Here is a 278,241-nt window from a genome sequence, read left to right as displayed (position 1 = left end):
CCCCTAGAACTATGGGTATTACACGTGTAATACCCATAGTTCTAGGGGTATAGTGCCACTTGGTGTTTAAGGCATAGACCTGCGAACGTGGCATGTAAATAACGCCACGTTCCGGTGTCACTTTGAACTAGTGAAATCGTCCCTCCATGACACAAACTATTCTACCATGTTTGTGATAGGCCTAAGTAACATGAAACAGCACTGAAATTGATTAAGGCAAGGAACTTGGTCACAGTATCCAAAAGTGTCGTTGTGATCAATTGACAATTGTGCAGTGATGCCTGACTGAAATTAATGAAACTCATCAGGGTTGAGGCCAAGGCTTAGGAGCATCTACACAACCAAAACAATTTCAAAATTGACCTCACTGTTTGTAAAAATTTAAAAACAGTCAGTCAGGCACATTTTTGGGACATACTGTAGAGCATTTTGAGATACGTGTTGTGTGGGGAGTATAAGTTAGCCAAATGGTGAGTAAAAACCCTCAGTACCGTAGTTAGTATGCAGTAACAGTCCCAGTTAGAACTTGACCCTGGGTTCGCCAATGTATGTTTTGACATCTGCAGGAATTCAGCGAAGAATTGGAGCGCCTTCGCCGTGAAGTCCGCATGTACCGCATGGAGCTCAGCAACCGGGAAGGCAACTTCAATCGCATGTTTACCGACAGCTCACCGGTACGCGTTGACCACCGGGCCGGGGGCCTGGCCGTAACGCGAACGACAGGCCGACCGCAGATGGTTAGTATATATATTCGGAAAGATTTCCATATAAGAAGTTCACTCAACACCCTGTGTACAAACCCTATAGATGAGAGTGGACTGAAAAATTCTAAGTGTTTTCTAAGAAAATGCTTGTATTTTCTCACTGCTCAAATTGACTTTGATGACATGAAATCGCTATCTGGGGGCTTGTTAGTCAATACAGAGGAAAATTAGCGAACTTGTTATATGTAATATTCAATTAACTCTGTTAACAAACACTAGAGGGCGCTTTTCTCACCATTTTTGTTGCCCACACGCAGTATCCCAGAGAAACAGGCAAACCAATCGGCAAACTTTGCTCACCTCTTTCGAAGAAAAAATTCACAAAAAGTGTCGAGGCAAAGACAGGGTCCTCAGTATTTCACGAGCCGAGTCTCAATTCAGTTTTAAAGGAGACTTTTGTTTTTCGATTTTTGTTTTCACCTGAGAGTGAAGCCAAGTGATTTCAATTAAAAGCTCGATATTTAGGAGGCAAAGCCACTGTGTATATCAAATACATGGAGAAAATCAATAATTGAATTGTATCGTTGAATGTATTTTTTGGGTGCCTATTATTTATTTTTGGATTGGTTTTCATTTTGTCTCCTTGAAATGCATGCATTCCTAAAGGATTCTGCCTTAACAGTAAGTTGATCTATAATTTCAATTAATTAACCCTAACTCCTAGGCCTTTTTGCTAGGATGTAGCCTCAATCCTGCAAACTCCTCCAATTGGCCTCATGGAAAAATAGCATGTAGCCTTAATCCTGCAAATTCCTCCGTTGTTCTTGAATATGGTCCATGGAGGGGTGACCACTGCCTGAATCCTGCAAAATCCTCCGGCTATGACTGTCCATAGGCAGAGGCAGAGGCAGTGACATCCTGGAGCAGTGCGGAGGTTGTCAAGTATAATCAAGGACTAAATTTATGCACGGCTGAGCATAAACAACACAAGGTCCGGCCCAAGACCTTGACACAGTGCGTACTCCGAAATCAGCAACGCACTTTGGCCATGTAACCTCAATCCTGCAAATTCCTCCAATTTGCAAAAAGGATTTTTGGAGGATTCAGGGCGGTTAGGGATTAAAGTCATTACTTTGAATTGAAAGCAAGCCCCCCCCCCCTTCTCCGGATGCGCCCCATTTGAAATCTTGAATTGCACACAAACAATGTTTATTTTACTGGATTCAGTGCCCCCCTTGAAAAATTGGTTCACCCCATGTGCCCTCTAGAAACTTGACCATTGTTACGCCGCTGCATTGAGCACACTAGATTAAGCTATGTCATTTAAATAATTGCATTACATTCATAAATACCTAAGACAGTTTACCCATTCCTATTGGTCGAGAGCTCACATGGCCGGTCTTAAACAGATGATAAAGACATGGCTGGCTGGTATTAAACATTTTTCAAGTGTCGCATGAAATGTGGACTCCTACGAAATCCATTATATAGCTAGAGGGGTGTTTCGAGAAACAGAAAGTGAAATCGTTGAACAAAGTCATTGGAAATTTTCATTTTTTCACTGGTTTTGACTTTTGGATATAAAAGTTTTGATTTTTTTTTTGACTGAAAAGGTATTTATGAATGGGAATAAATATGTGCTTGGTCGGTATTAAACACTGTGTTTAAGACTGGTTGGAGTCTGGAATGCTGATAATTACCCTCGGCTTCGCCTAGTTATCAGCATTCCAACTCCAACCAGTCTTAACCATAAGGTTCACTACCTTCCAAGCACATATTTATTCCCTTAATAATGTCACAGTCGTGTTTCTTCACTTGGTAGAGCACCGGAACGGATATCTGGAGGTCCCAGGTTCGAACCCTGCTTCTGTCAATCTCTTTGTTCAGCTTTCAAGAATTGTTGACATTTTTAAAAATTTTGTTCAAGGTGGGTAACCGCACTCCGCGGGACACAAACGACAACCTGCAGCCGCAGTACCGCCCGGGGTTGAACCGGCTCCCGACCCTGTCCATGGACAGCCGTCAGAGGGCGACAAACAGCCACAGCAGCGGGAGAACCCACCGACTGGTCGGAACGCCAAGAGAGCGGCAGACAGCTGGCTATCCAATGCCTGGATTTCACTGACGAGAATTTAGGAATTCGGACATCACTGGTCTCTTTGACGAACAAGACAAGACGCATACCTAATAATGACGAGAGCGGGGCAGTGCTATCATATAGGATTACCTGTGTAAAGCCAATGAATGGGTGAAACCCAGCCCCAGTGAATAGACATTCTGAATAAAAATTGGCGATTCCCAATACATGTACAGTCAGCCACCAGGGGTGCGTTCGAGCGTGCTACTCGTGTTAACGCGAGTATACTCCTGAGCGCCCGAACGGCAGGAGTATGACCCGCTGGTTAGCAAGATCTCCGTTATACCGGGAATATACTCCTGCACTGGAAGTAATGCGCACGCAACATTTTCCTGCACTCGGGAGTAGCAAGTAACACGCTCGAACGAACCCCTGAGGTCACTACGGAGAGTCAGTGTTTAGCAGTGCAGTGTGCAAGACGGTCAACAAATTTACCATGGCACGGTACACTTAAAATTGTTAGTTTGTCCGGTCAGTAGGTTCGTAAGCGTATAAATGAATAAAGTGAGTATCTTTTTACGTTTTATTTCCCACGGCGGTGTGAAACACGCCATGAGCTTGAGCTGCTTATGTTGGTTGGTTGATGAGTTGGCTGGTGGGTAATTGGTTGGTGGACACTTTACTCGGCCGTTATACTGTTTCCATGCATGCCACGCGTGTATCACAGCTTTGGCAGTGAGTTTCTGTGGAATACCTGCAGTTTTGTGACTCTGATATGCGTGCATGCGTCTAATTTGCATATTAGATCACGCCCCATTGCAAAGCCAAATTTGCGGTTTAAGGTTTGAGGAACCACCGTGGGTTGTACCACTTGGTACTTGTTTATCTAGATATGGTGTTTTGTGCTAGGCCAAAGAATGCTTTGCCTTGATCTATCAACAATTCCTGAGGTTGTCTGCTGACATTCGTTTATATTGCGGCATGTCAGCCATGCTTTTGTCGACCGAAAAATTAACTCTCTGTGGAACCTCTTGGTGGCTTACTGGATTGGGAATCACTGGTATTGATTCAGAAATGGCTATTCACTGGAAGTCTTATCATGCATCTGGTCTACACAGTGGGCCGGATTTCGCCCATTCGTTGGCGTATATGGTGTATCCTATATGATCAATCAAACAAGTCGAGGCCCTTTGGCAGCTCGAGCCCTTCCAATGATCTGGGTCCAGATGTTGGTCCAGCATGCAGGAGCGCATCTCCTCAGCGGTGGTCAAGCTGGGGTCCCGTTTCAGCATGTCCACAAAGGAGAGACTTCTCCCACGTGAGGCAGTGCCCTTGCGGGCTCCCAGAGAATGATCGGGCTAGAGGCCAGCTCCAGGTGACAGACGCAATGCCCTGCAAGCTTGAGACAACGTTCCCGGATCTTTTTCGTCACCTTCGGCATGCCAGCGTAGAGGCCTACATTCCTTATGTGATCCTGCCACTCTGTAATAGCACTGCCCCACTCTCTTCGTTAGTCAGCAACCAGGGCAAGAGTGACGGGGAGGGAGTCGGTCAGTCAGTCGGTCAGTCAGATAGGTACTTAGAGGACACTAGGTACTTTCTTCAAGCAAACTTGTATCCTCGATCCTGATTGGTGGATCCAGGGCAACAATGGTGATATGAGGCTGTATTGCACGGTCCACATCGCACCCTGCGTGTTGCGCTCTTCCAAGATGCGAACGACATTCCAGCTGCATGCGCTAAATCGCTAAAAGGTTCATGTAAATCATACTAGTTCCACCTTTACTGCGCGTCAAGATTGCTTGAAGATAAATTCGTTAAATTTCCCTAAACTTTATTTCACCAGCTTTTAGATTCCAAGCACAAGAAATTCCTAATTGGCGAACAAATCTAAATATTTCTCTTGATTTTAGAGTGCTAATTTACATAATGTCAGAGTATTGGAGTAAACAGATTCAGCTTTAGCACTTTTATTAGAAAGTATCCTGAATCCGCCAAAATCCACCAATTGTGTCACGCAAACCATGTTGGTGTCCTGAGTCCATCAGAACCCACCAGTGTAAATACTGAAGGCACCCTGAATCAGTCTAAGAAGAAATAAAATCCTGGGTAAATTTAGTGCTTCTGTTGCTCAATTCTGGTTTTTGAGTCGCTTAAAAGAAGGTTTTGGGAAACACTCACCGGTCCTAAATTCTGTATCACTTGCACTTCTACTAATGATTTGATGGATTTTGATGAAACTTTGATGCAGCGATGGGAAGACCCAATTCTTCATCGGATTACTGAGGTCAAAGGTCAGGCAGCGATCATTAGAGGTCACTCTTCAAATATGCTTCAAATGTTTATTTGTCTGCAGAATTGGATGGATTTTGATGTAACTTGGATGGAGTGATATAGGGTGGGGGTTCATTACAAGTCTTCCAAAATTGGAGGTCAAAGGTCATCTAGGGGTTATTTGACTTATTTAAAGAACACATACAATAGGGATCGGCTGCGCTGCAGGAAAAAGGCGTCGCATGCGGTCCGCAGACAACTTGTCTTTGATATTTGTTTGATGGCTGGGAACAATCCATTCAGTGACATTTTTGTTGTAAGAGTATCGGCTCCATGCCCCAACACAAGATGGCGCTCTTTACCACGTTTGAGGGCCCTGGGGGATGGGACGGGACACACCACATGCATGTTCTGGATCGCCTGCATTAATTTTTTTCTGCAGGTTTTTCTGTAAAATGTCGCAGTGAATAGTTGTAACTGCTTTAGGTGCAGTGTATATTTGTTAGAAACGTTTGCAGCGCTGTACAATGTCCAATGACTGTAGCAAACATTTCACAAAGTAATTACATTCCATTTTAAATTGATGTACATGCATTTTTCAAAGATAATGGATTTTAATATGATAATAACCTTAAAAAAGTATATATTTTTTGGTATGATGAATGTGAAATAAATTCCACGGGACGCACATTTACAAAAAGTTCTAATATGACTGTTTTGAAGTGTGTAATATTGGTGTCAAACCCCTCCCGTCCCCAAAAATAAATAAATAAAATATAACATAAATAAAATCGAAATCGTTGTACTAACTAATATTAATAACTTTAATAAGGCAATGTAATTTGTAGATTTAATTAAATCCCTAAAACATATCTGAGTCTTTTTGCATATTCGTTACCAGTCAGTTTATGCTCATTTTAATTTCCATATTCATGAGCAAAACTGACGTCACCAAGGCAGAAGCTCCAGTCATAACGTTTTGCCGCGCCCTTCAGGTACGTCACTGCCTGAGAACAACCAATCAGGACTGGCTGTGGAAGATAGAATGTACCAAGACTGAAGTGGGCGGAACAGGGGTGGATAAAAGAACTACCAAAAAAGACTTTATCGTAGACTAGCGGCCAGCTTCATCTCACAAACGAAGTTTACGCATTATTAAAGTTGGTATATGACGTGCTTTTTCAAAATATGGATTTTCTTTTCCGAACGAATCGAAATTGAAAGGGAAAAAATGTCTAGCAACAAAATACAGTTTCTTGTTTGTTTTTGCAGGTCTTTATACAGTTTTAACAAGTGGTTTGAAATGGCGCGCTCCAGTTCAGAAATTGCGCACACTATTCAGAACGAATTTGAAATAAGTTGAAATTAGTTAATCGATTACTTGTCCTCGGCCGATTTTTTTTTTCGTGCAATGTCTCATTGAAAAGCTCTTAGCTAAAGTAATGCTAGTAAATCATCCATTCAGTCAACTTGAAAATCTATTTTGCAAGGTGCGACCCCTAAAAACACGTATACACCAACTTTAATTTGCATTAATCAATAACCCATAATGTAACCTACCGAATAGTGTGCGCTTATACTTGGATTAAATATCGTACTGGTACTAAACACCACGTGAGATTAGAACTTAAGAAATGTTAAGGCCTAGGTGATTAATGTCCAATGATCAGTCAGCAATCGATTTTTGGAAATAAAGAATTATACATGAAGTCGAAATCGTTCGTAATAGAAAAAGGGTTTAATGGTTTTTCAATGTGTACTCAACAATTTTAATATCGACTCAGCCGACATTTCAACACGTCTGGTATTGATCACTCTTCGTTGGATTTTGAGTGGTGTTATAATCAGGAAAGGAATAAAATTGAAAGAAAAGCAAATGATCCTCTATAAAAAAAAAAAAAAAATCCAAAGTTGTGCCGAACGACCACAACGTCTTGATTGTTTGATTGTAGTCCCCGATCTCCTAGCTTTAAACGTCTAACTCAAGTTTCAGGGTTCATGAAATTTGTGCAACTTTCTGCTCCTCTTAATTAAAAACTATTTGATATCCCTTTTTGGGTTTATTTGTTGTTGAAAAGTGCACTTCTTCAATTAATCATTTTAACATTTGCCATGCTCTTCCGGACAACTGAGGGCGCTGTTGCTGTGATGTCATTTCAAGAAGACACTGTTTTCTCTTCAAATTGTGAACCCAAACATTTGCCCATTGAAAACAGCTGAGGAAAGTTTGCTTATTGGCTTACTGCCATATACTGACACAACAACGAATCACCAAAGAAAAGAAAGTTACGACAGCAAAATATCCAATTTTGGGCAATTTTGGTGCTGAATTAAATTGTAACATTCAAGGTTCGCATGCCTAAAATGACATCACAGATTTGCTTTTGAATATGGAAATTTAAATTAGCATAAACACCAAAACGGCACCAAAATACTCTTGAAACTGCGCAAACAAAATATTAAAAATAAGGTTAAATGGGACAGGAAGGTCATTTTCAAGGATTGCATTAAAACAATAATGCATGAGCTCATTAAGTTCGTGCAGTTGATTCAATCTTGAGAATAATTCGACTCTACACGACGCCCGTATTAGTTAACATAACCAATCATTGGTTAATGTAATCATTGGTTAATATTATGTGTCCAACCAATCGCTTGGTTATATTAGACACATATTAATCACTTATTGTTAGTTATTTCAACTAGAGATTGGTTATGTAAACCAATATTTAGAGTGTAAAAACGGAAGGAACAGTCTAGGCACTTATACCAGGAAAATGTTTTCCATTCAATTGATTCAGTATATCTATCAACCAATATTTAACGTAAATTTGTTGAAAAACAATTCGTTTAATTAAAGTTGGCATATTCGTGCTTTTTCAAAATTTCGATTTTCTTTTCCGAACAAAATTTAAAGGAATATAATGTCCTGTAATAAATAAATTTGCCTGTTTGTTTTTGCATGCGGGCCTTTATACAGTTTGAAAAAGCGGTTTTAAATGGCGCGCTCCAGTTCAGAAATTGCACACAATTCATTTGCACACACAACGAATTAGGAGCGTCCCTCTCTTTCGTGCGACGTCTTCGATGATCTGATACACCGTACCCTCTGGAGACGTGTGTTCAATAGGGAACAAAAGATTGTACACGTCTCCACAGAGCAATTTCTATAGATGAATACGTTTCCACAAGGTTTCCACGAAATAGATATATGGATTTTACTCAAAAACTAGGAATTTCCGAGCTATGTTGATTGATCGCAAATGAAAGAGTTTTAGAAAAGGGATATTAAGTCCAAATTTCAGCCAAGGAAATTAATTCTGGTTAAAATAAGAGTATTTTTAAACTACACTTTCAAACTCGAAAAGTTTAGTGGCGAGAACAAAGGAATGTCTCCACAAGGATTCAAATTCCAGTAAGTATGTATTGCTAGAAAAAATATCAATTCAATTTGAAAATCTATTTTTCAAGTTGCCCGGCACCCGAAAAGCACGTATACACCAACTATAATATCAAACTTTATTTTCTCTTCAGAGTTTATAAAAAATTCTTTTATTCAATGTCAAATTCAATAATTCCAAAGAACACAAATGCAATATCTCATGAGGAAACTAACTAATTCCACAAATTGACTTGCAAAAATACAAATTTGGCCTCATTTCAATTTTTTTTTTGCCACAACTAAATTAAAGAACCCACCCGTGAAATCACAAAGAACAACAGCGCGTTGAAATCGGGTGAGCAAGTTGTTTCAGAAAAGCAATGACAAGTAGAATTCTTTTATTTGACATAAATAAATCCTCACGTTATCACAAGAGATATATTTGTACTGAGATATATATTTTTTTACAAAAAAATGACCAATATTCTTTTGTCCGTTGTAGCCTAGCATGCGTGTTCTGTCCGCCGACTGCCAAAAACTGTATAAAAACGGATATGAACAAAGATTTGCACGTACACGGAAGCGCGGTTTTCTGTCAGTGACCGACAATAAAAGAAATTGTCAACAAGAAGAAAAAAGGAACTATTTTGACCTCAGAGGTCGCGCAGTGCAGCTGAGTCAGTGAAATGAACCCGCGAAGTTTTGTAGATCGAGCAACAAAAGTAAAACGCGGGCCTCATGCGTTGTGCATGTGTTGTTGTATGAAACTGCTTCGCGAAATCACGGCTTAGTCGCAGCATAAGGCTACGTTCATGTTACTTTTATGTTTAACCCTAACGAAAATACATCAATCGTTAGCCTTGAGTGGAATGTTTTGGCATCTCCTAATCAGAAAATGGACCAATATTGCACTGGAGTCTGGCAAGTAAAGTAATGACAATCATGAAGCTGGCATCTGATCCGGAACACAAACGAAGTCACAAATTTGTAAACCTGTCAGGTCAAAGGTTAGATTAGCATATTGATCAGCGGACCAATCAAAACCGCGCTGACGATGGTTATTTACAGCACCCCGCCCCCACCACACACACACACGAGGTTAGATACGTCACACGTATACGACGTACATGCAGAAGGGTCGTTTCTTTGTGCCTTCGTAACAATAGAAACCGCGGGAGAAAACACATAGCACACACCTCCCCCCATGCATCGTCAACATAACCATTCGAGGCAGCAAACCATGAGGAAAGTCCCCTCAAATGGTCCCAGCTTTGATCACAATTTCAACGGAGATTTCACCACCGATCGGAGATAAATCCTGCTTTTTTCCTTCACTCTGTGCTACTTCGTGAGTGTATTTACGTGTCCGCGGGTTTATTTCTAACTGCGCCACACCGCCTCTACGCATTATAATTTGACAGCTGGACGAGTTGAATTGTACATGCACTCGCAATGGATACTACGACCATCCTGCCGAACCAACAGACAAGTTTCGACTACGGACAGACAGACATGGACGTCACCTCAGCTGCTGAGTGTCTCCTGGCGATTGCTAAGTCCAGGCCCCCTTGGAAATCACCGGTGATCGCCCCAACACCCTTACCGGCGGAGCTGGGCTACACCACCCCACCGTACGACGATGGTATGACGCAGGACTCTGAACTGGCCGCGCTGCCTAATCCTTTGTTCATGGTGGCACGGATCCTGGCCGACTTGGAGACGTACAAGAACAGAGATCTTGCCCCCTCCCCCATCAGTGACTGCTCCAGTTCCCTGGAGCTCAGCCAGGACCCTTTTGCCAGTATTCCCCCTCCCGGAGTGAAATCGAAAGGGGGCAAGAAACGACGGGCCAGGAAGTCAAGCACGTGCGATGACACACTCGCAACGGGACAAAGAAGCAAACGCGGGGGTAGCAAGAGGTCTGATCGCGGGCCGGACGGCCAGCCAGTCAAAAAGCACAAGTGTCACTACATCGGCTGCGACAAAATGTACGGGAAATCATCACATCTGAAGGCCCATCTAAGAACACACACAGGTAAGACCACGTGCGGGGACATTTTCTTTGTTAGGAGTTTCACAGATACGTGGTTTATGCATACGTACATGTACATGTACATGTACATGTACATGCTCACTTCACAACAATGTACGTGTACATGTACACAAACACACCACGTGCACGCATAACACCTGTGTTCAAACTATTTCGCAATGCTTCGTATTAACAAAGACCACATGTCCATATGCGATCTCTTCACTACAGAGCATGTGTATTTTCGTGTGTATTTTTTTCCCTCAATGTAGGTGTATTAGTGTCGCAAATTTCCCTATAGACGGTTGTACTTGTTGCTTTTTTGAGGTGGGGGGTGGGGAGAGGGGGACAATTAAACCGTCTAACTCTCTCGAGTCTTTCAGAACTCTCTTAATACCTCGTGTCAAAGCAACAGCTGGTATGGCTGGCCGGTTGGGGTGCTTTTTATTCTATCGACCAAAACACTCCTGCTGATGAAAGATCTTTTGAAAGTTAACAGCAAACTTGATGCTGGAATTACTGTGACACTTGTTAATCCCTCACGGCTAATCTCTTAACACTAATCCGATTAAGTCTTCAATTTGTCGAAGTATAGCGTGTTGGCTGGGGGTGGCCTAACATTTAAGCCCCTTTTGTCAAGCTAATTAGAACACGAGCTTGGAGTGTATAGTAGTGATAGTACATGATCTACAGACAAAAGTTGTAGCATCTAAATGCATGTATACATGTACATGTACTTGAATGAATACAGCTGTAGTTTTCTCAATGATGAACGAACTACATGTAAAGTCATTCCATGTAAATCACTTGCTACTTCCAAACAAACCCAAGAAAGAACAACTTCTAAATTTCTTTGAATGTGTAGGCTAATTAATCACAGTGACGTTGTTAGTTTTGACAACAGTAAATTCAGTGTAAGGTTTAAACGAAAACGCACTTCCGAGAAGGGGGCGTTAACTTTTTTAGGGCAACAGAATTTTTTTTTTTTTACATTTATTTCCCCATTCTTTTAAAATGACCAGCTAATATCGTCACCGAATAATGATTCATCTTTGCTTAATTTTGAGTAATGTTGTTCTTACATACATCGAAAAATTACGGTCGTTCTCAATTTGGCCTGTTTTTCTTTTGTGCAATTTCCCAACACCGTATTGAGGTAATGGGCGGTGCACAATTGCGGGATTCCATTGTTATTGTCTGGTTGTAAACTTTAGTGAACTGCACAGTATTATGACAGATCATGTGTACAAAGTACATGTAAACACACCGCGTCATACATTATCAACTTCCAACCTTTCACACTCATTGATATTTATAGGTATCGAACGCTCCAGAAGTCTTGTGCAATATGTTGTTTTCTTTGTATAATAGACGTCATGTATATTTTTGTACTAATCAAATATTATTCAAATAGGCACGCGCAGATGTAATATCGTTCATTCGTTGGTAGAATGAATTGAATTCAAGAACACCTGCTTATTTCATGAACAACACTGGCATCACTGGCGTGTTTAAACAACTCTTCCACTTTTGTTCTCATGTTTTGCCTTTTTACTTTTGCTGTCAAATTACATGGAGAACAAAAATTACTTTGTCGCATTAATTAATATTGAAGTACAAGCCCTCTATAGCCAGAGATATTATGTTTTTAACATACTTTTGTTAATTTGGGAAGTTTAAGACGAGCAGTTTAGCCGTAAGATTGTAAAGGAATGTTCAAGACAATTTAAAGACCCTGCCTATTATCGACCCGCTCTTACGGCAATGCAAAACATGCCCAGATATTCTAAAGAAACATTCTTTTGTCCGCTTTTAACAATCCCAGTAATATAGATTTTCGCGAGGCGTAGCTTACTAGAATATTTATACCTATAGGCCTAATCGAAATAACACACGACCTATGAAGCAAATTCCCTTCCTTTGCAATGCCCCTTGTTTTAAAGATCGATACATTTACGTAATACCTCACAATGTACCGGGGTATATTTTTACTATACTCGACCCATTAACAAAGGACAAAATTGACCCACATGGTAAACAATGCTTTGTTTGCTTTCTTCATGTACATGTACACTATACACGGCATATATTATGTTGTATAGAGGTATTGTACCGCTCGCAAAGTGGGTGTGTGCTGTTTACCGGCGAACTGGCCCAATTTCCAGCTGATGTCGCCCCGCCCTCATTGTTGTGTTTATCACATCATGTCACGTACGTGTGTAGTTGACAAAAATTATTGTAGTCGTGTCTATATAGTTGAGTGACTACGCGGTCATTGAAATAGCTTTAAAGGAAATCTGTTTAGCAGTTGAACTGGAATGAAAGGGGTAGGTTTGATTGTTTATATGTTGATCGTTGGATATATTTTCAATAAAGGACATTCTCATAAACCCATCCGTGTGAGAGTTCGAGGGTGATTGAGGATTGTTATCGCAGAAAAGAAATGTCTCGCTTTTGAGGGGGGGCAGGGGTGGTAGACCACCATGCATTCAACCCCAACTTTTCATTCAGGCCTAAACGGGCCACGCTAAGCGCAAAGACAAATGAAAAGGTTTGTTTTGTTAAAAGGATGGCACCTTTTTTGTTGTGTTTGCCTGCTATTGCTAAACGTGTTTGATGAACCGTACTCTGCAAGGGCCCCCCACGAATGGGTCATGGCTAAACACAAACAACACGCAGTAAACAAACAAACAACTATAGAAACCATGTCTTTGTACTAACGAACATGTCCCAACACGTAAAACTTGAAGACGGGTCACCCAAAGTTTGGGCTTTGTTTTCGGAGCAAATTTTATTATTTATCGTGCACTCTAAAAACTGTGTGGAGCAAATTAAACACAATCTCGCCATCACTTTGTTAACATGTTGAGAAACTAAAATTACGTGTCCAATTCCCACACATTAATATTCAATTGCTAAATACTATCCATCCTTACTATAATTTATAAACATGTTAAGTATTTAAGCATGTTCACATATTGATAGCAAGAAAGTGAAGAGAAAAGTGATTAATTGCTAAACACATTTTTTTTTGCAGTGTAGCTGACTGGTCAATGTTTAATCATTTTTACCACAAGGGGGATTTTTCTCCTCAGGTAATCTGTCGCAACCATCTAACGATATTGCGCAACTCATGCCAAAAAAAATTAGTTAAACGTGGACGTAAACGCTACACCGGAATAATTTCAACTGGTTGTGAAATAACGCGTACATGTATATATGGTCCCGATAAAAGCATGGCGAAAATCCGTAGGCGGAACAGATGTATAAGATTTGTACCCATTAGTATTTTGTGTATATAGTGACTCTTCCATTCAATGTAATTCTTCGCAAATTTAACCACGCAATTATGAAAAAAAGATTTCAAGTTGAATCCAAATTGAGTTTTGTACCGATTTAGTTTTTCATGAGTCACTTTTGACGAATGTTTTTCTGAGCAAAAGTGACGTGCTAATGATTTATTTGTTCGTGTGACAACAATTCTGTTGTGTACCCAAACACAGACCAAAGGTCAATTCTGATAAATAAAACTCAACTACAAAGGCATATAACGATAGCTACAATAAATCGTAAAATAAGCGCTGCTGATATACTAGATGATATATTATGATAGTACTTGAATAATAATAGTGCTTTACTCAAGGTCACGGAGGATCAAGAGTAATTGTCGTGGACGTATTCAAATCTGACAAGTTTTCTTAAATTTAGTTCTCCAGTTTCTTTAGTTTCTTCCTTTTCTTTGTAGTTGCCTGGAACCCAGACCCGCTGAGCACAAAAATATGCTGTTAAAATTCAGTAAATGTTTGCTTAGCCAGAGCAGTTACCAGGCAAAAACCCAATGGGATATATGCCGGACTTCCGGTTGTAACTGGTTCTCGGCTTATGCGTGCTTAGCACGTACTAAGCGCTTTTTGCTTATACACTGCAATCTTGATAAGTCAAACCTCAAGGGAACAGGTTCAAAATTTGACTTAAGAAGAGTTTTGAGTGGAACAGGGTTGTATATCATTGTTTTACTACTGAAGGGAATGGATTCTTTATCAGAGTTTTGACTTATCGAGATTTGAAAAAGATATCAGTAAGCACATTTTACATCCTGAGCCAAATTCGGCAGATGTTGCCCTGTATACGGGAACAAAGAACTGCCGGCTAAGTCGTGCTCGCTACACACCTGCTGGCTTGACCGCGACTTGCCCCCGCGCATATCGGCAGACGTTTCGTGACCTGGTCTGTATTTTAACACGCCCACCCGCTTCCAAAAATAGTCACAAAGAACTTGCACAAAGGCCGGCTGCGTTGTGGGGCTCCACACGACCCTGCCGAACACGATTGTAGGATTGTACGTAAATGTATTCATTGTGCGAACTGACCTTCACTTCAAGTTCAGTGGCACGGGTGAAGTCGGCAAGCTTCGCCCCGCCCACTAGACTTTGCCTGTAGAGCGCCCTCACCGTTAAAACGTCTTTGTTTCACCGATACGCATGCGTAGACACGTTGTCATATAATCAGTCTTGGATAGAATGCAACACCTTCAAAGAAATGACGATGTTATCAGCATGTCTGCTGTCCTATGAAATTTGGACTTAATTTTCTTTTTACTATTTGGAATCTCGTATTCCCATGATCTCGCATTATCTTATTGTGACGTTTGCCAAGACATGCGTACTGCACTGGGAGGCTGTTTTTTTCAGGGAGTGCAATGTTCTTATCACACCTGACAAGGCTGACATAGTCAAATTGGAAATATGTAAGTGATGGCGGTGCGAAACAACCCCATTTATAGGTTATGGTACCCTCTTGAAACACGCCCCTTACTCTTCGCAACGATCACGGGTCACGTGTCAGTAGGTCACATCGCACGTGCCTCAATTTGCATACAAAGAAATATCAAATCTTGCCCCAAAAAAAAGTTCTCCAAAAAATCTCACACAGTACAGGTGAACAAAGAAAGTACGGATATGCCCCATGCCCTTGTCGTGTGCCAAAATCTTAGTTGCGAGCCGGTGACCTTTCTTTTATCTCGCGGTTGTGAAAACACGATCCGGTTGGAGGCCCTCCTGAACAAAGCCCCTTTGGGTCCTTTCGCATGACATACTGCGGTTTTTCGAAAGATCAACAGCAGTCGCGTGGCATGCACCTGTCGTTAGATGGGTGATATAACAAGCGACTGATAAAAAACATTTGTGGACTATTTGGAGAGTGATAAGTAAGATTTGGTCACAGAGTTGATGGTCTTTTGTGATTGGCGCACCTTCTTTATCGAAACTTTACTGGAAAATGTTGTAGTCATAACTCTCCAAACACTGTATTAAAACCCTATCCTTGGCTTGAATTTGAAAAGCGTAAATCGCAGTCCATGTATTAATTGCGGTACGAAATGTTTTTGGGAGGGGTAGTGTGTATTGCAGTTGCGAAATAAAACCGATCCTCGTCTAATTTGATGGCAGTGCACGTAAAAGAATGAGGCAATTCTGTCTGACGCTATACGTCTCTCGCAATAGCTCTGTCGGCTTGCGTCATGATTTTAAACATAATTTCATCGTCGACATGCTGGTAACTTTTGGCTTTGTTTGCATCATCACAAGCAGAATCAATGCACAATCCAGATGAAGTCGCAGAACTCTGTATACATGCCAATGCATTGTGAGTGAATGCAACATCTTTGCTCTGAACACCGTGCGTTTAGAATGGACCGATCCAGTAAGCACCGCCCCATGGTGTACTGACCAATCACAGCCGTGATTTGTGTCCGACGTGCGTGCACAGAAGTCCGACATGCGTGCACGCGCGTATGATGCGCGCGGCCGGAAATGGAGCGTGGCATTGGAGAGGAGCACGTGGTAATTTGCCCACGTGCGCAGTGGGCGGGGCTTATTAGATCGGTCCATTGAATCCAGCCGTGTGTGTCTTCTGTTTATTTTGTGCCCGCGAAAAACAAAACATCATTTGTCTTCTAAGACGACAGCTATGGACGAATTTCAGCTGATTGGAGTTGAAACTGAGGCTCTTAGTGCTAAGCCATTGCAGGGCATCGAAGACCTTTTCTTTTTATATCATCTCAAACAATAGCCAACGTTCATGCCCTCGTTATGCGTTTTAAGTTTTGCAAAATGGAGGGGTTTGCACGATTGAGGCTATATGGCAAAATAATGTGTCCGGGTCTTATAAGGCCGGACCTTGTGTCGTTTATGCTCAGCCGTGCATAATTGAGGCATAGACTTTACTTTAAACCCTCCGCACTGCTCTAGGATGTCACTGGCTCTGCCTCAACATATTGACAGTGATTGCCGGATGAGTTTGCAGGATTGAGGCTTTATGTCATTTTTAAATGGAGGCATTTGGAGGATTTTGTATATATAGGATTGAGGTTACATCCTAGCAAAAATGCCCAGGGTGTTACGGTTACTCTTTTTGAGATGCAGTTGACAAAGTGAGTTACCCCAGTTATTTTCAGGACCACACAAAATCACAGACGAAATTGTTCGTCTATGCTGCAGCATCAAATTACCTTTATAAATTCAGAAGTTTTAGATTTCATATCTCAAAAAGGCCAATGCATATTGGTCTTCACCTCATTGTTAGTCTGTGAAAGAACCACGTGTAAACTCAATTTCCACGGGTTATCCCATTTTGACCTTGGGGCAACCTTTCAAAATGGAGCATTCCAAATTCTTAATGGGCGCGAACAGGTGCTCTGGTCGCGTGTCATGGGGACCCTACAATTGGGCCACGTTCCGCTATAGAGTCCGTTCTTTGTTACCCACTTCAACTCGCACACCTGTCGCGCGAGGCGCCACGGGGCCATTTCCCCCCATATCTCAATACAATCTTTTATTACAACAATAATTACCTTCGGAAGGTCTGTCCAAAGTACCATTTTTATTCGACCTTCTAAAAAGCTTTCATGTACAACTTTTTGTGCGGGCTTGGTCATAATTGTCGATGGTTGAATGAAGCGTGCTGAGTCCTTTTTTGGCTGTATAAAGCGGTTCGCGTGCGAGTAGTTAAAACGTATTTTTATATGCACGGCATTGTTACAATGGCGGAAAACCCCATAGGGATTTCAAATTACTGGCAGAAGTAAGGTGAATTCTTTTTAAGAGATGGAGCACTTAAAGCGAGTGTGAGGCCTTGAAAGCTTAGCCTTCAGCCAAGCGAAGATATTCGATAAAAAAAAAACAAAGAAATTTGGTAAAATGCCCCTTTAAATTCAGGACATTGTGCATTGTTAACAAAACATTGTGCCACTACGCGGATGAAACATCCCCCAGAAATACAGTTCATTTATCTCCTATATAAGGAATTGGTGAAAAAAAATTGTAAAACAAACTACACTGCAAAAGCTGTAGTGTTAAGTTAACACCATTCGGTATAGGACAACACCAGTAAAATTTGACACCAGATGGTCCTATATAGATACCAATGGTGTAAATTGAACACTGCAGTTTTTGCAGTGTAAGAGAACAAATCATCTACTTTTACATTATTAAAAACAAAAATGCACCTTAAAGGGCCCATTTCATGGACTTTTTTTCTAAATGCAATCCTTGAAATGAGCCTGTGTAGGCCTATTCCATTCTACTTTGCCATTTTAAGGGTTTATTGTTCGTTTTTTATGCTAATGAAACATTCCATATTCATGAGCAAAATTGTGATGTCATTGAAAGCGGAAACGTCAGTTTCACATATTTTAAGGGTTTTGGAGGATTTGTTTTCTGCTTTCATTGGTTCATGTTCCAGTATATACAACAATATAATAAAACAATGTGAAAGCTTTATGCGTAGATATTTTCAATAAGCAGAATTTTGGGTTAACAAAAAAACAAAAACTTAAAGTTGGTGTAGGCCTATACGTGCTTTTGGGGTGTGGCACCTTACAAATTTTCCAATAGGTTTGAGTTGAACTGATAATTTTCTAGCATTATATTAGTAAAGTGCTTTCCAATGAGGCATCGCACGAAAAAAAAAATTGGCCCACGACAATTAAGTTCAACTTGTGAATTAAGAGTGGGACGCTTCGAATTCATTGAAAATAATAATTTAAAACCAATTTTTAAAACTGTCCTGCAAATACAAACAAGCCAATTTACTTTTACAGGACATTATATTCCTTTAAATTTCGTTCGGAAAAGAAAATCGAAATTAAAAAATAAAAACAGCCTATATACCAACTTTAATCTGAAGGGTGTGTTGCTTAAGTGACATCACAGCATCAGCGCCCTCACTTGTTATGAAAAGCGTGAAACATTTCAAATTAAAAAAAGGCACTTTGCAAAGAAATTACCAGAAAGAGATGTCTCATACTCACAGCTTTAATACAGAGGAATGGCTTCATATCTCAAAAAAATGCACTGTAAAATTCATTTCATGGAACCTTTAAAAGTCCGAAGAGCGTTCCATATTTGTATTCTTATGGTCAATTAAAAAGCCTTAAAATATTCAAAAAAATTAAAAGCTAAAAGTTTCTAAAAATTGTATAACTGTATATCATCGCAAAGTCGCAACTTGCAATCCTTCTCTGTGAATAGGGATATCCTAGTATGTCGTGTATAGACGCTATCAGTATCTCCGATCTAATTGGCTCTAATAATGACTTCCTCCCTGCGGTAAATGGGCCCCGCCTGTAAAAGGGTGTAGCGCCCTTCCTGAACTAGACTTGACCTCAAGTCGGTATTAGCTTGTTATTGGACACACGATAATCACCATTGTATATTGAAGCAGCACCGTTTGGCTGATCAGACTTGAAATCAAGCCTTTTCCTGGAATGAATGCGTAACAGGAATGGGCACAGCATAACCGCTAATTGTAGAACGTAATGTAGTGACTAGTGGTTCCTTTTGGGTTTGAAACATTGTTATTACTCAATTGTTGATTTCAAGTTGTGATAAAGAGGCGTTTACTCTACTCTTTCCTCTTTTTACGGCACCACACCTTTTCTCCAACAGATCTGAACTGATGTTTTCTCTGAATTTTGTTTTTAATTTTGGCGATATAATACGAACTTGGCCTGCTGGATTTTGAAAGTTTGAGAACAATTACACTTCATAAATTGTGTTTAACAATTAAACACTTTTCTAAACACTTTCTTGCTATCAGTTTGTAAACATGTTTTAATACTTAACATGTTTAGGGTAAGCATGGATAGTGTTTATTGAACATTGATGTTAAGGAATTGAAGTTAAACACATCGTGTTTTGCTTCTAAACATGTTTACAAAGTAATCGCAAGATTGTGTTTAATTGCCAAACACAGTTTTTAGAGTGTAGGGTTTGAATCTGGCTACATGGCACTGTTAGGAAAATACAGGACATGGCTTCAGGAAAAGAAAACTCTGGTTTCAGTCAAAGATGGCTTATTATTCAATGAAATTATTTTATGTCAATCTTTTAGTCTTCTCTTTGTCGCGGTCACGTTCAAAGGTCAAAGTCAGGGTCAAAGGTCACTGTCGGGGTAGTTAGCTTAGAAACATAATGAAGATTGAAAACTCTGTCTTACGGAAATCTTTTCTTTGTTTTTCTGTCTGTGTTTGTAGGTGAGCGACCGTTCCCCTGCACGTGGCCGGACTGCAACAAGCGGTTTGCGCGTTCCGACGAGCTGGCCCGTCACTACCGCACCCACACCGGGGAGAAGCGGTTCTGCTGCCCGCTGTGCGAGAAGCGCTTCATGCGCAGCGACCACCTGATGAAGCACGCCCGGCGGCACGCCAACTTCCACCCGAGCCTGCTGAAGCGGCCCCGCAGCCTGGCCGACTCCCTCAGCGACCGGTCGGCTAATTCTAGCCCCGTCAACTCCCCTTGAACGTGTTCTGTAACTCAACCTGGGCATAGAGATAATTCCATAGCGAACATGATCACTGAATACCTCATTTTCTGGAAGAAAACAAGACTTCCTTTTTTTATGTAAAATCGTTTTATGTGCTGCACTGAGATTTTTTTGTATTCTCCAAAACAAATTCAAGTTTGTATTCAGTATATTCCAGTTGTTTGAGAAAGTAAAAGACTACCAGGCAAAACACGTGCAGTAAAGGAATATATGTAGTGTGCAGGAACCAGCTAAGGCTATGAAATAAAAATAGTGACCAATTTGGTAAGTTTTGAAATCTAGAATTCATGTTTAAGTGTGTGTGGCGTGATTTTTCTAATGTCATTGTTAAAATTCGGCATAATGGAGTTTTGAAAGTATACAGTTTTGAAGTTGTGGAGTTGATTTTAGTATTATTACTATTATGATAATTGTGTTGTTTTCACAGTGTATTCTCCCTATTAATTTATAATGTGTGTTGTGTGTTTTGAAGAGTAAGGCTGAATAGCGAAAGTGTAATCAAAAATGGACCGATCCATTAGGACCCGCCCCCATGGTGTTTTGACCAATCACAGCCGTGATTCGTGTCCAACAAAGCGCAAGTGCGTATACGACGCGCGCGTTTTTAAACATGCAGTATTGCATTGGTCTGGTTCACGTGGTGTTGCCCACGTGTGTGGGCGGGGCTTACAGGACCGCTCCATTGATAAAAAAGTTGGGTTGTTTTTCGTATTTATGAATATTGACATTTTAACTCGTAAGTTTGCTCCAGTGATACATGCAGTAATCTTGATTCCAACGTGTATATATTTAAGTCAAGAAAATGGGTTTTTATCTTAACTGTACACAAAACAGAGGACAAAATACTTTATACACCAAACTCGTTTGTTGTAATTTCACCACCCGACCAAGAACAAGAAAACCACGGTGAAGCTATACATAATAAGTGCACTTTCTAGATTTGTAAATAATGTTGTAATATTTAAACCATATATAATCTATATTTTAGAGTGGGTTAAAGTAATGCTGGTGTAGGGGTTAGTGATTTTATTAAGTATTTTGAGTTTTGATGTCGACTTCCGACAAACGACAGGCTGGTTTTCTGTCTTGTAGGAAAGTTTTAATGGAATTTTGAAAACATCGTACGTAGGCGTTTTACGCACCCCACTGCTTTATCCAAGGGCATCGGTAATGGCAGAACACTTAATGCAAAATTGTGAATGAAACGCAAAGCATTGTGGGTAGCTAACCCTCATGCTTATTCATGACGGTTTGACCTAGGTCAAAATAGTCCAATGGGAGCTCACAAACAAATTAACTGTCGGCGCCTTTGAATAAGACGTTGAGTATACCAGAGAATACGTTGTTGAAAGTTTGCTTTGAACACTTGTGTATTTTGAACGGGGATAAAGGAACAAAAATGGTTTTGAATTATGCATAATCATTATGAAAAATGAATATATGCATGCAATTAACATAAATTGGGTTCGCATGTTTTCTCAAAAGAGGAAATTTGGATCATGCAGGCTTTGCATTTTGAATATTCCAATTGTTTTAAGAACTACTACAAAATTTATTCCTATGCACAACTTGTTTTTGAATCAATATGAATTTTTTGTCTGGCCGGGCAGTTCAGCATGCCACGGTCAGAATTTGAAACAAATCGGGTATACGTTTTGGACGTTTTTCAGGAACGAAACTGGGTGTTTCTCTCGTTCTGGAACAAAATGGAGAGTGTTAAAACGGATTGATTAAAAGATTTGTTTGACTAAAAACTCTTAACTTATTTATCTCTTCCTCAGTAGTTAAATTAAATATATATTTATTAAAAGAAACAATTGTAGATAAAAGGCATTCTGTAGATAAATATTAATCCTTGATATTTGTTTATAAACCTGTATTTTTAATTATATTTTGAAAAGAAATAAGGAACGGACTATTTTTGTGAAGGAATTTTTTATTCAGGTGGCGCACACTTGAAACGGTGCCAATACGAATGTGAGAATGGGGGACTTTTGAGACGGTGGTGGCAGCATTCATGCTCAATGTGACTCAACGCAAACAATGAAAAAGTACCGGTGCGTTTGCTGCCACCACCGTCTCAAAAGTCTCCCATTGCTGGAAAAGTTGGAGGAACAACGAATGAGTATGCAAACAAGAAAATAAAAGGATAATAAATATTTAAAAAATTCGAAACTGCCTGTGCTTGTTCAGTTGGAATTTGTTCCTATTTTTATGTGTGTTGACAGCCCCGCCCCCCCCCCCACAAAAAAAATAAATTTAAAAAACTTAAACAAAATAAATACAACATATATATTTTTTATCATTGGACGTAAAAAAAACCTTGTTATTCTGTTTCAAAATTAATTGCATTGCTCGTTTTGAAACAAATCATACCTTTGATCTTTCGAATATGACGAAAACAATGTTAACCCCTCCCCCCCCCCCCCCGGCAACAAAAAAAGGCGGTACGAACAGTCAAAAATAGTCATTTAGATTCCTCTTCCTTTTAATAACTCAAAAGACACTTCCTTGGCAAGCAGGACATTTCAGATTTTTTTTGTGGGCGGGGGGGGAGGGGGGCGCACCGGGGCACTGAAAAGTTTGGGGAGGGGCACGCCCCCCGGGGCCCCTTGGCTACGCAGGGGGTAAGAATTTTATGGTAAAGATTTTTTATGAAGTACAAAGATTTGTTCCAACTTAGTCATTCAACGTTTGAGCATCATTTTCAGCAGCACGATGCGAAAGGCTTAATCGCCCTCATTATTTTCTTGTTCCGCCCCCCCCCCCCATTTTCCCATTAAAAAGGTCTTGAAGTTTGATTTTAAAACTCATTATTTTGTGAATGCTCCCACCTCACTACACAGTGCAGTGGGCCAACATATGTATACTTTCTGCAAGTTGCTGGCCGCGCCACCAAAAGCGAGTTTACTCACGGTGAATTGAAATAGCGCCACCATTAGTCTGTCACTGTCGCCGCCATTTTTAGAAATGTACAAAGCACGGCAGCGGTTAGCCCGACTGCGTCTGGCCGTACAGTACTATCGCAAGCTCTGTAGTACGGCCAGACGCCCGATGCTTCCACAGAGACTGAATTTTGTTGGCCGCCGATGTAGCGATTTTGCTACATCTTTCGATCGCGATTATCTTTTCATCCAGGACACAAATTTCCAAAGTTAAGGTTCGTAGTCGTAGAGCAACTCATACCTTTTCGAAAAAACGTTGTTTGGTCTCAATATTTTCATCCATCTGGCCACAAGACGAATTTCAGTCATCAGATTCCACAAATATCGTCCCCCATGCGATCCCCCATGCGATTTCAAAATGGCGGCCGCAATGTAATGTATGCAATATGCAGGCGCGCCCGCACAAACTCATGAATATGCATAAACAGTCTGTGACGTATGACCTCGTGTTTTGGACGTACGGCCCCGCCGCACGCACGTCCAAAAACACGAGGTCTACGTCACAGACTGTTTATGCATATTCATGAGTTTGCGCGGGCGCGCCTGCATATTGCATACATTACAGCGCGGCCGCCATTTTGAAATCGCATGGGGGATCGCATGGGGGACGATATTTGTGGAATCTGATGACTGAACTTCGTCTTGTGGCCAGATGGATGAAAATATTGAGACCAAACAACGTTTTTTTCAAAAAGGTATGAGTTGCTCTACGACTACGAACCTTAACTTTGGAAATTTGTGTCCTGGATGAAAAGATAATCGCGATCGAAAGATGTAGCAAAATCGCTACATCGGCGGCCACAAAATTCAGTCTCTGTGGAAGCATCGGGCGTCTGGCCGTACTACAGAGCTTGCGATAGTACTGTACGGCCAGACGCAGTCGGGCTAGGCAGCGGTAGAACTTCGCAAGGGAGTTTTTGTTGAAGCTGGAATCCTTTTTTTAGAAGTAAATACTGTAAAAGGTAACAGCATGTTTGCAACATTAACACAGTATTTGTCCAGTGGATAGGAAGATAGGACTACTACTGTGTTTTTTTTAAACATGTCGAAAGAGCCGCACGAATCGTTGGGACAAGTTGGACATGTTGGAAACCATGGAAACATTGTCGAAGATGTGGAGAAGGCGGTTTGCGAGGCCGTTGCTAGCCAGCAGAGGGTGTTAAATTTGAGCCACAGGGGCATATCCATACTTCCAGCAAGTGCCCAGAGGTTGACCCATGTTCGGAGACTCTTGCTGAACAACAACAACCTCATCATGCCCCCGTCGGAGCTGGTGGCATTGGAAAACCTGGAAGAGTTAATTCTGGACGAGAACAAGTTGACGCTTTTGCCGTCCGGTTTCGGCCGTCTGACCAATTTAACATATCTTAGTCTTAGCCATAATCAGTTAGGTTGCCTGCCGGCAGAAATCGGCGACCTGCGGAACTTGCAACAGCTCTGGGTCGTGGGGACGCAGTTGGTATCCCTACCGACCTCGATTGGGTTGCTGGGCGCGTTGGAGAAACTCGGAGCTCGGGATAATGTTATAACGTCCCTGCCCAACGAGTTCTGCCAACTCCGGCGATTAAGATGGTTGAGCCTAGCGAAGAACAATCTCAGGGATCTTCCCGCCCACTTTGGCCGGCTCGCGGAGCTGGCGTTCTGCGACCTGAGCGAGAACAATTTCAGCGAGGTTTCGCAATCTATTACAGAACTGCCGAAACTCTCATCGTTGATTCTTCAAGGAAATCAGATCACCGAGCTCCCCGATGATCGCCTGCTAGGTTTGTCTCGGCTTACTAAACTGGACTTGAGGACAAATCCCTTGAAAAACAGACCCAACCACTGGAAGGTAAACTAATGTTTTGTTTCTTATTCCAAACATTTATTTTAAATTGGTTGTCAAATAATGGTTTTGTTTACACAGTCTGAATTTAGGACTTTTGGTACATTTACATGATGTATAGGCCCTATGTTAGGCCCCCAAAAATAGTTCTGCTTCCGGTTTCCCTACCTACCCTATTCTGACAGCCCCTACCCCTAATTTTTTTATGGGAAAAATGAGAAGAAAAAAGAAAAAAAACAACATCAATTTCTATGTTTTACCCTTGACTACACGCAGACACCTCCATATGATTGTTCACAAAAAATTGCCCCCCCCCCCAAAAAAAACATTCCCTATCTACCTACCTACCCTTCTTTTAAATGCCATGTACATGATCATGGTAATCAGAAGCAGAACTTTTTTTTTGTTTTTTTGCCTAACGTTTTTGTGACAACTCTGAATTTGGTAGATGTATTAGACTAGACCCGTAAACGTGGCTATAAATAATTACATAGCCAGGGATAACATTGTCTGGACTTTTGACGTGTTCAAAATCCCAGTTGGAACCCAGTCGCGAAATTTAACTGTATGTTCAGTACTTACAATAAGAGCTTATCCCAGAACTTAATAATAATAATAATAATAAAGAAATTTATAAAGTGCAGACAATCGCAGAAAAATCCACCTCAAGGCGCTTAAACAAAAAATAAACATACAAACTGTGATAACTTCCAGTGCCTGGCATAGGATCTGTCAAATGTTCCAAAGAAATTCGAGGCCAAAAATTGAGCCCAACATGAACGTGTACATATATGTGTAACATTTCGAAAGTCCAGAGATGAACGGAGCGTGGCTATGTAGCTACATGGTATGGAAATTACAGGTCTAGTATTAGACCTACCTGGTTTATTTTGTTCTGTGAACTGCTAATATTGTTTATCCTATCGTTTCGGTTTGCGTTAACACCATGTGGTAATAACTACAGCTTAGAAGATGATATTAGTTCTCAAAAGAACTTATCCTGCTTATTATCAACTCTGCTAAGTAGTTTTTTGTTCTGATAAGAACAGTCCTGCTGTAAGTTCTAAGCGAACTTGGCTTTGGAGACCAAAGACAAGTTAGTTTAGAACTTACAGCAGGACTGTTCTTATCAGAACAAAAACTACTTAGCAAAGTTGATAATAAGCATGATAAGCAGGACAAGTTCTTTTCAGAACTAATATCTTCTAAGCAGTAGTTATTACCACACGGTTTTACCGCAAACCGAAACGATACCGATACCCCACCATGCAAAGCCTCAAATCTTATATTGTTTATCCTGTTCCCTTTGCATAACATGACCCAAATTTTCTAATGCTGAGGGTTAAAATAAAAGAAAGAATGTAGTATCCAGACGCCACTTCCTTGGAGAGTCCAACAAAATTGGAAATGTTTCTCGGTCCTAGATGCACGTCTTTTCAACATTTTTGTAATGACTGACCTTCATTGAGATAAAATTTGATGAAAAGAGTATCGTCAGGATGCGACATTTTTTCCAAAATATAAACCGGCATACCCAGTAAACATGATAAAGCTATTATCTCAAGAGAGAAAGATGATCAGAGACTTGTTAAATTCCTTCAGGGTCTCGATTTTATCCTGCTCGGGTCTGTACCGACGAGTACAAGCATAAATGAGGGCGGAGCCGATGCCAGCAGTGAAGAGGAGGAAGAAGATGAAACAGACGGCGACGATGAGGAAGATTCTGAGGAACAGGAGGGTGGACTTGACAATGAGTCGAAGTCAGTGTGATGCACACAGCCATCGCTAGAGGATGGGTGAGGGGGTCAGACAAGTCGACCGTTGAGACAAATCGACTCGGGACAAGTCGACTGTTGAGACAACTCGACCGTTTAGACAACTCGACCGTATGTGCGATAAATGGAAGGACAAGGCGACCGTTGAGACAAGTCGCCTCGCATGATTTTGGGCCTAGTTTTGGGGATAGTACCGGGGATTTTGACGGCGGCTGATCGCCGTTTGGGAGTTATGACACATGACTTTGTTTTGTTGCATAGAGCAGAGCTGAGCCGATATAGCGCAGCGTGATTGTCCGTGCATGCACATTGTTCGTTTTTGCCGGGCCTGTGCGCGTGGCCGTACCGTGCACGTGCCGTGCACGTTAGCTGTCTCAACGGTCGAGTTGTCCCGAGTCGAGTTGTCTTAACGGTCGACTTGTCTCAACGGTCGAGTTGTCTCAATGGTCGACTTGTCCCAAGTCGAGTTGTCTCAACGGTCGACTTGTCTGACATTCATGGGTGAGACACCTCGCCCCCCCCCCCCCCAGATCGATGTTGTCGGCAAAATCGTGCATCTATCTGCAGATGTGCCTGGATGAAGAGCTGCACCCATTGTTTGATTGTCCTATTGCTCACGGTTGTCTGCTTTAAGCCTGGTTCATACTCGGCGTGAAAGCGAACGCGAATTTGTGACGTCGTGTCAAGTATTCGCGCTGCGAATTCGTAAAGTTGAGCACATTTCAACTCGGGCGAATTTTGCAGCGAACGTGCCGTGACGTCAAATTCGCTTCGCATTCGCATTCGCGTGGAGTATGAACCGGGCTTAAAACAGCGCATGGCGCATGCTATAGAAAGATGGAATGGTGTCAAGCCCCCTCCCCCTTCCCCTTTCAAGGCCACGTGACCGAGAAAATACTCCTGTCAAACTTTTAGCACGAATGGTCCGTTGGAAATCTGTTGTCTTTTTTAAATTGAATGTTATTGGCTAAATTTTGTGCCTTTTGTCAATATTTCTGTTCTTACTTGTAAATTTATGCATGATTTGTGTTCTTGACTGTGTGCAATTGCAATGATTTGATCTGTTGTATGAATGTTTGTTCAGGGCACCAAAATAAACATTTCAAAAAATGTAGGCCTACTGAAGTTTTCAAAGTATATGTCATATTTTTCCTTATTCTTGCTCTGTGCAGTTTTGTAAAAAAAAAACCCACAAATATTGGGCCAAATTAAAAAATAACAACGTTTCTCATCCGGGCTTTCAAAAGGGGGATTTTCCGAGATGGTGGTGGATTCTTGACAATTTTGCTGATGCAAAATTGTGTCCAATGAAGCCATAACCCTTTCTACATGGCTACAATTTTGTCATATTTGTTGGAAACAAGTTAAATGACTTGGCCTATATTTTGACAACATGTTTGCAGAATATACTGCAAATGTATGATTTAGAAAATAAAAAATAGAGATGGGAAGAAAAAAGGAAGCGGGCAGGCACAAGAAACTTGGTTATTTTTTTACTTGTCCAGATACAGTATATAGGCCTACAGGGTGAGTAAAAAAAAGGGAAACCGAAATGGTGCCACCATCTTTTCAGTTGAAAATGACCTCTTTTTGTTAGCTACGGTATCCTACTACATTAAAGTCAAAAGATTTATGTTAAAGGGAATATACATCATTTGCTTTTGCTGTAATTTTCAGAAATGGATGGAATTGGGGGGTTGCAAATATATATAGCAAATATAGTTACACTGACTTTTTTTAGGTTTTGGGTTCGAAAATGCTATAAAAACCAAGAAAAACAATCATTTTACTATAGTGTGGTTCCCTGACTCCATATAAGAAGAAAAAGAGCGGTTTACATACATTGGGGAATTGTAAGGTCAGGGAACCAGTCTAGCTGGCTTGTACCCGTTCATAGATGTGTGTAATCGATTGCAAACAAGTGCGATGGTCAATTGGGGCCAGTATTTGAAAAAAAGCCAGTTTTTTTCCAACGCTGGTCAGCCGACCAGCGTTGGAAATTGATACAAAAATAGCACTTTTCTTGAAAATGACAGTGTACCAGGTGCCATGATTTTACAGGATGCTTTACACTGTCATTCACTACAGTCCAGCAAGGTATTTCAAAATGATTTGTTAGTTTTATTTTTTGATGTTTGCAAATGTTGTATTTTCCCTTTAAACAATGTTCTATACACGTAGATGTAGGCCCTATTTCTCCCAATTTATGCATGTTTTTTATGCATAAAAAAGTAGCTTTTCGAGGCGAGAAAAACAATAAAAAATAAAAGAATGCAGCTTCAAAAAATGATGCAGGCGAGAATGATCAACTGGTATCTTTTTGTTTTTTTGGCCTTAGTTATATCTGTATCAGACGTTGGACAATGGCTCTGCACACGTGTATACATATTCAGGCTAGGATTTTCCAAGATGGCGGATGGGTTCTTCCATTTTCTCGAATCTTTTTCTGATACAAAATTGTATCCAAAGGAGCTGTAACCCTTTCTAAATAGCTGTACAACTTTGTTGGAAAAAAATTGCAAATGTATGAATTGAAAAAAAAAAGGCTGGTAGCCATTGTGCTAGGCCAGTGTGAGTGTTACACCCCAACTATCGCATCGGTCCCAACTATAGTTGGGACTGTCCCAACTATAGTGCGGCAGTTGGGTCGGCCCAATTATAGTTAGGACTGGAGTTGCGCCAGATGCTTCATGCTTGATAGATCTTGTTGGATTAAATGTTCCGCGGCGCTGGCACCGTGTATTCGTCGTGCATGCATGCCGCAAGGCTGGCCGGTCACGTGGTACTGCCTTGTTGGATGAGTTGCCCAGCTGCTGGGTTTTATTGTCCAGCAACATTTTGCGAAATTCAAAGATTGCCATGGCCGGCTAACTCTAGATGGGCCCCACCCATAGCTAATGTCAAAGGTCCCAAGTAAAGTCGGACATGTAACAGAGCTGTAGGGAATGTTTTATAGTCGTACATCAATGTAAACTATAGTTGGGACCGACAAATAAAAATATTGCGGTGGCCCAACTACAGATGGTCCCCACCCATAGATAATTTCATTGGTCCCTATAGTAAAGTCAGATGTGTATTAGAGTTGTAGGGAATGTTTTATAATCGTACAACAATGTACACTATAGTTGGGCCACCGCAAAATAAAAAGATTGGGGTGGCCCAACTATAGATTGGCCCCATCATGCCCATCAATAGCTAATTCAGTGGTCCCCAGTAAAGTCAGACGTGTATCAGAGCTGTAGGGAACGTTTTATAGTTGTACATACATGTATGTACATCAATGTAAACTATAGTTGGGACACTGCAAAAAAAAAGATCGGAGTGGCCCAACTATAGATGGGCCAGCCCAACAGTCAGACAGTGGAACTTACAGTTGGGACCGTCCCAACTATAGTTGGGACAGGCCCAACTATAGTTGGGCCAGCCCAACTGTGGAACTACAGTTGGGACAGGCCCAACTATAGTTGGGACAGGCCCAACTATAGTTGGGACCGATGCGATAGTTGGGGCGTAACATGAGTCTCTTAGCAGCTGTAGGAAAAGTTCCCATGGAATTTCTGGTGACATTTGTTTTACCTAACTTTTTTTTTAAAGTTTGCAATAAACATAGATTATATTCACCAATGCAGAAATCCTTGAGTTTTATGCCTAGTTATTTATCTGTGTGACATCATGTGTAACCTTTGGATGGAACCTTTGAAGCCTGCAGTCAACAAAGGAGGACCAGTATTTTGCAATAGCGCCCTCTTGTGGTGAGTTCCATCTTAAAATCATTCTTGTACTCTGCAGTTTGACTTGATAAATTGCCTTTGTATGTAACATTTCCTTATTTTCGAGACACATCAGTTTTCAATGAAATGAACAGGGGAAAGGTTACATTTTCTGTAAATAGTAAATAATAAAATAATAAGGGGAGGGGGAAAATTCGAAACCGTTTCCCATAGGACACCAACAGACTTCAATTATGTGGTGCTTTTCATGATAGAATTTGAGTAGATTAATTTGTATGTCACATGTTTGTCTCTGTTTACATGACCCGGGGGGGGGGGGGGGGTGTTCAATACATGTTTGAGATTTTGCAAACGTAGTGATTTGAATCCTAGTTCCCTTGATGTTGGGGGGGGGGATTCTTACATTATCTATTTTAAATGCCGCCTTGAGTTTAGATGTAAAATTGAACATTTGTGATGCGATCAAGCTAAATAAGTCGTTTGTCGGGAATTTTAATTTGGAGATACAGGCCAAACTAGGGCCACTTCATCGCATCACTTCATCACATCGCTTCGTGTTCCGACTTCCATAATTTTTGAACTAAAGATGGTATCAGCATGCGGTTTTCACAGCAGTAATGCCGAGGTTGTACTTTTTTCAAATCTGTAATAAAAAATGTTTTGACCAGGGTCGACAAACGACTCATGTAGCTTGATCGCATCACATTTGATCCTTCTTTGTGTGTGTTGTAGAGGACACTGTAGCAATGTTGATGATTGTACTGTGAGGAAAAGGCATTATGTTTATGGGTAAGTACAAAACGAATCGAAGCATTTAATTCTCTGAGTGTTCATAGAGTAGGTGTACAAAAAATGCACATAATAAACCCTGATTCATGTTGAAGAAGTTTTGCATTATTTGACACAGATACTTTTCCCATATGTTTCATAGATCGGGACGGAGTGACATCATCCGATGAAAACATCTATTCATTTTGCACACTAGTTTTCACCGGTTGCTATGTGATACCATTCAGCACTCCAGACTCAAGAACCATGGAGTTTCGAGAACATAGGTCTGGGAGCTAGATAAGCCAATGTAAAAAAAAATCCTGGATGTCCACGCCCACCGATTGTATGCCTAGGTGAGTTGCACCCGGAAGTCTCAGTGTAGTACATAACTTTGGTCAGTGTCTCAGTCAGTGGCTATAGTCAGTTAGTTGGGGGGGGGGGGGGTGTCAGTCGGGGAGTCAGTTAGTTGGGGGGGTTAGTCGGTCAGTCAGTTGGGGAGTCGGTTTGTAACTCAGTCAGTGTCTCAGTCAGTCAGGGGCTATGGGGAGTGGGGGGGGGGGGGGCAGTCGGGGAGTCAGTTGGTCAGTCGGTCAGTAACTCAGTCAGTCAGTGACTCAGTCAGTCAGTGTCTCAGTCAGTCAGTGGCAATGAACATTGTCTTTGGCAATGAACATCAGTGAAAATCATAGGCCTGTGGAAAAATGCACACCTTGATTTTTCTAGGCGTGTGATTTTTCTAGGCGTGTGATTTTTCTAGGCGTGTGATTTTTCTAGGCGTTTGATGCTGAGGTCCAAACTGGGACTGAACAATAGGTTAGTCGGTCAGTCAGTTGGGGAGTCGGTTTGTAACTCAGTCAGTGTCTCAGTCAGTCAGGGGCTATGGGGAGTGGGGGGGGGTAGTCGGGGAGTCAGTTGGTCAGTCGGTCAGTAACTCAGTCAGTCAGTGACTCAGTCAGTCAGTGTCTCAGTCAGTCAGTGGCAATGAACATTGTCTTTGGCAATGAACATCAGTGAAAATCATAGGCCTGTGGAAAAATGCACACCTTGATTTTTCTAGGCGTGTGATTTTTCTAGGCGTGTGATTTTTCTAGGCGTGTGATTTTTCTAGGCGTTTGATGCTGAGGTCCAAACTGGGACTGAACAATCTGTTATTTTTTTAATATTCATCTTGGTTTACAGTAAAGCCATTTCAAGAGCTCACAGAAGTATAATTATGCCATAAATGTATGCCGAGGTGTGTGGTACACAGGGATTCAGGCGTGTGAGTATTCGCACTTCTCGGGAAGCTTTTAGGCGTGCGATGGCATGGGGGTGCGATCGCACGCCTCAAATCAGAAGGACTGGAGCATCTCTTTGAACATTACATTTCATCCTCTCCAAACCCAGAAATAGCAATGCAACAAGCCTACCGCTGATTGCTTCCAACACAACATCTGTGCACAACATGGACTGACCACCTGGGTAAACAACATCGCCCTCTGTAGGTGAGTTCTGGCCAACCTTTCTTTTCAACCAGCCCTTAGGGCCAAAAGCTAATCAATTCTGTAATTGTTAGCATCGACCGACGGCTCAAGAGAAGGGCTGCATGTTTGGATTATTGATCCGCAAAGGACTGGGAAGAAAAGACGATATAGATTGACAGTGAATTATTTATAACGTGAGCAGCGTTATCGGAAAAATGTCGAAGGAGTGAAAAAAGAGGCTTCGCTACTCTTACGAAATGCTTCTGAGTCGGAAGTAAGTCTGCTTTACTTGTATTTTCAGGGGTTCTTCTCAGATAATGGGAGTACAGGGTTTGTCTTGTAAGCTCTATTTTGTACCAATGCGTCTCAAATGAGGGGTGGAGCAAAGATGATTTGGGGGGGGGGGGGGGTTCTTGTCCATTTCATACCGAACCAGAAAGTATTAAGAGCCATTCTAGGCACTGCAAGCAGATTTTGGTTTGGTATGGGCCAAAGTAATTTGTGAATTTTTTGGTCATCTAGACTTCAGAGTTGTTGTAGACATAAAGGAATTTGCTTTTTAATCATTTTGTTCCTTTCCAATAATAACACCCCTAAAAAAAATCCCAAGAAGAATGCTCCAAACCTAACCTGTTGAAGTTTCAGCTCAGTGGATATTACACTTTTGGCGAAAACGGTGAAAAATCATGCACAACCTTTTGATCACGAAACACATTTTCATTATTAGCACACTTTATTTCAAGAAATCAGTCAATTGACACTGTTGAAAGTCACTTACATTTATTGAAATCTTCTAAATGACAGCAAGTCAGACGGAATAATTTCACAGGGTGTTTAGCACCAGTATGATCTTTAATCCAAGTCAGCTTTTTGATAATAAGTTGGTAGGATACTTTTGGGATAAATGCAAAATGATCCTATGTGCCTTTAAGAACAACTGTAACTGTTCATCTTTGGACAGCTATTTTTTGTAAAGTCACTCCCAATGTTAAAGGGAATGTACATCATTGTCTTCTGCTGTAATTTTCAGAAATGAACTGTTTGAGGGGTTAGTATAATACATCAAATATTGTTTAACTGACATGTTTGAAGTTTTGTGTTCGAAAATGCTGGAAAAAAACAAGAAAAACAAAAATGTTTAGGTAGTCTGGTTCCCTGACTCCACTAAAGATAAACTGGATCAATTTCTAGATATCAGAAAATTGTAAGGTAAGGGAACTAGTCTAGCTGGCCTGCACCGGTTCATGAACATGTAACCAATAGCAAACAAAATTTGGACTGAAAAACGGGTAAATTTGGGGCAGAAGTTGAAAAATAGTTAGGTTTTTCCAATGGTGGTCGGCCGACCACTGTTGGAAATTATAAAATTATAAAAATACCATTTTCTTGAAAATGACTACACACCAGGTGCCATAATTTTATGGGATGCTTTAGACTGTCATTTACCAACATCCTAGTAAGGTATTTCGCAAAAACTTGGTAGTTTTATTTTTCGATGTTTGCAAATGTTGTATATTCCCTTTAAACTTTCTTCATAAATACCTGAGACAGTTTACCCATCGCTATTGGTCGAGAGCCCGTCACGTAGGTGGTTTTAAACTGCTGATAAAACACCAGCTGGTTTTAAACACAATTCCTTCATTCTGTGCCACATCACGCAGTACGCGCTGCACGCGGGCCAATTTCCATATAAGGAGATTTTTAGCTCTAAGCATATGTGAGGCACATATCATAGCATGGCCAGAGGGGTGTTTCACAAAACATGAAGTAAATGGTTGAACAAAATTGTTGGAAATTTGTGACTCTCTGACTTTTTTGACCGAAAGGTACCGGTATTTATGAATGGGAATAAATATGTGCTTGGCCGGTTTTAAACGTACTAGGGGCCTGGTCGCCGATAATGACGGAAGATGAGAGCCATTATCCGCGTCCACATATGTATTCTCTTATTGAAAAAGAAACATTTGGTTTTAACTTGACTCCGGAATGCCAATGCTAAACCAGTGCCAATGTCAGATCTCTCTTTGTATTGTGATTACATACTTTAAATATTTGAATTAACCCTTTAGTCACTGTATTCCCTAAACCGCCCTGCCTATAACTGTATCTTAGTAGCTTTACTGGACCTACTCTTGATTTCTAAGCAACCTCGTTCAAGTGAAAAATATTTTTTATAGAGTTTTGGAATATTTTCGGGGAAATATCGAGGGAAAACCCAGGAACTGTTGTTGTCATAACGTGCTGGGAACCCCACATAGTGGGGCAGATAGGAGGAAATATTAAGGGGGATTGTGCCTTTGATATACAAGCATTGCATTTGGCACACAGTCTGAGAATGTCTTAAGAAAGATATTTGGCTATAGGGACATCGCAGATTTGTCGTTTGAAAAAAAATATAGGTAGAATAACAAGCAATTTTCAAAATGGCCGCCATTGCTTTATATTCTACCTATATAAGGACAAATCTGCGATGGCCCTATAGCCAAATGTCTTTCTCATGACATACTCCGACTGTGTGGCAAATGCCATGCTTGTATCATCAAAGGCACAATCCCATCACCTATCTGTCGTCCTAGCGTCCGTGATCACAGCAACAAGCAAGTAACACCTCGCGTGCTTTACAGAAAATTACAAGTAAACACTTGACGATTTGTAAACGACAGTTGAAATCTTGGCCAGGTCTCTTTCAAGACCCGAGCCCTCTCCACGGGGTTGTTTATCACTGTCCTATACTCCTCATCAAAGTAAACAGTGGAAATCCCTCTTCAGCTGTCTGAAAGGCATCAGCTTACAACACTCTCATCCGAGCGGTCTTAAGACCTATCAAGATCTAGAGTGCCAGTGGTTTCCCCGCGGCGCTTTGGCTAGAACGCCGTCTCTTCTTGTTTGTAGGCAACGACCTGATGATCCGAAACATTGGATAGGCTTTCTCTGAACAGCTGAAACATCTCTCTTGACAACACTGCTCGAATCTCTGCTGCTTCGTAGAAATAGGCATCCAGTTATCAATTTCAGTTTCATGAACATTTATTTCCAATTCCTACAAACACTGAGACATATAAAGGAAAGATTCCCATATCTGGCCATCACTTGTCACCCTGTGCACAAACCCTACAGTATGAGACTGGTCTGCACATTTTTATGTGTTTTCTCAGTAAATACTTCAATATTTTCCCTGCTAAATTTAACTTTTTAGGACATATTTTCATTTTCTGATGGCTGATAGGTCACTGAAGGGAAAAATTAGCGATGGCCTTATATGGGAATCTTTCCAATACAGGGTGAGTAAATAAAAAACGAAACCCAAATGTCGGGACCATAGTTTTATTGAAGGTCTACATGTAGCACTTTTAAAATCTAAATAAGAAAGCCAAATTCATAAGCTTTCTTTTAGTACAACAATCATTCAAATCACTTAATGTACTTTTCAAGTTACGGAATTTTAGACACAACCACCGTTTTAAGGTTCTGTCCACAGATCACAAAAAAGTTCAGTGTTCTTTCAGCAAAACGAAAACAAATCACATAGGGATGTGTGTGAATTGTTTTCGTTTTGATGAAAGAACGCACGCCTTTTTTCGTGATCCGTGGACAGAACTTTAAAACGGTGGTTGTGTTTAAAACTCGGTAACTTGAAAAGTACATGAATGATTTGAATGATTCTTACACTAAAAGAAAGCTTATGAATTGGGCTTTTATAGCCTAGATTTTGAAAGTGCTACATGCAGAACTTCACTAAAACAATGGTCCCGACATTTGGGTTTCGGGGGTTTTTTTTATTCACCCTGTATATTAAATAAAAAAAGAATGGGATTTGGCACAGCCAACCCCCATCATGATTGAGGCTATTGATCTTATCGCTGTTGGTCAAGTTTTGAAGACATTTTCAATTTGCTTTTCTGCAGATGATGTTCTGATGTTTGTACTTGAAACCACCTAGACACGTCGCATTTTCTGTTGATACTTCCTACATCTTGTCTGCTCATTTTCCTGTCCTCTAAAATTGATGTGGATCTTTTCCTAGTTGTTTAAGGTCGTTGGTTGAATGAGTCACGTCAGTAGGCAGGGTGACTGTAAGGTCATGCCCAAATTCTGCTAAATGCGCTTCAAAAATCTGTCAGATTTATCAAAAATCTGCCAAATTTCCCAGAATCACTCGAAATACACTATAAACACTTAAAATCACATGCAGATGTTGTAGTTTTGTTTTAATTAAGGTTCAAATTACATTATAAACAATTTATAGTCAAATAAAGATGTCATGAAATTGCATAAAACGCGGTTAATTGTGTCGCGACGAATTAAGTCCCAGTTCTAAGAGCTAAGCACTATAGACCAGCCAACCTGTCCCATTATGCAAGTATTGATTGAAATTGAATTTTTTTACACAAATTTGCCATGTATTTGTGAAAATAACCATTTTTGAAGATTCTGTCAGAAATCTGCCCAAAAAAATCCATTCTGTCAATTTATTTTATGTCAAACTTGTTTTTTAAGAAAAGTTCTGCCAAATTTAGCCGAAATTCGGCTAAAACGGTCACCTTGTCAGTAGGACAGCTGACCCCCACAAGCTCGGTGGTCGAGTGGACGTCTGCACTAGTAAGCAGGAGGTTGTGGGTTCGAGTCCCGCCCGAGTAAACTTGTTAATTTTTCTTGCAAACCCTCAGACAACACCGAATATAGAATGCTTATGACATTTATACAATCATTGAACGACTGACACCAATATGGAATTCACATTGGCAATATTTTGACGGTTATTTAAACAGTCACAGACAGTCAACAATTCCACCACTTCCCCTGCCATGCATTTTACACAGGCTAGTCACCAACAGTCAGATCATATTTTTAGCAAGCACTCTGACTAGTCAATTCAGTCAGCAGACAAAAGCAGGAAACTGAGATAACAGCTAGTCTTATCAATCGCCTACAATCAAAGCATAGATGTATCAAGTTGCATAAACAGTCACAGCCAGTCAATCCTGCTTTAGGCTGGGAGCTCTTAACTGTTGAAAACTGTCACCTGATTGATTTTGACTGAAAGGACAACTTGGCACAGAATGTGTGTTTGCATAGGTTTAGACTGTTTTTCAGCTGGCTGATGATTGCATGATGATGAGACTTTGAAAAACGGGTTTGAAATGAATTTACTTCAAAACCAACCTGACGGATGTTGTTTGTTAGTTGGTTTTTGATTGGTTTGGACCAATCTGTCAGTTCGCCCGTACATCTATCAATCGTTGCCACTTCAAGTATTTATAAGTGAGAGATAAGTTACAATGTCCATCTTTCCTTCATTAACAACCACCCACCCTCCGGGTTTTTTCCCCCAACGCACTCTTCAGCCTAACAACCCTCTTGTCCAAACAAACAGCAAACCCTGCCTTCCCCTCCCCTCCTCACCCCAAATCGAGGACCCTTCCCAAACCCATCTAACAAAGAACGAAGGGTGTTGCTTTTGTAACAAGCTGGAAACATCCCATACACAATTTATTGCTCATAAATGGCAGGAGATCCTTCTTAAGCCTGTTGGATCCCAAGCCCTCTGGACCCCTTTCAGAGAGCTAATCCGGCCCTCAAGGTTCTTCTTGAAGGACTAGACGCCTTCCCATTTCAATTGACCCGAGAAGTTAATTGAAGGGGGGTAGTTATAAGCCGCACACTATTGTGTACATCTTTGCATAAGCACGGTGATTAAAGTAACGGTACTTGTGTTGTACATCGTTAACCATGCATCTGTACAGCACATGTACTTGCCGTTTATGTAATTTTAATGTAACGGCACCAACTTGCTGTTCTGGGATCAGATATTCACGTGCGCAGCCACACTATCGATACTAATTAACGTTTGATATATCCCAGCATGCACATTTTATACGACCCCGCGTGCCAGCCAATTGGAGCCGACTTTAGAAACTGTGACGTCATTGCTATCAGAAATGTGGACTTAGTTATGATTGGTCAATATGGCTGCCATGGGTTTTTGGTAAAACTGCAACGGGTTACGGAAGACCCGATAGAAGGCGCCCGCTGAATGGTCAGAATCTCGAGGTCAAGACGCAGTCTTGTTTTGCATAATTAATCGTCAAATCTGCTCGCAGATCATAGACCCTTGCTAGGGGATATTCCATTGACGACTGACTTGCATAACCCTGTTAATAATTCGTCAGGAAAGTTCCAGTCGCGAATAAGCTGATTTTTATTATATTAAACCTACAGAATTTGAATAATGTAGACCCACAAGATACATCTGCAATCAATTTTAAGCTAAAACTTATTTCGTACACAATATGGCGTTTACACAAACTAACAATAAGGTTGTTTATAAGAGGCCCATATTTTGTAAGGCCCAGTTAGTCTCCTTAAAAAAATGCACCGATATTAAGTTCGGATCTATAGTTGTATTGGCCACCCATCACGTGCAGCCTATAGCCAGCGCTGATACACACCAACTCTTTAAAAAAAAAATCAATAAAATTGACTCGGAGCATCTCCCGCCAAAAGCGTCGCCTAGCAACCATCGAACATAAGGAGCGCGGGCATTGATTGGTTGATACCTTTTCCCCCTCCGCCACAATGCATTGTTTGGTGTAAGAGTGCTCATAAAAGGAACGCTACATTTCTGCTTAGAGGATAGTGGTAACAAGAAATGGTGTTTTGCCGCCCGCGGCTCGTCGCGAAGAAAAGAAATCTTCTGGGAAGAACCGGGCAGACATGACACTTTGTAGCGAAGGGGCTTTTGTGTAACTTTTCAGGGGTACCAAGAGAGCGTGTATAGCAATTAGCGAGGAGTAACAAAACTGTTTTGCATTGTGCGGGTAGTGTCAACACCCATTGATCGAACTACAGTGGGGCGCTATTGAAACTAACCCATCTCTTGTGTTTGCTGTCGCAATCATGCGCGTCTTTTTACCCGACTGTACACAGACTGCCGGAATTCCTCGCGCGGTTTCGAGTTCGATATCGTAAAAACGGGAAAATTTGCTAGATGTTTCAAACACACAAAACCTGAAATTGTGAAAATTTACCTCCATTTGCGGCAGTGTACTCTGTCAACGTCAAATCCAAATCAGATTTAACAGTTTCTTGAGTATTATCAAGAAAAGGTCGATACGAAAGTTTTATCTAAAAAACAACAAAAAGAAACTCAAACGGGGGGTGGGGGGTGGTTGCCTCGCGTTCGAACTCGGTGAATTGCCTTGCACGCTTTTCTATTCCCTGGTACTTAACATGCCTGGTTACCAACAGCTCAGTTGCACAGCTGAGGCGGCGTCCAAAGTACCTGTCTATCACTCTACAAACTAAGTAAGATTTGAGGCTTTGCATGGTGGAGATACTAAATAATGAAAGGTTTGCGGAAACGCCATGTGCGAATAATTTCTCAACTAAGAGAATGGTTCTGAAAAGAACCAGAGGTATAAACTCGACGTTCCGGTCAGTATGCACTGACCGTCTTCAGGTATGCTCTGACCGTCTCTCTCCTGAAGACGGTCAAAGCATACTGACCGGAACGTCAAGTTTATACCTTTGGTTCTTTTCAGAACCCTTCTCTTAGTTGAGAAATTATTCGCACATGGTGTTTCCGCAAACCTTTCATTCCTCTACAAACTGAAATGTTGAATCCAACACTTGTTTCGGTCAGTGACTACTCTTTCAAAGTGTTCATTCCAGGTTTTCAAATGTTAAATCTAACTCTTACCTGTCTACTGTTAATTCAACAATTTTCAAATTTGACCGAACCTATACGTTAGTGTTGGTTTCAACACTTCAGTTTCATGGACTTAAGTTTTAGAGGGTGAATATCTATGGAGGGAAATTACCCATGTGTCATCGGTCAACACGCGAATTTGAAAAGGAAAGTAAAACCGGGTAAATCAAGCTATTTGATCTCTTGAATGTTTTGGATGCTTGATATTTCCCCATATTTTCTGAAGCGAAGAAATTTGATTCTTTTAACTCATTTGTTTGTTTGTTTTTGTCGATGGGACTTTACTGCTCTGTATCCTATAAATGCAAATGACGATAGCTCCATGAAACTGAAGTGTTGAAACCAACACTTACATAAGTTCGGTCAACTCTTTGAAAATGTTGAACCCAGCATTTTAAATGTTAAATCCAACACTTAAACTGTTAATTCAACGTTTTAAATGTTAATCATGTGGATTCAACACAATTCCAAAGTGTTTAAGGGTCGAGAGCCCGTCACATGGCTGGTCTTAAACGATTGAAATAACACCGGCTGGCTGGTCTTAAACACTTTTTCAGTGTCACATGAAATTCTGACTCCTATGAAATCCCTTCCCCTTTACAATTTATCGGTTTAACGTTCACAATCCTCGGTTAGGCATGCGCAGTACTACAGTTAGTCAATATTTCTTAGTCCTATTTTAACACAACATCGGCGCAGCTGCGTTCTGCGCCACATGGCGCAGTATACGCGCAACGCGAGCGCCAGTCTCCGTATAAGGAGTCGTTTATGACTCACTCGCGAGAGAAACATATACCACAACATGGCTAGAGGGGTGTTTAAAAAAAAACATGAAGTGAACTTGTTGAACAAAATCGTTGGAAATAAATTATTCAGTTTGACTTGTTTTGACTGTCCGACCGAAAAGGTATTTATTAAAAGGAATATATATGTGCTTGGCCGGTATTAAACACTATGTTTAAGACTGGTTTGAAGTCTGGACGCTGTTCGGCTCGTGTCATACTAAGCATTAATGATGTTATGCATTCTTATTTGCTGGCCTTCAGTCTGGCAAGCACGCCAAACCATGAACCCATTAAGTGCGGTCATGTGTCTCAATCTTCCAATTTATTTACCAATTTTCCCGTCAAAAGGGTAATTTTTCTCGAAGGCCGCGCTACCGTTCACACTGTATGCTTCAATAAGTGAATACCCATTATCCGGTGAATAGCCATCAAATGAAGAGCCGTTGTGTAAATTATGGAACTTCAAGCTCGATCGGCCAAACAATTGGCTATAAAAACAATTACCCGATTACAAAAAAAAATCATACGATGGCAGACAAGACAAAAAATATATAAGTATTTTCATGCAACGTATAATGTCTGCACAACTGATGCCATTGAACAGGTGGGGTTTTTTTTTTTTGGGGGGGGGGAGAGTGTTTTTACCTCCGCCAAGGGGTTATGTTTTCATCGGATTTGGTTGGTTACTTGGTTGGTTGGTTGGTTAGTCTGTTAACAAGATAACTCCAAAGTTATGGACGGATTTGCATGAAATTATTTTTAGGGGTGGTCCTTGGTACAAGTACAAATCGATTAGATTTTGGAAGTGATCCGGCTCTGGGTCTGAATCCAGGATTTGCTTTAAGGATTCTCCACCATTTATGCGAGTATTTGTTTTGGAGTACTGACAATATGGCGGAGAATTGTTCAGCCTTGGCGGGGGTTTGCGCTGTCTGAGTGCTGTCTGGTTAAAACTATATAACATTTTCAAAAATTATCATTGAGTTAATTTTCTTGCGTACTTCCAGTTATTTATAAACGTGCATGGTTTTACAATTGTGGGTCAAAGGTCACGCAACTCAACTCAATATTCATCGTTTTTTAGCCATTTCAGTCCATATCGCTGAGCACTTCCCCGCCCCATGTCAAAAAAAAGTAAAATACTAACAAAAAGACCTTAAAAGTTCGAGTTGTGTAGTCGTGAAAATGAAAGATGTCAGTTGTTTTTCCTGAAAAACACTTGATTTTACGATTTGTATATTACAGCCTGTCTAAAAAAAAATGGTACAATCAGAAAAAAAATTGTTAAATATGAAATTTCAAAATAAGTCATTCTTACTTGGCATAATATTAAAGAACAAAGACTGGGCTTTCCAATAGTGTTTGTTTGATCTTATTTGCTTTTGTCAATTCAGAGATAAAATTAATTTAGTGCGATACACCAAAATCGATTTTGTGCCTCTTTTAGGCATGGGCAGAGTTGTTTCGAGTACTGTGCATGCTGTCTTGAAGCTCACAAAAGATTGCAACTTGGCAAAAGAAACAAACTCGATTTTTGTGTTCCGCAGTAAACTGGAGTTATCTCTGGATTGACAAAAGGAAATGAGATGAAACAAAAAGTATTAGAAAGCCTGGTCTTTTTTCTTTAATGTGATGCTCAAAACGACTTACTTATGTTGAGATTTAATATTGAAAAAAAAAATCGTTTTCGATTGCACCATTTTTTTTAGACAGGCTGTATTTCATAAAACTGTGTGTAGGTGACATTTTAAAGATTACACAAACATCAAATCTGAAAAAAGTAAAAGAAAAAAACCCAAAACACCCCCATTGGTTTTTATTTTTTGCATTTTGCTTTACTTCTGCCCAGTTCCGTCTCATTTTGCCAGATCGTCTCACATATTTCCCTTGAATACATCAATTTTTGTAAAGAAATGGCGGAGCCCATCGTACACCCATTTTTCTTGTTTATTGACATTTTTTTTAACGCTTGAGTATCGATGAGGCGTATTTTAATGGACACCCTCTAATGCTCTTCGTACGTCCAACAACAAGCTAGAATCTTCTACAAAATCTTCCAGTTGTATCGTCGATAATGAGAAATGGCGATACACTTGTCACAATGTTATTTTCGTTCACCTTTTTTTGTTATCATAACAAACAGAACAACATGTTAATGCCTACCTCTTTGTTGCCATTGTTAGTTGCTAGGCAACCGCATTACCCACCGCGTTCCGAGCATTTCGTTCCAACCTATTAAACAGTGCTAGCGCCTCGTCGTTTTGTTCCCATTCTGGCCGCGCGTGGTTGCCTAGCAACGGTTGCCCGCGATCCAATTACCCATGTCTGATTGCGATTTCTCGCCAAATAACAGGAATGAACTTTGCAATTCGGTCTATCGGAAGAGTGGTCTACGAGACAGTCAAAGTGAAATAGTGCGATGATTATGATGAGAATAGTGTGATATCAATAACGTGCTAGGCTTCACCATTGTATTTTCCAATAGGATCAACGCAGCTATGACGGAAATTAGTTTAACGAAGGCTCTTTGAGGTTTGGCATTTAGGTTTCAGTGATGACATTATCTCAAATACATGTAAATTCAGTAAGATACGCCACGTATTATATTTATGCGACGCAGCTCGTAAGCGCACTCTTGATACTTTACATAATTGATTTTTTATGTAGTACTCCAAGTGCCCTGCCCGTTCCCATCCCTTTTCCTAAAATTCTCATTCACATTGCATTCTATTCCCATTCCATTTTCTTTCCTCCCCCCCCCATTCCAATTCCCATTCCCATTCCCTTCCTATTCATGATTCCCATCCCTATTCTTTGTTCCCATTATTCCATTTCCTATGCCCACTTCTGCGTCCGGCCCATTCCCATTCCCATCACTCCCACACCCATTCCCACACCCTTTCCCACACCCTTTCCCACGCCAATTCCCATACCCATTTCCTATACCCATATTCCCAGTCCCGTTCCCACTCTCCTTCCAATCTTCATGCATTCCATTCCCATTCCAATTCCTTCTCCCATTCCTGTACCCTCTTTCAATTTCATTCTCATTCCCACCCGCATTCCAATTGAAATTCCATTCCCGTTCCCAGTTCCCGTACCCTGACCCGTTCCTATTCCCGTTCCCGTTCTCATTCCCATTTACTTTCCCATTCCCATTTACTTTCCCATTCCCATTCCCTATTCCCGTTCCCATTTCTGTTCCCATTCCCGTTCCCATTCCCATTTACTTTCCCATTCCCATTCCCATTTCCGTTCTTTTCCCATCCTGTTCCTATTACCTATTCCCGTTCCCATTCCCATTCCAAAATATGTACACTCTAAAAACTGTGTTAAGCAATTAAACACAATCTTGCTATCACTTTGTAAACATGTTTAGAAGCTAAACATTATAAATGTGTCCAATTCCTAAACATCAATGTTCAATAGCTAAACACAATCCATCCTTACATGTTTACAAACTGATAGCAAGAAAGTGTTTAGAAAAGTGTTTAATTGCTAAACACAGTTTTTGCAGTGTAACCTTGATCCCTGATATACCCTCAGTTACCGCCGTTCAACGTTTGCAGTGTATAGGTGCCTCCTACTTCCCTCGATCTTGTGTCCCCTCCAGTGACACGTGATGCACGAAATCACCCTCCGCAGTTACCGTGGTAACTTGTAATCCACTCCACCGCCATTAGCGTTGACACACTCAAAATCACCTCAATAATGAACGATCTTGACAACTGCCTTGTTTTCGTTTCCCCATGCACAACTGAACAGAACGGGATTAGAATTAAAACTCAGCTCAACTGTTAACACATTTTTTAATGCCATTTCGGTCAGCGCATCTTGCTATGACTGTACTTCTCTGAACGTAATTGCAGTTTCTTCTTTATGTTGAATTCATCCGAAACTAATGCAGGTGCCTTCCCCCCTCTTCAAATGTGTTGAACAGTGGGAAATTTACCTTTCACGAGTGAAGAGCTAAAAAAGGTCGTCTGTAAAAAAACCCCAAAAAACAAAAACATGTTCATTATAATAAAAAATAATACCGTAGACTTATATAGCGCACGTATCTACCAACAATTAGGTACTGAAGGCGCTGGTAATATGTCTATTTTTTAAAACAGGTAAATGAAGTTTATGAGAAATATGAGACCCATTATGTAGCACCTTTATAAGGGTTTACAAGGTGCTGCGGCGCATATTGCAGCCACTGCAAGAAACACCGGGGCAACCCCTTCTCTTAGCGATATTGAGTTCTTTAACGTGCATTACATCACGGGACCTACGGCTTTACGTACCATCCGAAGAATAATGGTAAAGTGCCTTGCTCAAGAGCACAAGAACCATGTTAACACGGTCAGGATTTTGACCCCATGTACCACGGCACACGAGTCGAACACCGTAACCATTGGACCACAGCCCCCACATCACAAAATAAAAGTTCAACTTTAAATATTCATTGGTGTCTTTCTTAGTTTACAAATGTATGTTTAAATCGTAGATATCATGCTGTCTAACTCTTAAGCCCCTGTCACACTTGTCCGAATCTATAATTCCGTTCATAAACCGATCTGAAGTAATATTAATTCGGACACGTTCGGAGAGAAATGTCAAAAAACCAGCCAGAAATGAAAATACACCGATCATAATCCGGTCTTATTCCGGATCTAATAAGTTGCTATTCCGATTGCAATCCGTCTATATTCAGAACCTCTCCGATCATCACCGGACATGCCAAACTTTGAAAAAATCATTGATCTCAAGACCGACCGCTTTCCGAACGTTCCGTTTATTTTCCGTTCGTCTCCGTTATATATATGGTATTACATCGTGGTAATGCGGTATATCATCGGATAAAGTGACATCAAAGTCCGTTTTTTGATCGGCATTACAATGTGGGTTCGGAATGAACTCTGAATACATACGGAGGCCTGTTCCGTACTCTTCCGTACTTATTCCGCATTGCAACGAATGGCAACGAATGAGTACAGTGTGTATTCCGTGCATTCCGTGCATATTCCGTGTGTATACCGGATACCGTTCGTATTGAGGTTGTCGCGACAATTCGGAGAAATTATTAAACAGGTTCAATCATTTCTCCGAGTTCCTCAGTGCATCACCGAACGTACACGAGTATATAGCGTTGGAAAACCGAGGGAAATCCGTTTGAGTTCAGTTCAAACCGATTAAACACCGAATCCACAATGTTTTACTCGGAACATGAACGGAGTGACGATTCGGACAAGTGTGACAGGGGAGTTTGCGCAGTGTAAATAGCGCATGTTGATCCGGAAGCGCGCCACTAGGGGTGAACTTTCAGGGTCTATTGTGGAACGGTTATTCGATCTGTGGAGGAACGTTCATTAAACGATAACATCCTTTGCCGAAAATGCCGTGTGATTTTCACGTTGGCCTACCCTCGCTAATCTAGGCCCAATTTCACGGCGCTGCTTGACACCAGAAAAGTTGTGTTTAGCATAGCAGAAACATTTGCTAACCTTAAGCACTATTTCACGGCGTGGACGTGCTAACGGTCACGTGTGCATGGAGATTTCTATTGTTACGTCACTACGTTAAGCAAAATTTTCCCCCGAGGTAAGCGTGCCTTTTGTTGTGCTTATGCTTACGGTCTCCAAGAAATAGACGAAGGCTCTGTTAGCATACAATCGTGTGCTTAGCAGCGCCGTGAAATTGGGCCCAGTTACCGAGTAAGCCCCTAGATAATCTAGGCTCGAACCTAAACGAAATTTAACGCGCGCGCACGCTCACGCGCACACGTGTCGCCATGGAGATAACAGCAGTGTGTGTTCCAGCCACAATCCAAACAACTTCGAGCCCAAGCTGATTTCATCACCTCACGCAGTAACTATAAACAGATTGCATTATTCACTCCCGACTGTTCCCGAGGTTAAAAATAAAGTGAATCACGTTAGGCGTGGTAGAAAATGCTTCCCACTAAGTGCTTCGAACCCTTCTTGTCACCCACCCCCTTTTTAGTTGATGCACTCACACCACACGTCCATTTCCTTTTTTTTTCACACGTTCATTTTTCCTGGCAAAAGTGACCTCGTTTTCCGGGTCGTTTCGGGCGCCGCGTAGGTTCGTTGTCACCGATGCATTGTGATGCATCAATCTTCATTACATGTTGGAGCACTGCTCAGGTGAAATATCTAAGCAACGAAAGATCGGGCCATAAGAAACGCGGATTTGATAAGACTTACATTCATCAATGCTGCTTCAGTTCAGTTGACACATCTTGTTCAGGCTGTTTTATTTCGTCAAAGTGTCTTGAGCTTAGTTTTGAACCTCGACTTTTTTCAAAGCAAGTTTCTCTTTTTCATTATTACTATTTCAATCGAAAATTTTAAAGGATTTTATTTTTTTTGGTCGCCATAATTTTGAAATGCTCCCCTTTCTCTGACTGTCAAATCAACATGCTGTTCCAGCAGTCAAAATCAATCAAGTGACTGTTTTTAATAGTTAAGAGCTCCCAGCCTGCACAAAGCAGAATTGACTGGTTTTGACTGTTTAATTACTTGATACAGCTTTCCTTGACTGTAGGTGATTGATAAGCGAGCTTTGCCAACCAGTTACCTGCTGTCGTCCGTTGACTGAATTTGACTAGTCACAGTGCTTGCTTGAAATATGATATGACTGTCGGTGACTAGCCTGTGTAAAAGGCATGGCAGGGGAAGATATGTGTTGACTGTTTGTGACTGTTCAGACAGCAGGAGGGCTCATTATTTGTCGTTTGAAAGGAATCACTTTTGTTTCACCAAATTCGCAAAGTGTGAATGAACGCTGAGTAAATGGAAGCATTGTATTCGTGTGCCATTTTGGATGATGACGATGATTATATACGACATACAAATGTGCACAGGAATGCTCTTACAACCAACTTGTTCAAAAAAAAACACAACCCTATTTACCCTTTAAAAAAATGTCCACCAAATTGCAATTCTATCAAGGGAATTTCACTAATCCTCTGGAACTAAGCCCTATTTCAGTCCGGATTTCAATTCAGATCGAGGAAAGCTTCTTAATTCCATTCCAGAATTGTCCAGTGTTTTTTTTCATAGCAGTGTGTGCATTTTATCAAACTGAAACCCTGACATGTTAAAGCATTGCGTCAATTTCTTCCCATATGCTACCGCATTAATGTAATTTAAATGCTAATGTCGCCATGGCTATTATGGCTGCGAATGGATGAGTTCTTGTCGACAGTTGCGCTCAGTGTCTGTCACATTTTGTAGTGGGGCAGATAGCGAAGTGTTTTAGGGAATTGTGCCTTTGATGATACAAGCATGGCTTTTGGCACACAGTCAAAGTATGTCATGAAAAAGATATTTAGCTATAGAGCCCTCGCAGATTTGTCCTTTGAAAAAATATAGGTAGAATAACAAGCAATTTTCAAATTTGCTTGTAATCCTATTTATAGTTTTTTCAAAGTTCAAATATGCGACGGTCTTATGGCCATTTATCTTTCTCATGACACCATCTGACTGTGTGCCAAATTCCATACTTTTATCATCAAAGGCACAATCATGATCACCCATCTGGGGTGTTGTGGTCCAATGGTTACGGTGTTCGACTCGTGTGCCGTGGTACATGGGTTCAAATCCTGACCGTGGGAACATGGTGCTTGTGCTCTTGAGCAAGGCACTTTACCATTATTGCTTCATCTTTCGGATGGGACGTAAAGCCGTAGGTCCCGTGTGTTGTGTAATGCACGTTAAAGAAACCAGTAACACTTACCGCTAAGAGAAGGGGTTTGCCCCGGTGTTTCTGGCAGTGGCTGCAATATGCACCGCAGCACCTTGTAAACCATTAATAAGGTGCTACATAATGGGTCTCACATTTCTCATAGACTTCATTTACCTGTCTTGAATAATAGACATAATTTCCAGCGCCTTGAGTACCTAATTGTTGGTAGATACGGGCGCTATATAAGACTCCGATATTATTACTTTTATTGTCTGCCTTACTATATAAAAAGATACATCACTCTTTGGGCGCGCACTCACATTATGCAGGACCATCCCATCCATACATCTGTAGTAATGTATTCCAACAGTTAATATTCATTTATAATTAAAATAATTTTATTTAATCAAATTGTTTCCATCCATCATGTTATAGGCGTTTTCCTTTGTAGGATGTTGTAGGAATTAAAAACAATTAAATAAAATTGACTCAATCAATTAGAATAGACACAACACCTGTTAGTTTATCCCAACCATATATATAAAATATGACAATAATCCTGATTGTTATCCAACGATACTTTAATGAATGAATGAGTTTTAAAAAAGTTACAAAAGTACAAAAGATAAGGATGGATAAAAACACGAAACCTAATTCCTCACAAACTTTTGCCCACTGTCTTGGAATGCCGACTACATTCCATGGACCATGTGCACATTTTATTTTGTACCATAAAAGTTAAATGCAAATCCGTCAAGTGCGAGTGCAGTCTTGCATGAAATCGATCAATGATGATCCGATGGCATTTAGGGAAAACCGTATTTTTGGGCAATTTTCTTGGGACGGACAGAGAGAGAGAGACCATCCGACCGACCGACCACCAAGTGACAAGAAGAAGCTCCTGCCAAGCTTAAAAACTCAATAGCAAGCCCCTTATTTCCCTGTCAGTCTTATACAAAAACCGGTCCTTAGTCTCGACCAAAAAAGGCTGACCAACACTCAAATGAAAAAAATCCAGGCTGAATGTCCGATCGATATCGGAATATCGATCTGTTTGTTACTCCTTATCCCCTCCTTTGATACCCAAAACTTCCCCCCTCCGGACCCCATTCAGCCCTCCCAAACCCATCTCGAACTCTGATAAATAATTGCTAAAGAATATCGTCCCTTTAGAAGGTGTCTGAATGTTTTGCATAGAGAAACTGAGCGTAAAATTTACTGTGAGCTACCGAGCACAAGACATGGGCAAATTTCAATGGAGCTGTAAGCAGAGAAATTGGTTAAGTCCGAAAGCTAGTGCTCAACAAAACAGGTTACCAACGAAAATGTCATTATAGATTTATACAGCATGTGCCTGGCACCCAGCTGATTTCTGCTTAGTACTGGAAATTTCTTAGTACTATATATTTTGTTTGTTAAGCAGTGCCATAGTGAAATACGGCCCCAATGCTTGCCAGTAGTTGTTGAAATACATGTGCCCTAATCGGAATCGTGTTTGTGGGGAAGGTATAGGAATGTACAACATTTTGCTTTTGCCCATTTTGAGAAATAAATGGATTTGGAGTATTAGTATGCTATAGCAAATATTGTTAAACTGACTTTTTTCACGTTTTGGGTTCTGAGATGCCGGAAAACCAAGAAAACCAATCATGTTCTTGTAGTCTGCCTCCCTGACCCCTCTTAAGATGAAACGGAGCAATTTATAGACCTTGGGAATTTTTGTAAGGTCAGTAACAGTCTAGCAGGCTTGCACTCCTTCACAGGTGTGTAATCAATTGCAAAGAAAATGCAGAACAACTAAATATGAAAAAATAGGAGCAGTTTTTGAGAAAAAAAAGCCAGTTTTCTCCAACGCTGGACGGCTGACCAGCGTTGGAAAAATACTATTTTTCTTAGAAATTTCAGCACACCAGGAGCCACGATTTTACAGCATGCTTTAGACTGTCATTCCCTAACATTCCAGTGAGGTATTTCCTGAGAATTGGATCATTTCGTTTTTGTTATGTTTGCAAATGTTGTATCATTCCCCTTAAGGAGCATTTGGAGTCTAGTTCGTGGGAATTTCGACCGTCCCCAGCCCCACAAAGTTGATGGTAACTGCAAAACCAGGCATAAGAATGTGGTCTGCATCTGCAGAACAATTATAATTCTCGTTGGGGATTTTTGACGCCCCGTGACCTTCAACAAATGTTGTAGTTTTCCCAAAAGACATCGATATTCCTGGCTTGTTGCTCTGTTGATACCATGAAGAGGCACATTGAGATTCGGATCGATCCTGTTTTTGTCTGAAAGTAGGCGTTTCACAACGCGGTCCCAAAATATTCTCTGTAGAAAACGCGGACGCCCTACATCTGTTATATTGCTTTAAACTCAACCGCACCACTTATGCGTGTCTTCAGAAGTGACATTCTGTATCCTGTGTATTAGGTATAAAAATTGACGCAGGAGAATTGCCCACGTTCAAGGTGTTTTTTTTTACCTTGTTAAATCTCTGTCCCTACAAATTCAGTAGTACTATGCATTACATTTTCTGTGGCTGTCTGTATATGTGCGTCTTAAATTAGTACTCGTATTCTTTGGTTGTTTATTTATTAAGTCAAATTGAATATATAAAGTTTATTTATACAGTACTTAACCAATCACCTTGTTGGTTTTTTTTTCAGAAAGAAACTATTTTCACAGCTAAGCACCAGAACACATTATTGCATTTTGGAAAGAAAGCCTTTGACTTCAACACGCGCACAAACATCACAAGACAGGGCCCACAAAAGAGCACAAGCATGAAACATGCACACAAAAACACTAAAATTAAAACTTGAAAAAAGTAAGACTGCTGAAAACTATAAATTAATGTGGCCTGACGTTGCGAACTTAGCAAGTTCTTCCAACTTCTCTGTTGCAGTATCCCTTCGTGGTGATCCTCCTTGCTGACATGTAAGTTTCATTGTGTTTTGTTTTGTTCCTTCTTTTGCACCCCCATGTTAATGTATGTACCTCTGTCATTTCTGTTTTAGCCTCTGAAGAAGAACTTGCTAAGTTCGCAACGTCAGGCCACATTAATTTTTAGATTTAAAATTAAAACTATGCAAATTATCAAACTGGACCAGCCCCGTCTCATCCCGTCCCGGCAGTCGTCAGTTACCTGCAGTAGACATACGGACAACAGACAAAGAAAAAAAATACAAAAAAAAAAAGAGAGAGAATTGGATTAGTTGCACAGTCTAAACTTGATTTCAATATAGATTTTTGGACCAAAACGTCAGTGCGCCATTTCGTCACGGTTTTTTTTAAGAATTTGTTTTTTGAGAGCTAGCTTTTCTGCTGTGATTTACTCTCTGGAGTTTTAAAGGTCTTGACATTTTGGCACAAGTGTTCCAAAGGGATATATGCTTAGATCAGAACAAAATAACATTTTCAGATCTCGTGTGACGTTTCCTGTCGAAATTGGACAATGTTTTGCCACTAAAGCCTTAAATCTCGAAATCAATGAGATTAATCTCCGAATATAACGGTCTAGAAAAAGTCTTCAAGGGCGGATTCTTAATCCAGCCTGCTCGCAAGATGTACTGGCGCTTAGGACATTCAAATCCGCTTCTTATTATAAAAGCCGCGCCAGTCAAAAGCCGTCTTTAGAACCCATGTAAGCTTTTCTTCGCGAAAGCCGCTTTACGGATGTGTTAGGCTTCGGTCAAACCGCAAAAACTGCGCTCAAAAAGCAGCCTTGCAAGTTTTCGTGTAGTCGCCATTTTGTTCCGTTGTTGCATGGTACAAACAGAAAAGATTCTTTTGGCTTTGCAATATTAGCCTCTCTTTCGTTCGCAGGGAAAGAAGCTGATATTCTATCTGCATTTCAGCTTACGGTGGCCAGTTAGTGACACTCACCCACCCAATGTGTTTTTTATAAAACATAGATTGTTTTCACTGAAAACCATAAGTGCTGTTTTTCTGTGTAAATTAATTCTCATTTTATCATCTTTAGATCACTTTTGACAAGGCACAATGAGCTTTGTGTACATGGGGACCTTAATTACGCACCAACATATCAAATTTATAGAACTTCATTTTAAATTTAGACTTTATTTTAGTAAGGGCCAAAGTTGTCCATGGTTTGCAATTTATTTGAGCAGACTCGATTTTCAAGTCGTCATTTTCAATGGTCAAAATCTCACATTCCCATCCTACCCCCATTCACAGTTTCGTTCCCATTCCTATTCCTATTCCCATTCCCATTCCTCCCCCTTTCACAGTCTCAATCTAAGTTTCCCATTCCATTCCCATTCTTACTCACAATCTCATTCCTATTCCTATTCCCATTCACAGTCTCTTCCCATTCCCATTCCATTCATATCTCATTCCTATTCCTATTCCCATTCCTCTCCCTTTCACTGTCTCAATCTGTTTCCCATTCCATTCCCATTCTTACTTACAATGTCATTCCTATGCAGTATGCATATTCCCATTCACAGTCTCTTCCCACTCCGATTCCCATCCCTATACTCCCATTCATAATCTCATTGCCATTCCTTTTCCTATTCCGACGTATATCCCAATTCCTCCCCCATTAACAGTCTCATTCCCATTCATATTCCCATTACTATTCCCTCCCCTCCATTTCCATTCCCTTTCCCATTCCTATACCCGTTACCATTCCCAATCCCATTCCTATACCCGTTATTGCCATTCCCATTCCAAACATGTTAACTTCCTGGGTAAAACCTTAATATTTATGACGCTGATGGGGGAAAAAAGCAAATTATCTTTTTTTTTATACCGCCACTGGAACATAGAAATTTGCCAATTCACATTGTTTATAAACGTGTTTTCACAACAATTAACCCGACCCTTATAATCGGCCCCTTCCTTGTTGCGCCATCCCAGTAATAATCTGCTAACAATGACGTCAGCCTTAACGACGCTGACGGCGGGCGGTACATACATGTACACAACCTCCGATAGCACGCACGTTGATGAAGGCGGTATCAAACATAACGCACGGACAACGTGTGTGTATAACTGACTACCGATCAATTCTCCAATAAACTGTCTCTGTGTGTGCTGGGGGCTGCACTGGCGACCCAGGTTCTTCTATTGTCATCGAATTGTGAAGAGGTGGATTTTGTATTTTATGTGGTCGTCGATTATGCAAAACAAGTCTTTCACAGCATCAGTAGACTCTCTAAGATGCGAGCTGTGCAACTTAAAAAATTTGTGCTCTCCAACATGGAAACAATATTTTGCGATGAAATTAAAGGCTAAAATACATGAGGAAAATCTAAAAGGTTGACATATAGAGGAACCGTTTCTCTTGCACGACGTTGGATTGTTTTTTAACAGGGAAAATGGTGAAGACGTTTTTTGAACGGATGTATTGAGGATGGTGTCAAGGATTGTTCGGTTTGCGGATCAACGGAGTCTTCGTGTGCAGTTAGCGTGGCAGGAGCGGACAAGCGATGGGGTGTTCGGAGCCAGTTTCCCGCAGGTGACTCTGGCAACGCGCGCTGAGTGAGAGGATCGGATATTGGAGTTTAGTCGAGTGGCAAATATTTTTTGCCAGAATTCTGTGGGGGGGAAAAAGGAATTAATGATCTCGCTTTTCTGCAAGTGGCAAAAGGTAGGTCTGCTGTTTGGTTGCAGATGGACTTATCTTTGATTTGGAAACGGTATTCGAAACATGTTTCATAAATGCAAGGAAAATTGATGAGAGTTTTTGCTTTTTTTAAAGAAAAAGATGGCAAAAAGTCGATATATTTTGTAAAAAAAATTGTAATGTTAACGTGGCTTGATAATTCCACCGTTATTTGATACACTGAAAATGTGTGATTTCCACATTTAAATTACTTCAGAACGAAAGCCCAATTATGTTGCTGAACAAATGCACTTATCATTAGCGTTAATTAAAAATCAAATACGCAAATGCATTAGCTGTGGCAACGTTGCGTAACATCGCGATGGTCCGTGCAATCACCGAGAAAAAAGGTCTTCCGTTATGGGGGATTTCCTTCCGTTTCCCCGCGGCCGGATATGGCTGTGACTCGCTCCAAAATTTCACACCCCGAAGTTGCACCGTATCGTTTTTATATTTTTTTTTATTTCACAATTTCGGATGAAAGTCCCATATCGTATTGTTTTGTTCGTTTGATGTTTTGTCCGTTTACTTGTTGGTTTGTTGTTTATCTTTCAACAGCAAAACTATAAATAAAAGAAAATAATTGATGTTTACAAAAAATCGGAAATAGACAAAGATTACTTAATTTGTGTTTGCTTAACTTACAGCATTTCTTTTGGTTGAAATAAGCATAATGTTAAAAAAGTTATATTTTTATTATTATTATTATTGTTTTTTTTTTTTTTGGGGGGGAGGGGGTGGTTTGACTTTTGTTTTTCAATTTCCCTGTGTTTAAACTCAGAGAACTTGAGGTATACTTGCATTTATGTTTCTGTAAAGTCACAGAAAAAAAGTGAATTTTTTTTTCAGAAGTGAAATTTGGTATCACTAGGAAAATGACCAAACTAAAGATGTTATAAGCAAACAAAATCTTATTTTTATCACATGAGTAAGAAATTCATAGTGGACAATGATTTGCTATAATATTGTTAGACATTAGGCCACTTCCTTTTTTCCTGCCTGCCTTTTTTGAAATCATACATTTGCTATATTTGTAAATTGTTGTCAATTTATTGTCTTTTTGGTTTTTTTGCATGTAGAAAGGGTAATGGCTCCTTAGGACACAAATTTTGTATCAGCAAAAAAATTGAGAAAGTTGAAGAATCAATCCGCAATCTTTGAAAATCTGCCATCTTGGAGAGAAAAAAATGCACATTTTTCTCAAATAGCCCAGACAAGAAACTGTTCTATTTTTTTAATCGGCCTCATCAAAATAAAAATTAATGTGTGCATTGAATGAACCTATTGTGCAAAGATTACTAAATTGGTATTAAAAGAAGTTGTTCCTCAAGATTTTATCTAAAGAAGAATGTGCTTTTTTAATAACAAGAATTTTGAATTGCACATGAAAAGAAATGCAAAAAAATTGTTTAATTTTCTGCCAGTGCTGTATTATTTTGCAAAGTCTACGTTTTGAGGGAGATAAAACTCAAAAATTAAAAATTTCCAAAAATTTTGATCAACAATTTTACTTAATGTTTTTTTAAACATCCCTCGGGCTATGTTTATGGTATGCACCGCACATGAGTAGTACTAAAAATGTCCTTATATGGAGATATAATCTCCTTTTATGGAGATATTCTGCGATGTGCCGCAGAATGCAGCGGTACCTTAAAAAGTGTTCAAAACCAGTCGGTGTTTTATCAACCGTTTAATGAAACCAACCACGTGGCGGGCTTTCGACCAGTAGGAATAGGTAAAATGTCTTAGATATTTCTGAAGATGTTTCAAAACCTTTCTAGAATATTTTTTTTGGCGTGAACTAGATAACTTGTTGATCTTTATATGCTTTAAATCACATCTTATTTCTTTTTGTTTTCAAAGAAAAAGTGACAGAATTTTTTAAGTTCATCCACAAAAAAATACAAATTTGTTGTATATTTTTTTCTGAAGAGAGATCATCCAAAGCAAAACAATTTTTTTTAATTGATCAGTCTCAAATTTCCATACCTGGATAAACCATTTCCAACTTTCTGTAATCTGAAAATTGTCAAACTTCTAGAATGTATGCGGGCTTTAGGATTAACCCTTACAGAACTCAACCCATCAAACCCCAATGGCATGTTTTGTTGGAATCTGTCAGGATGGGTACAGTACTAACTATCAGTCTTTTACATTGGGTTGGCACACCTCCAGAAACATAGTCAGAAATATGTGCGTGCAGTTTCCCATATGGTGTTGGAACTTGCCAGGGTATGCATGGTTCCTAGTAAATCATGCTAGGAAGTTAGAGTTAATATGTGTACTAATTATTCAAAATAACAGTCCTTTTATCTGTCTTTGTGCTTTAGCTGATTCAAGATGGGCAACAATCAGTCGGAAACGCTCGTTAACCACTACACAAATTATAGCAATGGCCAGGTGGTGGAGTACGTACCTTCAAATCAAGAACCCTGCAAGAGTTGGTTGCTGCTGCCGGCCGAAAACCTCTGGTCAGTTCCTCTCCGCGGTATTCTCTACATCACTGCCATGCTGTATATTTTCGTCGGCATCGCCATCGTGAGCGACATCTTCATGTGCAGCATTGAAATGATCACGAGCAAGAAGCGGAAGATTCTCCGCTGGGACTCGGAGAGCAAAAAACACGTGGAGAAAGAGGTTCTCATCTGGAACGAGACCGTGGCCAACTTGACTCTCATGGCGTTAGGCAGCAGCGCCCCTGAAATCCTCCTGAACATCCTGGAGACGTGCCAGCACGTGCAAGACTACGACCCTAACAACCCCCAAGACAGTTTGGGAACGTTTACCATAATCGGCAGTGCCGCTTTCAATCTTCTTATCATCACCGCTATATGTATCTCCAGTGTGCCTTCGCCCGACGCCAAGAAAGTCAAGGAGTTTGGCGTGTTTATGGTGACTTCGGTCTGGTCCATCTTTGCCTATATTTGGATTCTGATCGTCGTGGTTTGGAACTCGCCGGGCGAGGTTGAAATTTGGGAGGCGTGGGTCACGCTGCTGTACTTTCCCCTTCTCGTTATGAACGCTTACTGCCAGGACAACGGATGGTGGATTAAGCGACCTAAGGTGGGCGGAACTGAACCCCAGTCAGGCAGCCAAATGGTGAGTAGAAGTTTGGTTCTAAGCAAAGTTCTTGGACTTGGCAAAGTTCTTCAAAGATGTACTTGGTTCTTCCTGTAATGTTTCGTTGTAACTTTTTGTAGTTTAACTTTTCTTTAAAAAGTTAAGCAACCCCAAGTGGGTGGAGTTGAACACCAGTTAGGCAGCCAGATGGGAAACCATGGTAGCAAAAAGTTCAATACAAAGTTCTTGGTTCTTGCAAAAGTTCTTCATAAAGGTCAAATCATGACAAAGTTCTTAGTTAGTGGTGTGCATTTACGGGTAGCGTGGGAACCAGGCACCCGATTGAAAAAAATTCACGGATACTATATAAAATTCAAATCTCAGAAGTTGCTGTTCAGATTGTTCATAAAGGTCCGCACGATAATACTACCACATCAGTGCATCAATACAGCAAGATACAAGTGTGTACAGTGAGCTTTATAGCTTCACGATGTAAACTGCAACTTCCGCAAGCGTCATAAACATGAAATATGTTTTGTTTTCCCGTATAGCCTGGTTTTCATTTGGAAAAGTCTCTACAAATGACATAAAAAACCTTTCTTTTTCATTGTCTGAGAAGTTACTAAGTACATTTTGTAAAATATAAAGTTGTTTAAGAGTTCTCGATTCCATAATCTGGAACTGGTTTCTGACATCAACGATCGGGTGCTCGGGAACCCGGTTTCGATGCACATCCCAATTCTTAGTTCCTTCAAAGTTCTCAAAAAAAAGGTTTTTCGGTTCTTACTAGAAATTGATTTTAAACATTCTTGGTTCATCCTTTGAGAAAGATCGGGCTGATAGCAAACATTCAGACCCTTCTGGCAAGTGCATTAGTAACAGCAAGCAATTATTAATAAGTTCTTGGTTTACCAAAAAGTTCTCCATAAATGTTCTTAGTTCTTACAAGAAATATCCTAAACTAGAATTGTGTACAATACATGTGGACAAACACAAGCTGTTTCGTCTGTTTGAAATAACCGCCGTCTGTTAGATTTTCATGTGTAACACATCCATGTATACAATGTAGACAAGTTTTTTGTTAAAGCTATAGTCCATCATTTGCAGCAATCTGAAAAGTAACTGGCGTAATTATTGTTGAAAATTGTCGTGACATCGCGTATACATGTAGCTGCAATCAGCTCAGTGAGAACGTGTCTCGGACACTGAATTCAGGCCCAATTCAAAACATGTTTCGGCAACTTTTGATTTGAAATGAGATCCCAGAATGCTGTTTTTCTCGGAATATACAGCTGAAGCTGAACTGAACCTTCATCAGGTTAGTTGTTCAGTATCCTTCATTAGATTTTGAACTCTTTTGTTGCTTCAAACGAACAAAATGCACACATTACAAATGATGGACTATATCTTTAATGGGTACAATAAACAGAACAAAGTACTACCTGTATAACTAAGAATTGAACTTGCTGAAAATAAGGAAATTGGATCAACAGTTTGATAAAACATATTGAATAAGGCCAAAGTCAAGAAAACAACACTGCAAGTACAAGTAATATGAAATCCGCCATATATGGGTCAAAGTACAGCAGTACGTTACCTCCCTCTTTTGGGAATTAACTTCAGGACGTCTCTGCCATGTCTGCAGTCCAGACCAAGAGGCCTCTGTGGACAGGTAGTGAGACCCTGTAACCTGAGTTTACCATGAACTCCGAATGTGTAGAAAGTCTATGGCCACAAAATGCATGTTTAATAACTTGACACCTGATGACGTCATTGTGACAAAATTCTTCTAGGACATCCGTGGGTGATGGTCTAAGTATGTGCCAAGTCTGAAGTCCATCGGATTTACGAAAGTGCCAAAGTGTATGGGCAGACGAAAACATGTGTACAAAACCTACATGTACAATGTATGGAGAGGAGACTAAAAAATGAGAACTAAAATTTATAAAAAAAAAAAAAAAAATTACGAAAACAAAAGCTGTTTCGGAGCATGTACTCCGAAACAGCTAAAAAGGTTCTTGGTCCATTGTACATGCACTTTTGTACTTAGGCCCTTTTAACTTTTAGAATTTAGCAAAAAAAAAGCCTATACAACGTTTGCCATTTGCATGACAAGCTTGTTACACCGTGTACATTGTATTGTCTTTGTATTGTACGTGCCGGATTTAGTCCATGGAAAAATGCTTTTACTCAGTGATACAATTTGAGTGTCCATTTATAAACGGCTGGCCGTGAAAAAGTGACATTGGCCATCAACCCATTTTCTTTTCACAAGCATCAAGCATTCTTAGCGTGAATTTAAAAAAATGCATTTACCGGTGACGACTTTTATAGGCCATTAGTATTAAAAGCACCAATACATGTACTGTGATTATCTCTGGAGGCCTGATTATCTCCGGAGGCGAGATTTACTAAATTACTGCGGCCAAATGTTGCCGTTTATTCTGCTTTTGTGACAGAAGTATATTAGTTTACATGTACCCCTCAAGCGACTTAAATCGACATGGTTTTTAATCAATCCAAAGGGGATATTAAATGTAACGTACTACTGCGGGAACTATTAACAGCACAAAAAAATTACCAGAAGGGAGCAATTATTCAAGCTACAATGATTATTACTAAAACCACCCAAAAAATGTCCCTAACTGTTTTTTACCAAGTATTGGACTATGCAAGTTCGCCGAAATCCATCAATCACTCTGCTTCCAATGCATGCTTTGCTTTAGGCCTCCATTCCATCATACTCCATCAATATTTAGTCACTGAACCAGGCCTGCAGGACCAAGTCCCCCCAAATGCACCAAAATGGGAAATTGTTTTTGATGGAGTTTGGAGGTTAGGGATAAAATCAATCTACTTCTTACATTGTCTTGTGACTTTTTATTAATTTTTCTTTTTTTATATAGCTGGATCCCTTGGCTCTTTGTAGGAATTGTAATTTCCTGTTTCTTTAATTACTAATAGTAATAATCATGCAAGCTGCTGGCAATATGTTGTGTCCAATACTTTCAGTTTTATTATTTTTATTATTATTTTTTCCCCCCTTTTTTTTTGAGGGGGGGGGGGGTCTTTATCTCATGTCTGTGCGTTTTTGTTTTGTTTTGTTAGGTTTTAAGCTATTTCTTGCAACCCAGCACATAGTTGGTATTGGTATTGATATTGTTTTATTTCTATACATCACAATAAATAATGTCATACAGTTATTTACAAATATGCACAGGGCCACGGTGATAAATGGCGGATACCAGGCAAAATGCAAATGCTTGAACGTGGCCTGGTTCCTTATTTAACACGTTAATAATTACATACATGTACAACTATAATTACAAGGTAGAAAAGAGAAAAAAAACAAAATGTAAATGACTGAAAGTACAGCTGAATTTCAGAATAAAACAAGGTGCTTTTTCAATGCAATATATACACAATTGAGAATAGGCCTATGCATGTTTATGACTGCATTATAATATCTACAATAATGATAGAATGTAACACATGTACTGAAGCTAAGCATTAATAAACTATTATGATATAAGAATATTTTTTAGGTACTTTTTAAAACCATGCATACTTCTAAAGTAAGGTACTGGAGTGATTTTATTCCAGAGCACTGGGCCTTGATGTCGAACTGTTCTATTAGTTGCCAAATGTACCGTACGCCATCGCGAGGCCAAACATCTAAAAAGAACATCAGGCGCAGAAGAAAAACATGACGCAGAAGAAGAAAAATGACATTGGCGCGACATCCACTCCACCACTTCGATCTGTGTTTCTCATGTATACCGCTCGTTTCCCTGAGCACAAGTCAATACAACTCTCTTAAGACGTGCTCTCTTGTCGCTGTCCGCCATTGTTCCCGGCTTAAAGGAAGACCAGTCTGCCAAACAGCTCTGGATCCATATTCAAATGGTGGACAAATAATGCGGCTTTCAAGTCCCTGAGTGCTTAGCCTTTGTGTGTGTAGAATAGATTGTGTGGATGGGTTTCTCTTGAAGGACTTAACTACAGGCACATTTTGAATATAACTGGTCTTCAGTGTGTGTGTACATAAGTGTACAAATGTGTAATGTTTAAGCCTACTTGATGGTTTTCCATCATGTGTCTTCTTTCTCATCAAGTTGTTTGTATCTTGGCAATTCCACGGTTAGTTTCGTTACATTTTAAGCAATGTAGCGCCACTCTTTGGCTCTTGTTTCAACCAGCACCCAATTTCACAAAGTGTTGCGATGCATCACAACGCGATGCATCACTACAACGTGTAACACGTCGCAACTCGCGACGTGTCGTATCATCCATTTCACGAAAGTTGCGATGTGTTGAACGCGTCGTAAGTTCCTTGACGACGGCTTAAAACACGTTGCAAGTTACGACGTGTCTAGTAGTAGTATAGTCATCGCAAATTAGAAGAGTCCCTTTCTTAGCCAGTTTAATGCCATAAACATTACATAAACGAGATTATAATACCGAGGCAATGTGTGTAAAGTTGTATGGAAAATTCGTTGAATAATTATGAATTAGACTGGAATATTGCAGTTGAAATTTCAAAGTAGCTATACAGTCCACTGAGAGCTTGTTTTCCTTCAAAATTGCATCGCACGACCGCCATTTTTACAAATTTCGAGCTGAGATCCGACGACTCTTTGTTGAATATCAGACGACTATTTACTGTACGCTGACTAAAGACATAAAACAGTCACCGAGTTGTGCTATAAATACACCTACGACGCGTCGCACTTACGACATGTTTTGTGAAATGGATCGCAGGACACATCGCAGCTGCGACGCATTGTAGCGATGCATCGTAAGTTCTCCATTCTCCATTTTTGCATCATTAATTCATCTGACCAGGTCCTATAACACAACCTTAGACAAAATAATTTCGAAATGTTTTGTGAGTTGTTGTGGAACATGCAATCTTGGTTAGTTACGTTACGAAAAACGGACAGGAATGTCTTTGCATAAAAAAGTGTCCTCAAATGAGATACAGCTGAAACAAATTATAGTATTTCTTTAATTGCTTGCTTTATACTGACAAATGTTTTGACATATAACATTTCTCAATTTCCCACATATCAGTTTAAAACATTGATCTAAAATGTTGGTTAGTTACGTTATGGTTAGGTTCTGGTACGCTACAGTTTGTCCGCCCATTTTTGGCACAAGTTATACCATAATAAGAAACTAATAAACGAAAAAGCTATTTTGGCACAGAATTTGAACCTTTTTCTATAACCTAATTGGAAAAAGTTACAATAACACTCAAGATTGACATATGTTAAAAACAAGGTCCATGATTTTAGCAAAAAAATTCATGTTTTTTTTACCAAAACACACTTTACTACATTCTCACTGTTACACCAATCAAACGGAAGATCTTGTTGTCCCCTTTAATTTGATAACACAAACTTGCTGCTTGTAGTTCTGAATATATAACAATTAAGGTTCCATTTTTTAACAAGGAATTTTGCGTGAATGTATGTTTACATAGGAGGTTCATAATGTTTGCCTGAAAATTGTCCTAAATGATATAGTTTCTGTTACATGTACGTTTTCTTCATTTAACATTCGTGCAAGGCAGTATGAATAAACTGAATTGTTTGACATCCCTTTTGAAAGCAGTTAAACCTTAAAATGGTGTGATCCAAAAATGTAGAGCTTGATATAGGCCTATGTTTTTGATAAATTAAATATTTACGAAAAACAATGTAGAGAACAACAATAGCTTCATAGTTGCGGTATTCAGTAATGCCCTCTTTTCTATGGGTGGTTTCAGAAAAACATAAATATCTCGGCTTAAAAAAAAATCTAATTACATTTTCTCTGAAAGATCCAATTTACCGGATGTGTTTGTAGGTCATGCGTCATATCAAACTTGTATACATGACGAGACTTAGGTTGTCGGAAAGCTATGTTAGAATTCTCTAGGGGGAGTTCGCGCTGCCCGCAGAATAGGATTTATGTCATGGGAACAGTGGAATGACGCTAATACCAATGAAATAATTGGATTGAGTGATTGTCATCGATCTGGCTTGCCAACATTTTATCTTTTTTTGTCGGACCCAGAGCTAGGGCCCAACCTAGTGTTCTCTTCACCAGGAGTGAGGTTTGTCATCATTTTTTTTCAGGGTCGGATCAAGGAATTTTGGCGGGGGGGTGGGGGATCATAAAAAAATTGTGGAATGTAGACAGCTTTTTTTGTCCGGACACTTGGCCTCCGAAAAGCAATGGGAGGGGGGCTGGTACCATACTTTCAATGGGGGCGATGTTTAAATCCGACGATTATTAACACTATATTACAGAATAGTGTACAAATACCCCCTTAACCAAGCTGGCACTGTCTGTATTTTGTGCACAGGCAAACATTATTACCAGTATTTTTTTTGGGTGTCAGCAGGGGGAGGGAGGGGGGGGGGGGTGGTTGCATTATTTTTATGAATTTCTATGGAAAAAACCTAATTTTTGACAGCTGTTTCCCCCCCCCCCCAATCTGAACCTGTTTTTGTAAGGATTTTTCAGGATTTTGAAAGAATCCCTTTTGAAATTTGAAATTCCTTCGGTGGGTTTTCCTCAGAATATTCTTTTGGGCTTTTCCTCCCACCTCTTAAACTGTAATTTCTTTTCATGCATTGTCTTCTTTCTACTGGTTTCTTCAGGCTTTTGAGCTACAGTGCCTGGGGCACTTTTGAGGAATCCTAAGTTTCATTACCAGAAAGAAATAAAATAAAATAAATATATATAAAATAGACTCTAATACACAGTATTGAGAGTCCCACATTGTCAGACTACCATAGACCCTCAATGCTGTGTGTGTGTGTGTGTGTGTGGGGGGGGGGGGGGGGGGGGGGGAGGGGTGCATACCTATGTTCCCCAATACCGATGTTCCCCAATACCGATGTTCCCCGAAATCCCTACCAATATAACCCTAACCCTAATCCTAAGGATTTCAGGGAACATCGATAGTGGGGAACATCGGTATTGGGGAACATTGGGTAGATCCCCTGTGGGGACTGTTGATTCTCGTGGATTTTTCCCCCATTTCCCTGCCGAATTAACTACAAGTTTTGCTGAGTTTTGACTATTTCATATTGGCAATAATTCCACCGTGTTGATTGTTGCTTGATTGCCCGAACCGTGTAAATTGATCTTTCACACAGGTCCTATTTGAACAATTCCCAATAGGCCTATAGAGAAAAAAAAAAAAAAGAAGTCAGTATTGTGTGTGCACAGCAAATATTCACACACAAAAGGACGAAGTCAGTGTAAGCTAGGACAAATAGACCGCTTTTTGACCGAAGAAGCTCTTGCATACAAATGAAAATTAAACAGCAAATATAAACTGTCTTAAAAGGAATATACAACAATTGCTTTTGCCGTAATTTTCAGAAATGGATGGATTTGGGGGGTTAGTATTGATAGCAAATGTTGTTACACTGAAAAGTTGTGGTAAGTTTTGTGTTCGTACAGGCTGGGAAAACCAAGAAAAAAATCATGTTCTTGTAGTTCCCTGACCCCAAATCCTAAAGCATCTTCATGGTATATGGTGAAAAACGGTGCTGAAAAAAAGGCTAAATTAAGAAATGGCGATGGTTTAAAGGAAGATGGTCAAAAACCAGTTTGTCCACACGTGATTCTATGAGATACCAGTGTGGTCCACACAGTAGCGCTGCACGCACAAAGAACTGCAATAATGGTATTTAGTCGTCTATACGACTGCCATAGAAGCGGACGAAGTAATTACTGACCATTTTTCTGTATTAAAATGGCAACTATTTCTTATTTTCAACACCGTCTTCACCATACGACCTAGATCGTGTAGTTCAGGAATATCTGAAATTAATTTCAACTTATCTCATCAAATTTGAGAAATCTGCCTATTAAACATTGGGCATATTTTTAAGACCACGTTGTACATGTATGTGAGCCCAAATTTCACAATTTTTTTTGTAAATCTTACCTTGAACAACCATGTTCATGATACTTAGTGTGCAAGAAGATCATGCATAATTAGTGTTATGCGACTTAACATTTCACGCTTGAGCAACCATTGCAAGGCGTTAGTAAAATTAGTGAAACTTTTACATCCGCGATGAATGGCATTTCCCATCAGCAGAAAGACAATAGGTATTTTCATGGAGCATTGTAAATAATGCATAAGAGCATTCTTGAAGATAACATCATTTACATAGTTGCTAATGGATGAGTAAGGGCCATGCATGAATTCATCCTTTTTGTGACAAATCTTTGCTTGATCAACGATTGCTTGGCGTCAGTAAAATGACATGTACAGAATATGGCGCTTTTACAATGTATGCATCCGTGGTGAATGACATTACATTAGCAAAAAGACAATATTTGCCGGGAATGTTTTAAATAATACGTGAAAAGCATTCTTAGATAGCGTCCTATACTTAGACTTAGCGGGATGTCTTTAAATAACGAGGTTGCAAAATACATATTGCACGAAATTGTCATCATAAAAGTTATATTTTGCGTGATAGCGATACGTTTTGGAGTGTTTTCGTAGAGATTATGTTGTAAGGCAAAAAAAAAAATTCAAAAAATTCTGCTTCCGATTACATGGCATTCTAAAATACGGTAGGTAGGTAGGGAATTACTTTTCTTGGCCAATTTTTTTGTGTACAATCGTATGGAGGCGTCTGCGTGTAGTCAAGGGTAAAAGGTAGAAATTGATGGTTTTGGGAGTTTTTCTCATTCCCCCCCCCCAAAAAAAATTAAGGTAGGGGCTGTCAGGATAGGGTAGGTAGGGAAACCAGAAGCAGAACTTTTTTTTTTTGGCCTCTAACATTTAATTGTTCAAATACTGAAAGAAAAAAAATTGCCAAAAAAACAAAAAGCAAAACAAAACAAAAATTAGAATTTTTTGTCATGCCAATTGTGACTTTAGAGGACAGTTAAATCAGGGTATATAGCTACCACTTATACAATATTCAACCAAGCTTCTCTATTAACCCTTGCGTTTTGTGTTTCCGCATGCTTCTTAGGCCTTTTTAACTAAAACTAGACACACAAACATCAGACAGACAGACAGACAGACAATGTAGGATCTTTTATGCTTGGATGAGTAAGAGTCATAATCCATGAACATCCTTTTTGTGACAATACTGCTTGCTCAACAATTAACCTATGACAATAGAATCACATCAACGCAGATTACATTGTCCAATTACATACAAATGGACGCGGAACGCGCAAAAACTCAGACAAACAAAACTTTAACGTGTGAAATTCCATAGGGCTAAATGGCAATAGGTCAGTTGCAATGCGTCATTTAAAATAAGTGCCATTTTTACATCCTTGCAGAATGAAATGTCCCATTAGCAGAATGACAATATTTGCATCTAGATATTGTTATTAATGCATTAAAAGCATTCTTAGATAATGCTGTTTACTTAGATGCTTGGATGAGCAAGGGTCATCCGTGAATATCTTTTTCGTCCGTAGGGTTTCAAGCCGCCTTCCGGCCAGACAGAATAAAAACAGCACTCACTTCCCAACCAGAAAACTAGAAACGTCATCGCTTGACAAATACAGATACACACCACGCACTTTAAAAAAAAAAAAAAAAAAACGAAATCCTTTTGTTTGATTTCAATAGCATGAGTCTGAAAATCCCTCTTCAAAGTCCATTTGGCTTATTTACATTAAGCATTAAGCCGAACATATATCTTCCATCGGGGAGAAAAATTGATGCGGCCCGATCAATAACCATGTTGCCGTCGCTGTGAATTTTGTCATGTCAAACCGTCGCTCAGCCGTGTGTTAATTAAAATGCATTATCCGCGGACACCGGCCTAGCTCTGATGTCATCAGTGAGTCCCAGCCAATTAGTTCAGAATAGAGGAAAGTGGTCGTGGAAGTCTTATGCATTTTTGGTTTTTGGTTAATGGGTTTAAAGTACTGCTTGTTAACAAAGGCTTTCGCCATTTTCTCTTTGAGTTCTATTGGGCTAAACCAATTTGTTTTAAACTTCGTAGCAACTTTTTTTAGCAAGTTGACAAGATCTTTCCATTGACAGCTATAAAAAGGTTCTCTCAGTAAAACATGCCTAACTTCTGCGAGCATGGAACAATTTTGTTAGTTCATTTTTTTAAGACATACTTCATTAGTGCACATAATTGCTTTTAAGAGAACAAGTGCGAGTGCGCAATAAGCTCTGGCCGTCTTGCGTGAAAGTCTTGCATGAAATCTATCAAAACGATCCCTGCCAGAGCTTAAAAATGTGACGCCCAAAAATATGATGCCAATGGCACATTTGGAACACCATACGCTATATTAGATTTACACCATAGATTTATAGCGATTTGTGATAAAAACCACGCGACTGTAAGTGTAACATTACTGCACATATTTTGCCTCCATTTACAAACTATTCATAAACATCTTTCCGCATTGTTACAAACAATTTTCGTCAAGTATTTAGTTAATTTTGTTTGCTTTTTTTTTAATTGAAATTTTTTAGTAATATTTTATGGCACACTTAGGGGGCATATTTAGTCAATTTTCCGGGGACCAACCGACTGACCACCAAGTGACATGTAGAAGTTCCTGCCAGAGCCTAAAAATCATGAATCCAGGGCCAAGTTCGCACATTAGGACTATAGTTGACCAATGGTTAACTAACGTTTGCCCGAACTCTGTCTAGTCGACGGTGATTGACTACGCTAGTCGACTATTTGGAACCAGCCTACTGGGGTCGGTTGCTTCGCTGGTAACCAATAGCCGCGCGCATTCATAACGCTAGCAGAGAGCCAGGATCCAGAAGTTTTGCGTTGACATTTTGCCCAACGTTTGACTAGAGACGTTCGCACGTTGCTATCAGTGCGCAGGCGTAAGGTACGTCACAAATCAACCATTAGTGGACTAATGGTCCTTGCCCGAACTTGGCCCAGGTCACTTTCTTGTTGACTCACAGGCTGTAAACATGTATTGACAAGAAAAATACTAACCCCCAAATCCATCCATTTCTGAAAACTTACAGCAAAAGCAATACATTAAAGGGGCACTGCGTCCTGAAATCCCCCAAAATTTAATGTTCTGGATTGTTTACTTATCCTAATTCAAACATCTGGTTGAAAGGAAACCATGATGTCTTACCATCCCGAGAAAAGACAAAAAAAAACCTGGTTGTTTACATCGGACACGATGGAGTATGATATGTGTCTATTGTCGGTTTTATATAATATACGATACGCGTTGTGTGTGTCCATAGTATCAGACAGGTACCTGAGCACCGTGATCACGAACAGCGGTAGCCAATCTCCAATGCACAAAATGTGATTTCTTTAAATACGTGTCCGCAAAAGGCAAACCCTTACGGCTGGAATCGCAACTAGGACGAACAGCCCAACTTTTTGGGGTCGTAAAAGTGGACCCCGAAAGTCGGCACGAATAACACAAGAATACTACAAAAGCGCCCAGTTTTTTAAAGGATATAGTTGTGTGGGTGTTTATATCCTACTTTTAAGTGTTCTTTCCGATTAACATCATTTCATTCAAAATGCCTTTTGTAGCCCAATTGGGCGTATTCTAGGACTCGGCTAGTGCCCCTTTAAGTAACACTGTTTGAAACATTAGGGGTTGCTCCGCGTGAAAGATTAAATGTTCCGTGAAAGATTAACTGTTCCGGTTGTTTGACAGGCTTCAGTTTCTCTGAAGAAACATGTTAGTTTGGCTGAACTTAAAATACTTGTCCGTTCTGGAGGTGAAGACTGTAGCCTCTCTTTGACAGGGATAAAAATAAGCCTCGGTGTTTAATACAGATTCCAATTTGGTTTTTATTTATGCTACCGTCTGTATTACTGCACTGTTCTCATCAAGCCATGCCAATAAACAAAATCCCATTTTTCTTCCTGGAGACAGCTCTTTCACCAAAGTCAAAAGCTTCCAGCCTCCATTTGGCCAGGAAAAATTAAATCTTGGTTTCTTGTCTATCAGCTTAAAAATTATTGCAACAAACCATTTTTTTTGATCCAGGGTTACAACGAATTCACATGTTTAAAAAAGGTAATACTTTTTCCACAGAAAGTGAAGTTTTGAGATTGATCAAAGAAGTTGACGGGAGCAAGATTATTGTCTTTTGATAAAAAGGAAAAAAATCACAATCAGCTTATTTATTAATCTAGCTAAGCTTACTTTTAGGAAGGAAAATTATGGTAATTAATTAAATTAAGTAAATGTGGGGTAGCCCCTTTTACAATTGTAAACTACTGAATACTTTGCATGGGCGACAGATCTTGTTATTTTTGCTATAAATGCTAACCCCCCAAATTCATCCATTTCTGAAAAATTACAACAAAAGCAAATGTTGTATACCTTTAAGGAAACATCTCAGTTCTTTTCAAGAACTGAGAATTTGCTCTGTGATATCGTGTTTTGCCATCTGGGAAATCGGGTTTTTAATCCTGAAAAGGTTCAGATTTTTGACCAACATAGGAGAGTGGAGTAAATGTCGTATGTACTTCGGGGATTAATTTGTTAATTTCTTGCTTTTTTTTTGGTCATTAGAACATCCGAGTGGTCAACGGCAACGTAAAGAAACATCACGTGTTCCACGGACCCTCCCCGCAACTTGCAGCCTTGGAAGCAGAAAGATCTCAAAGGTAACCATAGCAACGGCTCGCTGATCCATCAGGTTATAGGCTGGGAATTGTTCTCTAGGATATATCCATGCAATTAGAGGAGAGATTTATGAAAAAATAATAGCGTCCCTGAACAAGAGTCAAAGAGTCAAGGTGATCGAAAAACAACAACATTTCAGAGGTTGTTTGTCATTGCCTTGCCTATAATGGGAATACTGAAATAAAGATTGATGTTCTTTATGCTAATTGTTTGTAGTATTTGTACAAATAATTGTGCCGCCACCTATTGTTCGATAGTGGCCATCATTGTCTGGTTTGAACAGTGCTCTTGTAGGAAGATGGTCCCCACCCCCCCCCCCCCACCCTCCCACTTTTTTTAGCTGCGAGATAGCAGCTCAACAATCATGATGACTCTCTGTTCGACAAACGCTCAGGCGTGGTTCTACGGGGAGGGGGGGGGGGGGCTATGAAGGGGGCATTTCTACACTTTTACTTATTAGGTAATACAGTGTGCATGATTTTAGTATTTAATAGCCCCTCCCCCCCCCCCCCCCCTCCACCCCACCTTTTGATTTTCGGGGGCTAAGTGTCCAGAGAAAAGAAAACAGTCTACTTTTCAGCACGCCTCCCTGTAACAATTTCTGGATCCACCTGCTATCCCCAAAAATAAAGGCTCTAAAACTGCGCCTGCAAACGCTGACACTGTCTATTGCTCCTACATATTTTGACCGATTTCAAGCAAACTTTGCCAAAAGTATCAGTATAGCCCAGCCCCAACACGTCACGTGACCAAATGGGGTCAAAGATCATTATAGGGTCACTGTGATGTTTTTTTTTACCAGTCAGTGGCCATGTCACGCACACAGCCCTGTTTGACCTCAGTTTCTTGTCCCGAGGTCATGCACGCATGGCCCAAAAGCGTACGCAAGATTTTACGAGATTTATTTGAGACTACAGAAAAACACGAAAAGTGCCTGAATACATGCACTGTTTGGCCAAGATGGCTAAATAAGTGAAAAGTTGCAATCGTGTGCTTTATTTTGATACCAAAAATAACTGCTTTTGACAAATATAAAGTGTTGTTACGGCCTGTCAAACAAAATCATATTTTTTATCAACAAAAGCGAGGGCCGATAGTTTTTAGGTGTATACATTCGATTCTTAAAAAAGGCCCAAAGAAACGGCAAGGCTCAGTAGATAGAGGAAAGTATATGCTTCATTTTCATGTGAAACACGTGCAGGAGACTTCTAATGTTTGGTCCAAATCGCCGGTTGAAAAATGAAGACTTTTGCGAGATTTCATGATTTGCAATCACATGTACGAGTGTAAATGAACGTAAGTACGACGACGTACAAATGTACATGTACGTTGGCCTGAAAACATTGTGAATAGCACGTGCGAATGTGCAATGAATGACTTATGAATATTAAGCAGGCCATACTCGAGCTCGACCAATCAGTGGGCGTATGGGTCACAAGTCACACCTTGTTTGGGTTCATCCTACGCGCTCTATGCTTTACGATGGCGACGATCTATTCGCGTTGTGAAAAATGGAAGTTGTTGAAACATTAGGTGTACATCGAATTCTAAAATATTAACGACATCACGTTCACAAGATATTTTGTAGAAGAAGGTTCATTATTTCCTTTGATTACCTCAACATTTGGGAGACTTTCGTCGTTCTCGAAAAAAACCCGGAAATTTCATCACCTTATTTTTAGTCGATTTGTCCGTGAAATGATATCGTCAAAATGCATCAAAATCCTTTTTTTTTGCGAAAAAATACCTTGATGGATGTATGAAGTATGTATGGGTCTTTCCTAAAACAACTTTGTTTGGATCGGTTGTGGTTTGCCATGAAAATTGCGAATTTTCTGAAGCTCTTTTTACGGCCATTTACTGGACTCGCGTTGCTGTTACTGGACTCGCATTGCTGTTTAGTTTTGTGGACGAGAAAATAGAGCAGCTACGCGTGACACGGCAACTGACTGTTACTAGAAACACTACTCCTTCCAGGAATTACATGGCACAATCAAGTGACTCGTGCGTGAACACGAATTCGTTGGCCCGCAGCTTCCTTGATATTTCCAATCGAGCTCGTTATTTTATGGAGGCCATGTTGCAGTAAAACAACCCTGTCTACCTTTCAGCATGGATGAGACGAGTGCCTTTTTCACGTGTATCCCCCCCCCCCCCCCCACCCAATAAAAATAACCTTGCAACGCCAAAGACACACAGAGCATCGGGCACGGTAATTGTTCGACAGAAACTACAAAAATCAATCCTACCTAACAAATGCAAACCTTTTCGCAAATAACTCGCAAACCCATAATGACATTTTTAAGTTGAATACCTCATTCAGATGCTGTGATAAGTGGTATATTTGGGGAAACTGGAGAACGTTTCAAAAATCCCAACTTAAGTTGTCCCTTTTTACCCATGATGGTGTGAAAATGGAAAGCAGACGACGATCTAAAATGACATTTTCTTGAAAACGTTGATTTAAATCACACCAGAAAACGTAGAATAAAATAGCAATAACTGTATTGAATTTCATCCGTTGCCACGTATTTCACAGAATCTATCGAAAAATAAATGTTTTCAGATGAAAATTGGGCGAGTCTTTCCTCTGCGTGGCGCTGCCGTTTTGAAAAACCACTGGCATTAGCGAGATTGTCTCCCCCCCCCCCCCCCCCCCCCCCCCCCCCCCCCCCGTTTCGGTGCGCAACTATCCCGCTCTCTGTACCCCAAAGCTGTCTCTGACATCTACCCGGTACCAAAATTCTGCTCAAATGTCAAATGAATTTTAGGCCTTCCCTTTTGCCTCCTGTCACGCTGGCCTCGCGTTAATGACTGAACTCATATGTTTTTCTCAGAGGTCATTTGTGAAGAAGACATAAACTGATCATTAGCAGGACCAAAAATAGCACTTGTTAGCGTGCAAGGCCATACCTATCATTTGTCTGATGACATTTCTCAATTTCCAAAGTTTCTGTATTCATTCTGTGCCGCTTTTTCTCTGTGATTTTGAGTAGGGTCTGAAATGAATGTGTCAAGAAAAACAGTTTGGGCATTATAGTTTCAAATGTTTGGGAATAGCAAGCAAAATTTAGAGCAGACTTGAACAGGAGACGAGTGATTCAAACCTCTAAATGCCTTCCAAATTCCAAACCTACCCCCCCCCCCTTTCCACTCCTCCCCAATCTTCACATACTCACTATTCTACCTCATCCCACCCCACCTCTCCCTACCCCAACCCCTCCCCATCCAAACCCCTAAAACATCTTACCCTACCCTACCCTACCCACCCCAACCAACCCCACCCAACCTAAGCCCCCCCCCCATATGTATGGTACCTACCCCACCCCACCCCAACCCACCCTACCCGCTACTGTATGTACATACAGGGTAAGTGGGAAAAAACGAAACCCAAATGTCGGTACCATTTTTTCATTGAAGTTCTGCATGTACATGTAGCACATTCATAATCTAGGATATAAAAGCCCAATTCATACGCTTTGTTTTAGTACAAGAATCATTCAAATCACTCGTGTACTTTTCAAGTTACGGAATTTTAAACACAACCGCCGTTTTGAATTTCTGTCCATGGATCAGCAAAAAGGTGTGCGTTCTTTCAGCAAAAGGAAAACAGTTCACACACATCCCTATGTGATTTGTTAACACTGAATTTCTTTGTGATCCGTGGACAGAACCTCAAAATGGTGGTTGTGTGTAAAATTCCGTAACTTGAAAAGTACATAAGTGATTTGAATGATTCTTCAAAGCTTTTGAATATTAGGCTTTCATGTCCTAGATTTTGCAAGTGCTACATGCAGAACTTCAATAAAACAATGGTCCCAACATTTGAGGCATCTTGCGTTGGTGCAGAAAAACATACCACCATTATTTTTATACCGTTTTAAAAGCTTGGAATCTGAACTTTATCCCTTGCGAGTATTGGTTTGATATTTAAAAGAGTTTGAAAGTATTCGTGTTCAAATAACAGCACGTTGAAAACAAGCTGGACCGATTTCAAGGAAAATCGATGATGCGGTACATCAGATGCAAACTGGAGTCACACTTTGAGCACGCTATTTGAATAGGTACATACTTGCACGTGCATTTCAAAATTGAATTTGAAACGAAGAACAATATTGTGAATTCATTTAAGGTGAACAGTGTAGTCTACGAAAATCGAAAAGAATATAGGAAACACAGAAAGTAAAAGGCAACGAGATCGTCACATCATGAACATGATGAACCATTTCCACATGAGAAAAATGTGATGATTGATTTTCCTTGAAATCGGTTGAGTTTTTTTGGACATGCCTTTATTTGAGCACAAATCATTTCAAAACCCTTTTGAAAATCAAACCAATACTTACCAGGGATAAAGATTCCAAGCTTTAAAATGATATAAAAATAATGGCGGTACGTGTTTCCGCGGCGACACTAGAGCCTAGCAAAAAAATGCCGCAGATATTTTTGGACGTGCTGTACATGAACATACATGGACATGCCTTTCAAAAAAAAGCTGAAAATTTTAATATGTACAGGTACAAAGAGCAAACATTTCTTTTTTTTTATATTTTCATTCTCAACAATGACGTATATTCACTTCAAATTCTTTTTTTTTTAATTCCTCCCCATGAAGTCTGTCATAATCGTGCAACCTATGTGCAGCTAACCATGTTCACTAAAATAACAAATAAAATACCTGAGCATGACAAAAAAAAATACAACAAAGCTTTGTGCATGTTGGCATACCCGAGCAGTAATCCTCTGAAAATATTGTTATGACGACCGTATAGCCTTGGCATTTTGCAATTGAGCAATGCCTGTCCCTTACCATATCGCTAAACAAATTAAGAGGGGCCCTAGACTCCCCCAAAAAAAGACTCTACCTAACTCCATTAAATCCCTTCTGTCATCTCCTTTGTTGGCGGTATCGGTTGATATGTTTCGGCCGCTGGCATGATTTAATTTGTCGTCTCTGTGTTCCGTGCCGGAGGGCGAAGCGCGTTCATTTCCACGAAGGGAAAAGGGAATCGACTCGATCCGCCATTCATCATTTATAAATTGGAGTTTGGGTTTTTTAGGCTGCTTGTTTAGTGAACAGGGGGCGATATTTGTAGCTCCAAATGTTATTGTCATGCAAATTAATCGTGAAAGGTAATCCACTCAGAGAATTGTGACCTTTTTTATTTAAAAAAAAACCCCTCATGACCTTTAACCCTCCTGCTATTTAAACAGTCATAGACAGTCAAAATTCACTTTCACGTCCCCTGCTATGCTTTTAACACAGGCTAGTCATCAGCATTCAGATCATATGTCAAGCAAGCACTGTGACTAGTCAAACTCAGTCAACAGACCATGAACAGACAAAGCTGGCCACAGCTGGCTTAACAATCACCCGGAGTCAAAGCATAGATGTAGCAAGTTACATTTCACAGTGAGCCCGTCAACCCTGCTCTATGTAGGCCGGGAATTCTTAACTGTTGAAAACAAAGTTTATTTTGACTGAAAGGACTACTGGGCACAGAATGTATACAGAATGTATGTTTGCATAGGAGGGTTAATGCCGCAAGCAGAGCTAATTTTCAAGCTAGGGTGGCATGGGTGGCTTGTGCGTAAAGCGCTCGCCTCTCACCAAGGTGACCACGGCTCGAATCCTCGCCGCGGATCGCATGTGAGTAGAGTTGTGCGTTGGTGTTCTCCTGTGCCACGAGGGTTTTTCTCCGGGCCCTCCGGTTTTCCTCCCTCCGGAAAAATCAAACACTTTCGATCTCAGGCTGTGCTCCGTGGTCATATTATTATATTACGTGCCAGCGGCCCGACCATGTTGCAGCCGCGTCCTTTGCAATTCAGCACACCAGCTGCAAGTAAGGATGATAAGCCTCCCAAATTATTATTATTATTATCATCCTGCTACAGGGTGACCCCCCCAAAAAAAAAAATCCCTAAAATCGCCCTCTTTTTCTACAGGTTTAAAAAAAATACATTGCAAATATGGATACATATTGGAAGGTAGAGTTCATAAGCTTTTCAACACTGAAAAAAAAAGTGTTTCTTAATTAGCTGCAGCCCACGGTGTTCTCACTTTATATTAAGGCGTCTTTATTGAAGTCTCTGAATTAGGAAAAAATACTTGATAAGTTCTTACTTTTAGATATTTTCTAGTCACAGTTTTTTTCTTTCTGTGCAATTTGTGAATCTGCTGCATTTCTGAATTTTTTTAAAAACAGAAACAGAGTTATGATGTTGATTGTTGACGAAAGCAGATCTAGCCCGCCACCCCCTCCCCCCCCCCCCTCCCAGGCTTACTTTATTTCCAACCTCGTTTCCAATAGTAAGCCGTGGATAGGAAACTTTCTTCCTGTATTCTGATTTGATACCGCAATTACGTGTTTTAACGATCATGGTAATTTTTCCATTCACACCTTCATACAAATATTCTTTTCCTTCCCAATTTGCTCATATTAATATGAAAGGTGATACTGCATATTGGTGTGATAAGATTGTAACATTTAAACTTTGAAAAAAAAAGTGTGTTTTCATAACTCGCGGCGCGACAAATTGATTCTGTTGTTACCCCAGACACTGCTTATAAAAATAAACGCTAAGCACGGGCAGGCACCAGACTATTCCTAATTCAAAATTGTTGGATACGCAAATAATCCAATACCAGGGTGAGAAAGCAGGTACCGTAGTGGTGGGAGTGTACTTGACACCCTGGGTACAAGGTTGCCTTCCCCCCCCCCCCCCCCCCAATTTCTGGAGAGCTTAAATTTGTAGAATATTTCTTGAATCACTGCAATAAGTGTTTCACAAATATTTACATTGTTAACAATTTTTATAAATTCTTGATTTTTATTCCGCAGTCAAATGAACCTGAAGGCAACAACGGACGAAAGAACAAATGACATGCTGTAAGTTCCATTCCTTTTATTTCATATACAGTAAACTCCGGCGAAACCGACATCGTATAAACCATCATGTCGCTTAAATCGGCCGTCTGACAAAAGTCCCGATTGTTTCTAATGCATTTCCATTGACATTTTCATTTCTAAGACGGCCTTTGTAAGCCGCCATTTTATCGGCGTGTTACTTTCAGTCCCATTTCCTCAAAACCACACAAATTCCTCTGTATAAGTCGGCATCGTGCTCTGCGGTTTGCAAGAAGTGTCGAGTGAAAAGTCTCACACACTGCGAACTGACATCTGTTTATCAATGGCACTTGGTGCTCAGCCATCCGTGACGGTAAAATGGAGTTTGTGGTGTCAAGAAAAAGAAGACATGGTTATATGTAACAGACCTGGCTACCATTTTCCTAAATAATTAGTCATACCCGAGAAATCAACAAAATAAGCTCGGTTTCCTTTTTTTTGAAACACCCTGAATAATCAAAATGAAAAAGTCTACACTTTTGGACAGGAACTCGCAAGGGTGCCTGTTTGCTGAAGAAATCTGCAACGGTTCGCCGATTCCGAACACCGTGTTTAATTGCACCTCCGTGCCAAAATAAACGTAGCTTTGTGCATACGAGCGCCAATTGAGCGTGCTTGACTCACGGGCAGACTATGTGCCTCGAGCAAACGCCTGGAACGTGACTAGAATAAATTACAGCCGGAATTAAAAAAAACCAGCTTGGCGATATCGGGTGGGTTGATAAAAATACGTAGGTGGGGGATCGATATGTCTGGAGAGCGATTTATTGACGGGAGATTCCTTGCATGTTCATTTTATTACAGAGTTGCTATGTTGGCTAAATTACATTAATGGCAAAGCGTGGCGTCATGACGATAGAACGAGCGTCAGAAACACAAATGTTTCAGTGACTAAAACCTGGCGGGTTGAGCGCTCGGATGGCTATCTAGTGGGGTCAGACTGAGCAAAGCCTTAGGCCATTTTAAATCTTTTTTTCCCACGTGCTGCATCTCTTTGGAATTCCTTGCCTGGTGCTTTTCCCTCCAACCAATGATCTGTCCTGAAATTTCACTTCCTTCAGTTTTCCTGAGCGGCTACTCTTCTTTATGCTAGTGTCACACATTCCCTACTTACTGCTACGAATACCCTAGCCTTTAGTCAAGTCCCACGCGCTTACCTGGACACCCCACGTACCCCGGATGCTGACACTTAAAAAGACTAGCACGAGCGGCGAAGCCCTTTATCATCTCGTGGAGAACGCTTATGTTTTTTTTTACATTTGCCTACCGATTTGGTAGACATGCATAATGCATTACCCGTTGTGAATTGACCAATGAAAATGCAGAACTACTAATGTAAATCAGCCGTTGTCTGGCGCCAGACAGCACGCGCGCCATGGCGTGCGAGCTGTTGCTGGTAACTGCAAACCACCGTAAGATGATTGGTTTATATTGCTTGATTTATATTACGTGAATAAATGATTAAGTGATTAGTCCACGAGATAGTAAAGACTAGTTATTACGTTCCAGCATCCGAGGTGCGTTTACGGTCCGGATGGTCCGGGTATAGACGCTTGGGACTTGACTAAAGGCTACAAATACCCCGGTCTATCCTGAAACAAAATTCTTGATGGCAACGGGAGAAATTAGCCCCAATCCGCTGTTTGTAAGAATGACTTACAATAATGAAACAGAAATAAGAACTAGGTACAAATTGGAAGCCGATTCAGATCGAACCAAGCCGAATGATTGCGATTTGATTAGAACCCTCCCTTTGCTTAAGAGGTCACCAATGGTCAAAATGTTCTTCCTCACCTCCTGGCCTACTGTGTACAAACCAATGGGGGTCTTGACCAATATTGACCCAAGTAATAAGCAGGCTGACAATGCTTAATAAAACTGAATTGTAGCAATTTTGTCAAGAATAACTTACGATTAAGTCAAGTATCATGACCCAGAATTGTGCCGCTTTAGTGTATTTGTAAGTTATTCTTAACTAGTACATTTCTTGATACATTCGTAATGATTCGGCATGATTCTGGACTGTTCAACACCAAAAAAACTCTACGAATCTTGTGAGAAATGCTGTAAGACTAAGAGTTCCCAGAAGCCTGTAAAAATATCCAGAATTAGTTATGAATACAACAAGAATAAACCCAGAATTGAAATTGGTTCCCGAAATGATGTTGAACATGTCCAAAATTGACGGCGCTTCCCGATCTTTAACGATCTTCCACTGAACTTACAGAATCATCCCGAGGCAGCCAAGAACCGGTTTACTCAAGATTTGCTATTCACAGCGGTTCGGCTTAAAAATTGGGAATGTGTGAACCTACATGTAGCATTATATTTCTCTAGTAGCCCTGTATCCAGAGCCTTGTTCAGGGCAAATTATATGCATAAAAAAGATACAGTCCTCTTTAATAAAAAAAAATAATAACAATAAAAGCAAATTTTATTTTAACACACAGAAAGGGCCATAGCAAAATTTGGCATTGGAAATGGAGTAAAACTCTGACATTTCAACATTGAAGCACTAATGAAAGGAACCTCGAACTATAGTTTCCCCTTTGTAATCTATGATATTTTAGCAGATTCGGCAATTATTTATGCAAATCAAGACTGCGACTTGACCTCCAGATTCCGACCATTCAGTGGGTGCCTCCTATATCAGGTCTTCGGTGACCCGTTGTCGTAGACATATAATTAAACACAGACACGACAAGTATGCTTTTACGTTGTGAATTGTGTATGACTGCCTCACACGGCCTGTAACGACATGTTACGCGATGCGCAAACATCCTGTGGCTCCGAATGATCATCAAACAATAAATAACGCGCGTAATGCGAACGCCCTCTTGCGCGTTCATGTCACACACACAGTGAATGTTCGCGTATTCTATACGCGCAGCATTTTGCTAACAGTTGTGAGATCCAACATTGTGCCTGGGATGTATACATAGATCTCTAGCTTGATGCCCGGCGTTGGTGTTTGGCATTCAAATTGACCAATCATTAGCTTTGTCCAAATTTCTGATTGAAACGAAGTCACAATTTTGTAAAGTTGACGCCGATGGCTGGCGCACAAGAGCACATAAATTTGCTTGCTTAGATTTAATTATCAGACGTTGGACCGGACAGGCCCGTAGGAAGCTAAAATTCATTGGCCAGGCTCATCTCAGGGCAGGGAGCTCAGTTGATGCGAGCGCGTAGCGCGAAGCCCTAACGGCGTGGGGTTCGGGGCCCGCTTAAGGGCCCCGAATTTTTTTGGATTCCAGACGCTCTGTGGTGCGATCCGAGGCAATTTCTGACCACTTTAACCTTTTTTTGAGCTATCATCATTTAAACATCATTTTCAAGTTTGGAGTCAATTATCTTTTTATATATATATTTTTTTTTTGCGTGAGAAATCCCATGTCGGCGTTAAAAACCTGAAATGTGTGAGTCTTACGCTCAATGTATTAGAGTTGGCAGGCCTGCAGAGGCAGATCCAGGATTTGACCCAATCCCTCCCAAATGTAACCAAAAGCCACTCCCCCCCCCCCCCCCAACACTATGCATGTATACAGGGAATTTTATTCTTCGTAATTTGTACAAGAAACATTTTGGAGCACTGCACATCTGCAAGTTTAACCAGTATATGTCACTTGATGAACTTTACATAAAAGCTTGACTCTCTTTCTAGATTTGTGCTCTTTAGCTTGATCCATGATTGTGTTTACAGGGAAAGGGCGTAATCATACATGTCGCCATGCACTACACGTTAAGTTAAATGGAATTTAACCATGAATTTTAGTTTTCCTCAGACTTGTACTTGTGTTTTCTTAAAAAGAAGTGGTTTTCTAGCTGAGAAAATAGCAAGGAAGAACCGGTATTGTGCAAGCAAAATTCAGGGAATAATCCGTTGATACTAATATCTTGTTGGAAAGTTCCAAAATCATTTCAAGAAAGTTGCCGCCGTTAATCAGAGTTTATGAAGGGACGGAAAGTGGGATTTGCTATCAGCATCAACAGGGCCGTTCCCCATTATTTACCTTTTATGGGATGTGAATCAAATTGGAGGACGAGAGGCTCTGCGGGCTGATGTATTTTTTAGAAATTTAATTCACCGGTATGGATATACCAGTGTACGTACATGATTGAACTGCCGAGCGTATTTGTTAACTTTTTTTTCTAAAAAAAATACATCAGCTCGCAGAGTCTCTCATCCTCCAATTGATTCACATCCCATCAGGTAAAGAATGACGAACGGTCTTGTTGATAGCAAATCCCACTTTCCGTCCCTTCATAAACTCTGATTCACAGCGGTAATTACTTTCTTTGAATGATTTTGGAATTTTCCAACAAGATATTAACTTCAACGGATTATTCCCTGAATTTTGCTTGCACAAAACCGGGTCTAGCAAACCACTTCTTTTTAAGAAAACACAAGTACTAGTCTGAGGACAACTAAAATTCATGGTGGCGGCCAATCGCCATTACGTTTAACTTAACATGTAGGCCTAGTGGCGACATGTATGATTACGCCCTTTCCCTTTTAAACACAAACACAAAAACAAAACACAAAAACAACACAAGAAAAGTTTGGGGGAGGGCAACGGGGGCCATGCCCCCCCCCCCCCCAAAAAAATGGAACCCATTTTTTTTTTTTGCAGTGTCGTCGCAATAGAGGCAGGTACTGCATACACCACCATCTTTTCCTCTAAAAAAAATGGTTAAAGTGGTCAGAAATTGCCTCAGATCGCACCACAGAGCATCTAGAAACCAAAAAAAAAATCCACCCTTGGGGCCATGCAAGGCCTTGTATATACATTTTAAAAAAAGATATGCCTGTTATTATTGGTACGGCCATAGCCGTACCTGCCGTACCGCTTCCTACGGCCTTGGGACCGGAGACAATGGACAACGGCTTACAAAATTCAGTTGCAAAAGCACAAACACTAACAATGTTAAAACCATAGAGCTATATTAAATTACTAGAGCGCTAACTCCTCTTGCACGCGGTGACGCTTTGATGCCGTCATAGACGCAGACATTTCAAATTCATGTGCATGTTTGTAGAAAACAATGAAATTAGATGGATTGAAATTTGAAAGTGTACTCTAAATGCAATCTGCTAGTAGAACGTACGCAAACAACTTCAGCGCATCATTACGGTTTAAAAAAAGGTAATGATTAATTGCGCTGTTTGCGCACAGCAAAATGACACGCTCATTTGCTGATCTTGCATTTCGTTTTAGGGCGTATCGGCTTCGGTAACGCACCTGCATATAATACAAACACAAATATGCAAAGAGCCGTACAAAAGCCTTACACAAGCCTTTCAAAATTTTGAGTTTTCCATAGACTTGTGTACAAACATGGATGCGCCCAGCATATCACTTTGTACACAAGTCTAGCCCTCTAGTAATTTAATATAGCTCTATGGTTACAACGCAATATCGCTCATGAATATGCCAGGGTTTATTTTTAATTTAACCTCCTTTCTGGGTTGACTTTCCCCGATAAAATCTGGCATTGTCTTTTCACCGGCAGAGTCTTAAAAGATTTAGAGGCCGCACCGGAAGACGGAAGAGTCGAGAGATCCGATGAAGAAAAGAAGCAACTAGCAAGGGCAAGGTAAACCATTGCATTGACATAGAAAGACTCTATTAGGCTTGCTCCCAACCGCACGAGGGCGGTAGACATGGGGACATAACGTGCACAAATTTTGCCAATTCAAAAAAATACTACATTTTGCAATTTACTTTTTACAATTTCCTTTTGTGAACTATTTTTATTAGTTTAACATTTGCACCCAAAGCTGTATTCTTTATACACTGGAGTGAATAATTAATAACCAAACTAATATGTTAACATTTTGAACTAGTGCAGTGCCCGTTCAGAACATACCTTTAGGGACAGGCAAATTGCTTGGTCTCTGGTAGACCGCCAAACGTGGCGATATACGGTATAGAGTGCAGTGCCTGTATAACAGCGTGCCATATCTACACCTCACTGTTAATTGCGCGATCGTGTTCTTCACAAAATTGTCGAGGCCCTCCTCACTGTTGTGAGATCTTCCCCCTTCAAGAAATGGTTAAGCCCATACAGCCAACCACCATTTCTACGTGTGTTATAACCTATACCAGCCGATACAGGGGGGGGGGGGCAACAGGGGCCATGCCCCCCCCCCTCCAAAAAACGTCGCAATTAAGGTGGAAACTGCATACACCACCATCTTTTCCTAAATGTGGTCAGAAAATTGCCTCAGATCGCACCACATAGCAGCTAGAATTCAAAAATTGTCGCCAACGCTGTAATTTTTGGGACCCATGTTTTTGGGGGACCAAATTTGTTTTTGGCACCCCCCCCCCCCCCATTGTGTTCTGGATCCGCCCTTGCAACTGGCTCAATGAGAATCATGTCCCAAATGCTGATTACGGGAGTGCGTCGATCATCACAAAGGGGCGTAATTCAAAATCCGACTCGGCAACTTTGAAGTTGAATTTGAGACCCAGAATACCGTGTTTTATGTTTATTTTGTTTTCTCAAAATATACATGTACAGCATTCACTGAGCTCAAATTTCATCATGTTTATAATTAGAGGGAATGTACAACATTTGCTTTTGTTTCAATTTTCAGAAGTAAATGGATTTGGAGGATGAGTATGTTATAGCAAATATTGATAAACTGACTTGTTTCACGTTTTAGGTTCGGAGTAGCCTTTCACCAAGGCCATCGTGGCTTAACTTGCCCGCATTCAAAGCGGCGAAAACGTGAAGCGACTGGCGATGGAGACCACACACACGAGTGGCAAAGCCACGAGGGCCTTTTCTAACTTGTCGAAAAATTCTTATGTTTTTCTTTATAATCTCGATTTTTGCTACCCCAAAAGGGTAGCAAATTTCCAACCAATCATCAGCCTTTTAGTGCGTGTGTGGCTACTACCCGGACGCGTTGACGCGCCCGGATGCTTGCACAAAATTGAAAAATAAAAAATGCGAGTCTAGTTTTCCACGAGATCGTGACCGCGTAATTGTTCTTACATTATCTTATTTTAATTTTACTTATAAAAATATTTCAAGAAATTTGATTGTATGAACTTATTTTTCATCTGAGCTTACAGTTATTTGCTCTTACGTTTTTCTTACTCACCCTTCTTTTAAAAATGGAAGCGACTAGGCAAAATCCGCTTTGTGACTGGTTAACCTTCAGCACTCTTCTTATTTGCATAAAAACTATGAATAATTCAACAAAATCAAGTTGGGAAAGGCCTCATGGCCACTCATGCGTGCTGACTTAATCTTTGCTCCAGTCGCTTCGGTCTTTGCAACTCCGCCGCTCTAAGCCACGGTGGCCTGGGTGAAAGGCTAGGTTCGGCGATGCTGGAAAATTCAAGAAAACCAACCATGTTGTTGTAGTCTGGTTCCTTGACCCAACTTAAGATGAAACAGGGCAATTTATAGACTTTGGGGAATTGTAAGGTCAGAGAATCAGTCTAGCAGCTGCTTGTACCATTTCACAGGTGTGAAAACATGCAATTGCAAAGAAAATGCGGACTAACTAAATATGAAAAATTAAGAGCAGTTTTGAAAAAAGTCAGTTTTCTCCAATGCTGGTTGGCTGACCAGAGTTGGAAAAATACAAATTTTCTTGAAAATACCAGCACACCAGGAGCCACGATTTTACAGGATTCTTTGGACTGTCATTCCCTAACTATCCAGTAAGACATAATTTCCTGATAATTTGCTCATTTCATTTTTTGATGTTTGCAAATGTTGTATCTTCCCTTTAAGCATTGGTCTGTCGATTTTGAGTCTGTTGGTTCAAAAGAAAACAAATGCACAAATTACAAATGGTCAATACTCTACACTACCATCAATGCTAGATCTTTCAAAAATCCCCCGTTGCATTAAGAATTTTATCTAGCATTGCAAATTTGTCTTTTGAATATTTTGGCTTTTTTGGGGGGACGGGGGAGATTTTGGAATGCATTCTGTCGTCACTCTCGATTAAATATTGATCAATTGTAAACACACTCCCACACACAAGAGAATTAAATCTCATGCTCCACTCATAGTCACAACCGATCACAGCCTGTGATCAAAATTCACAAAAGACAAACACAAAACAAAAATAATTAATAAAAATTAAACAAACAAAAAATTGAAAGAACAAGAATTGAACATCCTTGACCGAAACTAATTTCATTGGTGGTCTCTGCAGGCTTGGCTCGATGTAAGTAGGGGAAAACGTAATTACGGCAATATTATTTGATTATTGTGGCCGTTGAATGGCTAAATAATGATCTCATGGCCGCTTGGATTGACTGCTAACCTTTAGCGCTGCAACCTCTAGGATAACGGAAATTTTTTTCAAATGATAAACCATTCTTATTTTGATAAAATGAATTGTATGATTATATGAGTAGTGGGCTCTCCTGCACAAATAACCCATCAACGTTGAAGGTTTATACAACATTTCCAAACACTTAAAAAAAAAAATACCCGAAATTATTATGAAATACCCGTACTTGACCGTATAAGGCCAAAAAAAAAAGTCTCCGGTTTCTGGTATGGAGCTTGCCCAAAAAGTGGTGCGGCGACGCGGCGTTTTTTTTTTTACCTGATTTTTTTGCTTCAAATGTCGGCTGATGACTGCAAATGGTGCCCGACTAAACTTAGTGCAAATATATGGGAGTCCAGAGAGGCCACATATAGAGCTTATTCTCGACCATAACCCAATCTAAAAACACGTTAAAATTTTGCAGCAGCAGGATTCCAGTCAAACCAGTGAGTTGGCGGTTTTGAGACATCATCTTTCATCGAAAAAAAAACTTTTTCATTTTGCCGACGCGCATGGCTACGGCGACGCGCACGCATACCAGAAACCGGAGACTTTTTTTTTTGGCCTAAGTGAATAATACTGTAAAGCATTCTGTTGAATCATGGCAGCTGATGTGTTATCATTTTCAAGAAAAATGGAATTTCCAGCGATGGAGGGCCGACCATCGTTGGAAAAAAAGCTGACTTTTTTTTTCAAATACTGCCCCCAATTTACCAAATTTAAGTAGCCCGTCCACATTGTTTTGGCAATCGGTTACACATTCGTGAATGGGTGCGAGCCAGCTAGTCTGGTTCCCTGACCTGACAATTCCCCAACTTCTATAAACTGCTCTGCAGTTCGTTTGAAGTATAGGTCAGGGAACCAGACTATCAGAACAGCATTTTTTTGTCTTGATTTTTCCAGCATCTATGAACACAAACATTAAAACAGGTCAGTGTTACAATATTTGCTATAAAATACTAACCCCCAAATCCGTCCAATTCTGAAAATTACAGCAAAAGCAAATGTTGTATGTGGGGGAGACCACTGGAAGAGACATTTGAACATAATTCCTGACGACGCCTGACACACACGTAAAGACGCTATGGCTTTGTTTGCTTCAGAATAAAATACGTTGTGCGTACTTCACAAAAGCGCCCTCTGTTGTTGGGGCATGGAGCCCATACTGTGAATTCTTTTAACCCTAACAAACCTGAATCCATCAAAATCCACACCCTGTTTTGGGGGATTTCGGCGCCGGGATTCAGGATACCTCCATATTGAAAAAGTTGGGGGATTTTGATGGATTCAGGACATGAAGCCTATCGGTACTGCAGGGTTTTGATGGATTCAGGATACCTCCATATTGAGCAGTTGGGGGACTTTGATGGATTCAGGATCTCAACAGATTTATACTCCCGGCTAACTGGTGGATTCTGATAGCCTCACTGGCCACCAAATTGTTTTTGCATGGCAAAATTGATGGATTTTGGCGAGTTCAGGATACTTTCTAGTAAATATATATATACAAGGGGTTAGGTTTAAAAAATAAAAGTTATGATTATACCTTCTTGTAAAAACATAAACTGTTAAAATATAACATATTAAAAAAACAGGTAATTTTGTTTGTACTCCTCTCATTATAAGACAGCCATCTTCGTAACAAAATTACAGCTACGTATTCAAAGTCATCAGGTGAATGTACACGCAGTGTGCAAAATGTTCTAAACATGCGTGCATGTTGCTCGAAATTTCTTCAAAATACAGCACAGCCAATAGGTGTCAAGAAATTTCTCACTCCCAAAATGCCGATGCACGTGGCAATTGGTAGGTAGTGACGTCATTTGAGAGATGTATCTATGGAAGGCGACAACAAATAAAAGCAGTTACATTTTCAACTAAAATGAATAATTTTCTGTAAGAAGAAAAATTGTCAATATTTTGCAAAATTTTAGAGTGAAAAGCAATAAATGCAAATCCATGCTTAAAAAATAATAACAAATTTATGCAATTATGCTAATTGTAAATTTGTAGCAGTTTTAAGGCACTTCGTCCCAAGCTGATGTTATGAATGTTATGTCACCTACAATATTAAGGGAATAAACGTGTGTTTTGGAGGTTTTAAACACTCTGTTTAAGACCGGTTGGAGTCTGGATGCTGATAATCAGAATCCAGACTCCAACCGGTCTTTAAACATGGTTTAATACCGACCAAGCACATATTTTTTCCCACTCATAAATACCTTTTCAGTCGAAAAATCAAATCTTTTCAGTTCAGAAGTCAAAACAAGTTAAAAATTATAAATTTTCAACTATTTCAATCAACAAAACACCCCTCTAGTTATACAATGGTAAGGTCCCCTGGTAAACAACTCCTTAAATGGAGATTGACGCGCGCGTCGCGCTTACTGCGTGATGTGGCACACCGCGCAGATGTACTGGTGTAGTGTGAATTTAGTACTATGAAATACTGACTCACTGGTAGTATTGCACATGCCTACGTGAGGATTGTGAACGTTCAACCAATAAAACGGTGCTGGCACCAGATTTCATAGGAGTCCAAATTTCATGTGACACTGCTGTATAAGACCAGCCAGCCATGTCTTTATCAACTGTTTAAAACCGGTCACGTGACGGGCTCTCGACCAATAGGAATGGGTATGTCTTAGGTGTTAATGAATGTGAGTTAACACTGTTCTACATGTACTTGTAACATGTTCAAATTAACGCCCTTTTCTTTGTTAAATATAATATGTTGTTGTGTCTTTGAATTAACACTAACTTCTTCTTTTGCCCTTTCTCTTTGTAACACTGATTCTCCTTGCACTTCTAATGTGTGACGCACCACCTCTCTACGTCCGATTAACAGCAGTAGCAGAAACCGGTAAAGTATCTTTCTTATTTCTTCCAAAAATATTTGATGGAAAATGTATAGATATCGATGCAGACGCCTGCATGCGTAAAAGGCCCTCATTGTTTAACCAGTTCGCGCCGGAGTTTAACCAGTTTGCGCCGGTTGTGTATACATGCAAAAGTTTTGCGGTATTCAGAACGGATGACAGATTAACATGCAGGGACTGGAGGCCGGATGGATAAATCTGTCAACGACCCGCTCGCAGCTAGTCTGAGTATCAAAAATGATCCACGGAGCCCAGCCTCCTGTCTAACGTCTGATATGTCATAGCATGCAGATTGATGGGATCACGAGCCTCAGCCAATCGGAGTTGACTTTACAAAATCGTGACGTCTTTTCATTCCCAAATCAGGACTAAATGTTTGATTGGTCAGTTCCATGCAGTGTTTTGTAATACAACAATGGCCAGGCAACTGTAAAACCTAGACGAGCTTGGCGTGCCCGTATCGCGTATTATAGTGCGTGCCCACAGCCTTTGTTTGCTGTGTCTAGGTTTTTTGTCCATGTCTATGACGTAATAACCGTTGAATGACCGGAGATCCGAAAGCGCCCACTGATTGGTCAAAATCTAGAGGTCAAGAGGCGGTTGTCTTGCATTAGTTAATCAGTGAATCTGCTCACATGGTCTAAAGACCACTTGAGCGAGGCCAGAAATATGAGTGTGCTGCCCGAGGGTGATGACTTCAACCCGCCTGGCTTGAGGTCGAGTGAAATTAAATCCCGCGCCTCGTTCCGTTCTTGTCAAAATAACCCCGGCGTGAACTGGTTAAACGGCAAAGGGTGCACATTTTGAAGGACGCTTTTCTTACTTTGTGTACACCAGAAAAGTGTCCTTCACAATGCGGTCACTGTTAAGATGAATTCCATTTAAGCTCTTGTGTCATTTGTTGAGGCAAGGAGTCCGTACCAAATCTGGCTCTGAAATTTTGTTGTTGTTCTTGTTTGTGTAGCAGTACCATTAGTTCGCTTATTTGCTTTGAATATGTAGGTAAATCGGTTGGTTTTTTTTAGACAGCAAGACCCCAAATCGTGCTGTCAATTAAAAAAAATTCTTATTTTCATACCGGTGTGACACTGAGGTTGTTTGCCAGAAGGTTTAATTTTTTGTAACAAAAGGAAAAAATAAATTATGTGAAAAGTATTAAGGATATACTGTTGCGTAGGGCTGTTCATTTTCGAATAATTAGTATTCGATTACTTGACACTATATTTGACTGAATATTCAAATATTCGAAATTACCAGCTGCCATTTTGTGCCACGCCGGTCAAAAATCGCTCGCAGAACGCACAAGTTGAAATGTGCATGTGGCAAAATGGGCTGCTGGACCTAAGGTTACGACCATTTTTATTGGTTTATTGTTATTTCTTCATTTTTACTCAATACTTTGCAAAATCCTTTCCATGTAGTGGGGCAGATAGGGAAGATATATTTTGGGGAATTAATCGTGCCTTTGATGATACAAGCATGGCATTTGGCACACATTCAGAGTACATGTATGTCGTGAGAAAGATATTTGGCTATTTGGCCATCGCAGATTTGTCCGTTGAAAAAATATTGTTGCTCAAAATGGCTGCCATTGCTGATTATTGTACCTATATTTTTTCAAAGGACAAATCTTCGATGGCCCTATAGCCAAATATCTTGCTCAAGACATGCTCTGTACGTGTGCCAAATTCCTTGATGTACCATCAAAGGTACAATCCCATCACCTATCTGCCGTACTAATGTTGCCGTGAGCAACTGACAATTTTTACGGCATTTCGCCCTCTTAAATTATGAGATCTGTCTGTAATTGACAGGACGGAAAAAATGCCATTCAATTCCCAGTGGGTGCCAAATTAATTTGATTGTTAGCGGATACAAGGAGAGGGGCAGTTGTTTCAATATGTTCATCGTTAGCGAGACATGGCATCGTTGTTTTGATAAGACAAGCAGAAAGATTGAAAAGGTCTTAAGATGCGAGAAACAAACACTCAAAATCTCTCATTTGCGAAATCTGTTGTCTGTCTGTCTAAGCTGTCAAAAAAACATCCATTACTTACTTTTTCTTCATCACGTTTTCCCGTTTGGGATATCCTTGTATGCGTCTGGGCTTTATTTATTTATTTCTTTTTGGCCTTCTACATGGGCGTCGCCAGGATTTTTTCTAGAGGGGGGCAAATTTTTTTTTTGTCAAAAAATGCTTGTATTTCTCAACACATTCTCGATTTATCAGTTTTAGAGGGGGGCAGGGACATTTTGCCCCCCCCCCCAACTCATAAAATTTACACCACTTTGTCTTCGCGCCTCTTTTTTTTTTTTTTTTTTTTTTTTTTTCTTCCTTTTTTTTTTTTTTTTTGGCTTTTCCAGGGGGGGGCAAGTGCCCCCCCTTGCCCCCCCCCTCGCGACGCCCATGGCCTTCTACTGTTGCAGAAAATGCTGGAAACTTTGCACTTTGATGTTGAAAGATATCATACGTCTGTGCGAATTTGACCTTAATTTATGCTGTAAAAACAGTACACATGGATTGAGTTATTGCAAAAATGTCATTCTGTGGCATTAAAAAAAAAACATTTGCTTTTTGTCAGCGCTGGAACGACAACAAGATAATGCTTAAAGACATAGTCCATCATTTGTAATTTGTGCATTTTGTTCGTTTGAAGCAACAAAAGTGTTCAAAATCTAATGAAGGATACTGAACAACTAACCTGATGAAGTTTCAGGTCAGCTTCAGCTGTATATTCCGAGAAAAACAGCATTCTAAGATCTCAATTTCAAATCAAAAGTTGCTAAATCATGTTTTGAATTGTTTTGAATTGCAGCTTTACGCGATGTCGCTCACTGATCCGACGAATTATAGGAACCGCGCACGCGTGTGCGTCGTGCCAATGCTTGCGCGTGCTGCGCCGAATAACAAAACGAACTACTAATTTAAATTTTCCTACGGTGCTTCTTAAGACGCACCGTTGGAAATGCCTTCTTTCGTTGATTTCTTCAAAATGAGAGCTTAATTGCCAAAAAGAATAATTTCACAGGGAGTTTAGTCCCCTTACTATCTTTCAACCAGTATGTTTTTCAACAATAATTATGCCAGTTACTTTTTTGGATAGCTGCAAATGATGGACTCTGGCTTTAATGACAAACCGACAAACCACCAAGTGACTTATGTAGAAACTTCTGCAGAGCTTAAAAAAGCTAAAAAAAGAAAGGATTATTGTATTTCTATCATTTGCAAGTACTTGTTTATAATAGAATTTGAAGAAAAAAAACATGATGCCTGAGCATGTAGGAACTCATAGGCTGACATGCATGCTGCATGTCATACTGTTGCGTCCCATATTTTTTTTTCAATCAAATATGCATAGATATCAACTGAAAAAGAGTCGTTTTTACCAAGAATAGAACTCTAATAACATTTTGCATGCACCAGTGGTTATGTCCTTTACAATGCCTCATTAACATCATGGGAAGTTCATTTATTCATTGCCTGGCATGGCATATTCATCTGTGTAGGGGATCCATTTTAAATTCATTATTCCAAAGTGCTATGATCCTTAAAGGGAATATACATCATTCGCTTTTGCTGTAATTTTCAGAAATGGATGGAATTGGGGGGTTGGAAATACATAGCAAATATAGTTACACTGACTGTTTTGAGGTTTTGGGTTCGAAAATGCTATAAAAACCAAGAAAAACTATCATTTTCCTGTAGTCTGGTTCCCTGACTCCATATAAGAAGAAACAGAGCAGTTTACATACATTGGGGAATTGTAAGGTCAGGGAACCAGTCTAGCTGGCTTGTACCCGTTCATAGGTGTGTATAATCGATTGCAAACAAGTGCGATGGTCAATTGGGGACAGTATTTGAAAAAAAGCCAGTTTTTTCCAACGCTGATTGGCCGACCAGCGTTGGAAATTGATACAAAAATACCACTTTTCTTGAAAATGACAGTATACCAGGTGCCATGATTTTACAGGATGCTTTACACTGTCATTCACTAAAAGTCCAGCAAGGTATTTCAAAATAATTTGGTAGTTTTATTTTGTGATGTTTGCAAATGTTGTATTTTCCCATTAAAGGTAATATACAACATTTGCAAGCATCAAAAAGCAAAACTGCCAAATTATTATGAAATACCTTACTTGACTGTAAGTGAATGATAGTCTCAAGCATCCTGTGAAACCATGGCAACAGATGTGCTGTCATATTCAAGAAAAAGTGTAATTTTTTTTTACCAATTTCCAACGATGGTCGGCCAATTATCATTTGGGAAAAAAATGACTTATTTTCTAATGAATGTACTGCCCCCAATCAACCCCAAATGTAGCGAGTCCACAATTGTTAGCGATCGGTTACACATCCCTGAACGGGCACAAGCCAGCTAGCCTGGTTCTCTGACCTGACAATTCCCAGACGTCTATAAATTGCTCTACTGCGTCTGAAGTAGGGTCAGGGAACCAGACTACAGTCGAGTCTCGTTAATACAAACTCGTTCGGACCTAGCCAAATTGTTTGTTATATCAGAATTTTGTATTAAGAGGAACATCAGTCCCATTATTGTGCACATAAATGCACAGTCGGGATTAAGGCTTTATGTTTGTTATAACCAGAATTTTGTATTAACAGAGTTTGTACTAACGAGATTCGACTGTATACAAGAATGACTTTTTTCCTTGGTTTTTCCAGCATCTATGAATACAAAGCTTTAAAAAGGTCAGTGTAACAAAATACTTAACCCAAATCCATCTATTGATGATAAACTACAGCAAAAGCGAATGTTGTATGTTATTACCTTAGATAAAAAAAGAAGAATATTTTGTGTGGAATTCAGCTTAACTTGCATGCTTAACTTCGTCTTCCATATTTTTACAGTTTTGCGTGCACATTTACTCCTAGTTTAGGAGGGTGAGTGCCTGCCTGAAAGTCAATCAGTAGACACGTAGAGGCAGCGTAGAAACACAAGTAGATTATCAGGCCAAAAAAAAAAAAAGTTCTGCTTCCAGTTTCCCTACCTACCCTATTCTGACAGCCCCTACCCCTAACTTTTTTAAGGGAAAAATGAGAGAAAAACACCCAAAACCATGAATTTCAGCCTTTTACCCTAGACTTCACGCAGACGCCTCCATATGATCGCACACATAAAAAAATCAGCAGAAAAAAAAATTCCCTACCTACACAAATGCACCTACCCTGTTTTCAAATCGGAAGCTGATTTTTTTTTTTTTTTTGGCCGTAGCAGATTTTTGTTCTCTGTTCACTGAGTTTTGTTCGTTTTATTTTGCTTTGACAAGCCTTTTTCGCATTGGTAGATTCTCTCCAGAAATTCTCTGGCATTTCTGCAGACAGGGCGAGTTGCTTTCTGAATCTTGAGACAGTTGCTTTGTAATTAAGCGTGGATCGCACAATGGTTTCTCCATTGGCGGGGGCCTCGCGCGTGTACAGTGATGATATGCCTGGAATCGTCTATAAGATGGTCCATCAGAAGGAATGTTATTGGAGAATGCGTCCCTTGTGGAAGGTATTACTTTCCATTTGCTTCGAGGGACGTAAAAAAAAAACTGCCGAGAACGTCACCATCAATGTTGCCTTTGTTATTTTACGAGCCATTAGGCGGTAATGAGCGTCTCCCCGAATCCATTAACTTAGCCTCCAGGGCTTAATTCCTCTTTGACAAGGTTGCCACGGTAACCGTGACAGGCTTTAACATGCATGGCTGCCTTCATGGGACGTACACACAATAAAAGCCAGTTCTATTGAGACTCAATTTTTATTTTTCTTAAAAAAAATGGGGGGGGGGGGTTTAATGAGAGAAAAAATTCTCTCCATTTTTTTGTGAAGATTCCTTACAAAACGTAGTCTATGGAATATCCCCTAAGTGTCTATGATACGGGAGCAGATTGGGCAGTTAATTATGCAAAACGAGACTGCGTCTTGACCTCGAGATTGGGACCATTCAGCGGGCGCCTTCTATCGGGTCTTCCGTAACCCATTGTTGTTTAACAAAATCGCGTCAGTTAAACTTGACCAATCAAAAGCTTAGTCCACATTTCTGATTGAAATGACATCACAATTTCTGAAGTCAACTCTGATTGGCTAGCGCAGGTCACATAATGCGCATTATTCAGATATGCGAACATGTACATCAGATGTTGGATATGGAGAACGCTCCGATGGACAATGGTTGATACTCAGACTATAAAGTGTGGCTTTGGTGAACATTTTTCTGAATTAAGAAAAAAAGAGAGTGTTCTACTTAGGGGCCGCTCCACATTACGGTACATCAACAATATTCATGACAGCAACTGTATGTATGCCTTGTCTGCAACTTGCTGCAGTATTTTTATCAGAGTGGTTTTGAGGGTGATGGGACTGCTTCACGGTCATTATTATTTCCGTTTCGGATGAAAGGGTCAAAATTTGTTGACCTTAATTTGAACCAATTCATCTTACCCCACCCCTTTACACCCTACATTTCTCCTCATGGACTAAACTTCTCTTCGCTGTGACTAACAACATAATAAATTAACCATTTTAGCTAGCAACCGTTTTCTTAAATCCTGCAAAATCCACTTTTGTCAGCAAGAAACCAACTGCACTTGTTTAGTGCACTGGTTGATTCAGGATTAGGTGCCTTTTTAAAGAAAAATAACCAAACCAGAAAAGTGAAGATGCCTGGTTTTTAAAATCATAAATGATGTTGCTGATCTTCTCGGCCCGTTTTCCTCCATGTTTTTGGTGACATATCAAAAATAAATTAAAAACAGCCCTAGAGTTTGGTCATCGGCCGTACCCCCTCCCCCTCCCCAATTTTTTTTGGTAATTTGCCTTGGCCAGCTAGGCAGGCCCTGGCCTGGTGGGGCCGTGCCCCCCTTGGCGAGCAATTGTCCCCCCCCCCCCCCCCCCCCGGCCCCAACGGCAAAAGCATGTGCATTTTTGTATTTTTATGGAAGTGGGCCCCCTAGTTAGTACTATCCCCCCCCCCCCCCCCGATGCTCAGGGCTAGCAGTCCGTCAGCCCTTCCGTTTCCCCCCCCCACCTTGAAAATAAAGATTTGTATCGGAATCCCCCAACGTTTCTCTTGCTTGCAAGGTAACTAGAATTTAGCCCAATGTTAAGTAGTATGACAGAACTCTACGATCCTCAATAATTCTTCCAAATCCTGCAAACTTCTTCATGGATTTTGCAGGACCACCACTGGCGTAACAAAGCGATCTGCTTCTAATCTCTAATTCATATTCAAAATTACTAATTACTAACCTTGTTTTATTTCCGCTCCAAATTCATACTGACCTCATTAATTCATTCTCTCATTACAGGTAGTAGCTGAAGCACTCAGTAACACTTTCATTAATCGATTACATTTAATCCATACAACTTACATTCACTAACTTACATGATTCAATATTTAGGTTTTGCCCTCCACCCACGTATAAACACTGTATACTCAGTGTGTTACCTCCCGAGAAAAAAATCACACTCGGGTGGGACTCGAACCCACGACCTCCTGCTTTCTAGTGCAGACATCTTACCACTTGACCAACGAGCTTGTGGGATCGGCTGGCTGGTTCGAATCTGATGTAGCAGCTGGTACACAGAGTTGTAATTAGTCACTGATTTTTGTGACTCGAGTCAAGTCGAGTCATTTTAAAGAAGTGACTCGAGTCCAGTCGAGTCATTAGGTCAAAAGGTCGAGTCGAGTCGAGTCAAATATTTAGCTTGAGTCAATTCGAGTCACAAATATTTGAACAGTATATACCAAAATTGATAAAAGGAGGTCATAAGTTTAGCCAGTGTTCGAATCCAAGCGCTTTATAAGAAATTGCCCAAAGCCAATGATGAAACAGTGAATTAGAAAATGTGTTTAACAATCTGGTTCCTGGATAGTATTTTGTGTGTTCTAGAACCATGAGGTGGGAGTCTGTGACACGTTGTATATTTATACATGACTGCTATTCGCAAAGCGAAATGAGCATAATTTTGCACCGTAAGTCATTGCAAATACTTTTCGCAAAGTTGGGACTCGAGTCTTATTAGCCTTTGCTTGAGTCGAGTCGAGTCTTCTGATGAGGGACTCGAGTCGAGTCGAGTCATTTGCTCACAATGACTCGAGTCGATTCATTTGCTCACAGTGACTCGAGTTAAGTCGAGTCATTTACCCTTAGGGACTCAAGTCGAGTCACCAAAAATTGTGACTCGAGTCAGACTCAGTCGAGTCATCGACTCGAGTCATTACAACTCTGCTGGTACAGCAATGACAGTATTCATACGATAGAATTTGCGTCCCCTCAGAGTGATTTTTTTTCTCACTTTCACCCGAGAGGTAACACACTTTACAGTGTTTATAGTGTACAAATGTATGTCTATGAAGGGCAAAACCTAATATTGAATTTACATCATCCCAACGCAGATTCCATCTTATGAATACACGTACGCCAAACGATGAAAAAAAAACAACGAAAAAAACAATTGTAACTTGTTTGCGAATCATGTGAACTGAGCTGCAACATTCAAGGTCTTGCCATGATTTTGTTTTGTTTTTTCACTTTTTCTTTCCATTTTTCACGGTTAGGTTTCGGCACGCTGCGGTCCGTTCCATCTTGGGGGGTAAGAAGCGCGTCAACGGGTACAAGCCTTCCTCTGCGAGCCACCCCCGCCTGATGGAGCTAGTGGATAAAGTCCGCACGATGCAAGATGGCAGCTCGGAGGTTCCCATAACAGGTCAGATATTTTCTCAGCCTTTGAACGAAATTGTTTTTGTATTGTGTGCCGATCATTGACCCATTTTGGGCCAGTATACAAGGTGACCCCCCAAAAAATGCAACCCTGAAACGTTTGCCTTTTTTTTTTAAACTGATTGGTGAATTTTTATGTTTTGGATATCAGATTGAAGCTGAGAGATTTTTCTTTCAAATACTGAAAAAAAATCATGGAAACAGCACGTTGAGTTGCTGAGAATATGCCAATTATGTAAAAGAAGTGATTTTTGTCTCACCTGGACAAAAATCTGGCCAATGAAATCATGTACTCCTTACACATGATTTTCAGATTTTTTGTGTGCAAATCTTATAAAGCCTGCTGGCGTTTGTCGCGACCGACAAACGAGAATAACGTGCTTTCATTGGCTGGTTAAGGCTGCTCAGGTTGACCGCACACGGTGAGTTTTTCGTCTCGCGATTTGAAAGAAATCAAACAGGATAGATTTGCCTCACGGCCTTGCAATGCAGAAAACTCAGCAAAAATTCACCGCACATGGAGATATTTTATGAGCTACGTGCTGAGCAAACAGCCTCGAATTTGACTTTTTTCACTGCACCTAGCTCTCGTGTGCGGTGGGGTTTACCCACTTCTGATCAGAAAAAAAAGGACACTTGTTAAATAAAGGGCACTCTTTACAAAATATTGGGGGGTAAATGCTGGTGAAAAAAAGGGCATTTGAATATAAAAGGGCAGTCTTTACAAAATATTGGGGGGGGGGGGTAAATAGCCCCCTTACCCCCCCCCCCCCCCCCCCCCCCCCCCGCTGGCTACGCCTATGTTAGGAACTTTGGCACTTGAACCTGAGATATTCCAAGCATACATGTACCTGTTATGCGTACTAAATTCTGTTTTAAAAGTATCTCAAAAAAAATTTCTGAAAATTTTGCTTTTTTTTTCTTCAGAGGATTTGAGAGGCAAGTTTACATTTGCTGCGTCCAGTTACTCTGTGTTGGAGAGTGCCGGGAAACTTGAAGTGGACGTGTTATTCCACAGAACCATTCCGTGAGTACACGTCAAATATTTATTGTTTTACAATTTAAAGGGCATATACAACATTTGCAAACATCAGAAAACAAAACTAACAAATTGTTATGAAATACCTTTTTACTGGACTGTTAGTGAATGACAGTCTAAAGCAACCTGTAAAATCATGGCACCTGGTGTGCTGACATTTTCAAGAAAAAGTGTTTTTTTTTATCGATTCCCAATGCTTGCCGACCAGGTTGGAAAAAACTGGGTTTTTTTCTTCAAATACTGCCCCCAATTTACCATATTTAGTTAGTCCGCATTTTGTTTGCAATCGATTAAACACCTATGAACGGGTACAAGCCAGCTGGTTCCCTGACCTTACAATCCCCCGACGTCTATAAATTGCTCAGTTTCATCTTAAGTGGGGTCAGGAACCAGACTGCAGGAACATGATTGTTTTTCTTGGTTTTCCAACATCTACGAACACAAACGTCAAACAAGTCAGTATAACAATATTTGCTATAAAATACTTAACCCCCCCCCCCAAAAAAGTTTTTCTCTTGCCCCCAGTTCCCCACCCCCAGTTTTCTCCCAACACTTTATCAACAAATACATGTAGATTGATTATGTTTCTTTTCTTCGTTGTTACTAGACTCATAAAATGTGGACACATTTTGGGCCAATGAAAGCATTACCAACATTGGTACATTGTACTACAGACAGAACACGCCACACATGCACACATACTGGAATTTGTATCATTGTGGAGTCATTTCTTGGTTCTCCTGTACTAACATTTTCGAGTTTGAAAGTGTACTTTCAAAATGCTCCTATTTTTCATAACCAGAATTAATTTCCTGGGCTGAAATTCAGACTTAATATCCCTTACATATTACATAAAATACTTCAATTTGCAACAGATCAACAACACACCTTGGAAGTTCCTAGTTTTCGAGTAAAAATCCATCTATCTGTTTCGTGATTACCTTGTGGATACGTATAATTCACCTACAGAAATTGCTCTGCGGTGATACAATATTTTGTTCCCTATTGTGCACATGTCTCCACAGGGTACCGTGTACCATACCATTTATACAGCCGTAGATAGTGTGCAGCCAATGTATAGTGTTGAAGGGAAAATATTTCCACTTCGCTTTTTTAACTTTGGGTAATGGGCAATTTTTTTTTAAATTGGCCATTGCGATCTCTTTAGCGCTACGGTATTTGTACACAGTCCAACTGTTGGCTTCTGTAGATTCAAGAGCTGATTTATCGTCTTGTCATCGACGCCCATTGTTTTATTGCCGCTTAATTAAAGCAATCAATTCTGATGTCAGTCAATTATGCACGCGAGAAACGTGAAGGGATACACGTCCACCACCGGAAACTCAAGGAAAGCTTGACGATTTTAACCAGTCACCTGCCACTGCGAATATACAGTGCCAGATCGTGTTGACATGGCCTTTCCGCGTTAACTGGTCAAATTCATAGATGGTTCAACCATGCATTCATGGTCATGATTGTTGACAAAACCATCAGTCTGTCGTCAAAAATTGCTGGCTTATTCGGCCCTGAAATGCTGTTTGAGAACATTAATCAAACCTTTCATTCAAAATACAAATATTTAAACCTTCCAAGTTTCCTGGAACATTAGTTTGTTTAGAGCGAAAAGAATATTCTCCACCGTAGCGGTTCATGTCCGATGTTGACGCATCAGCTTCTTTGTTTGATAATATGTCTCAGAGGTGCAGTTCCCGCGTCTGTCAAATTCAATTTTTCCTCCAGACATCGGGAGAAATTGTCAGTTCTTCCTGTCACACAATGGCATGTTTGTTCACAAACAATATTTATATAATTTCCAATTTATATGATCTTGCAGTGCGCAAGGGCTTTGTTTGCAGGAACAAAGACTTATGTACAAAAAAAGCAAAATAAAAAAATTAGAAAAAGATTCTACTGCAAGTGAAATGTCATTGTATGCTGATCATTGATGTTGATTTAACGCAGCAAATGTTGTCATCTGGTTACCAGGTGGGGTATTGTCATTCGCAGATGTCGTCAGGCAGACGCGATGTTCAAAAGTGTTGCACTTTGGTAAAGTCAGCCCCACTGCTAGCATCCATATTTTATTTTTTAATCAAATTTCGTCAGCGGGACTGACAAACCGATGGATGTATCCACCATTCGATTGAACAGCTGGCCAGCAATTACTCATGTTTTTTTTTGTTGACGCGACGCTCGGTAACGCGCAAAATATCGGCCACTTCACCTTTGCGCTTGCTTCTCCAAACGGTCGTCCTATACCTAAGCATGCACTTGATGACGCTTTTTAACCATCAGAACTCTGGCTGAGAGTATGTCAATTTCGGTTTATAAAAAACAAATATTATTTTTCCCCAGTATGTAGCTGAGACCTGGACTGATTGGCATATTTTTTTATTACCTCAGCTCTTAAGTTGTCTACAAGAGTTCAATCTGGGGGTTGGGGGGGGGGGGGTCTTTGTGTAAATAGTTGGTATCCCCTCTCTGCGACAGTGTTTAGAGCAACTTGTCGGTCTGACAACTTCTGATCGTTGATGCGTATCAGTTGATGAATGCGCAGGCAGAGACGAAAGACAAATATTGTGGCGAGAAATTGAGAGTCTGGAAAATTTGCCTTCATTTACGAGAACCGGTGGGATGAGTTGTCGTAATTTGAACGTGTTAGGCCTATTCAGGGGGAAATGTTGTGTCTTTTATTTTAAGAATTGTGAATTTTGATTTTAAATTAATGTGGAAAGAAAGTCGTGCTAAAAATGTTCGCTTTTATTCAGTTTGTATAGTACCCCGTAGTACCACAGAGCATCAAAAAGAGTTTTAAGCAGACAAAATTAAAGCCAGTATTTGGAGGAAAGGTGTTTGCAAACATTTATAGGTTGTGACTAGTGATCAGAGGGTCAGGGGTTCGAATCCTGCCACTGACCATACCTAGTGTCCTTGGGCCAGCCACTTTACTCCAACTTGCCTTGCTTCACTCCACCCAGGAGTATAAAAGGGCACCAGCATAAGCTGGGGAGTAACCTGCGATGGACTGCCATCCCATCCCATCCGGGGAATAGAAATAAGAGGGTCAAGGGTTCGAATCCTGCTGCTGGCCATATGTTGTGTCCTTGGGCCAGCCACTTTATCCCAACTTGCCTCTCTCTACCCAGGAGCATGAATGGGTTCAGATATTAGCTTGGGAATAGGCAATTGACTGGCATCCCATCCAGGGGGAATACAATATTCTCAGTCGTTTCATGTCAAGGAAACCGGAGATAAACACCTTCCTGATGACACATGATGATACAGAGAATTGACTGTGTGTGATTATAGTGTGTTCTCGGCCATGCATCGAGATTGTGTATAATAAACACGTACTCGTACACAGATATACACACATCAAGCTGACGATTGATATTGGTGTCATTTGCAATCCAACTTTCATTCCTCAACATCTACAGCTCTGGGCCCAAACTCACCGAGCTGATTAGAAAATATCGCTGAGCAGATTTGTGTGCTGAGTGTGAATCAGACGAGGACCAGTCGGGATCAATAGACATTGCATGACAGTTTGGCTGGTAGCCCAATTTTGCTTTGGAAATTAATTCTGTGCTTAACAGAATTCATCACGTGGGGCCAGGCCCCAGTTTCACGGATGCTTTGTTTACATATGCGCTTTCCTGTGGGAACAAAGTCGGGATGCCAGACGAAGGTGGGGACCGTCTACGTACCACATAGGAAAGCGCACATGTAAGCAAAGAGTGACGTCATTAGGTCTATTCCACGCTTACAATCACCATTTTGTGCTAACCGCGCTAGCAGAAAATTCTGTGCTAACCCTGTAAGCACAGAATCCTTTAATAGTTACGGGATGCATACGCATGCGCAGAAGCCAAAGTTCCTCGCTAACCTGTGAAATACGCTTATACCAAAAGCAGGTTAGCAGATCGAGCCTTGAAATTGGATCTTTAGACGCATCGTTGAAAAGACCTTCTTTCATTGATTTCTTCAAAATGACAGCTTGCCAGAAAGAATAATTTCACAGGGAGTTTAGTGCCATTACTATCTTTAAACCAAGTATGCTTTTCAACAATAATTACGTCAGTTACATTTTGGATAGCTGCAAATGATGGACTGTACATGTACCTTTAAGTAACTTTAATAAAGCTGAAAAAGACAATGACAGCAAAATTCTTGAGACCAAAAACAAGCAAGGTGAAAACAGAAAAGTCCTATTCTTTTTTTTCAAAGGAGGATACAAAAATAATAATAGTAGAGATTCCACACTTGGCCATTGTAAAACGTCACCTTTGTTCGCTGTAAAATAAGAATTACAGAGAAGGTTTTTCTGAAAAGCGAACAGCGAGGATAAAATTGTCAGGAGCAGCACGTCTCAACTGCTGACGACCGCGACTGAATTTAATTTAGAGGATGGACGCGCAAGGACGGCAAAGGCAAGCACTCGTCGCCAACCAAGTGTGAATTTTTGAAGATTTTTAACTGTCGGATTACGCAGACCATACCAGTTAGGGGCTGAGTTCGCCTGATGGAAACAGAAGTAGCGGAAATCAAGGTGAAATCAGGCGTTGCGTGTGACTTGTTTTAATTGTCCCTTCTGCCGACGGGCAAAAACGTTCGCGATGAAATTATGTTTGGCTGCTTCGCAGTGTCGTGGTCGAAAAACTTGTGATGGATTGCAATTTTTTTGACATATTAATTTACAAGTAACGGGATGGACAATAAGAGCACAATACCTTTTCTTTTGTCACAGTTTATCTGAAAAGCTTGCGAGCTGATTTGGCAATGGATAATTTGTGATGATGGGCTTGTGATGACTTGTGATGACTTGTGATTAGCTTGTGATGACTTGTGGTTGGCTTGTGATGACTTGTGATTAGCTTGTGATGACTTGTGATTGGCTTGTTGTGACATTTGATGGGCTTGTGATGAGCTTGTGGTAGACTTGTTGAGCTTGTGGTAGACTTGTGATGGGCTTGTGATGGCTTGTGATGGGCTCGTGATGACTTGTATGGGCTGATGATGACTTGTGGTGGGCTTGTGATGACTTGTGATTGGCTTGTGATGGCTTGCAATGGACTTTTGATGACTTGTGATTGGCTTGTGATGGCTTGCAATGGGCTTTTGATGGCTTGTGATGGGCTTTTGATGGCTTGTGATGACTTGTGATGGGCTTGTGATGACTCGAAGCACGCTTATGGTTAACTCGTGATGGGCCTGTCATGTCTTGCGATGGGCTTTTGACTTGTGATGACCTTGAGATGAGCTTCTTTTCCAAGCATTCGAATGTGAGAAATATATTTTTTTTAAATGGAATTTTGATTGCATAAAGTAGGGGTTGGAACCACAGCTCTTGTGAGAGAAACTCCAGTGCTCAACCATGAAATAATTTTCCTTTTTTCTTCAAAGAGTGGAAGGATTTTCTCTCTGCCTTGTTTTAGAAGACGTCTTTTTTTGTGTGGTTTATATAAAGCAAAAAAGTAGGAATTTAATGAGAAAACTGATATATCTGGTATATTTGTTTTTATCCCAGGAGACTTCCGAAAAAAAAATCCATTACTAAGTTACCTTTGGAAATGGAGAAAACAATCTGATAGTCCTTTTAATTAAAAAAATAGTACATATAAGGTTACACCTGATGAAGACTAAAATATGTGCATCTCGGATGACACACTTGGCCCTTCATCAGGGCAATTAGAATATTAATGGAATGGAAAATGAGAAATTCATGAACAAAACTAGAAATGTGTTTGTGGACAAACACAAGCTGTTTCAGATATTTGAAATACTCTCTGCACGTGATGAAAACTTGATGAAGTCACTTCGAATGTCATCTGCCAAGTGAAAAGTCAATCAGACATACAGTGCCAAAGTATGATTTGAAGAAAAACGTGTACAAACCCTATGGGGAAAAATGCAGCTTTAATGTGAAGTAACCTTACACCTGATGATGTCACAATCACGAATTTTTTCTAGGACCATCTGTAGGTGGTAGTCTAAGTGTGTACCAAGTCTAACGTCGATCGGATTTACGAAAGTGCCAAAGTGGAGTGTTTTATAACGTGTACAAACCCTATGGGGAAAAATGCATCTTTAATGTGACGTAACCCAACACCTGATGACGTCACGATCACAAATTTCTTCTAGGACCATCTGTGGGTGGTAGTCTAAGTGTGTACCAAGTCTGACGTCGATCGGATTTACAAAAGTGCCAAAGTGGAGGGTTTTATAACGTGTAAAAACCCTATGGGGAAAAATGCATCTTTAATGTGACGTAACCCAACACCAGATGACGTCACGATCACAAATTTCTTCTAGAACCATCTGTGGGTGGTGGTCTAAGTATGTATCAAGTCTGAGGTTGATAGGATTTACGAAGAGGCCAGAGTGGAGTGTTTTAAAATGTGTACAAAACATATGGGGAAAAATGCATCTTTAATGTGACGTAACCCGACACCTGATGACGTCACGGTCACGAATTTCTTCTAGGACCATCTGTGGGTGGTGGTCTAAGTATGTATCAAGTCTGAAATCAATCGGATTTGAAAAAGTGGCAAAGTGGACTGGTGGAAGAAACGTGTGTTAAACCTATGGAGAAAAAGGCTGAAAAAGGAGAAAAAAAAAAAAAACTAGAAATGTGTTTGTGGACAAACACAAGCTGTTTCGGATATTTAAAATACTCTGTGCACATGATGAACACTTGATGAAGTCACTTCGAATGTCATCTGCCAAGTGAAAAGTCAATCAGACATATAGTGCCAAAGTATGATTTGAAGAAAAAAGTGTACAAAACCTACGGGGAAAAATGCATCTTTAATGTGAAGTAACCTTACATGTACACCTGATGATGTCACAATCACGAATTTCTTCTAGGACCATCTGTGGGTGGTAGTCTAAGTGTGTACCAAGTCTAACGTGGATCGGATTTACAAAAGTGCCAAAGTAGAATGTTTTAAAACGTGTACAAACCCTATGGGGAAAAATGCATCTTTAATGTAACGTAACCCAACACCTGATGACGTCACGATCACACATTTCTTCTAGGACCATCTTTGGGTGGTGGTCTAAGTATGTATTAAGTCTGAGGTCGATCGCATTTATGAAGGTGCCAAGGTGGAGTGTTTTAAAACGTGAACAAAACATATGGGGAAAATGTGCATCTTTAATGTGAAGTAACGTGACACCTGATGACGTCACGATCACGAATTTCTTCAAGGACCATTTGTGGGTAATGGTCTAAGTGTGTACCAAGTGTAACGTCGATCGGATTTACAATAGTGCCGAAATGAAGCGTTTTAACACATGTACAAACCCTATGGGGAAAAATGCATCTTTAATGTGACGTAACCTGACACTTGATGACGTCACGATCACGAATTTCGTCTAGAACCATCTGTGGGTGGTGTTCTAAGTATGAATCAAGTTTAAAGTCGATCGGATTTACGAAGATGCCAAACTGGAGTGTTTTAAAACGTGTACAAAACATATGGGGAAAAATGCATCTTTAATGTGACGTAACCCGACACCTGATGACGTCACCGTCACAAATTTCTTCTAGGACCATCTGTGGGTGGTGGTCTAAGTATGTATCAAGTCTCGAATCAATCGGATTTGAAAAAGTGGCAAAGTGGACTGGTGGAAGAAACGTGTGTTAAACCTATGGAGAAAAAGTCTGAAAAAGGAGAAAAAAAAAAAAAAAAAGAAAAAAAAAGAAAAAAAAAAATCTTAACGAAAACAAGAGCTGTTTCGGTGTGTCACCGAAACAGCTAAAAAAAAAAAAAAAAAATCTTAACGAAAACAAGAGCTGTTTCGGTGTGTCACCGAAACAGCTAATTACATCTAAAATTTATTGGGGAAAAATAAACAGGAGTACGGAATTATGCAGAATAAACATGGGATTCTTGCAGTCAAGGTTCCACAAAATAGTCTTAACATTTTGTAGTGATTGAAATGTGATGATTATACAATGTAGGAAAGAATTACATTATTAGTGCGTGCATTTTATCAAACTAAAACCCCAAACATGTTAATAGCATGGCAGATAGGCGATGGGATTGTGCCTTTGATGATACAAGCATGGCATTTGGCACACAGTCAGAGTATGTCATGAGAAAGATATATTTGGCTATAGGGCCATCGCAGATTTGTCCTTTGAAAAAATATAGGTGGAATAACAAGCAATGGTAACCATTTAGAACATTTTGAAAATTGCTTGTATATTCTACTAATGTACTTATATTTTTTCAAAGGACAAATTTGCGATGGCCCTATTATACAAATATTGAATGCTTCGAGTGGTGTAGTAAAACTAGCCTCCCGAGGTGATCCATGGACATTCTATTTCTATTAGGGAAAATAGAATGCTCCATGGATCACCGAGGGAGGCTAGTTTTACTACAGCACGAGATAAAGCATTCACTATTTGTTTTATAACACTTCACCCACAGATTCTGCTTGGTTTTAACATTTTAAATTATTTGAATCTGAATACAGTTGAAATAAACTTCAATTTCAATACAAAATTGGTGGAAAATGTATTTCTCTCTTCCAAACTACCCCTTCACAAAATGGTTGAACCCAACTCTGTGGCGCGCTCTCTTTGGAACAAAACACGCAACGCGCACACCAGCATGCAGTTGCACACAAATACCACGCCGTGGCTATAGTACTTTGGTTGCTAATGGTATAGTACTTTGGTTGCTACGGGTATAGTACTTTTTGCCATGCACGGATAGATAGCAAAAATAGAAAGTATCATGTGACTCGCTCTCGGCGAATCAAGACACAGAATCTGTGGGTGAGGTGTTATAAAGCCAAGAATCTTTACTCTGACATGTGTGCCAAATGCCATGCTTGTATCATCAAAGGCACAATCCCCCAAATATCTACCCTATCTGCCCCACTGTTTTCTTGAAAGTCAAATTCTTTTTGATGACGGCTTTGTGGCAACTTTTAATTGAAAGTGGGCGAAAAGCATCTGACCATAACTGAGCTTCTAGTTGTGACAAACAAAACCGCTGGAAAAGCTTAGTGAAATTCAGCCAAATTGAAAGGTCAGTGGAATAAACTTCTTTGCCTTGAGACCGAAAGATCAATACCATGATCTCTGTAAGATTTTTCTGGCCTTTGCTTATGCTCCTTTTTTGCTTTCGATGAGCTCAAACATATCAAGTCAGCTTGACGCCCGGTAGACACAAAAACCTGATATTTGGGCTAGATTTGAGACTTTTCATCATCTGTATTAATAATGATCTGTCCAACTAGAGCTAACGGCGTAAACTAAGAGTTGGATTGTCCGTCCCCAGTCTGCAACTATCGTCTTACACTATCTGCGGATTTGCCGAGATCTTCTCGCGAAAAGCAGAAAGAAGCAATCAGTTCTTGAGTGTCTACATTAATTGGAGATTTGTAGGCCTTTAGGGAATGGAGGATATGGGAATTCCCGTGATCTTCTGGACGGATGAAGTTTCAGCCCATCAGGGTGTCAATATCCACGGTTTTACGGTCGTTGACTTTTTCAGGGTCTTTAGTGTTATTGATCCTCTTGAATGAAGCAGCTGCACGGACATCGCGCGGACTCAAAACAATGCATCACAGATGCATACAATCTTCTCGTTCGTGGTGTTTTCTCTTGACAGACAATCTTATCTTTGGTTCAAATCCAAACTGAGTTACAATTCATTTTAAAAGAGACCTTTCTGGAAAAAGGATTTATCATGTGATCCTGTCTTTCTCTTTAACCCTTACTTACTAGGCATTTTTGCTAGGATGTAACCTCAATCCTGCAAAATCCTCCAACTGCCTTCATGTAAAAATAGCATACAGCCCCAATTCTGCAAAATCCTGTTATTTCTTGAATGTGGTCCTTGGAGGGGTGACCACTGCCTCAATCCTGCAACATCCTCCGGCAATTACTGCCAATATGTTGAGGCAGAACCAGGGACATCCTGGGTCAGCGTGGAGGATTTTAAGTACCGGTATGTATGGCTGAGCATAAACAACACAAGGTCGGGACTTAGACCTTGACACAGTGCATCCTCCGAAATCAGCCCCACACAAGCCTCATCTTGCAAAATCCTCCATTTTGCAAAGAGGATTTTGCAGGATTTAGGAGTGTAGGTTATTCAATTAACGCAGGAGCATATGTATAAACACGATCCGGCAATTTATTCGCAGGGGCGGGCCGGTGACGGGTTAAATCGTCAAGCTTTTCCCAACTCTCTGGCGGTGATGGACATATACACGTGTCATTTGTTCCCATTGGTTTTGTATACACCTTGTGTTGAACTTGAACTTGGCCGCGGTACCCGGCCTGCCCTCGTAGCAAATATTGTTCCGTGGTGGGGCCTCTGAGTGTTGCAAAGTATGAATTTAAAAGTGAGAAGTAATCGTACAAATATTGTACAAGTGCTTTTCAAGAGTCAGTATTCAGGTGGTGTTTGACTTAAAATTAGCCCCGTATAATTGTCTTTTTTATAAATGGTGTTTTCCGACCAGAAATAATCTCGGCATCACGTGGTTAAGAATCTCAGTACAGGGAAAAAGAAAGTTTTGAAAGGGACAACAAAATGTCCAAGAGCTACTAATTTAAACCCATCCGGCAAAATTTTTGATATATTTTTGTTATCTTGCATAAAAGTTTGGGTTTCTTTTTGTGTTACCTCAGAAAAGCATTTTCTTTTTGTGTTACCTCAGAAAAGCATTTTTGATCTCTTTTTTTCAAAGACAAAATACTTCTTACATAAAGCAATACTTGTTATTCGTAGTAATTACACTAGCTAAACTATTAGCTTCAGTTTGGTTGTTTATTAATCATGTAGTCACCATGCCATCTGTTAGTTTCCGAGGCAAACGTCCACGAGACAAAAACAAGCTGTCAAATATTCATCTCACCAGAATTACATATATCCTCATCAGATGGCACCACAGTTCTCTGATGAATTTGACTTTTTTCCCCTCTGACGTGAAAACGTCTTGAAGCCTCTTCTGTCTATCTCTCTCAAGGTCCGTCTGAAAATGACTGTTTCTCGTTCAGTTGATGAGACAAAGTCATCTTTATGACACTGTCCGGACATTGACAGCTTCGACCTTTAGCATAAATTGACAGTACATGTAGTGGACAAATCTCGAAACATCAGACGATAATGAAATCCTTGATTTTTTTAATGGAGTGTCAATCGATAATTTTAGCCAAAGGCTTGCACTCAGTGCCCAATCCAAGGAAGCTTATAGCAATGGCTCAACTCCCCGACGAAATATTTTCAGGAAACGCAAAGCATTTTGGGTAGCTTTTGTCATGGGTCAAGGAGGCACAAAAGCGTGTCCGCATTGAGGGCATTCAACCCACAGGGTCTATTATTAGTTATCTTGCGAGCGCAAGTTATCCGTGGAACACGGAATAATGTAGTGCGTCTGTGTGGGACACAGACGCACTACATTTTCCGTGTTCCACGAGCACGAGCAGGACAACGAATTTATCTTCAAGCTTGACGCGCAATACGCGGAGTGCGGTATTGACCGTGGCCGTGCTACATGGTTATATGTAGCACGGCTTGTTGCCATGGAGCGACCAATCAGGATCGAGGATTCAAGTTTACTTGAAGATGACAGATAGGTTTCAGATACAGTAATTAATACACAGTCTGGCAATACAGACTAACTAACCCCAGACCTATACCCACTACACATGTATGGCGTGACAGTCCTTCTTAATTGTGGCATTTTGAAGTGGTTAAGCCAGATTTAAAGTGGGCCTGCCGGTGATTGTACTTTGCGCATTGGTTATTTATCAGCTAATCAACTGTGTGTGCTGAGCGTCAAATTTCATAGATGCATGTACGTGTATATGTACGTGTATGTGTACTTGTACATTAGGGCAATAACGGTTGCAACTGGGTTCCGCGTGACACTTCAGAAATTAAAGTTCAACTTTGAAGTGAAGATTTAATTTCGCAGGGTGACGTGTTTGTGCGTGCTTGTGTTGTCCGAACAGAGTGACGTTTAGGCAGGCTTTAAAATATCATTTGATATGATTTTTTTTTTTAAAGGTGAGCTAAGGAGAGTTGATCAATTAAAGTGTTTATTTTGTCATTCACCCTGGAAATTATACCGGGGAAAAATATATATTGCAAAAAAAAAAGCTGAAAAAATATTCGATAATTATCACCAATAATTGTTTTTCTCAATTTGTTTACTTATTTTTCAGGAAGAGTAATGGTGCCCTAATGGTGAGTACAATTTCAAGTTTTTGTCCACAGATATGTTTGGAAATTGAGGACTCCTTGTTCAAACAAATTTAAAAAAAAACACCAACACATTTTTGGTTGTTGGCAACCAGTACATACCGGTAACCAAGTTTTTAGTAAGTATTATAACATCCAAATTCTGCCACTGTATTGTAGTCAAGTCAAAAAGTCCTCACAAGTCCTTACAAGTCCTCACAAGTCCTCACAAGTTTTCACAAGTCCATACAAGTCCTTACAAGTCCTCACAATTCCAATAAGTCCTCACAAGTCCTTTCAAGTCCTCATAAGTTCTCACAAGCCCTTACAAGTCGTCATAAGTCCTTACAAGTCCTTACAAGTCTTTTCAAGTCCTTACAAGTCCTCACAAGTCCTCACAAGTCCTTACAAGTCCTCACAAGTCTTTTCAAGTCCTTTCAAGTCCTCATAAGTTCTCACAAGCCCTTACAAGTCTTCATAAGTCCTTACAAGTTCTTACAAGTCCTTACAAGTCCTCACAAGTCCTCACAAGTCCTCACAAGTCCTCACAAGTCCTCATAAGTCCTTACAAGTCTTTACAAGTCCTCCACGAGTAAACGTGGGGAAGTAATTGAACGCACTCATAATACTGCAATTTTGGCCCATATCGTGCGGCACACGCAAATTTAACTTGTGCGTTCTTGCGTGCAACTTTTGACTAGCATGGCACGAAGTTGCAGCTGGCAGTTTCGAATATCCGAATATTTGGTCAAATGCTGTTTCAAGTAATCGAATACTAACTTATTCGAAACTAGACAGCCCTAATACTTCCCCATGGCCAGAATTTGTACTGGACTATTTCTGGCCACATATCGTCCCAAAATGGTCTTGGCAATTCTTGAAAATAAAGATCTCACACCAATTTGTCTTGTGATTTGCCTGCCTGTGTAAAACATTATAAAAGAGTTTAATGCCATTGAAGGATTACCATACATGTATTCATGACACTGCAGAAAGTGCTTTTGTCGTTTCAAACATGCACTGTTGCTATGGCGACTATTGCGCCAACAAAACAAGCTTTATAGCAGGTAATGATCATAATCATAAAGCAGTCGTCGCCCGCGGCGACACAAATTAATTTTCAACGAAAGTCGTTTCCTCTAGTTGTTTGTTTTGTTCATGAGTGACCCCGTACTCGAGGGAGCGGACTAGATGAGTATCTGTCAGAAATCAATATTACAGGGATCTAGAGAAATGTGATTAGTCAACATTGACATTTTGATTATCTTCAAAACCTGCCACGAATTCTCATTACCGTTGATTCATTATTCGTGCGCATTTGTTGGTATTTCGTGAAAATGAGAATGGCTTGAGTTATCATAAATGTTTTATTATGAGTGAGTCCCTGTTTGAATCCATTTAAGGATAAAAAATGATATTATATTCCATTCTAGCTTTTGTTGTGTATTTATTTATCTTTCACTTTATCTTGCTCACTTCAATGTGGCTTTCATATTTTGTGACCTGCCATATCATAATGAGGAATAACCCCCATCTTTACTTTTAAAGTTATACATGTGATGGAATCAAGCTAAATTAGTCATTTGAAAACTTGGTCCCATGGTCAATTTGACCTCTCTTGGAAAATTACTCATAACTCTGTCAAAAATTATCAGATGTGGACGTTTGATGTCTCATTTTAAAGTGGAAAGGCGTATCTTTCAAACCATATCTATATTATCTATGTTGGTTTTACATTCTACGTCTGGCAATCCTTTTTATTTTGTTTGCAATTTTTTTTTGAGAGAGACACTGTATATCCGACTTCAGGCGCAGATTATTCAAGACATGCTCAAAACAAGGTTTTGGGGGACACTCCTCATTTTGCCACAGCAGGTCACATTTGTATCTTGTATAGTGTTACTCTATTGTTATGTTTAAACGATGTAATGGTACTTAATTTTTGACTGTCTTTTTTTACTCCATTCTAAAGACATCTGATAATGAAAACTGCTTTGGTAGCCTGCTACATATATGTGAAATAACAGGGAAAAATGCACTAGTTTAACATAAAAATGGCTGTTTATTTCTGATGGTACAATTAAAGTTGTTGATTGCTTTCGTCACTTTGTAGTTTTTCCCTCAAATTTGTAAAGTTTAGAATTTGATATTCGGGGAAGTTCTGCATGTGCTCTTCCCAGCTAGTAGCATTGTACAAAGCATCATGGTTCAACGACAATATGCCTTGGCTTTCAAAACGACAGACTAATTAGTCTGTATTATTTAGTTGATATCGTCACCATGGTAACAGCTAATTTTGTAAAGACGTCCTTGGTGCAGGGATCCATTTTTTTTCTACCCGCGCATCGGTTGCCATTGGAAACGGGCACTCTGTCTCGATGCTTTTAGCCTTCCTCTCCTGTTTGTCTTGAAAAAAAAAATGATTAAATCATTAATTCTCTTCCTTCCAGTTCATTAAAAATTGACGGGTTTGGAATGTAGCAAGGTCTTTTGGGGTGATTAAACTAAGATGTTTTGTTTTTGGTTCATCCATTAAGAATTATGCTTTCATTGTAATGTATTTTTATATTCTTCTTTGCGAAGTGCAAAAAAAAAAAACACATTGTGTATTGACAGTTCAGAGTGAGAAAAAAAAGAAGAAACCCAAATGGCGCCCCCTATTTTTTTTTACAGAACTTCTGCGCGTAGCACTTTCCAGATCTAGGATATGAAAGCCCAATTAATAAGCTTTCTTTTAGTACAGGAATTATTCAAATTGCTTATGCAAATTTCCAGCAATGGAATTTTGAACACAAACACCGTTTTTTAACCTTGTCCACAGATCACATTAAGGTACGTGATTTTTTTCAGTAAAAAAAAGAATGTCCTATCCTGAAAATGATATCAGAATAATCTCATAAGTCCCCGGGTAGCCAAGTAGAAGGCAGGGCAAGACTATAAACTCTTGAAATTATTCAGCATGTTTTAACTTTGGAAGCAGCAGGTTTTTAAATAAATGTTAAGTGCCAGTTATCATGGTTATGAGAGTGTTTTTATGTGTTTTTTGATATGTAAATAGTTTTTGTTTTGCTGAAATATCACTTACCTTTATTGTGATCCGTGGACGAGGTTAAAAAACTGTGTTTGTGTTTAAAACTCCTTAATAACTGCATAAGTATGTGAGTGATTTTAATGATTCTTATACTAAAAGAAAGCTTATTAATTGGGCTTTCATATCCTAGATCTTGAATGCCTACATGCATTTAACTTCTATACAAAATAGGGCTTGCCATCTTTTGCTGGTCATAATCATTACCTTAATAAAAAAATGTCTATGGCACAAAAAGAAAATGATATCATGATTTCAAGTCAAACATAAAATTGGTATATTATAGGTTTTCCCAGGCAATTTCCTGAAATGTTCATTCACTTCTGAAAATTGGTCATTCATTTTCGTCCGAATGTGAGAATCGTTCTGAACAGGCATTTAATTTTCTTTTTTTGACGCAGGAAAACGGGAAAGCAGCAGCTTATGAAGTTCAAGAGGACAACAGTAAGAAAGAGGATGATAGCTACATCAATTCTGTCGTCAGCATCTCGTACGAGACAAGAGAAGGAACGGCCAAATATGAGACGGAATTCAGATACACGCAAGGAGTCCTGGTAAGAAGTCTGTCAGAAATTAGGTTGTCAGATCGAGGTCAAAAGTTTGGATGTCAAATCTTTGTGAAAAAGTCACACGACATCAGACTACTGTCCATAGTAGAGATTTTCAAATATACCACAACGAACAAAGACATTGACAAGTTGGAGAACCGCCAACAGAGGGCTGGAAAGCTCAGTTGGTAGAACAGTGGAGTTGGCAATCTGGAGGTCGCAGGTTCAAACCCCACTCCTTTCAATTTCTTTGTTCAACTTAGATGTTTTTGGAAGATTGTCATATCAAAAGTTAGAATGTTAAATCTCTGTCAAAACTTATAATGTCAAATCTCTGGCAAGAAAAGGTTGTCAGATCTTTGGCAAAAATGTTTTTACACAAGATCTTTGTCAAATGTTACGATGTCAAATCTCAGTCAGAAAGTTAGTTTGTCAGATCTCTGTCCGAAGTTAGGAGGTAAGACCTTTGTCTAAAGTTACACTGTCAGATCTCTGGCAAAGATATGCTCTGTTAACATTTCTTTCAGGATAGAGTTTGCTTTGTGAAGATATAAGTTTTAAAATTGCGTTTTGGCCATTAGCCATCATATGTTCTCCTCACTTTGAATTGATCTTCTCCGCATCTCCGCATCCCATGCTTTGTGTGCTCCTCCCATACTACCAGATCTTTCAAGAGACAGAGTGGCGTAAATCCATCTCCATTCCCATCATCAACGACAACCAATTTGAGAACAACATGGACTTCTACGTCATCTTGAAGAATCCTGACGGAGGGGGTGCCCTGGGTGACCCCAGCTTGACCCGGGTCACGATAATTGATGATGATGGTGAGTACATCGCCATGGTAACAAGGTCATCCCCCCTCGCTTGGCACTGGTTTACATAGTTTTTAATCCTGTTTTACGTTACAGTTTGATGGCCAAAGCACCAGTTATCTAACAAAAGAAAAACGATGCACTAACAATAGATGTTTATTGTTAGTGCACTGTTTTTTTATTGTTACATGCTCACTGTGTGAATGCTGTATATTCCGAGAAAACAATATTCTAGGATCTCGATTTCAATTCGAAAGTTGCCCAGTCATGTTTTGAATCGTGCCCGAATTCAGCATCCGGAACACGTTCGCATTCAACCGATTGCAGCTGCGCAATGTCACACTGTGAACGGACGAATAATAGCACACCTGCGCATCATGTCAACGCTTGCGCGCACCCAACTACAAACCAACTATTGAAGGAAATTTCCAAAAAAATGTGTCACTTGACTCATCTTTGGAAATGACCTTCTTGTATTGTTTTCTTCAAAATGACAGCATGCCAGAAGGAATAATTTCACAGGGAGTTTAGTGCCATTACTATCTTTAAGCCAAGTAAGCTTTTCAACAATAATTTGGTCAGTTACGTTTTGGATAGCTGCAAATGATATACTCTACCTTTAAGCTTCAACTGCTAAAAAATTGAAAGAGTTCCAAGGTTCAAACGTTCATCCAAAATGTCCAAGCTTCATTAAGAATTCTGTGAGGTCGGGTCGTAAGACCTTTACTTTTATAGCTGGGGCAGAAACAAATTATACAGGTTGAGCATCAGATTAGATAAATTATGCAATTTTCGATGATTTTTTAAGCAGAGTTAAGTGTATCACTGGTCTTCAAAAATTGAGGGCTTTCATTTATTTTTGGAAGGCTACTAAATGGTTGATAATTTTAGTGAGCAAAAATGTGTGAAAAGTTTGAAGATAATGTGGACATTATTTGTAAACGGTGAAAACAGTTTTGTGAAGCTTTTTGCCCTTTTTTTTACTGAAGGCATAAATCGTCGGGTGCCTGAAAGAAGGTCATAGGGCAAAAAAGGGTCAAAATGTCAAATTCGGATTTTTTCGATTAAGCTTGGAAATATCTTTAATTTGATATACATATTGTCTCAAGGGGCTACGTCATCCTGACGTAATTAACAGTAAACAAAGGACGGAAGGAGGTTTTTCATGATCCGGCAAAAATGATCCAAGTGCCCTAATGTCCCACACCTAAATGGGTATACGCAAAGCCAAGTTTGTTCCCGGCAAAAGGACGTTAGGATTTAACATATGCCGCTTAAGCGCACGTTTAATGCAGGGCAAGTTCAAGTTTAAGACAGATGGAGTTCCTGGTAAAAGGTCGTAAGCAGAAAAATCTAAATTACCTCAAAATTAAGTAGTATTTTGAAATAAAAATGCACTCTATGATTTTAAGTTTTAACGACTTTCATGAGCCCAAATTTCAGCCTGATGCGATTTTTCATTTAGAAATGGCAGCACAAGACTTTTCAACTCGATTATCTCCAAAGGTGCTTTTTGCGTGCCTAGGCTGCTTAGGTCCTTTTCCTAGTCACACGTCAAAATCATGATCTGCTACCTTAAAACCAGGATAGCGTTTGAATTGCGCTCTTGACATTTTTAAACCCTAACATTTTTTTTTTTTAGTTCTTCAAAACTTCTTTCTGTTTAAAAACAATTAAAAAATTTCATTTCTACTTTTGTTTAATTGTCTTCATCTTTCCAGTTCCTGGTGAGTTTTCCTTCGACAGCGCCAACTATGCCGCAGACTTGGAGAAAGGCATCGTCACGGCGACTGTATTAAGATCAAACGGCTCGGACGGCACAGTTTCAATACAGTATGCAACAATGTGAGTAGATACAGTACTTCTGAGGTTTTAAAGAGGTTGTGGAATGCTCGAAGACATTTCCGTCATTTTTCGGGTATATGTAGCCTAAGGTGTGATGAAATAAAAACGACTATTGTTTCTGTCATAAAATGAGTACAAAAGGTACTTTTGAGAGCTGTTTTTCAAGTCCTGTTATGCCTGTTTCAACCCGAACGTACAATTTGTGTAAAAGTCGTCGTTGCAGGCAGCAAACAAAACACAGTAAATCGTGACGTAATAAACAGGACTCCCGATGCAGAGTAGCATATACGAGTCCTGTTTATAATGTCACGATTTACTGTGTTTTGTTTGCTGCCCGCAACGACGACTTTTACACAAATTGCACGTTCGGGTCGAAACAGGACCTGAAAAACAGCTCTCAAAAGTACCTTTTGTACTCATTTCATGACAGAAACAATAGTCGTTTTTATTTCATCACACCTTAGGCTACATATTCCCCAAAAATGACAGAAATGTCTTCGAGCATTCCACAACCTCTTTAAGCTTGCAAGTTTTTGCTTTAATCTTGAAATTGTCTCTTCCAAATTTGATCCCTGCAACATTTCGCACAAGTCTTACAAACACCACCCATATCGATGTTCCCTTATCGATGCAATACGCCAGACTGACGTCAGGTAATCGAGTGGCGCTGTTCGCCAGTTGGCCTATTTGCATAATTTATGTCAGTGAATTCTGATAGTGATGTTTGATGGTACACAACTCTTTTTCAAATTTCTGGGTTTCTGGCTGAATACAGGGATGGCACAGCGCGTGGTGGCCTGGATACCAGTGTAGCAGACTACCGGGCAACGTCAGGGACGCTACTCTTTGAGCACGGGGAAACCAGCAAGCAGATCGAGGTCGAAGTCAACAGGAAAACCAAGGTGGGTGGAGCAATGATCATACATATTCATTAATTATTCACAAAACTTCAACGTCGGGGACGTTACTCTTTGAGCACAGGGAGACCAGCAAGCAGATCGAGGTCGATGTCAACAGGAAAACCAAGGTGGGCGGAGCAATGTTCATACATATTCATTAATTATTCACAAAACTTCAATTATTCGTAACTATTCATGGTTTTACTCGTGAACTTGTTCAGTAGTGCAGATGGGAAGGAGTTTTAGAACAGCTTGAAAAAAATTGCAATATTTAAAAAACAACTTTTAAATAACGTGATTTAAGACTTTTTGAAAATTTGAAATTTATAATTGAATTGTTTTGCTAAAGTTTAGATTTTCTTTGGAATTTGAGCACTTGTGTTGCTTCAAACGAACAAAATGCACAAATTACAAATGATGGTCTATACCTTTAACAACCTTTGTCTTTATTTGTCCTCCGTTCAGGATCCGAAGAACTTTGTGCTTACAATACGAAACCCAAGCCTTGGAGCTAAGCTAGGTGAACATAGTGCAGCTGTGGCCAATCTTGCGCTCGGTAAGTTCAAAATTGACTTGACATTTCTCAGATTTGGAGTCACTGATCCACTTCAGCGAATAATGGAACCAAATTTAATGGCATTATCAATCTGAAAGAGAATTCACTTTCAATTTTTGGAGGGGGGGGGTTTTCTGTTATTCGCCTTTTAATTTTTTTCATTATATTGCTTTTTCAAGAAATTATGGAGGGAGGGGGAATGTGTAGTTATAGCAACAAGTAAACGCAGTCATCTTGTCCAATAAGCCATTTGCATTTTATAACCTATAGCCTTTGCGAGTTAAATTTGAATACCATCTGGCACACTGACTTGCTCAGAATGCTTGGCATGTTTTAACTTCGAAATCTCTGGGCCAAAGACATTGTTGCTAATCACATGATTCGGGGCAAGCTCTTGCATAGGTACGTAAGAGACGCTCAGCACCAATACATTGTTCACAATGGGTGAGAATGGCACAAAGACACCAGACCATGCTGGAGCTGGGGTTTGCTAGCGTAAGGCTTGCCCCCAATCACGTGATATACAGTGTAGCAATAGTCGCTTTGGTCTGGAGACTTCGAAGTTAAAATGTGTCAAGTATTTGAGCAAGTCAGGGTACCAGATGTTCCTTGAATTTAATTTGTAAACTGTTATTTAATTCAGAAAAAACACAGAATATTTAGGGGGCTAAATTTACCCTTGATCAATTCCTTTATTATTTGTGTTTCTTCTTTCAGCCCTGCATGTTTGTGTGCACCCCCATGTTAATGTATATGTACCTCTGTCATTTCTGTTTTAGCCTCTGAAGAAGAACTTGCTAAGTTCGCAACGTCAGGCCACATTAATTTTTAGATTTATATATTTCAGGTCCATCCAGTCAGTAAGCAGTTTGCAGCAGTCTTACTTTTTTTCATCCTTTATTATTTGGTTATTTTTGTTTCGTGGTTAGATGACATTTCGGAGCGTCTGGCCAATCTGTTAGCCGAAAACGAGGAAGAAGAGGAAGAAACATGGCTCGGCCAAATCAAAAGGTACCGTGCATGTTCTTTTTGGAGTAGCCTCATAGCAATTGTCCACTGCTGAACTAATTTATTGATTGATTATTGATTGGTTATTGATTGGTTATTGATCAGTTATTGATCAGTTATTGATCAATAACCAATGATGCAGTTCGAGGTGGCAAGACAAGAGATTGATTCTTTCTGCCATGTTTATTAATGAACCAATTGATCAAGTATTGATTGACTATTGACTATTGATTGGTTATTGATCAATTATTGATTGATTGGTTTTCCCTTTACAGTGTAATGACAGTATGAGGTGACAAAACAAGGAATTGGTTCTCTCTTCCATGTTTATTGATGAACTGATTGATCAAGTATTGATTGACTATTGATTATGGATTGGTTATTGATCGATTATTGATTGATTGTTTTTTTCCTTTACAATGTAATGACAAGAGGTTACAAGACAAGGGATTGGTTCTCTCTTCCATGTTTATTAATGAACTGATAGATCAAGTATTAATTGACTACTGATTATTGATTGGTTATTGATCAATTATTAATTGATTGGTTTTCCCTTTACAATGTAATGACAAGAGGTTACAAGACAAGGGATTGGTTCTCTCTTCCATGTTTATTAATGAACTGATTGATCAAGTATTGATTGACTATTGATAGGTTATTGATCAATTATTGATTAATTGGTTTTCCCTTTACAATGACAAAAGGTTACAAGACAAGGGATTGGTTCTCTCTTCCATGTTTATTAATGAACTGATTGATCAAGTATTGATTGGTTATTGATCAAGTATTGATTGGTTATTGATCAATTATTGATTGATTGGTTTTCCCTTTACAATGTAATGACAAGAGGTTACAAGACAAGGGATTGGTTCTCTCTTCCATGTTTATTAATGAACTGATAGATCAAGTATTAAGGCTATTGATTATTGATTGATTATGGATTAGTATTTTCTTGACAGTGCAGTGACAGTAGGAGGTGACAGAGATGATGAAAGCAACGAGATTCTGCAACCAATTTTGATTATTTCTTTCTTGTCTATTGATGAACAGATTTATCAATTATCAACTATTGAGTATTGATAGATTATTGATTATTGCTTATCCTTCTCAGTGCAATGAATGTAGGAGGTGACAAGGACGAGGAGGGCAACGAGATCCCGCCAGCCAAGATCGATTATCTCTTTCATTTCATCACATTCCTCTGGAAAGTCGTCTTCTCACTCATACCACCAAGGTAAGAAGATGATCGAGCAAAGACTTCCTCAGATATCTCTTTAATCTCTCTATGGGCTTCGTGCGCCAACGAAAGAGGGCGCCCTTTTACATAGCAACGACGCATTGTAATTTCATAGCAATTTCTGACCACTTTAACCAAATCTTTTGGAGGAAAAGATGGTAGTGTACATAGTGCCTGCCTTTATTGCAATGTCACTTAAAAAAAAAAAAATTGTTGGGTTCTTGGGGTGGGGGGGGGGGGGGGAGTTCCCCCCCCCCCCCCCCCCCCCCGATCCACCCTTGAGCGAGTAGAGTTTGGTCGAACCTGATACTATTTGCTTATATGCCACTCTAGAACACAAGTCTGAAATTTGTATAATTGACGAGCATTGGACATTAAAGGGAAAATACAACATTTGCAAACATCAAAAAATAAAACTACCAAATCATTTTGAAATACCTTGCTGGACTGTTAGTAAATGACAGTGTAAAGCATCCTGTAAAATCATGGCACCTGGTATACTGTCATTTTCAAGAAAAGTGGGATTTTTGTATCAATTTCCAACGCTGGTCGGCCAACCAGCGTTGGAAAAAACTGGCTTTTTTTCCAAATACTGGCCCCAATTGACCATCGCACTTGTTTGCAATCGATCGATTACACACCTATGAACGGGTACAAGCCAGCTAGACTGGTTCCCTGACCTTACAATTCCCCAATGTATGTAAACTGCTTTGTTTCTTCTTATATGGAGTCAGGGAACCAGACTACAGGAAAATGATTGTTTTTCATGGTTTTTATAGCATTTTCGAACCCAAAACCTAAAAAAAGTCAGTGTAACTATATTTGCTATATATTTCCAACCCCCCAATTCCATCCATTTCTGAAAATTACAGCAAAAGCAAATGATGTATATTCCCTATAAGCTGAGAAAATATTTTGAAAGATAAAGAAAATTTGTCTAAAACTTGAAATATTCATGAATCTAACAACACATAATAGGACATGACCACCCTCCCTTTTGAATGAAATTTAAAATTATAACCCGCAATGTTTTTCCAAATTTATTTTCCTTAAAAGTGCGAAAAACTTACTTCTGTTGTTTTATTTTATGTTTTTTCCCCCAATTTTTCAGGAGTATATGGGGCGGATGGCCAGCTTTTATTCTGTCGCTAGCCTGCATAGGTGTACTCACTGCAATAGTAGAACAGGTAAAATGCATCCAGGTTTTTTATAAGTTGAAAAATTCGGGTTGAAAACTGAAGAGTTTTTTCGCCGGTTTTTGTCAACAAACAACGGAATGTCCACACTATATGGGTGTAGGGATCGTGAACTTTAAGGTCATTTTCACAAGTTCTGTTAAAACGGAAAGATTGTGCATTAAAACCTAAAGAAAAACTACATCCAATGCGTATTACAGAGATTAAAAGTTGTTGTCTTTTTTCTGTCTTTTTATAGCTTGCGACACTGTTCAGCTGTGTACTGTACTTCAAGGCAGCCGTTGCTGGTATCACCATCGTTGCGCTGGGCACCAGCGTACCGGACATGTTCGCCAGTCGTACGGCATCCATTCACGACCAGTATGCAGACGCTGCTATTGGGAACATCACAGGTATGGCTGCGAATCTAAAGGGGGGGGGGGGGGTTGCCCTCCCATACCCCCTCTAAATTTGGACTTTTACCCAGACCCCCACATATGTGCACACTTCTTCAATCATGCGGGCCTTGTATTGTTCTCCTATTTTTTGAACTTCAATTTTTTTGAAAGAACCCTTACATGCAGGGTTTGACCTTAGCTGTAGTCTGCTCGCCAAATGCGAGTAAAAACAGCGGTGACTATCAAACCATTCCCTAAAGTAGTTCGGCTGGTGAGTAAAAATGACAGACATGAGACTGTTCCCCATATTTGCGGATCTCCGCGTTTCAAAAAGCCGTCCCTGAAAAACAAATCTGATAGTGACTCACGTTCAGCTTGTTTCATACCGTGGCGTCGTTGAATCTTACGCTGATATCGCTTGCATATATATTAAAATGAAATTGTCGCCTGGCTCTGCATTTGGTATAGGTATATAAAAGCATTAAAAAGTACAAGACACAGAATCGATCGGTATGCATTCTCCAGCGTACAATGTGGCCTTTTAATGAATGAGCGTGCCGCCACATTTCCATCTATTAATGCTGCACCTGTTTTCACGAAAATCATCGTAACTTACGATGCATCGCAGTGCTGCGACACATCTTATTCCTTCAGTGCGTCGCAGCTGCGACGCATCCTGCAATGCATCGTAGGTGTATATACACGGTGACTGCTATATGTATTTATTCAGGGTACAGTAAATAGTCATCTGATATTCAACAAAGAGATGTCAGTTACGACGCGTTGCGAGTCGCAGCCGCGACGCATCCTGCAATGCATCGTAGGTGTATACACGTTGACTAGTATTTATTCAGCATACAGAAAATAGTCGTCTAATATTCAAGAAAGAGTTGTCGGTTACGACGCGTCGCGAGTTGCGACGTGTTACGTTTTCATTTTCTTGGTTTTTCCCGCATCCGCGAAAACAAAATCTTTAAACAGGCCATTGGAACAATATTTGAATACTAACCCTCGAATCCATCCATTTCTGAAAATTACAGGAAAAGCAAATGTTGTATATTCCTTTAAATTTTTTTATATTTGTGACGTCAGGAAGTAACAGCGTGAACGTTTTCCTTGGCCTGGGAATTCCGTGGATCATCAGCGTCATGTACAACCTAGCCACCAAGAAAGGACCGTTCAGGATAGAACAAGGAAACCTCTTCATGTCGGTACTCCTCTTCACCGGTATCGGGACCCTCTGCATCATCATACTCATCATGAGAAGAAAGGTAGGTGGAGATGGAGATTGGAAAAAAGGGGGGGGGACAGCGAACTTTGTCTGATTTTAGTGAGATTCCGGACTAGAGTCAGTGGGGGCAATTCACCTAGACTTGGTTCAAGGCTGAAATCATTTGTTATTCCCTGGATCCAGTCGGCTCCAATTAATCCCTGGCAAGTGCGGTAGAGTCTTGGGAATTTTGGCACTTGGACCCAGGAAGTTCCAAGCATACCTGATTCACATATTAATAACTTCAAATACAGCATGTGTGAGATGCTCAGAATTTTCTTTAGTCCGAGTGCGGAAGTTTTCAAGATATTGCGAGGAGAAATTGCATGATATTCATGCAGATTAGCCGATTAATTATGCAAAACAAGACTGCGTCTTGACGTACAGATACTGACCATTCAGTGGCCGCCTTCTATTGGGTCTTCAGTAACCCCTTGCTGTTTTACAAAAACGTGGCAGCCAAATTGACCAATCAACAGCTTAGTCCATATTTCTGATCAAAACGACGTTAAAAGTTTTTAAATTCGACACCAATTAGCTGGCACGCGGGGTCGCATAAAATTTGCATGCTTGGATATATCAGATATCATTCGTGTGGCTCCACACACGTACGTGACTGTCTGAACCTCCGAGACTAAGAATTGGGACAGGTTTACTAAAAGAGAGTCCGCAGTGGTGCAAGGGCGGATCCAGAACACAATTTTTGGGGGGGGCCAAAAAAAATTTTGTCCCCCCAAAAAGTGGGTCAAAAAATTTTGGATTCTAGATGCTCTGTGGTGCGATCTGAGGCAATTTCTGACCACTTTAACCAATGTTTTTGTGAGGAAAAGATGGTGGTGTACTCATTGCCTGCCTTTATTGCAATGTCACATAAAAAAAAAAAAAATTGGTTTCGTTTTTGGGGGGCCATGGCCCCCTTTGGCCCCCCCTGGATCTGCCCTTGCAGTGGTGTTTGAATTTAAACCTGTGTCACAATTTTAAGAAATCCATCATTCTTATTTCAAATTGCACCACACGTACATCTGCATACAATTTGCTTCTTTTTTTTTGACAGCTTTTTGGAGGTGAGCTAGGAGGCCCCAAGATCACGAAGCATTTGTCGGGAGCATTTCTGGCCATCCTGTGGCTGGTCTACGTCACAATCATGTGTCTTAAGGCGTACACTGTGATTTAGAAGTGTTGCTTGACAACAGATGCATTCTGTGTTGCCGTCTCCTGTCGTACCCGAGAGCTATTCAGATGAAAGTGTGAAGCATCAACCTTTGTGGGTTGTGGTGGACGTTACGCTGTAAATCTACCCCCAGTTGGAGACAAAATATACCCCGGCTTAAGGCGCTTTTCCATATGCACATTTTTTCCCCCGTTAAGTCTGTGTTCATGTGTTTCATTTATCAGGCATGCAACTTTTCCTCGGATCAGCTGATTTTCTCATTTTCCACCTCAGACTTTTGCCATTTAAAATTGAAAAACACTGTACAAAGTCCTGTAAAGATTGGTATTTCCTCGTTTTTTGTTAATTCCATGTTGCATGCCTGATTTATACGGACACAAAAATCGACTTCATATTGTAGCACACATCCCTTTTCATATGTACACAAACACAGCGTGTCCGTTCTGATCGCCCGTCAAAATCGCTCCAAGACTGATTTTGACGCATATGCAATGCTTCGCACAAGCGCAATAACCCGGCCATTATCATGTTGCCGTCAAACCGTCGGATCGATTGCAAGCAATTTGCTTTGGAAAATTGCATGGACCCAAACCTTGTGACTTCATTTTTTACTGGAATGATTTTTTTTCTGTAAGCATGCAGCTGCAACCAGTAGACACATTTCAAATTTTGACGGCTTGCCGTTTTCATTTTCCTACCTTGCTAGCCAATTTCATTTCGCATACTTCACGTATATATGGAAAGGTAAATCACGCGTGCGAAACGCATCGCGAACGCAACGCATACGCAACGGACACAACACGGACTGAAAACGTGCATATGGAAAGGCGTCTTTAATCAGTTCGGTTCCTTTGAGGCAAAATTACATAATATCCTCACTATGCAGTCAAAGTCCAGAAACTAGACCAAAATGGTTTGCACATGTATAACATTGCTGGGTAAAAACAAATAAGTGTGCTAAAATATATATAATTTTGCAAAATTAAGGCACTTGATTTGAAAAACAAAATACCTATATTACAATCAAATTTAAAACTTGAACAAAACATTAAGTGTTTTAATTTGTTAATACATGTATGCAATGACATTTTGTTGCAATCAACGTTACAACGATATCATATAAATTTACAACAGTTTGCAGCTATGAGTTTCCTAATTTGGTTCATATAGTTCTTGAATTTTGACAATCAGATAAGATTTGGCCTACAATTAGTAGGTTCCCTTACAGTTTTACCATTTGTCTATAAAGGACCTTTTTGTATTGATTACTGTTATTAAAATATGTGGCACAGTGGAAATAAATGAACAATAAACAATTATGAACAAAATTGATAATCAGAACAAGAAATGTAAACAGCGGCAAATAACTTTTAAAATTTGTCAAAAAAATAATAATTGGAAGTACGGCACAAAATTTAAGGTATAAAGGAAAACAGTTCTTTTGATTGAGAAGATTTTAGTTTAATTTTTTGCCGTTCGTGTGAGAATCAAAAGTATAAAACTAACGCTATCTTTATAAACTCAGATTCGTGTACAAAACATTCCACTGTCGATTTTCGCAAAGTTTTTTTATAATCTAAAGATACAAAGTAATACTAATACCTCATACATATTCATGATCAAGAGCCGAATTCTCACTGGTCCATTCACCATCACGTGCCAGATGCTATTTTGACTGTTTACCAAGCGCGCGAGCGAGTATTCACACACTGGGTAAATACGCATGCTTAGTAGACTATAACCCGTGCGAAAGTCCACTACGCCGCTTTACGAAGCAATTGTGGAACTATTGCACTGGTGTAGTACGCACGCTTGTGCACATGCGAGTATTCACACACAAGGTAAATACGCATTCCTAGTAGACTATTACCCGTGCGAAAGTCCACTTCGCCACTTTACGAAGCAATCGTGGAACGATCGCACAGGTGTAGTACGCACGCTCATGTGTCTACTAAAAAAAGTCGTCCATAATGCGGTATAAACTCTTAGGGGTTACTGTATTTGCAAAAGAACTAAACTTTACTGAGGTTGAGCAATATTCTTCTGGTGAGCTGGACAAGTTTCTCCGAAGATTTTATGCCGAGGTGTAATACTGCAACGGGAAAATTTGACAACTTAATACGTATGAGGTATAGTAAAACAAATATGACATGGTTTATTTCGGGTGGATAGTCGATATTAGCTCCCCTCGGTATTGGAAGTTGACAAATTAGTTCCCTCGGCTTCACCTCAGGAACTACTTTGTCAAATTCCAATACCTCGGGGAGCGAATATCGACTGTCTACCCTCAAATATGTTATATTTGTAAATTTTGATAGGATTTTAAACAGTGAGCTTTGTTGGTCAATATATAAATGTTCAAGGGTGGATATTATGAGCATTTATTCGTTCCCATTTCCAACCAACAGCGCCCTCGATTGTTTGTCAGTGGAGTCCACAAATTCGGTTCAGTTTAAAAAGATGCCAATTTTGATGAATTTAACTTCAAAATCAAAACAAATTTCTCAAAATGTAACGAGTGTAAATGTACCAGATTGGATGATATATTGAAGGTAGTATATTTTAAATATGAGCTAATTTTTATCTTGTATTTATTTACAGAACCTTTTGTATTCGGTGTTCGCTTCCTATATCCCTATATTACACTATATCGGCTGTTACGAACGATCAAATTTCAAAATTTTAATATATGTGTATATATAATCTATCATATAATTCTATGCATGTTCACAGAGTCTCAGCGATTTTAACTATGAAAGTATGCCGAGCAAATTTTGATTAATATAAAATTGTAAATATAAGAATTGTTTTTTCATATTTAACACTTGTTTTTTGGTGTACTTAGCACAAATGCTTTGTACGACCAAAATATAGCGTTGCTTTTTTTCCCTGTGTGCTATTGTATATAACTGTACATATGGAAATATATCGTTTATTTCAGATATTTTGTTGTCTAGATGTAAAAAGTTTTGACAAAACCACACCAAAAAGTGTGACATCTGAACTATTGTGTTTGAGTGGGTGTGCTTGACTAGAATATGTAATTGGATGAATTTGAGAATGAAGGTCACATTTTTGTACATTTTCCCCTTTGCATAAAAAAAAAAAAAATGTTTTCATATTTTCGGGAAAATGCTTCTTTTCGTACTCTTCCCTGCATAAAAATTATGATTTCACATCTTTTGATCAAGTCGGTTGTGATCATATATTTATAGTTCTTATTCATAAAAAAAAAATCTTTTTATTGTGATTCAATTCAATTCAATTTAGTTGACATTTATTTAGCACTCTCCAATAAACCGATACAAAGTTGTATAATGTATGTACAGTTGACTCTTGTTAGTACAAATTCTGTTAATACAAAGTTCTGGTTATAACAAACATAAAGCCTTGGTCCCGACTGTGCATTTATGTGCACAATGAATGGGACTGATGTTCCTCTTAATACAAAATTCTGATATAACAAACAATTTGGCTAGGTCCGAACGAGTTTGTATTAACAAGACTCGACTGTACAATACAGTTATATTTAAACATGGAGGAAGTTTGTGTTCCTTCCTCCATGATTTAAACAAGCAATTACAAATGTGAAGGTAATTACCACCAGAAAAAAATAATGCTTTAATTGAATCTAATTATTTAAATTAATATTAAAGCTTCTTGAAATGAGATCATGCTGTTTTGGATAAACACAACACTTTTAAACACCACAAAAAATAGAAAGTCCAACTCATTGGAGCGTTCATAATTTCGAATTTGATCGTCTTATGATGACGTCATTTATATAGACCTTTGGGGAATGTTGCTAGGTACATTTTTATACCCCGTTTGCTACCAACGACTGTAAATCGTCCAAGATTGACAAAGGAGTACGCGAAATTGTTCCCCGACAATGTGACACTGCCCGAAACGAACGGCAGGGAATATCGATCGCACAGTGCTTGCATGCATGGGAGCACGCAAATTGAATTACCCACGCTTTGTTCGGGCAATTTGCAGTCGCTAGGGGCCAATTACGCGTACAGGTATGTGTGTGTTTGCACTGAGCAATTTCTCCTCGCGTACTCTTTAAATTTTTACTTTTCAAACTGCATCATTTTTCATAAACTGTTGTCAATCTTTGACGATTTACACTCTTTGGTAGCAAACGGGGTATCAAAATGTAACAACATTCCCCAAAGGTCTATATAAATGACGTTATCATAAGACAATCAGATTCAAAATTATGACCCCGCCAATGAGTGTGGACTTTCTTTCTTTAATTTGCAGTGTTTCTTTCAAATGTGCAGGACATTTGGGAAGTTCATAAAATTGATGAAAATTTTATTTCGTGATGAATAATGCCATCATCAAAGAGAGATACATGGTCTCGGACTTGTTTTGCTATTGAAGTAACAAAAAAATTCAAAATTTAAATCTCCAAGTTTTTTTTAGAATAGTTGGTGCATAATTCTTTTCGTTTATTTTTATTCCTTTGATTTCTTTTTGTGTTTTTAGAATCCTGTACATTCCCACCACAAAATAAAGCAAAACATTCACCATTAAAAAAAAAAGTTTCTCTCTTACCAAACAATTGTGAGATTATTTGTTTTCCAAAAAAAGAACTTACGTTGAACAAAAAAAGTGTTTTATTTTGTTTGTTAAAGTGAAGAAAGTGTATGATTCAGGTATGCTTGTAACAGAAAGTGTGCAAATATAACTTTTCCTGTGTAATATATAAAATATTCAATTTATTTTTAAGTCTTGCGATTGAATTTGAAGACATTCAAATTGTTTCTTGGGGAATAATTTATGTATGATGTGTAATATGCAGCGTTTAAAGTCTTCAGTTTTCTTACAAGTGAACTGTCAAGGTGCAAATATACTTCAAATTTAAACTTGTCCTAATTGTAATTTTCCAAAATCTGTCCCAAGTGAAACACCCTGTTTTGTTTAATGTACAGGGTTTAAAACTGCAGTGTTCTGTAATTTTAGTCAAAATTGTACCGATACTTTATTCACGAGTCGGCCATGTTAAATTGAAAGCGAGGTAAACTCTTCATTTTTGGAACTTGCGAGTAGAAACGAAAGCATTGGCACAAAAATTCATTACAAAGTAATATCAGTCTGCTCTGATGAATAATTAAAAATTTGTGAGTAAACATACCTTATGTTTTAAGCCACATTTAAAAAAACAAATTCAGAGCAAGGCTTGGAGCGCACTTCAATCATAAAATAGTCTGGCACTCTCCCATTCAGCAGTTTACAATTTATAAAACAGATTCAGGGAACACCATAAAAAATGGCTGCCTCGCGAATAAGGTCTTTTTTCCAAATTTAAGAAAAAAGTTTAATTTCTTTTTTTTGTGGGATTGTATAATCACTTTTGTGGCATATGAAAGAGTGTTTTGTTCCTATATATATATATATTAATGGCAGTTGTGATTATTTTTACGAAAGTTTAAAAACAAAACTTGTATCCTTAACAATGAACAGTGTCAGGCTGATTGCAAGGTGATTTTGGAAAGATTTCCATATACGAAGTTCACTAATTTTCCTCTGTATTGACTAACAAGCCTCCAGATAGCAATTTCATGTCATCAAAGTCATTTTGAGCAGTGAGAAAATACAAGCATTTTCTTAGAAAACACTTAGAATTTTTCAGTCCAATCTCATAGGGTTTGTACACAGGGTGTTGAGTGAACTTCGTATATGGAAATCTTTCCGGAGATTTTTGTTTTGGTCTTAAAAAATAGAAAAATATAAATAGAAGAGTATAAAATTTAACAACATTGCAAGTAAGGTTAGGACTTATTACTTTGCCGTTCTTGAGATTTCAAATTCTCCGCAATAACTCTCCCTGTCGTGTTTAGGTAAACAAAATTATTAATCAATTGATTGAAATCCGTATGCTCCATCTGCCTTTGTGTGAATTCTAAATAAACTCCAGTTTACGAGTCAAAGCTTAAAAAAAAATCTACTTATAGTTATTTTTGAGTGTCAGCTTCCTAGACAAGTTAATTGGTTCTCGAACTGCGCGTCTCGCCTGCTTTGGCGATTATCTTTTATGAGTGACCTTTGACCTTGGTGTGTGACCTTTGACATCATGTGAAGGTTGCCATGTTGCAGCTATGACCCAAGTTTGGTTCCAATTGGACTTCAACTTTTCAAATGAGACAAATTTTACATGTTCAGCCTATTTTACAACTTGATCTAAGATGACCTTAGTATGTGACCTTTGACCTTGGTATGTGACCTTTGACATCATTATCATATGAAGGTTGGCATGTTGCATCTATGATTCAAGTTTGGTTCCAATTGGACTTCAACTTTTTGAAATGAGACCAATTTTACAAAACTTGCACCAATACATAGTCCTTTCCTGAACAAAGTCCAGGTGAGACAAGCCAGTTCTTAAACGCTTATCTGAAACGTACTTCTTTTGGTATTTTTTGATGCCATGACCAAGTTAGAGGACAAAAATTGCATTTTCAACAATCAAATCTTGCATAAGAAAGGGCAATAGTTAACTAACCCTTCCTAAAACAAATTTAAAAATTGAGAAATTTAAAAATTCACACATAACACTTAGACTAATTTTTTTTTCTCGTAAAATCTCTTGTCTTTAATATTATACAGACTTTTATCCTTTATTAAGTTAAATACATCTTTTCCTTAATAAAATATACAAAGTGCAAATCCACCTCAGAGTGGGGAATAAACAAAGAAACAAAGCCTACAATGGCAGTGCTTTAACAAAAAAGGGCAACTAACATTAAACTTTAAAGGTAACATACAACATTTGCAAACATCAAAAAACAAAATGCCAAATTATTACAAAATACCTTACTGGACTGTAAGTGAATAATAGTCTCAAGCATCCTGTGAAATCATGGCATCTAATGTGCTGTCATTTTCAAGAAAAGTGGAATTTTTGTATCAATTTCTGAAAATGGACTTTTTTTTTCAAATACTGCCCCCAATTTACCAAAGTAAAATAGTCCACATTTTGTTTGCAATTGGTTACACATCTGTGAATGGGTGCAGGCCAGCTAGTCTGGTTCTCTGACCTGACAATTCCCTGATGTCTATAAACTTCTCCATTTCATCTGAAGTAGGTCTGGGAACCAGACTACAAGAACAGCTGCATTTTGTTCTTGGTTTTTCCAGCATATATGAAGTATGAACACACAACTTAACAGGTCAGTGTAACAATATTTGCTATAAAATACTAACCCCTAATCCATCCATTTCTGACCATTTCAGCAAAAGCAAATGTATATTATCTTTAGCAGCTTTTGAACAAGAATTTGTCCTAAAACCGAAACATTTCAAAAGAACATTTTGCTCGAAGAGTAAGAACATGTAATTACAGAATTGGAAAGATTTCCATATACCTACCAAGTTCACTAATTTTCCTCTGTATTGACTAACAAGCCCCCAGATAGCAATTTCATGTCATCAAAGGCAATTTGAGCAGTGAGAAAATACAAGCATTTTCTTAGAAAACACTTAGAATTTTTCAGTCCAATCTCATAGGGTTTGTACACAGGGTGTTGAGTGCACTTCGTATATGGAAATCTTTCCACAGAATTTGACAACAATTAAGCCCAAACACATTGTGCACTTGGGCCATTGTGGGCCCTTCAAACGTTGGTTTGAAACACCAGAACATACCAACATTGTGTTTATTTTGATAAATCAGGGTGCAAATTCCAACGGGTAACCTAAAACAAAACTGGGCACATCGTGAACGTTGAAACTACATTATAATATCAAAAATGTCGGAGAGAATGTTGCATCCTGACGCTACTTTTTTTTTCATCGCATATTATCTCAAGGTCAGTCATTTCAAAAACGTTGAAAAGACGTGAATCTTGGTCTGGGAAACATTTGTGATGCGATCAAGCTACATGAGTCGTTTGTCGGGATTTCATTCGGAGATACAGGCCAAAATAGGGCCACTTCATCACATCACTTCATCACATCTCTTGGTGTTCCGACTTCCATAATTTTTTAACTGAAGATGGTATCAGCATGCGGTTTTCACAGCAGTAATGCTGAGATTGTGCTCTTTTCAAATCTGTAATTAAAAAAAAATTGATCGGGGTCGACAAACGACTCATTTAGCTTGATCGCATCACATTTGCAATTTTGTTAGAAAATACTCTGAAAATGCACTCGACTCTCCCTAGACTTTGTACACAACGCAAAAAAGTGGCGTCTGGAAATATTCATTCCAAAATGTCTACAGAGCTGCGTTTAACTTTCAGGCTATTTCATATAAAATTGTAAAAAGTAATTTTATTCTACTTTAGTCTGGTAACGGTTATCGGGGGTCATCTTTGATAACGCAACATCATTTCAGTTGATAGTTCAAAAGGCAACAAACTCACATTTCAAAAACTATGCACCCTGCAAATTTTCAAATCAAAACAGGAAATTGCAAAATTCTAAACATGAACAATAATAGCCCCATAAATGTAGCAAATTTACTAGACTACCTCCGTGTTTATATGTCATTTTGTGTCATGTGTCCCGCACTCTACATACGTACATCACAGTAACTGCTCAAACACATTAGTTAAATAGCACACTCTTTCATTGTCCTTAGTTAAAAAAAAAAAATTATGAACTACAATTTTTTCATTCTCATTTTTCAAACATGTCTAGGAACTGTGTAACGCCGGAAATAGGTTTTAATACAATGCACATTGTGTCAATATTGATAAATAAATAAATAAATAAATATTCTCCATTACAGGGCTTTGAAATTTTGAATCACTGACTTCGGGGCCACTGAAAATTGTTGTAAATTTTGGGTTGTAACTATGTTTAACAAAGGCTAGTGAAGGGAAAGGTCAAATAAGGAAAAGAATGGTCGTGTTTTAGTTCAATCCGTCACACCGCCAGTCATAATCAATTTACAAGTCCAGTCACAAGTAACAGAAGATAAACAATAACAAAGGAATGTCTTCGTCATATGTAGTTCATTTGAATAGCGTGTGACTTGACTTGGACTGGAGGACTTGTGGTGGGCTTGTGATGGACTTGTGATGACTTGTGATGACTTGTGATGGACTTGTGATGGACTAGTGATGACTTGTGATGGACCAGTGATGACTTGTGATGGACTAGTGATGGACTTGTGATGGACTTGTAATGGACTTGTGATTGACTTGTGATGACTTGTAATGGACTAGTGATGACTTGTGATGGACTAGTGATGGACTTGTGATGGAATAGTGATTGACTTGTGATGGACTAGTGATGGACTTGTGATGGACTTGTGATGGAATAGTGATGGACTTGTGATGGACTTGTGATGGACTAGTGACGGACTTGTGACGGACTTGTGATGGACTTGTGATGGACTTGTGATGGACTTGTGATGGGCTTGTGACGAACTAGTGATGGACTTGTGATGGACTTGTGGGGACTTGGGATGGACTTGTGATGGACTTGTGGGGACTTGGGATGGACTTGTGATGGACTTGTGGGGACTTGGGATGGACTTGTGATCGACTCGACACAACACTGTAAAATGGAAATCAACCCCCCCCCCCCCAAAGAAAAGAAATGCTGTCAGTATTTTAGGGAATGCAGCAACAACTCTGGTACTACCCACCCCCTTACAGATCATTTTTCTCGGTCTAGACCTCTACAAAGATTCAACTTCGTTCTGAGGACTTGAAAAAGAATGTACCCTCTGATAAGGTGATATTGGTCCTATTTATGTCCCATGTATAATTCTCCTAAAAACCTACCTCACTAGTTATTTCTCTATGACTGCAGCATGGCTATTTTTGCGTGTGTAGACGCCTTTATCGGGTTTCAGGATAAGTGCGCTATATTATTATTATAAAATAGCAAAACGGAGCATCTTTTTTCTTTACAATGAGTGCATGTTTGGAAAGAATGTTGCAACCTGACGCTGCTTTTTTCTTCATATATCATCTCAATGAAGGTCAGTCATTGCAAGAATGACGATAAGACATGAATCTGGGACTGAGAAGCATTTCCAATTTTGCTAGGAAATATTTAGAAAATGTTCTTGACTCTCCATAGACTTTGTACACAACCGCCGAAGTAGCGTCAGGTTGCAACATTCTTTCCAGAAGTTTTTGTATTTTGCTGCCCCCTATGAACATGATGAATTGCTCCCATTGACAAGACTGTAATAAAACCCCAAAACATACTCAACTATTTTTTAGACTTTTAGTAACTTTAATAAAAGGAAGAAAGGTTTGACTTAGAAGGGAAAGCCATCCGTCACAGTTTTCACGACGAGAAAAATTGAGTGTGCTGAGGGACAGGAAATTTGTCTCTGTGCAGAAACTGTGACGAAGTCCAACAGTGATTGTGGTTCTCTTACTTAAGTTACAGAAATTTCTTGGTTTTACTGAGTGGCCCGAATTTTATTACTAGCCGCTAATAGCCGTGCTAAGAAGAAGCGCTTTTTTCAATAATGAGATAAGCCCGGTTCATACTTCATGCGAAAGCAAGTGCGAAGCGCGATTCATGTCGTCAACAATGGTGGACGCGCTTTGAACGTATTATCGACGCCACAAATTTCGCTTCGCTTTCGCGTGAAGTATGAACCGGGCTTTACACGTACTCTCAAAGGATGGTTGAAAATAATATTAATGATAATCTGGGAGGCTAATCATCCTTACTCGCAGCTGAGAAGCTGAATTGCGAAGGACGCGGCTACAACGTGGTCGAGCCGCAGGCATGTAAAGGCGCCTAAGGCAGCCGCCATGCGACCCATGTCTGACCACAAAGCACAGCCAGAGATCGAAAGTGTTCATTTTTACGGCCTATTATTTAAAAATGAATACATATAGGCCACTGAATATAAACCTTATTAATACTGACACACAAAAAAACAGCTGTCTTATGCAATACTGTATGGTATATTAAACAGTTTTTATGGTAACATATCTTCAAACAAAATTTTGGAAGATATATGAATCATGTGAAACCAACTCCCCCCCCCCCCCTAAAAAAAACCCAGTAAACATTATTTTCTGAAGTAGAATAAAAAAACAAACATACAAAAGAATGAAATAAATAAAAAGAATGTTGTATTTGGCAGCATGGGTGGTTATCAGTGTCTCAGTGAAAATGAGACAGATATAGGTTAAATAAATGACTTTGTACAAACTATATACATAATGAACATACATGTACATGTTTTAACTTTAGCACTTCCAAAAGTTGTTTTTCTCTTTTCTGAGAAAGGGGGGAAAGTCACAAGATTTCTTGCTTCAAATGTGATATTCTAATAACTGATGGAATGGATAAGTGAGGAGGTGATTCCGTGAAATTTATGGAATTTTTTAAAGACCCCCTGTTTTACTGTACAGGGTGGTAAAAAAAAAAGGACACCCACTTTTGACAGCAATTTTCACCAACTTAATGAAGTTATTTTAAATATTTTTTCACATAGTGGTGAAGTATAGGCCTTTAACCATGCATGGTGAAAAAAGCTTAGTAAGGCAAAAAAAAAAAAGTCTCCGGTTTCTGGTATGGAGCTTGTCCAAAAAGTGGTGCGGCGACGCGGCTTTTTTTTTTTTTTTTACCTGACTTTTTTGCTTCAAATGTCGACTGATGACTGCAAATGGTGCCCGACTAAACTTAGTGCAAACATATGGGAGTTCAGAGAGGCTACATGTACATAAAGCTTATTCTCGATCATAACCCCATCTAAAAACACGTTAAAATTGTGCAGCAGCAGAATTCCAGTCAAACCAGTGAGTTTGGCGGTTTTGAGACATCATCTTTCATTGAAAAAAAAACTTTTTCATTTTGCCGACGCGCATGGCTACGGCGACGCGCGCGCATACCAGAAACCGGAGACTTTTTTTTTTTTGGCCTAATAGTTGCAAAAATAGTGATATTATGCTAATTTGAATACAGGTCACCAAAAATCAGTCTTGTCCACGGGTTATTCTTTGTAAATTGGACGTTTTCGTAGTTCATAAAAATTAAAAACCTTCCCACCAAAATACATTTTGCCCTGGTAACTTTTACTGAAGCTGTCCAATTATTCATGTCACTGTTAAGATCATCTACTCAATGAGCTGTGCATTGTTGCATAACATAACATAACAATCAAATGTCATGCTCCTTCAAATAAAGCTCCGATAGCTGAGCTCAGTCAAGCGAAGGGAATGTAAACCCCCGTGGACAAACGGGTTTCGCACATGAAATGTTCAAATTAGCATAGCTCAACGACAAAATGTGCAAATGCAACAATTTTTTTCGTCACATTTGCTTAAAGGCCAGTACTTTAATAGCTACTAATCGACAGTTAAAAATGATTTTTAAAAGTAGGTGAAAATTGCTGTCAAATGTGGGTTTCCTCTTTGTCGAACCACCCTGTAGACCATACCTGTGAGCATTTTTATGTTATCATTTTCCCACTTATTATGTTTTCTTAAAAAAAAAAAAATCCAATTGCAGCCAAAATTGCTGGATAAATAAGCGAGTTCCGTATTCCAAAATAGTCTTGTGTACAGCAAGATTTGACGATTTTGTTTTCGGGATAACCGCGGCAGATAAATGTACCCAAGGCTATGGGGGACGTGGCAACCAAATCTGCATTCTGTGCAATTTTTCGTGAATCGAAAAGAGATGGAACTTTCGTCCGCACCAAAGTTTTGACACGCAAGACACCTAAAAACACTTCGCTATCCAAAGGTTTTTCGCAACATGTTATACTTTAGAACACGATGATCTCTTCAATGTTGCCTGTACCCTGCTACGCTTTTGCGCGCATAAGATGAAATGTTTATCCGAAAGAAATATCGTCAAAACTTGATATGCACATGCGCAGTTGGATTACGAAGCACGCTTATGGGAATCCTACAATTATATGATTACCCTTTTCCCCCCTTAAAGGCAAGTTATCAAGTTCCCTTGGAAACTCGACTAAATTTGGCACAAACTTTATTTTTGAGACACATAAATAACTCTACAGATTGAGTGAAACATGTCAAAAAATCCTACTTTTATATCCAACCATGCCTGAAAAAAACAAAAAAGGGAACGCATCTTTCACACTCGGGAAAATATTTCCCATCAAAAGTTTGTATAAAAATACTTCTTGCTTACAAGTTTGACTTGTTTTTTTTTTTGCGTTGGGTTTACTTTTTGACATATTTCCGAATCCTGCAGATTCATAACACATTTCTTAACTTTCATGTAACACAACTTTAAAACAAATATGTCGTTACCTGTACACACATAAATTGTCACTTGTCCGTATCAACTGAGTCTCTCTGAACTGTTTAATACATGTACCTCAATACTTCTTGTAAAAAGAACTTTCGAATGTACTTTGTAAAACCTTGACTGCCGTGGCCTCATGGTCTGGGGCATTGAATTCGTGGTCTGCGGGTAATTCTGCAGGTTGTGGGTTCGGGTCCAGCCTGGGGTTATGGTGCGTGTGCCCTTGGGCAAGGCACTTTGTCACTTATTGCTTCTCCCCACCCAGGAGTAAATGGGTACCTGCGAGGGTAGAGATGGTTATTGTGATTGAATTAGCTTCCTTGCGCCTAACAGGCTGCATCGAGCTGTATACTCCCCAGGGAGCTGAGATGGTATATGGAATGTTTAATTGGCCCAATGATCAGGGGTAATAATAATGTAAAGCGCTTTGATCTTAGTTAAAGGCGCTATATAAGATCCCGCTATTATGATTATTATTATTATTCTGAATTTTAAACAAACATCCCCAAGATGTGTCTTGTGATAAGGTTCGACCCATTTTTTTTCCCTCGATGTTTGAAACAGTCCAGTTATATGGCACAAAAAAGGATATTTGCAGATTTTGTGAGAAACTGTCCGAGTTGGACATATGAAATGGCAAACATTTTGGCAAAACATCTGAAACCCGTCAACACTCAACAAAGATTGTTGATTTTTTTTTTTTAAACCTCTTGAGCTTAAGCGAGCTGTTTCTTAAACCAACAGTATTTGTGTGACCTTCACAGGTGTCCATTTTTGAAGAAAACAAAAACAGCCTGCCACTGACTGCTATTGAACACTTACCCTGTAATTAACAATGGCACTTGCCTGTATAAAGGCATTAACGACTTGAGAGGAGACTAATAAATGGTGGCAGAAGTGGGATGGGAGAGCTAGAGCCATCAAGCTGACCTGCACTACGCAAACAGTGACACACATTCCTGTAGCTTCCGCAACGTTGTTTGATCCAGGGAGCAGAGGTCAAAGTCAAACGTGGCATCCGTTATGTTAAAGAGTCCAGTTTCCTCGATTAGGTCTACTACTCTCTGCAACTGGTCCCGGTTTTGCAAGTGGCTGAGTTTCTGGTGTAAGAGAACCAAGTCGTTGAGGTAACTCTGGTTCCCCTTGGAGAGTTTTGAATCTGCATGTTTGAGTTTTCCTTCGTTGGTTTTGGCCGGTTTGGAATCACTCGATTTTTTGTCAGCATGTTTGGGCTTAGTGTCCACCGCTTTGGATTTGTTCTCAGAGCTTCTTTGCTTCCCATCAGAGCTCTTTGGTTTGGCTTCTGGAGTTTTCTGTTTAGCGTCTGTGCTCTTTTGCTTTGAGTCGCTGCCCTTTTGCTTCCGTTCGCCTTTGCTACTGTAGCTGTTTTTCTTTGAGCCGTTGCTGGTGCTGTTCTTTTTACTACTGCTTGATTTTGAGGTGCTTTTAGTTTTGTCTGAAGCAGCAGGTGTCACTGAGGGAAAGTTCCCGTAGCCTTGTTCATTGGATGAGGTGGAGTGATTGCTGAGTGGTGGCAGCGGTGGGATCGGAGATGGAGTCTTCCTGTATGGCAGACCGATGTCTTGATCATCGTCATCATCATCATTCTCGTCTCCGAGTTCTGCCATGAGGGTGTTTAAGACTCCCCCACCTCCTCTTGGTAAGGAAGAGAAGCTGATGCTGGAGCTAGGGCTGTGCGCCTCCCCGCCTTCTCCCGTACTCAGCTCATCCTCAAACGGAGGTAGCTCCTTAGGAGGTTCAGGTGCCATCTTCGACGGCTTCCTTGAGATACAGATTTCAGGAGTAAAAAGTCCAGCATCGCTCCGGCTCACAGCTGGCTTTGCAGTTTTTGGTTTACTAGGTTTCTCTTTCTGTTTGGCTTTATCTCCTGAAGAGCTCTTTTCTGCAGGAGAAGGCTTAGCCAAGGAGCTCTTTTCATGCGGACCTCTGTCGCTTGAGTCCTTCCGTTTCCGTTTCTTGGCAGAGTCCTGAGATGTTGGGGCAGGAGCTGGTGAGGTAGAGGAAGGCCGCTTGGCACTGGGTTTAGTCTTAGTGGAATCTTTAGGGGGTGGTTTGGGGCTAGTTTTGGATTCTTTGGAGCCCGACTTGGGCTCCTTAGAGCCAGACTTGGTATCCTTCACAGGAGTCTTGCTATCTTTACTTCCAACCTTAGAATCCTTCCCGCTACTGGACTTGGGTTCTTTGGAGCCTGTTTTGAGTTCTTTGGAGCCTGTTTTGGGCTCTTTGGAGCCTGTTTTGGGCTCTTTTGGACCAGGTTTGGGCTCCTTGAAGCTTGTTTTAGGTTCCTTGGAGCCCGTTTTGGGCTCCTTTGATGATGTCTTGGGCTCCTTAGAGGCAGTTTTAACCTCCTTGTGATCCTTCACAGGCTTGGACGAAGTTTTACTGCCATCCTGGTGAAATCAGACGGAAATTGCAAAAAGTTACAACATGGGTCACATCTTCTTACAAAAAGCAACCTGACATATATTTTAACCTCAAGAGTGTCTTAAGAATGCCTTGGGCCCAAGCTGATTAAATTAACAAAAGAACAGCCTCCATTGAGATTGAAGAAATTTGGCCTCGTGTTTTGTTTATTGCAACTGTAGACGCTTTCAAATTCAGTGCAACCTCACCCTGATTTAGTTTAGATGCCAAAACAATAGTACACCCCAAATTTTTGTATCTGAAAATCCATGTTTGACGTCACCCCAATTATAGATGCAAAAATAAATTACTAACTCCAAAAACGTCTGAAAATTCATTTGTGACTTGGACCCAATTTGGTATCGAAGCCAAATTAAGTGCGTGCACTTTATGTTAAATTATCTTAAAATGTAAAATCGATTATCTAATACCCACCCACTCCCCCTGTTTTCGGAATGGCAAATGACGTTATGGAAAAGATTGAATTCTGTTCTGACCTTCGCTGCTTGTGTCTTCTTTTTGTTGACCTGTAGACTGGGCGCAGCGGCTTGGGGCTTGCCCTTGGCATACAGGGACGAGTCGCTGAACGAAGGCGGAAGGGGTTTGCCTCCAATCCCGCCCTCTGACACCGGGAAATTGGGCGGCGTCGTAGGAGAGGTAGGAATGCCGGGGTCGGTAGGCAACACGCCAACCTGATGATAATAGAATGCGTGTAAAATTAACCCTAAATCCCTAGGCATTTTTGGCTGGGATGCAACCTCAATCCCGCAGAATCCCCCGATAGTCTCCATGTAAAAATTGCATACAGCCTCAATCCTGCAAAATTCTCCGTTATTTCTTGCATGTGGTCCTTGGATGGGTGACCACTGCCTGAATCCTGCAAAATCCTCCAGCAATCACTGTCAATATGTTGAGGCAGAGCCAGTGACATCCTGGAGAAGTGCGGGGATTTCAAGTATAATCTAAGCCTAAATTTATGCACGGCTGAGCATAAACAACACAAGGTCCGGCCCAAAACCTTGACACAGTGCATCCTCCAAAATTGACACAGTGCATCCTCCAAAATCGGCTACACATTTTTTGCCATTTAGCCTCAATCCTGCAAAATCCTTCATTTTGCAAAGATGATTTTGCAGGATTTTGGAAGGTTTACATCACAACCCTACACGATTAGGGGTGTGCATTTACGGGTAGTTCGGAGACCGGATTCCTGAACGGAAAAAAAGTGTGTACCCGGGTGACCGTCAAAATAAAGTCAACACCGATTTCAAATCTCATAAGTTCCTGTTGAGATTGTTCATAAAGGTCTGCACGATAATACTACCGCATCGGTGCGTCAATACAGCAAGTTACAAGTGTGTACAGTGAGCTTTATGGTGTAAAGTGCAACTTTTTCACGCGCGTCATAAACGTGAAACACGTTTTGTTTTCCCTGTAGCCTGGTTTTCATTTGGAAAAATCCCTACCAAAAAATCTCATAAATCTCATAAGTTGCTGTTGAGATTGTTCATAAAGGTCTGCACGATAGTACTACCACATCAGTGCGTCAATACAGCAAGATACAAGTGTGTACAGTGAGCTTTATGGTGTAACGTGCAACTTTTTTGGCGCGCGTCGTAAACGTGAAATACGTTTTGTTTTCCCTGTAGCCTGATTTTCATTTGGAAAAATCCCTACCAAAAAAAAAAAAATTCAAAACCTTTCTTGTTCATTATGCGAGAAATTACTCGGTAATTGTAAAGTTGGTTACGGGTGCCCCGATCCAATAATCTAGGACCGGTTCCTGACATTAAGGCCAAACAAAAAAATAAGTCGGTCTCTGGTCAGCGCGCGCGTCGATTTTAATCATGCGGTCGATCTTTTTTTTTTCCAAAATGTTCCACGGTAGCTCCAACAGCGCCCTCTTTTTCCGCACCTCCTCAATTTTTTTTACCAAAGAGCACCAAGGAATGGGAAATTGCACCAAGGCAAATGATCGAAAGCACCAAGGCAAATTATGGAGGACACCAATGTACATGAGGACACCAAAAAAAGCAAAATAGTACCCCACCTTGTCTGTACAATCCAAGCTTGAAGAAAAAAAAAAAAACCACGTGGCCGCGTCAATTCCGGAACTTTGGTCTGACCAGAGACCAAATATTTTTTTTTTTGGCCTAATGGTCGGGTACCCGGTTCTGATGCACAGCCCAACACACGATGCAACACTGTTCATTGGGCCATGGACAAATTCTGAGGCATTGAGAGCTAGTCCAAACGAACAATGCCGTTGTTGTATTGTGCTGAAGTTGGGGCCCGCAGACTCAGACGCAGCTTGGCCGTAGGGTTTTATGGGATCTTAGTTAGACTAAGCAGGCTTCTCCTTTCAACAAGCATGACATCTTGTTGATGCGTTTCGCAGGGTTTCGAGGCTTAACCCTTTCATTACCACATTGTTTATTGACTTGGCTCTCCCCAGGACCAAATTGTTTGCTCAGTCATGCGGAAATCACTAGAGCGTGAACAAAATGACCACAAGTCCAAAACTCACTTTTTTCAACCCAGATTTTCACTGCCAAGGAGTGATTTAAGTCATAGGTGTTGTGTGTAAAGTTTGTTCCTTGAACCCTACTCTTTTATGTGATGTAACAATGTAGTCCATGTGTGTAAATATAAGAAAGTTATGCCTGTTTGTTCATCTGGTTCCATTTATCAAACTGCAAGCCATTTCACCACATGACCGAATGGCTCTCCATACCTCAATTTGTGCGTGGATACTTCTGAAGCACTTTTCTCATTTTTTTTGTAATGGCAACACTATGAATAAACTAGACCATTAGAACGATCCGAAAACACTCTTTCAGCTGGTATATGGTTGATGTATGGACGGCCAAACATATCAACATGCCGCCTTTCTGAAAAGTAGTAAATAATCTGTGTTGAAGGTGTTCTGTGTGTGGTTTCCTGGTCGACTAAAGTCGCCCATGGGAACCAGCAGGGGGGTTCTTCTTGTCGACAAAAGTCGCCCATGGTAAGGAAAGGGTAAATCCCCATGAGGGTTTTGGGTTGTGGTACTGATTCTTACCCCTCCGGCTTTGAGCAGTTTCCTGCGGAAGTCTTCGGTCGGATTGTGGAAGGTCAGCTTCTCGCATCGGATGTGGTTGACCGGAGGTTGCTGCTCCGTGTTCAAGAAGAGGTCGTAGTTCAAGATGACCTTCTTGGGCTCTTCCTTGGATCGGAAGTGAACCTCGATGGTCATTAGGAAGCCTGCGTAGCCCGATTCAGCGACTTCATACGGTGGCTCTTTGACGACTGGGGATGGAACGGTACATAAAATAGTTGTAGGAAGTAGGTTTATGAAAATAGAGATGGGGAAAATGCTACAAATGGTTCTGGAACGATATTGGATACATTTGGCTGGTTTGACTTGTGATTGACTTGTGATGAGTTGTGATTGATTCTTGATGCCTTGTGATTGATTTATGACGACTTGGGATGACTTATGACTGTCATTGATTTGTGATGATTTGTGATTTGCAAGTGATAACTTATGATTTGCTCGTGATAACTTGGGATTGACTTTTGATAACTTATAATGACTTGTGATTGACATTAATTTTGATGACTTGTGATTGACATTTGATGTTGTAATTGTCTTGTGGTAACTTGTGATGACATGTGATGACTTCCGATTGACTAGTTATCGACCTGGGAATGATTTGTGATCGACTTATGATGCTTTGTGATTGACTTGTGATTGACTTGTGATTGATTTGTGATTGACTGTGATGACTTGTAATTGACTTGTGATGACTTGTGATCGACTTGTGATTGACTTGTGATGACTTGTGATGGATTTGTGATTGACTTGTGATGACTTGTGATGGACTTGTGATGGACTTGCGATGACTTGTGATGACTTGTGATTGACTTGCGATGACTTGTGATGACTTGTGATTGACTTGCGATGACTTGTGATGACTTGTGATTGAGTTGCGATGACTTGTGATGACTTGTGATTGACTTGTGATGACCTGATTACTCTTTAGGCCAAGTAAAAAAATAAACCAGTTTCTCATCTCCATCCGCTTCCTTTTTCCTGCCCGCCTCCTTTTTTTCTAAAATTCATACATTTGCAATATATTCTGCAAATATATTGTCAATTATATGTCTTTTAAATTTGTTTCCAACAAGACTGTAGCTACATGTACACGTATAATCGTAGAAAGGGTTATGACTCCTTTGGACTCAATTTAGTATCAGCGAAAGAGTCAAGAAAATGGAAGAATCTATCTACCAATTTGGAAAATCCGCCCTCTTGCTCTTGGGACAAGTTGTCTGAAAAAGACTTACGTAAACAGCGAAAGTAAAAATGCCACAAATGGTTCTTGAACAACGTTGGATAGATTAGGCTTGGCTTGACTTGTGACTGACTTGTGACTGACTTGCAATGACCTGTGACGAGTTGCGATTGATTTTTGATGCCTTGTGATTGACTAATGATGACTTGTGATGATGACGTATGACTGTGACTGATTTGCCATGACTTGCAATAGCTTGTGATGACTTGTGATTATTGACTTTTGATGTCTTGTGATTGACTTGTGATGACTTGTGATGACTTGTGATTGACTTGTGATGACTTGTGATTGACTTTTGATGTCTTGTGGTTGACATGTGATTGACTTGTGATTGACTTGTGATTGACTTGTGATGACCGGACCAGAAACTATTTATTTTTTCTACTCGGCCTAAGAATCAGGGTAATTTTTTTATACGAAGTGGCTATCGTTACGGCAGCCGTTGTTTAGCGCCCTCTACGATACTTTTTTGATACGCACGCAGGTATATAATTATTTGTTTCGCCACGTGTTAGCGAGCAGAACTACAGCTCAGTCAGTAGAGGGTAGGATTTTGCACCGCGAGGTTGTGGGTTCGCATCTCAGTTTTGCACTCAATTTTTTTTCCTTTTCTAACCTGAGGCTTGGAGGATTTTTTTAAAAAGGGAAATAAAGTCCGAATTTCATAACGTTCAAATTCACTTTTTTTCCTCCTAATTTTATATTTTCTTCTCATGTTTTTATCAAAGTTGCAGTCTACCGTAACGATAGAAAATGGGAAATGCGTTACGGCTGCCGTAACGATAGCCACTGCATTTTTTATACCTCTTCTGGGCTTTGGGAAGCTCTCGTGCAGCTGAAAGACGACCTTATCCACAAAATGGTGGATGTTGCTGCCCTCTGGGCCCCGGACGAACACCATCCAGTCATGAGTGAATCCCTGAGGCGTGGGCTTGTCACGAATGTTGGCTCGGTGGCCAAGCTCCAACTTGACCTGAACGCTCTGTGTGACGGAATGGGAAAAATTGACGTTATGAAGCATTAGCAATCCTATTTGATGAAGTGGAGCGGAGTGTATCGTCTTTTCTCTCAAACCTACAAGGCCTCAAGCGCAGAAAAAGGCACAAGTGCAGAATACCCCGCCACTCGATCTATCCACCTCGTAGCCGGCTACGAGGTCACGGTTGGTTGACCTCAATAAACATTCTCAGCGCTACTTGTATGTACTATGCGTCATGCTCCATTGCACTCCCACTTCGTAACCGCGTAGCCGCCAACAGGGTAGTTGGTTTGGACTTAGAATTTTTTCAGCAACTCCCATTCCTTTTGTGTTGCTTCGTTCTCAAATAATGGACCCCCACTCAGTATCCGCGTAGCTGGCATGGACTTGAATTGTTTCTTTTCCAGTGATTCCAACCTCATAGCCAGAGAATTTAGGGGTGTATTTCCGAGTGCATGGCGGGGTATTCTGCAATTACTCCCAGAAAAATTACTTGCAAACCACTTCACCCCGGGATTATTCTTCCCGAAAAGTTTGATTTTCGCAAAAGGCAAAATGCTCGGACTTGTTGTTCAACATGCGGTGTTAAGGGGGAAAAAAATCATAACTTTTTGGTAATGAGAGATAAAAAGCTGATTCAAAAATCAAACTACCGGTAGGCCTATTGTTTATTTTTTAAGGATTCCTAACCACCATGACCACTAAACACTTTGATAAGTTTGGAATTTTGTGCAAAAATTTAGAGGTGTTAAAATAATAATTTTGACACTTACAATTACAGAATGTTTTCATTGGATTAAATTGCCATTTAAATTGTTATATCTCCAAAACGCAAGCTCGTAGTATGAAAAGATTCAAACGTTCTTGATTTTGTTGTGTGATTCTCTTTCCTGTGACACAAAATTTTCAAGGGTTGTATGAAAATAATCCAAAAGCTGAACTCCCTAACAAAAGGCACGAGGGATTAATTACTAGCGTGTTTAGATGTCACCCGATATATAAATCATGAATATATACATGATACTGTCTTACTGATACTTTGGCGATAGTGAAGTGTAGGGCCCCTGTTTTGTTTTGATCAAATTAGAGGAAAAATGTTTTGTATTGCTCAAAAATCACCTTTACAATCGAAAGCAGACTTTTCTCAATTCTAATGCCATCCGTTTGCAATTTTGAACAGATTCTTGGGGAAGAAATCACGATTTTCCTGCGCAGTTTGTGCCTTGCGATTCAGCGCGCCATGCGTGCTCACGGTACATCGCGCGGTGATCGCCATATTTATTTTCGGGTCGCGTGTTGTTGCCGCGCTGTCATCGTCATTTTACCCCCAAATTTCCCTCAAAAAATCAAAACCCTGCCCTTTATCTATGACATAGGCCCTACCTGTTTATTGAGAATGTTGCCAACTAGTTTGGTAGGCCCAATAATTTTAAGTGGATTTTGTTCCCTTTTTTATAGGAACCAGGCCCTACACTACACGATCGCCAATATTTCTGTACATTTTTACTATTATTCATGTTATTGGAGGCCTATTCTGTTAAACAGCGATTGGCCTACCAGAACATTGTAACGTCTGAAAAAAAAATACTGTTTTACTTTTAGTGTTTACAAAAAAAAAAGTTTAGCCTAGCGTCAGCACGTTTTGCATTCATCACAAAATAAAAATAGCAATCGTTCCAAATATTCCATTTTAAAGGTCGAATTCCCAATTCTTTTCCCCTTTACCTGTGTGCTCATCGTGCTGGCTGCAAACGCCTCTATACAAAACAACGCTGCCCTTTCAAAAACTACAATATCTGAAGCGGAACGCTGTCATCTTGCCGTAGAAAACATCACTCAAGCGTCAAAATGGCGACAGATATGAGAAATTCCCACAATGCATCCACACTAAATTTATGTCAAATTTTATTGAGTTTGAGTGGTCATCGGAAATACGTCAAAAACTCTGAAATATACACTTTTATATTTGTCGTCCAACCATGCTTTCTAAATAGTACTTGAGTTAATTAAATAAGAAGCACTTCGAATGGGAAAAATAGGTCAAATATTAATGAATTACATTATAATTTTCATTGATAAGTGCATCAAAATATTGCGACATAAAACAGTCGTAAAGAATATACGGAATACACGTCTTGTATGGTATCCAAACGACTGTCATTAATTTCTTAATTATTTGAAGCGAATCTCGAATTGTAAGATTGTATTATATTTGTCGTCCAACCATGCTTTCTAAATAGTACTTGAGTTAATTAAATAAGAAGCACTTCGAATGGGAAAAATAGGTCAAATATTAATGAATTACATTATAATTTTCATTGATAAGTGCATCAAAATATTGCGACATAAAACAGTCGTAAAGAATATACGGAATACACGTCTTGTATGGTATCCAAACGACTGTCATTAATTTCTTAATTATTTGAAGCGAATCTCGAATTGTAAGACCGGGGTTGAGAGCCAGACTGTTTGTATTATAACGCATGAACCATGAACACATCTGAGCGATGAGCGGCGCGGGCGGATGACTCAACTTGTGTCCAGATTTTTTGCCGACTAATTCGTCCAATTGTTCCTCATCTAATCAGCTATGACATGATACAACCGAGGAATATAAGAATCTGTTGCGTGTTGTGAAATCGTAGCTCCATTTGAAAGAAGAATTTGGAGATCGAGTGAAGTAGAATTGTGGCTCCAAATTTCCAACATGATCCCGGAAGTACTGAATGGATCGGGTTAAATTTGCTGACTGTACTGGGAGTGCGAGTGAGAATGTTATTGGAGACCGAGTGATTGACAAGACCCGGTTGGTTTGCAATAGTGGAAAAGACATCAATCCCCAATAGACAAGATGGTGAGTAAAAGTAACTTGATAATGATACAGTTTCCCTTGTGATATTTGAGCTTAATTATTTCTGAATTATGTTGACCTCAGTCAATGACACTACAAAATTAATTGACGCTTGAACATGTTGCATTGTTGGAAGTTGAACCGTTGAACTGTGCTTGGACATGTTGGACCCACCTCCATAGTGATGATGATAGGTGGGGCTGGCTGATGTCATGGACTAGCCCCATAAATGTGGCCAATTTACTGCACTACCGTCATGTCCGTAATTTCCATAAAAATAAAGGCCACACTTGGAACATGTACAAAAACATGTAGAACTTTGTCAAATTTTGATTTTCACATTTAGGCTTAGTTTGAAATTCATTTTTGCTTAAAGGGAATATACAACATTTGCAAACATCGAAAAATAAAACTACCAAGTTTTTATGAAATACGTTACTAGGATGTTGGTAAATGACAGTCTAAAGCATCCTGTAAAATTATGGCACCTGGTGTGCAGTCATTTTCAAGAAAATTGTATTTTTGTATAAATTTTCAACAGTGGTCAGCCGACCACCGTTGGAAAAACCTAACTATTTTTCAACTACTGCTCTGACTTCACCATTTTTTCAGTCCAAATTTTGTTTGCTATTGGTAACATGTTCATGAACGGGTGCAGGCCAGCTAGACTGGTTCCCTTACCTTACAAATTTCCGGCATCTATAAATTGGTCCATTTTATCTTTAGTGGAGTCAGGGAACCAGACTACTCCACCATTTGTGTTTTTCTTGGTTTTTCCAGCATTTTCGAACACAAAACTTCAAACATGTCAGTGTAACAATAATTGATCTATCATAGTTACCCCTCAAATAGTTCATTTCTGAAAATTACAGCAAAAACCAATGATGTACATTCCCTTTAAGAAGCATACATGTAGTCACCCTCTTTTTACAGGCTAATCAGAAAGTGCTGCCTTTTTCAGATCTCTATTTTTTGTGAAATTTTCAGATTTGTTTGCACACGTTTGCGTATCAAAATTTCAACATGAAATTTCACAAAAAATAGACATCTGAAAAAGGCAGCACTTTCTGATTAGCCTATAAAGAGGGTGAGTATGCTTCTAAAGCAAAAATACATGTAACTTACAAACTAAGACTAAATGTGAAAAACAAAATTTGACAAAGTTCTACATGTTTCTGTACATGATGGAAGTGCGGCCTTTATTTACGGAGGTAGTCCAGTAAATTGGCCACATTTATGGGGCTAAACTGTGATTATATCGATGATGATAGGTGGGGCTGGCTGATGTCATGACTATCATAGATGTCATTATCATCCGATGAAAAAATCTATTCAAATGAATTTTATTTACACACCAACATGACCAGTTTTCGTCGGTTGCTATGTGCATAGAGCTAGACTAGCCAATGTAAACAACTCCCTAATTTCAGCCCTAACTCCCTAAGCCTTTTTGCTAGGATGTAGCCTCAATCCTGCAAAATCCTCCAATTGGTCCCATGGAAAAATTGCATATAGCCTCAATCCTGCAAATTCCTCCGCTATTTCTTGAATATGGTCCATGGAGGGGTGACCACTGCCTGAATCCTGCAAAATCCTCCGGCTCTGACTGTCAATAGGTTGAGGCAGAGGCAGTGACATCTTGGAGCAGTGCGGAGGATGTCAAGTATAATCAAGGACTAAATTTATGCACGGCTGAGCATAAACAACACAAGGTCGAGCCCAAGACCTTGACACAGTGCGTACTCCGAAATCAGCAACGCACTTTTGCCATGTAACCTCAATCCTGCAAAATCCTCCAATTTGCAAAAAGGATTTTGGAGGATTCAGGGCGGTTAGGGTTAGCTAATGGCAACGCCCACCTATAAAAATATATGATGATGTTCATTGATATTAATTTTGAAACTCAATCTTTAAAAGAGAATTGCAAACTATAAAGGAGAGTGTATGATAATGATAAATTTAAATTATGATAAAAACACTAATTTTTATTTATTTGTTGATTTTAATTTTTTTTTACTGATGTAAAAGGACAATTCTGAAAATAATTACATGTATGACTGTCCAAACTAATAATTATCAAAAATAAAACCCTAACCCACCTCAATCCTCCAAAAATCTCCTGGCAGTTTTGGAGGATTTTGGAGGATTGAGGATGAATGGTGATTGAAGCACATGAGGATTTTGGAGGATTGAGGATGAATGGTGATTGAAGCACATGAGGATTTTGGAGGATTGAGGATGAATGGTGATTGAAGCACAAGAGGATTTTGGAGGCTCGAGTATGAATGGTGTTTTAAGAGGAGCAGGATTTTGGAGGATTGAGGATGAATGCATTTTGAGAGGCAGGACTGTCTGACGATTTTGAAGGATTGAAACGCTGGGTATTCTTCATCTGAACATTTAGTGCCCAATTTTGGAGGATTTTGGAGGATTTTGGAGGATTGAGGATGGCTCCTAGCAAAAAGGGCCTAGGGGATTAGGGTTAAAAAAATGATGATTATCACTTATGACAGTAAACAACTGGTAAAGATACAAATTTGCCGATTGATATATTGATAACTGAAAATACAAAACTGATTTCTATCAAAGTTGATTTATTTTGTAAATAATTCATTTTTTTAAGTGACAGTCAAAAGATTTTGATTTGAAGATGGCCCTGTTTATTTCTCCATGTGTATGTACATATGTACGTACTGTACATAACATGGAATCTGGCCTTGAAAAAGCTGAAGTTTTGCCCTGAACATTGTTTTGTCACCTTGAATAGTGGGCTGTGGACAGCACTTTTTGTTATGTTGATTGCCGAGTGATTCCCAAGAATGGCCATTGATTATGTTGTATCTTCTTTTGTGCATTTTGTACATTTATACATGTCGGCATAGTCTCGCTCTTTTCAAGGCCCTATCCTTTTCAGAACTGGTCCACCGTCCTGTTTTGCCTTTTGTGAAGTTGTGTTGTAGAATACAAATGACACCCTCATATAAAATGCAATGTAAGCAATGGTCATTTTATGGTTCGTTGCAATGTGTAAAAGGTAAAATTTGTGGTTCTGATTGAACCTCTGTGTCCTATTCTTTTACCACACATGGTCCAAGCTTTCTGTCAAACACACAAAAACACATTTGTGGTCAAAATGTCTGGAGAAAGTATGTAACTTTCCAAACCATTCACAAAAATGGTTGACATGTAGATGAACACGCACTCTTGTTTTACTGTACTCCCGAGGACAATGCTTTGTGTTTTCCTTTGTCCCTGTAATATATAACACCACCCTATAAAAAATAAACTAAGCAGGCAAACTGACCCGAAACTGACCCCCCTAGTTTGTACTGCGCCCCCCCCCCCCTCGCACTCACACATTTATTTCCTTAATTTATGTTACATTTGTAATGAGAGTTTAATTTAGTCATATTCCTCTGCATGATTTTTTTAAGTGTCAAATTGTCTTGTTGAAAATTATACAATGTTAAAAGGGAAGATACAACGTTTGCAAACATCAAAAAAACGAACTGATCAAATTATCACAAAATGTCTTACTGGATTGTTAGGGAATGGCAGTCTAAAGCATCCTGTAAAGTTGTGGCTCCTGGTGTGCTAAAATTTTCAAGAAAAACTGTATTTTTCCAACGCTGGTCGGCCGACCAGCGTTGGAAAAAACTGGCCTTTTTTCAAAAAGTGCTCCTAATTTTTCATATTTAGTTTGTCTGCATTTTCTTTACAATTGATCACACACCTGTGAAGACTACAAGCCTGCTAGACTGATTCTCTCATCTTACAATTCCCCAAAGTCTATAAGTTGCTCCGTTTCATCTTAAGTGGGGTCAGGGAACCAGACTACAAGAATATGATTGGTTTACTTGATTTTTCCAGCATCTACGAACCCAAAACATGGAACAAATCAGTGTAATAATATTTGCTAAAACATACTAATCCTCCAAACCCATTTATTTCTGAAAATTGCAGCAAAAGCAAATGTTGTACATTCTCTTTAACAAACAAGCAGGAAACAGTCATTTCTTTCTTTGATAGTATAAATTTCTTCAATGTTATACTTGTAGTACATGTACATGTGTAATAATAGATAAAGTTGGGCATACATGTAAGCATTGGTTTTTCTTGGGGGGGGGGGCTATCAGAAAATGAGAATGCACTTTGCCATTGAAACAGGTGTAGAGTCTAGCACTTCCTGAGGATTTCTGCTTGCACAACTTTATCTCTGTGGGTGCAGCACGGAGGAAGGAAATGAAACAATAGCTAAAATGAAACGAGAAACAGACCAAATCATGACAAGCCCCATGCATTGTACATGATACTCAATGGGATATAATTATTCAAGTGACCCTTATTCCTAGTCTTACAAAATGCATTAAAGGGAAACTACAACATTTGCAAACATCAAAAAATAAAACTGTCAAATCATTTTGAAATACCTTGCTGGGCTGTTAGTGAATGACAGTGTAAAGCATCCTGTAAAATCATGGCACCTGGTATACTGTCATTTTCAAGAAAAGTGGTATTTTTGTATCAATTTCCAACGCTGGTCGGCCGACCAGCGTTGGAAAAAACTGGCTTTTTTCAAATACTGGCCCCAATTGACCATCGCACTTGTTTGCAATCGATTACAAACCTATGAACGGGTACAAGCCAGCTAGACTGGTTCGGGACCTTACAATTCCCCAATGTATGTAAACTGCTCTGTTTCTTCTTATATGGAGTCAGGGAACCAGACTACAGGAAAATGATTGTTTTTCTTGGGTTTTATAGCATTTTCGAACCCAAAACCTCAAAAAAGTCAGTGTAACTATATTTGCTATATTTCCAATCCCCCAATTCCATCCATTTTTCAAAATTACAGCAAAAGCAAATGATGTATATTCCCTTTAAAGGGTCCATGAAGTGAGTTTGTCTTAGGAACATAGGCCTACAGTTTTGTATTTTGGCAACTTTTTACTCAGTTACTTGTATACCCGCAACAATAGAAATCTCCATGCTAATCTTAAAAATAAATAAAAGGTGGTTTTGTATACTTGACCATTCTATGAATTAAGAGTCCAAAGTGTGACATTTTTTCCTGTCCCTGTTACCTTGGTACTTTGGTAATTTGCCAGTCAAGTATCATTAAGAATGACTTCAAATGGTTGTTGTTTATTTGTTGGATACATGTACATGTACATATACATGTGCATATTATAGGTAGTGTGCTATTCTTAAACACTCTTGCAGGACAACTGCATTAATTAATTAATTAAACCCTCCTACCGTAGATGCAAACATACATTCTGTGCCAAGTTGTCCGTTTGGTCAAAATCAATCAAGTGACTGTTTTCAACAGTTAAGAGCTCCCAGCCTACACAAAGCAGGATTGACTGGCTGTGACTGTTTATGTAACTTGCTACAGCTATGCTTTGACTGTAGGTGATCGATAAGCCAGCTGTGCCTACCACTTGCCTGCTTTTGTCTGTGGACTGAATTTGACTAGTCAGGGTGCTTGCTTGAAATATGATCTGACTGTTGGTGACTAGCCTGTATAAAAGGCATGGCAGGGGAAGTGGATGGAAATATTGACTGTCTATGACTGTTCAAACAGTTGGAGATAGCATCAGAATAACAAAGTCAAAGATGTCAGATGTAACAGGGATAATAAAAATATAAGAGGACCCTAAAAATTATATCCAATATTTTCACATTCTTTAAATGTGTATTTATCAGTTATTGCTCATACATGTAGTTGAAGGGGGGGGGGGGCCTTCCCCGAAATACACACTTTTAGAAACTTTTTTGAGAGCTAGACAAAACATTTAATGTTTTCCTTCAGACTAATTGATATTTTACTGTGACCAGAGTGGGGAGAACATTTATTTTGTGCTCAAAGGTAATCCTCAATCTAAACTTTATTACCGTTAATTAAACACCATTTCCTTAGTTTTCCTGACCGTATTTTGCAAAGTTATTTTAGGAATAAACAGCCGTTAGCAACCGTGCATAAAGCTTAACCAAACTTTCTTAGTCATTCTGACGAAAATAGCCTTTTCAATAAAAGTACATGTTGTTCAAGTGAACTTGTGTATTAAAAAGAATGGAAGTTCGGTTATCTGAACTCTGAACAGTTCAGATGTCAAAATATTTACAAAAAAAAGAAGAAGACATTAAAATAATATTTATTTTTTGTGTGAGTTCAGACGCACTGTTAGCCCAGTGAAAACAATAGGTTTTTTTAGTTGGGAGGAAGTTGAAATTAATATGACAACAGAAAGTAGCATAGAAAATATTTACATAGCATGCTTTAAAGAGGTTGTAGAATGCTCGAAGACATTTCCGTCATTCTTCGGGTATATGTAGCCTAAGGTGTGATGAAATAAAAACGACTATTGTTTATGTCATAAAATGAGTACAAAAGGTACTTTTGAGAGCTGTTTTTCAAGTCCTGTCATGCCTGTTTCGACCCGAGCGTGCAATTTGTGTAAAAGTCGTCGTTGCGGGCAGCAAACAAAACATAGTAAATCGTGACGTGATAAACAGGACTCCCAATGCAGAGTAGCATAAACGAGTCCTGTTTATTACGTCACGATTTACTGTGTTTTGTTTGCTGCCCGCAACGACGACTTTTACACAAATTGCACGTTCGGGTCGAAACAGGACCTGAAAAATAGCTCTCAAAAGTACCCTTTGTACTCATTTCATGACAGAAACAAAAGTCGTTTTTATTTCATCACACCTTAGGCTACATATACCCAAAAAATGACGGAAATGTTTTCGAGCATTCCACAACCTCTTTAACACTAACCACCCTGAATCCAGCAAAATCAATACCCCTGTTTTGGAGAATTTCGGCGGATTCAGGATACCTCCATATTGAAAAAAGTTGGGGGGATTTTGATGGATTCAAGACAGTAAGCCAAGCAGTACTGCCGGATTAACAGCTCAACTTTTTGGAGTCGCAAAAGTGGACCCTAAAGGTTGGTCTCGCATGCATAATACAGGAATAACACAAAAACGCCCAGTTTTTAAAGGATAGTTGTGTGGATGTTTACATGTATATCCTACTTTTATATATTCTTCCCGATGAACATCATTTCATTCAAAGTGCGTTTTGTACCCCAATTGGGCTGTTCAAGGACGCAGTGTCCCTTTAATTATGGCCAGCTTTGCCAGGGCCAGGGTCTATTACATGTACATCATAGACTACTTGCCCCCCCCCCCTAAACCTTTGGTTTTGGATCCGCCCTTGGATTTAGGCATTTAAAGGGAATGTACAACATTTGCTTTTGCTGCAATTTTCAGAAATAAATGGATTTGGAGGATTAGTATGTTACAGCAAATATTGTTGAACTGACTTAATTCACGTTTTGGGCTTGTAGATGCTGGAAAAACCACGAAAACCATATTCTTGTAGTCTGGTTCCCTGACCCCACTTAAGATGAAAGGGAACAATTACATGTAATACACTTTGGGGAATTGTAAGGTCAGAGAGTAAGTCTAGCAAGCTTTAAAAACCCCTTCACAGGTGTGTAATCGACTGCAAAGAAAAGTCAGAATAACTAAATTTGAAAAAGTAGGAACAGTTTTTGAAAAAAAACAGTTTTCTCCAATGCTGGTCGGCCGACCAGGGTTAGAAAAATACAGTTTTTCTTGAAAATGACAGCACACCAGGAGCCAAGGTTTTAAAGGATGCTTTAGACTGTCATTCCCTAGCAATTCACTAAGGTATTACGTGATAATTTTGATCATTCCGTTCTTAGATGTTTGCAAATGTTGTACATGTACATGTGTAAATGTACATGTACATGTACATGTACATGTACATGTACATGTATCTTCCCTGTAAAGCTATGTACATTGTATGTAAGTTTCATTTTAAAAAATAGATTTTTAAAACATATACAAAAATTATACATGTACATTTACATGTAAATAATATCAATCAATTTAGCTGTGTGTGCTGCACTTCTTTGTACCCATATCTTTGAAATCTTTGGAAAGTCCTTTTTTTATAGCGATTTACATAATTTATTTATGCTAGTATAAATCTCTCATTTTCAAGTATAAATAAATTTGCAAACTAGAGCTAAACTCTTGGTTTCATTTTAGGGGCCGAGCTTCAGTTTCATTTTTAAAGATGTTATTTGAAAGCTGTTAAAACTAAGCCAGCAGAGTGAATAGTGAAACGAACAAATGTTCATTAAACGGGATAATTGATTTATTTCTAGGCCGTTGGAGGTTCTCTGAACGTGAGTTGCCTGGATGAAACAGAAATAAATCAATAAAACGCATTCAATTTCTAATTGTGTAAAAGAAATCGTGCATAAATAATACATGTAACACATTTGACCATCTGTGTCTAAATATCATTTTCATAAATTCATAACACCACTTTTATTGTACAGCTTTTTTCCCCCTTAAGCAATAAGGAAATCAATAAATCCTGAAAAATGAATAAATTATCCATAACAAATGCAGGGAAAGCAGGGTTGAACTTTCAAATTTCTCTGTTTAGCAGAGACATTTACTACCGTACTACACTCGACCAAAAAAGAAAGTCCCCCTTAATAATTTTTGACTATTAACTCAAAAACTACTGGGCACATCTTGCTCAAATTACAACTGATCAGTACAGAAATGGACCGATCCAGTAAGCACCGCCCCATGGTATTCTGACCAATCACAGCCGTGATTTATGTCCGACATGCGTGCACAAACGTCCGACATGCATGCACGTGCGTATGATGCGCGCGGCAGGGAAATGCAGTGTGGCATTGGAGAGGAGCACGTGTTAATTTGCCCACGCGCGCAGTGGGAGGAGCTTACTGGAGTGGATCGGTCCATTCCTTAGCAATCCAGCCATACTCTTTGTTTGGCCCAAAACAGTGATAATTTGTACAAAATTATGCAATTTATGACAAATGCTACCGAAAAAGGTGTGAACCACTACTTTTACGCATATGAACGGGTAAATGCCAGCTAGACAGGTTTCCTTTCCTTTCCATTCCCCGGTGTCTATAAATTGCTCTGTTTCATCTGAAGTGGGGTCAGGGAACCAGACTATACAAAAACACAATTGTTTTTCTTGGTTTTTCCAGAATCTTCAAACTCAAAACTTCAAACATGTCAATGTAACAATATTTGCTACATGTACATGTATATACTATCCCCCAATCCATCCTTGTCTGAAAATTACAGCAAAAGCAAATGTTGTATGTATTTCCTTTGACAGTGGAAGTTGTACACTTCCAGGTATCGACAGATTTTCCAAAGCAGACGATCGTTTTTTTCGGTTGAATAAATACGTGCAGTTTCCTCCTCCGCACAAACGCATTGCTTTCCATCCATTGTTGTGGAACAACACAACGTTGGAATTTCCGTCAAAATTATGACAAATGTTATTTATTGGGTATTGTGCAGAGCTGGCCAGTAGTGTAGCATACATGTACGTGTGCATGATGTTCAGATACATGTTATTGAATGCGCAATGGAATTTTGGCAAGTTCAGGTTTTTTATACTTCCTTATTTCCTGGACAATTGAAAGCTACATGTAACACTACACACATACATGACACACAGCACACCCTAGTAAAAAATAGTTCAGTTTTCTTACCCTAAATTTGCCAATATACATGCACATGTGCATGTATCGTGATTTGTTGAATAATTAAAATAAGATCTTAGACCATGTAAAAATAAACCAGTTTCTCATACACGCCAACTTCCTTTTTACCCGCCCCCTCCTTTTTTTGTTTTTAAAGGTAAAGTCCATCATTTGTAATTTGTGCATTTTGTTCGTTTGAAGCAACAAAAGTGCTCAAAATCTAAAGATGGGTGCTGAACAACTAACCTGACGAACTTTCAGCTCAGCTTCAGCTGTATTCCGAGAAAAAACAGCATTCTAGGATCTCAATTTCAAATCAAAAGTTGCTGAATCATGTTTTGAATTGGGCCTGAATTCAGCGTCCGAGACACGTTCTCACTGAGCCGATTGTAGCTACGCGATGTCGCGCACTGATCCGACGAATTATAGCAACCGCGCGCGCGTGTGCGTCGTGCAAATGCTGGGGCGCGCTTCACCGAATAACGAAACGAACTACTAACTTGAATTTCCTACGGTGCATCTTAAGAAGCACCGTTTAAGAAGCACAGACAGTCAAAATCCACTTCCACCTCCCCTGCTATACTTTTAACAAAGGCTAGTCACCAGGGCCCAATTTCACGGTGCTGCTTAACAGTTAGCACAAAAGTTGTGTTCAGCATCTAGCAGAAAAAATTTGCTAACCTGAAGCACTATTTTACGGCGTGTGTGTGCTAACGGTCGCGCGTGCATTGAAATTTCTATTGTTACGTCACTGAGTTAAGCAAATTTTTCCTCTGAAGTAAGCGTGCCTTTTGCTGTGCTTATGCTTATGGTCTCCATGAAATAGACGGAGGCTCTGTTAGCAAAAATCGTGTGCTAAGCAGCGCCGTAAAATTGGGCCCAGCAGTCAGATCATGTGTCACTTGACTGATTTTGACTGAAAGGACTACTTGGCACAGAACGTATGTTTGCATAGGAGGGTTAATGAATTTAATTATTATCAAAAACAATTTCCAATTTGGCAAACTGTTCTGTTCACCAAATTAACCCAACATGTGCGTACAAGCATGCTGTAATAAAATGTTGACGCTGCTAAAATTGAAACATTTTCATTCTGTTTTGATTTCTTCAGACGTACCATTGGCAGAGCAACACCAAGAAGCAGAGTGGGGTGGAGGACATGGTCCTACTGACTAAGATACAGGAATCCTCCATCGTTGAAAACCTCAAGAAACGTTTCATGGACGACTGGATTTATGTATCCTTTCATTATTATTTTTTTATAAAAGTCGCTGAATACAAGGCTGATACGCACTTGGTGTAAAAATTATTAAAGATATAGTCCATCATTTGTAATTTGTGCATTTTGTTCATTTGAAGCAACAAAAGTGCTCATCCTTTTCCATTTTTCAGTGAAGACAAGTTTACAATTACTCGGCAAAACTGAAAAAATTATCCTTTAAACTGTCGCCTGTTTTGAATTTGTGACCCAATACTTTCGTACTACACGACACGGAAAAACAAAAAAAAATGCATCAAATACTCTCTGTTTTTTGCGCTAAGGTTTGCAAAAGGAAATACTTCAGTGGGTCAAACTGCGACTGCAGGCATCCATGTTTGCTGATTATCAGTATTTTATATTTTGAGTGCGCATGCGCGCAGACTAAATGGGCGGCTGAAACATACGTGGGCGGGGCTCGAACCCACAATCTCACGATCATGAATCCTGTGCTCCACCGCTAGACCACACGGGCCCCTACTCACTCTTAAAATGTGCGGAGAGTCTATTTTAAATAACTTTTCCTGAACCGTATACAATCGTCCAGACGTACATCGGCCCCGTACTAATCTCCATCAACCCCTTTAAGCAGATGCCATACTTCACTGACAAGGAGCTGGACATGTATCAGGGAGCGGTAAACAAGCAAACATTTTGTTGTTTTCTTCAGTCAACGTTTGGGCTTCGCTCGTACCCCCCGCCCTGCAAACAGTACGCTGGGATACTCTGATGAGCTTCACAGAATCTTGTGAAGGAAGTGGCCTATGACCTATGTATAAAGCATCTGGCTGCAGCTGTTCAAGACCGCAGTTAGACAATGTGCGCAAATGCTATCCGAAAACTTCCCATAGAATTGCGCACATTCTATACCGGATGTGATTTCTGTTTCATTGCGGACCATGTGGACAAAATTTTGAGCGTCGCATAATGCAATCCGACCGTTCGTGATTCGAAACGGAGCCTGAGCGAGTGACAGGAATTGTAAATTTACAACACAGATAAGTTTTACAGAATTTCCTACATTATTACGCTTTTCAACGAGAAAAAAACATCTCTAAACTGGAATACAAGAGTAATGAATCAGTCTTAACGGCCGTTTCAAACCTTGCAGAGTCATGACCTTGATGACGCGCAGGTCACTTGTGACATAAAATCCAACCAATCAGAGCATGAATTCATCAGAGTATCCCAGCGTCCTGTTTGCAGGGCGGGGGGTACGAGCGAACGTTTGGGCTAGGGTTAACATGGTTAAAAAAGAAAGTGAATTGGGAAAACCCCAGAAATCCTGCCATATCCGATTGCAAACAGAAAGTAGGCATTAGTTACACGTAACAACAGTAGTTCAAGGAAACAAAATAGCAACTGTGATTTGTATTTGCGGCCAGACTTTCCAAGTTCTCAACACGAAACCTAGATCCAATCCGATTATATTCTTCCTGTTATCATGCTCAAATTACATGTACAAAGCTTAAAGGGGCATCAAGGCCTGATTCCCCGAAAATCTTATGTTTTGGATTGTTTACTTATCCTATTTTAAAGGTCTGATTGAAAGGAAATTAACCTAATGTCTTACCGTTCTTGAGAAAAGACCAAAATAACTGGTTTACATCGGACACGGTGGACATTTTGTGGCATACATATTTCGAGCTGTGTTGTGTGTTTGTCACATACAGTGTAATACACACAGCACTAATACACAAATGTTGTTGCTCGCACGTCTGCAGAATGCAAACCAGTGTGCGGCAGGATGCACCAGAGTTGTAATGACTTGAGTCAATGACTCGACTCGAGTCCGATTCGAGTCACAATTTTTGGTGACTCGACTCGACTGGGTAACTGACTTGACTCGACTCTAGACACTACAAGCATATGACCTCAAGTGACTCGACTCGACTCGACCTTTTTGACCTAATGACTCGACTCGACTCGACCTTTTTGACCTAATGACTCGACTCAACTCGACCTTTTTGACCTAATGACTCGACTCGACTCGACCTTTTTGACCTAATGACTCGACTCGACCTTCTTGACCTAATGACTCGACTCGACCTTCTTGACCTAATGACTCGACTCAACTCGACTCGTGTCACTTCTTTCAAATGACTCGACTCGACTCAAGTCACTGCTTTAAAATGACTCGACTGGACTTGAGTCACAAAAATCAGTGACTTGTTGCAACTCTGGGATTCACAACTACATGTAGCACTCAGCAGCTACGAGCAAATGACCTTGTCTCCACTCGACTCAACCTTCTTGACCTAATGACTCGACTCGACTCGTGTCGCTTCTTTAAAATGACTCGACTCGACTTGAGTCACTGCTTTAAAATGACTCGACTTGACTTGAGTCACAAAAATCAGTGACTTGTTACAACTCTGGGATTCACGACTAGCACTCAACAGCTCAATTTTTGAGAGTCAAAATGTTGACCCCCAAAATTTGTTCTAGACTGGTTCTCGCAGGAATATAAACACAAAAGCGCCCCGTTTTTAAAGGATGGTTGTGTGGATCCTTATAATGCTATTTCCAATAAACATAATTTTGTTTAAAACGCGTTTTGTAGCCCAATAGGGTGCATTTCAGGACGTAATGTCCCTTTAAATTTGCATTTCAGATCTAGACATACATGTAAGGCCAAAAAAAAAAATACTCGGTCTCTGGTCAGCGCGCGTCAATTTTAATCATGCGTGTCAACCTTCTTTTTTTTTTCTAATTAACACGGAAGCTACAACAGCGCCCTCTATTGCCGCGCCTCCTCAAATGTTTGTACCAAGGAGCACCAAGGAATGGGGAAATTGCACCAAGGAAAATGATAAAGGGCACCAAGGCAAATTATGGAGGACACCAATGTATAATGAGGACACAAAAAAGCAAAATAGTACCCACCTTGTCTGTACAATACAAGCTTAAAAAAAAAAAAAGCCACCAAAAATTCCGGAACTTCGGTCTGACCAGAGACCGATTTTTTATTTTTTTTTTGGCCTAACAATAAAACAGTAAAAACTAGGGTATTCCTCAAAATTTCACTGTTCCCTTATAATTGAAAAAAAAAAAGCCGTGAGTTGATTTTGAAAGTTTCAAAATAGGGGCCGAAATCGAATGAAGCTATTTATTAATTTTCAATGTTATCCAAGAAATTGATGCTTACGTGAACAGTTAAGTGAAAATTCCCATGTATGATATCGGGCTGCAAGTTTAAAAACAAATTGAGGATGAACATTTGGAAACTGGGCGATTGATATTTCTCAAGATGTAAAAATTGTCGATTTTTTTGTTGTGTTTGTTTTAGGCTTCATACGAGAACCCTCCACATATCTACGCCTTGACGGATAACATGTATCGTAACATGTTAATAGAGTATGAAAACCAATGCGTGATTATCAGGTGAGGTGTCAAATTATTTCCATATTCATGATCAGTGGCATATCTAGGGCCCCCCCCCCCCCCACCTCCGAAATAAAAATAGGTGTTTCCATAGGCGTCACTAAAGGGTAGCATGGGTGGCTTGTGCGTAAAGCGCTCGCCTCTCACCAAGGTGACCACGGTTCGAATCCTGGCCGCGGATTGCATGTGAGTAGAGTTGTGCGTTGGTTCTCTCCTGTGCCACGTGGGTTTTTCTCCGGGCCCTCCGGTTTTCCTCCCTCCGGAAAAATCAAACACTTTCGATCTCAGGCTGTGCTCCGTGGTCACATATGGGTCGATGTGGCCTGCAGCCATAGGCGCCTTTACGTGCCAGCGGCCCGACCACGTTGTAGCCGCGTCCTTCGCAATTCAGCATACCAGCTGCGAGTAAGGATGATTAGCCTCCCAAATTATTATTATTATTATTAAAGGATGGAGGGGGGAGTTGTTTTGGGTTGTTTTCGATACAATTGTCATCCTGTTGACAAAAGCACAAGTTTGTTGGCAGATTTGTCGCAACGAAGAGGGTCACCTAGTGTTTGATTATGACCAAGATCGTCCGATATGAACCCCCAATGGTAAGATGATCTTTAGCCCCCACCCAGAAAGCATGTTCCCCTCCCCCCCCCCCCTCGAAAAACCAGAAACTAAACGTTTTTAGAGCTTGTATACAAATATTGACTGCTTTGAGTGGTGAAGTAAAACTAGCCTCCTGAGGTGATCTATGAAGCATTCTATTTTTCCCGAGGCGAAGCCGAGAGAAAATAGAATGCTCCATGGATCACCGAGGGAGGCTAGTTTTACTACACCATGAGTTATACAGCCTGTCTAAAAAAAATGGTACAATCAGAAAAAAAATTGGTTAAATATGAAATTTCAAAATAAGTCATTCTTACTTGGCATAATATTAAAGAGCAAAGACTGGGCTTTCCAATAGTGTTTGTTTGATCTTATTTGCTTTTGTCAATTCAGAGATATAATCAATTTAGTGCAATACACCAAAATCGATTTTGTGCCACTTTTACGCATGGGCAGAGTTGTTTCGAGTACTGTGCCATGCTGCCTTGAAGCTCACAAAAGATTGCAACTTGGCAAAAGAAACAAACTCGATTTTTATGTTCCGCAGTAAACTGGAGTTATCTCTGGATTGACAAAAGCAAATGAGATGAAACAAAAAGTATTGGAAAGCCTGGTCTTTTTTCTTTGATTGTAACATTTTTTTGGAGACAGGCTGTACATGTAGCAGTCAATATTTGCTTAGTAACGCCACACCCACAGATTCTGCTTGATTCTAAGCGATAACTTACTAATTTTATCTAAATACAATTAAGAAGTATTTCAATTTCAATACAAAATCACTTGAAAATGGACTTGCACTTTCCCGACTACCCCTTCACAAAATGTTGGAACCCAGATCTGTAGCGCTAGCACTTGGGAAGAGTACGGACAACTTTCACGCTCGTATGCATTCGCACACAATATCGGTTGCTATGCGTGTTGTACTCTGGTTGCTATGCATAGAGTCTTTTTGGCCGTGCACAGCAAGATAGCAAAAATAGCAAATGGCCAATCAAGATACAGAATCTGTGGGTGAGATGTTGTAACATTAAACGTGACATCGTTCACTTTATTTTCACATTTTCCGTGGTTCTTATGTCGTCTTTAGTGGAGAGAGTGGTGCCGGTAAGACCGTCGCGGCCAAATACATCATGGGATACATCGCGAAGGTGTCGGGAGGCGGGGCCAAGGTGCAACACGTCAAAGACATCATCATCCAATCAAATCCTCTCCTTGAGGCATTCGGGAACGCCAAGACGGTCCGCAACAACAACTCCAGCCGTTTCGTAAGTCATTCGTTTATCTGTTAAAGAGGCTGTGGAATGCTCGAAGACATTTCCGTCATTTTTCGGGTATACATGTATGTAGCCTAAGGTGTGATGAAATAAAAACGACTATTGTGTCTGTCATGAAATGAGTACAAAAGGTACTTTTGAGAGCTGTTTTTCAGGTCCTGTTTCGACCCGAACGTGCAATTTGTGTAAAAGTCGTCGTTGGGGGCAGCAAACAAACATAGTAAATCGTGACGTAATAAACAGGACTCCTGATGCAGCGTAGTATAAACGAGTCCTGTTTATTACGTCACAAATTTTCTCATTTTACGAAGAACCCGACGACTGTTGATTTCAATTATGCGCTTGCAACCAACAAATTACTCGATGAATTTCAGTTTTATAAACATATAAACGCACAATTACAAAAGAATGGGACTTTGACATTATGATATATATGGGTCTACTCTACAATAAAAAAAATATAAAAAACAAAACAACTTTCAGCATTCCTTAACCTCTTTCAAATTGTTCTTGTGAAGATATTGCAGCTGCTGTGTTTTTCTCATTATTTAAAGCATACCTTATGACGACACAAAACAGTCAGTGGTTTACTGTTCAGGATCAAGTTACACCTGAGCTACAACAGTTTGGAACATTGTTCATTATAAATTTTTTAAAGAAATATGTAACCCTAACCCCGGGAGCACTTTTACTAGAAAGTATCCCGAATCCACAAAAAATCCACGAATTATGTCATGCAAAAAAAAGTTGGTGTCCTGAGTCCATCAGAATCCACCATTGAGTCCATCAAAATCCACCAGTGTAGTACATATACCTCGTACACACCAAACAAATGGCCAAGGAGGTAAACTGTTGTGATCCTGAATCCATCAAAGTCCCCCAACTGCTCAATACGGAGGTATCCTGAATCCATCAAAATCCTGCAGTACCGCTAGGCTTACTGTCCTGAATCCATCAAAATCCCCCAACTTGTTCAATGTGGAGGTATCCTGAATCCATCAAAATCCTGCAGTACCGCTAGGCTTACTGTCCTGAATCCATCAAAAATCCCCCAACTGTTTCAATATGGAGGTATCCTGAATCCACCAAAATCCTCCGAAAAAGGTGTGTGGATTTTGATGGATTCAGGTACGTTAGAGTTAAAGAAGAAACCTGTTATTTTCTCTTAAAAGTTGTGAATTGGATTTTCAGAAATATTAAAAAAGAAAGTTGTCCCCCATAAAAAAGTATGATTTGACTTTTCAGTAGAGCATGCAGATACCTTTTTTTATGATCATAAAGTCAATACCATCTAATACATCTTCTTCTCTTCCTCCCCCAGGGCAAATATGTGGAGATACAGTTCAGCAGAGGGGGTGAGCCCGATGGTGGGAAGATCTCCAACTTCTTGTTGGAGAAATCACGGGTCATCACCCAGAAAACGAGCGAGCGTAACTTCCATATCTTCTACCAGCTCCTGAAGGGGGCCGATGCCGAAATGAAAGGTCCGTAAAAAGTTTGAAGAATTGTTTTTTTTATTCCAATTAAACATCATCTTGTGAATAGGTTGTGGTGTTTTTAAACGTGGCACACTTCGACATCTCCCCTGACTTTCCTCATGCAGTGTTGCCAAACTTCTTTGTTGGCAAACTTCAAAGTCATTCAGTTATTACTTTTACCTTGATAGTACTGCTTGCTGTTGAACCTTTGTGGAAAATTTCAGTGTCTTGGAATTTAGTCCGAAAGTCAAAATGTCGAAATTGGGCACAAAATGGGCCGAGTGTTGTCTAACGTGGCGCACGTGAACAAATCTTGGAAAATTCCATGGTAATATTTAAGAATTTCTTGTCGGTTGATAAACTCGGGTTGGTTGAACTTGGTTGGTTCGGTTTCGGGTCGGTTTGGGCTTGAATTTTTGTCGTGTCGGTTCGGGTCGGATTAGGGGCGTTCAGATTGGTTTTGGTCCGGATTCAGTTTATCTACAATGTTTCGGGTCCATTTGCCTGGTCAACCTGACCCGATTCACAACATGGCATCATTTGAAACTTTGAAATGTATTCTCAGTACCATAATTTTGCAAAATTTCTTCTTTGTCTTTTCTATTTTAAGAAATTTAACTTGTATCCCATAGAAAACAGTGGTTATATCATTTGTTCTTTGAATCGTAATTAAATACCGAATATTTTTTGTTAACTTTTTTTTTCTGTTCAGAGGGTTTTGGTCTGACGAACCCAGACTACTATTACTACCTGAACCAAAGTGGAACGTTCCAAGTAGACGGCATGAACGACGCCATGGAATTCAACGACACTATGGTAAGACAGACCTTGTCACTAGAGGGCCAAATTGGGGGCGGAGCTAGACTACTAAAGATGGGGGTGTAGGTCAAACAGATTCAAGAGTGTGAATCTGGCTGTAACTACTCAGAAGAGTGGTTATGTGTGCCATGGTATGTATGTGGGGTGCTGTGGTCCAATGGTTATGGTGTTCGACTCGTGTGCCGTGGTACATGGGTTCGAATCCTGACCGTGGGAACATGGTGCTTGCGCTCCTGAGCAAGGCGCTTTACCATTATTGCTTCGTCCTTCGGATGGGACGTGAAGCCGTAGGTCCCGTGTGCTGTGTAATGCACGTTAAAGAACCCAGTGACACTTATCGCTAAGAGAAGGGGTTTGCCCCGGTGTTTCTGGCAGTGGCTGCTTAATGCACCGCAGCACCTTGTAAACCATTACAAAGGTACATATGGTTCTCATATTTCTCATGTACTTCATTTACCTGTCTCTAGTAATAGACATAATTTCCAGCGCCTTGAGTACTTAATTGTTGGTAGATACGTGCGTTATATAAGACTTCGGTATTATTATTATTATTATGTGGGTTCGAACGCTGACGGGGAACATGGTGCTTGTGTTCTTGGGCAAGACACTTTACTACAACTGCTTCTCTCTACCCTGAGTATAAAAGGGTATCGGTGAGTGGTAGAGACCAGATTATGCTGATCTCAATCACGCCTGATGAACAGGGGTAATAAAGGCGAAGCACTTTGAGATCTTTTGTATATAACGCTATAAAAAACACCACGTTTGTTGTTATTATTATTATTGTGACAATACACTATTTTTCCTTTCGACAATATTCAAATTGATAATGTTAAGAATTAAACTTTTAAAAATTGTATTTCGTTGTCCTTTCAACTTTTGTGGTGTGTGTACCCTTCCCAGAGTGCAATGTCAGTCATCGGTATATCGGAGGACGACCAGTCCAGCGTTCTCAATTGCGTCGCCGCGATACTCCATCTTGGCAACATCCAGTTCAAAGAGCAGGGAAATTACGCAGTAGTGGCGCAGGAAGACTGTGAGTACGGGGAAAATGACAGGGACACGTCTGGAAATTATGACTTTCGCTTATTGCTGTTTGAAGACAGTGTTTAAAATTGTGTTTAATCGCTAAACACATTTTTTTGGTAGGCCGGGCAAATATCCACGCAGAGGCAAAACTTGGTCCCATGGTCAATTTGACCTCTCTTGGAAAATAACTCATAACTCTGTCAAATATTATCAGATTTGGACGTTTGATGTGTCATTTTAAAGTGGAAAGGCGTATTTTTTAAACCATACCTGTATTATTTATGTTGGTTAAACATTCTGCGTCTGGCATTCTGTCCTATGTTGTTAGCATTTTTTTGATACACACTGCATACTTTGTTTTGAAATCTTATCTGTTAAAGTTTGAAAAATTTCCCGAATTATTTCTGATTTTGTTTCTACAACCTTAATATGTCAAGTACTCGTTTTCCTTTCGTTATAAAACTGTTTTGTTTTTAAACATTCAAGCATTAATTTATCAAAACTATTGGTGGGTTTTCCTTTAAAATTAGGCCCTTGCAACGCTATCGAAACATTGATCAATTTTATCTGAAACTTGTTTTATTTCCTGCATATAAGATGGGAATGTGCATGGTAAGTGCTTACTGTTCGGAATCACGACATTTTTACAAATTTAGTTTTGCACTTACACTCCAAACAAAAAATTGTTTCTATTTGTATCTCTCTTAAAACCACAGTTTCTTTCTTTCCTTTCTCTGTGGTTTTCCTCTGGGGTGACTTTTGTCCTGAAATTCTGAAATAGCATAAATTCCGGTGAAAATTTCATCAAGTTTAGTGTAGAGCATGTTTGGTAACAAAAGTATTCAGCAAAATTGTGGTGTGCTGTTGTCCGTTTCAAAGTAAATTCTGGTGAACATTTCTTCAAGTTTAGTGTAGAGCATGTTGGTAAACAAAAGCAACCAACAAAATTGTGCTGTACTGTTGTCCGTGTTGTGTGTAGCACACATATTCCTTTTATTACAAAACCATAGATATACGCACATGCATGAATGACTGAATGATAAGATTTATCAATGTTAGTTATTTTATCATCGTGTTGATTAGATGATTCGTAGGACTGGTCACACAAAGAGTGGTTTTGCATGTGGGTCATTCTGTAAAATGTTGGTCCCCTTTTTTTCTGTCCCTGTTACATCTGACGTCTACGATTTCATAAATCTGATGCACTCCTTAAAGGTATAGTCCATCATTTGTAATTTGTGCATTTTGTTTGTTTGAAGCAACAAAAGTGTAAAAAAAATCTAAAGAAGGGTACTGAACAACTAACCTGATGAAGTTTCAGCTCAGCTTCAGCTGTATATTTTGAGAGAAACAGCATTCTAGGATCTCGATTTCAAATCAAAAGTTGCTGAATCATGTTTTGAATTGGGCCTGAATTCAGCGTCCGAGACACGTTCTCACTGAGCCGATTGTAGCTACGCGATGTCGCGCACTGATCCGACGAAATTATAGCAGCCGCACGCGCGTGTGCATCGTGCCAATGCTTGCGCGCGCTTTGCGGAATAAAAAAAACGAACTACTAACGGATATTTCCAACAGTGCGTCTTAATGGAAAGGCCTTCTTTCGTTGATTTTTTCAAAATGACAGCTTGCCAGAGAGAATACTTTCACAGGGAGTTTAGTCCCCTTACTATCTTTCAACCAAGTATGTTTGTCAACAATAATTACGTCAGTTACTTTTTGGATAGTTGCAAATGATGGACTATAGCTTTAATGCAGTCGTCCTCCAAGAGTGATTACAATTAGCGAGCTACCTACTCAACTCATTTGATGTCATTCTTAAGCCACCCTGGGGTCGACCTGTGAATTGCTTGTGCCGCGTAACTGTCGGCATCAAGCAGATAAGTCATGTTCCGAAAAACTGAGAAACTGTGTGATTCTCGTGGAACGAGCGGCATCTTGACACAAAATACTTGTAAGCGCAACCATGCTCATGTCACCCATGATGAAACAAGGATTCCACAGCGTAGAGAGTCATGTTTATACAAAGTATGGTTAAAGCATGTTGATAACAATCACACGACCGTCCACGGGCACATCTGTTCATTCATCCGTTTTTGCCGCACGCCGATTAGCGACACAACTGTGATGATGATTCCCGCCTGTTGGGAACACGTCGCAGAAGTTGGAACTCTCTACTCTTGCAACTGTTAATTTCTATCAGCGCCAACTGATGCCGATCATCTTTAATATCATCGCAGTTCCGCTCAGGTCGCAAAAAAAAGCCGACTAAGTTATTCCCAACATTTGTAGTTCAGGTGCAGCCTGATCCTAAAAAGTCAGTCGCTGACTGTTCTGTGTCGTTGCAAAGTCGACCTGAGGTCGGCTTTAATGATTTTTTATTGGCAAAGTACCAAGGTAATAGGGACAGGAAACCAGTGTTGCACTTTGGACCCAAACTTTGTAGAGTGGACCATGTTGCTTCCATGGTTCCAAAAGGTGTCCATTCCTGCACAAAAATGCATGTTTTTCACTATAGGGGAGGGTGGGACTGAAGGGTCGCGACCCCCTCCTTTCCCATTTGGAGTGCTGTGGTGCAATGGTTGTAATGTTTGACTCGGGTGCCGTAGTTCATATGTTAGAACCCTGACGGGGAACATGGTGCTTGTGTTCTTGAGCAAGACACTTTACTACAATTGCCTCTCTCCACCCAGGAGTATAAATGGGTACCTGTGAAGGTAGAGACCAGAACGTGCTGATCTCGAGCTGCTGCAGAAACTGGTCTCATGGCCTGATGAACAGGGATAATAATTGTAAAGTGCTTTGAGACCTTTGGTATAAAGCGCCATACGCACCAAGTTATTATCATTATTATTATTTTGGGGTGTGGTTTCTGCTGGTAGCCGTCAGTATTAAGCTTAATATATGTTTGGAGGGTGGCCACACACTTTTAGACTTTTCAAATAGCATAAAGTAGCGGCTGCTATATAAGAGCATGCTGGCAGAGTCACAAGCAAGCTGATCACTATAGTTATCACAAGTCAAGCACAGGTCAATCACAGATCATCATAAGTCAATCATAAGCCACCACAAGTCTATCACAACTTATCACTCTACAATCGCAAGTCATCACAGGTCATGTCCTGATATTTGTAACCTGACTCGTTCCAAATTGATTTGTGATTGCCTTGTGATTGCCTTGTGACTGCCTTGTGATTGACTTGTGATTGACTTGTGATTGCCTTGTGATTGCCTTGTGATTGCCTTGTGATTAACTTATGATTGCCTTGCAATTGATTTGTGATTGCCTTGCGACTGATTCAATTTCAAACTCTGATCACAAATTTGTACATTTTCCAATAGTCCTGGACTTCCCTGCCTATCTTTTTGGTGTGGACAAAGAGCTCCTGCGATCCAAACTGATCAGCCGACAGATGGACAGCAAATGGGGAGGACAGACAGAATCCATCAAGGTCACGCTCAACACAGAGCAAGCCGCTTACACCAGGGATGCCTTAGCCAAAGCCGTCCACGCTAGGGTCTTTGACTTCCTAGTAGAGGTAGGATAGATGAGATTTTGTAAGTCCTCACTAATCATCATGTTCACCACAAGTCCTCACAATCCTCACAAGTCCTCACACAGCCTTATGAGTCCTCACAAGTCCTCACATGTCCTCACAAATCCCCTCACAAGTCCTCACATGTCCTCACAAATCCCCTCATGTCCTCAAAAATACTGATAGGTCCTCACAAATCCTCACAAGCCGTGACAGGTCCTCATAAGTCCTCACACAGACAGACAGATGGACAGCAAATGGGGAGGACAGACAGAATCCATCACGCTCAACACGGAGCAAGCCGCTTACACCAGGGATGCCTTAGCCAAAGCCGTCCATGCTAGGGTCTTTGACTTCCTAGTAGAGGTAGGATAGATGAGATTTTGTAAGTCCTCACAAATCCTCACAAATCCTCACAAGACCTCACGACTCCTCGTGGATGTGCAGAAGTCCTTTACAGGTCCTCACAAGTCCTCACCAATCCTCAAATCCTTGCTGTGAAGTCAAGGTTGTAGTCGAGTCCATCACATGTCCTCAAAAATCTGTCACAAATCCTCATGAATCCTCAAAAGTCCATCGCAACTCCTCTCAATCATTGCAAGTCCTCACTCATCCTTATGAGTCCTTACGAGTCCACCACAAGTTTTCACAAATCCTCGTAGGGTATTCAAAAGTCCTCATAAGTCCTCACAATTCCTCATAAGTCCTCACAAGTCCTCACAAATCACCTCAAGTCCTCACTAGTCCTCACAGGTCCTCAAGTTCTCAAAAGCCATCACAAGTCCTCACAACTTCTCACAAATATGTCACACCTCACAAGTCCTCACAGATCTGTCAAAGTCCTCAAACCTCACCAGTACTCAAAACCTCACAAGTCCATCTCAAGTTCTCACAAATCCTCACAGGCACATGCAAGGTCCTCAGAAATCCTCACAAGTCCGTGAGAAGTCCTCAGAAATCCTCACAAGTCCACAGGAAGTCCTCACAAATCCTCATAAGTCCTCACACTCATCACAGGTTCTCACAAGTCCTCACAAGTCGCTCAGTCTCAAGTCAAGTTACAAGCTATTCAAGGAAACTGTTACAAAGGCATTCCTTTGTTACTGTGCCTCCCCTGTCACTTACGAATTGCTGGAGTCCAACTGCCAAACTTTCCAAGACCAATCCAGAATCATCTTGTTGATGCGCCCTCTATCGCTACGGCAACTCGACAGTGGTTGCCTGGGATTGGGACCGGCTACATCACGGGAACCAAAGTTCAAATCCAATCTTGGACAAAGAGTCGATCGAACCTGCCCCCAAAAACTTTTTTTTTTGTTCTCGTCTTTCAGTCTATCAACCAGGCCATGCAGAAGGATCGCGAGGAGATCAATATCGGCGTCTTGGACATCTACGGCTTTGAGATCTTCCAAGTAAACGGCTTCGAGCAGTTTTGTATCAACTTCGTCAACGAGAAGCTCCAGCAGATCTTCATCGAGCTCACGCTGAAAGCTGAGCAGGTCAGTCACTGAGAAATATAAAGCTGTTAGTATTAAAAGGGAATGTACAACATCTTGCTAGAATTTTGAGAAATGGATGGATTTGGGGGTCACTATTTATAGCAAATATTGTTACACTGACTCGTTTGAAGTTTTGTGTTCGTGAATGCTGGAAAACCCAAGAAACACAATCATGTTCCTGTAGTCTGTTACCCTGACCCTACTTACAGGCATGCAACTTTTCCTCGGATCAGCTGATTTCCTCTTTTTTTACTTCCCATGTGTGCCATTGAAAATAGAAAAACACTGTACAAAGTCTTGGAAAAATTTGAATTTCCTCTTTTTTTGTGATTTCCCAGTTGCATGCCTGTACTTAAGATGAAATGGAGCAATTTATAGACGTCATGGAATTATAAGGTCAGGGAACCAGTCTAGCAGGCTTGTACCCATTCATATGTGTGTAATCAATTGCAAACAAAATGCAGACTATATATGGTAAATTGGGGGCACTATTTGAATAAGCCAGTTTTTCCAACGCTGGTCGGCTGACCAGCGTTGGATATTGATACAAAAAAAACACATTTCTTGAATATGACAGCACACCAGATGCCCCGATTTAACGGGATGCTTTAGACTGTCATTCACTAACAGTCCAGTAAGGTATTTCCAAAGGCTTGAGACTTCTGCACCCACTTACAATCTGGACCAACATGAACTTTCGTCTGGAAATTTGGATCAACAAGACAAAAATCAGAGGAAACGGTAACGTCAGACCGTACAGTGACATCGACATCATGCATGAGCTGCTAGGCTGGTCAGACGCACAATTACAAAATTACAACATCGTCTGCAAATGGTGCTGGACTAAATCATAGTGCAAAGTACATGGGAGCCCAGAGAGGCCACATAAAGCTTATACTCGATCGTAACCCCATCTAAAAACATGTTAAAATTGTGCAGCAGCAGGATTCCAGTCAAACCAGTGAGTTTGGTGGTTTTGAGACATCAGCTTAGGCCAAAAAAAAAAACTCGGTCTCTGGTCAGCGCGCGCGTCGATTTTAATCATGCGTGTCAACCTTTTTTTTTTTTCAAATTAACACAGAAGCTACAACAGCGCCCTCTATTGCCGCGTCTCCTCAAATTTTTGTACCAAGGAGCACCAAGGAATGGGGAAATTGCACCAAGGCAAATGATAAAGGGCACCAAGGCAAATTATGGAGGACACCAATGTATAACGAGGACACAAAAAAGCAAAATAGTACCCACCTTGTCTGTACAATACAAGCTTGAAAAAAAAAAGCCACCATTTTTAATGTTGCCGACGCCCAAGGCTATGGCAATGCTCGTGCATACCAGAAACCAGAGACTTTTGGGGGGGGGGGGGCCTTAGGCACCCTGGATGCATTTTTCGGGCAAAATGGTAATGGTCTAAAAATGTCAATCTTTGTAGAAAACTGATTTATTTAACATGAATTTTACATCTTTTTGTTTTTGGTCTTCAGGAAGAGTATGTGAATGAAGGGATCAAGTGGAATCCTATTGACTACTTCAACAACAAGATTGTGTGCGATCTGATTGAAGAGAAAAAGGTCAGTCTGGTTCCCAGACCAAACGCTTCTGACTAATTTTAAGTTAGGTAGCTGTCAACCTCGTGCCCCGTGGGTACGATCTTGCAGCGCCATGTTGTTTCCCATCATGCCTTGCGCGATCGTAACCCCTGGAATTGTGTAATTTGAATATACCAAAATACGGTACATTATCATTAGGGCTGCAGTTTATCCGTTTTACGTGCCGACGCCATCTTTAAAATGTTAAAAGTTGTGATTTTGAAGAATTAATCCTTTCAAACACAACTTTTGGACGTTATGTTAATTAGCAAAGATTTGTATTAAATGTACGTACCCCTTTCGTGCCTTTACAACCACAGATACAGGGGGTTTTTTTAGCGAAAAACGCGGCTGACATAATCCATATCGTACAGGCTTCACGACTTTTGAATCATAATTTTTTTTTTTCGTACGTGACGTTACGTGTAAAGCTAAGCACGCGAGCGCATTATGGGCGCACCCAGTGTGCAATCTTCGAAATGCCCGCGCAGTACGCTGTCATCACAGCTAGGGGTTAGTGTAAGGAACGAGCACGCGCTCCTGGAGTCGAGGCTGGGTAGCTGTCACATGCAAAAATAGAACACAAAGCGTACATGGGCATGTATTTACGAGTACAGTATCCCATTGAATAAAACTTGAGTACCTGTTGAAGAACCCAACTGTCAAATTCAAATCTCAGAATCTTGGTTTATTTCTGCCAAAAAGTTTTGCCAAAATTTCGAAATTTTCAAAAGGCAAAATTCACAGCCAGCTTCTGATATACAACCAAACGCCATAAATGCGGCTTCGCAAGAGTAATTTCGACAGTATTTCTGCAATGTTTCTTGCCGAAACCTGATATGTTTTAATAAATCGGGGCGTGCACTGGAGCGTTATTTGTATAACAATAGGCCGTGCACAACGGCCCACACAACGGGCAGTACGCGGTCCACCTCCACAGACTACATGGACTTTGTGTGCGCGTACAAAAGCACGAGGGATTAGCGTGTTTAGACATCACCCGGAGGCGAGTCGAGGCAAGCTTGACGTCTTAACCTGTCAGCCGTGCCTGTGTATAAAAACAGCCAGTGCGTGTTATCACGTCCTCCGGCGCTAACTAGTTAATAAAGGTCAGAGCAATAACACTACAACATTGGTGTATCGATACAAGAATTCATGTGTGTATGAGCTCCGTGCGCTACCGAAAGAGGGCGCCCTTTTGCCTAACAACGACGTCCCATGGGCAGGACATTTCGCTGGTTGACGCGCACCGTTCCTTGTGTGTGACGCACGTACACCAGGGGATTTGTACTATGTACACGCGGTGGCCGCACTTCGCGGAAAATGAATTGCAGTCAGGCAAGATGGCGTCGGTCGGTCACCCCCAACTGTACTTCCTTTGCCGGTGAGGGGTTGCTTGTGAACGGAGCGGATATGTAGGTTTTTGATGAAAGCTTCGACTTTCACAAGCATCCTTAACTTGACATCTGTTTTGTTCTTTCAACTTACCCTGGTTTTCACTTTGAAAATTCCTCATTCATGACCCTCAAAACTTTTCTTTTCATTGTCTGAGAAGTTACCAAGTAATTTGGAAAGTTGGTTACGGGTACCGGATTCCATAATCGGGAACCGGTTCCTGACATCAGTGGCCGGTACTCGGTACCTGGCTCCATGACGCAGCAAAGCCCAGCCCCTTGTTTTATAATCAAGAATGTCCGTGTTTTTTTTTAAATGTTCAGTCACCTCCAGGAATCATGAGTATTCTGGACGACATCTGCGCCACCATGCACGCAAAGAGCGAAGGTGCCGACGAAAAACTGCTGCAGAAACTGAACGGAGCGGTCGGTACCCATCAGCACTTTCAGGGCACCGGCACAGGGTTCATTATACACCACTACGCTGGCAAGGTACGCCCCGTGATTTCATTCTCACAATATTACCATTTTATAACACCTCACGCACTAAGTCTTTCTCTTGATTGGTCGCACACTCTTGTTTTACCATACAGGGTGAGTAAAAAAAAAAGCAAAACCCAAATGTCGGGACCATTGTTTTAGTGAAGTTCTGCATGTAGCACTTTGAAAATCTAGGATATGAAAGCCCACTTCATAAGCTTTCTTTTAGTACACGAATCATTCAGATCACTCATGTAATTTCCAAGTTACGGAACTTTAAACACAACCACTGTTTTAAAGTTCTGTCAACCGATCACAGAAAAGGTGTGCGTTCTTTCAGCAAAACGAAAACAATTCACACACATCCTTATGTGAGTTGTTTTCGTTTCGCTGAAACAACACTTACCTTCTTGTGATCCGTGGACAGAACTTTGAAACGGTGGTTGTGTGTTTAAAATTCCCTAACTTGAAAAGTACATGAATACTTTGAATGATTCTTGTATTAAAAGAAAGCTTATGAATTGGGCTTTCATATCCTAGATTTTGAAAGGGCTGCATGCAGAACTTCACTAAAACAATGGTCCCAACATTTGGGTTTCGCTTTTTTTGACTCGCCCTGTACTCTTGAGGACAATCCTTTGTGTTTCCCTTTGTCCCTGTAATATAACACTCTCCCATAAACTAAACACACAAACTTACTACAGAGGACCGTTTTGAACAAAAGACCCAACGCCCGAGGACTAAAAGGATCTGTTGTTCTCCCTTTGTGTGTCTGTCCTTGGGGGTTATGTAGAACAATGCGTCACATGGTGGTTGCTATGGTTACCATTTGACAGTGCATAACCATAAAAAACTATACCACTGGAGCCTCACTATGAAAAAATATCATAGCGTCTCACCCACAGATTCTATCTTCTGATTGGTCGAGATTGCATCACATAATATTTGCTATTTTTAGCATTTCACAGTGCATAACCAGAAAGACTATGGGCCTTATGCACGAGTTGGCCATTCTTGTCGAGTTCCCTGAATGTATTTCATTAACTTTGAACTGTTGAATGGGATGGCGCCAGACTATTTATGCAGGCATAATGCAGCGTTATTTTACTGTCATTTTTTAAAATCTGGATGTAAACATTAGGGAATGTCTAATTGCAAATGTTAAATTATTCATTGAAGCAGACTGGAATTAAATAGTAATTCACTTGCTTTCGTTTCTCTTCGCAAGTTCCAAAAGTTAAGATTTTACCTCATTTTCAATTCAATATGGCCGACTCGTGCATAAGGCCCGTTCCACTGGAGCCTCGCTCTGAAAACCTCTGTGTGCATCGCAACCAACGTAGCAACAAGATGTCTGCAGGCACATGCATGCACATGCATGCACATGCGTGTTGAGCGTATTGTTCCGACGCGCTACAGAGTTGGGTTCAAACATTTCACGAAAGGGTAGTTTGGAAAAGTCCAGTTGTTTTCTGTTATTTCTGTCGCTAGGTGACATATTCGATTGACGGGTTCTGTGAGCGGAATCGAGACGTGCTGTTTCCTGATCTGATCGAGCTTATGCAGTCTAGCGAAAGGTGAGTCATGATAACATTATGTCAAAATAACCCGCCAAATTTCTTTTTGGCTGTTTCGGCACGTTTGCCACAGCCTTTGTTTTCTTTGAGATTTTTTTTTTTTTTGTGTGCTGTTTTTGCACATTTGCCGAAACAGCCTTTGTAACAGAGGCTGTTTCGACAAATGTGCCAAAACAGCCCAAAGAAAAAAAGGAAAGAAAAAAAAAAATCTTAACGAAAACAAAGTTGTTTTTTCTTCAGATATTTTGCCCATAGCATTCGTATACGTTTTTTTGGTCCCGGCACTTTGGGCACTCAAATCAATCCAATTGCTTTTATACTTGGCACAAACATTGGACCAGCACCTGCAGATGTGTGCTGAACATTGACGTCATCACGTTTCACGTGACGTCACAACAAAAGTGCATATTTTGTAGGTCTAATATCTCCAGAACGACAGGTCCGATTGGGTTAAAAGTTGGTATGTACTTAGACCGGGATGTGTTATAGATGAAAATTGAAGTGACGTCACAATAACGTCATCACATGTCATGTGACGTTATATTAACTGTGCATATTTTGAACGCCTGTATCTCCAAAACGACAGGACAGATTTGGTTCAAATTTGGTATGCCCTTAGACGGGGATGTGTTATAGATGAAAATTGTATTGACGTCACAATAACGTCATCACATGTCATGTGACGTCATATTAACTGTGCATATTTTGAAGGCCTATATCTCCAAAACGACAGGTTCGATTGGGTTCAAAGTTGATATGTACTTAGACGGAGATGTGTTATAGATGAAAATTGTATGACGTCACAATAACGTCATCACATGTCATGTGACGTCATAATAACTGTATATATAATTTGAAGACCTGTATCTCCAAAACGACAGGTCTGATTTGGTTCAAAGTTGGTATGTACTTAGTCCGGGATGTGTTATAGATGAAAATTGAAGTGACGTCAGGATGACGTCATCCCATGTAATGTGACGTCACTTTAAATGTGCTCTTTTCCGTGGCCTATATCTCCGGGATGTGTTATAGATGAAAATTGAAGTGACGTCACAATAACGTCATCACATGTCATGTGACGTTATATTAACTGTGCATATTTTGAACGCCTGTATCTCCAAAACGACAGGACAGATTTGGTTCAAATTTGGTATGCCCTTAGACGGGGATGTGTTATAGATGAAAATTGTATTGACGTCACAATAACGTCATCACATGTCATGTGACGTCATATTAACTGTGCATATTTTGAAGGCCTATATCTCCAAAACGACAGGTTCGATTGGGTTCAAAGTTGGTATGTACTTAGACGGAGATGTGTTATAGATGAAAATTGTATTGACGTCACAATAACGTCATCACATGTCATGTGACGTCATAATAACTGTATATATAATTTGAAGACCTGTATCTCCAAAACGACAGGTCTGATTTGGTTCAAAGTTGGTATGTACTTAGTCCGGGATGTGTTATAGATGAAAATTGAAGTGACGTCAGGATGACGTCATCCCATGTAATGTGACGTCACTTTAAATGTGCTCTTTTCCGTGGCCTATATCTCCAGAACTATGCGTCTGATTTGGTTGTAACTTGGTATGTACTCATAGAGCTATATTAAATTACTAGAGCGCTAACTCGTCATTCTGCGCGCGGAGACGCTTTGAAGCCGTCCTGGGCGCAGACATTTTGAATTCATGTGCGTGTTTGTAGAACATAAAGAAATTAGATGGATTGAATTTTTGAAAGTGTACTCTACATGCAACGCGCAAGTAGAACATACGCAAACAACTTAAGTGCGTCATTGACGGTTCAAAAAAACGTGACGGCAAAAAGCATCTGCAGCGAATCATAACGCGCACGTGTTACGCTGTTTGCGTAGAGCAAAATGACACGCTCACTTGCTGATAGTGCGTTTCGGTTTTGGGCGTATTGGCTTCGATAACGCACCGGTATGGAATACAAACGCAGATATGCAAATAGCCGTACAAAAGCCGTACAAATTTTTTAGGTCTCCATAGGTTTGTGCACAAACATGGATGTGCCCAGCAGGCATTACTTTGTACACGAAGTTAGCGCTCTAGTAATTTAATATAGCTCTATGTATGTACTACATTGGGATATGTCAAAGATGAATTGTTAATTAACTTTATGATGACGTCATCACACGCCATGTGACGTCACATTAAATGTGCACTTTTCTATGTATTGCAGAAGTATATGTCGTTTTGGTAGTAACTTGGTTTGTACCTGAGCAGGGATGTGTTATAGATGAAAATTGAAGTGATGTCGTGATGACGTCATCAAATTAAAGGTGAATTTATATAAGCATATATCTACGGAACTATTGGCCCTGAACAATCCGCAACTTTCTACTGCACACCTGTGTCCTATCAGTCACACTTGTACAGTTCGGGCGTTTCACAATGCAGTGCGCCACCAAGAGTTTGCCACCGAGAGTTCATTTTTCCCAGTGCATTGTGGGAGATAGTCGACAAATTCGAACAGTGGGACATTTGAAATTGTTCGTTTTTCCGGTCAGTAGTTTTGTAAGCGTATGATTTAAGTATCTGTTTGCACTTTTCTTTTCTTTTTATCAATATGGTGGTTTTTGTAAGGCGGCAGAATGCCATGCCCCAATCTATTACAAATTATCTCAAGTTGTCTACCGACACTCATTCAAATGGGCCATGTTTTGTCGACCGTAAACTTAAAAAATGGACTCTCTGTGGCAAACTCTTGATGGCGCACTGCATTGTGAATCGCCCGAATTGCTGGCCTGCTGTGTCTATAACAAACATATTATTATTTAATAGATGGACAGAATAATTTTGTAGTTTTTTAAACCAAATGCCCCAAAAACCTGGACTTCTTTTTTTATCCCTGACTAAATTCTGTCTTCCAGCCATTTCATACAGAGATTGTTTCCGGAGAAACTGGAGACAACAGAAAGGAAACGGCCTACGACAGCATCAACCAAAATCAGGGTGAGTCCATTCAAATCGACATAATCGAGAAAGCTAATTTTTCTGAGAGGGGGCGGGGCGTGAAAGACTTTACTTCATGAGTGAGACAGAGTTTGTGTCAAACAAGCTCAAAATAATCTCGGAAGCTACGGCCGAACTGTAGAACTTCTGTATCTAATAAGACATGTACATGATGTAAAAGTCTGTTCTTATAATGCACAACTACTCACGTGGTCGTGACTGTCAATTGAAAAGGATTCCCATTATTTTGTTGAACGTCTATTGCTGAACATTTATTTCAACGTTGTTATGTCACTAGAAATATTAAATCGTTATGTTAACATTTAAGCATACAAAATATAATACGAAGTAGTTTTACACAACACCGTTATTAACATAATGAAAATATATGCATAATCCACATAACAACACGGGGATAGGGTGAAGCGATCGCTTTTGTTCCCTGACCCGTTGGACACTTACAGAATGACGGACAATTAAGTACGAACTAAGGACAATGACAGACAAACAAACAAACAGGAGTATCATTAAGCTATTGGTGTATGTTTACAAAGTATCAACAGACTACAAATAAAATGTAAGAAGTTGTGTTTTTAATTTTTTGGTAAATGTAGATAGAGTTAAAGACGTTTTAAGAGGGATACTTGGACTATTCCAGATACTCGTGCCACGTTGAACTATTCCATTTTTGAACACTGTCGTTCTATTGAAGCCAACATGAAGATTTTTCTTCGGGATACTCCTGGTTTTATAACAATGAACATTTGAAGTTAAAGTAAAACATGAGCTAAAACACAAAGGGAGCAAATTATTCATATATTTGTACATGAATTTACCGAGATTGGGACAATAAAGATCATTAAATTGCAATAATTTAAGATTGGCAATGGTGTGGTATGATCTCAATAACCAGCATTGGAAATTATTCGAACAGCTCGTTTTTGTAAGATAAGAAGTTTATCACACGATGACGACCCACCCCAGATGATATTGGAATAGTTTAAGTATGGCAGAACAAGTGAATTATATTGCTATTATATTGCTAACCCCAATGCGAAATGTGTGACCTCGTGACCCAATTTTCCATTACTGCAATAAGTTGGTAGCTGGTCAGTGGAGACCTGAAGCAGGTGTTGTTGCGAGGGCCTAAGGGACAAGGTGATTGATTGCCAAAAAAGGCATTTGCTGAAGTTTGTTACTAACCAATGGAGAAACACAATCATTTCTTGAGCTGCTTTTCGCAGCTGAAAATATATGGGCAATTTTAGTGTTATGTTACGCCATGACAGGGCTTTTATGAGCTCAGTGAATAAACCTGAACATGTATTTTTTCAAATCTTATACATCCATCCTCTAGTAATGGTCAAGGAGATTACAGACTAGGAGTTTTGGATCATTTCTCTGAATCATTAATTAGATATCATGGTTAATTGGCTCTGTTATGGACATTACACTTCCCTTCATAACAATGAAATTAACCCTTATATTAAAATTTACTATACTTCATACATATTCATGATTGAGAGCCGAAGTCTCACTGGTCAATTCACCATCACGTGCCAGATGTTATTTTTGCTGTTTACCAAACGCGCGTAGGAGGATTCACGCGCAGGGTAAATAGGCATACCTAGTAGACTGTCGCACGGGTTAAAGGGAATATACATGTACATCATTTGCTTTTGCTGTAATTTTCAGAAATTGATGGAATTGGGGGGTTGGAAATATATAGCAAATATAGTTACACTGACTTTTTTGAGGTTTTGGGTTCAAAAATGCTATAAAAACCAAGAAAAACAATCATTTTCCTGTAGTCTGGTTCCCTGACTCCATTTAAGAAGAAACAGAGCAGTTTACATACATTGGGAATTGTAAGGTCAGGGAACCAGTCTAGCTGGCTTGTACCCGTTCATAGGTGTGTAATCGATTGCAAACAAGTGCGATGGTCAACTGGGGCCAGTATTTGGTCGGCCGATCAGCGTTGGAAATTGATACAAAAATACCACTTTTCTTGAAAGTGACAGTATACCAGGTGCTATGATTTTACAGGATGCTTTACACTGTCATTCACTAACAGTCCAGCAAGGTATTTCAAAATGATTTGGTAGTTTTATTTTTTGATGTTTGCAAATGTTGTATTTTCCCTTTAACTGTGCGACAGTCTACTATGTATGGGCTTTACAAAGCAATCGCGGAACTGTCACACAGGTTTACCGTAGTACGCACGCGCGAACATCACCCAAGCGAGCTACACACGAAGAAGTGGTTGCATGGTACGCGTTCTTTAATGTTCTCAAGCTTAATGATGTCAAACTGGAGAATATTCATGGACAATAAAGATGCCTCCTGTCCACAAACAACTGAATTTACAACTGTAGTTACTGTATTTCAAATGAACTAAACTAGTGAAGTTGAACAATAATATTCTTTTGGTGAGTTGGACTGGTTTCTCCGAAGATACTGTTTTGGTTGCATACTGCAACGAAAACAAATGCAGCAGCTGAATATGTATGAGGTATAGTAAACAAATACAACATGGTTTGTTTCGGGTGGACAGTCGATATTCGCTCCCCGAGGTATTGGAAGTTGACAAACTAGTTCCCTCGGCTTCACCCCGGGAACTAGTTTGTCAACTTCCAATACCTCTGGCAGACGACTATCGACCGTCCACTCTCAAACCGTGTTATATTTGTAGAATGTTTTATCGTTGGTTTATTTGGGGGAAACGTAATCAAATTGGGCCAGGTTGTACAGTCTTCCAGTGTTTGTTCTTCGCAGACCCAAGCCAATCTCCTTGTGACGAGGCTGATGAAGTGTACGCCTCACTACATCCGCTGCATCAAGCCGAATGAGACCAAGAGACCGAGAGACTGGGAAGAAAAGAGGTGAGTTTGAGAAGGAAAGAAACTAGAGTTCTGAAAATGTGATGTCATGAAAATTGTGTCATTCCACACTTTATTTTTCAGTGCGGTCTAGTGGTTAGGCTTCGTGACTCATGATTAGAGGCTCAGGGGTTCGAATCCAGCTGCTGGCCACATGTTGTGTCCTTGGGCAAGCCACTTCACCCCACTTGCCTCTCTCCACCTAGGAGAATGGGTACCGCCATTAGCTGGGAGTAAACCTGAGGTGGACTGGCATCCCATCCAGGGGGAAAAGAAATATTCAGTCTCCTGGCCATATGTTGTGTCCTTGGGCAAGCCACTTCACCCCACTTGCCTCTCTCCACCTAGGAGAATGGGTACCGGCATTAGCTGGGAGTAACCTGCAATGGACTGGCATCCCAACCAGGGGGAATAGAAATATTATTTGCGTCTGCTGGCCATATGTTGTGTCCTTGGGCAAGCCACTTTACCCCACTTGCCTCTCTCCACCTAGGAGAATGGGTACTGGCATTAGCTGGGAGAAACCTGCCATGGACTAGCATCCCATCCAGGGGGAATAGAAATATTATTTGTCTGCTGGCCATATGTTGTGTCCTTTGGCAAGCCACTTTACCCCACTTGCCTCTCTCCACCCAGGAGTATAAATGGGTACCGCCATTAGCTGGGAGTAAACCTGAGATGGACTGGCATCCCATCCAGGGGGAGTAGAAATATTATTAGTTGTGTCCTTGGGCAAGCCACTTTACCCTACTTAATTGCCTCTCTGCACCTAGGAGAATTGGTACCGACATTAGCTGGGAGTAACTTGCGATAGAGTGGCATCCCATCCAGGGGGAATAGAAATATTCTCAGTCGTTTCATGCCACTGAATCTGTAGATAAACGCCGGCCTGATGGGCCATATTGGCTCGTGACAGACTGTACTTCACACATTTTATCCCCCTGAAAGGAATTTCGTCCCAAAGGAAGTCTTGAAAAACCCGGAATGCTTTGAATGTTAATCTGCGAATTCCAGAGAGAAATTGACATCTGTTTCAGGAGAAAAGACTTTTTGATAGTAAAACTAAACAAATTTCTAAAATCTTTTTTGTTTCTCTGTTATTTTTACGCCGTAGAGTGCACCATCAAGTGGAGTATCTAGGATTGAAGGAGAACATCCGAGTCCGACGCGCCGGCTTTGCCTACAGGAGGGAGTTCGACAAATTCCTCAGAAGGTTCGTTCTGCCACACCTGAACTAATTTAATAATCTGTACACTGGCATGTTTTGGAATGTTTGGTATGGTATAAATTTGTGCATATTATAAACAGAAAGTATCATTTCGGTTTGCGGTAACACCATGTGGTAATAACTACTGCTTAGAAGATATTTACTTCTGAAAAGAACTTGTCCTGCTTATTATCAAGTTTCGCTAAGTAGTTTTTGTTCGGATAGGCGTTAAATTTGGGCACTCCATTATAATCATCATCATTGGGCGGCCGCAGCCGAGATGGATGCAACCAAACTCTTCCAGACTCTCTTGTCCGCCATGGCCGTGGTGATGTCATCAACGTGCTGGCTCACATCATTGCATACAGTGTCAACGTAGTTGAGGGGTCTCCTCTCTCTGTTGGGGCAAGGCAATCTCCAGCAGATGAGGTCAGAGACAACTTGCTCTTTGGGTTCTATAGCAGTGGGCGGCAAAGCAGGCTCTGCGTTCTGCTATTGTAGTGATAAGTGGGATGCTGCCGTATATTTCCGCCTAGTCTTATGTTCCCTCCAGGAAATATTTTGCGCTCTCATGAGGAGGCGAGTGAAGGTGCCATCTAGCCTCTGTTTAAGCTGCTCTTTTACAGACCATGTCTCGGCACCGTATAGCAGGATACTTTCGCCAGAGGATCGGAAGAAAGCAAGCTTGGTGGATCGTGATATGTTGGATTTCCAGATAGAGTGGAGTTTGCAGAGTTGCTGACTCGAGTCATGTGACTTGGACTCGAGTCGGACTCGAGTCGCTATTTTTGTGACTTGTGACTTGACTTGTAAATACCAGCTTTGACTTGTGACTTGACTTGGGATTGCAAAAAATGACTTGTTACCAACCCAAGTCAGACGCTACTTGAGCGACCCAAATACACTTTAATTAAGCTATTTTACTTTTAATTAGCTATTCGGTTTACGCCTTACGTGCATTAAAAAAACGGACTTTGGCTTGCGCGGTTTCTACTTCGCCCAGCTGCAGCTGTAGATCATATCAGTGAGCTGAGCTGTTACGTTGCGTACGCGCGCGTGAGTGAAATAAATAGTGACCTCAATATGTCATGATTGACCAGCAAGCATGGCGGCTTCTAGCGGTGTTGTTCCACAGGTGGTGAGTTTTGCACGTGTATTCAGTCATGGAGGAATAATTATGAGGCCACACAGAGCAAAGTTGAGTGATACTATGTTGAGGGGAATTAAGGAGGCATGTTCAAAATAACTCGTAAGTTGACTCTAGGTTCTTTTAGCTTATTACAGCTGGACAAAATAATGTGCAACTTGACGTGTTCTTGGACAAAGATACTTGTGACTTGACTTGTGTTTAGACCAAATGACTTGTGACTTGACTTGTGACTGGACCTAATGACTTGTGACTTGACTTGTGACTGGACCTAATGACTTGTGACTTGACTTGGACTTGCAAACAGTGACTTGTGACTTGACTTGGGATTGCAAAAAATGACTTGCTGCCACCTCTGGGAGTTTGTTGCACGCATTCCATGCTTGACCCTTGCGTGTGAGAAAGTCCTTCTTGCTGTCAGCTATTTAGGGACCCAGATATTTCAAGCCTGGCACCTCTTTAAATTGAGTGCCACCTGTAGAGAGGACAGGAGGGTGGTTTGGTGCCTCGTTAATGGTCAACAGCTCGCTTTTCTTAGCGCTCGAGAAAAGTCCAAATTTGGAAGCAGCACAAAGCTTTTGATGTTATGCAAAATAGCAAAGGAATGATTAACTGTTGTGATTATTATAATGATTTTCTGTTGTGCATGATCAATTTGTGCGATTCACAATGCAGTGCGCCACCTAGAGTTTGCCACGGAGAGTTCATTTTTCCCAGTGCATTGTGGGAGATGGTCGTCAAATTCGCAGCGCGGGACATTTGAAATTGTTGGTTTTTCCAGTCAGTCGTTTTGTAAGCGTATGATTCGGGTATATATTTGCCCTTCTCTTTTCTGTTTATCAATATGGTGTTTTTTGTAAGGTGGCACAACGCCCCACAATCTATAACAAATTAGCTCAAGTTGTCAACTGACACTCATTCAAAATGGGCTGTAATTTGAAAAATGGACTCTCCATGGCAAACTCTTGGTGGCGCACTGCATTGTAAATTGCCTGAATTAAAAAAATCCTAAACTCAAACGTAACTTTGTTGACTACCAATCTGATTTGCTGGGTTGGGTCATATTTAAACCAGGCATGCAACTTTTCCTCAGATCAGCTGATTTCCTCTTTTTTAACTTCCCATGTGTGCCATTGAAAATAGAAAAACACTGTACAAATTCTGAAAAAAATTTGAATTTCCTCTTTTTTGGGGGATTTCCCAGTTGCATGCCTGTTAAACAAAGAATTGCCGTTTCATGTACATAATAAAAACTAGATTTTACCAGTACATGCTCGTCAATCCTCCCGACAGATACTCGGTCATCACCCCAGAGACATGGCCCCAATGGCGGGGCGACGTCCGGTCTGGTATCAAGCATCTCATGAATGCCGTCAATATGGAACCGGACCAGTGGCAGCTGGGCAGAACCAAAGTCTTCATCAAGGCACCTGAATCGGTAAGTCCCCCCACCCCCCTTGTCAATACCCTAGTCAGATGGGCAGTCTTAACCCAAGAGACATGGCACCACTGGTGGGGGCATTTCCAGTCTGGTGTCAAGCATCTCATGAATGCAGTTACCGTAATGATATCGGAGTCTTATATAGCCCACGTACCGTATCTACCAACAATTAGGTACTCAAGACGCTGGAAATTATGTCTTTATAAAGACAGGTAAATGAAGTTTATGAAAAATATAAGACCCATTATGTAGAACCTGCTAAGGGTATACAAGGTGCTGCAGCGCATTAAGTAGCCACTGCCAGAAACACTGGGCAAACCCCTTCTCTTAGCGATAAGTGTAACTGGGTTCTTTAACGTGCATTGCACAACACACGGGACCTACGGCTTTACGTCCCATCCGAAGGACGAAGCAATAATGGTAAAGTGCCTTGCTCAAGGGCACAAGCACCATGTTCCCACGGTCAGGATTCGAACCCATGTACCACGGCACACAAGTCGAACACTGTAACCATTGGACCACAGCACCCCAAGTATTCAGTAATTCTTGAATTTAGGTATATTTGACGTTGGGTTTTTTAACGGTTACCGGGGTACCCATTTTTTTTCATAAGAATCTTTGGGACGTCCTTATTACTTTCTTCCTTGTCTCATCTTTTCTTCTCGTTTCTAGCTCTTTCTGCTGGAGGAACAACGAGAGAGGAAGTACGACCACTTCGCTCGCATCCTCCAGAAAGCCTTCCGTCGCTTCAATGCCCACAAACACTACCTACGACTCAAAGAACAAGGTACACTTCAAATAAATCCTTTTCTTACTACTTCTTCTTCTTCTTTTTTAAATGTATAAATCATTTTTTAAAGGGAAAATACAACATTTGCAAACATCAAAAAATAAAACTACCAAATCATTTTGAAATACCTTGCTGGACTGTTAGTGAATGACAGTGTAAAGCATCCAGTAAAATCATGGCACCTGGTATACTGTCATTTTCAAGAAAAGTGATATTTTTGTATCAATTTCCAACGCTGGTCGGCCGACCAGCGTTGGAAAAAAATGGCTTTTTTTCAAATACTGGCCCCAATTGACCATCGCACTTGTTTGCAATCGATTACACACCTATGAATGGGTACGAGCCAGCTAGACTGGTTCCCTCACCTTACAATTCCCTAATATATGTAAACTGCTCTGTTTCTTCTTATATGGAGTCAGGGAACCAGACTACAGGAAAATGATTGTTTTTTTGGTTTTTATAGCATTTCTGAACCCAAAACCTCAAAAAAGTCAGTGTAACTATATTTGCTATATATTTCCAACCCCCCAATCCCATCCATTTCTGAAAATTACAGCAAAAGCAAATGATGTATATTCCCTTTAATTTCATGTGGCAAAATAAATGTTTGACTTTTTTAAGTTTACAGGGTGAGTGAAAAAACAAAAACCAAATTGCAACCCCTATACAGGGTGGTCCCCAAAAAAACCGGCACCTCATACTTCCACTACCTTGAGACTCAAACAACCTGTACAAATTGATGGAGAATCCTTTTAGAAGAATTATTATACCAAAATATCCCGATTCGGTCCAGTAGTCTTTGCTGCAGAGCCTATTTTGTGAAGGATGCTTCTTTCATGTGGAAAGTTTAACAGCCAGGCCAACACCTTTTTTTCAGGCTGGAAAAAAGGTTAAAGGGAATATACATCATTTGCTTTTGCTGTAATTTTCAGAAATGGATGGAAATGGGGGGTTAGAAATATATAGTTAATATAGTTACACTGACTTTTTTGAGGTTTTGGGTTCGAAAATGCTATAAAAACCAAGAAAAACAATCATTTTCCTGTAGTCTGGTTCCCTGACTCCATATAAGAAGAAACAGAGTAGTTTACATACATTGGGGAATTGTAAGGTCAGGGAACCAGTCTAGCTGGCTTGTACCCGTTCATAGGTGTGTAATCGATTGCAAACAAGTGCGATGGTCAATTGGGGCCAGTATTTAACAAAAATACCACTTTTCTTGAAAATGACAGTATACCAGGTGCCATGATTTTACAGGATGCTTTACACTGTCATTCACTAACAGTCCAGCAAGGTATTTCAAAATGATTTGGTAGTTTTATTTTTTGATGTTTGCAAATGTTGTATTTTCCCTTTAAATATTGACCTGTGACAGATTTAGTTGCACGAAATGCAATGCTTTAAAAATCACTATGATTCTCTTGAGGATGGCGAAGAGAGCATTAGTGATACATTTCACCGGAAGTTGTTGGAAGAAAAAGACGAAAATGCGGGATTTTCCCCACATACGTTAGTGAAGATTGGTTGAATCATTTACATGATTGAATGGCGTCATGAATGGTGCCCTTTTCTTCGGACTTTGCCCTCGACTTTCCCAAGTACGAAGTGAACTTCTTTGTTGATGAGTCAGCAATACTCTAACCGTAATTCAGGCTTTTTAATTTTATGAAAATACTGAATATTTTTCTCATCGTAAAACTTTTGTACATCTTTTCGTTCGGCATATTTCCATTTTTTTTTCCCCTTATGCCAGTTTAACTCTTTCAGTGCCTGCAAAATTTGAAAAGTGTAACCCTATAAAAGTGCCCAACTAAGAGCGTTTTTTTTTAATTGTTCAAAATTCTGTAAACAAAAAAGTGAAAGTATTACTCACTAAATTTGTTGTTGTTGCTCTCTGGTATATCCTTGGTATATTGGAAAGTCAATAGTAATCACATACATAGTGATACACCCTTAAACACTGTCCTGCACTCAGGGGAATTTTTGCAGAAAATACGAGTGTCAGTGCTGTGCCCTCTCGCAAGAACTCGAATGAAACAAATAAATACAGGTCATACCTGAATGAAAATGATATTATTAGAAAGAGCGAGAGCACCCCATTTTGATAACATGCTTACTCTACCTCGTACATGTACGAGGTTTGGCAATTTTAAGTGCCAACAATACCTCGTACATGTACGAGGTTGGCAATTTCTACCTAAACAAATATACCTCGTACATGTAGGACTTTGGCATTGAAAGAGTTAATCATCTTTTGTAATCAATGTTACTTTATCTGTCTTTTTTTTTTTCTGCAGCATCTGATCTGCTGTACAACAAGAAGGAGCGACGACGATACAGTCTCAATCGCAACTTCGCCGGCGACTACATCGGGTTTGAGCACAATCCTTTGCTGCAGGCGCTGACCCAACGCAGGGAGCGCGTCGAGTTCTCCGACAAGGTCAACAAGTATGATCGCCGCTTCAAGGTAAATATTTTGGTTTATGGCTTCTCTAGAGTTTGGTTGATGGCTTCTCTAGAGTTCGGATTATGGCTTCTCTAGAGTTTGGTTGATGGCTTCTCTAGAGTTTGGTTTATGGCTTCTCTAGAGTTTGGTTTATGGCTTCTCTAGAGTTTGGTTTATGGCTTCTCTAGAGTTTGGTTTATGGCTTCTCTAGAGTTTGGTTTATGGCTTCTGTAGAGTTTGGTTTATGGCTTCTCTAGAGTTTGGTTTATGGCTTCTCTAGAGTTTGGTTTATGGCTTCTCTAGAGTTTGGTTTATGGCTTCTCTAGAGTTTGGTTTATGGCTTCTCTAGAGTTTGGTTTATGGCTTCTCTAGAGTTTGGTTTATGGCTTCTCTAGAGTTTGGTTTATGGCTTCTCTGGAGTTTGGTTTATGGCTTCTCTAGAGTTTGGTTTATGGCTTCTCTGGAGTTTGGTTTATGGCTTCTCTAGAGTTTGGTTTATGGCTTCTCTAGAGTTTGGTTTATGGCTTCTCTAGAGTTTGGTTTATGGCTTCTCTAGAGTTTGGTTTATGGCTTCTCTAGAGTTTGGTTTATGGCTTCTCTAGAGTTTGGTTTATAGCTTCTCTTGAGTTTGGTTTATGGCTTCTCGAGAGTTTGGTTGATGGCTTCTCTAGAGTTTGGTTGATGGCTTCTCTAGAGTTTGGTTGATGGCTTCTCTAGAGTTTGGTTGATGGCTTCTCTAGAGTTTGGTTGATGGCTTCTCTAGAGTTTGGTTTATGGCTTCTCTAGAGTTTGGTTTATGGCTTCTCTAGAGTTTGGTTTATGGCTTCTCTGGAGTTTGGTTTATGGCTTCTCTGCAGTTTGATTTATGGCTTCTCTAGAGTTTGGTTTATGGCTTCTCTAGAGTTTGGTTTATGGCTTCTCTAGAGTTTGGTTGATGGCTTCTCTAGAGTTTGGTTGATGGCTTCTCTAGAGTTTGGTTGATGGCTTCTCTAGAGTTTGGTTGATGGCTTCTCTAGAGTTTGGTTTATGGCTTCTCTAGAGTTTGGTTTATGGCTTCTCTAGAGTTTGGTTTATGGCTTCTCTGGAGTTTGGTTTATGGCTTCTCTGCAGTTTGATTTATGGCTTCTCTAGAGTTTGGTTTATGGCTTCTCTAGAGTTTGGTTTATGGCTTCTCTAGAGTTTGGTTGATGGCTTCTCTAGAGTTTGATTTATGGCTTCTCTGGAGTTTGGTTTATGGCTTCTCTAGAGTTTGGTTTATGGCTTCTCTAGAGTTTGGTTTATGGCTTCTCTAGAGTTTGGTTTATGGCTTCTCTAGAGTTTGGTTTATGGCTTCTCTAGAGTTTGGTTTATGGCTTCTCTGGAGTTTGGTTTATGGCTTCTCTAGAGTTTGGTTTATGGCTTCTCTGGAGTTTGGTTTATGGCTTCTCTAGAGTTTGGTTTATGGCTTCTGTAGAGTTTGGTTTATGGCTTCTCTAGAGTTTGGTTTATGGCTTCTGTAGAGTTTGGTTTATGGCTTCTCTAGAGTTTGGTTTATGGCTTCTCTAGAGTTTGGTTTATGGCTTCTCTAGAGTTTGGTTTATGGCTTCTCTAGAGTTTGGTTTATGGCTTCTCTAGAGTTTGGTGTATGGCTTCTCTAGAGTTTGGTTTATGGCTTCTCTAGAGTTTGGTTTATGGCTTCTCTAGAGTTTGGTTTATGGCTTCTCTAGAGTTTGGTTTATGGCTTCTCTAGAGTTTGGTTTATGGCTTCTGTAGAGTTTGGTTTATGGCTTCTCTAGAGTTTGGTTTATGGCTTCTCTAGAGTTTGGTTTATGGCTTCTCTAGAGTTTGTCTAACTAATAAATATGGCTTCTCTAGAGTTTGGCTAACTAATCAATTGACCTTCTGAAATTTAAAAAATTTTGACGGAAAGACTACCTGCTCAATTTTTTTAGAATTCTAGAGTTTTTTTAAAGCATTCGTGTATCTTAGGTCTGATTCAGTTCTTTAGACTCTTTGTGAATATATAATTGGAACAATACAGGGTGAGTTAACAAATTAAACCCATATGGTAGGACCAATTTTTGAATGAAGTTTTGCCTGTACCACTTTCAAAATATAGGAAATGAAAGTCCAATCAATAAGCTTTCTTTTAGTACAAGAATCATTCAAATCACTTGTGTACTTTTCAAGTTATGGAATTTTGAACACAAACTCCATTTTGAAGTTCTGTCGACGGATCACACAAAAGGTGTGTGTTCTTTCAGCAAAACGAAAACAATTCACACACATCCTTATGTGATTTGTTTTCGTGTTGCTGAGAGAGCACTGAACTTGTTTGTGATCCGTGGACAGAATCTTAAAACGGCGGCTGTGCTTAAAACTCCGTAACTTAAAAAGTACATGAGTGATTTGAATGATTCTTGTACTAAACGAAAGCTTAGGAATTGGGCTTTCACAGCCTAGATTTTGAAAGTGCTACATTCAGAACTTTACTACAAAAATGGTCCCGACATTTGGGTTTCATTTTTTTTTACTCCCCCTGTATTGCGCGAATGTTCATATTTGTTCTGCTGGAATGCTGAAGCCATTCTACAAACATTCTACAAACTTTGGAATGCGTGTTAATCGTAGTAATCACAAATGTCCTCATTTCGCAGGTGACAAAGCGCGACTTGCTACTGTCGGCTCGCAACATCTATCTGATTGGTCGAGAGAAGGTCAAGAGTGGACCGGAGAAAGGACAGATCAAAGACGTCATCAAACGCAAGATTCCCCTCGAACAAGTCCAGAGCGTATCACTCAGGTAAGATGACATCGCACAAAAGCTACAGTCCATCAATATCAAAAATTCTGATAATCGATATATCAATATTAAAACTAATATCGATTATATTGAATATAATTTACAGCACCTGTTGTTGTTGTAAGTGAATTACTTAAGTACGCAAAAAAAAAAAAAAACTTTATTTACATTTTGAAATGTTTGCATAGTATTTTCGTTTTACAGTAACTGCTTAAACTACGCTCATGAGCCATACAAAAAGTGTGAAGCCCCCGAATTGTCCACACTGAATTATCCACAGGACCAGAATGTTGATGCGTTTGGAGTTAGTTTGAACGCAGATAAGCAGACAAAGATTAGACATCGTGATAAACGCGTATGTATTTTGACGTCAAATTGAAATTATGAGTTAAAACCTACCTGTCACAAGGGAACTATTTTGTAAAGACAGAAAAAAAAACAATTGCTGCGTTGTCTTCTGTTGATAAGTAGATAAGTAGACATAGATTAGACATCGTGATAAACGCGTATGTATTTTGACGTCAAATTGAAATTATGAGTTAAAACCTACCTGTCACAAGGGAACTATTTTGTAAAGACAGAAAAAAAAACAATTGCTGCGTTGTCTTCTGTTGATAAGTAGATAAGTAGACATAGATTAGACATCGTGATAAACGCGTATGTATTTTGACGTCAAATTGAAATTATGAGTTAAAACCTACCTGTCACAAGGGAACTATTTTGTAAAGACAGAAAAAAAAACAATTGCTGCGTTGTCTTCTGTTGATAAGTAGATAAGTAGACATAGATTAGACATCGTGATAAACGCGGATGTATTTTGACGTCAAATTGAAATTATGAGTTAAAACCTACCTGTCACAAGGGAACTATTTTGTAAAGACAGAAAAAAAAAACAATTGCTGCGTTGTCTTCTGTTGATAAGTAGATAAGTAGACATAGATTAGACATCGTGATAAACGCGGATGTATTTTGACGTTAAACTGAAATTATGAGTTAAACCCTGCCTGTCACTACAAGGGAACTATTTTGTAAAGACAGAAAAAAAAAACAATTGCTGCGTTGTCTTCTGTTGATAAGTAGATAAGCAGACAAAGATTAGACATCGTGATAAACGCGTATGTATTTTGACGTCAAATTGAAATTATGAGTTAAAACCTACCTGTCACAAGGGAACTATTTTGTAAAGACAGAAAAAAAAACAATTGCTGCGTTGTCTTCTGTTGATAAGTAGATAAGTAGACATAGATTAGACATCGTGATAAACGCGTATGTATTTTGACGTCAAATTGAAATTATGAGTTAAAACCTACCTGTCACAAGGGAACTATTTTGTAAAGACAGAAAAAAAAACAATTGCTGCGTTGTCTTCTGTTGATAAGTAGATAAGTAGACATAGATTAGACATCGTGATAAACGCGGATGTATTTTGACGTCAAATTGAAATTATGAGTTAAAACCTACCTGTCACAAGGGAACTATTTTGTAAAGACAGAAAAAAAAAACAATTGCTGCGTTGTCTTCTGTTGATAAGTAGATAAGTAGACATAGATTAGACATCGTGATAAACGCGGATGTATTTTGACGTTAAACTGAAATTATGAGTTAAACCCTGCCTGTCACTACAAGGGAACTATTTTGTAAAGACAGAAAAAAAAAACAATTGCTGCGTTGTCTTCTGTTGATAAGTAGATAAGCAGACAAAGATTAGACATCGTGATAAACGCGTATGTATTTTGACGTCAAATTGAAATTATGAGTTAAAACCTACCTGTCACAAGGGAACTATTTTGTAAAGACAGAAAAAAAAACAATTGCTGCGTTGTCTTCTGTTGATAAGTAGATAAGTAGACATAGATTAGACATCGTGATAAACGCGGATGTATTTTGACGTCAAATTGAAATTATGAGTTAAAACCTACCTGTCACAAGGGAACTATTTTGTAAAGACAGAAAAAAAAACAATTGCTGCGTTGTCTTCTGTTGATAAGTAGATAAGTAGACATAGATTAGACATCGTGATAAACGCGGATGTATTTTGACGTTAAACTGAAATTATGAGTTAAACCCTGCCTGTCACTACAAGGGAACTATTTTGTAAAGACAGAAAAAAAAAACAATTGCTGCGTTGTCTTCTGTTGATAAGTAGATAAGTAGACAAAGATTAGACATCGTGATAAACGCGGATGTATTTTGACGTTAAACTGAAATTATGAGTTAAAACCTACCTGTCACTACAAGGGAACTATTTTGTAAAGACAGAAAAAAAAAAAATTGCTGCATTGTCTTCTGTTGATAAGTAGATAAGTAGACATACATGTAGATTAGACATCGTGATAAACGCGTATGTATTTTGATGTTAAACTGAAATTATGAGTTAAACCCTACCTGTCACTACAAGGGAACTATTTTGTAAAGACAGAAAAAAAAAAAATTGCTGCATTGTCTTCTGTTGATAAGTAGATAAGTAGACATAGATTAGACATCGTGATAAACGCGTATGTATTTTGACGTTAAACTGAAATTATGAGTCAAAACCTACCTGTCACTACAAGGGAACTATTTTATTAAAGACAGAAAAAAAACAATTGCTGCGTTGTCTTCTGTTGATAAGTAGACATAGACTAGACATCGTGATAAACGCGTATGTATTTTGACTTTAAACTGAAATTATGAGTTAAAACCTACCTGTCACAAGGGAACTATTTTGTAACGACAGAAAAAAAAAACAATTGCTGCGTTGTCTTCTGTTGATAAGTAGATAAGTAGACATAGATTTGACATCGTGATAAAAGCGTATGAATTTTGACGTTAAACTGAAATTATGAGTTAAAACCTACCTGTCACTACAAGGGAACTATTTTGTAAAGACAGAAAAAAAACAAATTGCTGCGTTGTCTTCTGTTGACACAATCTTTGTTTTTCAGTGAGCCACTCTCCAATGCAGAGAGACAAATCAACTGAACTTTATTCCAATATTATTTTCTCATATCAAATTTTCGATATGATTATAAAAAACACGATATCAACAATATCGATATCACATTGCTATGGAGTAGTCAGGTACTATTGATATATTGACAGACCCTACATGAAGGACGGGGTATATTTGGGATGCAAGTTTTTTGGTTGTAGCGTGATATAAACCAGTGTTTTCATTTTTTGGGGAAAAACAATCCGGCATTCCAACCCTTCTCAGACCGGAAAAATAAATCCTCCTGTTGGATTTAAAGAAAGAGGAAAAAAATACTTACATGTCTCCAACCATATTTGTTGCGCCCTACATATAAAAGCCTAGGCCTTTTTGCTAGGATGTAGCCTCAATCCTGCAAAATCCTCCAATTTGCCTCGTGGAAAAATAGCATATAGCCTCAATCCTGCAAATTCCTCCATTATTTCTTGAATATGGTCCGTGGAGGGGTGACCACTGCCTGAATCCTGCAAAATCCTTTGGCAGTGACTGTCAATATGTTGAGGCTTGGCCAGTGACATCCTGGAGCAGTACAGAGGATTTCAAGCATAATACAGGCCTATATTTATGCATGGCTGAGCAAAAACAACACAAGGTCCAGCCCAAGACCTTGACAATTGAGCTTTTATATCCTAGATTTTGAAAGTGCTACATGCAGAACTTCACTAAAACAATGGTCCCGACATTTGGGTTTGTGTTTTCTTACTTAGCCTGTAAAGTTTTTTTGATATGAAACATATTTCTTTGTTTTTGGGTTCCGCTTTTTTGACTCACACTATATATTGAAATCGTTTCATTTTTTTTCCCTTCCAGTACCTTGCAAGATGATATCTTTGTCCTCAACATCCAGAACGACTTCTCAAGTCTCCTGGAGTCCGTCTTCAAGACGGAGTTCCTGACAGTACTCAGCAAGAAATACCGAGACGCGGCGGGGCGTGAGCTCCAACTTGACTTCCGCGACACGTGAGTGGGATCTTTTCTCGTCCAAGGACGATTTCACCTTCTCTGCTAGGTTCTCTGGACTATTCTAATCCTTGGAAGTTTTGACATGTGATTGTAGAGTGCTGTGGCCTCGTGGTTAAGGGCGTTGGATTCGTGGTCTGCGGGTAATTCTGCAGGTTGTGGGTTCGAGTCCAGCCTGGGGTTGTGGTATGTGTGCCCTTGGGCAAGGCACTTTGTCACTCATTGCTTCTCTCCACCCAGGAGTAAATGGGTACCTGTGAGGGCAGAGATGGTTATTGTGATTGAATTACATTGTAGCTTCCTTGCGCCTAACAGGCTGCATCGAGCTGTATACTCCCCAGGGAGCTGAGATGGTATTTGGAATGTTTCATGGGCCCAATGAGCAGGGGTAATAATGATGTAGCGCCTTGAGCACCAGTCCTGGTGTATACGTGTGCTTAATATACCCATTATTATTATTATTTGTGGGGGACGTGTGGTCTAGCGGTGGAGCACAGGATTCGTGATCGAGAGGTTGTGGGTTCGAGCCCCACCATGGCCATGCGTGTTGTGCCCTTGAGTAAGGCACTCTACCTCAATTACTCCTCTCAACCCAGGTATTAAATGGGTACCGGCATTGTTCAATGCTGGGAAGGTAACAGACTCGCTGTGGAGGAGGTGTGGCGATCCCCCCACAGCAGCATATGAGTCTGGCCCAATCGCTAACGAAAGAGAGATGGGAACTCCGTTCCTGTGAATACAGGTTCGTCCCCTTTACCTTTTTTATTATTATAATTATTATTTTGTTTTGGGGGTTTTTATTTTTGATATTTCTTTTTTTTTCTGGTATACTTCTTTCGGATTCTAGGATAAACGTCATTGTGAAGAAGGAAGGTTGGGGTGGTGGGGGAACCAGGACAGTTCGTTTTGCGCAGGGTACCGGCAACATGGCCGTCATGAAGCCCAGCGGTAAAGTCATGACAGTCAGTATAGGACCTGGACTCCCCCGAAACTCACGTAAGTTGTTGGAAATCGTTCTTTTTGAATTTGTTTCCCTATATTTTATTGGAGATCCTTATTATGTGGAGCACCATGGTCCATGGTTATAGTGTCTTACTTGCAATGGTGGATGGTTGGAACCCTCACTGGAACCTGGCTTTTGTGTTCTTGGGCAAGACACTTTACGACAATCACCTCTCTTTGACTCTTGTGCAATGGTATGTGGGTTTGAAATCTGACAAGGAACCTAGCTTTTGTGTTCTTGGGCAGGACACTTTACGACAATCACCTTTCTTTGACTGATGTGCGATGTTACGTAGGTACGAAATCTGACGAGGAACATGGCTTTTGTGTTCTTGGGTAAGACACTTAATGACAAATGCCCCTCTTTGACTCATGTGCGATGGTTTTTTAGTCCGATATCTGACAAGGAACATGGCTTTTGTGTTCTTGGGCAGACACTTTACGACAATTGCTCTCTTTGACTCATGTACGATGGTATGTGGGTTCGAAATCTGACAAGGAACATGGCTTTTGTGTTCTTGGGCAAGACACTTTACGACAATCACCTCTCTTTGACTCATTTGCCATGGTTTTGGGGTTCGAAATATGACAAGGAACATGGCTTTTATGTGCTTGGGCAGACACTTTATGACAGTTGCCTCTCTGTGACTCATGTGCGATGGTTTTTGGGTTCAAAATCTGACGAGGAACAAGGCTTTTGTGTTCCTGGGCAAGACACTTTACGACAATCACCTCTCTTTGACTCATTTGCCATGGTTTTTGGGTTCGAAATATGACAAGGAACATGGCTTTTATGTGCTTGGGCTGACACTTTATAACAGTTGCCTCTCTGTGACTCATGTGCGATGGTTTTTGGGTTCAAAATCTGACGAGGAACAAGGCTTTTGTGTTCCTGGGCAAGACACTTTACGACAATTGCTCTCTTTGACTCATATACAATGGTATGTGGGTTCGAAATCTGACAAGGAACATGGCTTTTGTGTTCTTGGGCAAGACACTTTACGACAATCGGGAGTAAAAATGGTTGCCTGTGAGGAAAGAGACTAGAAAACAGCAGTCTCAAACTGCTGCTGAAATATATTTTCATGGCCTGATGAACAGGGGTAATAATTGCGAAGTGCTTAGAGACATTTGTATAAAGTGCTGTTAAGTATAACACATCTTCAGTCCGTGCAATTTGGAATTACTCCATTTTTATAATTTTCAAAATTAGTTTGGATATTTTATAATCATTTTGGATTTCATCAGTCATATCCCGAATGACCTTTGACCTTTGCCCTCAATACCCAGGACCTGGGATCAGACAGACCCAGGTGACTGGGGCAGACAGAGCCAATGCCGCACCCATGGGCAATGGCCCCCCACGGAGAGCCCCCGGGAAAGCCCCCGGGCGTCCCCCACCATCTGCGTCATACGCCCAGGTGGACAAGCAGCGAAGGTCCCCCCAGACGTCACCCCAGCACAGTAAGTCGGTCTCTGAATTATTTGCCCTCATTCAAATTCTCAGTTTTAATACTCAAATGTTCCTCGGAGTGATAGATTTGGCAGGATTTATTGTCAGAATTTTCCTGGATTTCAGGATTTTCTTGGGCAGGACACTTTACGACAATCGCATATCTGTGACTCATGTGCGATGGTTTTTTAGTTCGATATCTGACAAAGAACATGGCTTTTGTGTTCTTGGGCAGGACACTTTACAACAATTGCCTCTCTTCTTGTCAGATTTGGAACCGTAACAGAACTCAACCCATCAAACCCCAACGGCATGTTTTGTAGGAATCTGTCAGGATGGGTACAGTACCCCTAAACTGACGGTCTTTTACATTGGTTGGCACGCCTCCAGAATCGAAGTCAGAAATATGTGTATGCAGTTTCCCATATGGTGTTGAAATTTGCCAGGATGGGTATGGTTCCTAGTAAATCATGCTAGGGAGTTTAAAGAATCCTTTTTACAGGCGTGCAACTTTTCCCCCGATCTGCTGATTTCCTCGGTTTTCTTTACTTCTCATTAATGCCATTACAAATTGAAAAACACTGTACAACGTCTTATGTGGTTTGGAATTTTCTCGGTTTTTCTAAATTTTTAAAGAATCCCTTTTGCAGGCATGCAACTTTTCCTCCGATCTGCTGATTTCCTCGTGTTTTTTTTACTTCTCATGAATGCCATTACAAATTGAAAAACACTGTTCAACGTCTTATGTGGTTTGGAATTTCCTCGGTTTTTCTAAATTTTTAAAGAATCCCTTTTGCAGGCATGCAACTTTTCCTCAGATCCGCTCATTTCCTCGTTTTTTACTTCTCATGAATGCCATTACAAATTGAAAAACACTGCACAACGTCTTATGTGGTTTGGAATTTCCTCGGTTTTTCTAAATTTTTAAAGAATCCCTTTTGCAGGCATGCAACTTTTCCTCCGATCCGCTGATTTCCTTGGTTTTTTTTACTTCTCATTAATGCCATTACAAATTGAAAAACACTGTACAACGTCTTATGTGGTTTGGAATTTCCTCGGTTTTTCTAAATTTTTAAAGAATCCCTTTTGCAGGCATGCAACTTTTCCTCCGATCTGCTGATTTCCTTGGTTTTCTTTACTTCTCATGAATGCCATTACAAATTGAAAAACACTGTACAACGTCTTGTGTGGTTTGGAATTTCCTCGGTTTTTCTAAATTCCTAGTTGCATGTCTGCTTTTGAAATTAGAAATTCATGAGGTTTTACCGTCACAGTGTTTTTACCTTATTATGAAAGTTTGCATACAGGGGGAGTCAAAAAGAATGTGGCTGAACTTGAAAAATATTTGGCTTGCTCCATTTCCTGAAAAAAAAGGGATAAAGTACACCTTATTGACTTGTCACTGAAAATTTCACGTAATTTGCATGTGCTCTATTCCCAAGTAATGTGTCGGCCCAAGATCTTGACACAGTGCATCCTCCAAAATCAGCCACACATTTTTGCCATGTAGCCTCAATCCTGCAAAATCCTCCATTTTGCAAAGAGTATTTTGGAGGATTTGGGGAGATTTCAGCAAATTACAGTTCAAAAGACATGTCCTGTCAAATACTTTTAAAATAGGATAATAAATTACCAGAAAAACAAATATGTTGAAAGTGTACTTTCGAAATTATAATCCAAAACCCTTGAAAAATGAGCTCACTGCGAATATTCTTCAATTTCCAAACATCCATTTCAAGCAGAAACATTTACCAAGTTAACCAGTTCCCGCTGGGATTATTTTTGCCGAAAATTTCGCTTTTTCGAAAAAAGGCAAGATGTAGCAGCCAGCTTCTGATATACAGCCAAACGCCACAAATACTGATTCGCAAGAGTATTTCAACAGTAATTGTGCGATATTTCTTGCCGAAACCTCATATTTTTCAACACTCGGAGGTGTGCCCACGAGCGTAAATTGTACCAAAACAGGCCGTGCACAGCGGCCAAGATCAAGTACAACACACGGTCTGTCTCCACAGACGTCTCAGACTTTGCGTGTATGGCACGCTTGATGTTTAAACCCATTTGCCGTGCCTGTGTATAAAAACAGCCAGATCGTGTTAACACGTCATCCGACGCGAACCGAGGCGAAGTTGTTAGAAAAGTTTGCTTTAACAGAAAAGGCAACCCGCAAAAAGGCATGAGATGTACTCGTATTAGCCTCAAATTGCTATCACCTCATTTTTGACCGCAACGATAAATTATAATCCTGTGAAAACCAGCTTCAAAGAAGTCTTCATAAAAACCATCGTTCAGTTCCCCTAACCCCAACCACAAGTCCTTCCGTAATTCACCAAGGATTGCCGAATTTCCTGGTGTCAACGCCAACCGGCAACTTATCCAAACCGCGGTCATAAGAGGAAACATTTTCATAGACCACTTCCTCGGTTGTACTGGAAAGTCAAAATGTGAACAATCGTGGAGCATCGCCGATCTGGGGTATTTGCGGGTGTTAAAACCGTAATGCCCCTTCCGACCCTTCCATTTCCACGTAAAAAGAACAGACATGAAATTTGACTTTCGTCTGTAAGGTTTGAGGCTTTGCATGGTGGAGATACTATAATGGTGGAGATACTAATGAATGAAAGGTTTGCGGAAACACCATGTGGGAATAATTTCTCAAACTAAGAGAATGGTTCTGAAAAGAACCAGAGGTATAAACTCGACGTTCCAGTCAGTATGCTCTGACCGTCTTCAGGAGAGTGCTTAAACTCTTAGAAAGTAAGCACATAAGTACCAAATGCGACTAGCCCTGGGTTTTGGTTTTTTTGTAGGAGGTTCCCTAATTGTAGAAATGTTCATGATTAAGATAAGGTCATCAAAAACCGAGCTGTTTAAAATTGTCAGTAAAGTTTTGTCGGATCCCATCCGCTCGAGAGAGGAATTTTTTTGAGAGGTTGCTCACTCCACTGATCAACTTTGATCAAATTACCACTTCCAATAATCAGAAGGCTATTTTAGGACCAAGCTAATTCGCAGCTGTTAAAATGGGTAATTGGAGAGTCCAAAATAGTTACAGAGAAATTTCAAGAAGATTCCGACAGCCGGATGAAGTTCTTCCCAAAAATAGTTCTGTTGGACATTTTTTGCCTATTTTTTTAGGGTGGATGTTTAATCCAGTATCCTGTCAGCAGTTTATGACATCATCATTTTAAAATTTATTCTTAACCCACATTTGGATTTTTGTGTTACACAGTGCTTCCTGTGCTTACTGGGCTAGCATAGAATTTTTCTGCTAGCGCGGTTAGCACCAAATGTTGATTGTAAGCTCGGAATTCTGTGGTAAGCAGGGCCATGAAATAGGGCCATGAAATAGGGCCATGGAATGTCCAAATGAGATGAGATAAAGACCATTGTGTAGAGTATTTGCTTCACCTTCAGACTCTATAGATACGTTTTGCAAAAAGAAAGTGCTAGTAATTTTAATACTTCAATGGATTGACTGCTAAATTTTTATTGACACACGCTGTACTTTTTTTATGTGACTGTATGTAACGTATGTTCTTAAGCTATTGCCCGTGTAGTCACTTGGGAGTTACTTGCTGCACATGCGCAGTGTGAGACATCCACTAGTCTTCGCATGTTGGTGACATTTTACCAACATATGCTTGCTCTACGGTGGCATAAAATGTCCAAAATGTCCATTATGTGAGTTTTCCCAAAGTTATACCCCACAAATACATGTACTCAAAATAAGTTTGCAATAAAACTCACCTTATAATCACTTGGGCTACATTTTTTTTACAGGAAAATTTGTTGCTTTCTTTTTGCCGTGAAAATTGACTGTGAATCATATTGCATAAAGAGCAAATTACTAATTGTGAATAAGAAGAAAGGTTGCTCCCTATTTATCACCTGGACGGGAACATTGACATTGCTGGCTTCACTTCCATAGGTCTCACTTATTCCTAAAAACTCCTATTTTTGAGGAAAAACAAGTTAAATATCGTAATCAACGAAAAAATCATTGCTTGCGAAAAGACTACTACATCATTTGGAATACAGAGCATCAATAGACCAATTGAAACATAAATTAGAGTAAGAAAAGACTGATTATGTTGCGCCGCATTTCAGCCTTATTAAGGGAAAACGGCTGATGTTGTCGAGTGGGATACCTGGGCACAATAGACAAAATGCTAGGCACAAACATACGTGATGCAGTCTTGAATAAACATACATGTACATGTATTCTCTACATTTTGTCCCTTTTGTAGTTTTTGTTCATTAGTTGACTTTTGGTTTAACACCGCGAAGGGCAACGCTCAATTGTTTACTTAGTTCTCGGCTTTCGTTTCTCAAATATTGAGCAGCACAATGTGGACACTTTTAACCCACCCCCTTTCCATAAAATTCTCATTGCTCTGTAAAATTATCAGTGGTTTTACTTTCCCCGAGTGAATGTTGTGTCACATGACCACAACATGAACGTTTGTAAACAAGTTTCACATGACCTATAAGGTTCCTTTCCGCCATCGACCGGACTGAAATTCTTAGCCCATAACTCGATTTCCCTCCGCGCAGTGTCTGAACCAAGGTCTGGTACCGGTCTCTAACATGACTCACACATCAAATGTAATTTGCAGTTTCCCCCTCCTTCAAGGAAGGAGAATCTCTAGATTTTTCTTCTTCTCTGAGAGTTGTGACTCAGTGCATGGCATTGCGACACTGATGAACGAGAACTGGAAGCAACCGTGAGATTGTGAAGGTTGCCCTTTAAAAGGTTCCCATGGTTACGTGTCATTGTGTTTATCTAGTCAAAATTACGCAAATCGGTCCCAACTTCTTCACGCTGTGTGTGTAGACATGCAACTGATGGGTACATTTTTTTGTATTACTGGCCTAACCCTCCCACTGTTTGAACAGTCACAGACAGTCAAAAATTCCATCAACTTCCCCTGCCATGCCTTTTACACAGGCTAGTCACCAACAGTCAGATCATATTTCAAGCAAGCACTCTGACTAGTCAAATTCAGTCAAGCAGGCAACTGGTACGCACAGCTGTGTTATCAATCATCTACAGTCAAAGCATAGCTGCATCAAGTTGCATAAACAGTCACAGCCAGTCAATCCTGCTTTATGTAGGCTAGGAGCTCGTAACTGTTGAAAACAGTCACTTGATTGATTTCGACTGAAAGGACAACTCGGCTCAGAATGTATGTTTGCGTAGGAGGGCTAATCAACATTTATTGTTCATTTGTGCAAATACATTTTTTGGATTTCTATGGCACATGATTGTCACATGATCGTCACATGATTTGCACGGATACATGTAATCGTTCCGATGGCACATGATTGTCACATGATCGTCACATGGTTTGCCCGGATACATGTAATCGTTCCGATGGCACAGGATTGTCACATGATCGTCACATGATTTGCTCAGATACATGTAATCGTTCCGTTGGCGTTTGTACGTAGTGACTGTACCTTTGCAATTTTTGAAGATTGCAACTTCAGAAATACTTCTTCAATAGAGTAACCAATACGAATTAGATACATTTCAATACTTCAAACTATACACCAACCGAACATTGTGTAAGAAGGGGCGATTTTATCACTAAAACCATGCAACATGTATGCGAAAACTCAATATGCGCCAGAATTTGCAAACTTCATTTGCGAACTTCATGTAAAAAAGACACTAAAAGTTGAAGAACATTTTGGGGAAGGTAAGTAAACGTGAATTCACAAGTTGCAACATTGGTTGGTTCAGTATGTTTTTTATAAAATTGTAATTTTCAAAAAACAAAAAGTTGCATTTTAGTCATAAATGTACTTCAGTAACTTTTGGGGGCACATCCCCCCATGACAAATTCAAAGTTCAGGGTCATTTTTTTTTTTTTCAATTGACAAGTTCTAATTCCACAGATTGATTAATCGTTTCTCGTGTTCAAAGATTATTTCTCCGATAAATATTTTTTTTGATTGATGACTGAATCTTAGCAAATCGCCACCATCAATTATTTGTGTCAGTTTTGGGGTGAAATTACATTTTGATAAATTTGTTTTTATTTTTGTTGTTTGTGATTTACGAGCGTTGCTTTTTTCCCTAATTATCGTTTATAGACCGTTATCATGTTGAGGCCATCTTGATTTTTCCCACTCAAATCAACGTAACCAAAGCGAGGTTGGAGGACAAAATAGTCTGGTTCCATTTTGCACAAAAAAAAACATCATTCAGTACTGTTATTGGATACAGGGAACATGACTGAAATGGTGGCAGCATGATAAAGGTCTATAGAATTTCTTCTTGAATACAGTCGAATCCTGATAAGAAGAGCACTGTTAATACAACATCCTGCTTATAACAAGGAAAATGTTAGGCCCCATGTCTTTGTTTTCCTTTGTTTTCCATTACTGATAATACAAGGTACCTGTTATAACAAGGTAATTCGTAAAGTCCCAAGGACCAGGGCCCAATTTCATGGCGCTGCTTAACAGCCGACTTTGTGCTTACCGAGCCTCTATCTATTTCATAAAGACCGTTAAGCAGTAAGCACAGCAAAAGCACGCTTAACCCCAGAAGAAAACTTTGCTTTAATCAGTGACGTAACAATAGAAGTCTCCATGCGCGCGCAACCGTTAGCATGAAATAGTGCTTAAGCAGCAGCATGATTTTCTGCTATAGTAAGCACAACTTTTCTGCTTACTGTTAAGCAGCGCTATGAAATTGGGCCCTGGTTGTAAAGGTGTTTGACTGTAATCAAGTGTTTTTAAATTGGTAGTTTTCTAGCAATACAAACGTTTTTGCTCTTGAATGCGATATAAAAATATGCGATATTAATTACTTCACAAAAATGTGATTAATTTGGATTTTTCAGAGAATTAATACCGGTATCTAATACATGTGATCAATGGGTTGCTAGTTCAAACTATTTGTGGACTTTGCAGAACCGATGAGACGCTCCAGCCGTCGCATGAGCGGGGATCACCCGTCGCTACCTAAGGGCGGAGCAGCCAAGTGGGCCAAGAATCCAAAGATGGCTCATCTCAATACGGCATTCCTACAAACCCCGGACGCTGGGGTAGCAGGGTAGGTAGCCGCTAAGAAGGCCTTGAACAGTCTCCATGGAAATACAAGTGTCGCAAAGCAGCAACGACCCACCGTGAGGGCGCTCAATGCAAATGGTCTACAGTATGTCCCCTCAAAAGTGTCTCTCTGACTATTTTGAAATAACTACAAAACCATGAAGTCAATTTTGAAAGTTGTTGATCGCGCAGATACTCCTTATCCTTGGTCTAAACCCCGATGAGTTTCATTTAATTTCAGTCACGCATCACTACACAATTGATCACAGCAACATTTTTGGACACTGACTAAGTTCCTTGCCATAATCCATTTCAGTGCCGTGTTATGTAAGCTGTGTAAAATCCTGCTAGTTGTGAAAAAGGATCACAATTGTGGATTGGAATCATTTGCCTGGCTATCAGTCATCATGGCAAGACCTCAGTTTAATGCTCAAGGGCAAAAGATTCAACATCAGCATTTTTGTCCACAACATTGTAAAGTGGTAAGACGTCTAGTTGCACTAGTAATCGCAAGTCGCAAGTTTCGTGAAATGCTTCGTGAAATCGGGTGCAGTACACATGAAATAATGTCAGTGTGGAGCAAAATTCATATCTACTTCTTCGTTTGCTTCTTTTTCCTTTTTTTCCCCCAAGGTTCAAGAGACAGTCCCTGAAGAGACCCCCAGCCCAGCCCAAACCCAAACCCCTCCCTAAGCCCAAGTTGCCCAAGTGCCGAACCCTGTATGCCTACGACGCCCAAGATACTGAAGAGCTGTCGTTTTCCCCCGGCGAAACAATCGAGATCATGAACGAAGGTGAGAAACAGAAATTCCTGTTTATACAAGATTTTGTTTATGATTCATGTTTTCTGAGAACAGAAATTTGCTTAAAGGGCCATCAACTTAATTTTTTTAAAGCAATCCTTGAAAGTGCATGTTAATGCCATTTCCATATTCATGAGCAAAACTGCGATGTCATTTCAGGCAAGAAACCTCAATGTTGCAGATGTTTCAGCACAGAAAGTTACCAGAATTATGGATATTTCACTGTCGTAAATCTTCTTGTCTTTGGTGATTCGTTGTTGTGTCGGTACATGGCAGTATTAACCAGTGAGCAAACTTTTCTCACAAATGTTTTCACTGAGCCCCTTTTTTGGGTTCACATTCACAACAGAAAAACCTTAAACTTAACAGTGTCTTCCGGAAACCAATAACAGCAACCTCAGTTTGCCGGAAAAGCATGAACAATTTTTAAGTGTTTAAAAGAAAGTGCATTTTGGAATAAAATTAATCAAAAAGGTATGTCAAATAGTTGTCACATTCAAGTGTAGAAAGTTGCACAAAATATGTTCCTTAGAAAAAAATCACTTCATGGGCACCTTAGGTGCAAAATATATTTGCTTTAATAGCCTAAATTGATGACCAGTTGTGACTTTTCTCTTTTTCTAGTTCCTTCTAGATGTTTTTCAAATGTAAATCCCAGAGGGTATAGGTTGCTCGCAAATGGCTTATTGCTGTATTTCATGTGTTCTTTTTTTTTCTTGTACAACGGTACAACCTCTAGTTTTTCTTGTTTTTCTTCTCTTTTTCTAGATTCTTCAGGATGGTGGCGAGGCAGGCTGGGACGTAGGGAAGGCCTCTTTCCTTCCAACTACATTGAGAAGATTTAACCGATATCTCCCACTTGTAAATGTTATCACTAGCGCTTACAGAGATCTTTGTAACTGTGGAAGCCATCTTGGTCTTGTACCCTGTAGGCAAGGCATTGCCGTATATAAGGGTTGAGATGATGGCACCAGTCTATAGTTGAGCTCAGTCTCAGTGTGGTCCAAAATTTCTGTGGTGAACAAAGCTTGCTACATTTTGATCAAGGTTGAAGTGAACAAAGTTGCTTAACGGGAAAATATTCTTAGCAAATTTAATACATGTTACAAATGAGTTTGTGCACTTACATGCACAAAGGTATACGACTTGTCTTTCAGAAATATATTAAATTTCAAATCAAATAATCAAATCTTGAATTTAAGTGATCAGGGGTTGATAACAATTAGGGGTGTGCATCGGAACCCGGTACCCGGTACCCGACCACTGATGTCAGGAACCGGTTCCAGATTATGGGATCGGGTACCTGTGACCAACTGGTAGCTTCTCAGACTACAACAAAAAGAAATGTTGTGAATGTCATTTGTGGGGACTTTTCAAAATGAAACATTGCTACATGGAAAAACAAAACAGACTTCACGTTTATGTGCATTTTAACGCGCAACAGAAACGAAAGTTGCTGTTTACACTTTAAAGCTATAATTAAAGGGGCATTACGGCCTAAAATCCCCGAAAATTTCATGTTTTGGATTGTTTACTTGTACTATTTTAAAGGTCTGGTTGAAAGGAAACTAACCTAATGTCATACCGTTCCCAAGAAAAGACGAAAAAAAACAACCTGGTTGTTTACATCGGACGCGGCGGACATACGCATATGTATTTCCACTTGTTTCTATCAGTGTACGGTACACATTGTGTGTGTGTCTCACGTAATATTTACAGCACCAGTATACCACATCTTGTTCCATAGTTGTGGGGACAAACGCTCGTCTGTACGAGGTATTTGTGGGGACCGACAACGCTGTGGGGACAGCAGAAAGTCCCCACAACTCGGTTCTTATTTGCCTAACAATAAAAAACTTCCACGTAACGAGGTGTCGGCCTGCCCACAAATGTTGTTTCTTACAAGTCTGAAGAAAACGTACCACTGGGCGGCTTGATTCACTACTAGCAAAATGTTGACCCTGAAAATCGTTCTCGCACGGTTCTCACAAGAAAAACACAAAAAATCTGCCAAGTTTCTTAAATCTTTCAGTGCCTGCGAAATTTGAAAAGTTTAACCCTAAAGTGCCCAACTTCGAACTTTTTTTTTTAATTGTTCAAAATTCTGTGAGTTTTACTCACTAAATTTGTTGTTGTTGCTCTCTGGTATATCCTTGGTACATTAGAAAGTCGATAGTAGTCATATACATTGTGATACACCCTGAAACACTGTCCTGCACACAGGGGAATTCCGCACTTTTTGCAGAAAATACGAGTGTCAGCGCTGCGCCCTCTCGCAAGAACTCAAATGAAACAAATAAATACAGGTCGTAACTGAATGAAAATGATATTGTTAGAAAGAGCGAGAGCGCCCCCTTGCGATAACATGCTTACTCTACCTCGTACATGTACGAGGTTTGGCGATTTTAGGTACGAACATTACCTCGTACATGAACGAGTTTGGCACTTCGAACTAACAAATATACCTCGTACAAGTACGACTTTGGCACTGAAAGAGTTAAAAGGATGGTCGTGCGGACTCTTATACTCTACTTTTAAATGCTCTTTCCATTTAATATCGTTTCATTTCAAACATGTTTAGTAGCCCAGTTGGGCGCATTACCGGCCGTAATGTCCCTTTAAGCCCTTCAAACAACTTCCAGGGTTTGAATTTTGGGGCTGGGTTTCTTTTACGGATACCCGTGTACCCGGTTTTACTTCAATCGGGTACCCGGTCCCCGTACTACCCGTAAATGCACACCACTAATAAAACAAACTTGTGCCTTAGTGATAGAAAGCAATTAAAAAAAAATTTTTTTTATAAAGACATTTATTTCAGATTATTAAAGAGAATGTACATCATTGGCTTTTGCTGTTATTTTCAGAAATGAACTATTCGAGGGGTTAGTATAATAGATCAAATATTGTTACACTGACATGTTTGAGGTATTGTGTTCAAAAATGCTGGAAAAACCAAGAAAAACAAAAATGTTCAAGTAGTCTGGTTCCTTGACTCCACTAAAGATAAAATGGATCAAATTATAGATGCCAGAAAATTTGTAAGGTAAGGGAACCAGTCTAGCTGGCCTGCACCCGTTCATGAACATGTAACCAATAGCAAACAAAATTTGGACTGAAAAAAGTGTAAAGTTGGAGCAGTAGTTGAAAAATAGTTAGGTTTTTCCCAACGGTGGTCGGCCTTGGAAATGTATACAAAAATACCATTTTCTTGAAAATGACTTCACACCAGGTGCCATAATTTAACAGGATGCTTTAGACTGTCGTTTACCAACATCCTAGTAAGGTATTTCGTAAAAACTTGGTAGTTTTTTTTTTGATGTTTGCAAATGTTGTATGTTCCCTTTAAATAAAGACTTCAAAATTTGCATGGTTAATAATCGTTGTTCGAAGGAGTTCTACAAATACTGAACAAACTTCTCCACTTGGGAACGACAGCTAATACTGTGCGACTTCCTCCACTGAAGTAACAGACAATGCGCTTCCTGGAGGGGTGTGAGTCACGAGAGGTCATTCCAGGTCAAAGTTCATAGGTCATAGCAGGCAGCTTGTTTTACTATTGTGCTCGGGGCATAGTCAGATCTGTCACATCGGTAAAACACATCCAGGAAAAGGATGTGAGTTTTTTGACGGTGCTTTCGCCTCTTACACGAATATGTGATTTTTGCTGACTTGTGTTTTTATAGATAAGTGTTCTAACTGTGAGCTACGAAGGTGAAAATCTAAGTTTTTGTGCTGATCTCCAAAAATGTAATGCATCTAAAGCATTGTTTGAAATTCTGAATATTGGCTGGATGTTATGTAGTGAAAGTGGCACTGTTTTGTGACAAGTAAGAGGAATTAAGACATCAATTTTTTTGGCAGTTCATGGGAACAGAGCACAGAAAGACAGAATCATGTGGAAAGATACATAAAGAAGAATCTTTAAAGGGAATATACAATATTTGCTTTCGCTGTAATTTTCAGAAATGGATGGATTTGGGGGTTAGTATTTTATAGCAATTTTTGTTACACTGTCTTGTGTGATGTTTTGTGTTCGCAGATGCTGGAAAAATTAAGAAAAACAATCATCTTCTTGTAGTCTGGTTCCTTGACCCCATTTAAGATGAAACGGAGCAATTAATAGTTGTCGGTGAATTGTAAGGTCAGGGAATCAGTCTAGCTTGCTTGTACCCATTCATAGGAGTGTTATCGATTGCAAACAAAATGCGAACTAAATGTGGTAAATTGGGGGCAGTATTTGAAAAAAGCCAGTTTTTTTCCAATGCTGGTCGGCCGACCAGCATTGGAAATTGATACAAAAATACCGTTTTCTTGAACATTTCAGTAAACCAGGTGCCATAATTTTACTGGATGCTTTAGACTGTCATTCACTAACAGTCCAGTAAGGTATTTTATAATAATTTGGTAGTTTTGTTTTTTGACAAATGTTGTATATTCCCTTTAAACATCTTCTTTTTTTTAATTCCTAAACCCCTGACCACTTTCCTATCTAACAACTTCTTGACAATTTCTTGCTGAGTTAGACAAAGACTGAATCACAATTCAGTCGTCTTTCTCATTATGGCATGTCTTTCTTTTAACGGTATAAATCTCTTTCATTCGGTGTCAATAGACAAACGTTTAGCATATCGTGAGGTATAACTTAGGCCGAGTCATACCTTATGTCTTCTCTGAAATAAACAAGAACAGTCTTAAATCAGGGCCTGAACTGACGTTTAAGTGAATTATCCTTTTCTTTCCTACTTTTTTTGTTTTTGTTTTTTTGTTCAATAATGAGAATGTGTTTGTTTATAGTGTGACATGCATTTGGTTTAGGATTTGAAATTTAAGCTTTAAAGACTCTTTTGTTAAGCAGTACCTCCATTGTGGTCAAGTTCCCAGAGGCCACGGTGAAGCCAAAAATGAGATGCTGCACCAGTTTAACGGCACCAGACTAATTTCAACGAATTTTACAGATGTAAAAACCAAAATGTATGATATAATAGTCTAAACACTTAGTCTAAACACTGAATTAGATGCACATACAATGATTTGATTATGACAGTTTTGTTTGCAACAACTGAAAAAAAGAGAAAAGGAAAACGTGGCAAAATAAATTGCATTTAATTGTTTATAGCACAATCAAAACGACTAAGATTGGGATGCGAACTTACAATAATAATTTTTGTGTACAGAATCACACAAATTAATTGTATGTATAATATTCTATTTACACAAGTAGTAGATGACAGAAAAAAAATATCACCTATATTTTTTTGTATCAGATGGGATATGATTTGTTTTTATTTATCTCGAGAAATTAAAATCTATTAATCAGAATTTGAACTTACTATAGCCTTTCATGTATATTTGGTATCTTGCACATGTCACATAAAAGCTTAGCTTTACTTTCGCTTTTGCGAAATAACTAGCGCGTGTTTAAGTTTTTGACGTCATTTTGGACACTTTTTGACTCTTTGGTAGCTTACATTCCATTTAGTAAATGTAAATTTGCAGCATTTTTGCGCTTTCGTATCTGATATTGACCAAATAACTTGAAAATCAAATATACTTCCAATCATCAGTGCGAATTCAGCCTTTTTGAAATTGCAAATTTATAAATAATTACGTGAAAAACAATCACACTCCATTGACATTTTTATTGATTAAACTTTTTCATAAATTTGGCAAAATTGCCTTTATATTTTTGTAATCTTCCAAGCGATAAAAAAATCAAGGTTAATGATCAATTGAATTGTATGTGTTAAATTTTTCACACAAAGCAACATCAACATTTACAGAAAAGCGTGACAAGTTTAGAATGGAAGTGTTTTGTGCGAAATATTTATTGTGATGTTGTACGTACGATCTTCAATATATTGCGTAAAATGGGGCTTCAGCTTGTGGTCATGGCTTACACGTGCGTAAAATTTGGCTGTTTGCAAAGTTGATAAATGTTGTACTTTATTTCAAAACCTCGTTTTCTTGGTAGAAAGAACATAAGGCGAGTAGCTGTTGTAATAATAAATTTCTCGATTTTAGTTTGAATTGCTCAAATTATTATTGTTATTATGGGGACAGGTTTTTTGTTACTGATGAGCTGGTCTCATTTCGGGCGTTTTGCAGAACCAAAAACAAAACATAGTTTTGCCTAAAATTATTTATCGTTTTGGTGACTGGTCGTCGAATTTATGCAAAGAAATATCCAAAGAATGAGTTCTACATTAAAGCTTGGGATGCAGTTGTTTTGTGTGAGCCTAGGTATTATAAATACAGTTTAAGTCATTGCATACAAACTACATGTAAAGTAAATTTTCTTAATACATAAATATTTTTTCATACTTTGCTCTTGCGCTGCTTAGATAACTGTAGATTTCTTTTTGTTAGTTTTATTTTCTCGCCAACTAATAAACGCACTTTGTTATTTTTTGTTAAGTCACAATTTTAGCCATAATGCTTTTGTCCTACTCTCGTTGTAACATATGTTCGGAAACAATAAAAGCCATTGTTTAGAGAAATTTAACATTTGATATGTTGATTTTTGTTTGATATTTATGTTGATTTTTTGGGGTGTGTCAGCATTTAAGGCAATGTACTGTATTACAATGTTTATGGAATATTCCCTTGCACAGCAAGGGTCTATAATTATGCGAGCATGCAGATTGGGTGATTAATTATGCAAAACAAGACTGCGTCTTGACCTCGAGATTTTGACCTTTCTATCGGGTCTTCGGTAACCCGTTGTGTTTTTACGAAAACATGGCAGCCAAATTGACCAATCAACAGCTTAGTCCACATTTCCGATCGAAATGACGTCACGATTTCTAAAGTCGTCTCCGATTGGCTTGTGCGCGGAATCGCATGCAATTTGCATTGCTCACATAATACGTTGGTTACGGCGCGGACAACGGGTGATAGTCGGACTAAGGAAAAGTAGTTTATTTTGTTGCCCCGATACAGACTATTTTGGGGTCGTCGACTTTAAGCAATTGAAAAGTAACAAAATGAAATGGTTTTCTTATAATTACGTGATGTACATAATAAAACAAACCGTTTAGTAAACCTAGGCCGTGTCTCGAAGATATGACTGTTTTGCGTCTTGAAACGAGACTATTCCATTGTGTCGACTGAGTGTGTCCCGAGGTTAGAGCTGACTCATTGATCGTAATTGAAGGCGTATCTGAGTCACGCGTTAGTCTCCTCCACCCGTCGTTTTTGTTTAGAATGGCTCTCCGAGGAGTTTCCTTGAATTTCAACCTGAAAGTGATGACCTAAATGGATGTTCATCGACCAAGGTCGGATCGGGGGGGGGGGAACGGGGACCCCCCCCCCCCCCCCCCCCAAAAAGAAAGAAATACAGCCCATTTTTTTTAAGTGACGTCGCAAAAAAAGGTATCCACTGCGTACACCACTATCTTTTGCTCGGAAAAAAATTGGTTAAAGCGGTCAGAAATTGCCCCAGAACCCACCACAGAGCATCTAAAATCAAACATTTTTCGAGGCACTTACGTGGGCCCCGAACCCCACGCCGTAAATTACTTGGACTCACTTTTTTGGGTGAAAATTTATTGTTTGCCCCCCCCCCCCCCCCCCCACCAAACAAAAATTGTGTTCTGGATCCGCCTTTGTCGTAGACGGACATTTACAGACAAAGGCAAAGACGTCCGTTTGACAAATTTTGCAGATATTTTGGTCGCCATATTTGTTTTTCCCTGTTGACGTTTTACATCACAAAGGGGACGAACCCCGGCCCTTTTTGTCACACTCCAGTTACGCCCCTCTACATAGATTAACCACGAAATGTTATGAATTAAAAAAAAGGCAGTTTCTTACATGTGCGTTTTAATTTGATCTTTAACAGAAAAGAGTCATCTACATTTTTGGCAAAAGTAGCGTGTATGACAGAATGATTTTGAAAGCTAAACAATCACGCCCGTCAGGCCTAGCCTGGCTGTCAGACATCCGCAAGAGGTGGCGGCATACGAAGCCATTGTGTGACCGTGCTCCAACGTTGTGTCTCGTATGGCAGCTAGGCCTCCAAACCGGCGACGCGCACACGCCCACGTTGAAAGGCGATATCACCGCTCCCTAAGTCTTGTTTTTGGAAGCCAGTTTTCATCGTTTTACAGATATAAAGCAAATGTTTAGGGACGGTCGTTTACTTTTGGAACAATTATTGGACCCAACCAACAATCGAGTTTTATAAGAAGTAGACCTATTATTTCCCGTAAACAAATTAATTCAAATTGAAATTTATCCCAAACAGTTCTTTATAATTATGTTATCCTGTTTAAAAATGGAATATAAATATGAAGTAGTTTACAAATCAAATGAATCAGAATAAAAATAAGTTTTCGACATATAACTTAAAGTCAAGAAATTGAGATACATCCTGTCTTCATATACTTTGCAGCATTAAACCTTTTGAAATACATTGGTAACATTTAACAACAATCAGAACAACACTGTTTTCAAAAATAATTTTTCATTCGCAGAACACTGTAAAATAAGATTTGTAAAAAGCCAAAAATATACAAGGCTTTGAGATTGAATATAAAATCACATTTACAGAATATTGATGATTTTTCATTCGCAGAACACTTTAAAATAAGATTTGTAAAAAGCCAAAAATATACTAGGCTTTGAGACTGAATATAAAATCACATTTACAAAATATTGATAATTTTGAGTAAAGAAGGTTAATGAAATTCGTATTATTATTTGTTTTAGTTTGTATTGTCACTGGTATCCATGCACTCAACTGGTGCCCCAGTCATAACCACCGCTGCTACCAGAGTTACGTCCTTGAAGCATTGCGTAATCCACACCAACAAACGAGGGATGTGATTGGTTGACTGTTTCTGTTTTGGCGGGAAGGTCAAGATCGGCGTACACTAAATCACCAGTAGGCCAATCAGAGGGCGTTGGGGTTGGCAGTGGCGACTTCTGGGGTAGAGGTGGCAACGGCGATCGGGGAAGAGGTGGCAAATTTGGCGGCAGGGGCGCCTGCGCCTTGATGCACCTTAAGGTGTCCGATCGCCTTGTTTTCGGAGTTGTAGGCGCACGCGCCTGGAGCCTGACGGGCAAAGTGTAGGTCTGGCCCGGTGATGAACAGCCGAGAATTTCCACCTTCTCGTAGCTGTGGTGATTCTTCCGGAGTTGCTTCTTCTGCATGGCGAGGTCGCAGGCGGCAAGCACTGCGGCTGCGGCGCCTGGAGGTGCAGGCGCCGGGCCTTTGCGCACTTTATTGGGTTTGGCGTAAATGGGACACTCGTCGACCTTTTTGATGGTGCCTGTGGACAAATCAAGCTTGTCTGGAAAGCATTTCTTTTCGTTAGCGTTGGCCATGCTGAAGTGGCCGCTGGCCTTGATTTTAAGGAGTAAAATGGCGATGGCCACTAGGGCCAGTATGATCCCAACAGTCGCCATAGTGGCCCCAGCCACTACACCCGCAGTGGCAGTATTTCCCTGTGGCTTGAGACCGGTCGGCCCGGTCTTCTTCTTATCATTCTCAGTTGGGACTCGATCATTAATTGGGAAGAGTGCGCCTGGGTTAGCCTCGTTGGCCGCAGACGTGACTGGCTGTGAAGCAATCGAGAGCTTAGCCCAGGCGCGGCCTGTCAAACCAGAGGCGATGGACACATCGCAGGCGATCACCGCTCCGTCTTCCCATCTTCGAACGTCGGTGATCCTCAGTGTCCTGTTGTTATCTAGCACCTCGTATCTCTGGCCACGATTCTCCGCCCTCGTGACATCGATAAAATTGACAAGCCACCTGTAACGTATGACTTTCGAGATACCGGCGCCTGTGCAGGTGTAACTCGCTGAATCTCCTGGATATACAACGTGTAGGTCGGGGTTAATGGATCCCGTCGGGGGTGTATTGAGTACCATCACCTCGCACCTACGGACGGGCATGGAAGCGGCTTTGGATTTAGCAAAACAGGTGAATACGACCCCGTTGTCCTCGGCCGTGACCAAGCTCTTCAAGGCGTTGCTGTGCGTGGTCACCTCAGATATCGGCTCCCCTTTCCGATGCCAGATCAGAGCAGCCGGAGGAGTTCCCCCGTGTGAATTGCAGGTCAGCTCCGCTATTCTCCCTGGTTGTTGCTGCGTTGGATTGGGTTGGACATGGCACAGCGGGTACCCGGTGTCCGGGGGGACCACTACGGTTAGGATAGCGGACCGGTACTCCGAGCCACACATGCAACGGTATTCTCCTCGGTCGGTGAGTTGGACGCCTATAATCCTCAGGTGATACTCCCCGTTCGCCTCGTGGTCCCCCACCACGGAGTATTTCTCCTGTGCAAGCGTTGTGATCCTACCATTTTTGCTCAGAACCTGGTCGGACTCCAGGTGCATCCATTTCACCGGGTCTCTCTCCCCGCCACCTGCCTGGATGCTGCAGCGCAGGACGGCTGTGTTACCGGCCGCGAGGACAAGATCCTCGGGAGCGTCTCGGAACACAACCGCAGCACTCGATAAACTGAACAGGAGAGTTCGCAAAGCTAAGACAGCCAGCCCACGCTTTCTGCAACTCATGACCGCAGGATTAAACATCCTAAAGACTGTCTTGAAATGTCCTGGGAAAGTTGAAGTGACATAATGGAACAGGTCCTTGATGACGTGAGCTCAGTTAAAGACCGTCTATGAATCGGCCGAAGCACCGAGCCCACGCTCTCAAACAGGCACGGCAGTGGGACTAAACATCCTAAACTTGCGGTAAAACATTCTGGCAAAGTCAAGGTGACATCGGGAACATCTCTCTGACTACACTAGCACATTTGACGCACCGTTTCGTCATTGTGGTCGAGGTCTCTACAAGTGGAGCATCACCGACTTACTGTGTTAAAGAGAGAGCGAGTCATCAGAACTACTGAGTACACCCTGAACTTGTGACGCGGTATAAAAGCGCAGTACTGTGCGCTGGAACGTACGTTATAACTCGTCACTTCCTTGCTAGAGATCGAGGCAGGGGAATGCTGATCATAATCGGCAGCATAGACTCAAGTTTTGTCTCATACAGCTGAAACTGCTTAGCACGATGACAAATGTTTCAATCCTTCCACCGAGGTCCAGTTTGCCTTAGGAATTTCCGTGGGGGGGGGGGGGTCCATGACCATTTCTCTGCATTTGTCAGTCCGCTTAAAATAAAAGTGGACATATTCATTTCTCTCGGGAAACGTCGCTAGTAAATCTGGCTTACGTTTGCAACTCTCGAACATATGTTTGTAATCAAAATCACAAAAATCCTAATTTCTAAAATGCCACTCACTAAGTGGGCAGGAAATGTTTCGTTAGGTTTGCATACTTTTTCACGTTTTTAGATCTTTGTCTTTGGGCATGATTGAACATTTCGATTATCATCATAAGTTAGCAAAAAAAGATTAAAGCTCTTTCTGAATATTAAAAAAAAAATTATATGTATTTCGTAGCATCTTTTTTTATTCATGATGTAAGTTTGCCGATTTTGGACGTAGCGCGTCATATTTCGTTCACGACACAGTATAGTGTTAAACCAGAGCACTCATTAAATAGGCGGATCAATGGAGGCCTGTAAGGGGAGATATACCCTAATAAGGTTCACCGACACCACGAAGTAACACCCAAGCCAACTCCAGTGTTACTTCGTGAAAACCGCTACATGACACATTTTGGTTTCACGAAGTAACACACAAGTGTGCGCGCGCACATCGGACACTGGCGCCCTCGATTTTCGTTTTCTCAAAGTTACAACAATGTTACAGAAACACTACTTGGATAAAAACGTTTTAAAACGTTTGACAGGAATGTAATTAATCCGTATTCTTGAGGGATTACATAAAATTTTAATAGAGAGCCTTTAAACTGGTGATATATATGAGTGTTACTTCGTAAAAACGAAATGTACCGATGAAGCGCACAGTGTACATGAGTGTTACTTCGTGAAAACGAAAATCACTCGGTTCTGTAAAATACGCGCGCGTTGCGCGCACTGAGTCCACTCGGGTGTTACTTCGTGGTGTCGTTGATGGTTTGCTTACAAAAAAGAGGGACGTACAGTGCCCTGAAATAACTACAGCTCACTTTGCTCCGTTTCTCAAGCTCACGAAATGTTAGAAATTGCAGCGTGGCCTGAGTCCACGATAAAAGCTTCTCAAATCTGTCTGTCAGAGCTCAGTTATCTACTTATCCCCTTCGCTAATCCTCCACTAATCCCTTGACCTTGATCTCTTGAGGCCACGGCAATCCTATCTTCTGCAATTAAAAACCTCCTTCCGTTTTCTCCGAGTCCGCACCCTGGGTATTTTATAACTGAAGTGCCCCCTGGCATTTGGGGCTGCCATCCCGCTCCCATTAGCCTCGCATCCCCTTAGCCTTCTGTGTTCCGGGCAGTGACTCATAGTTCCGGAATTAAAACACAGAACCCTCAAGTATTTCAGCAAGTTCTGTACGTGGTTTGGGTTCTAATTAGGGGTTGTATGTTGTCGCGTGGGGGCGCTCTTGGTCTTAGATAGGTCGCCGATATTTGTGACCGGATGAGGGCGCTGTGATGAACCCAATTTCTGGCTACAAAAACTGAGAATCCCGTTCATTAAAGCAGTTTAAGACCTTTATTTAAATCAAGATAATGGAGACTGTGAAAACTTTTTTTAATTGTAGCATGTAAATTAAATCGATGATCCTGCATATGGATTGTGATATGTGAGGGCGCTACACAACTACCCTTTGGGGTCGTTGTGTAGCGCCTTCACTTGTTCAAGAAAGAAGCCTATTGGGAACTTTTGGAAAAAGACGATACGAGGGTATTCTAATTGTACTATGGTGTGCACGAAGGTTATGCATAATGCATGTGGATGGTAATACAGTTCGTTTTAATTCTTATGAATATGTATGTATTCATTCACAACTAATGTGGTTCATCATGCATAATGCATGAAGTACTCCAGGATCTAGTCCCAATGTTCCCTTATATGGCAACACCGACGGACGATATGCCTGGTTATAAACGGTAGCTTAGTGGTTGAAAAAAAAATGCTGATGGCTTGAAAAATCGTTGCCAAATAGGTTACTAATGGCAGCCATGTTGGTCGAGTTCCTTGAGTGCTCACGATATTTGAGCAGATGCAACAAAGGAACCAGTCTATTGGAAATGAGTATGTGCAGTATAATTGTTCACTTTTATTAAACGTTTGAATTAAATATAAATAACGGCATCGCAGTTGTCGTATTTTACAAACTGAAATATATTCCATCTAAATTGGCATGGATTGATTTACGTGCAGGAAAAATAAATTAAATACGTTACAAACCGCAGTGAAAACTGCAGTTGTACTTCCTTGTTTTAACCCCGGTAGTATAGTCCGGATCATTTCCGCATTATCTCACTCACTGTTCGTGATTTTTTTGCCAACTCACTTGTTGTCCCTTCCTCTCGATATCACAAAAGGTCAGATTAAAAAGTGCACTTATACCAGCAAAACAATGTGAACATTAGGTAATGCACGTATCATATATGTCCGTGTCCGCTTTAAAGGGAATCAACAACAATTGCAATCTTCAAAAACAAAACTACCAAATTATAATGAAATACCTAATGGACTGTAAGTGAATTACAGTCAAAAGAATACTGTAGAATCATGGCACCTGGTGTGCTGACATTTACAAGAAAAGTGGGATTTTTGTATCAATTTCCAACGATTGTCAGCCGAAAATAAAAAAAAAAGGGAAAACTGGCTTTTTTCAAATACTGCCCCCAATTTACCATATTTAGTTAGTCTGCATTTTGTTTGCAATCAATTACACAAGCCAGCTAGACTGGTTCCCTGACCCTAACAATTCCATGACTTCTATAAATTGGTCTGTTTCATCTAAAGTGGGGTCAGAGAACCAGACTACAAGAACAACGATTGTTTTTCCAGCATCTATGAACACCAAACTTCAAACAAGTCAGAACAATATTTGCTTTAAAAAACTAACCCTCCAAAAGCCATCAATTTTTGAAAATTACAGCAAAAGAAAAATTAAGGTTGTATATATATTCCCTTTAAAAGCAAATGTATAAAATTCCCTTTAACTTAAAGGGCTCATTCAGTATTTCCTTGAAGGTCATGCTATACAGGAATTTTCACATTGTGTCTTTAGTTCGGATATAAGTTTATATATAACAGTATATCTTTATGCAGGTAGGTCCCTATATACAATCTTTAACAAATTTGTTTTTTGAAAGACTAAAAATCAAACTCATATGATGAATTTGAATAACACTTCGGCTTTTCCTAGTGAAAAACATTTCCAAATACAAAACTTCACACTGGTATTTCCTTGGGCTAAAATCCAGAAATTATACCCCCCCCCCAAAAAAAAAAGGCACGATGGTGACGTTTTTATAAGCTTGAGGTGAGGACCTGTTCAGAGAATTTACAATTCCAACACAGAATTTCACATCTTCGTAAATTGATATAAAAGAAAATAAGAGGTTTTAAAGAGTTTAAGTTCCGTACATTCATAAAACTGTGCAGGTTTAAAGCTGGTGTCATATGAAAATCAGACTCGTATGAAAATCGGACTCTTTTTCCCTTTTATTGATTAAACCCTCTCACGTGACCGGTCCCTCTCCTAATTATCTATGCATGAGTATGCGCAATACCACCAAAGAGTCCGTATTTCATAAAACCTAAATTCATGCTACACCTGTCCATACTCGAACGCAAACGCAAATTCGTGATTTTTCGCACAGCGATGCTTCGTGACGTCAAATTCGCATCGCATTCGCATGAACTATAGAGTGTGAACCGGCTTTACCCTACAGGCTACCAACTTGTTTAAGGCTAAAAAATAAGTTAAAAATTGCATTTTGTGTGTGTGTGTTTATTATTCGATAATTTCTAAGTAAACAGGGTTTTCTACTACCATTGGTGGTCTTTTCGAGTGGTCATTTGAGTAGGGTATCTCATAATCCCAGCACATGTCACTGTCGCCTTGCTCTAAAGTTGGTGCCGACGGGAGAACGCCGTGCTCCACTGTCTCGTAATCGCTACAACTCATATTCGGTTTCCGTAGTATCGTGTAACCGTCCTCCGATACCTGCACGCCGTTCAGGGCTCTCAGCTGTTGTTTCATGGGCAGGCCCGCTGCCGGAGTCGATTCCGGTTGGTTCCGATTCTGCCGGTTCGCTTTTCGCTTTCGGCGTCTCTTGATGATGTAGACGATGAGGATGATGGCTAAGGCGCCTACAGCGAGGCCGGCCACCGCGCTGACTATGATGAGCTCCATCGACATGTGAGTCGTGTCGTCTGTCCCCGGTAGGTTTGTCACCTCATCAGCTGGTGACACCGACGATGACACCGACGATGACAGTGGCACTGATGATGTCGACGTTGTCGCCGGCTGAGCTGTGGTCGTGTCAGCATCGAATGTCTCTTGTACCCCAACGACGTCAATGGTTGCTTCGGCTCGACCTAGTACCCCACCTCGGAAGTTCAGCTCACAAGCCAACACAGCACCTTCGTCTGATTTCCTAATCCGTCCCATTGTCAAACTCTTCGTGTCAGACGAAGTTTCAAACCGTCCCCTGCCGTTGACTAGGATCTCGTTCCCGTTAAGGAACCACGTGTAGCTGCTATCGGGTGGCACGTCATCACTGTCTGTCGCGCAGGCAAACGTCGTACCGCCTTCCACTGGTAGTGATACCGAATCGGGCATGATTCGAACTCGGGGCGGTGTGGCTGCGGGGATTAAGGTACAGAATCGCGGATCATCCCAGGCGAGGCTCTCCGCGTAACAAGTGAACTCCTGCCCAATATCTGCCGGCTGGATGACCCGATCGATGGAGACCCTTTCCGGGGCGTCTCGAATCAAGACTGTCCGTCCTCGCTTCCATTTGAGGGAAGCTGGCGGGTTGCCTCCTGTAGACGTGCACTCAAGACGGACAGCGTCTCCAACTTTGAAGAAACCCGGAACCGAAGACGAGGCATCATCCACGGGCATCATTTGGCAAATGGGCGAGGTGATGTCAGGGGGAACCACTACCTGAAGCTCCACGGATGCCGGGGCGACATCGTTACCTCCCTGTTGGTATCCACACCTGTACTCCTTCGAGTCTCTCCGATTCGCGTTGGTAATCTCCAAATTGTATTCTCCTCTACGACGGTTACCAGTGATCCTATACTCCCCAGTTGCTGGTCTAACCCCGGCCTCTATGTCCGCATTCCGGCTGATCGGCACGATCTCACCGTCCACCACGCGGTACCACCGGAGTTTCTCTTTGGGCGATTTGCCATCCACTGTGCACCCCAACATGGCCGTCTGCCCTTCTCTTACAACAACTTCTGGATAATTTGTGACGATTGAAACCCCCTTAACTCCTTCACTGCAGACGATCAGAAACAACAGAACCAAAGCACCGCAGATGGACTTGTAGAAAGTATCCATACTGCTTGGTTAGTCAATCAATGAAATTCAGGAATACAATTTACAAAATCTTTCAAATCTTTGGGAAAGATAGGCCGACTGTCTGCGACACGTGTGTGCTAAAAGTGCTTTGTTTTAGTGCTGTGCGTGTTGTATAAAAAGACAACATCCTTTTTTTACTTCGGGAACTCGTGTCATTGCGTGGTTTTCCGGTATCCGAAGGTTGGAAGCTGTGACGTCACCGTCACGTGGTATCTACAGCTACAGGCGGCTATATTGGGAGCCTGTTTGGTTGGTATGGCAACACCGTGGCGCCCCGGACAGGGCAAGCCTTTTAAAGCTGGACACAGAGAGGACACATTATATTTAATGGGAGACTTTTGAGACGTTGGTCCCTTTTCCGTTGTTTGCGTCATATTGAGCATGCGCGGTGAGCTTAAACACGGTAAACAATTGAAAAGGACCGGTGTGTTTGCTGCCACCAACGTCTCAAAAGTCTCCCATTGACCGGCAGATTGGCTATACAGTTTTCACATAGGTAGTGTTCATGCATCTAGTCCACATAGTGGGACGGATTCAGCCCATTCATTGGCATCATGGGGTAATCCTATAAAATAACACTGCCCGGTTTATAAGTGACATTCAGTCAGTCAGTGAGATAGGTGAAAAGAGAACACTATAAGCTTGTCTCTGGGACATAATAATACTGGTTTTTTTTAAAGGTTTCCATATGGATTGTTTTATTTATATGTACCTTTAAGATTCTATTTATTTCATAATACCCTTGTTTAGTTGTTTGTTTTAATAGTGGGAAGTTGAAATGCCGAGTACCTGTTCCGTATTCTCCTCGGCCTTCCACACATCCTGCGCGCTAATAGCGCGATGTTAACTCAACCACAAAACAGCCGTCGTGCGCGTGTGTTGTGCCTCTCAAAGCACATGCGTCACTTTGAACCAATAATAAGAGGCCTTTCATAAAAACCGCTTGCCCATATATGGTCATTTGGCTTCCTGCTGCGGTGTGTAGACAGGGGGTGGGTTTTTGAAATACGATTGTGGGCGCTATTGTGACACGGACCTATAAATCCACAAATATGAATTTATGATTTGGAAATTTTAAAGAGACAGGACAGAACTACCAATTTCACTCACAATTTGAAGACTACTTTGTAATAATTACAAAGAAAAGGACTTAAGTTGTCAAAATGATCTGCAGACACATCGTGAATAAATTCAAGCTGTATCCACCATAGGGCCCGCCCCAAATGGGCCAGGGCGCTCTGGTCCAATGGTTAGGGTGTTCGACTCGTGTGCCATGGTACATGGGTTCGAATCCTGACCGTGGGAACATGGTGCTTGTGCATGCTCTTCGGCAACTAGGCACTTCATACCATTATTGCTTCGTCCTTCGGATGGGACGTAAAGCCGTAGGTCCCGTGTGTTGTGTAATGCATTTTAAAGAACCCAGTAACATTTATCGCTAAGAGAAGGGGTTTGCCCCAGTGTTTCTGGCAGTGGCTGCAATATGCGCCGCAGCACCTTGTTAACCCTTTATAAAGGTGCTACATAATGGGTCTCATATTTCTCATAAACTTCATTTACCTGTCTTTAGAAATAGACATAATTTCCAGCGCCTCGAGTACCTAATTGTTGGTGGATACGTGGTCTATATAAGACTCCGGTATTATTATTGAATGTGATTAAATGTTAAATTAATATTCAGATCCCAAATTTAAATGATCTATTTCATGTGACCTTGCGTCATTTTGGTGCTTGAAATTTTGTTGAGATTTTATTTTACCAAATAAGTCAAATGATTGTTAAATTGTACAATCATAGATTATATTATTCATATTCTGACCTGTACTTAAACCAAAATACCCAGAAACGTCAAATTCTGTCCCCAAATTTCCCCACAAGTATTTGGCTTCCGGCCCTGTCGGAAATAGATGACAATTAGTACCACTACATTGACGTAGTTCTGATTGACGGATTTACTACTAGTATGGTTAGCCGCAGTTATTACAAGTTCGTTGTGTTTGCGTACGTAGTCATGTTACATCGGTGTGTCAACCGTCATGTTTCATTGTCATTGAAAATACATGGGCGGTGTTGGGGCAATATTGACCACACGGCCACATAGTCTATTGTACTGTCAAGGTACACACGGTGTGCAAACATTGAGTAGGCCTGCAAAAATATTGCTTTGATTGTTTTGTCATGCATGTTGAATCAACAAAACTGAGTAACGTGTTTGATTTCGAACATGATTTCTCGATAAAGATTATTTGCAAAGCAAAGTGATAGTGCGTGCACTTTAAAAAATAAAGGCAAGTTTGTTATTATCAACAATTTTGTAACAAAAATTCCTTGGAACATATTTCCCCAGAACTGACAAGCAGGTCATACGTGATTTGAAAACATTTACAACAATCATTTATGTTGTGTTTTCCCAACAAAATTGTAGACATAAGCAGCGAACGTCGACCTCGGCCTCATTTTGGCAAGGTCAGATTTTTGACGGGTGGGAACGCATCAAAGTAATTGAATCTATATCGGTATCACGGGACTCAGATTGTGCGTTTTTATTGGACAACACTATTACGTGTTAAAAAGTTGGCTACAATTGATTAAAGTCTTAGACAGGTTCCCAGTCCCTCCATCATCGATTCTGACTTGGATAGTGAGCAGGAACCAGTCTATTAATTGTCGTCTATTTGCAGGCCAGCATTTAACAAAATGCAGTATATAAGCTTTGAATTGACGCGGTTGAAATCGAGGTTCGAATGGAATGATTGGGTTCTTTCTCATCGTAAAGACTACACATAGTCAAAACGCTGGGAATTTTGTTTTGCGTGTAGCGCTTTGGATTTCACTATGGCGAACGTTTGGCGAGACTACTTCATGATATCTGAGGGAAAAGGAAAAATGCGCACAATTTTAGGCTATAATGGTAGCCATTTTTGTATCTTTATTATGTCCTCATAATCATCCGGTCTCTGATATGCTTTAGAAAATGTTATTTTATAAGTAAGGATAAGTAGAATCCAGAAAATATACTTTTCAAAACATAAGAAAACATAGAAATATACCCAAATATGGGAACAAATATATTACACGGCAGGTATTAAACATTTATGCAAATTAGGTACCCTTCCCAAAAGAATTTCAGGTGTCACCCCTTCTAAATATCTTCTAAAGGGCTATAAGAATCTACCTGCCAAGTTTGGTGCTTTGGACCAGGCGGTCACGATTCCGACCATTAGGCTATGCCACCTATGCCACCAGACGACTAAGATTCATCAGAAATAGTCAGAATCTTTTAGTCTGGGAACCATCTCCATATATCTCTGTATATATGGAGATCAATGGCAGTTAATAATTCTGTATATAAAGTGCGCGTGTTGCGTGCAAAGGAATGTAAAAAGTTCCGGGTTTTGTTGTTGCGGTTTTCACACATATTGAGTGGTCATTATTGTCTCCAATGTTATCAATTCAAATCCGTTCCGCAGAATACGCAGGCGAGCGCCGACAAATATAGACTTCAAGGACATTTGGTGGTGGTATTATGATCTGAATTTCTTGTCCACTTTAGTGGCTAACCTTTTCACAACTTGAGAGCTAGTCCAAGCTATTGTGGTTTTTGATCTTGGACGAGGATTTAATGGATTATAGGCGGATGGCTAAACACACTAAGTTAGCGTTTATTGTCAGATCACTTAAAACATTACCGCGCATCATCAGACACGGAGAATATTAAGCTCCCAAAATGGGATTTGAAGGTAGATTTTAAAGGCTAGTTTTGATGTATCGTTTTGCCCATGGCAAACTGTCAAGGTGAACTTTTGAATAGTTCTATTTTGAAGGATACTTGCGGAATTTTGTGTTTATAAAAAAAAAGGATTTGCATTATGAACATTTGGCTTACTAGCGCGACAAAACTGAAGGTTGTAACTTGCGAACAAAGATGCCATGGTGGTGAAAATATGTTTTGGAGTAATTACAGGTGTAGTGTGTAACTTTGCTCTCTGTGAAATACGGAGTCATTGGCTGTACTGCGCATGCTTCGGTAGACGTAATTAGAGTAGTGACAGGTCATGTGTGCCTTATAGTCCACGAGACTAGATTTCGCAGGAGTCTAACTTTCATACGACACCGGACTAGATTTCTCTTCGAAGTATATCGGCCCAAACAAGGGCCGGGTGGGGTTCAGCTTTTCCACTGTGAAAAATGGTGAGGCAGAATATCATGCATGTCATTCAAAAAATAGGGATAGGCGAAGTGTCTTTTCCTTAAACTAGTATTACATGTATTGATAACACAACATGCGATTAAAGTTTACTTTACAATTTCGGGGGACGATAAGATAATGTTATCGATTCTTTTCATTCGATCCGTTTGTGGTTTGAGGTTTGATTCGAGAATCGGTTATTGATTTATCGATTATCTGGTTTTTCTCCACATACCAAATCACAAGGTCTCGCTCGCAGGAGCGCGTCCGGATCGCATACTTGGAATAGTTAATAAAAATACAATTGTTGAGGGCGCCATCTCAACAAAGGGGAAAATACCGAAGTGTGACGAACATCCCGAGTGCAAGGTTGCACATGCCGGAGCGTCCTAGGCCGAGGTACTACACACGGGTTGCATAAGTTCATAGGCTTCCGTTTCCGACATCACTCAGTGCTCGAATAATGAGTTGGCTTCGCTTGAAAAGGCTGGAGCGTTTACCACGTACGCTCAGCTGTTGTTTATTAAAAACTGGAACACAGATCGCGGTTTTTGAGACAAACAAGAGCTCATTATTGAGAAATCATAATGATGCAATTGTTAACTTCCGTTCACAGATGTGTAACCGATTACAAGCAAAATGTGTACCAACTCAATTTGGTAAATTGGGGCAGTTTTCGAGAAAAAAAGCGATTATTTTTTCCAACGATGCAAATATTTCAACTTTCTTGAAAATGTCAGCACACCAAGTGCCATGATTTTACTAGCCTTGACCAAGGCTATCAGCTTGTTCTCATACGAGCTTAATTCCCGCTACCGCACACCACGCGCGCCGCGACACAATCACTAGTTGTACTATACCGTTAGCCTCAACGACCCTTGCGTGTGCTTTGTGTGCATGTACTGTACGTACGCCCCACACATACTTCCGCAAACAGCCGTACAATAAGTCGAAGCGCAAGATAGCCTTGACGCAACCGTGGCGAATTCCTTATGTGTTTCTTTATAGTTTCGACCGAAATCGGCCGAAAATTTCTGATGCGCATATATTACACGATATCCAATCAAAGCCCGTAAACTTTGACCCGCGACATACATATTCATGACCCGCAAATTACTGTATCACCACGTACATGTATGTTCACTCAAACCACGGTATGTCCAGGTATTTCAATCCCATTTTAAACCATTTCTCCAGTTTTATTACAAACAAATGAAACATGCCGCTATATGAGTGAACGATTTGTTCAAAATGATACTATTTCCAATGTATTGCGAATTGGAGAGTTAAAGAAAGTCCGCCGACGTTTTGTCGGTGCAACAGCGTACATTATCACGCCGCTACCTGCCCGTGCTATTCTGACAGCGAATGTAGGGAACAGGTCAACTCGGACCCAGGTCAAATCATACCCATTTAATCGAATGCAGGTTAACTCGTATCTATAAGCACCCGTATGAATTAACTGCAAGAAACGAGCTATTGACTTTGGGATGGAAATATACGAAACTGTCAGGTACATGGTGAAAACAAAACTCTCCCTGAATACGTACCATGTGCAAATTACATCTCATACGTACGACACATGTATTTTAACGCGTACGTATGAATCGTATATATGTCGTACCTACGACATACGTACGACATGTAAGTCGTAGATGTAAATCGCACAAGATACAAGTCGTTCTCACAAGATATGTTGCATGTACGACATAATCGACAAACAAGTCAAACATACGAGTTACAATTCATATTTTGTACACACGAGATATTAAGTCGTACTTATATACGACTTTGTCGTATGCGACAAAATTATATCGTACCCTGTCGACTCGACTTATGCACGACATATATGTTGTACCGGCACCTGTCGACATTATGTCACATGTTTGATATGTCATACTCTGTCGACATATATGTCGTACCCTGTCGATGATATTAGTCGTACCCTGTCGAAATATGTCGTACCCTGTCGATATATTAGTCGTACATACGACATATAACTTATAAGTTGTTCATACAAGTTAAAATCAGTCTTACAGAATAAGTTTGCTGAAGGAGAGATATTTTTTTCCCATATTCCCTTGACAGCTTAGAAGAAATACCCCCCCCCAAAAAAAGTCAGCGGTAGATATTCTCAATAGTGTGAGCACTTTTTTTGCCGCTGAACGTGAAAGCGCAGCGTGTCTTACTGCATGGCGCCAGCCGGGCCGGTGCCTACAGTGGACGGCCCCAACGTGGCCTCTGTGCATGGTGACATCGTTTTTGCCGGCGTGCGGTTTTGTACCGTTTGCCGTTTTTGGAAGGTCTAATTTTTCATCCTTTTTCATTTCATTTTCGACCCAAACTATGTGTAACTTTATAAATATTATTCTACTATTATTTAAGATTTTAAGGGGGTGTTTACAATAATTATTGTTACCACAGGCCGTCTGGTTTATAAACCTTTGGTCGTATTATGTAATGCAATAAATATTCATTTTTTTGTCAGCCGTTATCCAATAAGAGAAGACTATTTACCATAGCGCGTACTAATTATCATATTCGGCATACACGGTTGCGTCAAGGCTATCTTCCGCCTCGACTTACTGTACGGCTGTTTGCGGAAGTGTGTGTGGGGCGTAAGTACAACATGTACATGCACACAAAGCACACGCAAGGGTCGTTGGGGCTAACGGTATAGTACAACATTGTGTCGCTGCGCGCGCGGTGTGCGGTAGCGGGAACAAGCTCATATGGGAACAACTGATAGCCTTGGTCAAGGCTATGATTTTACAGGATGTTTTTCACTGTCATTCACTATCAGTCCAGTAAGGTATTTCACACTAATTTGGTTGAGTGCATATACATGTAATTAAGAACAAAATATGAACTTGCATGTGAATAGTGTGGAACTATTATTTTCCTGGGTTAACAAGGAATAGCTTTTTGTCTGTTATCAATCCCAAAATTAGGATCCATTACTGATTACACAAGTTTCGCTTTCAAAAGAAGAAAAAAAACCAGCTTCACTTAATATGATTTCTGTTTATCCATCCACCAATCTCTGTGCATGGAACACCAGGATCGAACTAAAAGCCATCACCCATTGCCAGCACAGAGCTCCAGGATCGGGAAAAACTAGCTGCTATTTGCATCTTTTTGTCTTTCTTCAAAAATTCGGAAAAGTAGTCTGTTTTGAAAAATTATGAAATTAAAAGAAAAGTGCATATGCATGATTTCAACAGTAATCAGTATATGGATTGGACTGGACTAAATAATAAACAACATTTTCCTGGGCACCGCTGTGGAAGATTTGGAAAACCATTCACTATTTTGCAAATGCATTTTCATCGCATAAAGAACCCTTTTAGGAAAATGTAAGCCACAAAATTCAGTAACTATATAGATGTGTTAATGTTTTTGGTGTTTACAAAATGTTGTGCACTGCCTTTAAACTAATTTAAGCAAGACATTTCATGTCGATATTCAGGCATGTACCGTTTCCTTTTTAAAACTCAGTTTCGAATTAAATATTATAAAGATCAACCCCCCCCCAAAAAAAAAATCAGAAGGGGATTATCATATTTTAGATCACCATCAGAACATTTCGCCTGCAGCAACATGTACGTGCCTTAGCACAAAAACACAAGCGCAACACACTTTTCATGAAATCGGTTGCCGACCCTATGATAAAATCAGCATGTTGCGATGTCATGTACTTTGAAACAAAACAAAATATTGGGCGGGTCTAGATAGTTTGAAAGACAATACAGAAAATATTTTTATTAACAAATGATAACCAAAAAAATAGCTGAAATATTTCTCCGAAAGTGCCTCCGGGATACAGTTTTTTTTATTCGAGTTGTCAAACCCCCAAAAGTCAACAAAAGCGTGTATTGTCAACTTGGTGATCTGTTTTCCACGGATGACGGCCTCTGTTAACAAGTCACCGTATGTATTGTGCGTGAGCCCCACGAGCCAATCAGAAACGTTGTATCATGCAAACGTAGCCGTACGATCGCATGCGTGTATAAATAGCGCACATAGTGACGAATCGCTAACAGACGATTGTCACACGTCCGGTTGTACTTGTACGAATTTCGTGTACCGCACGGACTCACGGCGCGATAGACTCCGGAATATACGTGGCTTCCCCCTCGCAACACATGAACATTTTTGTGTGGTATGCTCACTTATTTCCTGTCAACACTTTGTAGTTTCCGCCGCACATGGTTTAAAATCGTCTAGTGGTGGTTGAGTATTCAGAGGAAGAGGTTCACTCTACACCTGCAGGCGAAGAGACAGTGCGGCTTGCTTGCGGACACAGCTGTGGAGTTTGTGACACTGATTTTGTGAGTTCACCGATTGATCTTTTATCTACCGAGCCATGTCGGCTGTGGAGGTGGTCGTCAGTCCGGCCCGACGGTCCGTTCACCTGGGCCAGGATGCTGCGTTCACATGCTACGCCCAGAACGTCGATCCGGGAGTTGTCCAGTTCCACTGGCAAGTTCCGGCAGTCATTCTGGACTCTGGGAGACTTGAAATCAGCGATAGTAGTCTGAAGATCCTGGACACAGCGGCAGCTGATAACAACACCGACGTCACCTGTCGTGTCCTGGGCAAGGATGGTCTCAAAGGAAGCGGTGTTGCTGAGTTGGTGGTTCTCCCTGCTTTACCGACTACAGAACATCCAACTACCACTCAGTCGGCTGAAACAACCAAGGTGGGCAGCACTGCGAAACTTACAACTGAGACAGTCAAACCGACTACAACCTTTGGAGTAACTACAAGCCTACCAACAACACTTGGGGCTGCATCATCGGCATCTCCGACTTTGAAACACTCTACCCCAACCCCTCCAACAACTCAAGGGACTACATCTTTGACTGGGACTGGAGCAGCATCTAAGATGCCGAATGGGCCCCATCAGGGCCCGACTCAGTCTGCCATGGACGGTCTGCAAGTCGGTACCATCGCACCGGCCGTAGTCGGTGGGCTGGTACTCTTCGTCTGTCTCCTTGTCGCTGGTGCTTTCCTGATGCGCCGGTACCGCCGGAGATCCAAAGATGCTGACGCAGAGAAGGCCAAACATTCCGAGACGCACATGTACGAGTTCATCCCACCAGGTAGCTTAGACTTCAAAGATGGGGGCAACTCGGACGAGGAGAATCACAACTTGAAGCGGCACGGGAACAACTACACCAACCAAGACTCCCTGAGGACGTACTCCCGCGGCACGGCGCCGGATTCCATCACTCGCTACGCCAAGGCTGTCCCACGGAAGGACCGCATCGTGCACGGTGGGGGTCACGGGGCCAAACCGCGTCGCGAGCCCGTCCTCGCCTTATCCATGAACAGCCTCTACGAGGAAACCACGCCGACATTCGTGGTCGCCAATCCCGAGAACGGCAAGGTGGATGTTTTGCCTTACAAAACCAAGGGGGAAACGGTGGAGATTGTGGGCAGTCTACAAGAAGCTGGACTTGGACATAGTGATGACGAAGACCAGTACGTTACTCTGGCTCAAAACCCACCCCACCAACCACAGGACAAGTAACCACATCAGCGACTAAGATAAACTCTTCTTACCAAAAATACTTTCGTTGTTGTTGCTTCGGTCACACACTTTGTCACCTCAAAAGTTCAATTTCGTTCTTGCACTCTTTCCGGCACAAATTATTTTATTTCAAATACCACCTTTTGTCATTGATGCATAGAACCTGCACAGCCATTGCAATGTGATTTAGTCGGATTTTAGCTTGCGAAATAGCAAAAATATTGCCGTGAAACCACCTACATGTACATCTTTGATGCATATAACTTCCACAGCTATTGCAATATGATTTAAGTCAGCTTTTAGCATGTGAAATAGCAAAAAAATTGCCGCGAAATTACGTACACGTACATGTAGCCTACATCTAAAACAAGATATGTAATCGCAAGTACTGTAGTCTATGTGAAAATAATTGGATGTTACCCTTTTGCCTTTTGCTCGCGTAATTTTCAAAGTTTCCATATTCAAGAAAGGAGTGTGTTCTTTTGGTAGTTTGGGAAATGCAGTGATATATCAAACGAAGAAAGATGTCGGTTACAAAGCTTAATTAATACGTATAGCTGTTTTAAAACGAAATATTTAACGATATGTACTTGTCACCTATCGTACTAAACTATGGAGCGGGCTCCATGTTGTTATCAATGTTTAACTTATTTTTATCAATGATTAATGATCGATAACGGGTGTGGAGGAGTCGATTCTCCAACGGAATGTAAATATTCATCATATGTAAATATTTGTCTTGTAAATATGCATATCTATTTATCAGGCTCCTCACGCAATCTTCCATGTGCACCGATAAAAGTTGTGAATTATTTTCAACTATCTGACCTCCGCATATTGCACAGATGTACTCGCAATTTCAAATTGTGTACTTAGTATTTCCTGGAACTGTTGTAATTCAGAGTATACTTCAAATGTGTTAATTTTGTATACTGTCTTATTTATCTCTGCAATTTGATTTTCTGAGCAAATTAAAGCAAGCCAACGCATTGAATGCAATCGGGCTAAAAAACAATTTCTTCATGTTCTCAAAGCAAAGATTTCTTAATTTCTTAAAATCGCGTAGCAGCGATTTGAAATTGGAGCTGTAACCAGTAGCAGCCTTATACGTCGACAATTTGGCGATGCAAAGCTCCGTTACAACTTGTGGTAGCTGTTCATTTAGGAATTTGTGGCTTCGGTCTCAGATTTTGATCCGTTGCCACATGAAATTTGGACTCCTATGAAATCTGGTCTCTTTTACCTTATATGGATTCTAACCCTCACACGTGATCTGTCACTGTCCTAATTATGTTCACTTAGGCATGCGCAATGCAACTAAAGAGTTCACATTTCTAGGGGTCCACCCAGTAAATAGGCCACAAATCCGTCCGCCGAGCTCATGAATACACTCAAAATATTCTATATTAGAGAGTTCTGAGACCCATGGAATTGGGGAATTAGATGCAATGAACCTCTGGCCAGGACTTGGGGCTTCCAATTCCGAGCATTTTGGATGCAATTGGGCCCGAAATTTAGCCATGTTGTGGCTCCTATCTAAACTGTTCAGTTGCAAGATGGCTACGGGAAACATCATTCGTTTGAGGGGTCGTCTTCTTTAGGTGAGAATTTCTCGAAAAATCAATGGTCAACCCCCCAAATATTGAAAAGAAAATGAAAGATGACACGTTGATCATCATTTTTGTGTGTAGTCAAAACACCTGTGAGAGTTCTGAGTATTTTTAACAGAATTTTGAAGTATGGGCACTTTTCACATTGTGTCTAAGGGAATTTTATTAGGCTCCATATTTCACACCACACCATCTCAAGCGCCATTTTGAAATCTTAAAAAATAAGGATGCGGCTGTGGCTTCAAACGTATGGTTCTTTCATTAATATCTGATATTGGGTTCTTTCCATGAATTCATAATAATTTACCAAAGTAAGCCAGAGCCTTATATCATCGCCAGGGCCTCGTAATTCATGATAAAATTAATCTGACAAAAAAAAATGTGCTAAGAAAAATCTCTGAAATCCACTAGTCACAAACAATCGACATCGCATGACATGTCACCTGTCTGTTTCGGCTAAAGCAAATATTTATTGCTCAACAAAAGTCCTTCTACAAACAGACATTTGAACACCTAACATTGTTCTTGCCGGCCTTACATTTTTGACCTATGTGGTTCATTGTTCAACACCTGTTTAGTTAACAAAGACAGAATACACACATCGGTGATGTCCTTGACGCTGCGCAAAGGGTGATGATGTCGCCACTGTCAACATTTTGTTACCGGTGTCATATGAAATTTGAACTCCTGTGAAATCTTGTCTTTTTGTTACCTCACTGTCGAGCATAATCTTCAGTTAGACATGCGCACTTGAAGTTAAGAAGTTCGTATTGCGCAGAGTCCAGATTTCACTACACCGGTGTTAGTTTTTTGTTAATCAATGAACTGATCAATGCGCAACCAATGTATACAAATGTAACACAATGTATACAAATCCTGCATTATATTAATGTCCTCCAAACATTCCCGGTATGCATTAAAGTCGTGTTCTACAAATACAATGGTTGATTATGGACTGCGAAATATGTAAAATAGATTCGGTAGGCTATATGGCTTCATTTAAAAGGAATGTTAAATGTGTTGAAAAAGATGTAGCCCTCCTCATGTTGGCGCCATTTATTTCTGTTCCTTGTGTTCTTGTCCCGTATTGTTCCCGCATATGATGTTATGTCTTCCCTCCATCTTCTTCGTTGCTTGTTTCAGCCCATCTCCATTTTGCTAGTTTAACTGTCTTTATGATGTTTCTAATCCCATTTTCTTTCGTATTTCTGTGCATCTGACCCTGTCTCTGATTGACATGTGAAGCACATGCCTCTCCATTGCTGTTTGTGCTGAACAGAGTTTGCCTAAGTTTTGTTGTTTCTGCTCCATAAGACAATGTTGTTAGCACACACTGGTCGTATACCCTTCTCCGGAGAGCCATTGCTATGTTCTTATCACAGAGCATTTCTCTGTATCGTTCAAAGCATCTCCATCCGAGATTAATCCTTTTTGATTAATCCTTTTTGCATCAAATTTACCACCATTTTATTATCACAACTACTATAGCATCCATTTTATTTCTTCCCACCAGTTGTTAGGTCAACCGATTACCCTAAAACCATTTCTTTAAGTTCTTTTTTATCCTGATCTTTTACTTCGTTCCCACATATCACAGCATCTTTAACAAGCTCAAACTGAGTATGAAATCGTCACTGTCATATTCCTAATTCTCATCCCTTTCTCGTCTATGTTCATCTGATATTTTCATCCCAATTCCTTCTAAGATCACCCCATCTCCTCATACCACACTTGCCTCAATCTCCTCATCTGTAATGCAAACAGTACACGTATGTGGTTAACCCAATTTCACTGAAACTTGTCGACAGTATGACGAACATGCCGCAGTGCGGCGCCCACTTTATTACGATATCCACAATTCTCTTCTTTAATCAGTAACCATCTACATGATTTCCTGCTACCATTTGACATGATTTATAAGTTCTCGTCGAATAAAATAGCCAGCCTGCCGAGTTCAAAGTCTAACAGTAGAGCAATTGTGCGGGATGATAAGTGCGTTTGTCAATATTGCCGGCGCACACTTTGCCATTCTTGCCCTTATAAATGTTGGAACTGTCGCATACTCGTGTATCGCCCCAAGCACTTTCTGTCTGCACCATTTATCAAGAATTCGATTTGAAAGGTTGAACCTGGAAGGTTATGAAATGGCGACGGCGCGGTGGAGTTGAACACCCGGTTTTAAATTCTCCAAAATCGATAAAAGAAAAATCCCAAATGCGTGATGGGTGACTCACTGTGTATTTTGGGATTTATAATTAAATCCTTACATCCGCAGGAGCCCCCCAAAAATGCATTCATGTCTTCTTTGCGTGTATTTCTTTATCTTCACAAGAGCCAAATATCGGGAACGGAAAACAGTAATTAACAGCATTTGAATTCTACTATTTTCGCAGAGAAGCAGCGGTGTATTCAGCATCTTATACCGGGGAAGGTGGGGTGGGAGGGGATGGGGGGAATAAAACTTTCCTGTATCGACGTCTGAACCGTCTTAAAAATACTGTTTTTTATGACGCCATCAAAATGCCACAAGGGCATTGAGTCAATAATACTGTTTTGTTTTGACGCCATCAAAACGTCGCTATAGGGCATCGAGTTGCCCCCCTGCCCCTCCCCCGCCCCTTCCCTCTGCCCCTCCCCCTGCCCCTCCCCCGCCCTCCCCCGTCCCCCGCCCCTTCCCCTCCCCCATACGCCACTGCAGATACTTTTACATCAAGAAATGGTCAAAGGATAACAGTTATCAACACTCACTGAAGATGCAGTTATCATTTTGACCAAGTCGGTTCAAGTAAGAACTGATCTTGTATACACTCGACTCGTCCAACAATATTTTTTTGGCATCGAACTGTTTTCATCAAGTACATGTACTTCCGCGCACTTGTTAACATTCCTTCTCGTATTATGCTCTTTGGGCTGTTGATCAACTGGCAACAATAATGAAAATGTCCCCCCAGTCTGTTCGTCAAACCAACTTATAGGTGAGGTCAGGACGGAAGTATTAGTAAGGGGATTCCTTGTCTGTAACCTGCCGTTTGATCCTTTAAGTATTCATGAATTCAGGGTTTGATTTGCTGTGAGTCATTTCGAGAGCTGTGTATGCGTCAGTACGTCTGTCTACTAGCCCACGTAAGACTAGTAGCGAACATGAAGATGTAAACTTCCTTTTAAGTTATGCCTTGGGGCAGGGGTCGTTACTTCAACATCAGCTGGACTGTGTCAAATTTAATGTGAGGGCATGATTCATTGCTGTCGATTTCTTCAACCCCCCCCCCCCCCCCCTTGACAATTCATGAATACTTTTAAGCATTTTTATGGAGTCGTGGGGTTTAGAGTACTCGGGGATATTATTTAAAGGCACACTGCAAAAAATGAAGAGTATTTAGCAATTAAACACTCTTCTAAACGCGCATACTGGAATTTGTATCCTTGTGGGGTCATTTCTTTTTTCTCGTGGACTAAAGTTTTCGAGTTTGAAAGTGTACTTTCAAAATGCTCCTAATTTAACCAGAATTAATTTCCTGAGCTGAAATTCGGACTTAATATCCCTTACATAAAATACTTCAATTTGCGACGCATCAACACACCTTGGAAATTCCTAGTTTTTGAGTAAAATCCATATATATCTATTTCGTGAAAACCTTGTGGAGAGGTATTCACCTATAGAAATTGCCCTGTGGAGATGTATACAATCTTTTGTTCCCTATTGTGGATAATTGTGCACATGTCTCCACGGGGTACCGTGTACCAGATCGCTTTCTTGCTATCAGTTTGTAAACATGTTTCAATACTAAACATGTTTAGCGTTTAGGAAGGAGTGTGTTGAGCAATTGAACAGTGATGTTTATGAATTGACCATGATCTTCTAAACATGCATTTACAAAGTGATGGCAAGATTGTGTTTAATTGCTAAACAGTTTTTAGAGTGTATGCAATTTTTTGATGTGCTAGATTTAAAATTTGAAGATGTGCTTTTAGAATACTTGATGTTGTTTTGTTTTGAAATTGGGGAAATTTTGGTGAACTTTTTTTTTTCAATTTCAAGTTAGAGAAACTCTCGGAGAAGTCTTCTGGTAATTTTAGTGAAGTATTTTTTTTTTGAAGAAGAAGGAGAATGGATGTTATCGAAACTTTGCAAAACTGTGCAAGTTGTAAATCCAGACTTACTACTGACAAGAAAATAATTTCATCATCAGTGGAGAAAGAAGTGGGCAAAGTGACGCCAAACGAACAAAATTAATATAAATGCAAATTTAGGTTTTACTTCATTTCATCAAAACGCCAAATCGTTTCAGATCAAAGTGCAAGATTCTCAACGGATTCAGTTCGATGAACTCCCGACAGAAAGGAGGCCATGCCCAAATATTTGTCCACTTTTGTTGAATTCTCCCACAAATTTGCTTTGTCTACAATCGGCACAAGCATCAAACAATTCCGAGAGACCAATATTTTGAAGTACCACATTTCAGTGAAATTTAAACGATTGTGGTACGAAGACTCGTGGCTCCTTGGAAAATATTGTGTTTCTGGACTTTGCCGATTTTCTTTGTTTGGTCTGCACACCTGGGTAGTTTTCAAAGCATTCTTCGGATGCCGGGAAAACCCTGCGGTTTGTATCTCAAAACAGCAATAAATACCATTTGATCGATGACTCAACTTCTCTGTCATCAGAACACAATACTACAAACAGCCGTCGGGTGAACCAACGGCCCCCGCTGAACTTTTTGCCCGTGTATTGTGCACGCAGTACGTGTCTTTGCATTGAGGCGAATTGTAAACAGATATGATTCGTGGGTTTGGAATGCTCACTGAGTTATTGAACAGACTGACACTTCCCATAATGTAATAATTGACAGTATTAAATGGCACCGAGGATGAATAGACTTGCAAATTAAGTCCACCAACAGTACGAAAAGATTGGCGCGGTCAAATACCTATACCTATTGTATTCTTTAATTGCATATAAGCAGTTGTAGGCCTTGAGGTTTCATTGGATTCTTTCAACCAAAAATCAAGGCCGTTTTTACTGTTGACTTTTACTGGTTCTGATGGCACGTCAGATAATGGTTGTAAGCGCCGCCAAAAGTCCAGCGAGGTGAATGTCTGGCACCACTGCACCTCTACAAATATATTTTTTTGATTTCTTGAAATTTCATGACAAATTAAATCGTGGCGCTAGGAAAGTAGGAACGCATGTACTTCCCACCCCTCTCCCCCCCCCCCCCCCAGGACCATGCGCCCCACCCGTCCTCCTGTTTGCCTGCTATGATTTCGGCGAAGGCAACAAATGAGCATTTTGTTGCACGAAGCTCATTGAGTGCCCTCCTCTAAAATTGCCTCTCCTCTCCTAGAAAATGGCCCCATTCGTCCTCCTCTGCACAAACGGACTACCCCTGGTGCGCCACCACTGCAACTGAACCAGCGTGCCAAAAGAAAGTCTCTTTTAATTTTTTTTTTTAAGACAATCCGTGTGACCAGAGCCCAATATGGTTAGAAAGGTTCTTGGCAGCCGAACCCATCTGCCCTCGTGTCCAAGGTCACAGCGTTCATGATTTAATTCAAGTGACAAGCCTTAAAACCCCTGAAGACAAAAATAGTTGACTCACCATGATGCAGGGCTGACGCAACCAGTCTATTCTCAGCACCCCAGCAGGGAATCCATGTACAGACGCGTGTCCTCACGCAGAGTCGGGGTCGCGACCGGCTGGTTTCAAACAGCAGGGCGCATAGTCGACACTGGCATTTTCGAATCCTATTAATATTGTGGTAAGAGTCGAATTGTTTGTTTACATAAAAGATTACCTTTATTGTCAGGGGCAACTCCGATTGAATTGGAAATTGGGGATGGGGGGATTGATCTGATACACCGTGCCCTCTGGAGACGCGTGTACAATAGGGAACAAAAGATTGTATACGTCTCCACAGGGCAATTTCTATAGATGAATACGTCTCCACAAGGTTTGCACGAAATAGATATATGGATTTTACTCAAAAACTAGGAATTTCCAAGCTATGTTGATCTGTCGCAAATAGAAGCCAAGGAAATTAATTCTGGTTAAAATAAGAGCATTTTTAAGCTACACTTTCAAACTCGAAAACTTTAGTACACGAGAACAAAGGAATGTCTCCACAAGGATACAAACTCCAGTATGTGTGTGTATGATTCATTTATAATTAATAGATTGTGACATTTCAATGTCCCCCTAATGTCACAACTCCTATTTAGAGGCAACATTTTGCTGTCGCAATAAGGCTAGATCGATTGCTCATGGTCCAAAACATAAATATACCAGAATTCGTGGGGTAGGATGGGGGAAATTGGGGTTAGGGGTCATTAAAGTTTGAAACATTTTGTGCACAACCCAATGGGAATGTCCCCCTAATTGTACCATTCCCTGTAATTTAAATTACTTTATTTCACTAAATGTACGTATGTAACTTTTTAATCGAGTGCAAAACTTACAGAAGATAATGTTGATAGTTAAGGTCTCACAACACGCTAAAGAAAATAGCAAATCTACAGTCATTTTACAAATGAATACATATGTACAACGAGACATTTCAAATTCAATTCCGTGACTTTAATCATACAGTCATTTTATAAACGAATACATGTACAACGAGAGATTTCAATTTCGTGACTTTAATTTTGTGGTTCGTTAATTTACAATTTTTCTGGATATCAACTGATTGTATAATTTCAAGTTCACATACTTGTATATTTTAAAATGTCATATTTTTAGTGGGTGAAAAGCTTTTAATTAGGCCTAAACTATCGAATTTAATATTCTTCTTTTTCTTTTCTATCAGTAATATCTGTTTGTACTCGTGGATTTTTAAGATCCCATTGAAGATGCACGAGAGTTCCTTGACATGTAACTCCATCATCCGTGACTCATCAACTTGTCTCATCTTTTTGTTTCATCGTCTTGGAATTCTATGCCTATTAAGTTATTCCAGCCCCTCCTGTGTGGTTCCCTGAATACCCAGCAGGTTAACCGATTGTGTCTTGTACAAGTCACCTGCTCTAGAGCTTCATCGGTATCGTCACTTGCAAAATTGTATGTGATATAATTAGAAACATTTACATGCATGCAAACTTGACTTCCTGAAATTTTGGTTCTAACATTTACAGCTGTTTTTTTTTTCTGTCAAATTCATTTCTATAACTCAAACAAGCATGGGCCTTATGCACAAGTCGGCCATATTGAATTGAAAGTGAGATAAAATCTTCATTTTTGAAATTTGTCAAGAGAAATGAATGCTACTTAAATACTCATTAATTCCAGTCTGCTTTACTGAAAAAAAATTGTAATTAAAAATCCCCTAATGTTTAAAGCCAGATTAAAAAAGAATGATAGAAAAATACGGCTGCATTGTGCCTGCATAAAATAGTCTGGCGCCATCCCATTCAACAATAATTAATGAATACATTCAGGGAACTCGACAAAAATGGACAACTCGTGCGGCCTATAAGGTTGCAGACCAGTAAATAAACTTCCACAGACCCCAATGGTAAATGCTCCCACTTCAGAAATTCGGGAAAAATACTCACAACTCTCCAAGGTGTTCGAGACACACATCAAATTAAAGCTTATTTCATTATCTTTCATTTTCTTTTTAATTTTCGGGGGATCAACTGACGACTTCCAGGAGAAATTTCCATCCGAAGAAGATCACCCCTGAAAATAGTCCTGAAGCCCATCGCCATTTTGAAAAACGACGCCTACACTCCATTGCAAAATAGAGCGCTTTAAGGGCGCCAATTTCATCCAAATTGAACGGAACTACAAGTTCACAGTCCTGTGCACGGCTTCCACCCATATTTTTTACAAATCCTCAAATTCATGGCCCACAGCATGCTCAAATACTGAAGATTTTGAGGGCATGCAAATCGTGATTTGGCCGGCGTAGGCAATTTCGGACCGATTTACTGGTCTGCAACCATAAGGCCCTGAACTGAAAAGCACTAATACAAGGTCTATTCGAGTGCAAAACTTAAATCCCCTTTTGTCTCAAGACTACTTCATAATTTACAACAGTGAGATTTGTATCTGGTAAATTAGTTGTTGAAGCGAAGACTACCAAATATGTTGCCGTCCGTTACTTGGTCATTTTAATTAAGTGCAACAGATATAACCCACCTATCTGCCTACGGCGGTTACCCGCCTCATAACTCAAAACACAAATTCGAAAACTCGACATAAAGGGCTTGGCCAAAGCAATTATACCTACCCCGCGAAAAAAAATACTGGCACAACTATTTTTGTTCAGTTGCCAGTTTAGAATCTCCGGCAGAATATAAAGGCACCGTTTGTTTGTTTATACCGAACCCTAAATTTAGGGGTGCCATCCCGCGAATCGTTTTGATTTAAAGATTGAAGTTAAGTGCGGTTTTAGGGTCTCAGTGCAAGTAGCACTCTCTAAACGGAAATACACACCGAGCGCTGGCGCTAATTCCCCCCTGGGTGCTCCCGGGGAACTGACACACCGCGCCGGCGGTATGACTCTCTTTATGATTCATGGCAAAACGAGGATCATATATCGATGCGGTCGTTCCCATATGCCACCCGCAGTAACAACACATTTGGGTACAGTATTTCTTTTTTTAAATTAAAGGAACAGCACATGGAACGGGTTAAGAAATTATTTATGTTGCTAATTCACAACGGAAGACAGTTATTATAACTTAAAGTTGCAGAAGTTATTGTCTGGTAGCAGTGCAATAATTCCATTTTTTTTTAAAGAACTTAAGTCAATTTCGTTCAACAATATAAAAATGAGAGAGTCTAAAAATCCACCAATAATATGTGCAAGGTCGGTGTACAGCCTCAACAAGAGCCAATCAAATTACACGTTTTATAGCGTGCATGAGAGTCCAAGATGGCGACTTGTCGAAGCCCACCTTCGCGAGACTGTCGCTGGAAGGAAAAATTGCCTGGTTCCATTTTGCACAAAAACATTATTATTCAGTATTGTTATTGGATACAGGGAACGTCACTGAAATGGTGGCAGCATGATAAAGGTCTATAGGTTTAGTCAATCGACCCCCCCCCCCTCACAGAGGTAGGGGTGGGCGGGGTTTGGAGTCGTAAGACAGCCTGGTTGATGATGACACCGAACTGATTTCGAACTTGAATTTATTCTCTCGAAAAAGAAAATTCAATCAAACAAGATAGAGATCTCGCCTAACGTTTCCATCTCGGCAGATTCTTTCTTACAGAAAAAAAAACAACTTACAAGATCAAAATAATTTAAGATGATTGCTAAAATACAAGCTTAGCATCTTAAATTCTAAAGGTGATAATAAGGATACTTATAAAGACGAACTATATTAGGAAGGAAATTTACCTTTGACATTTTCCCCTCTTTTTCCTCTTGGAGAAAACTGTTATTTATTGAGAAGAAATGTTCATCTTGCGTTTTACAATAAGTATAAACAAATACGAAATTAATCATTACATAAAAGAGAGCATGGATCGCATTTCACATTAAATTTAGCAAGATTATACCATTTGTGCTAAATATGAATTTCTCTAATACATACTACCGTTTTAACTCATTCCTAAATAATATAAAAGACGGTTTACTACCATTTATCTATATGGTAACGGCGTAGGAGAAGTCTTAGATTAAGGGCGCTCAAATTTGTTGTTAAGTATGCCAAATAAAATCGTCTCGTCATCTAAAGGCACGTTTATATTCAAGGTCTTCTTACCCCATTCACTAATTTGGGTCCAGAATGATAAAGAAATCTCACAAGTACAAAATAAGTGATTTAGATTCAAATTTAACTTCAAAATTATTCATTTTAAAAAATACAAATTCGGTAGAAGAACCCACTTTTTTGATAAAAAAAATTGTATCCAATTAATCTTCGTGATTTCCTCGAACGTTCAAGATTGAAATCGAATCGAAAGTGCCTTTAATAGATCTTGTCAAAAGCATTTTCACTATCAAGACCCGAGTCCAGTTGACCAGCGGAAATTGGACTGGCTGAAAAGCCCGGACCGTCCTACCGCGCTGACCGCACTACGGACCCGCGCGGAGCAGGCGATCTGACCGCGTCATTCATCAAAAATTCCTGCAGTTCATATATCGGGAATTACTGAAGTGCCATGGCGATGTGATAATTCCCCAATGGGACGAAAAGAACGAACGAATACGGAACTGATATCATGGTGAAGCGATTTAAATGGGAGTAGACGTTGGGGAATAAGACTGGCGAGGGAAAGAAATGAGGGGCGGGAAAGTATGGACACAGACAATTATTGAGGTTGACTGACAAGTTACGAGATTTCAGCGCAAAAAATATGTTTTTGTTAATTTCAAACAGGTTAGTCAGAGAACTGATGTCGATTGTTGACCCAAAGAATCCATGCTTGCGTGGATGTAATGAACAGCACCACCAATGTCCACTTTTGACTAGCACCCCACAACTTTCTTAATGAAAACAGCAATTACAAAGTTTTCACACCGTAACTAGTAGAGTTCCTTCTTCTATTTTGCAATAAGTGACGAGATAAAAATGAGTTCTTTCTTCAATGTGAGCAACCAACCATAAGAGGGCGCTATTTATATAGCACCGAGCACGTCTGGTACCCAAACAGACAACTGTCGATTTTATCATCAGACAAGCTATGATTCTATTAAGAGAAGTTTTGGACTTGCCAGGTCAATCGAAGCTGAACGTAGCTTCGTGCCTGGACTGTTCTTTCATGCTAAATTGCCTGGATGAGGGTCAACCCTGCAGTGTCAAACATTTCTCGCCATTTAGCAATTCACTGACAGAAGACAATGCAACAACGAATTTAAATCATCACAATGTTAGCAGTGGCGTGGACAGGGAGTGGCGTGTAAGGGGTATTCCCCCCCCCCCCCCAGTATTTTGTAGCGAGTGCCCTTTTTCACATGTACCCTTTTTTCATGAGAGACTTTTGGGGGAATGTCGCGCGACATGATGTCGGCAATTGTGCCGCCATGGAAAAACGCCACATCATGGTCTGGTAGTGCCCATGATCGGCCGCTTTGAACAGCGCCCCCGTAAGGACAATATAGTGTCCAGCCCCTCCCCTAAACACGACCTTGCTACGCCCCTGGATAGGCCTGGTAATTAAAACACCCTCAACTTAACTGAGCGGGAAAGTAGCTCCTATCCTTGGTGGGTGCACTGAAACTATTAAATTGAAGTGAGAATTTCTACGCGAGTCATTAGCATGAAAAGTGCCCCCACAATTTCTTTTGAAAACGGAGACCGTTTGGCTTTAAACACGGTGGAATTGTGTAAATAAACCCAACGATCAACTCCCTGGTTTTTGGGCTTCCATCTGAGGGCAGGCTTGATAAAATTACGGATGAAAAATGGGTCCTATTTGCCTGTGAAAGTGGAAGGATGCCAGTTGTAAAATGGCTACATGCAGGCTTGGGAACTATCACTTTTCGGGAGGTGATTTTATTTGGGTGTGAATATTTAAAAAAGTAATTGGCTAATGTACCTAAAATCGAAAAGAAATGAAAAGATGAAAAACAAGACAATAATTTAATTTTTGTTTGAGAAACCCCAGTGATGTCGGCTTGCATGTTATTTGGCCCTGAACTTTGTTGATTTTACACTGTTTTCAGTGGGGCTTGAATTAGCACAGTGGACCCTGTTGGGGTACGAGTGACGCCCTCTATCTACTAAGTATTTTTTTTCGCACCATATTTTAAGTATGTCGCCCTCTGTAAAGATAGTGGCAGTGATCAGTGTCATTTAATGTCGCCCTCTTTTGACATTCAACCTCATTTCTCACAGTTGCAGGTAAAATCTGAAATATTTTAAATGGAAAATTATCATGCAAATAAAGACGCACGTCTGTAAATAATAAATAATTAGGTCATCTGTAAGATTTCAGTCCGTTTGAGCTAAGCACGGCCAATGAAACATCACCATTTTAAGGGCACCATGCGTTCGACAATATTCCTGAGTCGGCCATATTGAATTGAAAGCGAGGTAAAATCTTCATTTCTGGAACTTGCGAATAGAAAAGAAAGCAATGACATGAAGTTAATTACAAATTAATACCAGTCTGCTCTGATGAAAGTGAGGCTTGGAACGCACGAATAGTCTGGCACCATCCCTTTCAACAGTTTACAATTTATATAATACATTCAGGGTACACGATCAAAAATGGTTTCCTCGTCTTTTAAGAAAAAAAAAAGGAAAGTGAGGCTTGGTACGCACAAAATGTAATAGTCTGGCACCATCCCATTCAACAGTAAACAATTTATAAAATACATTCAGGGAACACGATAAAAAATGGCTTCTTCGTGAAAAGTGTTAAAGCGTACACAAGACATCAACCGAATGTCATGGCGGCGATGTGGGTACAATTCGAGCCAATCACATGTCATCAAGTTCCAAGTAAATTTTGTTTAGGCCAAAAAATACAAGGCTCCGGTTTCTGGTATGCGCGCGCGTCGCCGTAGCCATGCGCGTCGGCAACATGAAAAAAAATTTTTTTTCAATACAAGATGATGTCTCAAAACCGCCAAACTCACTGGTTTGACTGGAATCCTGCTGCTGCACAATTTTAACGTGTTTTTAGATGGGGTTATGATCGAGAATAAGCTTTATGTGGCCTCTCTGGACTCCCATATATTTGCACTAAGTTTAGTCGGGCACCATTTGCAGTCATCAGCCGACATTTGAAGCAAAAAAAAAAAAAAAACAGGTAAAAAAAGGCCGCGTCGCCGCACCACTTTTGGGGCAAGCTCCATACCAGAAACCGGAGACTTTTTTTTTTGTGCCTTATCCCCGGATATTTTCTACGACCGGACTTTATGGATTGACTTGTGATTAACTCAGTGGTGCACCCAAGGGGGGGGGGGGGGGCTCGGGGGGCTTGAGCCCCCCCCCCCCCCAGAGGTTGTCTTTTTTTTTTTTTTTTTTTTTTTTTTAATCCCACGATTTGGCCTTTGTGATATGAATGTGGCCTGTTTTTGAGTAGTATAAAAGTGGTGTAAGTGGCGCCACCAACGTCAAAATAGGCCGCCCCTAAAAAAAAAACATTTTTTTTCTGCGGCCCAAAATTTTGGGAATTTTTTTTTGAAAAAAGTTTAACTTTGAACAAATTTGTAAAAAAAAAAGATTTTGAGCCCCCCCCCCCCCAAATCCTGGGTGCCTCACTGGATTAACTTATGATGGACTTGTGATGCAATACTGCAAAACATATCCATGATCTACAAACACCACCATCACCCCAAAACAGGCAATTATTCTGCCTGACACAGCAAAAAGAAAAACCCCAAATCACACCGATGGTCCAACCTTGCCAAGTCGGACGGGAAGTACTCTGATTCCTACCATATCCTGGTCTCGCGAGCCTCAGGAAATGGGCCATGTCCGCTAGTCTGGCCCAGTTCCCCCAGTGGTAGGCAATCCCCATGGGCTACGTCTGGGTGGCAGACACCCCTTCTAGTGGTCCCCATGTTGTTTGTTAGGCTTCTGACTAATGCCCCGCCCACGCCGCGTTCATTTGTTTCTTCCCAGCACATAAACAAGTCCCAGGATTGCTCGTCATTCTCAATTTACCCCCTTTTTCTCGCCCACCCTCTGTTCCATGCATGCTTTCAATTCGTGAAATTTGACCAGAAAATAATCACTCGCGATTCAGTTGCTCCATGATCCAGAATTTAGACCGTTATCTTTGTATTGTACCTAATAATCCTACTTGGAACATTTTTATCAGAGGTGTCTGACAATAATTTCAGGCTACAAAATGTACGACGACTGTTGTATGACGAGTGCCGACTTCTCGGTGTCGACCTAATCATGACATGCAGTGGTCTTCATAACTGAACTCCTGATGTTTTAACTCTAACAGCGAAAGTTATGGCAGTCTCGGGGCAGGCGCGGTTCTACGCATGGGGCTGGGGGGGGGGGGGCTACCAAACTTTTGTCTCGCCCCGGCCAAAATAACAATTCCATAAAAAAAGAAAATGCAGTATAGCAAATGTTAGAAGGTGACGTCACATGCGAATGGTCTCCCCCTAAAAAAATAGTCGTGAGAAGGGGGCATTTGTACGCTATTAGGTAATATATGTGCATGATTGTCGGATTTTATCAGAGCTCCCTATTGAAAAAAATGGTGCGAGTCCCCCTCCCCCCCCCCCCCCCCCCCCCCCTCACCACCACCTGTTGATTTTCGGAGGCCTAAGTGTCTGGAGAAAAAAAGCTTCCCTACAAAAATGTGTTGATCCAGCCCTGCTAGCCCCCTTAAATATAGGCTGTAGAACCGCGCCTGTTTGGGGGTTTCAGTGTCACATTTTGACAGTGGATTCTTACCGGGAACTCGCTAAGCAGGGATTTCCGGTTCATCCCAGTAAAGAAATCATTCACGAAAGCCGTTGATAGAAGCGAGCGGTGTGGCTAAAACACAACTGACAATCGGTGGATCTATAGGGGTCTTCCCCAGGGAAGGGAATGTGACGCTTTTACTTCAAAGCAAAAGTGGAGTGTCATCGCCCAGCGGTTAAGAGCGCCGCACCGGACTCATGCTCTGGTGTTTCAGAGGCAACAGTGGCGTGGGTTCGAGTCCAGGTCTGGACACTTGTGCCCTTAAGCAAGGCACTTAACCATTATTGCTTCGTCCTTCGGATGGGACGTAAAGCCGTAGGTCCCGTGTGTTGTGTAATGCAATGCACGGAAAAGAGCCCAGTGACATTTATCGCTTAGAAAGGGTTTGCCCCGGTGTTTCTGGCCTACTGTTAAAAGTCCCACGCGGAGAATAAAAAACCAACCAAGAACCAAAACGAAAAGTAATATTATACCTTTTAGAAAGCGTAGGCTACAGGGAGTACGCTTAATAAGGCTGCATCCGAATCAGCTGTCTAGAGCTAGGTCTAGGTCTGCGCCCATTGAAAACACGCGGGCACGCAGTGACAATAGACGTAGCCGTAGCTTTGGAAGCCCGTTCCGGACACGGCCTCAACCTAATTCAAGAGGAAGCCATTTTTGATCGTGTTCCCTGAATCTGTTTTATAAATTGTAATCTGTTGAATGGGATGGTGCCAGACTATTTTATGATTGGAGTGCGTTCCAAGCCTCACCATTTCAATTTTTTTTTATGTATGTAGCTTAAAACACTGTGTTCAACAACAAATTTTAAACTATTCATAGACTGTTATTAATTTGTAATTAACTTTATTTAATTGCTTTCATTTCTACTCGCGAGTTCCAAAAATGAAAAGTTACTTCGCTTTCAATTCAAAATGGCCGACCCATGAATAAAGCCTATGTGGCTGATTTTACCACCATTTATAATAAAGAGAAACACAATCGTTGACTGTTTTACACGTCATCACAGTACTTTTTGTGAGTCCGTCACGCAGCAAAATTAAGTCTCCAGCAAATAACCGATTTTTCTAAACCTAGACAGGTGCAAAAAGTCACATGTCTTTATGTAACTCTGACCCCCCAAAATATGGATTCTGCCATTTAATTATCTCACTCATTTAACCCAAACTCAAAGAATTCTCTCTATATTGAAATTAACCCCCAGATAAAACCAAACCAACTTCCACCGCCCTCGTTTAAATGGCCATGCAATGTTAGGTTTTAAAGCAATCCTTGAAAATGCACCTTTGTGTCCCATTTTTAATAACCTTTTTTTTTCACTTTTCGTTTTGCCAATTTCAAGTGTATTTTGGTGCCTTTTTGGTTTTCGTACTTATGCGAGTTTCAATATTTGTGAGCAAATGTGTGATGTCATTTCAGGCAGAAACCTCAGTGTTACAGCTATTTCAGCACCAAAAGTTGCCAGAAGTTTGCATTTTGCTGCGTTAATGTTCTTTTCTCCTGTAGTTCGTGTTTTATTTCTCCATGTTTGCTGTGTCAGTACTTGGCAGTAAGCCAAAGAGCAAACTTTTTTCACAAATGATTTTCTATGAGCAAATTTTTGGGTCGACAATTTGAACAGAAAAAAAAAAACTAAGCAGTGTCAACCTCGTCCCCAGTACTTGCTTTATTTCCAACCTCGTTTCCAATAGTAAGCCCTGGATAGGAAACTTTCTTCCTGTATCCTGATTGGATACCGTAATTGGCAAGTAATGGATTTATATTGTGTACTTGGTGATGTTATTTCCAACGTGTATAACGCTTTTTTCACGTTCATTGTAATTATTACGTCCACAACTTCTCAAAAAAATCCTTTCCTTTCCAATTTGCTCATATTGTTTTCGTAACTCACTGCGCGACGAATTGATTCTGTTTTTACCCCAGACACCGCATACAAAAGCAAACGCTAATGTAAAAGAAAAAATGCACAGACAGGCACCAGACTATTCCTTATTTGCATATATACATATCCAAACATTTTTGATACGCAATGAACCAATACCAGGGTGAGAGAGCAGGTAGTGGTGGGAGCGCACTGCTCAACACCCTGGGAACGAGGTTGAAGCAGTGTCTTTCTGAACTGACATCACAGCAACAGCGCCCTCAGTTGTCCGGAAAGCACAAACAATTGAAATGTTTGATTAAGTGCACTTTTCAATAAAATTAACCAAAAAAGGGATGTCAAATAGTTTTCATACATTTAAGAGGAGTAGAAAGTTGCACGAAATGTGTTCCTCAGAAAAATTCACTTCACGGCCCTTTAAGATAGGAGTGAACGCGACATGATTATGACATGTGAGACGATTGCGTGGTCAGTCCTGATTCTAAACCTAGGGGTAGATCTACATTCTACAGGGGAAGGGGGTCTAACCCCCTCCATGGACAGCCCCCAAAAAGGGAAAATCTCGCAGCCAAACACAATAAAAATGCCTGCTGAACCTCCCTTGCCTGGCAGCTAAACCCCAACTTGATCCAAAACTGATCCTCCCCTGAAACCTATAAATGCACTTCAAGGTTCACCGCATTTAATATAATGCCAATACATGTAACATGATTAAAGGGGTGCATTTACCTATGTTCCCCAATACCTATGTTCCCCAATACCGATGATCCTTAACCTAATCCTAACCCTTACCCTAACCCCTACCCTAATCCTAGGGATTTCGGGGAACATCGGTATTGGGGAACATAGTATTGCCATTGGGGAACATCGGGTAGACCCCGATTAAAGTCTTTCAAGCGCTGCTCGCATGCACGTAAAAATTACAAAGAATTAAGGTCAGGGTCTTAGAACAGTCATCGGGCCGTATAAGGCCCATGGCGATCTTGCAACGATGGTGACGAATTCTTGAGCTGTTTTTGCCGCGGCCTTCTTGCAAACTTCAGGGGAAAGGCGTAGGAAGGGAGGAGCGGAGCTGAGCTGTCAAAAAACTGAAACAGTGCCAAGTCAGTTCACATTCGTGCAATAGGAATTTACATGGCGTAAACAGGTGATGCAGCGGGAAATGCACCATTTCTTTCCCGTGGATTGTTGTTTTCCCCCGGTAGCCCGTCATGTTGAACACGCTGAGTCATCAGGAAGAGCGGGTTGCTTTAATACACGACACAGCAGTTTCAGTGTCAGTGGCTCTGTGTTCGCGAGGCACGATCGCGTCTTCATGATGGCCCCAGCCTGAGCCCCATTCGCCGTCCGGAAGTTACCCAAGAAGCACCATCTTAAGAAGTTTCCTGTCTACACTGGCACACTGACGCGTCTTTTGCTGGTGAGTTGACGTCTTCTTAAGGAAAGTATGGATTAAATAGTCCATAGTTTCCGTGATGACAAAACGACAGCACTGACATCATCGTGTGGACTTGTAAGTTGTACTCTCAGTTCTGTAAGGCGGCACCATTTGTGGATGTGCTCATTGGAACACCGTCCCCAATGGCGTTTACTTTGTGGAATGATCGGATGGAGAAGTCTTCAAGATTATGAAGTGCTGCTGCCTCCTGCAAGTTCTTCTTAAACTGATACGTGACTTTGTGGTGATGTTGATGTGAACATTTTACATCCTCTTTGCTGGATTTTCTTACAGTGCAACGGCGACTGTTCTATGATTGACATTTTGCCATCACAGCCTGCAAAGCAGTTAAGACTGATTTTCAACGAGAGGGCGCAGTTTACTTCTAAAACCGTCAAGTCCAAGAACAGTCAAGTCCAATTTTGAGCTGTCCTTTTGTCTTAAGTTGAAGTACCGTCATGCCGCGCCCGTTAGAGGTCCGTGTCCGTCCCATGGAAGGGGGTGTTGGTGTGGGATCTACGGCCAGCTTCGCGTGCGACGCGCTCCCGGGGCGAGGAGACACCGTGCGGAGATTCTCCTGGCAAGCCGCCGTCCAAATCGCCAACGAGACACGGTACCGTTACGACGACGACCGGCGAAATATTGTCCACATCACCGGCGTGCAGGGCAAGGACAACAACACCGATGTGGTCTGCGAGGTCTTGACTGCGAGTGGAAGGAAGGGGAAAGGAACGGCCAAGATTTTAGTGGAAGCTCAGGGGGTACAGTCAACACCGATCGCTGGACCGAGGTCTCCGGACTATCTCATCCCAACGCAGAGGAGTGTCGGGATGCAGTCACCTTTAACCAATGCCCGGAATAACTGTATTATACTCGGAGCTGCCCTAGGAGGCGTTGTACTGATACTGTTGTTTTTGATGGTGATTAAACTGTCTAATTACTTGACATCGAGGCAAGAATTAAAGAGACTTGCAAGGGAGAGTGGCCAGGCCAAGATGGAGAAAGATCTGACTGAGTGGTATCTCCCTGCACCTGCTGTCATGGAAGGGGTGCAAACGTACGCCACACTAGGAGAAACTCTGAGCTCTCTCTACGAAGATATGAGACCGCCGGCGATTTTGAAGAAAGGATGCAGTGCGTCATTGCCGACTAAGTTCGGGTTCGAACCCAAGACCTTACTCGGTAGCGGAGTGTCTATGACGTCAGACTATGGGACCTATGAGAACCTGAATTGGGGCGTGTCTCTACCACACCCCTACCCTGGATGGAACCAGCCTGGATGTAGCTCCTCCCTCCCTGTACAACACACCTACCCTAGCCTGGCCACAGCCTCGTCCTGCCACTCCATCATTGACTCGCACGATGGAGACAATGTCTACTCAAGTCCCAGGCTATCCGAGCAGACCCGGAATACCTACGAGAATGTCCGAGCGGCCGAACACGAGTACGAAAATTGCCGAAGAGACAGCGCGGACAGCGAGATCACCTACGTTGATCTGGACTTCGGAGACAGCGACCACGCGTGCACCGTGGAACCGACCAGTATCGAACCGACCGATATCGACTCTGACTCGATCGAGTATTCGAAAGTGCTGCAAATTCTGTCGGTTTTCAGGAGTCGGAGCGGCAGCACCATAGTGAAAGTAATCGAGACTGAAAACAATGACGCTTCCGAATAGTTAATATCGATTTTTCCGCTCGAAAATGGTATCATTCGATTCGGAAAGGCAATTCCGTAAATTTGGACGTACATGTCAGACACTTCTTCAATGAACTGGTGTTGGAAAAGTGAATGTGATACATCACTAATAATGTGACATCTAATAAGTAGAAAACAATTAAGTATCACCACCCATAACGACCTTGTATATGTACATCATGTGGTCGGACGTACGTTGGATTTTACGGAATTTTTCCGGAAGACAACAATAATTGAACTACAGGGTGAGTAAAAAAAGGAAACCCAAATGGTTCCCCATATTTGTTTTTAAAGACGTTCTGCATGTAGCGCGTTCCAAATCTAGGATATGAAAGCCCAATTAATAAGCTTTCTTTTAGTGGTAGAATCATTCACATCGCTCACGTACTTTTCAAGTTATGGCATTTTGAACACAAACAGCGTTTTGTAACCTTCATCACAATAAAGGTAGGTGATATTTCAGCAAAACGAAAACTATTCACACACCAAATAAAAATACATCAGAACACTCTCATAACCATGATAACTGGCACTTATCATAACATTTATTAAAAAACCTGCTGCTTCCAATGTTAAAATATCAAGCTTTACAATGTCAAGAGTTTAAAGTCTTGCCCTGCCTTCTACTTGGCTACCCGGAGACATGGGATTATTCTGACATCATTTTCAGGATACGACATGGTTTCATTTTACTGAAATATCACCTATAAATGTGATCCGTGGACAAGGTTAAAACAAAAACCAGTGGTAGTGTTCAAAATTCCATGACTGGAAAAGAACATGAGCGATTAGAATGATTCTTTCACTAAAGGGAAGCTTGTTAATTGGGCTTTCATAACCTAGATTTAGAAAACACTACATGCATAAATTCTTTTTAAAAAAAGGAAGCACAATTTGGGTTTCCTTTTTTTTTTACTCACCCTGTAATGCTACTGTCGCGGGCACATTTTTTTAACGTGCGTTTAGTTACGGAGTTTAGTCTGTTATGAGACCCCAAAATTGTGCACATATTTTCTCTGTGTTCTCAAAATGTATAGTATCCACTGAGCTGAAACTTCAACAAGTTATTTGTTATGCACCCTTCTTATGATTTTGAGCAATTTTGTTGCTTCAAACAAACAAAAAATGTACAAAAAGTAAATGTTTTATATACCTTTAATCCACAAATAAATATTTGTAGCGCCTTTTTAGACGCACTTTTTGCAAACCGGTGGCAAACTGGCAAACTATCCACACGTACCAGTGTAGGCCTAAAAATAAACTTAAAAGCAAAGCAAATCATCCAGACATTGAATAATCATAACTTCAACCAAATTTAAGTGAAGATAGCTCTATCTTAAATACACTGATATTTGTAGAGCCTTTGTAGATGTACTTTTTGCAAACCAGTAGGTAAACTGGCAAACTATATCCACGCGTACCAGTGTAGGCCAAAAAATAAACTTAAAAGCAAAGCAAATCATCCAGACATTATCATAACTTCAACCAAATTTAATTGAAGATAGCTCTGTCTTAAATACTAGTTGTTATTTTTCCGCCAACTCTGCTGCCCAAACAAAATGGCGCTGCGTCATTAAAAAAATATTTAATGTTTGTACAAAGTCACCAAATCTCTTGATAATCGCTGCTATTTTTAAAACCGGGCTTTTCATTACATTAATTTGACAAATATGAGCCAATGTTGTGGGTGGAGTCGTGAATTTTCTGGAGCATAAAAATAGTCTAATCCATAATAGGCTTAACATTAAAAGTGCATGAACCTAGTAAAAAAAAATGCGAAATATCAATTATGTCATACTTTGATAATTGCTTTTTCCTCATTTAATGTCATGTTACAGTTCTGGACCAGCTGCACGATATTAGCACGTGAACAGCTATCATTTTCTCTGTTCGTATACTTCGATTAAAAACAGCCCCAATTTTTGTCATCACTAGTGGTAGATCTACATTCTAGAGGGGGTAGGATTTTAACCCCCTCTTCAGGGCAGCCCCCCAAAAAGGGAAAATCTCGCAGCCAAACACAGAAAATGCCTGCTGAACCACCCTTGCTTGGTAGCTAAACCCCAACTTGATTCAAAACTGATCCTCCCCTGAAACCTATAAATGCACTTCAAGGTTCACTGCATTTAATATGATGGCAATACATGTAACAGATTAAAGGGGTGCATACCGATGTTCCCCAATACCGATGTTCCCCAATAGCAAAGCAAATCATTCAGACATTGAATCATCATAACTTCAACCAAATTTAAATAAAGATAGCTCTATCTTAAATACTAGTTGTTATTTTTCCGCCAACTCTGCTGCCCAAACAAAATGGCGCTGCGCATTAAAAAAATATTTAATGTTTGTACAAAGTCACCAAATCTCTTGATAATCGCTGCTATTTTTAAAACCGGGGTTTTCATTACATAAATGTGACAATGTGAGCCAATGTTGGGTGGAGTCGTGAATGTTCTGGAGCATAAAAATAGTCTAATCCATAATAGGCTTAACATTAAAAGTGCATGAACCTAGTAAAAAAAAATGCGAAATATCAATTATGTCACACTTAGATAATTGCTTTATCCTCATTTCCTTATTAATGTCATGTTACAGTTCTGGACCAGCTGCACGATATTAGCACGTGATCAGCTATCATTTTCGATTACTCTCTTCGTATACTTCGATTAAAAACAGCCCCAATTTTTGTCATCACTACTTTTACGATCTTTTTACAGAACTGATTCTTTAATATCACATTTCCTGTTACAAAAAGTACTGACGCCTTGGTTTGGTTATCGTTCGATTATTCTAGTATCGAATACTTTGATGAAAAGCATGTCGCTTGTCCAATTGTCACTACTTGTACAGAATCGATTCTTAGCATTACATTTTTGCTGTTAAATGTACTGACACGTTAACCGAACACCCATGACTGGCTGTCATTTTCGATTATTCCGTTTCGAATACCGATTAGTAACATCCTGCGGATTCTCATCATCTCTATTTCCGATAACAAAATGTAGGCTATATCGATGATGAGTGTCATTTCGAGTTAAAATGTGCCTTTGCATTGCAGTTTTTGGCTTGGTGCCATCTCTCACGTCACCCATACACGTGACATAGTCACATGTCTCGTGTCACGTGAATCAAAGGATTGTTTACTGAGCTTTAATTAGTAATAAATACGCGGGTTAATCCAAAAATTAAAAAGGGATGAGTGCTTCTTTTTCAATCTTCCACAATAATTGTTCACTCTTAATAGTCCCTACTTTAGTTCCACTGAGTAATCATGTAAAAACAAATCTCTATTCTGAAATAGGAGAGTAGACCTACTATCATTCGGTAAAACTGAAGAAGTCAAAATTCTGATGCTACGATATTTACCTATTTTAATCTGACATAAATAGAAAAGAACACACATACAACAGCTTGAAATGAACGAATTGTGGTTCTGCGTGGGATGATGATGCAATGCTGTGCTGAAGGCTTCCCACGAAATTTGTCTCGCCAAACCCACCCTCACAAAATTATTTCCACGATGAAAACAAAGATTGCCTTAAACGGTCAACTTCTGGACAGTGACAAATCTGGACACATGATCAGTTTCCTGTTAATCTTTAGTCATTATATACTATAGCAAGTGGGTGAAATTGGAAAATATTTCTGCAAAATCTCGCAAGTTATCGTCTATTCGCGTCAGAGCCGTCGGGAATCTCGTACTCGTCACCGTCAGGCGCAACATCGTACACATGCGCATCGGTCGCGTGAGTCATTACTGGAGTTGACGATTGTTGTGTCTCTTCAACTGGGGGTTCGTAGTACTCGTTGTCGTCAGCGTTGTTGGTTTGTTGGTTGTTTCCTCCGGTGATGGCCGTGGCGACTTGCGATGGCGGCACTTCGTAAACCTCGCCCTCGTCATCCGCCAGAGGGCGTGTTTTGTCTGTGTCTGGTTGTGGTTCGTAGTAGTACGGGTCTCGGTTGTGAGACGAAGCAAGCTGTTCTGTGACTTCTGGAGGCTCGTAATAGTCGCCATCTTGGGAGACTTGCGAGCGAATTGACTGATTGGCTGAGGTCAGTTGCTGCGTCACTTCCGGCGGCACGTAGTAGTCGCCATCTGTTGTTGTAGGGCACGTGAGATTGACGCTGGCTCTGGGCTGTTCGTAGACGTCCGGATTGGCCGCACTGGATCGCAAAGCCGGCTGGTATACGTCGTGGTCTATATCCATAGAGTCACGGATGTTCCCTGTGTACGTGAGCGGAGGTACGTATCCGGACTCGTACAAGATCGTATTGGTGTTAAGGTCGCCTGCTTCTTCATAGACGCCAACATCGGTGGTTGAGTAGCGGGTGGGCGGGACTCTGAGGGGGTGGAGAGTCAGATAACGTATGACGCTGGCAGACCTACCAGACGCGTCCAGACCTTCATAAGGGGTGTGGCTTACTTGTTGTCCCGTCCAACCAGCTAGGGAGGGGACCATGGAGTCACCACGCGCGGATATGGTTCCGTTAGGACGCTTCGAATCTGAAGACAGTCTGTGAGATATGAAGACAATAACGATGATGATGAGTTGGGTGGCTGCAATGCCGCCGATGATGATGCCAATGATAGAGCCGGTTCCCAGACCATCTCTGTACTGTGGAGTAGGGAGAGGTTGAGTCTGGTTCACGTCAGGGGTGAGAGTGGTGAAAGGTGTCACGGTGGTGGGTATCAAGGTGGTGAGGTCAGTTGGAGGCAGCACAACCCTGAGTAACGCCCCAGCGGTGGCTGACAATCCTTGTGCTATCGCGACTGTGCACTGCACTGAAGTCTCGTCGTCTGCTAACTGGACATCGCGGATCGTCAAATTTAGGCGATCCATGGACAGCTCAAATCGGTTCGGCTCTTGCAATGGGGGTACAAAAATGCCACCAAATGTCCAGCTGATCTCGACAATTGGGGATGGTCCTCCTGTTACACATTCAAACACAACCGTGTCGCCCGGTCTTGCGATAAGCTGAGGCGGCTCCACCCGGGCTGTTGGGTTGATGCTAAGGGGTACGAGAGAACAGATGCGATCTCCCATTATAGCCGGGCTTGTGGCTCGACAGGTGAAGCGGACCCCGTTTAGAGCTTCATCGAAAGTCCTCTCGATGACGTTCCTGCGTTGGACAGCCGGGGTGATCTCGAAGCCGTTCCGAAGCCAAGTCAGCGAGGCCAGTGGTACCCCTCCTTGGGAGGTACAGGTCAGAGTTGCCCGTTGTCCGAGCCGGATCATACCGGCCGGTGGCGACACCTCACACCGGGGGAAGCCTTCATCAGGCGGTAGTCGCACCGTCAAGCGTGCCGCTCTGGAGGTCAGCATGTTGGTTCCCGCCGGGACATACCCGCACCGGTACACCCCAGCATCGCTTGCTCGCACCCCGGCAATCCTCAAGTTGAATTGTCCCAAAGCGAGGTTCCCCACGATGCTAAGTCTGGCGTCCATCGCATCAGCGAAGAACGTGGTATCGGCTGACAGGTAGCGGTTGGCTCGGTCGAAGAACCAGTAGACTTTAAAGCTACCCTTGTTGCTGACTGTGCATCTGAACACCACCGTTCCTCCCAGGTTGACCGTTTGATCTTGGGGTCCGCGAATGATATTTATTGCTGCGGCCTCGGTAACCAAAATTGCTAACAACAATCCCACTAAGTGGCTAGGATTTGACAAACTCGGCATGGTTGATGAACTCCTCACGAAACACACCAGCTTAGTAATGTATAAACCTCTTGACAATCCGCCCGTGTGATTGCAATTGGTTTGAACTTGAATTCACAATACACTTATCACACTGCGATATCTCACCACCTTGCAAATTTATACTTGTGCTTATTTAAGTCGTCTGGAACCTAAAGGTACCTTGAGGTACCATCCGGTGGATATGTACCGCCAGTAACACTATCCTATCCAACAGATTCTCTACCGGATAAGGACATCTGGTATTACGTGTTATGCCTTTCCTGTTTTCTGCCCCTGCAGTCGCAATGACGTATCCTTAAAGGGAATGTACATCATTGTCTTTTTCTGTAATTTTCGGAAATGAACTATTTGAGAGGTCAGTATAATAGATCAAATATTGTTACACTGACATGTTTGAAGTTTTGTGCTCGAAAATGCTGGACAAACCCCCTCCAAAACCCAAAAATGTTCAAGTAGTCTAGTTCCCTGACTCCACTAAAGATGAAATGGATCAATTTATAGATGCCGGAAAATTGTAAGATAAGGGAACCAGTCTAGCTGGCCTGCGCCCGTTCATGAACATGTATCAAATAGCAAACAAAATTTGGACTGAAAAAAAAAAGGAAATTTGGAGCAGAAGTTGAAAAATAATTAGGTTTTTCCAACGATGGTCGGCCGACCACTGTTGGAAATGTATACAAAAATACCACTTTCTTGAAAATGACTTCACACCAGGTGCCATAATTTTACAGGATGCTTTAGACTGTCCTTTACCAACATCCTAGAAAGGTATTTCGTAAAATGTTGGTAGTTTTGTTTTCATGTTTGCAAATGCTGTTTACGTGTATTCCCTTTAAAAGGGATGCTTTGGTGATTTTCAAAGCCCATGATTTGGCTTTTTGTGTGTGTATGGTGCAAAGACCGTACTTGACCGAGTCAGAAACAGCATGACTCTTACTTTTCGATGATTAGACAAATCGTCACTAACAGGCAGTTTCTTTTAGTTTAACCTTCCAAAATTACAATTCCGTCTGTAATTTCGACTCACAGCTAAAACCAACTCTCTTTAAAAAAAGATTGTAGGAAATTAGAAACAATGAACAAGGGATAAACCCTTCTTTTTTATTCAAAAATGCAGGGAATTTTTAGGACAGGCACCGGGTAGTTTTAGTTTCAGTGACACGGAAGGAAACTTGCGGGAATTTTGGTGGGACTTTTTGGACTTTTTTCTATTAGCTAATCAGTCGAGGAGGAGGGGTGGTCACGGTGTTGACCACCCCCCCCCCCCCCCCACTACTCCCTCCCTTGGATCCGCCCATGCGTTGACACAATTTCATTTCATGTTACGGCCAGAGTCAGTGGAAAACTTTATTTTGTGCAAAGGTTTGGTATGGACAATGGCAGGAAACCGTCCTGTTGATAAAGCACAAGTTACGCACACGTACGAAGGAAGTGAGATGACATCTTATATTTGTTTGTCCAACACTGTACCTATCTATTAGCGTCATTGAACGATACGGCACCTCACAAACTTAATTTTCACTTTCCTAACTTTCCATTAGAGGGAAGGTATATGAATGGACATGATAGGACTGGACATGACATCATCCCTATAGAACCCCTTTCTGTAAGACGTTCTGTTGCTTCTCTTAGCCTGTTCTATAGATACTATCATGGTATGTACTCAGAAGGTTTCTCACTTGTTGTCTATTCTGTTCACACCTTTACTCGCAGCACTCGTTTTGCAATCTCCTCTCCTCCCTTAACTGTATCTGTTCCAAAGGCCAGTGTCGTGAGATATTCTTCTAGCTATAACGAACATCGTGGGATCCACAGAAATTGTTCGTAATAGCGATCGTTCGCTATAACGATTTTAAGCTACCGGTGCTCCGGTACTCTTTTTTTCAATAAATAGCGCCCTTCAGAACTTCACCCTGCACGCCTTGGTATCTCTAGTTACTGAAAGATGACTTTGAACACGTGCCGACTATTGAATAATGTAGTCACACAGATTATGAGCTTTCCCTTCTATTCCTTGGGGAAATAATAGCCACACGTCACTCTTCTGTTGACATTTTTCAACGGCAATATTCAGTACATTTTGTACACAAAAATCAAGAGCCAAGGATGATGTTCGGTATAGCCGAATGTTCGGCATATAGCGGTGTTCGGTAAAGCGACGTAGAACACCTTCCCTGAATCCTGCTCCCACCAATAATCTATCCCAGTTCAAAAGAAATGTGAATAGTTTTCTCTCTGTAACTTTTTTTCCTCTCTTTCATTTCCTTTGTAGCCCATACCTTGAGTGGCCATATATTTGCCTTGTGATGGGCGAGTACCATTTATAAAAAAAAAAAAGGGAAGCATAAAACAAAACAAAAAAATGTGCCACAATCAGTAATATGTTAAGTTTCGAATTTTGAATAAGGAACTGTTTAAAAAAAATTAACTTGCAATTCCAGGAGAGGTATTCCCTTTTTTTGAGGAGAATGAAAGCGCGAGTACATCATCGCTGGTTTCTGGGGTAGTTGTACCCCCCATTCCCAATTATATCATTTTTTTACGAAACTGCCGCGGAAAAATGAAGCCGACTGTCAGAATCATATGATCTTTTGTGCCCATCCCAGACCCTCTGTGACGAATAGGCGTACCCTGCTTTTGTGTGCATGTTGATGTTTTTCTACAATAAAAAGTTAACGAAATTGTGCAATTTTAAAACAGAAATGTCATGCATTAAACAAAATGCAATCAGATCACGATGAATATATAAAGTGAGATATCAATATCCGGAAACTGACTAATCCTCTGTGCTTTACTGAGTCACATTCAATTACGAGAAGTCACATAATCTTCCTCGGTCATCGCGTTCATGTTCAAACCGGATTTATGTCAAGAAGGGAATGACATCGTCACGACTTTATTTTGAGTGCATGTCTAGCGCCCTCCGCCGGTGTGAACCGACCAGATTTATTCCTTTATGCAACTTCTAGTGGTTACGGTTCTCAAATTTTATTTGCTTCTGAAGTAGGGTCAGTCGGTCGGTGACACGAAAATCTAAAATATAAAATCATTATTGCAATGGTCTAGAGGCGATCATCAGATGTAAATATGTTTGTGTCGTCATCAGTACCTCTATAGGGGCGATCATTATTGCAGAAATGGTCGCCCCTAGAGGTATTCATGTTTGTGTCGTTATCAACACCTCTAGAGGCGATCATTAGAGGTATATATGTCTGTGACGTCATGAGTACCTCTGGAGGTGATCATTATGATGGTCGCCTCTAGAAGTGTGCATGTTTGTGTCGTCATCAGTAACTCTACAGGCGATCATTATTGCAGAAATGGTCGCCCCTAGAGGTATTCATGTTTGTGTCGTAATCAGCACCTCTAGAGGCGATCATTAGATTATGTTTGTGACGTCATGAGTACCTCTGGAGGCGATCATTATGATGGTCGCCTCTAGAAGTGTGCATGTTTGTGTCGTCATCAATAACTCTACAGGCGATCATTATTGCAGAAATGGTCGCCCCTAGAGGCATTCATGTTTGTGTCGTAATCAGCACCTCTAGAGGCGATCATTAGATTATGTTTGTGACGTCATGAGTACCTCTGGAGGCGATCATTATGATGGTCGCCTCTAGAAGTGTGCATGTTTGTGTCGTCATCAATAACTCTACAGGCGATCATTATTGCAGAAATGGTCGCCCCTAGAGGTATTCATATTTGTGTCGTAATCAACACCTAAAGAGGCGGTCATCAGTACCTGTAGGGGCGATCATTATTGCAATGGTCGCCTCTAGAAGTATGCGTGTTTGTGTCGTCATCCACTGCGGACTTCGAATGTATCCAGAGTTAGTGGGGGCGGGGATTAGTCTGTGAGTCGAACCCCCACTAACTCTGGATACATTCGAAGTCCGCAGTGGATGGACCGGGAACCAGTCTCCCTAACTCTCCTTTTCTGGCCGTTGAAGGGGAACTTGTGCACGGAGCCTATAGCTGCATGCAGCACCTGTCGAAACTACCGCTGGCCACCAGCAGAGGGGGGATTCCAAAAGGTGACAACATAGCGTTTGTCTTGATTGAAAACCCGTCCCCAGGGCTTACTTTGTTTTTAAACTTGTTTCAAATATCAACCTCTGGGTGGGAATCTTTCTTTCTGTATTCTGATCGATACAGCAATAGCAAGTCATGGATTAGCGTATTCAAAATAACTCTTCAATATGTATAAACTAATTAGCAGTGACCACAGTTAGTAATAACTCTTACCGACTACTCGTATTACTTCTGCGGTTACACGGTTTAGAATCGGTTAACCGCGATCGGTGGCAGTAGATTCATAGGTCATTCACCAGAGATATAAGTTCAACGGGAATTAATGCCATAGACTAATTGGCGATATTGCGGTTCACAAGTAACTACAGAAAAATGAGGAAGCTTATCCGCGAGGAAGACTCACGTGCGAGTCCTAATCCCAATAATTGCGAAACTTATTGACACATTGTTGACTAAGGAAAAGAGATGGGAATTATTTGAAAATATAAAGCGAAATGTTTGTCCTCAATTTCCTGGGTGACCTAAGTTAAACTGACGTCTGCGCATGATACACGCGCGCAGAGCATGCGCAGAGATGAGTTGGGGTACTTTGGAGCAATCGGAGACATTTGAGACGTTGGTGGCAGCAAACACACACGATCATTTTGTTAGCGTCATATTGAGCATGCGCGCTTTAGCTTAAGCATGACGTAAACAATTATAAAGGACCGGTGTGTTTGCTGCCACCACCGTCTCAATAGTCCCCCGTTTACAGATATGCTAAACAGAAAAGTTTTTTATTTTTAGAAAAAAATAAAGGCGGATCTCTGAGGCAGTCACGTGCAAAAAATAAAATAAATTGTGGCTTCACGTGGCATTCTGTGTGATAAGTAGTTATGAAAACTAAAAAACTAGTCACGTTGGGGGCGTCCTTGCGAGCATTCGTCGCTGTATCGCATCCACAGTACATTGTAAGTGCCACATTTTACATTTGAAGATTTCCACACAACATATTTAATAAAAGGCGAATTACAATAATAAATCTTCCAGGGTACTATGATAAATATTAAACATTAAGGAAGTGATTTGTTAAATTTATATTGATTAAGGCAGAGATTTCTAATCAAAAATAAAATCATAAGTGTCACGTGTTTCTACAAAATGAGGCAATAATTTTATTGGTTGAAAAGCATAGAATAACAACGTGGCGTAATCGACTCTAAAAACTAAGCCATGTTTATCCCACAAAAATCCCTCGTAATCGTGACAAGAAACTTTTGTTATTTCGAAAAGACTGACGTGTACAAATTCCCTTTCCCTATTTTACCATCACTCCTGTGTACCACAATAGGCACGGCAATAGCACGACCCACCCACTTACAGCGTTCCCTCTGGAGGGACAACAACAAAAAAGGACAGGCTTGACTCAAGTTTCCGGCATGCCCGGTGGTTGATGCATAAAAACCAACCTTGGAGTGGTGTCGCAAACTAGTACTGGTAGTCAGATGTTGTTCGAGGAAGGAATAAACAGTGCCTGATTATATTTTCGGGTCGTGATTTGATTGTAACTTTGTCAGAACGATACGGAAAGAACCCTCAGGTTGTATCGGTTGCGCATAGTGTTACACGGACTGAACTCGGTATTTTCCCGGTAAGATTGATTGTTCGTGAACTGAAACAGAAAGTTCTCACGTTCGGACTTCAATCGTAGACTTCTACTCGGTAAAGCAAAGTACATGTGCAAGGACTTAAATCGGAAAGTCTCCCGGCAAGATTTTGAGTGTGCCTGCACAACGGACAGTTAACCCTCAGTACGGATTTCGAGACAACTTGAAAGCACTGAACCTAAAACTCATTTGGAGAGAGTATTGCTGCGTGCTAACAGTAAAGATGGGATTGTTGGCGGTGACTGCGGTATTTCTGCTGGTCGTCGGCATCGTGTCGTCAATAAGTCTGGGCACGGGGCCAGACGCAACGGAGGCCCGGGCCGGAGAGACGGTGGAGCTCCGCTGCGATGTCAACTACCGTAACGGCGAACCCATCCTCTGGTACCACGATCCGTCTAAATCGTACGTGACTTACAACCGAGATGTCTCCGATACCTTAGACGCCGATCGCAGGCAGCGATACTCGGTCCGTGGCAGTGAGTACTGGCATGTGTTTAATCTCCGAATCGAGAACCTGAAACCTACAGATGATGGGTTTTTCTACTGTGGGTACCTAGATAGGGGGACTTTTACAGTTTTAGGCAGCGCCCGTTTGACTGTTATCTATCCACCTGATGAAAAATCACCCGTGTGCTCGTTCAACATGTTAGACCAACCAAACTCCACCAATGCAACTGTTGGTAGCAGTGTGGACCTGACTTGCATGTGGACTGGGGGTAACCCCTCCCCTACTGCCGCGTGGTACCGACTAGATGCGTCCATGGATACTCATCAGGGGAATGGTTATGTCTGGATGAGGAGGGAGCTAACGGATGAGGATAACGGTGTGGAATTCATTTGCGAGATGGAATCGGAAGGTTTGGACCAGAAGCGGAGCTGTAGCGCCATGCCTCTGAGGATACCACCGCGGGCGATCATCACGCCATCCACGGCCTACGCTCGCGTCGGTGACACGGTGGAGTTTGTCTGTGAAGGGATTGGCTTGCCGAGAATCGTCTGGTATACTTGGGAGGGACCGCCTGGCCTGACTAGGCGACAGGGGAGATACGAGCTTCTAGCCGGCAACAGGGTGCTCCGTGTTTTCGCTGTGGAAGCTGAAGACGACGGTTTGGAGATCACATGCCGGGTGCGGACTTCGCGAGGGTTGGAAGCAACTGAGAGTGCGGTTCTCAGAGTAGTCCTGCCGACAACACCGGGCCCCACAACAGTACCAGAAACAACAACAGAAGCAGTACCGTCAACAACACTCAACCCCAACCCTGAAAAGGAAACAGCCAAAGTGACGACAGGAGTGATTGACAGAGGTGCTGTGAGTCCAAAAAGTCCCAAGACAACCCCAGCACCGCCTCCCCCCGACGACAGCCAGCCGATTGCCGCCCTGCCCAAGACCACCATCATCGGTATCGGTGTAGCAGCCGGCGCGGTGCTGGTTCTCATCATCGCAGTCCTGATCATCTTCATGAAGAGATCGAGAAAGAGTCAGATCCGGCGAGATACCTCCATCCATCTCGTCAACAGCACTTACGAGACGGTGATCGAGGGAGGTCGTGTCGTGGACCAAGAAATCAGCCCTCCTCCTGGGTTCGAGAACTACGATCGCCCGCGTCCCATAGCCGCAGTGTCCCCGCTACCTCAGACTAATTCTGCGAACGGAGTTAAACCATCCGTGCGCTACGCTAAGGTCAACAAGAAGAAACCAAGAGACATCGATCCGCTCTACGACCAAGTCCCGGACGAAACTGCAGTGGATTTGGGGCTCGGGAGTCCCACTCCGAGGCGGGAACCAACCTATGTGAACCAGGGAGCCATGGAGATCAGGCAGGAACCAGACCCGAGGGGGTTTAATGCGGAGGGTCTCACCTATGCCGAGCTGGAATTGGATAGAGAGGGACGGCTACACTCCAAGAAAAGCCACACTTTGTACGCCAAACTCAAATGAGATATTGACCATATCCGCTCCGTTCACAAGTACCCCCTCACCGGCAAAGAGAGTACAGTTGGGGGTGACCGACCGACGCCATCTTGCCTAACTGCAATTCATTTGCAGCGAAGCGCGACCACTGCGTGTACGTCGGTCGGTCACCCCCATCTGTGTCACACACAAGGAACGGTGCGCGTCAACCAGCGAAATGTCCCACCCATGGGAGGTCGTTGCTAGGTAAAAGGGCGCCCTCTTTGTCGGCGCACGGAGCTCATAGGACAGATCGTTGTTACTTATTATTATTTAAATCGCCTGTGACTGTGATTTTTAAAAGCGGAGTCCATTCTTAGAAGAACCAGCCAGAGGGTGTTAACGTTCCAGTAGGTTTGCCTTTGCCGTCACCAAAGTGGCTTGACAAAACAGAGGAACCAATCACTTTTGAAATTACAGGTTGGTCCTAAAAGGTTTACACTTTTTCAGACGCACATTTCTCAAAATTGGGGGGACATGTTGAAATTGTTTTAAGATATTCCTAAAATACAAGATCTTGGTGGTATATGGTCAAAACGGCATAGAAAATAAAGCCTAAATAAAGAAACGGCGGCCATTGGCAGAAAAAAATGGTCAAAAACCAGTTTGTCCACATGCAAGTCTATGAGACATGGTCAACACAATAGCACAGCGTGTACAAAAAAAACATGACCATTATCTCAAACTGGTTTCGACTATTTTTCTGTAAAATGGCCGCCATTTCTAAATTTAGGCTTTATTTTCAACGCTATTTCACCATATACCACTAAGATCTTGTAGCTTAGGAATATCTTAAAACAATTTCAACATGTCTCCCCAAATTTGAGAAATCTGCGTCTGAAAAAGTGTAAACTTTTTGGGGGACCACCCTGTATAAAAACCTGGCATTGTCTCTTACAGTCATGTTCAAATTCGAATGAGTAATGCAATTACGTAATCACCAGATATATATTTTGTATTTTTGTAATGACTATTTAACTTGTACATTATCTAATCTGTTCATTTTGATGAAACTTTTATATATACTTTTACACGAAATTATTATAATGATGAATAAAAGTCAGCTAGCTTTTGGGATATTCGAATATTTGCGGTCTTAATTGTCTCAAAATATCCCAAAGTAAAACCCTTTTTCCAGTGGGTTACATAGGCCAAAATATAAAGCGGTCACAGCTTTTCATTAAAGTAAAAAACACAATTTGAAAATCGATGGGAAAAAAATTCGATGGCAATTTTAAATATAGAGTTTCTGTCTTGTACTTCAAAGACCTATTGTGCGATTATTTCATTGTATAACTTTTAGTTGTCAGTCAATAATTGACGAAGTATCTTTGACAATCACATTTTAACCAACCAATGAGCAAAGAGCTTTGATGACCATGGCCGGGAAATAACTATGTAGCACCCGCTCATTAGTCAATCGACTGTGAAGAAAAATATATTCTTCTGTGGTGACTGACAGTAATTATGACGTGTATTCGGTACAGGTTTCACACAAAGTTACGTGAATCACGCAATGAGCAACCGTGAATCACGTTCCCAAATTTGGCGTGAAATGGCTGCTTCAAATTGCACTCGTGATGGGTAATGATATGAGAACTACAATACTACATTGGTAATAATGGTGGTGAATTAGGCAAAACAAAAAACATCTGTCCGTTGTTCATCAGAAACATGGGAAGGAACAAGGAAGTCGACACTGAATCACGCACTGGCCAACCTTGATAGCATATCTCAGCGGATGCGGAAGAGGTATTATGTCACCTTGCAACCTTTGATTCCAACCAAAACTTGACCAGCCTTGGGTTTTGAAATACAACATGAAAAGAGCCTGCAGTTGATTGAACTCGTAGGAAATTGTACTCAACTATAAGCCCATCGTCAGCATGGTGTGAGGGTGGATTTTTTGTTATTGCCAAAAATAAATGACCTTTCTCAACTAGCGGAGGTGAAGGTTTAATGTATGCGGAAAAGGCCGCAACTGATTGAAAGGCATAAATTCACTGTGGCCTGGTTTAAGTACTAAAGAGAATACATTTAAAACGTACAGCTGAAGGATAAACTCGTCAATTTAGGTTTTAAATTTCGATCATTTAATTATTTTGTTTACACAGTGTAATTGTCTTAATTGTTTGACAATTTCCTCGCTATTCAACAGAATTGTGTTATATATCTCTATCTGTATTTTCTGTATCTGTGTCTGTATATTGTCGCGCTGAACATACTACATTGTTTTGGTTATATCATTTTAATTGTTTGACTTCTCTCGGTATGTAATAGAAATGTGTTATATATCATGACCAATAACTAGATGAAATTTTAATTTGATACAACAGTATTTCTTGAGTTATCTTCTGGAAACTGAGTGCGTTGTTTTTGTGTCATGAAAGTTTACTCAAAATCGCCAGTTATTTTTTGCGCTTAACACACTTCATTTTCGGGATATATCAATTTTATATCTAGGCAATTCCTCTCCTAATTCAAAAGTGTTGTGTTATCTATCCAGATCAATCAGGAAATATATATTTACTTTAACCCAACGAATGTTTCTTAAGTAATTGTCTCCACAAAGAGGGTATTGTTTATGTTTTATGAAAGTTGACTTAAATTCGCCTTACATTGTTCGTGCTTCACTCACTAAATTGCTTTGGTTATGTTATAGTGTCATAAGTTAACACTTTCTCCCCATATTCGACAGATTTTTGTTATCTGACACATTCAATTAATGTACGAAATTTCAATTCAATGCAACAGATATTTCCTGAGCTATCTTCTGGAAACCGAGTGTGTTGTTTTTTTGCATCATGAAAGTTGACTCAAAATTGCCAGTTATTTTTTGCGCTTAACACACTACATTTCCGGAGTATATTGATTGTATTTGTCGATGACTCCTATCTAAAGTCAACAGTGTTGTGTTATCTATCCCGATCAATCAGGAGATATAATTGCACTCTTATACAACAAATGTTTCTGGAGTTATTTTCTCCACAAAGCCGGTATTGTTCATGTTTTATGAACGTTGACTTTAATTCACCTCATATTTTTCGTGCTTAACACTCTACATTGTTTTGGTTCTATTATTTGTATTAATTAACAATTTCTCCCAATATTGAAGAGAATTATGCTGCATACCACATGACATTAATGTATGACAGTTCAATTCAATGTATAACAAGCATTTCTTGAGTTATCGTCCGGAAAACGAGCGTGTTGTTTTGATCCCATATTATAAGTTGACTTGTATAACATGTATTTTCAAAAGAGGGCGCGCAAAACAAATAATGGTCAACACCTAAATAATGTTTGTCTTCACTGAGAAAAAAAACAGGTATTTCCTAAAGGTCGTCCGCACGATCAATTGTGTGTTTTTTGATAAGAAATTAAGCAGGGTTTAATCAGACTTTAACTGAAATCAGGCAGATTTTTCTCCGTCTTGACAACCATTCTGTGAGATATCGTAGTGACCACTATGTGAAGTGCGCCCTCTTTTGAAAAGACAATAATCGGTTTACATATTTTCGCCCTTAACATACCAATTTGTTTTTGTTGTATCATTTTAATTGCTTGACAATTTCTCTCGATATTCGTTAGACATGTGTTATATATCAAACCAATAAATAGATGAAATTTCAATTTGTTACAAAAGGTATTTCCTGAGTTATCTTCTGGAAACCGAGTGTGTCGCTTTTGTGTCATGAAAGTTGTCTCAAAATCGCCAGTTATGTTTCCCGCTTAACCCTAAAGGGGCCGGGTTATTTTGACCATCTCTCAGCCGGGGGGATTCCGCCCCCCCCCCCCCCCCCTAAGATCTCGGCCATCGAGTGACAAAAAAATTTTGAAACTCAGCACATGCATAGAGCAACTCTTCCTTAACATGCCCAAGAAATTTCATGACTATAGGTCAAAGGGTTTTGGAATTATGGCTAATTAATTATTCATATGTATGAATGGCAATTCTGCTCGGTGTACACGACGTATATGCGAAAATTCAGTTTTCACGGCGCGTAGCGCCGGAAAATTTTTCGCTACGTGCCAACCCCTGGTCCGATTTTTATGTTTTTGGTATCAAAAGATGCGTAAAGCTCGAGGCTAAAAAGTCATAACAGCTCGGGTTGCGAAAAAAATTTTTTTAGAAGCTATCGCGGAAAATGTTGAGGGGGGGGGGGGCGGATTCCGCCCCCCCCGGCCCTTTTAGGGTTAACACGTACATTGTTTCTTTTATAATAATTTTATGAATTAATGATTATTCTCCAAATTTGTGTTATCCATCTAGTTTAATCAATACATGAAATTTCAATTCAATGTAGCAGATACGTCTTGAGTTATATTCTGGAAACCGAGTGTTTTTTGTGTGTTTTGTATCATGAATGTTGACTCAGGCTATTTTTGTGCTTATCACACTACATTTCCTGGGATAAGTTAATTATATCTGTTGATGATATTTCTCCAAAATCAAGAGTATTGTGTTACATAATGACGACCGATGAGGAGACATAATTTCACTCCATTACAACAAATGTTTCTGGTGTTATTGTCTCCACAAAGAGAGTATTGTTTATGTTGTATGAACATTAACTTTAATTCACCCCATTTTTTTTTATTAACACACTAAATTGTTTTGGTTCTATTGCTTTTATTGGATAACAATTCTTCTCAATATTCAACATATTTGTTTTTAAAGTCACATTTAATCATTGTACGCAATTTCAATTTAATGCAACAAATATTTCTTGAGTTATCGTCTGGATAAGTTATCGAGTGTGATGTTTTTGTGTTATGAAAAAAGACTCAAATTCGCCTTGTATTTTTCACGCTTAACACGCTAAATTGTTTGGGTTATATTATTTTGATTGTTTGACGATTCTGCTCCATTTTCAAACAGTTAGTGTTACCTAGGATGACCAATCACTCAACAAAATTTTACTTCAATACATATCATATTTGTTGAGATATCGTCTCCTGAACGAGTGTGTTGCTTTCGTGTAATAAAAGTTGAGTAAAATTCGCCTTGTATTTTTCACGTTTAATATGCTTGTGGTTTGCCATCTCCCTTTGTTTCTTTGTTCTCTCATCCGCCCTTCCCTGCATCTTTCCACACCTTTCACACCTAATCCTCCTTTTGTGTTTCTTCTTTCAGCCCTGCATGTTTGTGTGCACCCCCATGTTAATGTATGTACCTCTGTCATTTCTGTTTTAGCCTCTGAAGAAGAACTTGCTAAGTTCGCAACGTCAGGCCACATTAATTTTAAGATGAGTTTAATATGCTAAATTGTTCGGGTCGTATTATTTTAATTGTTTGACGATTCTTCTCCAATTTCAAACAGTTAGTGTTACCTATGATGACCAATCGCTCAATGAAATTTTACTTCAATACATATCATATTTGTTGAGATATCGTCTCCACAACGAGTGTATCGTTTTTGTTCCATGAAAGTTGATTTGAATTCGAGTTGTATTGATCGCGCTTAACACGCTACATTATTTCGGTTATAATAATTGTATTAATTATTGATTCCCCTCCAAATTCAACAGATTTGTTTCATCTGTTTAGTTTAATCTATATATGTAATTTCAATTCAATGCAAGATATACTTTTTGAGTTATCTCTGGAAACTGAGTGTGTTGCTTTCGTGTCATTAAGGTTGAGTAAAATTCCCCTTGTATTTTTCACGTTTAATATGCTAAATTGTTCGGGTCGTATTATTTAACTGTTTTACGATTATTCTCCAATTTCAACCAGTTTGTGTAGCCTATGACGACCAATCACTCAATAAAATTTTACTTCAATACATTAAATATTTCTTGAGATATCGTCTCCACAACAAGTGTATCGTTTTTGTTCCATGAAAGTTGACTTGAATTCGGCTTGTATTGATCGCGCTTACTTTACTAATATTTTACGGCTCCAAACTTTCTGGAAAGTTTCTAAGGGGTCCTAGAATGCATTCCAACTGGATTTCTGGAGAAAAATTGGTTTTGAAAAGAAATTATGAGTCAATTTTTTGTGGCAAAATCAGTCAAAATTATGCATGTTTTCTTCAAAAATTATAATTGTTGCCCAAACCTTCGAAATTATAGCTGTTTCGGTACTAAATGATATTCCCCTTCCATCTAGGGTCATTTATGCGACGTTTGAAGAAAAGTCATTTTTGGGGGCAAAATTTGATCAAAAATTTAAGTCTAACCCCTTGCAATTTTTTCAATTTTGGCCCCAAAATGAAATTGCTCCAAACTTTCTGGAAAGATGCCTGAGGGGCCCTTAAACGCATTCCAACTGGAATTTTGGAGAAAATAGCCTTTCAAAAGATGCCACAGGCGACCATCAATCGCCCCCAGACGTACGTACCGCTAGAGGCGACCATCAATAGTCGCCTATAGTGGTACGTACCGCTGGGGGCGACTACTGATGGTCGCCTCTAGCGGTACGTACCGCTGGGGGCGACAATTGATGGTCGCCTCTAGCGGTATACTCCAGCGGTATACCGCTAGAGGCGACCATCAAATGTCGCCTCTAGCGGTACGTTAGAGGCTGGGGGCGACAATTGATGGTCGGGATACCCCAGCGGTATACCGCTAAAGGCGACCATCAATAGTCGCCTCTAGCGGTACGTACCGCTGGGGGCGACTACTGATGGTCGCCTCTAGCGGTACGTACCGCTGGGGGCGACAATTGATGGTCGCCTGTAGCGGTATACCCCAGCGGTATACCGCTAGAGGCGACCATCAAATGTCGCCTCTAGCGGTACGTTAGAGGCTGGGGGCGACAATTGATGGTCGCCTCTAGCGGGATACCCCAGCGGTATACCGCTAGAGGCGACCATCAATAGTCGCCTCTAGCGGAACGTACCGCTGGGGGCGACTACTGATGGTCGCCTCTAGCGGTACGTACCGCTGGGGGCGACAATTGATGGTCGCCTGTAGCGGTATACCCCAGCGGTATACCGCTAGAGGCGACCATCAATAGTCGCCTCTAGCGGTACGTACCGCTAGAGGCGACCATCAGTAGTCGCCCCCAGCGGTACGTTCCGCTAGAGGCGACTATTGATGGTCGCCTCTAGCGGTATACCGCTGGGGTATACCGCTAGAGGCGACCATCAGTAGTCGCCTCTAGCGGTACGTAGCGGTAGAGGCGACCATCAATAGTCGCCTCTAGCGGTACGTACCGCTGGGGGCTGGGGTCGCCTCTAGCGGGATACCCCAGCGGTATACCGCTAGAGGCGACCATCAATAGTCGCCTCTAGCGGTACGTACCGCTGGGGGCGACTACTGATGGTCACCTCTAGCGGTACGTACCGCTAGAGGCGACTATTGATGGTCGCCTCTAGCGGTATACCGCTGGGGTATACCGCTAGAGGCGACCATCAGTAGTGCGGTACGTACCGCTGGGGGCGACAATTGATGGTCGCCTCTAGCGGGATACCCCAGCGGTATACCGCTAGAGGCGACCATCAATAGTCGCCTCTAGCGGTACGTACCGCTGGGGGCGACTACTGATGGTCACCTCTAGCGGTACGTACCGCTAGAGGCGACTATTGATGGTCGCCTCTAGCGGTATACCGCTGGGGTATACCGCTAGAGGCGACCATCAATTGTCGCCCATCAGAGGCGACCATCAGTAGTCGCCTCTAGCGGTACGTACCGCTGGGGGCGACTACTGATGGTCGCCTCTAGCGTTATACTCCAGCGGTATTCCTCTAGCGGTCGCCCCCAGCGGTATACCGCTAGAGGCGACCATCAAATAGTCGCCCCCAGCGGTATACCACTAGAGGCGACCATCAATTGTTCTAACACTGCAATTTCCTTTTATTATATTTATGTGACTCGTTCTTTCACAGTTCCTGTTAGTTTTCGAATTTTTGTGTCAAATATCATGGCCAACTATTGGCCAGTATTTTACTTAAATGCAAAGTGTATATCTTGAGATTTCGTCGTCACAATAACTTTATTTAAATGCGGTGAGCATTGTTTATGTAGCGCGCCCTCTTTTGGAAGAAATTGTTGACGGGCCTACAAATTTCCGTTCACTGCAATTTCCTTAAATTATATTTGTGCCATTCTTTAACGGTTTCTGTCAATATTCGAGAGTCTTGTGTCAAATATCATGCCAAAATATTGGACGAGATTTCATTTCAATGCATAGTGTATAACTTGAGATTTCGCGCTCACAACTTTGTTTATATCGCAAATGGACAGAAGTCGGCGCGCGCTTAACAGTGTTTATGTATTATTTCCGAGCTATATGAGTAAGCCGATCGCAATAGCCTAGTGGTAGGCAACCTAGCGCTCAATCGAGTGGTAACGGGTTCGAAACCTGCTGAATTCTCAACTGAGCATATTTATTCCTTTTTACTTGATTATATAAATATTAACTACGGTCGTGACCAAATAGACAATATACATGTAATTAAAACACCTAGAACGGCCGTTTATGGTTTTAAACTTTTAAACATTTGTTTATGGAGGGGGAGGGGGGGGGGAGGTTGGGAGGCAATTTAAGAATAAGGCTAACCCCTTGCTAAAGATTTTTGTTGAAACTTTCTGGGGAGATTTTCAGAGGTCCCTACAACACATTCCTCAATAGATATATTCAGAAAAATTTTACGGGACAATAAATTAAATGGGTCGAAAATCGGGGCAAAATAAGTACAATTTCCAACCTATTTTTGAAAAATTGTACTTGCAGAAATGTAATCTGGGCATTAAATAGGCTGTTCTTGAACAGAAAGTTTTTTCCAAGTGGTTTGAATTTTTTTTGGGGGGGGGAGGGGTATGTTTCGAAATCATTACAAACGTAAGGCTTACCCCTTGCAATTTTTTTTTACCGAAAATTGTTTAACTGTTTTTCAGAGATATTTAGTGATCCCTTCTAAAATGGGTGGATTTTTCCTGGGAAAAAAATGTGTATTTTGGTACAATTTTGAAAGTTTTTTTTCTGAGTGGTTTGTAGAAAACAAATGGGAGGGGGTTTAAAATAATTAACATTGTAGGGTTAACTCCTTGCAATTTTTCAAAATTTGTTTGGCTAAAAACTGAAAGTGTCCCAGAACGCTGGGCAATTAAACAAATATCCATACAAATAAAAAACCAAGATATTATATGTTGTCACTGCTCATTTTGTTTTTAATTATTGAATAGCATGACCAATAAACAAGTGTGTATTAAAAAAACCCAGTTCATTTGAGAATTAACGATGGCAATGTCCATATTAACTACGCACCAGAAAGGTAAAGTAATTTCTTCACAAACTGTGATTACGAAATACTTGTTGATTGTGGAAAACAACATAAGAAAATGTGATCGTTAGAATGCCTACTACTACACAGTCGCTGCAGATTTACGGAAATATTCGGTTTGTAGAACTTTATAAAATAACACAAATCACACCGAATGATAAAAAAAAAACCAAATCAGCTTATAAAAGTTATTTCAGACATCTAAAAAGTCGATTAGATCAGCATGGAGTTAGTAAAGTGTACTACATGTACTTCCAGAAAACTCTTCATGAAACAGCCGTTTGGCAGGTAGGTTTGCGTAGAGCAGGAAGTTTAGATAATTAATGCGCACAGATTTTTTTTTTCGGGGTTGTTTAAAAACCTAATACACTTTTTGAAAACCCAGATTGCTTTGATCAAATAAAAAAAAAAAAAACTGCCAGACAATATAAAAAAGAGAGTATGTGCACAAGACAAGAAACGCCTAGAAAAGCCGGTCTCAGAGTGCACAGGGGAGTCAGGTTGGCGTATCGGTACTTCCCTCGCCTTCCACCGCTGTGACCGGGTTCGGATCCAGCCTGGGCCAATATGTGGATTGGGTTTTCAGTCCCTGCCTGATTCCGTGTTTTTTCCTCAGAATATTCCTCTGGGCTTTTCCTCCCACCTCTAAAACTGTAATTTCTTCTCATTGTCTTCTCTCTACAGGTTTCTTCAGGCTTGCGAGCTACAGTGCCTAGGGCGCTTTTGAGGAATCCTTGGTTTCATTACCAGAAATGATTAATAAAAATAATAATAATATTCCATTCAATTGCTTCAGAATGGCATCTGGTCTGCACAATAGGCGAGATTGAGCCCACTCATTGGCGTTAGGGAATCCTATACAACAGCACTGCCCAGCTCACACTGTAACAGTGAGGGGCCGGTCAGTGAGATATGGCACTCTGGGACCTACAAAAACAAGTCGTGTT

General features: G+C 40.4%; 10 protein-coding genes across 13 annotated transcripts; 6 read left to right on the top strand and 4 right to left on the bottom strand.

Moving 5' to 3' along the window:
• Positions 1 to 567: 567 nt before the first annotated feature.
• Positions 568 to 2,932, top strand: LOC119737056. The gene is made up of 3 exons (XM_038211128.1): positions 568 to 737; positions 1,371 to 1,385; positions 2,632 to 2,932. The coding sequence occupies exons 1-3, from the start codon at positions 609 to 611 to the stop codon at positions 2,827 to 2,829; spliced, it is 342 nt and encodes a 113-aa protein (XP_038067056.1). The 5' UTR covers positions 568 to 608; the 3' UTR covers positions 2,830 to 2,932.
• Positions 2,933 to 9,541: 6,609 nt separating this feature from the next.
• LOC119737055 (Krueppel-like factor 9) lies at positions 9,542 to 22,466 on the top strand. Its single transcript, XM_038211127.1, has 2 exons — positions 9,542 to 10,472; positions 20,002 to 22,466. Exons 1-2 carry the CDS (start codon positions 9,890 to 9,892, stop codon positions 20,265 to 20,267), a joined length of 849 nt encoding a protein of 282 aa, XP_038067055.1. The 5' UTR covers positions 9,542 to 9,889; the 3' UTR covers positions 20,268 to 22,466.
• Positions 22,467 to 24,138: 1,672 nt separating this feature from the next.
• On the top strand, positions 24,139 to 27,226 carry LOC119738588 (plant intracellular Ras-group-related LRR protein 1-like). The gene is made up of 2 exons (XM_038213495.1): positions 24,139 to 25,067; positions 26,664 to 27,226. Exons 1-2 carry the CDS (start codon positions 24,279 to 24,281, stop codon positions 26,829 to 26,831), a joined length of 957 nt encoding a protein of 318 aa, XP_038069423.1. The 5' UTR covers positions 24,139 to 24,278; the 3' UTR covers positions 26,832 to 27,226.
• Positions 27,227 to 53,960: 26,734 nt separating this feature from the next.
• Positions 53,961 to 127,776, top strand: LOC119737512 (sodium/calcium exchanger 2-like). 4 transcript variants are annotated; one of them, XM_038211930.1, is made up of 21 exons: positions 53,961 to 54,600; positions 56,946 to 57,714; positions 70,198 to 70,292; positions 77,154 to 77,201; positions 82,734 to 82,817; positions 88,376 to 88,390; positions 93,274 to 93,306; positions 96,971 to 97,119; positions 98,061 to 98,160; positions 110,372 to 110,393; positions 113,877 to 114,029; positions 114,688 to 114,850; positions 116,560 to 116,683; positions 117,459 to 117,585; positions 118,048 to 118,138; positions 119,068 to 119,149; positions 120,258 to 120,380; positions 121,495 to 121,570; positions 121,818 to 121,971; positions 123,049 to 123,227; positions 124,281 to 127,776. In XM_038211930.1, the coding sequence occupies exons 2-21, from the start codon at positions 56,956 to 56,958 to the stop codon at positions 124,398 to 124,400; spliced, it is 2,697 nt and encodes an 898-aa protein (XP_038067858.1). In that variant the 5' UTR covers positions 53,961 to 54,600; positions 56,946 to 56,955; the 3' UTR covers positions 124,401 to 127,776. The 4 variants fall into 4 exon arrangements, with proteins under 4 accessions (XP_038067858.1, XP_038067859.1, XP_038067860.1 ...); XM_038211931.1 differs by lacking the exon at positions 88,376 to 88,390; XM_038211932.1 differs by lacking the exon at positions 93,274 to 93,306.
• Positions 127,777 to 136,752: 8,976 nt separating this feature from the next.
• On the bottom strand, positions 136,753 to 147,446 carry LOC119738069 (protein ENL-like). The gene is made up of 5 exons (XM_038212795.1): positions 147,078 to 147,446; positions 145,178 to 145,355; positions 143,098 to 143,324; positions 140,534 to 140,728; positions 136,753 to 140,023 (listed from the first exon to the last, which is right to left on the bottom strand). The coding sequence occupies exons 1-5, from the start codon at positions 147,087 to 147,089 to the stop codon at positions 138,548 to 138,550; spliced, it is 2,088 nt and encodes a 695-aa protein (XP_038068723.1). The 5' UTR covers positions 147,090 to 147,446; the 3' UTR covers positions 136,753 to 138,547.
• Positions 147,447 to 147,820: 374 nt separating this feature from the next.
• Positions 147,821 to 209,187, top strand: LOC119737638 (unconventional myosin-Ie-like). The gene is made up of 26 exons (XM_038212109.1): positions 147,821 to 148,206; positions 158,899 to 159,024; positions 159,593 to 159,682; positions 162,335 to 162,429; positions 164,114 to 164,291; positions 165,622 to 165,784; positions 166,491 to 166,594; positions 167,501 to 167,633; positions 170,969 to 171,165; positions 172,494 to 172,661; positions 174,143 to 174,229; positions 175,966 to 176,133; positions 177,613 to 177,698; positions 180,601 to 180,682; positions 183,458 to 183,564; positions 184,676 to 184,774; positions 187,209 to 187,353; positions 188,029 to 188,143; positions 190,444 to 190,613; positions 193,229 to 193,374; positions 197,156 to 197,305; positions 198,153 to 198,301; positions 199,598 to 199,771; positions 206,691 to 206,832; positions 207,462 to 207,622; positions 208,400 to 209,187. The coding sequence occupies exons 1-26, from the start codon at positions 148,204 to 148,206 to the stop codon at positions 208,474 to 208,476; spliced, it is 3,315 nt and encodes a 1,104-aa protein (XP_038068037.1). The 5' UTR covers positions 147,821 to 148,203; the 3' UTR covers positions 208,477 to 209,187.
• A 6,331-nt stretch (positions 209,188 to 215,518) lies between these two features.
• On the bottom strand, positions 215,519 to 218,508 carry LOC119738511. Its single transcript, XM_038213411.1, has one exon. It carries the CDS (start codon positions 218,168 to 218,170, stop codon positions 216,368 to 216,370), a length of 1,803 nt encoding a protein of 600 aa, XP_038069339.1. The 5' UTR covers positions 218,171 to 218,508; the 3' UTR covers positions 215,519 to 216,367.
• A 3,878-nt stretch (positions 218,509 to 222,386) lies between these two features.
• On the bottom strand, positions 222,387 to 224,248 carry LOC119738708. Its single transcript, XM_038213642.1, has one exon. It carries the CDS (start codon positions 224,021 to 224,023, stop codon positions 222,464 to 222,466), a length of 1,560 nt encoding a protein of 519 aa, XP_038069570.1. The 5' UTR covers positions 224,024 to 224,248; the 3' UTR covers positions 222,387 to 222,463.
• Positions 224,249 to 257,064: 32,816 nt separating this feature from the next.
• On the bottom strand, positions 257,065 to 260,612 carry LOC119738392. Its single transcript, XM_038213274.1, has one exon. It carries the CDS (start codon positions 260,409 to 260,411, stop codon positions 258,396 to 258,398), a length of 2,016 nt encoding a protein of 671 aa, XP_038069202.1. The 5' UTR covers positions 260,412 to 260,612; the 3' UTR covers positions 257,065 to 258,395.
• A 5,030-nt stretch (positions 260,613 to 265,642) lies between these two features.
• On the top strand, positions 265,643 to 268,533 carry LOC119738818. Its single transcript, XM_038213784.1, has one exon. The coding sequence runs from the start codon at positions 266,334 to 266,336 to the stop codon at positions 268,047 to 268,049; it is 1,716 nt and encodes a 571-aa protein (XP_038069712.1). The 5' UTR covers positions 265,643 to 266,333; the 3' UTR covers positions 268,050 to 268,533.
• Positions 268,534 to 278,241: the final 9,708 nt, after the last annotated feature.

This window comes from Patiria miniata, unplaced genomic scaffold, assembly GCF_015706575.1.
Source record: "Patiria miniata isolate m_02_andy unplaced genomic scaffold, ASM1570657v1 HiC_scaffold_3, whole genome shotgun sequence".
NCBI classification, from domain to species: Eukaryota; Metazoa; Echinodermata; class Asteroidea; order Valvatida; family Asterinidae; genus Patiria; species Patiria miniata.
Note: the sequence above shows the minus strand (reverse complement) of the source record. Positions and strands in the feature narration are given on the sequence as shown.

What these genes read in the sequence shown, in the direction of transcription:
- LOC119737056 (XM_038211128.1), top strand. Translation starts at nt 609, where the DNA reads ATGTACCGCATGGAGCTCAGCAACCGGGAAGGCAACTTCAATCGCATG.
- LOC119737055 (XM_038211127.1), top strand. Translation starts at nt 9,890, where the DNA reads ATGGATACTACGACCATCCTGCCGAACCAACAGACAAGTTTCGACTAC. An exon ending in CCATCTAAGAACACACACAG is followed by an intron (nt 10,473 to 20,001) that starts GTAAGACCACGT and finishes CTGTGTTTGTAG; the next exon opens with GTGAGCGACCGTTCCCCTGC.
- LOC119738588 (XM_038213495.1), top strand. Translation starts at nt 24,279, where the DNA reads ATGTCGAAAGAGCCGCACGAATCGTTGGGACAAGTTGGACATGTTGGA. An exon ending in ACAGACCCAACCACTGGAAG is followed by an intron (nt 25,068 to 26,663) that starts GTAAACTAATGT and finishes AAATTCCTTCAG; the next exon opens with GGTCTCGATTTTATCCTGCT.
- LOC119737512 (XM_038211930.1), top strand. Translation starts at nt 56,956, where the DNA reads ATGGGCAACAATCAGTCGGAAACGCTCGTTAACCACTACACAAATTAT. An exon ending in TTTACTCCTAGTTTAGGAGG is followed by an intron (nt 93,307 to 96,970) that starts GTGAGTGCCTGC and finishes TTTCACGGTTAG; the next exon opens with GTTTCGGCACGCTGCGGTCC. An exon ending in TACTCATCATGAGAAGAAAG is followed by an intron (nt 123,228 to 124,280) that starts GTAGGTGGAGAT and finishes TTTTTTTGACAG; the next exon opens with CTTTTTGGAGGTGAGCTAGG.
- LOC119738069 (XM_038212795.1), bottom strand. An exon ending in CTTCCCAAAGCCCAGAAGAG is followed by an intron (nt 143,325 to 145,177) that starts GTATAAAAAATG and finishes TTCCATCCCCAG; the next exon opens with TCGTCAAAGAGCCACCGTAT. An exon ending in AGAAGACACAAGCAGCGAAG is followed by an intron (nt 140,024 to 140,533) that starts GTCAGAACAGAA and finishes TGATTTCACCAG; the next exon opens with GATGGCAGTAAAACTTCGTC.
- LOC119737638 (XM_038212109.1), top strand. An exon ending in AGAGACTGGGAAGAAAAGAG is followed by an intron (nt 183,565 to 184,675) that starts GTGAGTTTGAGA and finishes TTTACGCCGTAG; the next exon opens with AGTGCACCATCAAGTGGAGT. An exon ending in CCTACGACTCAAAGAACAAG is followed by an intron (nt 188,144 to 190,443) that starts GTACACTTCAAA and finishes TTTTTTCTGCAG; the next exon opens with CATCTGATCTGCTGTACAAC.
- LOC119738511 (XM_038213411.1), bottom strand. Translation starts at nt 218,170, where the DNA reads ATGTTTAATCCTGCGGTCATGAGTTGCAGAAAGCGTGGGCTGGCTGTC.
- LOC119738708 (XM_038213642.1), bottom strand. Translation starts at nt 224,023, where the DNA reads ATGGATACTTTCTACAAGTCCATCTGCGGTGCTTTGGTTCTGTTGTTT.
- LOC119738392 (XM_038213274.1), bottom strand. Translation starts at nt 260,411, where the DNA reads ATGCCGAGTTTGTCAAATCCTAGCCACTTAGTGGGATTGTTGTTAGCA.
- LOC119738818 (XM_038213784.1), top strand. Translation starts at nt 266,334, where the DNA reads ATGGGATTGTTGGCGGTGACTGCGGTATTTCTGCTGGTCGTCGGCATC.